Here is a 279,871-nt window from a genome sequence, read left to right as displayed (position 1 = left end):
AATTACTTTTTGATGAGTATATCGAAATACGTAGTAATTTTCCGAATGATCCCATCTACAAACATCAATAATATTTATTATGTAATGCACTTATAAAATAAATTAGTTGTTAATTTATTATCGAAATATGTAAAAATTTATTGATACTATAGTATTTCTTACATTCTCCTTCCATCTTTATGACAAGTATGATACACCATGTAAAGATATTTATCTTTAGAATAAGTAGAACAATAAAGTATTATTGGAATATAATTGCCAAAAAAGGAGACCGGTCCTTCTATGATCTTAACTTTCATTTATGTTGTCAATATCTTAACTCCAATCGTAACATTTCGAAAGTTTAAAACCGCCTACTAAAGCCGACACTCAGTATTTATTAAAAAATTATTAATAAAATAAGTTTTATAAATAAAACAAAATACAATTTTAGGTTTTCAACTTTTCATGCAATGCCAGATCTATTTTATATCATTTGGTGATTGCAGCGCGGAACAAGAATTATTATTGTACGATTCCATACGAATTTTCAATTTTTCACGTGAAGCACTTTACAGCTCAAGTTTTTGTATAGCCGAACTAGTGTACGTTTTGTGTAGTTAAAATAAAATATTAGAATATATTTTTGAAATTTAGCAAAAATAAAAAGAAAAGTTGTAATCCAGTCCACACAATGCAGCAATTACAAACAAATTTCTTAACTACATCACTTGAATAAAAATCAGAAATGTAATTCAATATTATGTTGTTCGTTAAATATACTCTTTTAATTAAATCACTTGAGTGCTTCAAAACTTATAAAAATTTTCGTTATTTGGCAATTTAGTCATTTGTATACATAAACATAAAATATGAATACCTTATGAGAGGAGAAATCATTGGAGTACCGCGGCTTACAGGAAATTCTACTGTCGGATAGAGGTTTGAAATCTGTGGCTGCAATCCTGCGTTATAAAGTTTTCCGATTGATTCTAAAAATACCTCACCATTTAGATCCTCAGTACGTTCATATAACGCTACATTTGTTACTGTAGAGCATAAATAGTTGTTTAAAATATGTTGAAAAATATTCTCAGGAGATATCTCAATCGTCACTGTATCTTTTGGAATTGAACGTATCGCCTCTGCGAATAACACCGGGGACAACAAATAATTTGTGTAATATTTTGAACACGAAGATGTATTGGAACACTCGTGAGTGGATGTTGTTAACCATTTTGAGCTGCAAAATCTTTTTTGTAGTAATATTTGGTTCAAGTATATTTCGGACTTAGCTACAGCAGGTTTGATGTAACGACTATGAAAAGGTATATAACCACAAGAAATTTCTTTTATAGATATACCATTCGCCTAAAAAAATGAATAAAATCATAAGTATTATTAATTGCTTGTTTTAACAAAACAATTAAAGAAACTAGATAGAGAAGAAAGATTATATTGTTTATAACCATTAATATATACCTGCAATTTGGTGAGAAATGTCTTTATAGAATTCGTTGGTCCGCTTACAATAAAATTAGAAGAACTATTGTAACAAGCTATATCGATATCCGAAGGACACATAACTTTCAAGGTTTCAAGGTTGAGATTAATTTCAGCCATGGAGCCATTAATTATTTTTGACTCGTGAAGGGCTAAACCGATGAAATATGCCGACAGAATCGTTTCTTCGGCCGTTAAACATCCATCGGCATATCCACAGACTAGTTCACCAATGGAGTGACCGATTATAAAATCGGGGACTACACCAATAGATGTTAAAAGATCAACTAATCCAATCTGCGATACATATGAAAGAAATAGCTTCCCATTTGGTTTAAATAAAGATTAGAATTATGAAGTAAGTCTAAAGTAAATATTTTTAAATTATTTTTACATAATATATATATGGTATATATAAAATATATTTTATAAAGGCGAAACAAAGAATCTTTTTTCTTACTTGTAGTCCAATGAGACCCAACAAAAAATTAATGATATTATCAAAAATATTTTTATTATCACTTGGTAAAATATTTGTAAGTAGTATGCCATAAGGTTTTAAAATGGTATCGCATTTCTGGATGGCCTTGGCAAACACTGGGAATTTTATTAGAGCGCGACCTATTTAAATTTTAATAAAGTTTTCAAATTTTGATATACATATATATATGTACATTTGATGTATATATGCATCCGCGGATTTATACACAAACACATACACGTCATTTAGTATTTAATGTAGTCGGGAAAAGTATGTAAGAAAGGAGTCTAGCTTTTTACTTTGTAACATTTCATATTGTAACATTTTTACATTTATTCTGAGATAGAATATTCTGTTAGGGTTTAATTTTACTTGTTAAATTTATTAAATTAAATTCCTAATAAATAGAAAGTAATAAGTAAAACTTTTATGCAGTATTATAAGTTTGAGAACATATTAGGTAAGAATATGTTAAGATCATGATCCATACTTTTCTGTATAATTGTGAAAAATTATAATATTTGTATGTATCGTGCTATATGTATATATCCTGTAACTTAAAAATTATTTATTAAATGTTGTATATTTAACATATTTTGTATATAATAATATATTTACTTACTCATTCCAAAACATTGAGATCCTAGTCCAGAAAATATGAAACAAATTGATCTTTTTATATATTGAGAATGTCCTATTTTACTAATTACATTATGAGATATTTTAGACCCAGTTATCAAGTACCCTCTGTAAAGGTGACCTTCTATATTATCATTATGAATATGATGTAGTAGAGATATAAACTCTGCATCTATTGATCGACTGCGCATCTGCAATTCGTAACAAGAATGTACATCCTATATAGTTCTTGGAAAGATTTTACACAAAAAAAGAGAAGATAATATTATTTAATTTTTCAAAAAGTGTTTTGCTAATAACACATTATTATTTTTTAATATATTGAATAAAACACATTGACTTTTCTTTTTTGTGCAAATTTAAATTAATTTTAAAAATGTTTTTGTACGCAAATATCTTTTCAAACACTATATAAATATATATATATATATATATATATATATATATATATATAAATTTGTGTTATGTTTGTTATATTTGTATAGTTACCAAAAATTTCTATCGTAGAATGGGAACCATTTCTGAACTAAATGAAATAATCCATTATACAAATATTTGCTTACGTCATCGAAAATGATTTTAACTGCTTCCTCCGTACGTCCAGACACTGCTACAAGCCTAGGTAAGTCATCGTTTGGAACTCCATTGTTGATTTTTTGTTTAGGATTTGACTTTAATAATATATGGCAATTAGCCCCTCCAAAACCAAAGGAATTAACACCTATAGAACCACCCTCCCATTCCGTTGGTTCCGTAATAATCTTTATTCTTCCTTCGATAATAGCAGTCAACTCTTTCCGCGGACGCTTGAAGTGTATAGTAGGCAATATTGTGCCAATTTCCATCGTTAATAATACCTTTAAAAAATCATATCCTTTTACTAGCAATAATTATAATTAGTAATTATTATATGTATTTTTTTTTAATTATAACAAGAAAATATAAATTGTTCTATTCACACTTTAAACAAAGTCAATGTTAAATTATTTTATTATAAATATATACCTTTGCGATTTGGCAGAGACCACTGGCAGCTTCGGAATGTCCAAGATTTGATTTTACCGAGCCCATTAATAACGGAGTGTTTCTTTTTGCGCATATAGCCTGGTCGATAGACATAACTTCTACGGGATCACCGGCAAGAGTACCGGTTGTATGGGCCTCTACGTAAGATAATTCATTGGGCGAGATTTCACATTCTTCATAAAATTTCTCCAACAATATTTTTTGCTTCTCGAACGATGGAAAGGTAATACCTTCTTCTTTAAAACCATCACAATTCGTTTTACCGTATACGAAGGTCGCATATATTCTTCTTGCATTTTTGGCCTTTTGCAGATATACTACTGCAATCGTATCGCTGCGCATATATCCGGTGCCTTCTTCGTCATAAGGTTTACAATAACCATCAGAAGATAGGACTCCTAGAAGGAAATTGATTCTTCTTGTTAAATTAAAGTTCTTCAAGCTTTGATTCAATATCTAAATATAAGAATAGAAAAAAAGCATATAAATAAAATTCATTTCGTCATTCTAAAATGAACATTGCTCATACATCTCCTAATATTGATTTTGGTTTTAATTAATACTATTTATAATTATATTATTACATCTCTCTCCTGTGCACTCCACAGCTAAAGATGTTTTTTTACAGATTTTTTGTTTTACAAAAGTTTGCTAGAATAATCTAGCTGTTAATATATATAGAAATCTGTGACGTATACTTGCGTGACAATGTCAGTACATTATTTTACCATATTCTTACTTTCTATCCTTACTGTTTTCCGAAAAATAAAAAAAATCCCGGAGTTTGGACGTAACAAGATCTCTCTAAATATCCCAAATGTATAATATTTTAAGAGATAATATGAACAATAGTTACATTTGTTACGGATGACAAAGCATTTGCATTAAACAAATATTTTCTGGTTAAGTATTGTTAGCTTCATAAATAAAAAAAATATTATATTAATATAACAAGTATAAAACATATGATTAATAGTTATCAAAATAAAACCTGAAATTTGAGTAAAGACGGAAATAAATAAAATATAAATAAATACGAGTATATTCAATATTTTTTATAACGTAACATACAATAAAATATAATATAATAAATAAGATATAAGAAATACATACCTAGATGGTAAAATTGAAATTGTATGTGAGGATGGAGGCATAGATTGGCGGAAGCGATAATGGCCGCGTCGCAATCTCCGGACCGCATCAGCTCGTAAGCTTTCACTACAGCATAGCTACTTGAACTACATGCGGTATCAATATTGTGCGATTGTCCAGTAACGCCAAACCATGAAGAAATTTGATTGGCCATGAGAGAAATGTTGGTTGCAATCATAGGTAATCCACCAAACTAATCACAATAATACATGTTTCTGAATATACTTAGAGTATTAAAAAATGTATAAATATAATAAGTTAAATGTACATTTTTAAAACTATTAAAACCATTGTACAATTTTTTTATATTTTGCATAGTAATAAGACAGATTTTCATATTTCTAACAAGAATTTTACATATAGTTATCATTTCTTTAAATAAATTTCTATTAATTGTGTTGTATATATATATATATTTTTTTTTTAATTAAATATATCACACCTGAGGTCTATTACAAAAATACGATTGAGTCTCACATATAGAAACGGCTGTAAAAACACTCGTTCTTGTTCCCCGTAATTCTTTTGGGTTTACACCTGCATCGATAATTGCTTCGTAAGTATGCTCGAGTAACATTCTAGTCATAGGATCCATTACATGAGCTTCCGTAGCGGGTATATTGAAAAATTCTGAATCAAATTTCTCCATATTGTTGACTTTACCGATTCGATGGGGCATATTATAAGCTATATAAGAAATATACATATTAACAAATTATAAGTAAAAAGGTGTTTTAAGAGAACGTATTGGCAGTGCATAAATTAACGTTATACATCAATCTTTAGTATAACTAATAAGATACATGTAATTATATATCGGACGTTTTGGCTTTGCTTATTTGTACCATCTTCAGCGATAACAATTTATTTAAATCAAAATAATCTCACGCTCTTCGACGAGAAACAAGTGAGTAATTTCGTAATTTGATAATCTAAAAATAGTGTAATTTTCCGCGAGAAAATCCAAGGAACACATAGCTAATGATCATAGTTTATACATAATATGATCGAAATAGAAATAACAGTCAGAACTTCAACGACAAGAGAAGTAAATTAAGTCACCTTCCAGTTCAAGAAATGCGAAAATGAGATTATATATTTTATAAGAATATTTATATAATATATATACTTATATATTTCTACATAAGAAAATAATAATGTTTCATAATATGCATCTGGATTGTTTTAAACTATGACATTAGAAATAACGAAGCCATAAAAATGTTTGAAAGATTATTGAATAAAAGATAATTTATAATTTTTGACATAAATTACGAGAATTGTTTTTGTGTTATATGTATATGTATATGAATACGTAGAGTTACACAATTTTCTTGGATTCTGATATCGTTTTTAAAAATTATTGAATTAGATATTGCAAATCTTTAATTGCGATCTATAATATGTAAAACACAAATATTTTTCCTAATAAGTTTTGAAAGTATATATATCTAAATGTTAAAAGAAAACTATATTACAGTTATTCCACCGTCCATGATCGCTCGAACCAAGATCCACCTTGTTAAAAAGATTTTCTTGAAACTCTTTTAAATTGTCGCTATTAGGAAATCGGCCAGCAATACCAGAGATTACGATTTCTTCTTCAGCATCGACGCTGATATATGAGTTTGGTCGATTCATAGTATCTTTATTTTTTGAAGATAAATCAGATAAATTCTACAATAAAATGTGATTATTTATTTTTTTTGAGAAAACAGACACAAATGCAAAATAAAAAAAATAATTAAATACAGTTTAAAATTACATCTTTCACATTTTATAAAAATTACGTACCAATAAAAAGTAGAAGCACCGTGGCAATTGACACTTCACACAAGAGTGAAGTAAAAAGGCAACTAATGGTAAGTCATATCTCCGATCCTCTTATATTATATACTTCTTCTACATACATATTAATGTTACAGCCGATTAAATATTTAAGTATTTTAATAACTGACGCTTCCGTTACGATATATTTACCACACAATCGTAGCAATTACTGAGGCAGATAAATTGCTCATACATAACAATATAATGAATTCAGAAACAGAATACCAAAAAATTACTATATATTATCATTTTATGTTTGTGAGTATTATTATGAGTTTTGGATATATTGTGAAATAATTTGATTAAGAAAGTAAAACATAATTGTTAGTTTATGTAATATCTAATAATGTAAAATATAATTATTATTTATTCTTTCACACGTAAGTTTACAAACTAAATTAGTTAGGAACAGTCTAACAATAATTTTATTGAAAGAAAATGTTCTTCATATATATATATATATTTTACAATTATTTTTAATTTAAATGTACTTGATCATGCTGACAAATGTAAATCTATCTATTCTACGAATCTTTGCGCGCATGCACGTATGTATTTGTTCTAATATTAATTTTTTTTTTTCAGAATCTTTTCCTCAATTACTACGTTTACGCGAGCGTTACTTCTGTAGTAACTTACGATACGTCCTTCGCGTAAAGTAGTCCTTCGGATTTTGTAGTAACTTACGATAATTTATTCCGCGAAAACGGGTAAATTATCGTAAGTTACTACAGAAGTATCGCTCGCGTAAACGTAGTAAATGTTGAATATCAACTCATGAGTTAATAAACATTAAAACTAACGGATATACGAAAATTACGATAATTATTGTTCTTGCGTTCTTTGGATTGATTGGGTGAGTGACTTTATTTCTCTCTGTTGATAATAACATATGTACCACCTTTTACCGCGAGACCAAATGATTTTTCGTTGAAAATAAACGGCACTGCAGTCTGGGAACGAAATTTGAACTTATAAGTATTTGGAAAGAAGACTCACGAGTCCGACTTTTGTTTGCACGTATCCAAATCACGCACCTAAAAATTAATAATACCAATGTAATAAAAAATAAAACTTATATAAAACGTTTTGGTAGTAACTTATTATAGATTTAGCAAGTTTTTTCTCTTATCAATTTAAAAAATATTTACCTATTTTTTTCATAGAAAAAAAACCATACAAAAATTTAGAAAATTAAATTATAATTTAAGTTGTTAATTAAATATTTTTATAAATATTTTTGCGAAAAAGAGAGAAACTAACATATTTTAATTAAGTGTAATTTATTAAAATAAATATAATTTATATTTTATTAAATTTTCTTAATAAACATTTGTGTGATTCAACAATTATTATCAAAATAAAATTGAACAAAATGCTAAAAAATATAATAACTATTTAGATTAACGTACCCTCCTCCAATGACTTTAACCTTGACATGTGTTATTCTGAGTAATTTTTTCTTATAACTTAATCGTCGGTCATTATTTAAAAGTTATGAACAAACAAATTTAAATAAAATATACGTAATTTTCGAACAATGTGTACATAAGAAAACAGTATATGTATATAGACAGTACACATGTAATCGTGGGTGGGTGGGGGTGAATCTCGATTGAAAACTTGAACCGTACAATGATAGAAGCAGAAATAGGATGGGGTGGATCGAAGCGAGGTTCACCACACCCAACCCCGGCCTGCTTATAGGGTAAAACAAGGTTTCTTATTGTACGGTTACATGTGTACTGTCTATACTCACATATCAGTAAATTACTTTCCTTAGCACTGATACAAACTGTTATATTTCTCGAGAACCAAAAGTAAAAAAAATCTGTGATCTTCTGCGCGGATAACTTTTGAGCTTTGTATACGTATCAATTTTTTAGCTAAAACTAGTATTTTAAACTTTAACCGTGTTTTTCTCAAAATTTTTCGCTAATTTTGCCACGACAAGTAACGAACGACTGCAGATATCGAGTTTTTTTTAAATAAAAATAAAGAATTTTTTCTATTTTAGCGCACAAAAATTAATTTGTTATAACTGTTTTAACAACAAATGACTTAAATTTTTCGAAATTTTTTCTTTTTTGACTGCCATTGTTGTAATCTTGACGTACTTTTTTTAGACTTTAGGTTCAGTCTATAGAGGGAGATCTCACCAACAAAAAAATTTGAAAATTTCTTCTAAAAATATGTAATATTAAGAGATATATTTTTGTAAGAAATTCTTATGTAATATTATAATGAAAAAATTATATATATAGTGTATATAAATTATATTTTAATTGGTACGACTTTGTAATATCATTATTTTTTTCCCAAAAAATATATTTAAACAATAATATCCTAATATATATTGGCGTTAAATAACACTTTTATTATGCAACACAACTTCTCCAGCTATCGATTGAGGCTATTATAAACTTAACACATCATCCACATCAGTCCCTGTGTTTTGTATCGAACAGCGCACGGCATGAGAATATTTTTCGACTTATTAATATTTAATATATAGATTGATAATAAAATAGCCCGATTGTATACTCACAAACATACGTATACGTAATAATTATATATGGTATCCTGAGTCACTGGTGGATCAAACCATTTCTATCGATGCAGATTATAAATTCTTAGAACTAGAAAAAAATAAAATAAAAACTAAGTTAAATCGAGATTAAAGTTAATCTATATATTAATAGAAATGGACATTAAAATCAGTCCAGCCATTACTGAAATCCGATAAGCATACCTCGGCTCAACTAACCGGCTCGCGTACCCCGACCTGTTTTGTTACCCGCGCGCGTACACTTGGTGTGACACAAGCGCATCTTCGTTGATAATAATATCATTTTTACATACAATCGAAATTAACACATCATTTAAACCAAATGTCAAAGTTTATCGGATGTCATACGAATATGTATATAAATGTATTAATATACTTTGCAAGTAGATGATATAATAATGTAATTAAAATACTGCACTTTAGCATATCACGTGTGTAACTTACATATGTTTAAATAGATTCATTTTATACATTTTATATGAGCACGAAACTATGCGGTATAATAATTGTAATGTATAGATATATGTTTTGAGTTCTAACACACGAATTAATAGCCAATAATGATGAAGAAATTTTAAAATCAAAATCAAAATTAAGACAAAAAAGCAGGAATGTGCTTAATTTCAACCAAGCTGAATTTTTTGTGCCTAATAATATCTTTAGAAACTGCAGAATGACTGAAAAATAATTTCAGTATACGATTACCATGTCTCGAGATCGATATTAATTTCGGAAAACTTTTGTACCAATCTTATTCGAACTGACCCGAAATGCGATTAAAAATATTATATTAGAAAAATGTGTCCTTAGGTTTTACGTTAGTTTAGATTCTGAAATATTTTATTCGAAAACTCGTTTGACATAAGAATTTTAGGTAAGCCTGCGACATTTACACAGTGACGTCGTCATGTGATCGCTCTTTTTATGTGAACTTAGCTTCGCTTTATAATAATGATATCTTTCATCATTAAATACTAAAATAGCAAACAAATTAATAAACGGCAATACGAGTCAGGCGCGGTACGTGATGCGCAAATAAAGAAATTAATAGTTACAGAAGTAACGAATTACAATGTATATAATATTCCAACTTATAGCAATCATTTTACGTTCCTAATTCAATAATTTTATAATGTATCTATAGTATATTAAAACGATAAGTAATACTATATACAAATAATAATTTTAAAGCATCAGCTATTGCAATATTCAACATTTGACACTGTTGACACATTAATATGTATGTAAAAGAATAATAAATAAAGAATAATGCATATGTAAAAGTAGAATACTATATAATACAGAAATAATAAAAGATAGGAACAGTAATGTGCAATCTAATTGTGCTTTAACTTCGACTTTAGTTACTTATGTTAGCTACCATTACTATTAGTTCTTATTGGTACGTATACATAATTCTGCACATTTGGATTTTTTTTTACATTTTACATTTATACATCTGAGTTTTCTAAAAACAAATAATAGCGTCTCGTTTTAGAATTTATCTACTTTGCAAAAATAAAAAAACGATGAGCCGACCGAGCTCGTATATCAGCGTTGATGCTGAAGATGAAATTGTTATTTCTGGTATTGCTGGCCGATTCCCTAATACCAACAATATCAAAGAGCTACAAGAAAATCTTTTTAACAAAATGGATCTTGGTTCGAGCGATCACGGACGATGGAATAACTGTAATAAACTTTTCCCTTGAGACTAGATACATATTCGCGTATTTATATCTTATATCTATTATTTAAATATAACTAGAGATCACAAACGCGCGCTTTCACTCAGGTAACGTGCCTTTTTTAAGATTGGATAATAAGCTATGCAAGTGTTAACTCTGACAGCTGCATTCAACGGTTACTTTCCGCAACTCTGGGAGTATTAATAAAATCCAAAAATGAATAATATTCCAAGTGTTTATAATAATTTATTAAAGAAAAATTGAGCAAATCGCATGTAGTGTAGTCGGATGTTTTAATTAGTGAACGAAAAAATCCTAAGCTAAAATTTTATCGATTTCCTTCCGAACATGGGAAGAAAAGAGAAGAAAAACATGGATTGTGGCAGTACATATCGTCAAACGTAAGTATACAAAGAATAGCTTATGTAAATTATCAAAAGACAATTAACTAATAATTATAATCTATTTTAAATTAACAAAATAATTTTTTTTTTAAGAAGTATAACTAAAATTAATTGTTTTAGAGCAATTCAAAAAATAAAAATTTTTAAAATTTTAAATCACAATTCAGATCAACATACGAGAATCGGTACAAAAGTGCCTTCTAATATTTTTCTTTTCATTCTGTCGCCATAGAAAATTTTGCGTTTCAACGAGTTGTTATTTGAAGTCTCTATTAGTTGAGTTATATTGAGTGGTACTGTGATCATTTACGTGAGTGTGTCACCGAAGCAGTTTGAACTGGTGCGTGTTTCAAATGTGCATAACAGACCATCAGGGCGGTTGAATTTCTTACCGTGAAAGAAGTAAGTTCCAAAATTCATTCGCGTCAGAAATATTCATGATAACACTATATTTGAAATACGAATGGATTTCAATAGGACTCACTTCTTCCATGGTAAGAAATTTTATCACGTCTTTGTCTGTTATGCGTATCTAAAACACCCACCAGTTTGAATTATTTGTGTGACACACTAACGTAACTGATCGCAATACCACTTAACATAATTATAACTAGAGACTTCAAGCAACAACTCAATGAAACGCACAATTTTTTATAATGCCAGATTTAAAAAAAAATAAAATTAGGAGGCATTACTTCTGTACCAACCTAATACGTAGAACTACTCAGTCATACTGATATAATTTCTTGAGTTATATATAATAAACGCAATCTATTGTTCATTAAATATCTAGCGATTTATGTGGAATGATTTTGTGTCCGTTCGACGAATCCGCGCCACCCTGGCCTCTACCCTGCCCCTCTGCCGTTAGGTCGAGCTGGCTGGTCCCTCGTGCGACAGGCTTTGGTTCTCGCGATTTCGCGTTAAGTTATAGAGAATTTAGTGGACGCGAGGGCATCGCGTCTGGCGCCCAACGGATTAATTCGAGAGCTGCATGACTCGCGCGAGGGATTATCCCGAGAGGCCTATCACCCGACTCTCCTAGCGTCCCTTTGCTCTGGCCGAAAAAGCCGTGACAAATTTAAAAATTGAGTTGTTTGTATAATCTAAAACTTTAGTCTCCTTACAGCTATACTAAGCTACTGCAGCTTAATTTCTAATAAATTGAATATTCTTATCTTTATAATTATAATAACGTCCAGACTACAAGCAAGATACGGTTGCTGAAGTAAAATTACTAAACATTTATTTTTTGAATTTAAAATAGATTAATTTTTAGTTGTTTCTTTTAATATTTATCGAAAGAAAATTTTTATATTTGTATATTTTTGTATATTTATGTTTGACGATGTACTGCCACAATCCATTTTTTTTCTTTTCTTCTCATGGTCCAGAAAATCGATAAAATTGTAGCTCAAGATTTTTTCGATTACTATTAAAACATCCGGCTACACAACACATTACGATTTGCTCGATTTTTCTTTAATAAATTATTAGAAACACTTTGGAACATTATATTCATGAAAAATTAATATAATAATATAATAATATAATTATAGATATATATTTTTATGTTATAAATATTATATTATAGATAGTAATTATAGATATATGTTATATTTGATCTAACAATGCTAAGTTTCTTTGGGTTAAATACCTTTTTATTTTGATAATACTTGTGATTTTGTGTTATTATTTATTCATTTCGGTTAAGCCTTCTGCTCTATTAAAATACATCTAATTATTCACATTTTCAAAAGTTTTTTATAAAAACAGATCTCAGAACAGAAGAGACCGGGGCTATGTCTCCACACTTTACGCTTTTTTCAAGTTTACTAAAAAACTAATAAAGATCTTTGGCTAAAATTTTAATGGTATAACCTTTCAAATCTTGCTATTAAAAAATAATAATAATTAGAATTGTTAATCTTTTACCATCTTAAAGAGGTAAATTTTTTAAGTCGGCAAGTCAAGCGTAGACAGATAGCCCTATATACGGGGCTATCTGGTCTACATTCAAGAGGCTATCTGTCCACATAATAAGAAACACGTTATTTATATTAATTTTTATGCTTATTTTTAATATTATTTATTATTAATATATAATATTGAAAAAACTGCCTAGTCGTTGGAGTCAGAGTAGTAGTAGGCACACTTTGTGTACATTTTTTGACAATATTCCTGCGTGAAGCTGACTTTTCTTTATATACGGTGGCATCAAACTGATTTTGAGTCCGTTGCAAAATTAATGTAATGAATTTTTTGTCCCCTCAATTTTTTAATCTTTTTTTTTTATTTAGGACCTTTACTTTATCCGCGGCAGCGTTTGAAATAGAAAATACTTAATAATTTAAAACAAACTCATATGTAATCCGTACGAATATAAACCTTATATTTCTCATATATTTTTCTCACCTTTTTTTCTCATATATTTAACTTGACGTGTATTTTTAAAATAAAAATTTGGTGACGGTTCTTGAATCGTAGGATCAAATAGCTGCTCGTAGGTCACTTTTTTACAGTAGCGAGTAAAAGTCCGAACAATTTATTCCAAAGTCTAACGCTGTTTTTGCGAAAAGATTTTCGCTCAGTTTTTATTCTTTTAATCACTCTAACAATAAGTATAATTTTATTGGATATGTCTACCTTATCCGTTTTAAGAAAAATCTTTCTTTTGTAGTTACGCATCATTATTTATTCATAAAAGAACAAGCTATCATTGAAATGTGGATACATTGCCCCATCAAAAATAGGACAGATAGCCTCGACCACGTTTTTTAGTCTTTAACATGTTGCCAATTTTAGATTATGCGGAATTAAGATTCGACGTTTCTCACACCTGATAACTATATATTAATTGATAATATTATGAACTACTTACTTTAATTTGAGTTAAACTACTGTCGCACAGCAAATTTTTCGACCGTCGAAAAATGTGAATAATTGCTTACGCTTTTCTTTTAACGTAGGTATGTATAGCGTCTGCGAATAATATCGCTAAAAAACAAACAACGTTTAAATCTCTTACGTAGAGCATTTTTAAACTATTTGTTACAATGGTAGAGACGTCTGTCTCTTAAAACCTCAGATAGCAGTACTGTGGACACATAGCCCCCATAGACAGATAGCCCCGGTCTCCTCTATTATTTTTATTTTATTTAAGATACTTATTTTATTTTTCATAATTATTTTACAGAATTATATTATATTCTATAATAATATTTTAAATACCAAAGCATAATTATGAAAGAAATGTATAGTGTGTATAAATTTTTTGTATAAATTTTATATTTGTTGGCACAACTTTGTGATTATTAAGAAAAAAAAGATTTAATAAAATTATGATGTGTATTTTTCACGTTAAAATTTCTTGCTCAAAATTATTTTCTGTTTTTTAATGTTTTTCAATTTATTTTTATATAAAGTAATTCTACAACATTTTTGAGTTATTTAGGTATACTATTTCTGGTGATGTATTAAAAGAAATATTATCTCGTACACAATGGCTGCATTCAGCAGACACAACTGTTGAGTGTCGACTTATCAACACGCTACGTTGATTTGTTGGGTCCAAAAGTAAGAGCCAATCGTTCGATTGCTACTGAGCGGTTTGTTCTGCTGAACGCGCCTAATAGCTTTTTCGCGTCATCTGACCCTGATAAAAATTTTTTTATATAAAAACATCTAAATATATATAATTATATAATATTGTATAATAGTATATAAAATATGTCCATATATGTATTTTTCTCTTGTATAATCTCTGTTCGTATGTATGCAATGTACAAAAAAAATAATAAAAAAAAAATTAGAAAATAATTTTTGCATTGTTTTTTTATTGTTTTTGCATCGCTCATTTATTTGCCTATATATAATTATATATAAATGTAATAATGTATACAAAATATGATTATATATGATTATATATAAATAAATTTTTCACATTTGCATAACTTTTTTTTTTGTAAAAAAACTGCAAAAATTATTTTTTTAATTATTTTATATATTTTTTTATATTATTTTTTTTTGTACATACGAACAGAGATTATACAAAAAAAACACAGTATGGACACATAAATGGACATATTTTATATAATATTATATGATTATATATATTTAGACATGTTTTTATATAAAAAATTTTTTACCGGTACATGAACATTTGATGTAATTTATCTGTTTTTGGAAAATTAATTAAACAGTATATATCATAATGTGAAAAAATCGAGGTATTGCGGATCTTTTTGAAGACATTTTGATGCATTTCCCATTCTTGATATAAAAAAACTAAGTACATAACATTATATAATCATAGAAAATAATTCTATTTATATAGGCTTCGATATGCCTCTTCGAATCGGTAAGATCAACAATGTAGAGAAATTCGATCCAGAATTTTTCAATATACCCGCTATGGAAGCTCATGCAATGGATCCTATGGCTAGAATGATACTAGAGCATACTTACGAAGCAATTATCGATGCAGGTGTCAATCCTAAAGAGTTGCAGGGAACAAAAACGGGTGTTTTTACGGGAATTTGCGCTGATGTGCAAAGCCATTCTATCTATTTTAAATCCAGTGTACGATATATTTAGTAATCTCATTAATTTATATAATGTTAATAAAAATGTACATAAAAGAAACGTAACTATAAAATTCTTGTTAAAAATTTGGAAATCTATCTCCTTCATACGCAAAATAAAAATGTGTACAATTTATAAATAGTTACAAATAGTCTAAAAAATAAAGATACAACTTATTAATAGTATTTTAATATTGTACATTCTAATATTTCAAGTATTGAAAAAAATTTATGTGTTGTAATTAGTTCAGTGGAGTACCATATTGGTGCAATAGATCTTTCGTGGCAAACAGAATTTCTTACTGGCTCGGCACTACTGGACCATCATTTAATCTTGATAGTGCATGTAGCTCAAGCCATTTCGTCATGACAGAGGCTTACAAGATGATCCGGTCTGGAAACTGTGACGCCGCTATTGTCGCTACCGCCAATCTGTGTCTCCATCCTTACATAAATTTTGGATTTTATCGCCTTGGTATATACTTCAACAATACTGTACTTACTTTATAATATACTGACAATATATATTTATATATTTGTCTAATTTTATTTATCAAAGTAAAAATATTTAAATTACTGATATTTCCGTTTTAATAAATGATGCAAAATTAAAATAATTAATATTAATATCGTAATGTGTGTATCGCAATGCTTATCGCATATTTCTGCATGCGGCAATAAAATCAAAACTGGAAGAATTTGGTTTATTAGGATCAATTTCTTTCAGGGGTTCTGTCTTCTGATGGTTATTGTATACCCTTTGATGAGGCAGGCTCTGGATATATGCGCAGCGATGCAATGACAGTGGTGTATCTGCAAAAAGCAAAAAATGCAAAGAGAATATATGCGACCTTCGTATACGGTAAAACAAATTGCGATGGCTTTAAAGAAGAAGGTATCACTTTTCCATCGTTCAAAATGCAAAAAATGTTGTTGGAAGAATTTTACGAAGAATGTGAAATCTCACCTAGTGAGTTATCTTACATGGAGGCTCATGCAACTGGTACCCTAGTGGGTGATCCTGCGGAAATTATGTCTATTGACCAGACTATATGTGCTAAAAGAAACACGCCGTTATTGATGGGCTCGATAAAATCGAATCTTGGACACTCCGAACCCGCCAGTGGCCTTTGCCAAATTGCAAAGGTTAATATTTGTAATAAAACATTTAATAATAAAATTTGCTTAAACTGCAACCGTAACAATTTAAATTTTCTCATATCGTTATTAGACTTTCCAGATAGCACAGGTGATCGTTATGAACTCAAAAAGGATTCGTGAAATCCTTTTATAACAATCATCTGTGCTATCTGGGTTATTCATTATAATAATTTGCAACAATCACACAATTAGAATTACTGTTAACAAACAAATTTAATTTCTTGAAGATATTGTTAGCGATGGAAACTGGTATAATTACGCCTACTATACACTTCAAGCGTCCGCGAAAAGAGTTAACTGCTATTATCGAAGGAAGAATAAAGATTGTCACTGAACCAACGGAATGGGAGGGTGGTTATGTAGGTGTTAATTCCTTTGGATTTGGAGGAGCTAATTGCCACATATTATTAAAATCGAATCCTAAACAAAAAATCAATAATGGAGCACCGAATAACGACTTACCTAGGCTTGTAATCGTATCTGGACGGACGAAGGAGGCTGTTAAAATCATTTTAGATGACGTAAGCAAATATTATACTATCTTATTTTATTTATTTTAAAAGTGCTTTAAGTTTTATATTTATTTTTTGTATTACTGTAACAATATTGTTATTATTGTTACAAATTGTACATCTCCAATCATTTATTTATTTTCTTAAGAAGAAGATTGCAATCAATATATGTATACAAGACGGAATAAATATCACAGTTATCGGTTATGAGGTAGATTGATGACATAATGTTCATTTATGCAAGTTATAAACATTTTTAAATAAATTTGTAACAAAATATTTGAACATAACTTTTCTTTCTGTAATCAGGGAAATTTATATTTCTTTATTTTATTGATAGCTATTCATTATAATCCACTTACAGCAATTACACAATTATAATTATTGTTAATAAAATTATTTCACGAAACGATGGGGCGTTTAAATATTTCTTTATACTGAATGTGCAGGTACGAAGTCGATCTGTCGATATAGAATACATCTCTCTGTTACACCATATTCATAATGATAACATAGAAGGTCACCTTTATAGAGGATACATGATAACTGGATCTAAAACATCTTATAATACAATTAATAAAATAGAGCATCAATATATGAAGCGGCCAATTTGTTTCATATTTTCTGGATTAGGATCTCAATGGTCTGGAATGAGTAAGTGTAGTGTGTACATATACATGAGCGCGCGTGCATATACGTATTTGTACATATTAAGGCTAAGAGATTAAAAAATTTTTATCAAAATTTTAGCAGGTCGAGCTCTAATGAAATTCCCAGTATTTGCCAAGGCAGTCCAGAAATGCGATATTGTTTTGAGATCTTATGGCATTTTTCTTACAGATATTTTAATAAGTAATAATAAAAATATTTCCAACAATATCATTAATTTATTTTTAGCACTCGTTGGATTACAGGTAAAAAAGGAAAACTTTTTGTTTAAACTTCATAAATATATTTCGTATATGTATATCAAATATATATAATTAAATCTTTATTTTATAATTCTTTTTTTATTTAAAACAAATAGGAAGATATTTCTTTTATATGTATAGTATATAGTATATTTATATTACAGATTGGAATAGTCGATCTTTTAACATCCATTGGTATAGTTCCGGATTTTATAATCGGTCATTCCATTGGTGAACTAATCTGTGGATATGCCGATGGATGTTTAACAACCGAAGAAACGATTCTGTCGGCATATTTCATCGGTTTAGCAGTTCATGAATCGAAAATAATTAATGGTTCCATGGCTGAAATTAATCTTGATCTTGAAACCATAAAGGATATGTGTCCTTCGGATATTGATGTAGCTTGTTACAATAGTTCCTCTAATTTTATCGTGAGCGGACCAACAGATTCTATAAAAGCGTTTCTCGCCAAATTACGGGTACATTATTATTTGAACAACATAATATTATCTGTTTTGCTTCTTTTTAAGGTAGGCGTCTCGCTACGTGCTAGTCATGTGACTGTTTGTAGGTTTTTACGTTCAGAAATATATTTCAGGCAATTTTTGCTAAGGGAAAAATAATTTTATGACGTATGGTGTAAAATTTCATACGTGACAAAGTATGTTACTTTTTCCAAATTATGTGATTTTTTTCATTTGACTCCGTTTTGATCGGCTGATCATGCGAGTCGTCGAGAAAGGTTACAAGTGAGAAGAATACTTTTCGATTGAATTTTGACACGTACTAAGAAAGGGTTTCAAAACGCATGACGGGGGTGTCAATCACTATCCACGTCGGCTAAGAAAGACGAGCCCCATAACCTGCAACTACAGTGATTAGCCAACGGCGTTGCCAAAAGTCTTCCCAACCTCATCTCGACCAAAAAATGTCTGCTCGATTACCGCATTTTCACTAAAATAAACTAAAAAATTAGCAGCGAAATCTCCGGTAAACTATATATTTTATGGTTGCATCGGATTCTTCGAAATCTAATGTACAAAAAGCAATGTTTTTTTTCTCACTTCATCTAATCGAAAAATGCGAAAATATGTGATTGAAACCGTGATAAAGCCTTCTTTTTCTGGCCGTCTGAAGCAATGCAAAATTTGTGATTTTCGAGATCGATTTTCTAGAGTAAATAGTCGGTAAGGAGCCACAAAAAAAATCGACTGCAAAGCTGATCATATATAATTTGATATAAAATCCGAAATCGAAAACTTTATCTAATACATGCCCTGACGAGACGACTACCTTAAATTTGTCAAATTAAATAATTAATATCTAACTTGTGATATACGTGGTCTGTTTAAAACATAGAAATATAAGACTAGAGTGAGCGAGTCATATGCTAGCACGTAAGAGGCTGCGAGATATATCTGACAGATAAAGACAGAAGGGACCCGCACGATGCAGCTTTTTCTTTCTATTCCTATCGCGAAAAGACAGCTTTCTCTTTCTACTCCTACATCGCTTTTTCAGCTCGCTTGCGCACTCTATTCTTATATCTCTATAGTTTAAAAGGTAATGAGACTGAATTTTTTTTCTCAACAACTGGTGTAACACTGTAAAAACAAGACTGCAGTAGATTGACAGCTACATTCATATTCTATCTTCAGTTCAAATTTCAATTTGATAAGATTGGTCGCATGTGATTCTACAATCATTTGTATAACTGGCATGTTTGCGGGTGACACGTCATGAAAATGAAACGTAAGATTGGAATGGAACACTAATCGAGCAGTGTTATGCGAAGTTTGACATAGCAAATTCTGTGCCAAATTCCAGGATAACACGACAGAAACATTTAAAAAGTTGACAGTGTGAATGATTGATGATCAATTAAATTAAATTTGAATCACCAAATTATTTATGTCATTTGGTGGTCCAGAACGGGATATCTTCACAATTTTACCGCCATCTAAAAATACCTTGTGCCTGGGATAGAATGTGATCTTTGTAAGTCTGTTTCAATTTCTTAAATGTTTCCATCGCATTGTCCTGGAGTTTGACACAGAAGTCCCATAACGCTGCTCAATTTTCTTGTGTTCCATTTTCATGACGCGTCACCCAAACATACAGTTATACAAATGATTGTAAAATCACATGTGTTAACGTTTGAAATTTTAACTGGAGGTGGAGTATGAATGTAGCTGTCGATCTACTGCAGCCTTGTTTTTACAGTGTTACTAGTTGTTAAGAAAAAAATTCAGTCTTATTATTTTTTTAAACAGACCACGTATATTATAAATACTTAATAATTAGTATTTCGATGAATAATAATTAACAATACGTTTTTGTTCATGTTTTTAGGCTAATAACTTTCCTGTAAAAGAAATTTCTTGTGGTAATATACCTTTTCATAGCCGTTATATCAAATCTGCTGTAACTAAGTCCGAAGAATACTTGAACCGAATATTACCACAAAAAAAATTTCGCAGCTCAAAATGGCTAGCAACATCCGCTAACCACTATTCTAATTCATCTTTACCTTTATGTTCAAAATATTATACAAATTATTTATTATCTCCGGTACTATTTACAAAGGCAATAAGTTTGATTCCAAGTGATACAGTGACAATAGAGATATCGCCTCAAAACATTCTTCAACACATTTTAAACAATTATTTATGCGCTACAGTAACAAATGTAGTGTTATATGAAGGGACCGAAGATGTCAATAGTGAGATATTTTTAGAATCAATTGGAAAACTTTATAACGCAGGATTGCAGCCACAGATTGCAAATCTTTATCCGACAGTGGAATTTCCTGTAAGCCGCGGTACCCCAATGATTTCTCCTCTCATAAGGTATTCATATTCTACGTTTATGCACAAATGGATGTGCATATTTTTGTGGTTCTCTTCCGTGCTATATCCACGATTCTTTTACTTCGGAAAAAAAAAATTGTGAATCTAACAGAGGAGAACCAAAAAGTCGTGAACATAACACGAAAGAGAACCACAAAATCGTGGACATAGCACAGAACAGACCCACAAAAACGTGCACATTACCTACAAGATTCGGGTACAGCCAAAACGCGGGCATGATCACTCTCATTTTTCTCTCTAATTAAACATACACTTTACGTTGATTTGTGTACGACGGTTTTAAGATGCACTGACTGCACACTGGTACGTCCAACCGAATTCGCTATAAGACACTTTCATTGGCATTTTCTTTGAAAAATAAAAAGCTTTGCCTAGAGTCAGGTGAATACGGGAATAAATGATTTTAGTCATTTGACGTTTAGCAAAAAACTGATTGGCAATTAACTGTCGGAACATAAGCGGGAGTATGCCGTGTAATGCGTGTAACAACACGTTGCTTCATTCTTTGAATTATGATAAGGCTAATAATACGCTTAATATATAAAAAGTTATGATTTCTCATTAATAATGAAATGGGTCTGAACAAAAAAATTTCCTGTAATCACTGTATATAGTACATAATGGTATGCAGTACATAACATGCATATTGTCTAATAAATAGCATCATTAGCATACTTTATTAAAAAATCGTTCCAGGAACTTTACAAAGAAACTATGTATCTATATGCCAATTGTTTTATACCTATCACAAAGAATGAGAAATAAACTATAATATTTATAGAATCAGAATTCAAATATTACATAAATTTCGGAAACAAATGGACAACTAATTTATATATAATTTTATTACATAATGAGTTTTAATAATGTTTATAGATGGGATCATACGGAAGATTTCTATGTATTTAAATATAAAGAACAAAATATAATAGACAGAAGAGAAATAGTTGTCAACATTAATATAACTGATGAGACATTTGTATATTTAACGGGCCATGTTATTAACGAAAAAAATTTATTTCCGGCTACGGGATATCTTTTCCTTCTCTGGAAAATGATTGCATCGTTGAGAAAGCACGATCATACCAATGTACCAGTTGTATTTGAGGACATTAATTTCATTCGTGCTACAGTACTATCACAATATAATGAAGTCGAATTAATTCTTTCGATCCAGGAAGGTAATATATTATTACAAAAAAGTTTATTTTCTTATTTATATATATAAATATTAAATTTTAAGAAACATCTTTTCTTTTATGTTATATTTAAAGTGCAGAAATTTTGATCAAGAATAACTAATCCTCTTCTAATAATAATAAAAGATACAGAATCTTTTTTTACGCACTTTTGTAAGCTATCCATATTCTTGTCGACAGTTTCTCATTCGCTGAATTTATATAATATGTTATGTTTAAAATTTTTATATTTGTATCTCTCAAGGTAGCAACAGGTTCGAAATAATTGAAGGAGATAGTATTGTTGTTACTGGAATAGTACGAATTCCAACCAATATTGAAAATGAAAAGATATCTGCCAATCTTGCTGAATATGTCGATGATGAAGAAGAAATGAATAGAAAAGATATATATAAAGAATTAAGACTTCGTGGTTATCAATACACCGGCGTATTTCGTGGATTAAAAAGCGCATCCGTTACGGGATCAAACGGTCATATCGCCTGGACATATAATTGGGTAACATTTATGGACAGTATGTTACAAATGAAGATTTTAGGAAAAAATTTGAGAAACCTTTTGGTTCCAACAAAAATCCGCAAGCTGACAATTGATCCAAAATATCACATGCAGTTGATGAAACGTATTCAAGATTACCCAGTTGAAAAAAGACGTAAGTAACACAAGTATGATATAATGCAACCAAAAGCAAATTAATTTTATGATCCAATAAATTAATTTTTTTTACTGTGCTACATTGCAGAATTCTCTATTCGTCATCACAAGTCTCTAGACGTTATAATATCCGGAGGAATAGAAATTTGTGGCATTGTGGCAACACCTATATTTCAACGACAAAAAACAGTTAACACCATTCTTGAAGAATATAAATTTGTTGCTCATCGTGATTTAGAAACTATGTCGTTACAAGATGCAGTAAGGATGTCGGTGCATATTGCACTCGAATGTTACAATATGATAAATGTTAAAATTATCGAATTTGTCGATGACAGTGATAAAGTGACACCAGAAGATTTAAATTCTCCACTTGTAAGTAAAATCTTAAATGATTTACCGCAGATTCGACATCACACTAGACTCGTGACGACTCAAGAGAAATTCCCAAATATCTTTTTGCCCGACAACATTTCTACAACGGAGATTACTAAGTTGTCTAAAGACGAGAATTGTTTAATGATCTTTGGTTTCGATATTTTGACAAAAAAAAGTAAGAAATTATATAAACAGTTGCTATCTTTGTTAATGCCGCAAGGTTTTCTACTGACCCTAGAGAAATCCGGTGCGGTCTACGATTATTCATGTCTAAAAATATATAATTTGGATGTTATACTGGAGAAACAAGTAAATGAAAAAACGCTTTTATTATTAAGAAAAACGCAAAATATTGCGAGAAACCAGCGGATTGTACATGTAAACAATTACGAGTTTACATGGATAGATAAACTGAAATCAATAATGAGTGTGCAAAACGAGACTAGTATAGATACAAGGATCATACTCGTCGCAGAAAAAGATTTCGAATGCGGGCTGCTCGGTCTTATTAATTGTTTGCGAAAAGAACCTGGAGGCGAAATAATTAGAAGCGTATTTATTCAAGATAACAAAGCGCCTTGTTTTTTCTTGCAAGAACCATTGTACATGAAGCAGTTGCAATTGGACCTACCAATCAACGTTATACGTTCCGGTAACGTTTGGGGATCATACAGACATTTTCCATTACCATCGTTGGAACCAAAACTCGTACAAAGTGCTCGTGTTAAACAGCTGGTGCGTTAAAAAAATTTTATTATAAATTTTATTATTCATACAAAATTATTTTCTTAAAAAAATAAAAAAGAACGCCAAGAGTAGACGCGTCCTCCGCGCGTCTAGAGATTTGATAAGCCTAACTAGCGCGAATTTGTAGTTGCCAGTAAAATCAAATATAATTATTGTACTTGCAATGTGTCTATATACACTATAATAAAGAGATCTGATGTGTACAATAGTATAATAATAATAATAATGTTTTATTACGTTTTTCTTTGTTTATATTTTTAACTGTCAAAGGCTTAATTTTAAAAATATATAAATTAAAATAAGTTAAATATGTTTTAATATTTTTGTTATTTATTTTCTTATAATTTATTATACTTATTAATTTATTACTTATTAAATTATTAAATTTATATATATTTCTTTCTAAATGTGTGTAAAATTTGTCTTTAAAGATTTTTAAAAGTAATAATACTTAAACTTTGAAATAAATATTTATTTTTTATATTTATTATATTTATAAAATGAATGCAAGAGGATAAATCACAATATAATTACAATGTATGTGTTTTAGTGCGCGTAGACTTGACGTAAGATACTACTGTGTCTCTTGATAAATAATTATTTATATTTATTTATAACAGGTACAAGGAGATTTGACTACTCTTTGCTGGATGCAATACCATATACCTTCTCACATTAAGCGTGAAGATCTCGTTAATGTAATTTATGCGCCTCTAAATTTTAAAGATATTATGTTGGCTACTGGTAAAATCCAAACTATGGCATTATATTTTAACAATTCATCTGATATACTCGGCTTGGAATATGTTGGATTCGATATACATGGACAGAGATTAATGGGAATGTCCTCATATGGGTAAAATGATGAATGTTTCTATCAATATTCACTTAATTAAGAAAACTATTTATGTTTATTAGTATAAATTTAATATTTAATTAAAAATGTATCAAATTAAATTTTATTTATGTGAAAAGTACGTCAGATATAACACAAAATTATATGCTTCTAAAAATTGTTATGTTTAGAGGAATAACGAACATATGCGTGCCCGATAAATATCTCAGTTGGAATGTACCCGACGAATGGACAATGGAAGACGCAGCAACGGTTCCGTGTGTATACAGCACGTGCTATTATGCCTTGTATATGAATGGTAAAATGAAAAAAGAAGACAAAGTCTTGATCCATTCTGGTACTGGAGGCATTGGCCAAGCTGCGCTCCATCTTGCGCTTCACGAAGGTTGCGAAGTGTTTACGACAGTTGGAACTGTCGAGAAACGGCAATTTATAAGAGAAACGTTTCCCTCTATTCCCGAAGATCATATCGGAAACTCTCGGGATACAAGCTTTGAGCAAATGATTATGCAGCGTACAGGAGGTCGTGGGGTGGATATCGTGTTAAATTCCTTAGCCGAAGAGAAATTGCAAGCATCTGTTCGCTGCTTAGCCAATGGTGGCCGTTTTCTAGAAATTGGAAAATTTGATATGGTTTCTAATAATCCGTTGGACACATCTGCCTTCTCTAAAGGCATCAGTTTCTATGCTATTTTATTAGACAGATTCTTTTTTGAACATTCAGAACGAAAGATAAAAGTGTGGAAAGGAATCGGAGAAAGTTTAAAAAAAGGCATTATTAAACCGCTAAGTAGAACAGTCTTTAAAAGAAATGAGGTAGAAGCTGCATTTAGATATATGGCCACTGGAACACATATTGGCAAAGTACGATCATTTTGAGATATAGAAATAATTAATTATATTAATTATTAAGTCATGTGGAACATTCTTTTAATTTAATTAATGTCGTAAAGATAGTAACAAATGTTTAGTTAAATTAAATTTGCTAAATTATGATTTATTGACTATTTTTTTTAGAGATATTATTGACAAAATTATGTTTACATTAATATAATTTACATTAATGAGTAACGTTTCGACATCCTTTATTATTATTAAAGAGTAACGTAGTTTTGTGTGTTTGCTCCTATCTTAAGTATTATAAATAAATGTTATTCCTTGTAATAACAAAATTAAATCATAAAATGCAATTAAAATTAATAATAAAATACAAAATAATATTAATATTTAAGAAAAAAAAATAAAACTTTTATTATGTTTTGCTTTATAGTAATATTGTATTTTAATTGACTGATTGTTTATAGATAATAATAAAGGTTCAGGAAGAAAATGAGCCTTTGGATGCTCCTCTACTTGTTCACCCGCAATATTATTGTTTGGAACATAAATGTTACGTCATTTTGGGTGGACTAGGCGGTTTTGGTTTAGAATTAGCAAACTGGTTGACTCTTCGAGGTGCAAAAAATCTGGTTTTGACATCACGAACCGAGATTAAAACAGGTTATCAGCAATCAAGAGTAAAGCTATGGAGATCTAACGGTGTGGATGTACAGATCGTTACTGTCGATGATACTTTGAAACATGAAGATTGTGAATCCCTATTAAAATTTGCTGAAGAAAGAGCACCAGTGGATGCCATATTTAATCTTGCAGTTGTTTTAAAAGATTGTATATTTCAAAATCAATCACCTCAAACGTTCGAGGATTCATTCAAATCAAAAGCATGGATGACAAAAAAATGGACGAATTGTCGAGAAAGATTTGTCTGCAACTTCGACATTTTGTCGTTTTTTCCTCCGTGTCGTGTGGAAGAGGAAACGCAGGCCAGACAAATTATGGGATGGCTAATTCCGTAATGGAGAGAATCTGTGAGAAAAGGATGGAAGAAGGATTGCACGGTTTAGCGATACAATGGGGTGCTGTTGGTGATGTCGGACTCGTGGCAGATAGGCAAGAAGAAAATAAGGAATTGGTTATTGGAGGTACATTGCAACAACGAATATCTTCATGTTTGGAGACATTAGAAGTATTTCTGTTACAAGATCGACCTGTTGTAAGCAGTATGGTTGTTGCTGAAAAAGGTGCAAATATCAGTGGATCAATGAATATTTATGAAACAATTGTTCATATCATGGGTAAGCAATTTTTTAAGCAGCTAATATAATAAAAATTCCTGAAGTATTTATAGAAAGTATATCATTAGTATACTATTTTAAAAGATATTACACAGAATAACATAAAAAATTTATTCTTAATTTTTAATTTAATTTGAAATAGGATTGAAAAATGTACACACAATAGCACAAAACATATCTCTGGCCGAGGTGGGTATGGATTCAATGATGGCAGTAGAAATTAAGCAGACATTAGAAAGAGAGTTCGATGTCTTTTTAACGGCGCAAGATATCCGAAATCTTACTTTCGCTAAACTCAAACAAATGACAGATACAGTCGAGCTGAAAACAACGGACGACATAAATAAAATTTATACAAAAAATAAGGGAGGTTTGGACATGCTGATTCGAAAAATAACCAACTCAGACTTTGTTGCAAATATTCTTATAGAACTTGCTACAAAAAAGGAGGTTGATGGGGACAATGTATTTCTCATACCAGGAATCGAAGGATCTTCAAGCGTATATAAATCAATAGCATCAGGAATTAAATCTTCAATTGTTTGCAATCTTCAGTGTTTGCAACATAATATTCAAAGTTCAGGTCAAAGTCATTCAGTGATGAAATTAGCCGCTTATTTCCTGCCTGTACGAAGTCGCAATTTATTTAAACTTTTTACTTTATTTTTCATTATTTAATAATTAATTTATATATGTATATGTATATACATAGATGCATATATAAGTATAATAATATCTAACAACTACAAGTCTTTTATATATTACTATAGCTTATATATACATTCATATTTATTTTCTTAGCACATATTAAAGAAAATGAAAGATCAAAAGGAATTTTTAATAGTGGGTTATTCATTTGGATCCTTAATTGCCATCGAATTAGCAAGATTATTAGAAGCTAATGATTTCTCAGGACGGTTAATACTGATAGATGGAGCCCCTGATCAAATGAAATTGTGGCTTAATCAATATTTGCCCTGCATTTTGCAACATGAATTACAAAATATGATATTACTTTCCGTGTTGGAAATGTACACTGCAGTTAACCAGAAAATGGTTAGTAAATTATGGAAAATGTACTTTGAGTTTTTATTGCAAAATATATTATATATGTGATCTTAATTTATTTAAAAAAATTTATATAAAGTTATAAATAAATTAAAAAAAAAACCCGGTAAAAAATTTTTTTTGTATATAAAAACATCTAAGAATATATAATCATATAATGTTATATAAAATATTACATAAAATATGTCCATATATGTCCATACTGTTTTTTTTTCTCTTGTATAACCATTATACAAGAGAAAAAATAATATATTATATTGACACACGTGGACACATATGGACATATTTTATTTTATATAATATATTTTACCGGGATATAAGATGAGATCATACACATAAAATAACTTATAACATCATAACATAAATATTATTCTTTAAGATTTTATATAGTGTGTTTGCGTGCGTGCGCGCGCGCGCGCGCGCGTGTGTGTGTGTGTGTGTGTGTGTGTGTGTGTGTGTGTGTGTGTGTGTGTGTGTGTGTGTGTGTGTGTGTGTGTGTGTGTGTGTGTGTGTGTGTGTGTGTGTGTGTGTGTGTGTGTGTGTGTGTGTGTGTGTGTGCGTGTGTGTGTGTGTGTGTAAAATATATAGACTACAGATTATACCGTTGAATAAGCAAAATTAATAATAAATTTGCAATAATTGTAATGTTTTTTAATATATCCAAAGACGTATAAAAATGATAATTAAATAATAGCAATAATTTTAGAGATAGAGGACATAATAAACGAATATATGATTATGGAAAGAATTTTAGAAATTAGTAATAAAAAAAACGAAAATATCGAAAAATTTTGCCAACATTTCGAAAATTGTACTATTTCATATTGCTGTTGAAATGCAGATAGTGTTTTTAGTTTAGCATGTTTCTCATTAATTGCACAAAATGCTAATATATTGTGATTTGTAGCTTGTTTTAGAGCTGGATAAATGTAACACATGGGAAGAGAAATTAGAAATATTCCACGCTTACTTTCCGAAAGAATCAAATGCATTGACCACTGAAAATCAAGATATTGGGTGTTCGACAATATACAATCATATAATCGCTTTACAGAATTATGATGTATCTTCATTACCACGCCTTAAATCATCTATAACATTGTTGAAACCTACTCTCCCAATGATCTTTTTGACTGAAGAGGATTATGGTTTACATAAAGTAAATTTGACTCGAATAGAGATATTTAAAATAAGATTCTAAAATTTTAAAGATAACTTTATAACAAAAAAAAATTATTTTTAGATTACCGAAGGTAAAGTGCAAATTCATTACGTGGAAGGTACTCACGTCACAATGATGGACAACGTCAAAATTATATCAGCTATTAATGAAGAATGGGTGGAAAAATAATATGTATGTTTATATATTTGAATATAATTGCATATACGTATTTTAATATACATATATAAAATATAAAAAATATAGTCTATAATTTGTAATAAAATATAGAATCGGATCTGTAATTTTTATAAGTCGAAATAAAATACAGATAATATAGAAATATTTACAATTTCTGATTCTATAGATATATCTCTATTTATTACAAATTATTATAGTTGTATACAAATATATACGATAACATATATGGAGGGGTCAAAGCCATAGTAGCGTAAGTTAAATTTCTTAAGATATTGACTCGTATGCATAGATGCAATCTATATAATCTGTAAATTACATCTATGCACACGAATCAAATTTTTTAAAACAAGGATATGCATAATTAATTTATTCGTCTAAGAATTATAGCAAGAATAGAAAGTAAAACAGAATTATATATCATCAAGAAATGGAAGAATTTTATGTTAATCGCGTTCTAATACAAATCGTCGCGATTATATCTCGCAATCGGTCGCAAATATCTGGATTTCAATAGTGTAACGTAGAAACGCGAGACACACAACAGAAATTTAAAAATGAATTAATGACTCGATCAATCAATTATTTATTAATGAATGGACAAACAATGTTTAGTATAAACCGAATCGCGAACCGAACCGCGAACCGAATCACCAATCGTTACTTAATCTCACTTTAGATATCAAGTGAGATATTCAGACTGAATGACGTGAGATCCAAAGGGAACAATGATTTTTCCACACAATTAGTATCGCAATCAATATAACGAATTTATCAAGTTCTCGCGCATGTAACATATTTATCTTTACAAACTTTCATATACATATCTATACGTATAAATATTTCGTTATTATAATGCAAATTGTTATCAAAATTATATTTAGTATATGACTTATCAGAAATACATATCTACGATTATATTATGCATTTTAATGTAATATAATTGATATCAACTTTGAGATAATTCTACAATAAAAAATGACTCTGTCCCGCGACAAAATATTCACTGGATCTCACGTTATTATTTTATTTTGCTTTGTTTATACAAAGCTCCAAATAGACCAAGCTACATGGATAAACTATAAAAGATTAGGATAAAATCGGCGCATTATACATATATATATATATATACAATAAAAATAAGTACGATTAACACTTATGCTTCTTAGTGTAATCTATATGTAATAAGATTTGTGTAGAATATATATGCAACGCAAATTAAAATATCTTTCGGTCTTTTTCATTTGTAATACATGCATATTGAATTTATTAATACATTTTGCTTCCTTACACCAATTTATGTAATATTTAATCCTGGCGGAATATATGGGATAGGAAGAGAGAGAGAGAGAGAGAGAGAGAGAGAGAGAGAGAGAGAGAGAGAGAGAGAGAGAGAGAAGAAAATGAAGAAACACATTTTTAATTGTGGTATCAAAATTTTTCTTATCTGTATAATCGGTTAATTTATTTTATTTTGTTAAACCTCTCTGTACCCTGTGTGTATACAGATATCTATATCTTTTAATATTTTTTAATTCTTCAATTGTAATTAAACTATCTATTATTGTCTATCTATAAAAAAATTATTTTTTATTTATTTAAATTGTAATATAAAAAGTATATGTCTTTAAAATTTTTATTCTGCACAAAAAATAAAAGTCATAAAAAAACTTAAGTAAAATCTTATATCCAAAAAATGTAATTCTTTATTTTGTGAAATTTTACCTTAGTTCTTTGTCTACGGTTCTTAATAATTTTTAAAACAAACTTGAAAAATGTAATTAAATGTCATAAATTTAAATAATTGAATTGAATAATTAAATAGTATTGTACAAAAAAGATCATATAACTAATATCATTTTATACTTGATAACAGAATATATATTTATCAAATTTAAATAACTTGCTTACAAATTTCACGCGACTGGTAGATTTCGTGTGTTCTGCGATGCAAAGAACATTAGATGCATTAACAAATAATGCACCGACATAATGTATGTGCTTATGGGTGCATTCTCCCGTAAGCACAATAAATTGATAAATAATGATGCTCCAGGATTAATTATTCAGCCTAGTCTGATCTAGTCTATCCATTTTAGGGCAACGAATCTGTGAGAAGTCCGCATTTATCTAATATAGTACTATTATATGGATACAATACATAAATATATCTAATATTGGTCTCGCAAATTCGTTACCCCATACCATTATAAAAAATTCGTCACTCACCGATCCGATGCGCAACGGGCGGAATACGTCAGCCACGTAGCTACGATGATACTGCTGTAACAAAAACGAAAGATTTAAATTAAAGAGACGCTGAAAATAATCAATGTTTCTCAAAAGATACACATAATTCTTACGCGCTGATATCGCGATTAAATCTAATTCGTCATTTAATTAGATTTACCGATAGATATAATCTTATCTATTTTCCGGAAAAAATATTTACAAAAATGAATTTCTATAAAATTTTAAATAATTAATCTTTCTCTAATTATTTTTATTAAATTTTTATATAGTTTATCGAAATAAAACGATCTGAATAAAACTAATAATTATAAAAACTATTAATTATATGCAGATAAAAGATGATACTTACCCCAAAGTTGCTCCGCCGGTGCCCGATGTCTCCCTCGGACCTCCTCCTCATCCTCTCAAGACGCCAGGCCTCCTTCTGCTTCTTCTCCTCCCACCGCACGGGACACTCGCGAGAAACACTCCCGGATAATAAACTACGTCGCGCGTGGACTAATTAATTATCAATAAAATGTCTTTCGCGCGATACTGGTAGAACACTCCCGTTTAAAAACTCCACGAAAAGAATATTCCGTCAAGTATATGCCGTAATATTCTTCAAATGGGCTTTGAAAAAGTTCTTTAGTCCGATTACTTGAACGGCACTCCCGAAGCAAACGCGACGAACCGGCTGCGGTTCGTTTATATTCATCAGTCAAATCGGCGGACGAGGGTACGTTAGCTTCCCCGTCTTTGGATTTTTATCCAAGCGGAACAAGAGTTTTGCTTGGGTAACATTTTCGGGGTACCGATTGTGAGCCTTCCCACCTCGCCATCAAGGTCGTACCCACGACGAAAGTAAATCGTTCGCAATTATTGCCGGCGTATATGTATATACCTTCGTCGCCGACTTTGCCTCGACATCTCCACCTCGACGGCGCGCGGCAAAACGTCTCCGTCTCGATCGAGCGATTCGCGCGCGATACGTTCATATTCCGGCAAATCACACTTAAATACACTCGCAAATTATTTGAACGCGTACGGCACGTACTCGCGTATTACTCGTATTAGGCGATTATTCCCGTCCCGCGGCCCGCGGAACGAGAAGCAGGAGTGCCAATCGCAGAAACAAGCGCGTTCGTTCCGAATAAGGGTTGGTTTATAATAGCCGTAACCGTTGATTTAAGCCGTAATCTTTAAGAAATTGACCAATCACAGTCGATTATTCTTCTCACATTCGACTGTGATTGGTCAATTTCTTAAAGATTACGGCTTAAATCAACGGTTACGGCTATTATAAACCAACTCTAACACGGCACGGCGACGGGCGCGCGGAGCACAAACATTTCCTACCTGTGCGAATAAATTCATCTGGAGAACGATAGCTGAGTGACTTCCGCAGGTGATGATACTCCGAGCCTTGACGGGAACAAGTGGCAAAGCCGCTCACCGGCAAAAACAATCGGCCGCGCAGCGACTTTGAACGCGTACGCTGCTTTCAAGTTTAATAGTTCAATTCAACGGTCGCCGGTCGCGCAGCCGTCGCCCGCGGCGCCCGGCTCGCCGCGCCGGCGCCGGCGCGGCGGCTCGGAGCGGCCGAACGTGATTGGCCGGATCTGGGGGCTCGACTCGCTAGCCAATCGTATTCGCCGTTTATTAATTTGTTAAAGTAAATAAGCTCTTGTGTGTGGCAGCAATCTAAATAAATATTTTTTTTAGATCTAAATATTTCTTTTCTCGGTGCAGTTGCATTTATATCGACAGTTGTGGAACAAAATGTACAAAATGACTTCTAACATTTAAATTATAAAATATAGAAATCTGTAAAAGTTCGTGAATGTTATTTAAATCCAATTAAATATGCATGCCAAGCTTATTTATGAATTCAATAGCTTAATAAAAAAAAAATGTCAAATATTCGCCTACGCTACAGATTTGCGCGGGCTTAATTTCAGAGAAAAGTAGCTTGCCACTGATTGGTCCATTCGCAAAGGCAAAATCCAATCATATTAAAGAATTAAGGTGCCTTTTCATGCTGACGCTCGACGCTCATTTTCAGCGGCAAGAAGGTCGCATGACCACACGTGACGTCGGCGTCAATTGAAATTCATGAAAAGGAAAACAGCGTCAAAATTTCGGCGTCTTCGCGCTGCTTTGGCTTTGACGCTAAAGCTGAGAAAATCCAGCTTTCTTTGCTTGACGCTAGCGTCAGCGCGAAATCACGTGATTTCGCGATACGCTGAAACGAGCGTCCCATGAATTCGCACCTTAAATCCAGAGAGAAGGATGAGAGGCGCAATGACGGCGATTTTCTTGGGACGCTTTTGCAGGCCGTACAGTAGCGCCACACATCCACTTTCAGAAATTGGAACTACGAGTCACATCCACTTTTCGATGCTGTCGATGAGAATTTGGTTCATGTCCGTGCTATGTATACATCCATTTTTCGATATTGTCGGTCTTTGGTGGTTTGTGTCAACACGATATGTGACGATATTGTCGCCATTGTCAGTCTTTGGTGGTTTATGACAACACGAACCACCAAAGACCGACAATATCGAAAAGTGGATGTATACATAGCACGGACATGAACCAAATTCTCATCGACAGCATCGAAAAGTGGATGTGACTCGTAGTTCCAATGTTCCAATTCCTGAAAGTGGATGTGTGGCGCTACTGTACGGCCTGCAAAAGCGTCCCAAGAAAATCGCCGTCATTGCGCCTCTCATCCTTCTCTCTGCCATGATGTTCTTATTACATCATGACCTCGCCCACTTCCGCGAAACAGAAGCGCTTTTGATTGGTCGGCTACGCGCGACAGTTGCCCAGCTTGTTTCACTTGGAAAAAATCTACCAAGGAATAATTCTATAAAATTAATTTATAAATAATTTATAAATTATATTTTTATAATAAAATATATAATAACTTAAATAATACCTATAAGTTTATTTTTTATTTAAATAATATATAAAAATATTAAATTAAATAATATATTAATTGATACTAATATATAAATTAAAATTTATATTAGTATCAATTAATATTAATTTACAAAAATTGCCTCTTTAATCAAGAAAGAGGAATTTTCATGCGTACTCCAATGTGCGTGTGTATATTTTAATATAGATATATATATATATATATTTGAAGTTTATATAGATTTCTCTCGCAATATACGGTACACAAAATTATAAACAGAACTCTATCCCAAATTCCGCCACGAAATTCTATACATATCTGTACTAAAATTTAAGCAACTTTAACGAAAGATTTTGTACGAAATATATATCGCGGCAAAAAATGATGGTTAGAATTGTACGTTCCATTCCTCGATTCCCGCGCGAATATGCATGTATATGAAATATATATTAAAATTTATACATATATTGGAAATACGTATGTAAAATTATAGATAAAACTCTTTTATATTTGTACACACACAATTACAATATTATATTTATTAAATATAGATAAATCGCGCAAAAATATCTGTTCCGATTAAACAGCCACCGTCGCGTCGCACCGAGACAGAACGTAGAATACAGCCAGTTAAACCTGTGAAAGTTAACGAAAAATTCGGCATACGTTGATCTCTTATCGTTCGTTGAAAGTTTTCGGTATTTTTTAACCGGCCGCGGCCGCGCGCGTCGTGCCCCTGCCGCGTCGTGCCGCGTAGGAGGGGCGGCGTGACGTCATACGCCGGCGCGGCGCGGCGCGGCGCGGCGGATCGATACGGCGTAGGCACCGCGCGCGCAGTCCGTACCAAACTGTACTAGCGGCGCGACCGTTGAACTCGAAAGCTCCGTACCTCGAAGATCGGCGCGTTTTCGACGTTGTTTTTGACGACGAGCGGACTTGTCACTTGTTTCCGTCAACGCTCGGAGTAGCGTTACCTGCGCGAGTGACTCAGTTATTATCGTTCTCCCGAGGACGTTCGCACAGGTAGGAAATGTTTGTGCTCCCTCCGCGCGCGCTCGTCACCGACGTCACTGTGCTTATTCGTGCTGTTTTCTGAACGCGCTCGTTTCGGTGATTGGCATTCCTGCTTCCTCGTTCCGCGGGCCGCGAGTACGCGCTGTGCGTGTTCAACAATTTACAAGTGCGCATATCAAGTGTTCGTCGAAATGAACGTGTCGCGCGACGTGCTCGCTCGAGACGTCGAGGCGAAGGTATGTACGGCAATTGTGATTTGTGAACGACGCAGTTTCGCTGTGATATTCGCGGGTGATAATCGCTCGTCCCGCCATATCTGGGACTCGCGAATCGCGAATGTGTATCTCGTGTCGCGCTTTGAACGCTGTGCCGGAAATTGTCGCGTCGACCGTCGTGTGATTTGTCTCCGATATGATTCTCTTCGTAGGGAAAAAGAGAGCTGAGTGTAGTGAGCGATAGTGTCCGTATCGAGTGATTCGAGCAACGGAACGCCGTGATACATCGCGCCCGTCCGTGAGTGCCCGTTCATAATCTCCGTATATCTCGCGTCGCGTTTAACGCTCGGCAGTCACGATTCTTCGTCGTCATACATATCGATAACGCAGTTTTGCTTTCGCGAGATTTTGTGCGTGCAATATTTAATTTCAATAGCGTATGTATCTTCGATTAACCAAGTGCGCGTCTTTATTAACCGTCCGCTCGACGTAGTATCGCGTCAAGTTGCCGACACCTCGGAACATTTCGTGTCGCATTAACGTAACGCGCCGCGCGGCGATGAATACGCGGTACGACGCGGAGCACGCGGCCGCGGCGTCGCGAATCCTTCAAATTTGCACGAAAAATTGTTACCTAGCCTGCTTTCATATTACAAAGTAAAGTATACTTCCTTCCCATGGGTACGACCTTGGCGAGGTGGGAATGCTCAGTACCCAGTACGAGGATTTTACCCAAGCAAAACACTTGTTCCGCTTGGATAAAAATCTAAAGACGGAGAAGCTAACGTACCCTCGCGTCCGCCGATTTGATTGAATAAACGAACCGCAGCCGGTTCGTCGAGTTTGCTTCGGGAGTGCCGAACGGTACGCGGACTAAAGGACTTTTCTAAACGGGAGTGCCGTAAAAGTATCGCGCGAGAAAGGCTTTTATTGATACGTAGTCCGCGCGCGCGTGTAGTTTATTATCCGCGAGTGTTTCTCGCGAGTGTCCTGTGCGTTGAGAGGAGAAGGAGGAAAGGAAAGAGAGCCTGACGTTCTGAGAGGAGGAGGAAGCCTGAGAGAGGCATCGGGCACCGGCGGAGCAACCTTGGGGTAAGTATCATCTTTTAGCTACATAAAATTAATAATGTGTTTCTATTTAATCGACGTGTTTAATTTAATGTTAAAAGTATTTAAGTTAAAAGTAATTAAAGAAAGAGAATTTGTTATCTAAAATTTTATTCCCGTAAAGATCTGTTTCGATAAACAGATAATTGTATTGTTAAATATTTTATTGAAAGACGAATTTAGAGACGCGTAAGAATTAACTTTTCAAATGTTAATAATTTTGAGCGCTTTTTTAATTTAAATTTTTCGTTTGTATGTTATAGTATTGCCGTAGCTACGTGGCTGCATAACTCCGCCCGTTGCGCATCGAATCGGTGAGTCAATGAGACATTTTTTTCATTGAGGTAACGAATCTACGAATAATTAAATATAGAGCAAAAATATATCTCGGTACGTGTCAACGTACATACAATAATTTATAGTGTGAAAATATTACATTTCGTAGATTCATTGCCTTAAAATGGACGGGCTAAAACTGATTATGGCATATATTTAATCTTGGTATCATTTTTGTTTATCGTTGTATTTACTGATTGTTATTGATTTATTGTGCCAGTGTGCTTGCGGAAATACTCGCACACTTCGCGCGCACCGAGCTCGCGAAGAGCTCGTCAAATTATGTTAACAAAACTGTCTTCTATATAAATGACTTTTAAATAAAATTGTTTAAATAAAATTTACATAATAAATTAAATTTTGGAAATTTTAGTATATTGATATCAATTTTACTTAAAACTAGAGTTAGTAATATTTTAGACACAAAAGAAAAAGTAAAATAATATTCTAATAATATATAAAAGTAATGATTTTTTAAATACAAAATTTTTTTTAGATTTTTTTAAAGAATTATTTTCGTAACACTTTTTCATATAAAAGAGATAAGAATAAGTAAAATATTGTGTTAGATGTTACAAGAAAGAAATATTTGTAGATAGGAACAAATTACGAGTTATAGTTTTAGGATGTGTTTTATTTTTATATATATCCATTTATATATATATTATATATATTATATATATTCCTTTCCATACCTATATATTTAACCAAGATCAAATATTATGTAAATCGATGCGAAGAAGCAATATATATAGATATCTTTAGAATTTATTTGATACTCTCTAAATTTCTTGGAGTGGGAATACTGCCACTCCAGTGAGATTTCACTCTTTTGGATTAAGATTTCACTCCAAAAGAGTGAAATCTCACTGGAGTGGCAGTATTTCTACTCCAAGAAATTTAGAGAGTAGAAAATGTGACAATTATTTATTACTAAAATTTACTTGAACATAACATCGATTATACCCTAATTTTTTGTAGCCTATCCATCTATTTTTTATTGAAAAATTTATGCTAGATAAAGTCAAGTAGCATGACGTGAGATTCTAAATATTCTGTCGAGAAACGTTAAAAATTTTTAAATTATTTTAGAATTGATATGATATAGTACACTTATTCAGTTTTGCAATAATATATGACTACATTATATATTATTAATATATATAATGTATCAAAATAATTTTGATAGAAAGTGAAAAATATAACGAGATACATTTATATTGATAATCGTAAAATAAAGATTTGCATATATTATTTAATTATAACAATGCGGTTATTGATTAATTATAATATTTAATTATAATAATAATTGTACGGGAAGTTTCTTTTTCTCGGATCTCACGTCATTTTATTCTGTATCTTACTTGATATATTTTCGAGATGCGTACCGCATGAACAACATGCATAATAACGCATCTTTGTGTTTTCGCGGTCGGTTTTTTGAGAAAATTGTCATTATTCATTTTTTAATTTCGTCTACATTATAAATTTTAATTTTTTGCGAGATATCATTGAGATATTTATATGTATAACGCAATATTCATAGAACGCAAAATAAAATTTTTTTACAAACTTTTTACACGCTTGTCGTATTAAATATCGCGCGGAAATTGTCTTTCCGTAGCGATGTATAATTTTCGAACGATAATTGTCTTATAACAGCGGCGCCTCATGTACGTGCATTCGGTAATCATTTCTTGATTACCGAAAAATACACGGCCTTTGCCATGATATAAAATCCTCTCCCACTGGGTACGACCTTGCCGATGGTGGAAAGGTTCAGTACCTCGAGGTGTTAAGGGTACATATTATGGAACTTTTCAAAATGAATTCTGATCGGAATTCATTCCGAAAAGTTTCATAATAAGAACTCTGCACTCTGACGACGGGGAAGCCAAAGGGAACCCATTGCACTTCGCTGCCGATCGTATAAAAACGGCTTGTCGCGTCGCGCTTTCGAAAGTGCCGTTCAAAATCGTAGTGTTTTCGGGAATACCTTCTTTTTTTTTTAATAAAAAAGTTAGGCGTTTAAAAAATCGCGTCGCGTTGTCTCTTCGGAACGGGACACACCGCACCGCGATAGAAAAAAAGTTAGGCGTTAAAGAAATCGCGTCGCGTTGTCCCATCGGAACGGGGCACACCGCACCGCGATAGAAAAGAAGTTAGGCGTTAAAGAAATCGCGTCTGCCTGTCATTTGTCAGACATCACGCTTGGTGGGGGCCAAGCGTGTAATAAATCTACCTGTCACTCGTCAGACATCACGCTTGGTGGGGGCCAAGCGTGTAATAAATCTACCTGTCACTCGTCAGACATCACGCTTAGTGGGGGTCAAGCGTGTAATAAATCTGCCTGTCATTTGTCAGACATCACGCTTGGTGAGGGCCAAGCGTGTAATAAATCCGGTTACACGACAGTTTCTCGAAAAGTAAAGGGGATAATGTTGGTACCAACGAAAATCCCTAAGGGCGTCGTAATAATTTCTTCGGGTTAGCAACACTGTTGAAGTAGTATAGCTGTCAGTTTGCGTAACTTTTTTGGGTTACACGACAGTTTCCCGAAAAGTAGAGGGGATAATGTTGGTACCAACGAAAATCCCTAAGAGCGTCGTAATAATTTCTACGGGTTAGCAACACTGTTGAAATAGTATAGCTGTCAGTTTGCGTAACTTTTTTGACATTTTGACATATAATGTGCACGCGTGTATAATAAATATGTTACGACTGTAATAGTTTATAAATGTAAATGTAAATACATTGTGGCACTTAAATAAAATAAAATTAAATAAAAATAACAAAAAACAAAGTGCATAGAGGATAACGAGGTAAAAAAATTATAAATAAATTATTATTATTATTATTATTATTATTAGTAATTAATATTTTTTAATTTTTTCAATGTTTTTCGATAAATATATCACTCATATAGTTGTAGCATCGTTCTTCGCACTCTGGAATCAGTTTGCCATTATCTTCAACTGCCGAATGGCCAAGCGTGTAATAAATCTACCTGTCACTCGTCAGACATCACGCTTGGTGGGGGCCAAGCGTGTAATAAATCTACCTGTCACTCGTCAGACATCACGCTTAGTGGGGGCTAAACGTGTAATAAATCGACTTGTCATTCGTCAGACACCACGCTTGATGGGGGTCAAGCGTGTAATAAATCTACCTGTCACTCGTCAGACATCACGCTTAGTGGGGGCTAAACGTGTAATAAATCGACTTGTCATTCGTCAGACACCACGCTTGATGGGGGTCAAGCGTGTAATAAATTTGCCTGTCATTTGTCAGACATCACGCTTAGTGGGGGCTGATTCGGCAGTTGAAGATAATGGCAAACTGATTCCAGAGTGCGAAGAACGATGCTACAACTATATGAGTGATATTTATCGAAAAACATTGAAAAAATTAAAAAATATTAATTACTAATAATAATAATAATAATAATTTATTTATAATTTTTTACCTCGTTTATCCTCTATGCACTTTGTTTTTTGTTATTTTTATTTAATTTTATTTTATTTAAGTGCCACAATGTATTTTACATTTACATTTATAAACTATTACAGTCGTAACATATTTATTATACACGCGTGCACATTATATGTCAAAATGTCAAAAAAGTTACGCAAACTGACAGCTATACTACTTCAACAGTGTTGCTAACCCGTAGAAATTATTACGACGCCCTTAGGGATTTTCGTTGGTACCAACATTATCCCCTCTACTTTTCGGGAAACTGTCGTGTAACCATAAATCCTTCGGTCACTCGTTAGGCCCAGTTCAACAGTGGCCAGTTAGCTTAACTAGTAGTTAACTCTCACTTTCTGTCTCTTTTTAACTCAAAGGTTAGATAAAGACGGAGAGTGAGAGTTAACTACTAGTTAAGCTAACTGGCCACTGTTGAACTGGGCCTTAGACCGTGTAGGTTTTTTAGCCGGTAGGAGTCCGGCATACCCGTCTGCACCTCTTGGGGGGCGGCGGTACTCATGATGAGTTTTTCCTACAAAAAAAAAAAAAAAAAAAAAAAAAAAAGGCCACGCTTAGGCCGGTATTCATAATCAGATCTTATTTCAAGACCGTCTTAAGTAATATCTTAAGATGCTAATACGGCTCTGTGATTGGTTCATAACATCTTAAAATCGTACTTGAGACGATCTTAAATTAAGATCCGACTATGAATACCGCCCTTAGAGGGCTAAGCGTGTAAGAAATCCTGTTGTCACTCGTTAGACAACTCTTCTGTCTTTACTTAATCGAATCGTTCATTTGAAGTACGCAGGTGAAAAAAAAACAGATTTTCAAATCATAGTATAAGTTTCAATTTTTATCGGATATTGATAATAATTAATTGGTCACTCAGGATATTTTACAAAATCACTTGGCCAAAAGTGTCGTCAGCTCTTCGACTAAATAATTAGTTTACTTCACTAAAAGTTCATTTCACTTCAATATTTATTATTCATTTATTTATTTATTTTTTATGTGGCTTGCAATGTGTGATGTATAGAACAGCGAGTGACAAATTTTTGCCGTAAGACTTTATGTACTGTCTCTGGTCAAATTTCACATTTGAGAATCTATTATAGATTCTCCGAACCCAAAAATAATTAAACATTTACTTTAACGTTTCTCGAGTGGACATTTGAAACGCATAGGTGCTACTTAAGTATTTATATATTATCCTTACAAATTTTAAATTTTATGTTTATTAATATTTATTTAATTATATTTGCAATTTATATATATATATATATATATATATATATATATTTATATATATATATATATTTATATATATATAAATCGCAGCATCGAAAAGTGTTCCTCGTAGTTCCAATTCCTGAAAGTGGATGTGTGGCGCTACTGTACGGCCTGCAAAAGCGTCCCAAGAAAATCGCCGTCATTGCGCCTCTCATCAGTCTCATCCTTCTCTCTGCTAAAGCTGAGAAAATCCAGCTTTCTTTGCTTGACGCTAGCGTCAGCGCGAAATCACGTGATTTTGCGATACGCTGAAACGAGCGTCCCATGAATTCGCACCTTTAGTATCACGATTGCTAGGCTAGCGGAGTATCGGCTGAACGCACCCATTAACATTAACCTAAAACGCTTTAATACACGTGTTTTGAGTTTTGAGAGATCATAATTGGATCGTTAACGGCTTATCGAAGTAAATTTGAACAAATGTGACTAAGTCACGTGACAGTGATAAGAAACGTGACAGTTTGAGTTTCAACTTCGCAAATAACGAGTACAGTGAAAGAAAATTAATATAGTGGATATAATGCACGATCATATTCACAGGTTAGAAAAATTTCAAATATACCGTACCTTTTTCGTATTTCTTACTTTATTTACCTTGCCTTGTTAGCTTTTCAAGATGTATTTCTTTAAACTCGCATTTTTATTGTTATGTAAAAGTTATGTTACGCAAATCTATCTATATATAATAATTACTGCTTTGTTTTACTTAATTATTAACGCCTTTCCTTGCACAAAGAGGAGTGGACTATTGAACACGAAATTATCAATCATTATTGAAATAATTACTTTTTATAATAAATCACATTTTTAATAACTTTATACGTTATTTTTTGCACAATATTGTTATGTTACTTCATGTCACCGTGTGATTATACACAATATTTCAAATTTAAAGCTTTAAACTTTAAGCGAATCTAAAACTTTACATGATTTATAATTTGCTGATTTAATTTAGAATTGAGCATAGAATTTTCGTTTGTTATATGCATTGTGTATTTTGATATATAATTTTATAGGAAAATATATATAGTACAAGTATATAAAATGAATAAAATTTTCTTACAAATTTTAGTCTGTCTGACGACAAGTTTACAGAATTATCTGTCATACTTTCAGATAATGCAGTTAATGGATATAAGCGAGAGATCCCGCCTATATCAAATTCTCATAAATCATTTATGACAATCTTTATCCACTGATCCACGTAGTAAAATTAAAAACAGAAAAGTTTACAGTTAAATTATATTTATAATTAAAAAAAGAATAGAAAATCTTAAATTAGTACCTTGGTATCTTCCGTGAAGACACTGTGTTTTGCAAAAATGGTGAAAGAAGCATCAGGTGAATCTGCAAGAGAGATACAACTAATAAATTCAGATGACGAGGGATTCATTCGCTCGCCATCTGATAATCAGCAAAAACCAATGGACAAGATACAAATGAAAAAGCAATTAGGCCTTTTGGAAGGAGTCGCTATTATATTAGGAATTATATTTGGCTCAGGTACATACTTCATCTATAAATTTTCAATGAATAAAAATTTCAGTTTTTTTTTAACTACAACGTACTCTTATATGTTTCGTGTCTTTATACATTTGTATTGATATTTAAACTGAATGTATTTGCAGGCATTTTTATCTCGCCGAAGGGAGTAATACAGGAAGTGGGTAGTGTAGGATCATCTCTGATTATATGGGTGCTATGTGGTCTGCTCTCTATGATAGGTGCTTTGTGTTACGCGGAGTTGGGTACTAGCATACCTCGCAGCGGAGGAGATTATGCTTATATTCACGAAGCCTTTGGAGCATTGCCTTCATTTTTGTATTTATGGGCCGCTAACTTAATTTTTGTGTAAGTAAATTTCCAATTAGATTTTATCAGTTGATGAAAAACATTGTGGAAAAACCATATTTTTGTCATTTACAGACCTACGACGAATGCTATCATGGGACTAACGTTTGCTCAGTACGTCGTACAACCATTTTTTCCCAATTGCGCCACTCCAGATGACGGTGTGCGACTAATCGCTGCGCTGAGCATATGTGAGAATTTAGTGTCATGTGTTATACGTCTATATACGAATATAGCTAAATTTAGATAATTTAAATTGCTCGAGGACTTTATTGATAATATAATTTATAAAATCTACTGTGTTCACAGGCTTACTCACTTTCATCAATTGCTACGATGTAAAAGAGACGTCAAAGATGCAAAATATATTTATGTTTGCTAAAATTGGAGCATTGGTGATTATTATTATAGCTGGATTAGTCTGGCTTTGCTTAGGTATGTTTCTTAGCAAATCTTTAACGATGTAGCGTTCTTTAATCGAAGTCTGTTATGTTGATTAGGGCACAGGGAAAACTTCAAGAACAGTTTTGATAACACAAATACCGATCCTGGCAAAATCGCTGTAGCCTTTTACTCCGGCATATTTTCTTACTCGGGATGGAATTATTTGAATTTTATGACGGAAGAACTAAAAAATCCTTATGTGTAAGTTGCATTGGCAATGTGTCATCTGGCAAAGATGATTAATCTTTCTATTATACCGTGGAAGAAAAGAGACAGGTCAAAACTTCGAAATATATCGATTTCATTTCCCGATTGTCAAAATTAACAACTAAAATTTCTTGTTAGAAATTTACCACGTGCCATTTACATATCACTGCCGTTGGTCACCTTAATATATGTTATGGCAAATGTCGCTTATCTGACCGTTTTAACTCCGACTGCTATGCTTGCTTCCAACGCCATCGCTGTGGTAAGTTATACTCTTATCCAATATATGTAAAAATCCATCCAGTCAAGATATATTGTCAGACGTGTACAAAATTTAATCTTTTCATTTAGACTTTCGGTAATCGACTTCTCGGATATATGGCCTGGATAATACCTGTAATGGTAGCTGTGTCCGCTTTCGGAGGGTTGAGCGTTCACATTATGACGTCATCCAGAATGTGTTTTGTTGGCGCCAGGAACGGCCACTTCCCCTCTGTGCTGAGCCACATCAACATGTCCAGGCTCACACCTACGCCTGCCTTAATATTTCTGGTGTGTACGATGCTAATTATATCTGCTAATTGTGTCAATTTTTTGTCATATAAATGTTCTCTTTTACATCGTACATTAAAATAAATGCTTTTCTTTTTTGTACATCATAACTCAATCCTCTTTGCATTTGCAGTGTATTCTGTCTCTCGTAATGTTGTGCACAGGTGATATATTTGTACTGATCACATACTGCAGTATAGTAGAGTCTTTCTTCATCATGCTCTCCGTAGCTGGAGTTTTATGGCTGCGTTATAAAAGACCTGATATGGAACGACCAATCAAGGTAACACGCTTTATATAAAATTATCAAACAGCAACTATATATCGAAGTCAATAATAATTGTTTTCCTCAGGTACCATTATGGATACCTATAGTGTTTGTAGCGTTATGCGCTTTTCTGGTTGTCGTACCGTGCTACGAAAGACCATACGAAGTCGGTATGGGCATTCTGATCACCGTGTCTGGCATACCCGCCTATTTCTTCGGTGTTGCTTGGAAAAGGAAACCTTTGTGGTTCCAGAAAATTAACAGTTCGTAATTCCCACAAATATTGGCTAAATTTACTCAACATTTGTACGATCAAACTTTTCTATATTCTCTTAATTCATTGGGATCATATAATCTTATTCTGAATTTTCTCTTCGGTCAATTTTAACGGCATCCACAAAATGGAAATGGTGTTATCACGAATAACAACATTGCCATTATGTGCAAGTAACAAGTATAAAGTGGCGAAGCAGCACAAGAGATACTAGAAATTTATTAAGATTGAGAAAAAATGAACTTATATATTTTCCTATTTTGTTTTCAGTTAAAGCTACTTACGCTGTACAGAAGTTATTTCTGTCTGCAAGGGAAGAACTCGAAATCGATTAAGTAGCAGCAATTTTACAATTAAATTCGGTCGAATGTACGAACGTACACCGAATACACATTTACCAAAGAAATTTTGAGATTTGAAAAAGAAACTCCATAATATATATATTTATTTATATTTTACATATGAATACCAAAATTGAAAAAAGTATATATTATATCAAGAATCTCTCTAAAAAGATACAGTTTTAAAAGTTAAAGGATAATAGGCAACTAGAGAAATTCTCTACAAATACTTATATCTACAGATTACAAAAGTGAAGTGAAAGAACAGTAAATGATCTGTATTGCGAATAAGATACATCTGAGAATTGCATTTTATGATTCTTAATATTGCCAAAAGCGTGTCTTTCGTTTTCTTCTGTGTGCTCCAGTATTATTAATATATTCGATTAATTTATGATCAATTTTTTATTCTATTGTATATCAAATATTTACAAAATATTCATGTGTGAGAAAGTTTCTAAGTATTTATGTATTGTAAAAACTGTATTTTGATAATGTCAGTATATTGCAACAAAAAAATATATATAATTATATTAAATAGATTGCATTGTAAAATATCTCTTATTCATCCCCAACTTTCTAACATCCTTCTAACTGAACACATCGTTTTCTTCCGTTTCTATTTCACTGGGAGAATTATAATTATTGTTAAAATTATTGAGAAGATGGTAGAAATAAGATAGAATTTTTAACTCATTTTCGAAGTTGCTAAATACGCATTTGCATTTTATTGTAATTCAATGTCGATGTAATTTTCAGTATTAGACTCAATTAATTAATGTAATGAAGTATCGAGATAAGATGAATCAACAATAGTTTACAATTTTGGATTTTAAATTAAAAGTCATTACGTATATATCCTTATAACTAAAACTATAATTTTTTTCACAGTTATTTTCTAATAATTATGTATACGATTGTATGTATATATTCACAAAAACACATATACTTTTAAATAACGAGAGAAAACTAGCTATCTATTAGTTTTCACTCATAAAAGTGTATTAACGACAATTTTACATAACTTTTACCGAATAACCGAGATAGACACGTGGAATGCGATAACCAAAAAAATAAATCTATTTTATTGTACACATTTGGCGTGATCTTGTTCACATCACATTTATATTAATGAATATCTTCTGGATTGAACATGCCCTGTAAACAATTTGACGAATAAGATTTTCAGAAAGATGAGATCTAACCGCAAGTTAAATTGAACAGCAATTTTGCCGTTGTACAATGTGGTAATCAATTTGGCAAACAAACATGTCATACCCTAGCACGTCTCAAGATGGAATCTTTACTGGCGTCATATGGATGATCCTTGCTGGGAATTTCCAATACAGAGGGTATCGGCTGAGTATGACCGTCAATTACATGACGAATCATTTCCGCTACCTGGACAGAGTATTGAACGTTAGATTGAGAAATGTAACATTATTCGAATGCTTCATAAAATTGCGTTTGTCAGCATAAACATGGTTGAATTATTTAATGTTGGGAATTTTTCGGAAAAATTTTTATCGCCGATGAAAACAATCCTCTCAGCTACTTACATTCTGATTAATAAGAATGATGTCGATGTCGTCGCGCTTGACGAATCGCTTAAAAGTATCCTCTATTTCACTCACGGGTGTGTCTACAAGAATCGTTAATTTCACGCTGTTAATCTACACTGTTGTAGGTACATTATTTTAATACAAATTTCTACAACAATTATACATCATGGCTTATTACGTTTCTTGTATATAGAAGCGAGACAATAAAAAATAGTGGACGATTAGCTAATCGGTCTCCTTCTTTTAAGTAATAACGGAAAATAATTGATTGCCGCGTGTGCAAAAGCCATTGCAATATGCCACTGACATACATACTTTTGTCGACGACCATGAAGTTAGGCTGACGGTGCTTATTGATCTCTCCAACTCCACCCAGCAAGAAACCCACGCAAGTATCCTGAAAATAATGTAACAAATCTCACGTTGTGACAAAAAAAAAAAAAGAGTCGAATAAGAGAGACCATCTCTGATCAGATTGTCATTACGTTTCATCGTTCACATTTATCGTTTGCTCACCTCGTCGCCAATCACCGCCAAAAGTTTACCCTTCCCTGCGGAATGAAGCGCCATTATATACGTTTGTCTTGGTAAGCGAATTGAATCTCGCGAAAAAAGTTCTCGAGCAAAGCGAGAATATCCGTCGTTTATTATCGGTTGCGCGTCAGCTGACGAACCGCACCGTAGATCGTCACGTGTCACGTGCACGGTTGTTGTCGCGAGAGATGGAGCGCGCATGCGCGAGATACGTGTGCTCACTGCTCACTGAGCACTTTTTATTTGGATTTTTACAGTGCCGAATAACAATATATAAGTTTATTACATTCAAGCTTGTTTTTTGTAGCTGAACCCTTTTTTTTTTTCCTTCATCTTTTATCCGTTTCTCTCAAACGTCTAATTGCGCACATGTATTTTATTTGAAGTGCAGTAGGTAGAACTCGGTGTAGTTCACAACAGTCCGCCTGTCCGCCATTCTTGCTTTCCAAAAAAAAAAAAACCGATAGGTTTGATATCAGCCGTCACGTGAAACACGCGTCATCATTAGCGCTGTCAATGCTGTCATCAGCTGTCATATTGCTGACTGCTGTCATTAGCGCTGCCAAACGGTGCCACGTTGTGTATTTATTTAAATATAATTGAATTGAAACAACGAGTTGATCATGGAGTCGCAGCCGCTGAAAACGCCCGAAAAACCGCCACCGCCGTACTCCGTCGCAACGGCTCCAGCAGGTGTGTGTCGCGATTTCTAGGTTAGGTTGTGCTGTCTTAAAAGTACTCCTTTCTCCGCGAATTTTGCTTCACGCGCAAAATTGTCGATTTTATTTCGTTGGCGCCAATTTTCCTGCTATCCAATTTTCTATGTGCTATCTGGTTACCTTTCATTAATTAGTTTGTGTACAGTAATACAGTTTCAACATTTGTTCCAAATTACTCCCTTACGCGACTAATCTAGTGGAACATTCTTGTCAAAAAAGTAAAGAACCAAGAGAATTAAAGTTTTTTACATAAAAAAATTATATAATTATACCTTCAATTCTAGTACCACTTTTATTTTGCAAAACAGATATTGTCGATAACGATAAGAGTATTTACAAAAATTTATTGAGAGAAAAACTGATTTATATTATATAAATTTATTGTAAAAAGTAAAAAGTTAGTGAACTTTTTTTTAAAAAAGAGATATATTTATTCGAAGAAGGAAAGGAAAAGCGACAGTGATTCACCTGTAAATTATTAATATCTTGTATGTTTCTAATGAATCTTTATCATTAGCGAATACGCACTGGCAACCACCTCCCGGATACTATCCCAATAACATCAACCCTGGATATCAAGAAAGCCATGTTCCATCGTACGGTGCTACACGTTCCACCGCGATTCTTGTTCCAGAAATTATCATAGTCGGCGGCTGTCCAGCGTGCAGAGTATGCAAATATTTATGTTACTCGAATATTATCATTTTCGCCGATTATGCTAAAGCCAAAAGTTAATAACATTTAAATTATGTAAAAACAGGTAGGCGTAATGGAGGATGATTTCACGTGCCTCGGCCTGCTTTGTGCGATTCTCTTCTTTCCCGTTGGGATACTCTGCTGTCTGCTGTTGAGGACAAAACGCTGTTCTAATTGCGGAGCCTATTTTGATTAATTAAAAGTAAGAATTTCCTACGTTTGTATACAAAGAGTAATATTGTGTCAGATAGACTTAAAGTGAGTAGAAATGTTTTATCATCAATGTTAAGAATGACGAGAGAGGATCTGACATTTAATTAGAATAATATATTTTTATAGCTAAATAAATCAGTATATTGATTATTACAATTTGAAATAAGTTTTAATTGTAACAATAATTAGTTGAGAAACAGGGATTATATTTTTATGTAAATTAAATTTTGTCAATGCCTAGTTGCAGGCGTGTCTTACTAAATAATCTCTCATTTACTTTGCATAACTAATTTTGACCGATCGTTAATTTGTTCCTAAGCGCTCTCGCGGACAATGAGGAGGAACAAGGAATTAAACATAGAGATAATTCCGTGTCTTGAAAAAAGATGCGACTATAAATTCTCTCTAAGTTTAATTTCTTGTTCCTTATTCCTCTCATTGTGCATGAGCCCTGAGACAGCGATACAATTTTATCTTGTTAAATTGAGAAATGTTGAATTAGAATAATATAGCCACACCTGTATCGATATGTTTGTTGAATAAATTCTAAACGATGTATTTTGATAAATGAGTAAGCGTAATTTTTTAAAATCATCATTTGTTACTTCATAAGACAAGATATAATACTAAAAATACTATTTGATATTTCTTAATAAATTAATTATATCCCTTTTAGTTTGTAGGTAACAATCGTCCGATTTCCAACCACAGATTTAAAAAACTGAAAAGTGATATTATATCAATATTGTAATTACACTAATTGCGAATCTCGGATTAATATACTATTAAAAAGATGCAATCTCTCAATCATGACGAAGAGGAAGGGAGACAAAAAGTAAAGAAGTTGCGCGTGGATAATAAAGGTCCCAGGCATTGCTGGTTTGTCTAATTATTTTATTAGTGTAACTATCGAATTGTTATCTAGTTATACGAATATCAAGTGCGTGTAAGTAATAAAGTTTCGTGAATAAAATTGTTCAAATTAAACAAAAACTTTTACTAAGAATTAGAAATAATGAAGAAGAGTTGCCGATGAATTTGGTAACATTGTCACTTTTAAGGTATAAAGCAAACATTGTAATACAGACAATGGTTTTTAAGAGTTTCTGTGTGAATTAATACGTGTGAAATATTTCATCGCACTTATATTATAGAGAAGATAATGTCATAAAAATCTAAGTTATATATATATAATATCGAATCTCTCCCTTTTTTTTTTAAATTATTATCTTTAGTAATATCTCCTTTCCCTTTCCATAGCAAATTAGAAGAGAGTTCTATTGGAATAAATGTTTCATCTACTGGGAGTATATCAAAAAATGTAAAAATACTTGAATAAACATGTAAATTTAAAAGAAAAATTTGTAGTGCTAAGGTACGTATAGTTGATGGATCGATTTTAACCGTGTTGTCAGCAACACTTAGACCAGTGGCACGTAGAAAAACATAAGCAGCAAGATTTAAGGAAGTAATATAGTTAGTTGGATTAAGAAAATCAATTTTTAAATAGATATTTAGCAAATTTCGAGTCTTGAAAATGCGCTGTCGAGGTTTTAAGTAAATTCAATTATTATTTGTTAGATTTCAGCGCATTATTATGATAACTTATCAAATCTATCATCGAGAAAAGAAAAAATCAAGAATTTAAGATGTCAAAAATTGTAAATTTTTAGTATTCACTCACCTCTTATTATACAAAAAACTTAATTTTATTTACAAAAATTAATATTGTTACATTATAACGTTTCTATATTCTTAATAATATTCTTATATATCATAATAATCTAATATTATTATATTCTTTTAAATTAACATTAGAGTTATTCTAATTTTCAGAGTAAACATGTTTTTCAAGAATATAATGTGCTATTTTTTTACTTGTGTCTTAGATTACCTGCTTCTTCTACCCTTAATATTTTACATATGTATATTCTCAACATAAATATTATACTTATTACACTTAAATATTATGCTTCTATTGATTGTTAAAACTGGGAGCTCACATTTATACTAATAAATGTTATAATGTGTGTGTGATCAGATATTTAGCTGACGCTGTTGAGATATTATCATGTCTCTTGTTGATTATAAAACATTCTGCGATTGATCTTTGTCACAAAGAGATTATCAAAATGATATATTACTTGAAATAAAATTACTGACACTTAAAAATAGAATATCTGAAATGTGACGCAAATTTGAAAAAGATTAATCGAATGCGGTAATAAATTATTTATTGTTTTAACAGCTGCAGCTAAGTAATTACATTACGTTTGTTTTTCAACTTTATCGTCATCGAAGTTCAAATATCTCGTATCAGCAACGTATAAATTAAATTGCTACGGAGTAACCCTTATAAAAATTTAATACTGTAAATGATTATTTGGCTAGTGATTAATTACTTATTTTGAGTATTAAAAGTATAAAAAACAGTGCTTTTAATAATCAAAATAAGTAAGTAATCACTTACGGTAAAAAATTTCTGTAAGGGAACAGAATTGGCGAAAAGCAAAAACATGATATACATATTTTTCAGATTTAAAATTAATTTTTCTTCATCTTAATAAAAAAGTGATTTATAAAGTTACGCCTGTAAATATAAAAATTATATATAATAATAAAATCACTTCCTTACCGAGAAAGATAAAACAAAAAGTAATCTAATTTTTCTAAGCAAAATTATTGCTATTCTATTTATATAACAAAAACGATAAAAATGACGTTAACATGAATCATCCGTTGTTAAACTCTAATCTAATGAAGAAAGTTTAATAAAACGTTCAATTACTTTATATAACCCGCTGCATCTGATAAGATAATTTATCAAGTATCACTTTCATCATCTCTTATCAATTCTTTCTTACGTGCAAGCGACTTATCGGGGAATCTCCATAAGTATATAAAGTAGATGGAATGAACATTTGCGTCGAAATTTCGTCTCTTATTCGTTATTAAAGATACAACAAAATGACATTCACAAAATTATTTGTGTTGACGGTGGTAGTCTGCATTAATCTGCAGGAAATTTCTGGGCACGGGATGATGTTTGACCCTATAAACAGAAGTAGTGCATGGAGGAAAGGTTTCCCTGTAGAACCCAACTACACTGACAATGAACACTTCTGCGGAGGATACGGTGTATGTATAGAAGACTATAAAACCGGTTGCGAAATTTTGTAAAAATAACGTTCCTTGATCTTAATTGACACTTTCTTAATTGTTAGTAAAATTTACTAAAATATATCAATAGTTCGCGCGCTATTTTAATGTTAAAATTAACAGTAAAATGTTAAAATGTAATAGATTTAAGTAAATAAACAGTTTAAAAACAAAAAAATTTTTTACTCGAAGAGAAGAACTAGATTTTATCCTATAAATATAAATTTGATTATCAATCATCAATTAATTGATCGATTCAATCAGCATAACTGCTTGCAGCAACATTTTTAATTATGTGTATAATTCGTTGTCCATAATCCTTTCGTTTCATATATCAAACAATAAAAAATTAATAATTCTATCTATATGTTAACAAAAATCTGCAACCTTATTGCTTTAATAAATTTCTTTCGCCAGTATATAGAATAACAATTAAAGTAATTTAAATCGACCTGACTGGCAATATATATAACGTCTTTCCGATATTGCTTATTCCGATATATCTTATTGCTTTAATATAATCTTGTTTAACGAATATTACTAAACACATCTCTTATAAAATAAATTTTATTTATATATATATATATATATATATATATATATATATATATAATTTATATATAATAATATATATGTAACAAATAATGGTTTTTTATAATAATATAAATAATTTGATTAGAAGAAAAAAGAGACGAGAAATTCTCAATTGACTATATTAAAAAAGAATAAATATTTTCCTACCAGATTCAACACGGTAAAAATGGCGGTAAGTGCGGAGAATGCGGCGACGATTATTCTTTGCCCCGACCACGACCAAATGAAAATGGCGGCATCTATGGGACAGGTGTCATCGTTCAAAAGTGAGTAGATCGTACATATAGTGATACCGTTCTAACAAATCAAATTTATAATTAAAAAAAACGCTGCAAAATTTTTATTTAATACACTCTTTAATTTATCTTCCAATTCTAACACGTTATTCAGTCAAAATCAAATATGATTCTGTGATTCAGTTTCATGGATTATCTCAACCCCTAAACGTGTAAGAGAACATCGATAGCTAGACTATTAAAATTGGAGTACTCTTTTTGTATATGCTAAATTATACTGTTATATTGAATTACGTTATATAAAAGAGGATATATATCATTTTACGTAGATACAAGGCAGGTTCCACCATCGACGTGACCGTTCGCCTCACCGCCAGCCATCTGGGTCACTTTGAATTCCACCTTTGCCCGCTAAAATCAGGAAAGGAATTAGAAACCGATGTGTGCTTCAATAAGTATCCCTTGCCATTGGCTGATGGTAGTGGCTATAAATACCCCATTAAAGTCCACGGCTCTAGGGATCACTCTCTCAAGCTGGTTCTACCAAAAGGTGTCACATGTAAACAATGCGTGATCAGGTAGGGATTGAGAACAAAATCTCGTTTAATTTCAACGTTATTAAGTATGGATCTCAAGCAAAATATTAACGCTTAATTACTCATAATTATAAAAACAATATGTCTAATTTTAAAAATTAAAGATGTAAAAAACATCCGATAAAAAATTTAGCGAGAAAGAATTAATTAAATAATATATAACTGAAATAATATAAAGATTGGTTCTTTTTTTAGGTGGCATTACCGCACCGGAAATACCTGGGGCACTTGTGAGGACGGAACAAAAGGCATGGGCTGTGGCCCCCAGGAAACGTTCAGAAGCTGTGCTGATGTCACTATTACGAATTAGCGGACTTATCACGAACCTCAGATCGAATTTATTAGCTTTATGTCATCTCGAAAATGCCACTTTATGCCAAAAAATTTGTACAAAACTAAATTTTCTTAAAGAATTGTTGAAGAAATCTCTAATCTAATCAGGACTTGACTGAGAATAAATAAGAAAAATAAATAGCAGAGAAAGTAACGTGTTTGAATACGAATAGAAGAGAATGAAGATTTCGTATCCTTTGCCCTTAAAAATCAATGTCAGAAAGACAAATTTTCAAGTTCTTTATACATCTACATGAAATGTTTATCGCCTTGTACTTCCGCATTGCGAACAGCAAGCAACATAATTCTTAAAGGCTTTATCTAAAATACAAAACTCAAATATTGTTCTTGATATGTATTGTTTATCCAAATAAAATGAAAACAGATTTTTAACACATTTTAACTTGAAAAAAAATTATAATCTTTCAATAAAGACTGGTTCAAGTGATAAAGCAAAATGTATAAAATTCACAAAAAGTTAGGCTTAAGATTTCACCCTATGACCGAAAATGTATTTAGTCTAAATTGTATGTTATACGCGTCCCAGGAGTTGTGCAATAAAATGCAATATGACATGTGTACTCATATTAATCATTGTTTTTCATTTTCATGGATTTACACTATTTAAAATTATGTTATAGTGTTGACGAAAAACTTACTAAACATTTTAAATTTAAAATCAATTTATAATAAAAATTCAACTTTCTTCTATAAAAATTTGTATTAAACATCGATTCAATTCAATAATTAAAATCAAAGGAAATAAAATGGAGCTAATGAACGGTGCTAATTCTTAAACGTAATTTTTATTTAATTATTACTTGTTTATTTCTATTTATGCTATTATTGTCGCTCATTGTTTTCTAATTTCTAATTTCTAAATACGGTGCAACATTTTTGAAAATGTCTTTAGAAAATGTATCTGGCGTACGAAGGCTGATGCATTTATATGGCGCCTAGTGCAAATGTCTACGACCTGTAGCAAGGCTAACGCGGCCGTACCCGTACCCGGGCTCGCGGGTAGAAGGTAGAACTGGTGGAAGACGCACACGAAGAAGAGGTAGGCCAATGCGAGGCTCGTCGGCGGTGGCGAATCCCGTTCACCGCGGTGCTGGGTGCTGCCTGCACTACAGCTCCGGCCTCGGCACGGATCGCCAACGAAACGAGAGAGAGCGGCCAGTCGATCGGTCACCGTGCACGCGTGCTTTCAGCGGTGTCCCCGGACTCCCCGGCAGTGTTTCGAGAACTGCGAACTCTACAAATTCCTTCTCTTTCTCTCTTTCTTTCTCTGCCTCTCTTTCCCTCCCTCGCTCCCTCTCTCCCTCAGTCCCCTTCACATACATACGCACATACGAAGTGGACCGTTCTCTCTTTCTCTCCACGCCATCCAAGTCTCTGAAACTCGTTTCAGTCAGCCACGGACTGCCCGTTGTTCCCGCGTTGTTGGTTCACGCGCGTTGCTGGTCGCGGGCAGCAGCCTCACCGCGCAGGAGAACGCGGACTTGGATTTTCCCTTCCCGATCCCCGTTTCCGGCTTTTTCGCCGACGAAATTAGTGGGGTGCGTGTGAACGAGCGAGTGTTTACGTGTATATACGTCCGTGCAGAAGAATGCGGTAGGATGCGTATCCAGGAAAGATGTTTCCTGCTGGGTCTCTGCCTCTTAGGCGGGGTCGCCTTTTCCCTGACAGCCAATGCTGAAACACCAGTTACCACGACACCCGGTAAGCTTCCTTCGGGAATAAGCTCCTATAAAAAATAAATACCTTATTGTATTACATATTACTAAAAAAAAAAAATCGCGACGATAGGCGACAAGAGATTGTAATATGAGAAAATATTTAGAAAAAAACCACCACATTCCGTAACCAAAAAGTTATCCAAAAGTATACACCAATTATCTATAATATTTATGTTAAGGAAATGATTACTGATACCAAAGAAAAGATCATTGAAATTGTTAGTAGCAATATTAATGAAGAATGTCCTTTGTATAAAAGTCTGAAAAAAAATATCTTCCTTGTTTTTATCATTATCATCCACATAAACCGTATAAGAAAACAACTTTGAAAAATTATCTAAATTCCTGCGTGGTAAAAATTTAGGATATTTCTTTGAAAATATGTTTCTTTAGATTTTGTCTCACATTGTCTTTCAAATACTTGCGTTACGTGAGTGAAATACTGATAACGAGAGAAAAAAGGGAAGTTTTATAAATTTCCTTACATTTTTTCCTTCTTAATTTTAAACGAGACATTTATCCGAGATGCGTTTTATATCATTTGCGTAATAATATAACGCGGGTTCATTAAAGCGGTGAATGAAACGCGTAGGATTGCGTGACGCAGCCAAAGACTTTAACGACCGCGCAAGAGAGGCGCCCGGATTTCCCAGGCTCTCTTGCGGCATTCGCGTCACATCTCACATCGGGCTGAATTAAATAAAATCAATTCTAGGATATCTTCGCGGTTTTTCTGCGAATGACTCGCAATAGCGAGACAGTCTCATCCTTCGCGAGACATTCATTCGTATTTATATCAGTCACTCAATTAATAAGATGTAATTGCATACCATCTTATTAAATTAACGATAATTTCAACTTTCTGTTGATCGATATATATTTTATTAAAAATATATAAAACATAAATATTGAACGGCTTATTAACGTCCGCTTGACAAATACCGAATCAGATATTAATCAGATTCTTTCTTCTCCTTTTGGTTGCAGAGTGACAAAAAAAAAACGTGCGTGCCATAAAATAACTGATAAATAAATTAATCAAATACATGCAATAAGCAAAAGAAGTATTATATCACGGAAAGAACCGGTTTTGCTAAAGTATTTAAAAATTTAGCTAGATACAGATCTGAAAATAATTTTCTTTGATCATCAAAATTTTAAAACTTATATTATTTTCAAAATTTATATACTATAATATGGTCAAGTTTTTTGAATCCACACTTTTAAATTTTGTGATATTGCAGAATCTTTTTTCAACAAAGGAAGGAGTATTCGCGGCAGATGTAGCTTTAAAATCAAATGTTTTTTGTTTACTTTCAAACATTGGGCATTACTTCAACTAATATATAATAGTTATAATTATACTAATTAATTTAATAATTCGGCAATTATGTACACAAAGATATGCGCAACGTTAAAAAAATTAATTAAGTGTAATAAAGCTGTTGACATTTTTTGCTATGTAGAGGTCTACAAATTGACTAAATGGAGAGTGGTTAAAAAGATGGGTTAACCGTAGAAAGGAGATCGCCGCCTACTTACGGCGTCCTTATAAAGTAGAATCTGTTAGTCGAACACGTCAGGTGTATCTTCGTGATGAATACCGCATTCGTGCGGACCGGTTGAACCGTTACAATTCACCGTTCCTAGTGCGATAAATGTTACCGAATATTCCACTCGAAAATGTAATTAGACACATATTAGGCTATTAGCTAATTAGTAATACAATTGTACGAGCTCTCGTACGCGTCACTCAATAGCACTTACCGCCAGTTCTTATTGCGAGATATTTACTCGCAGTATAAATATTGTCACATATGCATTTATTCTTTCAATATGCAATCAGAACTTTTTTGTATATATACAGCACATTATAAATCAAATTTGAGGAAATTAAACCAAGTATAACTTTATATTTTTTATTTTATTTTATTTAAGTTTTAAATAGAATTTACTATGTTAGTTTTTAATTTAATGTAATAATTCTGAAATTTTTTAAATAAAAATTTAATTCTTATAGGTAATTAAAGTATATATGTAAATTTTATTTAATTTCCTCCTTTCGAACTTTTACATTCAAGTCGCACGTGCACTTTCTCTGGTGCAGCCTGCAGGACTAGACACGAAAAGTCTCTGAAAAGAAACGGTAGCGAATAGGAAAAGTCGCCGACTCGCCTAAGTCACGCTCGCGTTTCCATATATAATACGATCGTATAACTTACACACATTATATTATGCGGTAATGTAACGGGCGGATTAAGTCACGTGCTCGAATGCAATTTCCGTGCATTTATTGTATACGTACTACGTACATATATATATACTGCTGCGCCCCGTCATTAAATCCTCGTTCCTTTTGCAACGCGGCGCTAGACAAATTACACACCTATGGTTTAACGCCCCAAACGTAGTTATTAAAATTATTTGCTATAACATAAGTTAAACCGTATGATAAAATAAGTGTTATGTATACATATAAATGTGATGGTGGTACATATAAGAGAGGTACGATCAATCAGGCGATTGTACGCGATCTTCCTTCCGATTTTCCTCAAAATCGGAAATAAAATTGATAATAGTAGCTTAGAAACACAAGGCATTCATGAGTGTCAATCTAGCTTAGGAACAAGACATTCTCATTAATAAGTAAATAAAGATTATATCAGTTACTCCTATAGCTTCGAGAGATAGTAACCACCTTGAGGAAATTGCAGCATATAATATGCATAATCCACAAGGTGACATGCATGTGTAATACATAATTTTTTTAAACAATACAAATATCTAAAATATTGTTTAATGATCCCAATATCTTAACTTTTGTTGAAAAGTGTCTTTAAGTGATTTAGGTTTGTTTCGGATTTGTCATTGTTCGATTTGAATCTCTTTTAATCCTATACGATTACACGCGTGAATTTGTGAGACCCGGCAAAAAGTCGCTAACGCTCTTTAGAAACTTCTTATTCAAATGTTTGTGATGCAGCAAGCATATTTGAATCTCGATTTTGTGTAATCATATTTTATTTTTATTCTGACAAAAGTTCAATTAAAAAATACGCATTTTTACCAGAGTTACGTATAAAAATATTTAACCGAATCTGAGAGAACTAGGGTGAAAGTTTATCAATTTTTAAGAAGCAAAGTGTCTAATAATTTCACTAGATAATTGAATCTCTTAAGCGTTCTAAAGCGTCTATTCCTTTTGCTCAGGCACCAATGGCGAAGATACTCTAGGAGTGCAGCCCCTTCGTACAGAATGGCGGAACGATACAACAGAAACGAGAACTGTGTATCCGACAAAAGAAGCTGACGTCAAGACCACGACTGAAGCTAAGAAGAAGACCGTAATAGACTTTAAGGCCAAAGGCGATCAGAAATACCAAAAACCCGTCGTCAAGGACGACGACGCGAGGAGGGTTGCAGATTCCGACGCTCCGATGACGTCATCGATTTCACCCACGACGACCGCGATCAAGGTCGATCAATCATCAGCGACGGTGAAATCTATGGACGCTACGGGCGTAACGTTTCCGTTTCTTCTTCACGGAGTACCGATCGTCGCTGTGACGAGGACGACGCCGCCGAGCAGCCTTGCTGCCCAGGGCGCCCAGGGTACGACGAGCGGCGCAGTGGGGGCTCAAGTGACGGAAGAAACAACGTCATCGAGAGGCAGAGCCTTAAACGTCACCGCCTCGGAGCCAATGAACTCGTTGCACGCTAATATCACGGATCTCAGCGACATCAGCATGGACGAGGACGACAAAGAAGTCGAAGGTATATGAGTATTGTGGAGACATGAACATGACACCAGACATGGACATGACGGACATTAATTTTTTTGTTACGGTTGACGTTGGAGAGAATTACATTGGAGAGAATTATCAAATTATCATATGTAAAATGTATTTCCAAATTAACTAAAATTAGTTAATTTTAAATTAATTTCTTAAGTAAAATACAAAATTATAAAAAAAATCCGATTTTGTTAGCAATATTACATTAAGATCTCTACGTGAGTACTTTTGGAACGAGCAATTTTGACGGTTTTATACTGTACATGAAACTAAAAAATAAGTATTATTGTAATATATATGTTATGTAATAAGTAAAAATGCTCTCAAAATGGCCAGTAAAACGACTAAAAAATCTATTGCGCAAACTTAGAAACACCTCATGTCTTATTTTTATTATCTAAAAAAACAGAGATATATTACGTTTGATTTTATGTATTTTAAGACTAATAATTCCCAAATTCCAAAATTGTGTTTTCTTTCACTTACGTTAATGAAAAACAAGTTTTAGAAATCATATTTCCAAAATCGGAACGCGTCCTCGTAGAGAGCCTAAACGATCCGCTCGATTGTTTTCCAGGCGGAGAGTACATCGCGCCGCATAACGAAACTGCCATAAACATTTCCTCGACGTTACTTCCGAAAGCGTCAGTGTGTAACCACGGAAATCGCACTTATTCAGCGGGTGAGAAAGTTGTCCGAGACTGCGAGGAGAAATGCGTGTGCTCCGAAAATGGAATTATGGAGTGTCAGCCTTTATGTATCTACCCTTACGTTAGAGCGGGCAGAGACTATGAGGATCCTTTGTGCCAAGAAAAACTGGTTGTTGAGGAACCATGTTGCGCCGTTATTCTCTGTCCAGATTCAGGTGTGTCTCTTTGTATTTTACACATTCTTTCATTAAACTCCTTGACTCTAGTTTTTTTTATTGCTCCAGAGATTTCATTAATTCATTTGTCGTCGCTCATTAACGTTTGAATTTGCGTATTATATCTGCTGTCATAAATAGAACGGAAATTATACCTTACTATTTCAGATTGTTCCACACGTATGATTAATTATCAACGACGTCACAAGCTATTTAGAGTTTATTTTTTAATTCAACTTATTTGTTAGATATCTGTAGGATAACTTATTTTTCTATTAAAACGAAGCTATTCAGCAATTAATATAAAAAGATTTATATATTTGATACAGCTACTGAACCGGACGAGACGTGTGTGTTCGGCAACATTACAGTGGCTAGAGGAGAACGTGTTGAAGACGGTTGCTCCAGGATATGCATTTGCGAGGCTGGCGGCCATTTGAAGTGTCAGCCCAGGCCCAAGTGTCCACCGAATGACACCATAGCCAAGCAGCATGATCGCTGCGTCGCGCTAACCGACCCTAGGTATAAATCTTCTTTAATAGATGAAATTAGCAATCGCGGATTAAATCGTAAAATTAAATAATTTATAAGCGAGATAATAGCTAATTATCTTGATCCTTAGCGATCACTGCTGCACAGTTACACTTTGCGACGTTACTTTGGCCGATCACGAGTTCAGACTGGAGAATTCCACCGACCTGAGCGTACAATTAATGGACGTGAAGGTGTTGAATTCGACGGCGATCAAATTAAAATTATCCGCGAAGAATCCTCAAGACGTTATCATAGAGATCTCGCAGGACAATCACGTATGGAGACAACAGAATCCCGATAAAGGTAAATAAAACTTATCGATGAAAGTAAAGAAATCATTATTGTGTAGCTGATGAGCGAGAGAAGTATCGAATGCGAGTGGTTCGCGAATCGAATTCAGAAACTCATGTTTCACGACCGCTTTGATCATCGACTATTCAGGCCCCTCTCGTTTCATAAATTAGAAATGGTGCAGAACAGTTGAAATTATAATACGCTTCATGAGTTGAAGCAACAATATTTCTCTTCGTTACAAATAGTTATATACAAATTTCTGTTATGTCAGACATTTAAAATAATTTTTCTTTGCTCTCGAATTATAGAATACTATCGCTACAGCTCTGAAAAATTTAATGACGAAGGATAAAAAATAAAAAATTAGGACAAAGTTACATATTTCTATATATTCGCAGATGGTATAGTTTCGAGTTTGGGGCCCGCGCATACGTATTACGTTCGCGTGGCGGAAGGAAGCCGTACCGGGCTAGCCATACAGGTGTCCCTACCAGCCGAAGTGGTGAAGACGAATATTTCGGAGAAAACATCCGACAAGAATACCTGCAATTACAGGGGAAAATCGTACAAAATTGGCGCGGAATGGTACGACGAGTGTATCTCCTTCTGCACTTGCACAGAGGGTGGAAAAAGTGAATGCGCTACGATAGAGTGTCCTACGGACTTTGGATTGGACTTGTTGGATCCTCACTGTCTAGATTGGGAAACGGTTCCAGCGAATTTTGTCCCAAAAGCACCACAATGCTGTCCTCAGGTACAGCTTTCGAAGATTCTTTCCTAAAATAGAATTTTATTGATATACCCACTTATTATAATGAGCATATGCAAAAACTGGACTCTGCTTATTTTCGTGGAAAACATTCCAATGTACTGTTTATTATAATTATAGGATTTACTTTTCAATTTATAATTTCAATTTTAAAAATTAAAAATTTTATTCCGTTTGATAAAAATTCTACTTCTCGAATTTATTTCTTGTAACTACATATAGATCACAGACAAATTAATTAATTCCATTCCAGTTCAAATACCTGAAATAAATTCATTAGAAGTATATAATACGTCATTTAAAGATAATTAACTGGTTAAGTAATGTGATCCAGTTTTATTCTCGGGTTCGCCTACTTCTCACAAAAATTAACGAATATTCTACCGCGTATTATCCTACTTTCCCCTACGTCAATAATTCAAAAATATTCACATTATAAAATATGTATCAAGTTAAACTAAAAAAATACATAATAAAGCACACATGATATATATCAATATCTCCGAAAAATATATTTTTAAAATGTTTCGAGTAAAAATTGTAATGTGATGAGGAATATTATTTATCCATACAAATAAAAATTGTTAAACATTTGAGACAAAAGAAACTCCAAATGTAGAATCTCAGATTTTGTTTTTAAGATATTTATATTTGAATAACTTTTTTATCTCGCGCATAAATAATATCTGTTTCGGATAATAATGGCTATTAATGAAAGGTCTTTAATGAAAATTCTGAAGAAAGCTCAAAATCTTTCTCAACAAATTTCCACATTCTCATATTCTGACAATAATTATTGACTTCTAGGAGGTGCGCTGTAGGAACAATGGCTCCTGTAATTATGAAGGAGTTACGTACGACAACTGGAGCGAGTTACCGTCAAACGTCACCGGCTGCGAGAGGCGTTGTTATTGCGAGATGGGCAATGTATCCTGTCACGCTGCTTGCAAATTTGTACCAGCCCTGCCGCCTGCCAATTTACCATGTCCTCCTCATCAAGCAACGTTGACGCATGTACCTGCTAATCCGTGCTGCACGCAATGGACCTGCGGCCATCCTTCGTCACAACTGCCAGGTAAATAACAGTTTGGATAAAAATAAAATACATGTTCCCCGACATCCTAATCAGCCGAGTAGTTCTTAACTCCTAAGAATGCACGCGGTATTTGGGATGGGAGATATTGTGTAACCTTTTTAATTTGTCATGAATCTAAATTAAATTTTCTTTCTTGAATGTTACTGACGTACATACGTTTTGAAGAAAGTAATCTCTATCATTTAAATTTGGATAAGTTTTATTATTAGATTTATTATCTGTTTGTTCTTTTGAGAACTTTCTACTTTTTCTATGATAATAAAAATATTTGAAAATATGCGGAGATAAGCTTTTAATTAAGATGCAAAAATACATTTTCGTACATTGAAATTAAAGAATATTACTCAAAGAAAGAAAAAGTTAAGAACTACTGCTCCAATCAACAAATCCATTGTAAAAACCATTATTATATCACATTTCTCATCGAAGGATATTAAGAGATGTCTCTCTCGCTACAGGGATACATTTAATAAATGAAAACATACTCCGGATAAAGTACTAACTATGATTGAAAACCACTACTTGTTACTGATTATTATATTTGACGTGTAATTAGCAGCGAATCGTAAGTCGTCATCAACTACCTTTCCTAAGTGGCGAAGCCAACAAATATTTCTAGCTGTTAGGTTACTTTCGGAACACGATTATTGGATTGTTATTTTCAAAATGATTATATAATCGTAATATAGAGACGAGATACTTTTTATTCATTCCATCTACTAAATTATTTCTATTTATTATAGAATGTGTTTAGCAAATCGTGATACAATTGGCGAAGTAATTTTTTATAACAAAAAATTAATTTAAAAAATGTATAATACATTTTTTAATTGGTCGTATAGCTTTTAGGAAAAGTAATTTTGAATACAAAGATAACGTCTATTTAAAGAAAAACATTGATAATTGTACGTCGAACAAAATACAGCTTGTAATAATTCAGATAAATCTACACAAATTTATTGGATACGTCAAACAAATAGAAAATGATAATATTTATATTTATTAAGGCATTGTTGTGCATAGCCACGATGTGTAAATGTACATGCATTCTAGATTTAATCCGTTAATTACATATTTTAATTGTATATTTTTAGAAACCTTCAGAAATCGCTTTCTCTACCTCTTCCATAGTCTATTAACTTATATACATATATGAAATTCACCAGGATAATCATTTCCCGTCCCTATTTCGGTTTCGCTCTATAAAGGATTAACGCAATTATTCAGTAGCTAAAATGTTGATTGTATCGCAAAAGGATATATTTAGGTTAATGAAATTTTAACGTCAAGTCTTATTGTTAGGAGAAGAAAATTACAATATCACCATTCTCTCTTGATCATGTTAACATACGCACAACAAGGCCAAAAAGAACTGATATTTATTCATTCAGTTTTTGAAATAATAAAAATATACAAAATGAAGTAAATAGAAATCATTTCATTGTTTTTCTGTACTATTAATACTTCTTTATGTTTAATAGCTTTCACTCTTGATACAAATTAAAATTTAATAAGCAAGATTTAATTTTTTAATTATATTATGCTTTCAAAAGTTAAAAACAAAAATTATAATTACTGCAATCTCTTGTGAAAAACTACAAATATGTTTATTCAGAAAAAAAATTATTTTATAATATTATAATACAATAGAGAGATATTCTTTCATAAAAAAGTGCAGAGAGAGTGAATTTTTGAAAATTATTATTTTTTTTTAAATATTATTGAGATGTTGAATAGAGAGGTGATTTTATCCCTTAAAACCGATTTTTTGTCCCAACCGCTAATTTCTAAAAAAAAATCATTTATTTACTTCACCTACATGTACATATATAAAGTTTCATTAAAATCAAAAATTGTGACACTTTCGAAGTGTCCTTATAATTAAACTACACTCTTGCCACATATTGTAAAGTTACAGGCATATTAAGCGTTACATAATAAGATACAAAATATACCTCGTATATCTGGTTAAGCCCAAAAATTCAATGTAATCTTATGTAAATAGAAAAATTTTTAGCACAAATTGTGTCAAATAGACTCTAATATAATTAAGTGCATTATTGCGTAATGTTTAATTAGGATTGCACTTTTTTATTGTATTGCGATAAGTTAACGGCTTCAGGTTACATTCTCCTGGTATATTCCACCCCGAGATTTACATTTGTCAACTTTACCCCCTTTTTTTTCTCCTTGTACATACCTCGCATTGACAATGTAATAACCGAATGAAAGCAAAGCTGTAAATGCATGCTTCACATAGCCGTGGCTGCGCTTGGAAAGTTTGAGTTGGATCCCGCTGTAAATATGCATGGACTCCGGACAACTCGTGACCGATCACTGACAATCTCTGTGACAATGGACTTTACTTATTGCAGGGGTGAACGTGACGACCGCGTATCCCGGCCCCTTAGCCACAAACACGTTTGATCGGCAAACGATTGACAATGTCAAAAGACCGAATAACGAGTCGGAAATGTTCAAGCCCAGCCAGGAACCGGAGCACGGTACTTCTCCCTTCTCGGAAGACCCGAAAACCGATCAGACCCATACGGACACTGCTACTCACGGACCTCCTCACTATCCTATGGATCCAGGACATCCTACGGTGCCCTACAACGGACCTTACAGTCCCGACTTCCTATCCACTCATTTCAATGTCGAGGACATCTTTCATTTGCCCGTTCACTCCGAAAAGCCGATATCGATCCCGAAGGAAAAATCAAAGTCAAAATCCGACTCGAAGAAACCCGTAGAATCGTTGAAACCTCATAAGGATATGATCGATCAGTATTTCCCTGGTCCGTTAGCACCTGATAGATTCTCCGATAAGGCCGCTTCGATGCCTACATATCCTATTAACGAAAATCAACCTGCGCCAGGTTCATTGAACCCGAACAAATGGACTTCTTTGCAAAAAGATCGTCCAAACGATCAGGCTCAGTTCATTCCGTTACACCCTCAACCGGATACATCAGATCCAGGATTCTCTTTTGCTCATAGTAACGGAGAAAATACCTCTCCGGTCAATTATAATAACCAGTACTCAGCGGTTGGACTTCCTCATCAGGGTTCGATCCCGCTCAAATCCGATACGATCGACCCGAACGTAATTGTCCCTAAGAAGAAGACCACACCAAGTAATCCCTTTGTCGACGCAGAAAAATCAAAACCGTCCTCGGTATTGCCGGATCGGCCGAAACAAGGTCAAAGAAATCCCGATCACGATGAGACTCTGCCGGAACAGTTGTACCACCTGATAAACTCGCAGCACCCCGGCCTAATTCAGCTCAATCATACCCCTCCCCAAGGTCACCCGGCTCTGTACGACCTTCACCAACAGATCTCTGGTCAGAAACAGCCGTCCGGCAATCGAGGGCAACAGCCCCCTTATTTCGGGACGGCCGCGGCGGCGCCCATCGCGCCGAAGAAGACGACGAAGCCCCATGTCTTCGCGCAGAAAGATGAGAACGGGCAGACCACTTATCACATTCACACGCCCGACATTCCGAATACCCCGCAGCAAATCGAGGAGCTATTAGCGCACATCGGTCAGCACGATCCCAATCCCGGGCCCTTCCAACCCTATCCCGGCCAGCCAGCTATACCCCATAACGTGCCGAACGGCCCGCTGCCAACTCTACCACTCCATATAGACGCTCACATACCACAGTCAGGACTTACGCACTTGAACCACCCGCTCGCAGCACAAACGCCCAGTCAGTCAGGTTCGTTCCTGATCATCAGAAGAAATAATGTACAGAATTTGCGTTTGCGGTCGCGTCTGATAAACGAGCCGATCTTCCTTGTTGAAAAGTGAAAATAACGTTCTCATTGCCGACATTCCGTCGATCACGCTCATTTGTGAAGCTCCGACGTTAAATGCCTTCGTAACTACATCCCAAGATTTGAGCTTCTGTTAAAATCCACTCATAATTAATCGAGGAATTAGGTATTATCATCTGATTACATCTCTAACGTGTAATTTGCAAAATACATTTCTTTTTAATTAGTCATAGCACAAATATTATTTACGTTCTAATATCTCTAGGGAAAGTTATTTTATTTTTCGATAAGGAACATCGCTACATGCGCCAGATATATCTCTTATAAAAAATTCTATGTAATTTATATAAGGACCATGTACGTTAATGCTCTTAAAAGACATACGTTTGCAGCAAATTTTTGCGATTAAAGGCATCTGCTGCGATCTTGAAAAAAAAAATCTTAAATTTATAGAAGCGTGTGGAAACGAGAAAACAAATAAGATCAATTTTATTGTAGACTTCGTAAAGGACATGGGGTGAGATTAGATTCAATCTAGGAAATATCGAAGAAATAATTCGCTTCTTGAAACAAATCAAATGGTGTGAAGAAAAAGTAATATTGTATAAAAGGCAATAACGCAAAATTTATTTAAAATTTTGAAGCGCGAAAAACCAATCGAAGGACGCAAAGAGATCATAAAGCACTTACTTAGGTCCTGTTGTTTTATTCGGGCGTATTTCGACTCATCTTTGCGTTAACACGATTTTTTATCGAAAAGTTCACTCAATTGAATATCTATAAGTTACGATATATCTGATTTCTCTTACTCTTGAGATTTTATATCTCAAATTTTTGTAGGTATCATCATCGACTTTTAAGAAGAATCGATTTTGTAAAATTTAATAGTTAATTACGGTCTGCTTTCCAACTAGTCTGAATATAGAATGAAGAGAACATAAAATGCGGAACAGAATTTTGAAAGCTTCGATGAGCCAACTGTTAACGAAATATTCGGAGGAGAGACTGAGCCCTGCAGGCGCATATGATTATTACTCACCGCATGTTTCTCACATATTTCTGGACTTTAACAGAGATAGAGATATAACAAATCTTCCGATATATTATAGGTTTGGACCATAACATTGTACCTCCAGGCTTTGCTCTACCTGGAGTTATAACCGGATTCCCAGCCGCGTCTCCCTCCAATGAGGTCACAATGCAAATACTGGAAGCGCTCGATGAACATACGGTTCGATTAGTGTTCACCGTACCTCAGGTTCTGGTAGGGCTGCACGGAAGAGTCGAGCTGCGATACACCAGCGATAAAACGTATGTGTGGTAATGCGTTACTTATCAAATTGGGTAAAGAGATCTTTTCAAATTTCACAAGTCCGCGCAAAATGTTTGAACCTAGAAAAACAAAGAAATTCAGAAGGAATGGCATCATAAATTACCCTAGATGATAAATTAATTTAAATCAACGTAAGTAAGACAATGTTATCATAATGCCTTCCAATTTGAAAAGATCTTTTGTGCAATTTGATACTTATTTCTCCCTGATTTGAAGTAATTAAGGTACCATACGCGCTAATTTTTTTTTCTTTAATTTAATATGTCTCAAAATTAGATAAAATTGAAATACTATTTTTAAACTTCCTTTCATTAGCAAGTGTTTTATAAGGTTTTTACAGTGTCAGCTTGATAACTTGTTATAGAAAGCGTTCTATATTTTAAACTCTCAGATGTGATTCTTTGCACTGTAGCTGGTAAAAGTATAAGTGGGGAGGCCAGTGAGAAACGGAATTTCTCAAGCCTCTATTGTTCTCATGTGTGACGTCGATAATACGAAATATTTATTCTTGATCCTTGGAACAATAGAATTCCTCGTCTTATAGGAATTTCGATCCATCCACGTGGAAGGCTCAGGTGTTTGCCCCTCCTAATGACTTGATCGCGACACCGCAGCTTGAGTTTGAGCTGGGTGATCTAAAACCGATGACCGAATACAAGGTGAAGATTACGGTGAAACTGAAGGACCTGGCCAACAGTCCAACCAGCAAGATTTACAGTGTGCGTACATTGGAAAAACACGCGGAGGTGACGACCCTGCCCCCGCAAATACCGATTGACGCCGAACTTAGAATAGCGGAGACGAATTCGACCTGGATTAACGTTATGTGGAAGAAATTCACGGAATACGAGCTGCAATTCATAGACGGTGTTCAGTTGAGATATAAAGAATACGATAGTAAGGTTTATGCGGCAACACCGTTGATCCATCGTGCCGTAACGAATTACGCAATTGAAAACCTGAAGCCGTCAACCACGTATGAAGTCGGTATTTACTTCATACCGTTCCCAGGACAATTAACGGAGTTAATTAGTGAAAAAACGGTAAGATAATTTAACGATTATTCAATTTATCTGACATTGGTGATTCCTGGATCATGATTAGAAATGTTAGAGATATTAAAATTGTATAAAAAAGCAAGCTATTAAAGGTATAAAAATTAGTTATGCCACAAGAAATATCAAAAGTATGAAGATTACACTAAAATTACAAGCACGGAAACAAAAAGAACAGCTACGCGGTGAAAAAGTCATAACTTTAATACGCTTTTAAAAATGTGTGTGCATTCAATCTTTATTAAATTCAGATTGTCATGCAAAACTGCTCTTTTTTAAAGCTTGTGTAAAAAATATATAATTAATCTACTTTTATCTTTTAATATTTTTTAATCTTTTTTGGATTTTCTTTGATGTTAGAATGCACCGTTAATAAATTATTGTTAATAACATTGTAATAATTATTGCAATATTGTTAATAAATTATTATTTATTGCAGATTCAGGTAGCTACGTTTACGGAGCCAGATCCCTACTCTTTCGATGTAAAAGTTGAGATTAAAACTATCAAATCGACGGACGTGGAAGTGTCCTGGAGTGGCGTGCCTTATCCAGAGGACAAATACGTGAACATTTATCGCGCGATTTACCAGAGCGACACTGGCAAAGAAGACACTAGTACCTTCAAAATCGCCAAGAGAGACGCTCACGCTAAGACAGTGATCGGTGATCTAAAACCTGGCACTAGATACCGATTATGGCTCGAAATATATTTGACGAATGGAAGAATAAAAAAGAGTAATGTGCAAGATTTTGTCACTAAGCCAGGTGTTCTCTTACCGGCTACCGTGTCTCAGCAAGGTAACGATATAAAGCAGTGTTATTTTCCCCTTCCTGAAAATTTTTAAACATTTCTATAATTTCTATAGTTTCTTAAAAATTCAAAGAGGAAGATTGCGTGATATCAAATTTGTGACGCAGCTTCGAAATGTTTCCCTTCAATTTTATGTAAACGAGACATATGTATCATGTATGTCATTGCCGATTTACCGTGATAAAATTTGCAATCTTCTCCATCCTCGTTCTCTAAGAGCATAATTTTTTGCGCGATTTTATCTTCTTCTATATTTTCATTTATATATTTATATTTTATCACAAAATTAACTATAGAATCTTTTCTTCAGCTGGAAAATTTGCATCGCTTCCCCTGCACGAAGGAGATTACTATGGTCCGCTAGTGATAGTGGCCATTGTGGCTTCCTTAGCGATACTATCAACCTTGATTCTATTAATGATGCTGATGAAAAGACGAACGAGTAGTAAGGCTGACATATCACCTCGTAAAACTACATCAGCGTACGACAATCCTTCCTACAAGGTAGAATTACAACAAGAAACTATGGGTAATTCATTGTTATTGTTATTGTATTCGTAGAGTAAGATAAATGCGTCAGTATGTGGCCGATAAATTGGCCAACATTTTAATTGCTGGATTTCAGGAAAAAATATTCATATAACGTATATATTTTTTCACCGAGATTACAAGAGTAAATTCACACATTAAGTGTTTCTTTTTTTTTTTTAGACTTGTGAGGATGCAGTTACGATACCCAACGGAAGAAACAAAACTACAGCAGACCATGAAATGGCTACCATCAATTCGAATGTCAAAGAAACTGCCTGAACTGCCTTTTACATAATTTATTAAATCTGTATTTATTTATATTAAAGTCTGCATATATAAAAGATGCATCTATTAAATCCGTCCATACGTATGACCATCTCAAGACTTGAGTGAGTAGGGTTGTCCAGATGGATTTTGTTTACATTTGTACAGTTTACATTTGTATTGTTAGACATTCATAAAATAAATAACGTATTTTTAAAAGTTATGATTTTATGTAAAGAACGTCAAGAACTAACGAGATTCACAATAAGTATTTGGAATCCGTATTTAAAATTGTATTCAAAATTCATACGTCACTGCGTGTGTGTATGTGTGTATGTTGCGTTGGCATAATAGTCATAGTCTTTTCCATGCTAGTGTAGATAGCGAAAGAGGATTTATAATAAATAAAGCTTTTAAAATTATTCGGTGTTTTAATTTGTGCCATCCGTTGTTTCGTTATATAATATATATTATACCAATGTCATATTTTTCTTTCATTATATTTTTACATTTCATCAGTTTTTTAAACTATCAATTTAACGGGAAAGTACTTTCATCTAAATAAAACTAAAAATGTCAATAATTATCGAGTTTTTTTTCGGTAAAAAAAAAATAGTCCCAAGATCACTAACATTTATAAAATAATTTTATTTTCATTATTTATATCGTCTTTAAATACGAAGTTTTTCCATACATTTAAAAATATTTATTTAAAAAAAATGTAATAAAAGGAAAAAATTTTTCCATACATTGTTAGCATTACATTTAATTATGCATGTATAACTATATAGTTATATACTAAATAAAAAAAAAAGTTATTGGAAATATGTAGATACAAAGGGAAAGATACCGAGAAAAGGAAAGCAAGCGTTGTAAAAACTTAAAAGTATTTCTTCAAAGTTTCTTCCATGCTTAACGGTTCAGTAGACGGAGCGAATCTCTCCACTACTTTGCCCTCCTTGTCTACGATAAATTTGGTAAAATTCCATTTAATAGCGTTGGTAATGAGACCCTCTTTCTGGGTCTTCATCCACTTCCACAGCGGATGGGCATTCTCTCCGTTTACGTCAATTTTCTCGAACATGTCAAAAGTAACATTGTACCGCTTCACGAAGTTCAGTATCTCCTGAGAAGTGCCCGGTTCCTGGCCAGCAAACTGATTAGAAGGAAACGCAAGAATTCGCAAGCCTTCCTTCTCGCTGTATTTATTATACAACTCCTGGAGCTGCTTGTAATTGGTGTCCGTTAAACCGCAGTTGCTGGCAACGTTAACAATGACGAGGACATGGCCACGATATTTGCCCAATGAGACATCCTTGCCCAAGATATCGTTCGCGTGGAAATCGTAAACCGAGGTAGCCGATTGCCAGTTGGTGTCTTGATTGAACTCCGACGCCGGCGTCGTGGAACATTGCGCGCCTTTGTCTTCGCAATCTTGTGCAATGATTCCCGAGATGGCAAGAACCAAGAATATCGACGCAGTTCCTATAAATAATGTACAATACATTATCATCTATACCGTCTGTCTGTACTATATCTGTACTAAAATATAGTTTTTCTTAGTTACACTTTCAATGTAAATATTTATTTTCCAAATAAACATTTATACTTCCTCTTTCATTTTTTTCTTCAGAGAAAAATATGTCAAACTTCATCAAATATCATATATGTCACAAGTAATAACAGAACAGGTCGTGCTTTTGCGATAGTATGACGAAATTGTAAAATATAATTTCTTTCGTATTACTATATTTTTTTTTTTTCGAGAATAATTAGTTTTGATAAAACGGACAATGACCATTCCACTAGCTAGTTTCTTACATTTATATATCTGCTTTATGTTAAATGCAAAGAGAGAGAGAGAGAGAGAGAGAGAGAGAGAGAGAGAGAGCGGATATGAATATAAATAAATTCAAATTCAAGTTTAAAGATAAGTAATGTTTCGATAGTTTTTCCCTATTATTTTTCATATCAATAGTAATAAAACATTTATGATTATTAATTATTAGTGTCAGTTAAATATATATTTTTTAAAAAGAAAAAAGAAACGTGATCTTTTTTACGATCAATTTAATTAAAATAAACATATATCGTGAATAAAACAGATTAACTTAATATTTACAGTTTAATAGAAATATAAATTAAAAAATTGTGGAAAAAAATAAATTAAAAAACATGTAGAACAGATTGTAAGCTTTAGTAAGAGCAGAGTAATAACTTTACCAGGTCAATCCCATTTTATTTTGTCCAATAAATTATAAATAATTTTTTACAATAGAAATACTTACATTTACGAAGTTTTCATATTTTTATTGTACTTTTTTGCCACTTTCATCACGACCAAGTAAATAATTTATTTCACTTTGCAATCTAAAGATTGCAAAAAAAAAGGAAGAAAACAAAATAATATATTCTGTTAAAGAGACAAATTGTTTTTGATCAGCCACAAATTTTGCAACGACAAAGAACACAAGAAAATAAAACTTGATTTAACTGAGCGATGTGTTAAAAGTAAATTGTACAATATACGTATAAATAATATGGAAAATATAATCACTTTCCTGAGAGATCTGTTTAAAAAACAATTTTTTTGTTTTTATTCGCACACGATATGAAAACCAAAAGCCGGCTAATATTTCCCGTCGAACGGAACAACAATCGGCAAAAATTTGCATGGAATCGACTTGAATGGTAAGGTAAGTTCTCACAGAGCAAAGAGCTGGAAAGGTCTCGAGATAAATTTTTCAAGAGACTGATTTTCTTTTTACGCATATACTTATGTATACTCACGCAGCATTTTGCCGAGAAATAGGAATTCCACGCGGTTCGTTGCCGGAAACGTTAGTTACACTCTACCGTCGCAGTAAAGCAACGTCGTACTTTGTACCACAAAAAAGGGACACGTACTTATATCGAGACGTCACGATAGGATGGCCACTGATTACTGACGACCAGTGACCACTGCGACGCGCGTCGTAGCTTTATTGGTTTTCTACAATCGCCCCGGCGCGCGTTCGAAGACGAAAATATATATATAGCTTACGGACTCTCTTTGTTGGTTGTTGGTATTTTTTATTTCTCAGAACCTTGAAGACACACTGACCTCTATCCTTGAGATTTTGAGATACGTATTACAGCCAGAGCCAATCACGGTGGATCTCGGCTCTCTCTCGTCGAGTTCCCACGTATACAGGACGTCCCATAAATCCAGCGTCGTAAAAAAGATATCGAGAGGACGGGGAACAAAGGCTTTCGGTTTACGTAAATCCGCTTGATATGTCCACGATTATTCTCAAAACATATAAAATTTATACAGTCAAAAATCGCACGGTCATTGATATTCATAGGTATTGTATGAAATGCGTCAATTGACGATCTATACGCGAGGATCTGGACTTGTGACTTTGTGAGACACCCTGTAGCCCTGTACTTCAGAATCGTCGGATGACCAGTGATCGTTGCGCCATCTGGAAGTAAACATCGCTCGAATGGGAACTACAAATATCAAATATGGCGCCAATCCGCTCAATTTAAATCGTCGGCATGCGCTATAAATAAACGTTACACACGCGTGCAATTAATTACGCATGGAAATAATTATCTTCATTACTTTATAATAGAAATAGAGCATATAACTCGGAGTAAATTGTTATCGAGTATCACGCGCGCGTTTCCAGTTCATTTTTCAAAAATACTATTTCGAATATGATATATATAGCATTGTACGATAATTGCTTCATCTAGAATTTTTTTAATTCTGAAAAACGAAAAACACGGGTATATATTAAAAAATCTAAATGCGCGAATGTCGAATAATATTTATATAAATATGGAATATCTATAATAAATATTTAAAACTTTCGTCTGAAACGGTGTTTTCCTTTACATTTTTACTCGCGTTCATGCCGAGTTATTTTCGAAAGATTTTGATTCCTAAATATACAAAAAAAGCATTTACAAAAGAGCATTTGTAAAAAAAAATGTGTTTCTTTCATAAATCGTTCTACAACGCATGCGAGTCGAGATACATGTCCGTGTGTCTCGTCGCTGCGTTAAATTTTTCTTATCTTGGATAGACCGCAGCAAATAAAAGTGCAAGAGGAAAATTTATGTAAATGATCGATTCGTTCTAAAAAAAAAAAGAGGTTTTTTATTTACGAAGCAATATGTAATCGTCTGCGCCTCGTATACGCGCCGGGACGCATTACCGGTGCGCACAAAGCAGATGCTGCTTTTTTATGACTGGGCCCTGCCAACCGCCGGTGTATTACGTAACAAGATAAACAAACAAAGTCAGACGATTTCTTGGAGAATCGAATACACGATCGAACGATCCCCGATGAGTCACGAGTCCCCGTCCCCGGCAAGGACGATATCTCGCCTCTACCTGGCGCGTCGACATTAATTGGACGATCAATCTCCTCCTCGTTCACGACGCGTTGAATTTCCAATTGCAGGCTTTGTTGTACGTCGTTATACATCTATTATATATCTCTGATCGAGAGAAACGTAAAGCAGAACCAACGTACAATTATGGATAATGTCGTTCAATTTACCGCCCAAAATTCCTGTCCTACCCCATCCCCATACCCATACAATACTTTTGACAACCAAATATAATATTAATGTCCGCTCTATTCTATTTTTTATATCCTTCTTGACTGCGACGTCGGTCTTGTTCCCCCACACGCTATACTTAAAGCATTTCGAAGAATCCAGGATCCGAGAATTCTCGCATGTGACCACAGATTCGAGAAACAATGTCATTATAAATAATCAGAAAAATACGTTTCTCGCAGTATCCGAGTCTTATATACGTTCATAATAGTCCCCGCGAGGAACATTAATGCATTTCAATTTTTTTCTGTAAGATATGTATACTTGGACAAAAAGCATACAACTCCTATTTTTTTCATATAAATATAGTCGAAAACACTTGACTGTTTTACTATATTGAAAGATACAAAAGCACTCACATTATTACGATGTGCGAGGGGTAAATGTACAGAAGAAAAGGATATTATATTAACATATTATATAATATTACAATAGTGTAATATTGTAATATAATAATTGCAATATTATAATATTACAATATTATATTACAATATTATAATTGAAAATAATTAGCTTTTAGCTCAATAACAGTATTAACAAAACAAATACGTAATGCTCTTGTTTTAATAAAATGTTATTTATATATATATATATATATATATATATATATATATCATTAATACTATTAAATTAATAAAATTGTTTTTAATTAGACTAATGCTGTTAATATCATTTTTTTTCCATATAAGTGTATTTGGTAAGTGTGCGAGAAACCGATTTGACGTTGATGTTACGTACGGAAATTTTATCCTAAAATTTCGACGACGTGCACGTTGAAATTTTTGAACGATTTAGACGACGCTCGCTAGCTCGGAATTCCGAGCTAACGCTCAGGGGCTCGGGTCAATATAAATATTTAGTTTATCCTACGGTTATCGGACAGCCGTTGATAGGCTGAGGCCCAGATGGGGCCCCAAAACTAAGTTTCTAAAAACGCTCTCAGCCTATCAACGGCCGTCCGATAACCAGGATAGGATAAACCAAATATTTATATTGAGAGCTTGAGCGTTCGCTCGGAATTCCGAGCTAGCGAGCGTCGTCTAAACCGTTCAAAAATTCCAACGTGCGTCGTCAAAATTTTAGAATAAAATTTCCGTAACAATGTACGTGACATTGTTGTTCCGACGTTTTAATCCCTTAATGAGAAAATCGATGCAACTGCGATCATTGATATGAAATTGACATGTACGGATGAGTGTCTGATAATAGATATAACACTGCTCGTAAGTAGACTGCTAGTAAGAGCGGATTAAACTGAACAGAAAACCTCTTTGCCATTTCGTAATTTTCGTAATAATTAATGAGAAATTAATTAATTGAAATAATTAAACAAATTTATTTGTTTGACTCGTTAATATAGTTAAAATTTAATACAGTTACAAATACCATAGTTACATTAACAATTTTTAAGAAAAGTGTAACTTACAGATGTGGCTCTTATAATTCTGTAGTTTACGTCAATCCATCGTTTAAGTGATGAAATTGTTTCATTATCAAATAAATAAAATATAAAACCAAAATTGAAAGGATATGGAACCTAAAGGGAAGATATCTAATCCCATTGTCGGCCAGGGTAAATATATATAGTTACAAATAGAGACGCGATTATGCGTGCGACTATTAAATTTTACAGTACAAATTATACTTGTAATTGGTTGCGAATTCCAAGACCAATTTCAATCTCGGTGGAGAGAGAAAGTTTAATTGATAAAGGTTTCGGTTGATCCAGCGTTACGCGTACATCATGGATTCATGGCGGCTGATAGAGGTGCGCGCCGTTCCACTTATTAATTAAGTTCTCATTAATTATTTCGAAAAACGATAGAGGACTTTTCCATTCAGCTCAACCTGCTCTATACCTGCCTACGATACGTGATATGGTTATTAGATACCCTATAGATGCGGCGGCGGCGATGTCGTTCAAAACAAAGCTGTTTCCCGAACCCAGTAAGCAAATGTTAACGATATGCTAGCGGTTTGCCAGCAGAATAGAATATTGCAGCTGAATGACGTCAATCGACATAATCTGACAGTCAGATTGCCAGCGGAAATCGGGCAAAAAAAGAAACCGAGGAAAATCTCGTAACTTAATTAAGCGTATTATGCCTGATCAAGGCGCTTCTCAAGTGTGACTAACATCCACCGATTGTCCATACACATTTCTAACGTAATCGCAATACATACGCACACGTGGCAAGTGCCCGGTCTCTCTGGTGATCTTCGCCAACAAGCGCTTCTCTTTGTCAAACGGGACGAGTATCTCTTTTCTCTTCTTGTTTCTCTCAAACACGCAATATCGACAACTACTTGAATTCGGATTTTAGATGTGGAATTAAGCTACGTGAATTCGATTCTGCTTATACGATTATAACGAGATTAATCCCTACCTAAAGTTACTTGTGCGTTTAGTAAATACGTCGCATTCTAACGTCGTTCACAATCGCTCGCGGCGAACATTGGGCCTCGTTACTCACGTCTTTGCTCGTACTATCGCTTAATTCGATGTCAGTTAAATTCAGTTTTAGTCGAGTGTCCTCGCTCGCCTCGCGTAATAAATCCAAAAGAATTGTCGGGAGAACATCACTGATGGTTGGCGCATTTTGCATCTCGTTCTTTTGGATAAAGTCGCACGAGTGGTTCTCAACCCTTCCAGCGCCTGAAAGCTACAGCGCGAATATTCATTACTTAATTCATTTAATGAACCTCACTCATGTAGGATTTTGCACAATTAGGCATGATATAAAATAATTAAGCGTCGTGTAAAGCAATCGGCCTCCTTTCTCTTGGGAATACAGAATGAAAATTCTTTGGGTACTTCTTTTTTACAGCTTTTTCCTAGTTGTCGTATCATCAGATAGCTAGATGTTCCATTAATAGTTAGAAATCAGTTAAACGTGACTCGTTTGACGGTCAAGTTGAAGCAGTGCAATGAAAAATGTTAAATTTTAATCAACGCACGTTAATTAAAAGATACGCTGTGATGTCGAATATAAAATGTTGATAACTCGATATCCTAAGAATTCACAAAAATGTACAAGTTTAGTTTCACAGAGATATTTGATGCGCACAAAAGACCAAAACGTACAAGTTATTTCAAGTTATATTCTCGTATGAAGTGTTCGGTATATCCAGAATACAAATTTGCATTTAAAACGTGTATTTACGTGATTTTGCGAAGGGGGTCACACATTTTGCCGAGGAATAAAACGAAGTCTCGTAGAAAAAAAACAAACATTCCTTTTTAATGATATATATATCATATACTTAACGATGTATAATCTTTAATAATTTAAAAACATGTATCTTTTTTAAAAAAATCTCGCGAATTTTTCAGAGTCTTGAGACATTTCGATACTACTTTTTATTGCGATGAAGATTAGACAGTCGTCAATACAGCCTGGATAGTAAATCGCGTGTCAAAATATAATTTACTATAAGCTGAAATAATGTCTTCTATAAGAAATCTATATACACAATTTGTAGTAAAAAATAATTAAAATATTTTGTATGATCGAAATTGTATGATCGAATTACATCATAATAGATACGCAAGATTCCGAATTATCCTACATCTTAAAGTTGAATAATAATATCTTAGTTCTTATTAAAATTCACTTACATATCTTGCTTCTAACCGCCTCTCATTTACTCTAAAATAATCTATGAGATAATACGATTGAGAACCACCGGACCCAAACAGTCTATATTTTATCACACCTCTCCCTGTGCAAATGCGAAATTACGATAGACCGAAGAGATGGTCTCAGCGATTAGGCTCCGTGACTTCGTTGAACAGTGGCGTCAACGAATCCATATCTTGCAGGCCGTCAAAATTACCGAGAGGATCCAGATCGTCCGTCTCCGTATCGGTTTCTCCGAGAAAACTGGCCTCCAAAAGATCAGCGACGTTCCTGCAGAGATTGTTGGAAGAAGCGGCAACGGCGATGTCAACGTCGGTGCCGACCGTGACACCCGTCACGGTGGCGACAGCGACGTTTCTCGCGTCGCCCTGTAAACCGATAGAATTAAGGATGGGACTGGACAGTATCGGCTCGCCTGGATCCTGGTACACTTCCTGGGATTGCATCGTGTGCAGAGGCGTCGACGGGTACGATCTGGAGCCGTTGCTGTCCTCCGTATACGAGGGCGCGTACGCGGATACCGGTGCCGGCAACGGCGTATTCGGATACGACCGCGACTGCATCATTTTCTGTAACGCGCCACCGGCGTCAGCGAGGATACTCGACGGATCCAACATATCCTCCTCCGATAGATTTAAATTGGCGTTCGGCAAAGCGTCGAGAACGATCGTATTGTTCAACGTCTCCTCCGTAGTCTGTTCGGACAACATTTGCAAATTTGGCTGACCCTCCTCGTCCAAAATCGTGAGAATGTTATTAATGTTCTCGGACGTGATCCCCTTGTCCGTCATCAAGAACTGCTGGTCGTCCGACATGAAATTCGCGTCGTCTAACAGATACGTGCCCTCTTGTCCGATGGAAGAACCGAAGTCATTGTACTCGCTCGGCACCGGGGTAGGCGCAACGGAACTGCTCGTCGACGGATTGAAGCTTTGACTCTGTACCGATGATAAGCATTGCTGCGTGGAGATCGGAGACATTAAGGAGACGGGATTTATCATCCTGTGCAACGGCACCGATTGCGATCTGTAGAATAATTGCTCGTTGCTCAAGTGTCGGCCAGTGTGAAGAAGCTCCGTGATTTCCTGATCGGGCGGAGGTAGCTGACCCTTCTGATATACATTCTTGATTTCTTGCAAATTCTCTTGACTCGGATAATTGATTAACAATTGTTTCTGAGGCGTCAAGTCCAGATACGCAGTGTACGGTGGTCCCTTCAGAACGACCTGCATCAAGAAAACATTTTATGAATATTTTATCGCGAAGCCCGCCATGTTTTTATCTATTGCTTTATATGTACATCTCAAATACGTTTCTAATCTGTGTTCTTTCTTTTGCAAAGAGAGAAAAGTTATCCTTTAATTGCTCTTCCATTCTCAATAAATTTAAATACGATAGGTTTGCTTTTAGGAAAATTAAAGCCAGAATACACCACTCAATACAAGCACAAGTATCCGTGCGATATAGTATTGTATTCAAAGTATGAGACACGTTTACAATAAAAAACGGCATTAATTAATTTCGCCTTGTACTCAAATTTCATTTAACCAAGTAGTCATTAACACACTCACGCGAATATTATGAATTATATTTTGATTGCTCCGTTATCCATCAAACGATATTCATGTATATTAACGGCCGTTAATCAACTATGGTCAACTATATACAGGTCAACCGTATCCCGTATATACATAAATTATTTATCCCATTGCCTAGTCAAGCTTATTTTTATTCGATTCAAGTCTTTACCTCCGACGACTTGGTCGTTGCCACTGTCAGCACTTGCCGCGTGTGTTCCGCTCCGCTCGAGGTCGGTACGATGAAGGTGTCCGTCGTCTTGATGGTGTACGGGACGCTGCACGAGATGGAACGAGAGAGCGTCTTTTGGCCGCGCGATCTGGAACTGCCGGCTTGCACGTTACTGCGCGACCTCAGCACCGGGGTGTTACGCGGAGATACAAATGGACTCGCGTTCGCCGAGTTCGACTTGGACGCGCGGCCGTTAATAGGAGAATGCGGTCCGGGTGAGATCGGGGTGAAGTTAAATATTCTGCGTCGCGTATTTGGACTCTGTGGCACAGTATTGGCTACACTCGGCGTCGCCGCCTCTTGGACATGCTCGACAACATTAGTTTCGAAACTGACGCGACGTCGCGTGTTTCCCGGATTAGGGTGATTCAGAAGTGTCGGGAGTATGAGATTATGTTTCTGCACGGGGTCCCGTTTCTCCGCAACGCTCTCGGCAACGTTTTGCCGAACGACGGCTACGGGCGTCAGGTCGGCGGCGATGACGGGCGCTTTCAGATTCTGTTGCAATATCAATCGCAGCTGCGACACTTTGTCCGACCGAGAGATCTGCTCGGCATCGGAACCAACGACGCTGGTTTCCACATCGGAACTAGACGAGCTACTTTGCTGAAAATACTGTAGCAACTCTTCCTCCTGCTCCTGCGAATTGTTCCCGCCGTTCAAATAATCGTCCAAGGCGTCCGTGTCGATGTCACGAACCTTCCCATCCTTGAATACCGGCGTATCTTGCAGGAGACGGATCTGGTCCCTCGTGAGAAGTCCCGAGGACGTTTCCACCACGTTGCCGGTAGTGGAACAACTCTTCGACGAGTCAATATCACAGTTTTTAGCAAGTTGACTGTCCGCAGTCTCCGCTTTGCACTTGATAGATTTTGAATTGCTAGCTAGTATCACCGATATCTTGCCGGCGCGTTGGATAGACGCTAACTTGGGTAACAAAGCGTTGGAATGCTCTGGACTCTCCTCCGTGAGCTTCGTCTGTTTTTCAGGGCTGGGCTCCTGCTGTGCTACAATTGGATTATTGGCACGTTTCCTGGAATTTTTACCTTTGACATCGCGCTGCGCACTCATCGTTACTCTAAGGTTGCTATTACTCTGTCCGTCGTCGCGCGATTGTACCACTAGGTTATCACAGTTAGACTCTTGGGAGACATTGCAAGTTTGTTGCCGCTGTTGCTGTTGATTGCAAGTTTTCGATACCTTTCTTTGCCGGTTATAGACTATAGCGGATAAGTTCACTTTTGCCAGTGAGTTTTGTGCGACCACTGTTGTTGCCGCTGCTGCATTTGTACCTTGAGGTGACTGATTGGACTTAACTTTCTTGCATCCTTTGCTGACATTTCCTTTAGCGTCGATGGCTTTTTCTTTGCTCTGTGAAAAATCAATTATATTTTGTATAATCAAAAGTATAATCAAACTTTTAATCGTATTAATTAAATTAGAAATGTATTATGTTCTAGTTCTTGAATACTATTTAAAAGTTATTGACACATTTCCGGAGAACTGACACCATGTTACTCCAATACTCTTTATATATTAAAAAAAAAAAAAAAAAAAAAGAGATCAGCAAACGGCTAACTTTACCCAATCTTTAACAACTAAATTAGAATATTCCATTACGCTACATACCTGTACAATGGAATCGGGACAACGATGCTTCTGATCTTTTATATGCTCGCGTTGCTGAAGCTTGCGCTGCAATTGCAACTGTGCCTCTCGAAGCTTAGCAGGCTTACCACCTACAGGCGTTGTTGGTAGATCCGAGATCACCTCTAACGATTGAGAATTGAGAATTAATTATTCAATTGCAAGAAAATGGATAAAGGAGGATGTATTTTACAGAATTCAACGTGTGTTGCTCACCTTTATTAGACGAAGCATCACGCTGGTCCGAAGTTGCAAGAATGCATACAGCAGCCAAAGACCGAGTATCGACTCGAAAATTATCGACAAGATGCCGCGCTAAGGCACTCAAATTTGGAAATTTCTGGCCCAACGTTTTCTCTGCCCATTCTCTTATCAACGTAGATGCAGCGCCTAACATTTCCTCAGTGGTATTTTCCTCCGAGTGTTCCTCCTGAATTTATTATATAATTTATATTTAGTTAAATGTTACTTATTTACATATTAGATATTTTGATGTTTAAAAAAGAATTAAAAAAAGGGAGTATTTGTAGAAAAAAAGCAGAAATAATCGAAAGAATCTATCTAATGTAATAACTATCGCGTAATACAATATTGATATACAAGCTTTAAATTTTAAAACGTAACAAATAAAAAATCAAGATGAGAAAGAGAAAGAAAAAGAAAAAGAGACAAAAGAAATTTAAGCAACTTTCCGAAACATAATAGCGAGAAGTTTGATCGATAAAATATAACGTTACGTAAAAATTATAGAATATATCATTCGCCACTCACAGCGTCAGAGCCAGATATCTTTGGCAGCGTTGGAGGATCCAATTTAATTCGCTTGCGCATACCGGCGTAACAGTAGCGAGAGTTACCCCGCGTGCCCAGTCTACGAGGGCGCACTCGCGGATACACTTGTTTCATGACTTTTCCAAAATCGGCCGTCGATAACGGCTTCATAGAATTTCTTGTGCAATACACGCTAAAAATAAAAATCGTATGCGAGAAATGTTTTTTAAAAAGTTATTAGAAGACAGATATATTCGCGAACAATCAAATCAATATCTATAAAGTTCCACTATAAATGGATAGCAGATATACGTATTATCCATCTCCTTCGTTAAATTTCTCACTTTAATACGACATTTTCAGATCATATAGGAAAATATTGAGAATTGAACGAGTAAAATATCGCAAAGCACAAATTCCTGAGGAAAAATTGACTTGAAATTAATCAAATAATTTGCAATTACAAAGACGCGCGTAATTCTAAATTTCTCCCCTCCGCATCACGTACGTACGGCGAACTTACTTGTATTCATCGTACACTTCTTGCTTCGGTAAAGATACATCCGGGTCTTCTTCCAAATGAGTCTTAATCCACATGATGGTCTGATGAATTTCGTAGCGATTCCCTAATGGATTTAGCGGCTGCCTTAACGGATCGACGGTCCCGCTCGGGTTTGTCAGCAGCAACGGAAGTTTCAGGTACAACAATAACTTTTCCTCTAGCTTGAGTCGTTCCACCTGCGAGAAGATCTCGTCCACGCGCGCTCTAGATTCTTCGCTATAATTTAAAAAGACGACATATACATTATTAACTTTGACTGGAGCTAAACAATCTCTTAAGGACACAAAGATGTCAAGTACGAGAGCAAACGCCGCGAATGGAAGATATTTAGCACAAAATTTTTTCATCAATGATCTAGATCTCGCGTATAACAGAATTGGTTGGATTATTAAAATCTGCAAAGAGGTACAACACGTCGAACATTTTTGTGATTTTTTAAATATTCTTTGAACGCGAGAATAATAAATTTCACTTTCTAAAAGAGTACTTAACGTCTGACAAAAGAGTATCTCGCTTCTTTTAGAAATCTAATAATATTATAAGTCATAAAAATAAATGCTTTGCTATAAATAATGTTTCGTTACGGTAAATAATTTTGTATCAACAACAAGGGACACGCGTACAAAATTAGAGCTCATTAATGTTACAATCGTCGGACGAAGTGTCCAACAAATAACTAAATAATTACAAAATATCTAAAAATATACCGATGGTAGAGAACCACGAGAATCAGGTATCTCCAAGCATTTTTATTACATAAAACATAAATTTACTTTCCGTTTAAAGAATATCTGTACGCATATAGATGCGGCGCACGCAGCGGATAAAAGAAATCGGTGTACAATATTCATTAAAATGACCAGAACGACACGCGGAACGACGGGCAGTTTGGCGGTAGAGCAATTCCCAATCCTGCTACCATGTACGCAAGGAATTTTGAATAAAAAGAACGCTTCGGATAACTGAATCCGTGAAAAATGGATTTTGCAAGACGCAACGCTACAAATTTTTCCAGCGGAACGTCAGTAAAAATGTAACAGAATCCGCTAACGGAACGCGACAGCGCATTGCCAATAAAACCTACCGTTTTGTAACTACGTATTTAAATGACGTTCCAATTTAAACGACTATGAAACACGAAACGAGACAACTTTGTTCAGCTTATCGACAGACTCCGACCGACCGAATACGAGATTAACATAATAGACGGTAGGTAGATCTCGGTGGGATTATTCTACAGTGATAAAAAAGCAAACAGCAAAAGCAGACATCGGGCAATCTCGTAAATTCTATCGCGAAACGCAAGTTGACGATGGAAAGCAATCCGGAGTTGCCTGAAAACTTGAAAATCGACTTAACCTAACGCCATCCTCTATCACAATCCGAATCTTGTCCTGCTTGGAGGAGGCGCCGTGGTTGGCCAAGGTCGCGAATTTGGTCGCGACGAGGTCCCGCAGCTGATCGCCATCGCCGTGGAAGCCGTTGGAGGCAAATCTGCCGGCCGACGAGTGTCGTTTCTCGAGGACCGTGGTAGCGGTAGCGGCGGCGGCAGCGGCAACAGCGGTGCCGGCGGCGGCGGCTGAGGAAGTAGCGGAGGTGCCGGCGGTAACGGCGTCAGCGGCGTCGCCATTCTCCACGCAAACGTCACCGCGCTCCTTCTTAATCCGTTTGCCGTCGAACGCGCTCTCCTCGTCGCTCCTCGCGGATGTTTTGCAGGATTTCGTCCGATCGTGACCGTCAGTACTCATCGTAGCCCAAACCTCCCCCGTCCCGACCGTCCTCTCCCCGCCCTCCCGCGCCGGTCGTGCGCTCTCCTCTCACGTATGCGGAAACGTATCGCCTCCCGGTGCGCGGCCACTGCGAGCTACCATGTTGTCCGCCGTCGCACGGTGGTCAGCTGGCCCGCTCGTCGCTGGCAACGGTAGCAACGTTAGCATCCCGGCCGCGCCATTGCGAGGCGAGCGCGAGTCGCCGCCGCGCCGGAGGAGTGTTTCTTCGGTTCGCGCGCGAGCGCGAGGTGCCGTGCCGCACGAATCGCCTACGAGTACGGTATGCGGCGACCGGCGACGGCGACGCGCGGATCCGTCATAACGGCGACCGCGCGCGTTCGGTGGCCACTGGCCGCGCGCGCCGCGTCGCGCCGCGCCTGGCCGCGCCGCGCGTCTCAACGGGCGCTCGGGGGAACGGGAACGTCGGGAACGCGCCGTCAGCCGTCAGCCGTGCCGGACTCTTCGGCCAGACGGGCGAGAACCGCGCGAATCGATACCGGCTACGACGCCGACGGCCCTCGCCTCGCCGCTGTTCGCCGCGCTTCGTCGCTCGCTCGGGGGGGTTTGCGCGTTCCCTAGTTCCCGAGCTAGTTGCCACAGTTGCTATTCGTTGCTTTTCATCCGTTCACCTTCGTGCTTCGTGCGCGCGCGAAAGCACCTTCCGCCAATCGCCTTTCGCGACTCGAGAAGCGATCGAAAGATGGACGACGGACGACGGACGACGTTTGTAGGCGTGTTCTTTTTGGCTGAACTTGTCGCGCCGTTTATCTTTTCTCTTTTTCCCTCCCGCGTTGGAGACGAAAGAGGAAAAATGAACGCGCGGTGCGAAAAGAATTCGGCTGAAAGGAACAGACCTGTCAATGCGAGAGGTAACCGGACCGGATATGGCGGCCATGGCGGGTATCGATATTTGATTCCGTCAAATCTTGCCTTCGGCCGCGATAAGATTCCTATCGATCGAATCTCTGTGGCCTGGCTCCTTGTCCATCTATATAAAATATATAGGTATATATATATATAATACAGAAATTTTTCATTGCCGGTAATCAAAATAATAAAATATACCGATTTGGTTGGTAAGATATAATTTTCGTGTTTGTTATCCTTGGTGCGGTCAAAACGGTCGGTAATATCACCGTTCTTCAATTACCTCCGGACCCACTCCCACTGTGTGTAATTAAGTTGTTGTTTTTTTTTGTTTTTTTTCTTCCATTAGCTAAGGGCCATTCTACAATACGTCGCAAACGAGCATCAGTCAAAATTACTATAAATGCATATAGTTTGACTCCAAAACATGAACTTGACTAATTATTTTATATTAAGATATAAAAAATAACGTTGTAATATGACATATATGGATAATATATTGTTACATATTCATATTGTAAGGTCGATGGGCGCATTTTCACCAATTTTCACATACGCGCACGCATACCGACGCGACGTAGGATCTAGGTATAACGGTGCTGCCGGCGCGCGGCAAATCGAGAAGTTACCTCGCCTCTTTCATTTGCGCGTGAGTGCCGTGTGGAGTCGGTCGTCGCTCGTCGGTCGGTTCGCTGCGCGACCGCCGCGACCTGCGCGTCAGTTCGTCCCTCGCCCTCGTTCGGCACTCGGCTCCGGCTCGGTTCGGCATCGGCAGTTCCGAGTTCCGTTACCGCGTAACCGCGAGTACAAGTTCCCTTCCCGTGGATAGCTAGTTTAGTTCACGGCCCTCCTCTCCTCTGCGAGTGCGTACCGCGTACGGGAAGTGGGTCAGTGCTTGTTTTATTTATTAATTTTTTTGGTGCGTTTTTCTTCGCGCCGATCGCGGCGGATCCCGACATGCCCGCGGATGCGGATCACCCATCCGGATTTAACACGGTGAGTGCGTTGACGACGCGCGGCGGTGTCGACGATCCCCCCCGAAGCGGGCGGCGAGATTGTGCTTAACCCAGCGCCGCGACGCGCCCTGAAATTTTGCTCGGCTCCTCGCTCACGGTGCGTGGAGTCCGGGGAGTGTTTTGTGCGCGCGTGAAATCGCGGTAAAACCCTCCCCCCGTCGTCCCGAGTCCCGAGACGCGAAGCGAGGTTCGTTCGGATAATCAAGATTACATCGTATGACATACCTATGTGCGAAACGAATTGAGCGAAAATGGAAAATTGTCCGATTATTATGATCGTTTCGACTCGACGGGACCGCAAATAGAACGATGACAAGTACGCTTGCACATCGATGTATTTTTTTTTATATTCTTTTATAAATAGAAAGAGAGAGAGAGAGAGGGCGAGAGATGAGAAAGGAGTGTATTTCTGTTCCAAAAATTGCTTTTAGTTTTTATTCGACAGCTGTAGATAAACGTAGAAGATAAATGATTTCTTATTTCTTGCAGATAAGCTTTTTGGAAACAGATAAACAGATAATGTTTATTCGTGGCAAATATATTTACGCGATTGAGAATTATATATAGGGGAGACCGGGGCTAACTCGACACACGTTTTTCAAAGGCACGTTTCAACAATTAATTAAAATTTTCAAGCAACGTTAACGGCACACGTTTAAAGAGCGTTCCTTCAGGCACAAACGTGCTCGAGGAAATTTTGCCGTACTTATACGTCGCTTAGTTTTGCCCGAAAGCTCGATGAAAGAGTAAACCATTTTCGAGAGATCAGAAAACGTGCTTTTCACCATCAAAAACGCTCGTGTCGCGTTAAAACGTACGCTGTAACTCGGAATGTTACCAAATTGGGTTCTTAAGTAAAATTTTTTTATTAAGCGGTATCCATAATTAATGTAGAGAATCTAAGCCGATTTTTAGTACTTTTTGAATTAAAAAAAAAAAACCCAAATTTGAGAAAGTTATAGCTTTCTAAAGTTTTTTTGATGACGGCAACTTCAAAAGATTTCGCAACAACATTATGACGTCACGCACATTTTCGTGTACTATATTTTCTTCAATTTTGAAGATATTGCAAAAATTCAAAAAGTTTACAAAGAAAGTATGCCACGATCTATCAAAATATACTGTTAGGTAAAAGTCGGTTAAAGACCGAATTCCGTTGATAATACTGGCACATAAAGACGCATTTACAGTAGGAAAGGCAAGTTTCTACGATAGATTTAACGTGGCCGAAAGCCTAGTGTCAAGTTTGCCCCGGTGTCGAGTTAGCCCCGGTCTTTCCTATATTAACGCTTATATATATTTGTAATTATATACGGAACAAGTCTTATTTAGGTTTGTCGTTTCCTTGTACGTATGATGCGTTATTTTAATTCCGTGAGAAACCTCGACTATTTAAATCGACGTCGTTCTATCATTTCTGGCATCCTAATGACGTATCCTGTATCCAATAAACAAGTGATCGTTTATATAGTTTATATCTTTAGAGATCAAAATAATTAGAAATAGGATCTAGAAATGGGATTTACATCCTACGGTATCTGTAGATGAAAAGAAACATTACCGCTTCATTTATTTACGGCATCGTCGTATAAACTTAATATTGGATGTGTTAAAAGTCGTTGGTTTTTGTGTTTGTCGAGTTTATTTTTTTTTTCCTTCTGAAATGAGGCAGTTTCGGTCGGTGAGAAATAAATTATTTGCGATATAACTTCAAAACACTATTTAGAATACGTAGAGCACGATTCATTAATTGTCAGTTCTAATTCTTCGTAATATCATAATAGTATTTTAGTGTCGTATTTGAATATTCTTCACATTACATAATATTTACGTTATAATAGAGAGAATTGTCAGAATTATAGATACATATATATACATATAATTTTGTATAATGCCATTCTTTTTCTCTAATATATTAATCGGGTTTTTTTCACGACGAGTTTCGTAACGGGTTCCATGACTCGTGACGCTTTCATAAATAGCTCTCATCAATTTCTCCTTCGAGTTGAGAGAAAAAAAGCACACGGAAAGCTCCTGACGTGGAAGTAATTAATTTTCCATAACCAGGCATACATGCAATAAAGATCACGTGTGAAATGTCAGGTCAAAGAAGTGGAAGCATCGTGGGGATAAAAATAAACTCTCGACTTAATGTTGCAAAGTTGCGATCAATTCTGCGTACCCTGTTCTTTTGTGAAGAATCATTATTTTATTGTCAAATATTATATTTGGAAAATATTTCAAGATATATATGACATTTTTCTATTGGTTTTGGACTTTAGATTTATTGCTTCCTCGTAGAGGAAGCTTTGTTTTCGTAAATTCGCATATTAATCTTTGATTGCGTATAAAGTTAGTTCTGATCAACCAAATTTAAAAAAAATTACATATAAAATGCGGGTGGAAGAAAGCAAAGAAAAGATTGTTTTTTTGAGTTTTTAACGTCAATATGTTCAGAGTGTTCTGGAACGTCGAAATATTGCATTTAAAAAAATGTCGGTATGCGTGCGTGTGTATGTATGTATGTATGTCTGTGCCAAATTTACAGAAATTTCTATAACTCCAGAATTGATCAACCAAATCTTAACGAATTATATATGAAATAGGGGTAGAAAAGACTGAAGAATATAATAGAATTAATAAAAATTTTTAATAATAAAGGGGTTACCGATTTCTGTTAAAAAAATGGTTTACCAACATTTTTTAATTTTATTATATTCTTCGGTCTTTTTTTTTTTTTTTTTTTTTTATTTTCTTCTGTTCGTCTTCAGTTCAATATTGAATAACTAAAAGTCACTTTATTACAAATATATATAACAATTATAACAACATTTAACAATTATATATAACAATTATGTATTACAATTATGCTATTCTATTTTAAACGAAACTTTAGGACGTCCTAATTTACGTATTCGCACTCATTTATGCGTAAGCTTATCCTTCCAAAACAATTAAATGAGAGATTAGACAAATTTTTCGAATCAGAGCTGCTGTGAAACCATATTTCGACAAAAGATATCGCGAATTGAATTTAATTTCAAGCTTATCCTCTGCAGGAGAATATAATTAAAAAAGTGGTATATCCGGAACTGAAGTAAGTTGCGAATTCAAATTCTCAAGGGCTACACTTTCCATATGGGGAAGATGGTACGCGAGAGAGACGAAACAACTTACTTCGGTGCACCTGTTCCGAATTATAATCTTCCGGAGGAGGCTAGATTTAAATCTGATTTCGTTCGCCATTAGTTCTTATTGAAGTATATATTTCTCTGTGACGATTTTTCAGGAGTAAAAAATATATTCTGGCTTTTAACCTTTTGTTTGATACGCAGAGATATTTTTATTTGTTATTTGAAACGAAATATGATTGTGAACGAAATATATTGTAAATCTGTGCACATATTTATCTTCCTCTATCGGGTTGTAATTTGTGCAACTGCGCGCTTTATGGAAGATTATACGCACACTCTGGGATCATAATTTATCACGATTTTATATATAAATCAGACTATGATTAATCAAGATAAAGCGGACTGTATATCTCCATAAACCTTAGAAAGTAATTGTGGTAAATTGTGGTAAATTATGGTCTTGATCGATAAATCGATAAAAAGTCACTTAAGAAGCTGATTAATATATAAATATGTTTTTATGTTACAAGAATTATGCAATACGTTTGTAATTGAGTCATTGAGATAGATTTGTAATTAGTCTGGCAATTTAAGGTAAGGCGATTGACTTATCAAGCAATACCTGTATTATATTGTGTTAATACGGAATAATTAATTTTTCGTCGTTTGATACGTGAAAGAAAGATTAGATTGGAGAGCACGAATTATGTAATTAGAAATCTTGCGGCGAGTAATTCTACCGGTCGAAGTAATCACTGATTAAGCTAATTAGAGTTTGAGAGAGGTAACTCCAATAACGTCCTAACTACGTCGAGACGCTCTTACGATTCGCGCACGGCATGAGACATTATCGTAATCTGATCGAGGACGCGCCTTAATGTCGTTTATCTTTCTTAAGAGTCGCTTACGTCCCGATTAGGTTCGCTACTGCTTTACCGCTTAAGTCTTACTGCTTAAGTTTTTCCACGTGCCATAGGCCTTAGGCATATGGGCTCATCTCAGACTCCGCAACTTGAAAATTGAGGATTGTGAACCGAGAAGATTAGAATTCGATCAATCGGATGGGTTTAAATTTCACATCCGTGTCGTTCCGACCGGTTGAATTCCAATCTCCAGTTCGCAATTCTCGATTTCCGTTGCATAATCCGATACTTTTTAGCCCGATGCTGAGACTCTAGCGTTATTAGGCCATCCTCCGAGATACCGCATCTGGGTGTTCGTAGATTACAGAGAGCTAGTTCTCGGCTTCTTGGCGCGCGTTGTAACATAAATATAACGTAAATAAATAAGGAACAAGCGAGAGCTATTTCGTGGGAAAAACGTGAGCGAATCGAGTATCTCGCGGAGCGAATCCAGACACGAAACGTTCTTTACGTTCTGTATTGTATAATAATTTACTGATATCGAGATCTCTCTCGGTTATTGTTCAGCGCTCCTCTGTCGCCAGTAAACCGATCAAGCCGCGCTTCTCTGCGCGCCGCGGCTGGCCAATCGCCCGCGTCATCGAGAAACTTATTAACATCCGCGCGTTAACGAAAATAATTTTTAGGACCTATCCAGACAAACTTGCAGCGTAGCTGCACAACTTTATGCACAAAGAAAATTATCCAATCGCATTGTTGTCATACGGACGCGCGTGAAATGTGATTGGATCATTTTCTTTATGCACAATGGTTGTGCAGCTATGCAAATTTGTCTGGATTGGCCCTTAAGGGCCGTGGCACGTGGAAAAACTTAAGCGCAACGAGACTTAAGCAGTAAGCAAATTGACCAACAGCTTATATCTCAAGCTTTCGAGAATACTTGACTGTGCGATTGTAATTTGCTTACCGCTTAAGTTTTTCCATGTGCCGTGGTCTTAATAGCATCTCGTTGTACGCCCAGACAGCACGCATGTCCATAATCGGGACATAAGGCGCCTTAAAGATGTCTCAAAGATATCTTTAAGACTTAAGACGTCTTGAAAAATTTTGTAAAATTACAGTACGAAAGGAAAAAGTAATTTTGCGTTACAATCACACAAATTAAAAATGCGTGGAAATTTACACCTATTGCAGTGGATCTCAAAATTACCCACTATAATAGTAGTAATTTTACAAAAATTTTTTTACAGTGTATGTCCCGATTTCGGAGATGCGTGCTGTCCGGGTGTTTATTCGCGGCGCGTAGAGCGCTCGGATCTGATGTGCATGTGCTTTCTCTATTAAAATCTCACGTTGTGTTGAGAGCAAGAGAGAATAGAAGCCCGCGCGGAGCATTTTCGGAGCTATAGTTTTTCAATCGCGGGCCACGACCGTGCGCGAGATTATTTCGGTCGGCTCGCCGCTTCTAAAACGAATGTTGGAGGACAGAGAGATGTACAGAATCATGATACGTGCGTGTATACGTAACGAGTAAACACGCATACGTATACGCGCTCACACAGCGAGGGATACGGAGGCATAAAACGGCGCGACGGCGACGTGGCGCACGCGCGTCTTCGCGAGTCGATAATGCACCATCGAAAGCAGCCAGCACACCGACACGCACCGACACCGTCGCCGTCGGTTCGCATCGGTGATCCCCGATGCCGGTGCGGGCCGTGCGGGCCGTGCGGGCCGTGCCGGGGGCATCCCGAAGTCGTCGCGGCGGAACGCGAAGGATTCGCGTTTCTCCTCTTTCTCGCGCTCGTGAGCGACGCTCGCGATATCGCCGTACACTATTTAGCGGCGGTTCCGGTTTCAATTTATGTCACAAATGTCGAATAAATTAGATCTCTACAGAGGGTGACACAAAATCGCCGGATGCTCGTTCAGCACCGATCGCTGTATTAGCTATACCTTCTTTCACTTTGTACAAGCTGCTCGTTCGATTTTTATGAAACTTTGTCCATCGGGGTAATTTGGTAATATTTCATTCGAATCTGAAATAAAAAATACAAAATTTAAAATAGCGGATCAAATATAGCGAACAGAATTAAAAAAAAAAAATAATTGATTATCATAAAGTTCGACTTTAGGGAAATTTTAACATATTGTTAAGTAGCCTCGAGTTTCCAATTTCGTTTTATTCAGCGATCCCAAAAATCGTGTTTCGATGATCGGATTATTTTTTTTGAAATTCAGCCCATATTGGAGCCACAATTTTGAATTTTAGAGTTCTGAAGCCACAGAATCAAATTCGGCGATTCCAAACACTCTTAGAAAACAAGGGCTTCTATAAGTTACTTTGTTAGAAAGCTTCTCAAAGGATTAACCGACAGATTTTGTGGCTAATACGGAATAAATCGTGTTTCTTTCGTCTGAGTTTCAAATCGTCGGTGAGTTCTAAATTATACAAACGATTGGATGGTTTCTCGTGAATTAATTACTTCCGAAGTCGAGTGGGACGGTCGAGAGGGGGCCGAAATAAAGCTGTTGCCTTCGATCAATTTCAGCTGGAGCTTTAAGAGATTTCTTAATTTGATGCATATATAGATGCATGATGTGGAAAAATTGGAGAATTACCATAAATCAACAATAACAATGAGGCCTTTTTCGCATTTCCACCAAGAAAAATCGATTGTAAGTTGGCCAGGGAATCTATCGTCGAACGTCCCCAATGTTTACGAAACATTCCGCATAGGAATCTTGTATAATGTATGAGAAGACCTATAATGCCGAGCTGATTATATTCATCGATACCATTTGTGAAATAATGAAACAACCGTATATTACCCTCGCGAGAGAAAGACTCAGTATTTCGGCAAATATATATCGTCACGCGTCTGCGGTATGGTTCGCCCGATATTGAATTAGCAACCGCACTTCGGGAACATTTCGCTTCGTTAAGCACAATAGAGCCGTCGTTTACACCCGAGTCAAAGACTTGGAAACGACTAGTAACGCGCGGGACAACATTCCCAAAACAGTTCCGCAAACTCTCGCGCCACTTAAACTGATGTATCTTTTAAAGTTTTCATCGGAATCTGCATTACGCGTATGTTTCGCACTAAATTTTGATCCACATTTTCGCGCGACGGTGACCCGAAACATCAGATTTCTCCGGGCGATCCTACCTTTCGCTCAGTGGATCGATTTGATTTACCTACTTTTGCACGTGCGCGTGGACGTCGTCTCGCGGGGCAGATGTAAATCACAACGGTTGTCGAATAATGTAAAAGTGTATCCGGCGTGTCATTGGCGACGTGTATTATTCCTTGACCCTTTTACACGCGAATATTGAATTGTCGAAAAGTCAAATTAGAGGAAATTAATAAACCTAGTTGGACATGACCGAAAATTGGCGTTTTCTCTTTTGAAAATTATTAAACTAGGTATTTCTCTTTAAAAAGAAAAAAAAACCTGGGAGTGTTAATTTAATATATTTCTTTGATAATTTAATAACTTTTGTTTAGGAAACGCATAGAATTTTTATTCACTTTGGGAATCCATTTCCAAACTATTATTGATACTACATTTTATCTTGTAGAAATGTACAATATACGCATAATATTTTCTTTTTATGGACATACATATATATGAATATATATTTTTGTATAATTTACATATTTTGTGTAGTTATATATATGTGTATACTGCCGGCCAAAAGTTTGAGATTATTAATTAAAAATGTCTATCATATTAAATGAAACTACTTATGCGTTATATAACTTAACGTATTAATATTACGGAATTAATTGGAACATTTTTAAATTTTATATGTGCATGGTCATCCCACTTTTGGCCAGCAGCACATCTAATATATACATGGAAAAATCACAAATATCCTGTGTTGTTTAGGATTGATAATAAGAACACTTTGCACTACGTTCTTTGCGCGATGCGTAACGAAGGAGGAATGGAGAACGCCGATGACTGGCGAGATGCGTATAATTGCATGCAATCGCTAGAGTACCAGGAGAGGAAATGCGCGTATGCGAAAAGGAGGAAAATGGAAGGCGTTGGAGAAAGTTTGCTTGGTTACCGATGAAGACGGAAGAAGATGTTACCTAGAAACGGTCCAGGGAGCAAGCAAACCGGATTATTCGGATTCGTTCAACCTCGTCGGAGGAAAACCGGTCCCGAAAAGGGACCTATTCTATTTCCACCGCCGGCTGCGCAGCCCACTTTTGCGCGAGACAATGATACATTGTTCAGGGATTTGCCTTCGACCTATGTAGACGATGTAAATAATGAGCTCGATCCGCGCGGTAGATACGCTAATAAGCGAATTACCGGTTATTCGCGACCAACGTTGGAAAGTCTGACAAAAGGAGGGTGAAAGTTTTTTTTTTTTCTCGAAAGAGATTTCTACGATCCACACGCGCACGCATACACATACATACACACTTCCGCACGCACTTGCCTACAGGGTGTTTATATATTCCTAAATCAAGCGATTGCGAGAAAGAAAAATGGGATTCGACTGTAGTTTGATCAATAAAGGTCAGACCGAAAGTGACATTGACCCTGATCGAAATTGAGTCCTACTTATTAGACCGAGATACTTTAGGCAGCGCACCTGTGTTTCGCGCGAAACCGGTTGAGAGACGTTAACTGTGTGGAACGCGCTTGCTTTTCAGACGATGCGGTAGTGGACAGCTTCGCAGCGGCGGAGTCCTTTTACGGGCATCGAAGGTTGAATTTGGAGAAGAGAGATATTTCGCGTGGAGCGGAGGGGACGAAGGGAATCTAGATGCTAGGCCGGATCAAAACGAAATAGAAGAGAGAAAGAGCGAGAGAAAGAGAGTTCTTAACGGGAAGAGCAGGCGAGGACGAAATAGGGGAGGAAAGAGAAGGAGAGAGAGAGAGAGAGAGAGAGAGAGAGAGAGAGAGAGAGAGAGAGAGAGAGAGAGAGAGAGAGAGAGAGGGATGGGTGCTGGGATGGGCAGAAGTGGCACGACCGGCGGTCTGCTCGAGGCACTTCCCACGGGAACCCCGCTCCATGTGGCGATGCTTGGTCTCGACAGTGCCGGGAAGACGACCGCCCTGTACAGACTCAAATTTGATCAGTATCTCAACACCGTGCCGACCATTGGCTTCAATTGCGAGAGAATTCGCGGCGGCATCGGGAAAGCTAAAGGTACGTCTCCCATAATTTTCCATCCCTTTCAACCGTCTGTGTCTCTAATACGCTATGTACTCCAAAACTACCGGGTCTTTGCCCTTTTAATGGCAGTCTCTTTGACTAATCTAGATGATATTTGATTTTCCTTTCAGCGGAATTGTCGTGGTATCGATGTTTCTCGAGTAACACGCGATCGAAGAGAATGAGCTTTTCGCAAATTAAATTTTGAGGAGCCAAGCAGACAGCAATTATTCGCTTCAGTTAATTCCAGATAGAATTGACCTCGATAAAATTTTAATACGAGTCTCTTAGTTAAAAAGATATATATGGAAATGAGAAAGTTGCAATAAACGATGGTTTCTCTCGACATTTTCGATAAGAATAAAAATCGACTTTAAATTAGCCGAGAAATGAAAAGGACATCCGGCACTTTTAGAATGCTGTATATTACAAGTTTCGATACAGTCTTCGCATTTATTTTACCCCTTTTCTTTTACTCCTCCTTTTTGCTTTTCACCAGTTGAGCCTCCATAAGTTGGGTTTCTCCTACTCTTCTCCTCTCTTCTATACTATTTAATTTTTATTCGAATATTGCTCATCTAATTCTACGCATATATCATCACTGTCATGAGCTTGATTGATATATTGAGCGGAGATTGAAAAATACTTGTCAAGAATATAAAAATCGCTCGGATCTTAATGACTGAATAGAATATACAAAAGTCGCGGACACTGCTTTTGGGCGTTTGCATTGCGGTATTTTTTTTCTCATTGAAACGCAGTATTTTTCTTTTTTTAACACAGGTGTCAATTTCCTTGTATGGGACGTCGGTGGGCAAGAGAAGCTACGGCCGCTGTGGAAATCTTACACGAGATGCACCGACGGTATAATTTTCGTTGTTGACTCCTGCGACATTGAACGGCTCGAAGAGGCGAAAATGGAGCTTACCAGGACAGCGAGGAGTCCGGACAATGCGGGTGTGCCGATCTTGATTCTCGCCAACAAACAAGATTTACCTGGTACAACTAATATTATAAAACTTACCATAAATTATATATCTTAAAGTCTGGACTGAACGTCTTTTTAATCAAAAAGTACTCGTTTACTTAATTTTTGTTTTCTAATTATATCTCTCAATTTTGTGGGCATTTATTTGACGCGTATTTGTTTAACGCATTTTCCCCCCGAATTCTTTTCGCGCAATATGACGCGGCATACTTACGCACATTACACACTTGTTCTTGTGTGTACGCTCGATTACGTTCGGTAACAGTTGGTCCAAATGACCATAGCGCGCGCGATTGCGTTTAGTCATTTCCGCGTCGTCACGAACGTCGCGTCTTTCTAAAGTTATACCACACGCTACGAGAGATTGCATAAAAATCTGAATAAACGCACATTTTTTTAAATATTGGATTTCTTGACAAAAATTAATTAGTGACTCAGAAGAGACGTGAAGTACACACTGTAAAAAAAATCTTATAAAAGTAAAAAAACCATCCAAGGGGTCTAAAAGGAATGTGTCGTCAAAAGGATATCCCGTGATTGTGAGATATCCTATAAAGCAGATGGTAGCACGAGAAAAATTTTTCTAAAGATATAAATAAATAAATACGACAGAGTATCATTTAGCCATTAGATTTTTTAAATAATTATCAATTAAATGCATAAATTTCGCAATTCCGAATACTTCGTTTTACGTACTTTTTATTCAATTTTTGAATAATTTCGAATACCTCGTTTTAAATACTTTTTATTCAACTTTGGAATAATTCCGAATACTTGGTTTTACGTGCTTTTTAAGCGACGTACGAATAAGTTTTATGCAGGTACTTGAGATAAAAATTTTATACTAATTTATTCAGCAAAGCACTGCAACTTTGATATCTCACTTTATAGTTTATTAAATTTATAGAATAGAGAAGAAATTTAATAGAAGTAATGTAGGCTTAATTACGGTCAGCTTCGTTTCGTTGACGAGCTCTCTACCACGTAGGTGCGAAAGAAGTTGGCGAGCTGGAGAAGCATTTGGGAGTGTTAGAACTTGCGGGGATGCCGGGTAGCGCTTGTATTCGCGTACAACCGGCGTGTGCTATTACGGGCGAAGGACTTCACGAAGGCTTGGATACGCTGTACCAGCTGATCTTAAAGCGACGCAAGCTGGCGAAATTGAATCGGAAACGGGCCAGGTAGGCCAGGGCCTCGGAAGACTGCACATGCGTCTTCTGATATTGCCGATCGCGGACGGCCTCTCCTTTGGCGACGCTTTCCACAACTTCCACCGCGTCCTCTCTTTCCAATTGCGATGAGGACGTAGCGCATTGACTTGGAAGAAGGACGGCGTGGACGGTGACCACGAAGGGTGCGCGATCACCTCCCTTTGACTTTCGCTCTCAGCGAGACGCTGTTGGAACTTCTTGGAGCTTGCGTCGATTTTTAGGTGTATGTGTGTGTGTGTGTGTGTGTGTGTATGCGTGTACATATAAGTATATGTCGGTGTAGAGCACGTGGATATGAGAAACGGGGGATTGTAACGATTGTTGTTCCTATTAGGTTGTTGCATATAAATTTTACTTTACTAAAAATCAAGGTTATTGATATCCAAGGGTCTGCAGTTTTAATCGAAATATGTTAATTAAAATAGAGTATTCGTCGGTAATCTTGTTGATTTATTGCTATGGTGAGATGTGACAGGAGATATTTTCACGACGTGAAGAGTAAAATACAGAAAAATACAGTTTAAAAGGCGTAAATTTTATATTTACAAATTTTTCTGTCATTATACTGATTCATCATCTGCAATTGATTGGCACGAATTCACAAATTATAACTTTGGAATAATGCACCTATTGTGTACTGCTGTATTACAAGAGTTTTAGTTCTGAAATGAAATTCAATTTTACGCCAAAATAGATTTATTTTGTATGCAACGACGTAATAACTGAAATGATCGTAAATATAAACGTGTGACGATGCTAGTCGACTGAGGGAGGATCTATCGTTGCGACAAAGGAAACGAGTCGATGCGAAAGTGAAATAAATAAATATAAGTAAATAATTGTAAATAAATCGGGAAAGTTGTAATTTCATGCTGGCACAAATTTCAAATGCGAAGATGCATTTTAACACGAGCAACGAAGTTGATCAACGTCGAAAAATCTGTGGCAATATAAATCGTCCTAAATTACTTAGCGAAATTGAATGTCATTATTGCTGCAAGAGTTAAAAGAATTGCCATATATTTTTTTTAAATACAAAGCAACACAGCAATATATTCTATTTATACGCGCGTGTAATCGGATGTTGCTTATTTCGTAAAGTTTTATACCTTTTTGTAAAGACCTCATCATATTTATTAGACTTATTGTTAAAGAAACATAATTGTTATTACAAAATTTGATACAGCGCAGTTTTTTGGTAATTTAATTTTATTCTTTATAGAATTTTAATCGAAACATCTGGTAAACGAATATATGTTTGCGATTAATTATCTATTGGATTATGTTGCTCATCGAAATGTCGCTACGTGTCTCTATGAAAAACTTTCGAGTTCCTAATTGCCCTGCTATTTATTGACGATTATTTAATACCAATAAGTTATTGCCGCTGTCAATGTCATGTATATATACATATATATTCTAAAACTAGGAACTTCTGGGGAAATTATTACGGACACTAAAATACATTTCAGTAATATGTTATATTCAATATACGGGTATAAAAAGATTCAGAAAGAAACCAAAAACTCACTTATTTGCTATTTGATTTGACGTGGAATCTCTGGTGTCTACTAGAGGAGATATATGTATATGCATATACATATATACATATATGTATGTATGTATGTATGTATATACGTTATCTCTAGCAGGATATTTTATTTAAAAAAGTTGCTCGTGTAAAGAAAAAAAAAGAGGTGCTCGAAGGTGGAGTGTATATCGCAGTCTTCTTATAAGGTTTATAACGACGGAATGCGTGAACTGGCGCTTTGTAGCCAAGAGATAAATGTCATGGCATGGTTGTTGTTTTTATATCGACTGTCGTTCCAAATTCTATTGTACACTATACTTGCCCCTTGTTGTGTTTTTATTATCTCTGAATATTTTATCTCGTGCTTCAATCGATCGTTAAATCGCCTATTTATGTATACATATTATTAAATAGCGCTAGCTAAGTAATCGACGATGCGTAGCGCGTTAGACTGATACGATCCTTTCGGATATGTACGCACGAGGAATTTTCAAATAAATGTGCTGATTCCGTTACGTTTTCAATGACGGCACCATTCATTTTCTTTCTTCCTCGATCACCTCCTCTTTCTCCTTTTCCCGCATTTGTTCTCGACTCGAAGATACGTCGTTGAACGTTGCCACCTCAGGCTCGATATCGTCGCGCTTCCTCCGGAATGTCAAGTCGAAATCGTCCGGAAACTTGGAACGATACGCGACGAAGTCCTCGCGTCCGCAGTAATCGGTGAAGAAGGTGAGAAACTGAGCTTCCTCGGCCGTCGGTTTCGGCATTCGCGACGGCAGCCTCGCCTTCGTCGTGATGGGTACCGAACGCCGAATTAGTAGCCGTTTCTTCGTCGCGGGCGGTTCCATGATGCGCTTCAGCGCGTCCAGTAGTCGGTGCATCAGCTCGAACTGGCAATCATGCGAGTTACGGTTGAGACATCGGTTGCGTCAAATAATTACGAGACAGTCCACGTAATGTAATCATTGTTTAAGATGTTAAATTTCTGACTATAGACTTCACTAAATCGACTGTGTCATATTGTTTAAGTTTAAGATATTAAGTTTAAGAGTAGAGATTTCAATTGTTTCAGATGTTACGTGTAAACTAAACACCGAAAGCGCTAAATTTAAGACCGTAGACGCATTTATAGGTAAGTAAAAAATGGGATGTTTAATATAAATTGTTTACCTTTTTCGCGGCGTCTTCCGCCTCCTTTATAGACTTCATCTCTTGTCGGAATCCTTCCCGCTCGCAAGCACGGACGATTTCGCGCGGCAGATTATCCAGCTGAAGATTAAGCTCTTCGTAGATTTTTTCGATCCACTTCATCATCGAGAAACTATCAAGATTCGCGTCGTTCGGGCCTATGCAGTTCTCGTAGGTATCCTCTACGAAAACGCGAAGATAGAGTACCTCCTCAGAGCAGACTAGACGTCGGAAAACATCTCGAAGAAGGTAATTAGCGTATTCCTCGAGTTTTGCCGCTCTGCTTTCTGCCTTGGTGATGGAATTCTATCGAATATTTTGACTCGTAAGACTAATCGTTAATGTCGGAGACTTAATATATCTATTTTTTTAAACGAAAACGGATAGATTTTAAATGAGAATATTCACCGAGAGGATTAAAAATAAGTACTGAGGCAACATAGATCGAAAGCTTGATTAATGAAAGCAAAATGAGAGATATGCGGTTCTAAAAATGTAAGCTGTATCAATGAAAGCGGCAATCATTTTTTATGTTTGACATGGTTCACTTTTTGTTCTACGTTAATCAAGCACCTTTTATTTCTCTGACTAAAAATCTCACTAAAGTGTTGGATCTTTTTTTTTTTAAATATCCAAAATTATACGTTAACGCATGTATTGAAATGCCCGATTCATGAATCGCTCTTTAACTAATTATTAAACTAATTGAAACCAGTACGGACTTCCAAATCGTTGATCATCGAAGTAATCTCGCTGATCTCTCGTTTGATCTGCGCTTCGGTTACGGTGATGGTCTTAGTTATGTCCGCCATCGGTGCGGCGAGCGATTCGAGATGTATGAGCGCGTTTAAATTCTGGGTCTCCATCGCCCGGAAGATGCGGATCAGGTCGAACGGGTCCTCGAAGTACAATTCGGCCGGGCCAGCGTCAGCTACGTCCTGCTCGAACAGTTCTAACGCGAAACGATCGTTGCGCGCGTTGAGAAAAACGATTTTGGAAAGTGTCGAGCTCTATATGTATGTCCTCTGTCCAGAGTTTTACCTATCAAATGCTCCAAGGATGCGCTCTCATTCAGCGTCTTGTATCTGCTAAACAGGTCTGCGGACGGGGCGTCGGCGAAGATGATGCTCCTGCCCGACTCGGGCCGTTGGAGCCAGTCGTACTTGGCCCTCCAGGCGACGGGCGACACCTGATAGAGAAACATCTGGCACATCTTCACCAGTCGCCAATTTTCCTCCCAAACGTAAACGTCCAGTCTGCTTTGGCCAAATTGCTTAGCGAGCTCGTTCCTCCGGGCGCTAATCTCCTCCGTCAGTTTCGCTTCTCGTTCCGCTTTCTCCAGCATATGCATACTTTTCTCGTGATCCTTCGACAGGAATTCCTCGAAGCCGCTTACGTATCGCCGGCAACGATGCTTTTGCAGAATAGTAAAATAGACGAATTTATACCGAACGATACAGTATTAAATATTAAAGGATGAAATTTTTGAATCTTGAATTAAATAATATTTTGTTATTTTTAAATGCGATATGTGCCCAAATTTATTATTTTAACACAAAACAGTATTATTTTCACTCTCTATTGGTTCAGTTAAATTAACATTGTTTAAATTAAATCTAATCTTTTTCCCAAATCATGTGAAATATAAATATCTTATATAGACATATTTCTCGTGAAAATATTAATTTAATTAGTTGAAACTTATACCTGAATCTGTCGTAGTCGGCGTGTTTCTTGCTCGAACTGCTGATCGATGCGAATGCACTCGTCTTTTTCCTGGCCAATGAGAAGTTTTGTTTTCAGCATCTCTCGTACGTCTCGGATGTATTGCTCCAACGAGAACTTTTCTTTCACGGGTCTGCCGGACAATTCTGTAAAATACTGCGGGTCCACGTCCGTCATGGCGATTGCCTTATCCAGACGCTTGTGTTTCTTTGCTTCCTCCGCTTCTATCTCGACGTCCACCTGTACAGAATTTCTGAGGAATCGTGACAACGTCTAACACATGTCCACTGAATTTTTTTTCACTTTCTTCCTTTTTTTTCATTTCAGCTCCGATGGCCGAGAATTTTAAGAATAAAAAAACGTTTTTTAATGAAAAATTTTCTTACGGTAATTTGCAAGTTTTATAACTTTTGGAAAATTTCTCCGATTTTTTATACGAATATTCCGAACTACTAACTTTTCAGTAATGCTGAGAAAGAGTCTACATTTTTTCTAGACTTCTTTCTATATGTGAATTCTGAATTATTCTAAAATTTCTCACACTTTCTATAAGTTCTAAAGGAAACTTATAAAATCTGATGAAATTTAAGGAATTTTTTTAAAAATTTTCATAAATTTAAAATATAAAAACTATGTATTAAAAACATCATGAGATATAATTCATAAATTCAGCATTTATGAATAAAATTCAAAATATAAAAACTATTAAAAATATCATAGCTATATATCTTCGAGTTTTTTTTTCACCTGAGTTTACACATCAGCAGTCAGTATTTTGAGCATTTAATAAATTGGATTACGTAATGTTATTTTGCAATGCAAACGATATTCGTCACACAGATCCCAATAACAGCGAAAAAATCGTAACTCACGCGTAATCTTTGCAAAATATCACGGGACTGGGGGATTTTATATCGATCCTTGTAGGCTTTTCTACCGCGTTCGGATATCGCTTTCTTCTTCTGCGCCTTCCACCACTGAAGATGGGCCAGGGTCTGGGAGCAGGAGGGAAAAGCAAAGGGCGATTGTTCATCCCTTGTATTTCCACCCTCATTCGGGACATCGTGACCGCTGGTCCAATAATGTCGCGTTCTAGGAAGTTATCAAAGTTTCTCACATGATAATTTGATCTCTCGCTTATACGATATATACATGCTTTATTTCAAGCCGAAAAGCCATGAGAGAAAAGCACGGTTAGGATAAAAGAAAATTCGGTTTTCACGGTAACCTTGAAAAGTTCCGATAAGCGTTATTGTCGAAGGCCGATGCGGCCCGAAGCGTCACGCGTGATTTCTTGTTCTCCGTTGGCGGCTGGATCCTCCAGTCGACCCCGCGCAGCTCGGGGAAGCTCATCTTCCGCGTTTTCTTTCTCATTAATCGGGGAATCCAGGAAGGCGAGAATTACTTAGAAAAATTCGCAGTAACTAGGTGAGATCCGTCCGAGGGATCTAATTTGTTTGACATGCGCTTTGCGCTCTTCTTCTTGAGCTGCGTTCAATGAGCTCTTCTTGTGTGTGTGTACTTCCGTCTTCCGCATGGAGAAATTCAATCAATGCACGTGGTGAGAAAAAAGAACATTGTGATATATTAATTATCTAATGCTAGATGGTATCGCACTGTGTTTTGCGATACGTAAAATACAAATTAAAAGACGTACAATTTCAGTACAAATTAATATTTGATATATATGAATAGATCTCTAGGAAATGATTTGTTTATCTATTTAATTTACGCAGCGCATCTAATGAGAATAATGCCGCGGAAGACCGCAGACTAATTGGATTTTCGCTAAAAAGCAAGCATTATCGCATAAAAAACATACTAAAAGGCGTACGAGCATTTTTAACTTTAAATCCTGATAAACAACAGTTTTCAATAAAATTTTCATCAAGAATCTTTCAAGTTACTTAAATCAAGCACATTAAAAAAATATATGCTTGAATTCCGATTTTATTAATTTTTTACAGTTTAATATTTACTTTGATAGACTCTTAAACAGTGTTTTTTTTTATACAACTGTAAAGTAAATAGGTCCAATTCTTGTTAATATGCGTTAAACGTTATTTTATATCTAAATATATGTTTTTCAGTGTAACATGTGCTTCATTTATGAATATTAAATTAGAAACTAGTTGCACACAGATATTCTTTGCATATTCTTTATTTATATACGCTATATTTAATTACACAATTAGTACACCGAATATTTCTTAATGTTATATGTTAATGGATATTTCGCAACGTTACATATCTATCGCAACTATCATCAAAAGCGCATCATTACAAAATAAATGAAACGGTTTTACACATTCCCCGAGTTCTATACGTAACTAATTAAAAATAATTTATGTCGCGTCGTAATGCGAAAAGCATTTATAAATAATGGGGAACAAGATTATCATAAAATTATAAAAATAAAACGAAACAAATAAGAATTTTAATCGACACAATACAGGAATTGTTGCGCAATCTAAGAAATTTTTAGGCATGCCAGCAGAGCGAAATTATACAATTTTCGCAACGATCGTCAATCGTAAAAAGGAGCAAGGGCGATCCAAGTTTTTATTTACGTTTTGGTGGCGACTGACGCATCTATATAACACTTCAAGTGTACATAATTACAATATCGTCATGCCGAATATTTTTCTCACTTTTATCCGTAACTGATGGTGTAGCCCATAGACAGCATTAGCGTCTCCTTGATCGCCGGATGCAATTGGCGTTCGATGTATCTGGTCAGCGCTTGGCTAGCACCCTGCAAGAAGACATCTTCCATCTCCCTCGTGATATACTCCTTCGACTGCCAACTCCTGTTCGGATCCTCCGAGTCTATAGGAAACTGATTGTCTTCTACCATGAGCTCCCTTACCTCCCGCGTCACATTTTGCGGTGGTTCCTCGTTTCGGAAATTGTCGGCGGTCAGATTGAGAATTTTAGTAAAATTCTCAGGCCTCTCCGTCGATTTGCGTCCATTTATCAGAGCGTCCGCGAAGTCCCGCGGCGTGATGACCATCGCGGTACGCGCGTACCGCGCCATCGAGCGTCTCCGCCGTGGCGATGATTTAGTGATCCAAGAATTCTTCCTCCATATACCGAAGTTCGTCCCCGGGGCGTGCGAGTAACGCGGATGTCGACTCTCGTTCGGTATGACAATGTCCATCTCTTCGGCGTTGCCCGCCAATTGTCTCGGTTCCGCCGCATCGTAATTGTCGTTGTCGACAAGAGGCAGCGATAGCTAAAACAATTTTCATCTATTACGTTTTAATTATTCAAATATCTAGTTATTAATAACGTCTTTTTGTATCATGGCAGCTAAGATATATTGATTAGCCTTTTTGCATTCAATTTTCTTTTACTTTAAAGGTTTTCATATTAATATCTCTGCAACGATCGAAGGGTCGATATATATTTTTTTTTTTTTGACAATTATATATATATATATATATATATATATAGACAACAATATATAAAAATAAATTATCTTTATTTTAAAATATGATACCTGGAAATATTTTTTAAATTTTCTTTAAAAAATTATCTTTACTAAATTAACAAAAGAGTAGTAAAGCAAAGTTTTTTTACAACACATTTTTCGAGTGCGTCTCTCTTTATCCTTGGAAAAGATAATTTTTTAAATTATTTAACCTTGTTGACGCTAGCTGAATGATACGGTGGCCATTTATCCTGCCGTTTGATTTGCTTGTCGATGCGCGTAGAACGGCAGCCGTACGCGTAGATCGACGCAAACCTGGGCTCCAGGAAGCTGGACTCCGTGCGTATACGCATCTGGCCGCGTCCACGGGCGATCGGGCTGGTGAGGAAGTCTATCCCCGCGCGTCTCAGTCGCAAAGTCATCCTGCAGGATTCGGCGGAGATCGAAGCGCGACGATCCCGCGGTATCAGAGACACCATCCCCGACACCGACAGGTCGTTGAACACGACTCGCGTCCTCAGAGAACTGCGATCGGGATCGTACACGCATTGCTCCACTCGTGCCCATTGTCCTTCGGGCTCCTTCGTGTTTTCCGGAAGCTGCGAAACGATCCGTTTGTTACTCGCGCTCGATTATTTAACTTTTTACAAATATAGCGATGGGAATAAGTCTAATTGCTTCACCATATACATAACGAAAACCTCGAATTTCTTTAATCCCGAATCGAATTTAATCCCAAAAGAAGGGGAGAGAAATCTTAACACATTTGGAGAGAATATATCACCTTCACGGCCATACGGGAGACGGCCATTTCCAGGGGGGCGGAATGTAGTTCGCGCTGATACAACGTCCCAGCCTCTTCTTCGTCCAACTTGTTTCTTCTACTGGAATCCCTGTGCAGTGCGTCCAAAGCGCGCTCCAATCGTCCACTGCACGCATCCCAATCGCTGATACCGGTATACGCGAAGCCGATAGACAAGAGCTTAAATAACCAGATTGCCGGCTGTCCGAACTGCATCACCTACAACGTACGAGCATTACAGTACGAGCATTCTATCCGTTATAATAGGCGCGACATAAAAAGAAAATTTACCAAGTTATATAGCTATAGCGACGAGTCTAATTAAGAGCATCAGGTTTCTAATCTTTCGCAATCGATCGTTGACGATAATGAAAAACGACACGACGGAAAGAGCGCGGTGCCTCGTAATTAGGGATGGAATCAAGTTCAATGCGTACTTGAAAAAATCCGAAAATACAGTAATTAAATTTTATTTTCCAAGATTCGAAGAATAAAATGGTTAGTTTAAAAAACGCAATATGTGTGAAGACTTTAAGCAACTTTTATTCTACATTTTTAATTATACTTCTATTATATTTAATTTCAACGATTGATAATATTTGTAATTATCAAAAAATAATGCGTTAAACTAATTGTCGCTTTATACAAATATTTTAATTCGAAGGAATGTAAAATTTTTAATAAAATACTCATAAAAAATTCGAATTTATTTAATCCAGGTTCGAGTCTACTTAAAAGTAAAGTACTCTTGTTTTTTGAGATATTCATGGAAAGTTCGAATCCATTTTGTCCAGATTCGAGTCTACTTTTACAGAAAGTATTGCTTTTATGTTTCGAAGCAATAACAGGGAGTTCGAAGCTATATATGCCAACAGATTCGAACTTACTTAATTGTAACATATTTAATCCCACCGTTATTTATAATCAACGGTGTAATAATGGAATTTTTTGTATTTTTATTCGTACAACACCGATTATGGATGCTTTACGTGCGCGCGCCTAACGTTCTGCCATTAAAATATCTCCCAAGGCATATCCTGTAGAAACTCGGTGAACTCGAGGCGCCGAAACAGAGCATGAAAGCGTCTCCATTCCGCTTGTCGCCAACGACAATCGAATTGTGTGAAACTAGGAAGTATGATCTTTTGGCTGGCTCATTAACGTTAATTGTACAGCACGCGACGAAGCAATATGAATCTCTGTAGATCTATTAACGTCATCTTTGGCACAATCGACTCTTTAAAAAAACAAAAAATAATTAAATCAATAAGGGGTTTAATTAATAGGAATACTTTTAAGCTGAAGCTAGAAAGTCCCTCTTTATTTCAATTAATCTTGCTCTCTCTCTCTCTCTTTATTTTAATCAACAACACTTTTACATACAATTAAACGCTACGCTAAACTAAAAATCCACTGGAAAATCCAACACTCAGGATGAAAGTATCCAATTTTTCAACTGGCCAATACCCCGTATCGTCACAATTGGGTGCGTGCATTTTATTACTGCCGGCACTGTTTACAACCCGTACAGGCGAATTTAAGTTGCGAGAGAGACTCTACGACGTTAGTATGGCGAAATTGCATTGTTCGCCCTTGTATGCTAATGCAGAATCCGACTCCGCATTCATCCCGCCGCCGCCACTCTCGCGCTCCGTTAATCATTTTGGCCGCGTTAAACAGATATTTGCGTATAGCGTTGGGCAATTCGCTTCCCTATAACTTCCCATTACGTTACTGTCCAAAACTAAGGAGTCTTAAAGTGTAGACGGGACTTTTTTCATATGGTTCGCGTGCAGTATTCCTTATCGACGTATCATAATATCTCGCGACTTGCTAGAACTTTCGATGAGAATATCTTGTAGTCGCTCGAAGAGATTTCTTAATACTTTCATCTACGTGTATATTTTTTAAATAATTCAAATCAAAATATAAGCTTAAGATTTCGACGAATCATTGCATCTCCTTTTCTTAACGCAATTATTTAAACGATTTCCAAGTAAATCTTGGAATCAAGCAAATACAAATTTGAATAAATTGTAATAAAAAGTTTATAATTTTGTTCTCTTTTATAAGAGTGCCAGAAACATAATAAGACGGGCGTCGGAAATTTTTATCGCGATATTATTCAAATTATCTGAAGCTTAAATTTAATAAATTTTAAAAAGTTGCTCTCGCGCTCGTTGGGAGATACCTCTGTTTCCTCGGGCATTTTTGTCGCTCTGATTGCCATATAGCGTGTAGAATATGTCTCGCTGCGTACGAGACGCGTATTTGAATTTTGCGACTCGCTGGAATATGTAATATGTAATTCTGGAGAAAGATTTCGCCACACTTACTTTCACGGAGTATTCGGCTCGCTCTCGTCGCTCGACGACGACGACGACGACGACGACGATGACGACGACCAGAGGGTACGTCAAGCTGGTGGCCGTGGTAACGCACGCGAAATCGCTCGCGCCTCTTCGCGCCGAGACATCGAAGAACAATGAAAGTGCTGGTATACGCGCGCACCTCTCGGACACGCATCGCGGCAATTTCCCGCCTGGAGAGTCATCCTTTCCTCTCATCGCGACGGCGAGCCGCGTTGCGCGCGGCTATATACTGCGTGCATGGTGTGTGCGGCGCGGCGCGAGTGAGAGACACGGAGGTAAAAGGTAAAACGGGCTTTACGCCGAATGTAGGACGGTATACTCTGCAACATTATAAGTATATATATAGATACTAATTGCGGTAGATAGAAGATAGATAATAGAGTACTTACGAGACTGTATTGAAATCCACGTTGAACAATCTATATAGTTTGCGACGACATTCTACTTATGTATAATTTTACGCGTGCTCTGAAAAATACATATTTAAATAAGGGTCAGAAAATGCACAATATATTTAAAATACACATTTTCACACACACACATACACACATGCACGGAGAATTAAGCCGGTTCTACAATACGTCGCAAACAACGACGGCAACTGCTAGTTGAAAAGTGTTTATTTCTGATTGCCGCTTGACCAGTTACTGTCGGGCAAAAGGTTAACAAAAGTTCGCCAACTCTCTTTCGACAAGCGCAAAACATGGAAATATAAACACTTTTCAACTTTCAGTTAATTGTCGGCTGCCATAATCTCTCTACTTGCATTACCGGATGATCTAAGCTGCCTCAAGAGTTCGGATAATTCTAACCAATGACAGCGCGAGAAACCTCCCCCGAAATGCTCCTCCTATTCTACCACGAGCGAATAGCGGCGCGGCAAATAAATTCGCGACAAGCATTTTGATTTTTGAATGCAGTCAGTCATTTTCGTTAAATTAGCTTCAGTTGCGCCGGCTTCTTGCTGTCTCTCGATAATCTCCCAAGTAAATCAGTTATAACTTTTATATCCGTTATAAACGCGTTTCGTTTTCTATGTATTTGAATTATATTTAATTTCGCTATAGTGTTTTATAAATTCGATCGGTTTCCGTTGAATCCTCAACTACTTCTTTCTCTGTCGCAGGTAGTGTATTTAATTCAAGCAAATCAAACGTTGCAAAATGTGAGAAGGTGGTGAATTCAATTATTATACGTTACGCGCACTATATAGACTTTCAGCGCTGGGAATCTATAGTACACGTAAATGTAAATTAAATGCAATGTAAATTAGAAACTCGTACTATACGTTTACGCGCGCGAGCGTTACTTCTGTAGTAACTTACGATAATTCACTCGTTTACGCGGAGTAAATTATCGTAAGTTACTACAAAATCCCGATTACGCGAGTGAACGTAATAGCAGAGAGGCGCAATGACGGCGATTTTCTTGGGACGCTTTTGCAGGCCGTACAGTAGCGCCACACATCCACTTTCAGGAATTGGAACTACGAGTCACATCCACTTTTCGATGCTGTCGATGAGAATTTGGTTCATGTCCGTGCTATGTATACATCCACTTTTCGATATTGTCGGTCTTTGGTGGTTCGTGTTGTCATAAACCACCAAAGACTGACAACGGCGACAATATCGTGTCGACACAAACCACCAAAGACCGACAATATCGAAAAATGGATGTATACATAGCACGGACGTGAACCAAATTCTCATCGACAGCATCGAAAATTGGATGTGACTCGTAGTTTCAATTTCTGAAAGTGGATGTGTGGCGCTACTGTACGGCCTGCAAAAGCGTCCCAAGAAAATCGCCGTCATTGCGCCTCTCATCCTTCTCTCTGGTAATAGTATCAGCCCTTTTCAGAATTCGGTTTTAACATAATTTTTTTTTATTAAGCGGTCCGATAGATCATGGCGTACATTTCTTTGTAAACTTTTTGAATTTTTGCAATATCTTCAAAATTGAAGAAAATATAGTACACGAAAATGCGCTGTGACGTCATTACCTTATATGCGAAATCTTTTCAAGTTGCCGTCATCAAAGAAATAATTTTAGCAAGCTGTAACTTTCTCAAATTTAGGTTTTTTTTTTTTAATTCAAAAAGTACTAAAAATTGGCTTAGATTCTCTACATTAATTATGGATACCGCTTAATAAAAAAAAGAAAAAAATGTTAAAACCGAATTCAGCCAATAGAAGTTGACTATTTCGATAGTGCCCTAATGCCCGTATATCATATATAGTATAACGTTTACGTCTCTCGACCAATCGGAAAGTAAGTGGCTGCTGGCGATTGCGATTCGCGATTTCCGTTCTGATTGGTCAAACGACGCAGACGTAAACGCAATCGCCAACCGCTAGTGCGATACGGGCATAACGCGCATACGCGTTTAACCATCTAGATTCCACCTATGATCCACGGTGAAGTATATGGCACTTGGCGGTACGCGGTATTTCGCGGGAGGGTTAAATATCACGTGTGTACGTTTATTTATTTCGCGAATAATTATCAGAATCCGATGTGATTCTTTGTTAAGTCAGTTTTACAGTTAATGCGTCGACGATCACCGGACCACCGAGGCAATTACGAGTATGTCGCGAATATCGGAGAGAATCACCGGCATTCTGAAGCTAGCCGAAAGCTCGAAACTGACCGATAAGAAGGTAACCACTCTGCTGCCGCTTTTGTATATGTTTTTATTTAGAAACAGCCCTACTTGCAGACATCCGTTTCGTTAATCGACAAAGAGCTGCTATATTATTTGAGACGACAAACTTCATTTTGATAATTACGTACGGGATGTTTCAATTCAGCTGTTCGTACAGAATTATATCAAATTTTCTAAGAGAGTTGGTTAAGGAATCTGATTAAAAACAGACGTTTTCTGTGTGTTAGTTTCAAGACAACCTGTATTTCTTATATCGTCCTGTATTTCTTAAATCCTGTCCACTTTCAGAAATGCGTAAACGAGCTATTAGATCTGTATCAAGATGACGATGCTATCAGGGAGATATGTCAGAATACGGAGAGCAAAGCTTTAGGACGAGCCAACTGGCCCAGTATTATTGACACCGCCCACAAGCTAGTTATCGATGTAAGAATTGTATCAAAATCTACATGGAATATGCATCTCCTAATATATTTTATATCATTTGTTTGTGATTTTTATTCATCTTTTGTCATTTAACTTGAACAATATCAATGTAGGAAGCGGAGAGACCCGGTAAAGAGACGGCTGCCAAGAACAACGAGAGACAACATCTCAATAATCTGGTTATCGACACAATTCGCCGTGCCAGTGAGAGGTCAGCTGAATTTCTGAGAGGCAGCGAAATAGTCGCTATAATATTGCAGATATTGGATTCTAAGGTCTACGTGCATTATCAAGACACATATCTAAGAATATTGGTGAAATATATATTGCCTAAGAGTACAAATCACAGTAATATCACAACGGAACAATGGAGGGAACTGTTGACTGTTTGTACCAAGCTGTACAAAAAGCTCAAAAGTCACATCGTGTTAGACGCGTTGCAGATGATCGTAGATCATTCTTTTTTGCACACCAATTTACTTCCGCGTGTGAAGAATTTGCTGTTGTTTCTGGGTACGCTGGAACTTGGTTATTCTAAACTACTCCGCTAGTATATTTTTGTTAACGAATTCTATATCGTTTAGAACTAATGGAAAGTAAAATTATTTCACGTTCTAGAAAAGGTATTTGAAGATGTGAGGACAAACAATGAACAGTTGATAGAGTCTTTCTACAAACTGAGCAGCAGTGTATGCAGGCAAATTACAACGGAATGCAGAATCGCTCTCTGCAAGTTCAGCGAGAGCATATCAATGGATATCTTACGTTTGAACGGCTCTGAGGAAAAATATAGGCTGCTGTTGATCTTTCTGCAGATTCACCATCCAGAGGGTATATCCAAACATGACGATGGCGCTTATGCATTCGACTGGGACAAATGGAGGGATTTGCTGCGTAGCATGTATTTGCTTATCCAGGAAAATTGCAAATTGGACGTGCAGTGGCGCAGTTTTATTCAGTTTTCCACTGAAGGTACCATTTATCAACACAAAACATAAATATATGTATTTAACGTTTCATGTTGAAAAATTGCTTTAAAAATATCGATTATTTTATTGATTATATTTAGAAATTTTTAATCCAAATACTAGGATTTTTGGCAAAAAATACAACATAAATTATTTTTGAATAATTTAATTGCATAATGAGTAAACGAATAAGTTATTAATTTAACAAACGTGTTATATATTTTTTGCAGTTATAAAACAGATAATAGATAACTCGGTAAATTTATCTCTCGATGGCTATTATTCTCAATCGGCCAAGCGCAGACGAACGATGAACAGAATTGAAAATGTTATCGATTTGCTAACGGAAAGCAGCCCCGAAGAAGTGTGGTCGTTATTAAGAATTCTGACAGAAACACTAAGAAAATATCCACAGTGCTTGAGGTCGCAAGATTTCGCGCCCTTGTTGCAACGCTTAACGGAACTTGCTCTATCTCGAGACGAATCTGTCATGAACATTTTGTACAAACTTGCTTTTGTTCTCATGGAGAACGAGATGTCTAATGGAGAGGAAATACAGGACGCCACAATTCACTGGAGTAAAATCTGGGACATGCTACTTAGGTGCGTGCTAATTCAAATTTCAATATTAATATTTATTTGAAAATTATTTTAAAATAATAAATTTTTTTTTAAAGAACTTTCTACTTTTTAGTATATTAAAACCTAAGAAAAGATTATGTATTATCTGTAAATATCTGTTTTTAGCCATGTAACATTTATTTCCAACGTTTACATTAATTGTTGTGTTTTATAAATAGACTTGATATCAATGTCGCAATTAACATTATATCCTTGCAGATCTCTAGGAGCGAACCAAAACGAGGAGTCGGGTCATTCGTTAATTCGCTGCTTCATAAAGTACAATAGGATACCAAATGCGAACGCTCTCCTCAGGTTGTACCTGACCAAAACGATCCGCTGGTCGCCGAATAGCGTGCACACGTTGCGACAGCTGTGCGAGCGTGTCTCCCTGCCGGTGGACGCGACCACGTCGGTGCTGGACTCGTCGCCCATGACAATGACGGCGCCGATCTGTGACAGAACGCGCCTCCTGGAGTGGCTGCTGAATATGCCATGGCAGAAGCTGGCGGCGCGACTGTCTATCGAGACTATCGAAGACATCTGCGAGCTGTCGGTGAATCTCGTTTTGAGCTCTCGTTACAGACAAAATACCAGGACGGAGCAGAAATTCTCGCAGAGCCGCGAGAAAACGCGCGTGATCTCTTTCGTGCCACAACAGGACATCCATTCGACAGATCTCCCGCAACTCTGTCACGCGTCTTTGACATTTAAGGTGACATTGTCGGCGAGTTCGAAGGACAAGCACGTCGAACAGAATTCCGGGGTGGTGCTTGACCCTGGAAGTCCTGTCTCCTACATACACGAGGTGCTCAACTTCTTAAAGAGGCGGATACATGATGTTATTCAAGAGAATGAGAATAAAAAAGAAGTCCATGTCATACTGATGAAGCTCGCCTTCCTGGCGAGACTGCTGTCCGCTCTGAAGCAGCTGGGCATTTTTACGACGAAAGATGCCGTCGGCTACCATTCACTGATTGATGCGATGGAAAAACAACTGAAAAGCAGCTTCGAAATGCTGACAAAAATCAATTGGGCCAGGTATTGCATACGAGCATAACAGAACGAAAGAAGTTCTTTAGTTTCTCTTTTTTTTAGAAGTGATTGAAGGAAACGTTTGATGCTTTTGTACTTATCATTTTTTTTGTAGTTATGCTATACTGATTAGCAGAACTGCAACTTTCATTGCGGAACTTAAACTTTCATTGATCTTTGCTCACTATTTCCAGCTCTAAATTCTTACAAACGTGTGTGTTCGATACATTAAATATTTCTTCGCAGGTACAAATACATTTACTGGCTTAGCGTAACTAGAGCATTGAAGATGCTCTATGGAACAACCTACGACACAGAAATCGCTAAGATAATCGTATTGGCATCTACAATGGACATGATAAAAAACATATTCGATCTCCTGAATCAAGACGACAATTGCGATCATTACGAGGACCATAACGCTTTTCAGGTAAACTAGGCAAGAAAACTGAGAGATTCTCGTATAACGAAGAAATTGATTTTAATGAACGACTTTAACATCTTATCTTCTCAGGAAAGACGTAAGCGTTCCGATATGTGTCTGGAAACATTGGACTCGAAGCCCCTTCCACGCGAAGGGACGGTTCGTCTGCAGGTAGTGGAGGCTCTATCGTCTTTTTGCGCTCTGCACGTCGACACGGACTGTGACAAGACGTTGCAGAAAAAGATAATGCATAACCTGCTGACCTTACAGCGGGACTTTACAAGCTACGTGGACTCCAGGATGTCGCTGACGATCCTCGAGTCGCTCGTTGCGCGCGACCACGGCGAGATTCAGCGCGAGTGCGAAAATGAGCCATTGAATCTTTTGCTAGACATGTGCCAGAAGGGTTGCAAGAATGAGGAATTGTTGCGATGGCTGTTGAATCTACTGCCAGACTTCTTCGAGTATGCGATCAAGCACGGTTATTCGCCTGAAAGGATCATCCACACGCTCGAGCAGATTCACAAGCGTATTTATAAGAGAAACTCTAGTGTTCTCGTGCACACAAGCTACATGAAGTGCGCATGTAGCTGCGTGCGGATCGATCAGGATTTCTCGTGGAGTCAGGTTGGCGATGGCGACAACGACAACGTTCTGAAGATACTGGACAGTATTCTCAGTTATATCGGTGATGCGCTCTTTGTGCTCCGTTCGCAAGCAGTGCGATGCCTGCAGGAGCTCCTGTCCTTCAGAAACATCGCTCATAAATGGAAGGAACGGATTTTCGTCAAAGTGGAGGAAACAGTATTCAATTTGCTCGACGAGACGGCCCAACAATCGAGTTCTAATTTGCAAAAGTATGAACATTAAAATATGATATAAGAAGATACTAATATCTGACACTAAAATAAATTAGCAATATTTTTTATAAATTGCTTTTATAAAAACTTGTAATATTTATTTTTATAGCAATACTTGTACATGGTTCAGAATAATATGCAACAATGTCGCTGCGAGTACCAGCACTTGTAATTCCTCTTTTGTTTGTATCCATGAAATAGCGACGATCTGGTGGAGAGTCAACTGCGGGATGAAAGAGAGACCAGGACGGCTACTGCGTTGATCGCGATGGCCTCCGTAGCGTGCGCCAGCGGGATTCTTCAAGGTCGCGCCCTATTTTCGATATTGCGACTGACGACGAAGAAGAAGGTGAATGTGCAGACGGTGCGGAAGATCCTCTTGGCGGCGGCGCAGCACACGACGACATACGTGTCGCTCATTGAGGATAACTTGAACTACCTGCTGACTTCCTGGATCAAGCATTATCCATTGCAGAGCTTTCCATGGACGCTTGCGGGTAAGAATGCGTCAAATAGCGGTTTTATAAAAAAAAATTCAGTTATTTACCGACTTAATATTGTGAAAATTTTTGATATTTGGCATCCATTAATATAATTAAGGATTTTTTAAGGACTTTTATTAATATACGGTCCTATAGGTTTTATAAGATTAAAGAAAAAACAAGTAAAAAAATATTTTATACACATACAATGTATAATATAAACCAGTATTTGATCTAATACTGCGAATTATTTCAATATTTAGTCCTTGATGTAAGCTCGCTAAATTGAGGATCGAACTTATTATTGTCAACAGGATGCGAGACTATCGACGAGTTCTTTAAAAAGAATGTCAACTGCATTGTCCCAGTTCTATTGCGCACTTCGAACATCGACGAAGCCATGTCTTTTTGCACAAATACCGGTGTGGCCTTCAACAAGATCTTCGAAGATGTCTTTCCGTCCTGCTTCGTGTGGCTGATATCACGCGCTATTGAATCCGATAGTGAAGCCGTCGATATAATACGCAAGTTGATGAATAACACCGACGAGTTTGCAGACACGCGCAAATTCAGACAACTATTCTGTTCTCGTCTGCAGGACGTTCTCGTAGAACTGATACGTCGGTTGCACGATGAGAAAGACTTTAGACGCGTTCTCTCGATTTCGTCCACGCAATTTCCGGCGATGGATCCGCCGCATTTCTTACGAGATGTTCTGGATCTGTGCTTTGATTATCTAGAATTGCACACCTTACTAAACACGTGCACGCTGGTCGACCAACAACCAGCGACGATGCAAAAAACGCTGTTGCAGCTTGCGAGCGCCATACACACGTCACGCTCTCGCGAGGGTAAGCTCAAGCGACTGCATCAGTACATATACTTCTGCTCACGGTTGACGCTTGATCTCGCGAAACCCGTCTTTGACGAGATGGCCGCGTTCCTGATCCGGGATGTGTGCTACAGCTTGTTGCATCTAACCAGAAACCGTAGTGACGGCGACGAGACGTTCATCGCAGCATGTTGCAAATTCCTAGATCTGTTCCTAAGACAAGCGCTGCCCGCGAGAGCCGCGGAGATCCGAGACGTTCTCCGGTTCATCGTGGCGAACCTGATTGGCCTGGCACAATCAAAAATGAGCAACGTCAACGAGATTGCCGTGAGTCTACTTAGATTTCTTGTGGTGGAGCAAAGAGACGTGCTACGAGAGGCCATCGCGAAACTCGGCTCGTTCCCGAATCAAGAAGTCTTCCGGGATGCGAGGGAGGCTTACGACACCGCCAGATTGGAAAACGGATCTGCGTTGTGCCTCGAAGACGAGCTGGAGCGTTTCCTGGACGCTATGAGCGAGGAAAACGCCGAGTGCACGCTGGAAGATCTCGCGAATTTCACGCAACAGCTGTCGACGAGGAAATGTGAACTGCGGGAACTGCACCGAAAGTTGGAGAGGCCGTATCCTGAAGATAGTGCTAGTATCCTGCATCGGTTGATATTTAGGTAAACATGTGTTTTGTATTATAGTTAATATATTGCATATAAATTATTCGAATTATTATTCGAATAATAATACTCGAATAATTACTAGAGTATTATTTTATTTGAATAATTATTATAAACTTGAATTAATATTGTATATAATTGTTATTTAATCTCTTTTTTTCTTTTATATCTTTCTATTGCTATCTCACTTTTCATATTCTTTATTCTATCACACAATATTGTACATTTTTTAAAATTCAGACTCATCAAGCTGACGGAATCGCCTAATTCGCGCGTATCGATGGAGGCCACCAAATGCCTTGGCGAACTAGGCCCAATAGATTCCACAGTGGCTCTGCGACCGGCCGGAAGTCTCGTCCGGGAAGCAGACTACGCGATAGAGGCTCTGACCTATCGATCCGTCGCAATGTTAACGAGCTTTCTTGTGGAGAACTCAGTAGAACTTCGCAAGGTTTTTATCCTGATATAATTATATAATTAAATCTTATGTTATTTTGTGCCCTTTTATTAAAAATCCACATTTACATCAAAATATTTTTCTAATCTATATTTTAATCGGTATTTAAGTATAGCATTTCTCTTAAATGTGATATTTCAAAAACACTAGAATAAGTAATATATACTTTGATATTTGCTCAAGGTTAGCGCCAATGCCCTTTACGCGGTGCTATCGACCTCCTACGGTCAGAAACTATTTGACTCCAAGTACTCAAAGGACCTGTCGAATATCCTCGAGTGTGCGCCTCTGAAGATTGACTACATCCGTCCGTTCGCTCGCGGCCGTTGCAGCAAGCAGACATCCTTCCGCGTGGACACCGCAAGATTTCGTGTAATCATGAATCCAGAAAACGCGCTATGGACGGTCCAGAACAGCGAGAATTACGCCGAGTGGATTATCAACATCACCTGCAGTGTCGCCGAGTGCTTCCCAGACTCCTATTTGGAGAACTTCCTGTTGGTTTGTCGACTCAGCGTCGAATTCTGCGAGCTGATTCTGCCGAGAATCGTTTATCTCGTCATTCACAAAAACGACAGCTTCATCGATGCCATGTGCGACTGCGTTAATAAATTCTTCAGGTATTATTAATTTGTTATTATTTATAAGCACCTAAACGGAGGATCTAATATCGTGAGACGTTTATTTGAAACTTAACATAATCTAAATATTTTTGTAAAGCTCTGCGAAGTATACCGGGAGCTTTATCGTCTTTCAAGTGACAATGTTATTTTGAAGAAGTTTTAAATGTTTCGAAAAGTAAAATTCGGTGCATTGAAAACTTCAAGATTTGATACCGATCATCAAATTATATCAATTGCTAGGCAACACTTTGCGATCAACGAGACGGAAACCACTGCATCGCCGATGTCGAAAGGCGACAGCTGCGATCAGAAGATCGTACGCCGCATGTTGGACGTGGTGAACCACGTGCGCGCCCAGCTGCCGGACGGCGCGATCTTAAGACTCGATTACGTCTACCTGGCCAGAGCGGCGCACAAGTGCTCCGCGTATTATACGGCCCTGTTATTCGCGCAACTCGCCTGCGGATTGATCTCGACGGATTACCCGGACTTTAGCAGTGACCCGAGGATCGACTACATCTACGAACGCCAGCCGGAGGTTGGCCGGGTGCTGCAAAACATTATGCTGGACACCTACCTGAACATTAGCGACCCAGACGCCAAATCCGGCGCCGGATGGTCGCATGTGCTTGATCACGACTCCCGCGTACAATACTATGCCCGTGCCAATCGCTGGGACGAGGTCATGCTCGCGCAGGACATCGAGTTGTCCAACCACAATCACTCGTCGCTGGCGAACGCCAGAACGGAGATGGCAAGCGCGCTACACCGTTCGGGACTGCAATTTCTTCAGTGGCAATTCTTGGGCAACAACCTGGATGAGAAATTTAGGTGCATTACGTATTACAATTATATGCATTACAATTATATAAGAATTTTCAGACAGAAAGATGAAGTATGTGGTTGATTTGATAGATTGCGTATGAAAATTTATAAATAAATTTCTCCCTCTAGTTATGAATGCGCCTGGAGACTCAGCAAATGGGATCTGCCCGTCAACGAGGCCACTGTTGCCAATTATAACGATTTCCAATCTCAGCAGTTGCGACTGGAGTCACTGGAGAACGCGTTCCACATTCATCATTATAATGCCCTAAAGTGCTTCCACGAGAACGACCGGCGGGGCACGGATCGGGCGATCAAGTTTGGCCGCAAGAGCGTGATCCATGAGCTACGAGTGATCAGTCCGGAAAGTAGCAAAATTGTCAATCAAAAGCTGTCGCAGTTGCGGCTGCTGCGCGAGATCGAACAGTTGAGCTGGGCGGCTGACTCGCCGGAAACGAGATATTGCGAGATTTTGCAACGCTGGAACGAGCACGAGATCAGTCTGATCGGTCAATTCGACCACGTGGAACCAATCCTATGGCAACGCATCGCTATGTTCCGCATCCGCGAGTCCTTGTGGACAGATCCAAACGTGCAGGAGGCATTTTTTGCAACTTGCCTGGACCTGGTAAAGGTCGCGAAGGGTCAGGGCAATTTCTCGGTGGCCACCCGAGCGCTGAGAACTCTTGAGTTGCATCAAAATCTGCCCATGAATCTGAAAAATCAACTGCTCTATCAGGAGTCGCTCTTGACATGGATGAATGGCGATGATGAACAGCAGATGATGGCGCGTCATCTGTTACGGAGCCTAATCGAGAAGAAGAATCCGAAGCCAAGCCTGAGAGCCAAGGCTCTGCGAGTCTATGGTGATTGGATGGCGCAAACCAAGTCGGAGAATCCTCAGGCAGTGATACAGAAGTATTATCTACCATCCATTGAGATCAGCGAAGCTATCGACGAGCAATCGCCCGATGTTATCAGAAACTTGCACGACACACAGGTGGGAGAATAAAATATTCTAATGTAAAGTAAATTAATTGAGAAGTTATTGCGTATGTAACAATAGCATAAGTCGACTTATATCATTACTATATAAACTTTATTTTCTTTACATAAAGCATTTTTATTACTTTTTTTTATACTAAATATTATAATTATTTACGAAGAAAAAAATTACCCTTTCGTTTTAAGTTATTTAAATTTTGAGCTTTATTTTTGTTGTGCGAGTTATTTATTATTGCAATCAACTTTTCAATTGATTAAATTAACTTGTCAGTAAAAAAGAATTTTTTCGGTGTCTTTTATATACTTTCTTCGTCATAGGTTGCACTGGCGCGCTTTGCCGATGCGCAATACCAACAGATCAGCACGTACATGAACTCCCCAACGTACAAGGCACTGAAAGAATACGCTCGTAGCAATACGGATAAAGTGGACCATGCGCAAATGATGAGGAATCAGGACCTTAAACGCGCCGTGATAATCAGCCAGAAGCAATCGACGAACGACGCGGCCGAGTTGAAGAACATCGAGCAGGAAAAGCGCAACTATCTCGCACAGGCTTTAAAGTACTATCTAAAGACGCTGCGCAGCAGCGAGGAACACAATCTATTAATCTTCCGACTGGTGGCACTCTGGCTCGACAACATGTACGATGATGAAGTAAACGAAGAACTGCTAGACGACCTAGACATCATTCCGTCGTTCAAGTTTGTGCCGCTGGTGCCACAGTTGGCCGCTCATATAAGCAACGATGTCAGGCAGCAACGTAGCTTCTCCGCGCGAATCTTCCGGATTCTCGAACGGTGCGCCCTAGAGCACCCGTATCACACGCTGCCTGTGGTGCTGGCGCTGAAGAATCTGCACAGCGACGACGAATATGACCCGAGTTCAACAGTCACGAAGAAGGAAGAGCGTCGCGTGCTAGGTGCCAAAAGGCTCCTCAGCCGATTGACCGATTCCTCTGTGCGAACAATCGTTCGCGAAATGGAAAGTCTATCGCGGGCACTACTGAGTTTTGCCTATTGGCAACCCAAGGGTAGATGCTATACCAACAAAGGCTACCCAATACCGCGGGATCAGCCAATATCCAAGGTATTTTTTTCCTCGTTACTCCGATAGCTATCTGGATAGAATGATCATAAATCGCGAAATCTGATTCTAAGGTTAATTAATCTATTTTGCAGATCAAAAACTTGAACAACGTTCTCCTACCGACCCTGAGTTTACCTGTGAGACCATCGGGCAATTACGACGACGTAATCGGCGTAAGATCGTATCAGGAGTCCTGCGAATTCGTCGGCGGTGTGACCGCGCCCAAGAAGATCATCTGCATCGGCACCGACGGCGTGCAGCGCCGGCAGTTGGTCAAAGGCAAGGACGACCTACGGCAGGACGCAGTGATGCAGCAGGTATTCACTGTGATAAACACGCTGCTGCGCACGTGTAAAGAGACGCAACGACGGAATCTACGTATCAGAACGTACAAAGTGGTGCCGCTGACGCAGAGATCGGGCGTGCTAGAATGGTGCGACAACACGGTGCCCATCACGGCGGCTCTGGTAGGTAGCTCGAGCACGCCCGGGATGCACAAGAAGTATTATCCGCGGGACTTGACTGCGGAAGCAGCCAGAGACAAGTTGAAGAATGCCGCACAAGAATCGAACGAGGTAAATAATAACTAAAAATCTCTTCCCGTTATTCTCAATTGTTAACAGACTGTTTTCAAGGCGTAAATTTTATTACAATATATTATATTTAACAAAATAATTCCTTAAGTTTTTTTTTATTTATTTAATTTAACATTTGAAAATTTAATATTTTTAGAAGACTAAACTGTATTGACTTTTTAACAATTCTAATATTAATCCTCTCTCTTCAAAGAAAGCATGTACACTATTTTAATTAAGAACAGTATTTGAATAAAAATGTTTTCTGTATTTATAATTACAGAACAAAATTGAATTTTAGGTCAAGATCGCGCGTTCGAGATTTCGTTTTCAAACCTTCAGCCTTTTATCTTCTATCGTCTTTCGGTTTGTCTAGGTGAAACTGGAGGTCTTTCTCGAGTGCTGCAAACGTATGAGGCCGGCGTTTCATCACTTCTTTGTAGAGAAGTATCGATCGCCCGAGACCTGGGTCGAGAGGACTCTTACGTACACGCGCAGCGTCGCCACCACATCTATCGCGGGTTACATTCTGGGTCTTGGCGACCGACACCTGAGCAATATTCTCATCGACGAGCGCACCGCCGAGGTGGTGCACATCGATTTTGGCGTAGCTTTCGAGCAGGGCAAGGTCCTGCCCCTTCCCGAGACAATTCCTTTCAGGTAAGTCATCACATACTATAAATCATTTCGCCTGCGAAACTATATATATATATATATAGGAATTTTTTAAATATTAGATTTTTATTATACTTATCAAATATTCTCGAAACCTTTTTGTAATATTTTTTCAATCGTTGTTGTCTACTTTATCGTAGGCTAACCAGGGACATCGAGGTTGCCATGGGCGCCTCTGGGATCGAGGGCACTATGAGGCGCAGTTGCGAGGTGACCATGACAATGCTGCGCGATCAGAGGCAGATTATCATCACGCTCCTTCAAGTTCTGCTATACGATCCGCTCTTCACGTGGGCAATCACGCCGGAGAAAGCCTGCAAGATGCAGAGCGACGTCGTAAGGGGTCTGTCGGAGAACAGTGGCCGAGGTGAGAAAAATTAATCGAGACAAAACGATGAGTTTGAGCCCAAGTTGAGTAAGACTATCCTGATTAATTATGACTGACGTCCTAATCCGCTAAATTTTCACCGTCTTTAGCGCCCGTGGAAACCAACAAGATCGCCAAGAGGGCTCTTTTGAGGCTCGAACAGAAACTGCGGGGCACCGAGGACGGTCTGGTGTCCAGCGTTTCCGGACAGGTCGAGAGACTCCTGCAGGAAGCGCGAGACCCCGCGAATCTGTGCCGAGTTTACTGTGGCTGGCAGCCATACTTGTGAATACCAGTGAATAGTTTTATATATATCCGCGACGAATACTCGTAGAATAAGTTTTGTATGTTGCTTAATGGTGTAATGTACATTTCGAAGTGCCCTTTTTATACTTGTTGAAGTAAAGTTTTATCAACATTTCGAACTCCCGTGCGTCGTTTCGCGATCCCCATTCGTATTAATGGCGCCTCGGCAGATCGAGAATCGAGATACCGTACAATCGATATATCGCGCTGCTGAATATGCAGGTTGTTTTCGGCCGCGCGCGCGTACTTGAAATTTCGAATTCGAAAGGCGAAAGGAGGATAAAGTTAAAAAAAAAACTCGGAGAAATTTCGTCGTTACATAATCTGATGTTGCTCCAGCGCTTAATTAAGTGACGTAATGATCCGCGCTACGTTGATTCCAGAGCGAAGGAAGGAGAAGCGTATATCTTTCGTTTGTCGGCGCGGGAACGCGCTGTGACGATGCGGAAACTCTAAATCGGGCGAAAGTCACACGCGGGACATATTAATTGCGATGAGACGGCAAAGTTCGCGTTCCTACTCATTTTTGTCTCGCGTTTGTGCGCCGGGTCAATAATAATTTATTGAAATGCGAATTGAGGACAATTTAAAGCGTCGCGGAGAGCCGCGCTTTAAAAGGCGCGATAAGCCCAGATCTATAACGATAATAATAATAACAATGATAAATTTAGGTGTAGGAGGTACAGGTCTACATGTAGATAACGATAATGACTGTCGAGGTGCGAATACAACGAGGTGATAATTGGAAAGGAGAAGAGAGGCGTTGAGGCAACGGCGATGAGCGCCGCTCGCTCGCGCGCGTCCAAGCCTATAATAATGATAATAATAAAGGTGTAGGTGTAGATGTAGGTGTGCGGGCCGCTGAGCGCGCAACGTCGCCGTCACGCCGTCACCGTCTCCCCCGGACTCGTCATCGATTGCGCGCGCTCGCGGCGCACTCGGGGATCGCTCGCCAAGTTTCTCCAGAGGTAGGCCCGTCAGGCCCGTGTAGCGTGTAGCCGCCACCGCCTGCGTCCTCGCGTGTCCTCGCGGCCTGCAGCGGAAGAGAACGGTACGCGCGGGGCTCGCCAATTTTCGAATCGAACGAGAGAGAGAGAGAGAGAGAGAGAGAGACAGTGGGAGGGAAAGAGATAGGTGCGAAGTGGAGCAAACGAGCGGGCGGGCGGGTCTTGCCGAAGCGTCGGCGTCGTCGCCCGTCGTTGCCGCGAGAATCGTTCCCGGAGCGGGCCTCGAGGCCCAGGATCGGGCCAGTCAGCCAGCCAGCCAGCCACTTATCGGCCGCCATCTTGCTGCTCGACGAGAGAACGGTGTGACAGACGGGCCTGCCTCTCACCTGCCTGCTGTCGGAGCGGAGCGGAGCGGAGCGCAGCGCGGTGAGCGAGGCGAAAGGGTGGAGGGGAAGGAGAGAGAAGCCTATGTCTCGCTCTCGCTCCACGTACAATCGCAGCAGAGGCTAGTTGCTAGTTGGAAGCAGCGGAGAATAGCCTAAGAAGAGGTGGTGGCGGAGAGGGAGGTGGTGAGGAGTATCGGCCGTGCCGATACCACCGTCGAGGTACATACACATACAAAGTTGCGCGCGCGCACGCACACGCACGCACGCACGCATCTTCGTCATCGTCGTCGCCGTCGTCGCCGTCGTCACCGTCGCCTCCGCTCGCAATGGCAATGGAAACGCCGAGGGAGCGAGAGATCGCCGCCGAGGACAGCATCAAGGTGGTCTGCAGGTTTCGACCGCTGAATGACTCCGAGGAGAAGGCCGGCTCCAAGTTCATCGTCAAGTTCCCGTCCGGCGGCGATGAGAACTGCATCTCCATCGGGGTACGTGGGGCGCTCCGCGCCTACGCGAACGTCGGGATCCGCTCCCGTTCTCCCTTATTGTTGCGTTTTTCTATATAGATATGTTGTGTATATATAGATCCGTGTTAGATCTGTGTGATTCATAGTTTCTACACATTTAGTTTACACATTTCTAAGGATTTTAAGGAGTCCACTCTGCATTTAGCATTCTGCGCACTGCATTAATAACATCTTTTGGGAGTTTAAATCATTGGAAAATACTGTACACGATAAGTGTAACGACTCTGTGCAGTCTGATACGTTTCATATAATTACCTGTGTGCTTTTAATTTAGACATTTATAATAGATTATTCTAGTTGAGAAATAAGGAAAGTTTTGTGCGATTAATAGTCATATAGAGATTTATTTTTATTGAAAGCTTATCACGTTCTGAATGTAAATTTTTGGCTACGCGTTATATTGATTGCAGGGCAAAGTATACCTCTTTGATAAAGTGTTTAAACCAAATGCTACGCAAGACAAAGTCTACAATGAGGCCGCAAAGTCTATCGTCACAGATGTTCTGGCAGGATATAACGGAACCATTTTTGCATATGGTCAAACATCGTCAGGTAAAGAGTCTTTGTATTCGAGACATTGATTGTAAAACGGGGTGCTTATTACCTAGGAAAGTTTGAAAAAAATCTAAAATCCTCAGAATATTTTATTAGAACTCGGATAACTATTGTTCTTCAAAGATTTGATTTTTATTTTGCAAGTGTTATATGAGTTTTGTAGAGTTCGCTTAGATTTGCCGTATTTTACATTTGTTGCCAAAAAAGGCACCAATTTTGTGGAATAAAAGCATAGAAGGTATATGAAAAATTAAAGATTGCTTTTCCAAAGGCACTTTGTAGAATAAAAATTGTAACATGTCGTACTTATAATATTCTTCATACGCAGGTAAAACGCACACAATGGAAGGAGTCATCGGCGATCCGAACAAACAGGGCATTATCCCGAGAATTGTCAATGACATCTTCAATCATATTTACGGCATGGAGGAGAACCTGGAATTCCATATCAAAGTGTCATACTTTGAGATTTATATGGATAAAATCAGGGATCTTCTCGATGGTGAATCCTCGTTTGATCTTACATTTATTTATTATTAAAAAATCACAACGTTTGTACAATCTACATCTCTGTACGCTCTCTTTTCAAAATGAATCTCCACGATTTCCTGTTTCAGTATCTAAGGTTAACTTAAGCGTACACGAAGACAAGAACCGGGTGCCGTTCGTGAAGGGCGCGACCGAGCGGTTTGTTTCTAGTCCTGAGGAGGTGTTCGAGGTGATAGAGGAGGGCAAGTCAAACCGGCACATCGCCGTGACCAACATGAACGAGCACAGCTCACGTTCCCATTCCGTTTTTCTTATAAACGTCAAACAAGAGAATTTGGAGAATCAAAAGAAGCTCTCCGGCAAACTGTACCTCGTCGATTTAGCAGGTTCCGAAAAGGTGAGATTTTATTAACAAACCACATTTTTTTCCTATTTTCATTGTGGTTATTATTATTGTATTTTCCATATTCTCACGTTTTGTTAGGTTTCTAAAACCGGTGCAGAAGGAACGGTGCTGGACGAAGCGAAGAACATCAACAAATCCCTGTCTGCACTTGGTAACGTAATTTCGGCCTTGGCTGACGGCAATAAGACTCACATTCCTTATCGTGACTCCAAGCTAACGAGAATCTTACAAGAATCCTTGGGTGGCAACGCCAGGACCACGATCATCATCTGTTGCTCTCCCGCTAGTTTCAACGAATCTGAAACGAAATCGACTTTAGATTTCGGTAGATTTATACTATATTTTTTTTTTTACCTATCACGATACACGCTGCTTTGTTCTCGGCAGATTTCATAGACCGTGTTTATTACAGGTAAACGCGCCAAGACCATCAAGAACGTTGTATGCGTCAACGAGGAACTCACGGCCGAAGAATGGAAACGTCGCTACGAACGCGAGAAGGAGAAAGTGGCGAGATGGAAAGGCAAGGTGGACAAATTGGAGGCCGAATTGTCGCGTTGGCGGCAGGGTGAGACCGTCAAACCCGAGGAGCAGGTCAGTCTCGTTGAAGGACCGGATGTTACCACACCGATCACCGCACCCATCGAAGGTAATGAATACAGTTTAAACACACCCATCTAATTAAGTTTTATATATATTAAAACAACATGGATGAAAAGATTATGATTGCAAAATTGTATAATCTTTCTGTAAGATTAGATTAGATTAGTGTAATTTTTGCAGATCGTGTGTTACAAAGTTCTTTGTTTTACAGTTAAATTGGACGACAGTCCCATGCCTGCTACTCCCGGCGGCGGTCTTATGATTGGTTCCCTCTCGAACGAGGAGAGGCAAAAACTCGAAGAGGAACGTGAGAGGTTGTATCAACAGTTGGATGACAAGGATGAGGAGATCAATCAACAGTCGCAATATGTCGAGAAACTGAAGGAGCAGATGGAGGAACAGGAGGAACTTATCGCCAGCGCGAGGCGAGATTACGAACAGTTGCAACAGGAGATGAATCGAATACAGCAAGAGAACGAGAGCGCCAAAGAGGAAGTGAAGGAGGTGCTGCAAGCTTTGGAAGAACTTGCGGTCAATTACGATCAGAAATCGCAAGAGGTAATTGTTTGTGAACGATGGAAGAGACTACTGTTCAGAAAACTGGACAAGCTTTTTTTTATTCTTGCTACTCTAACTTTAGGTCGAGCTGAAGAACAAGGAACAGGAATCAATGACGGAAGAGCTCCTGGCTAAACAAGTAGCTTTGAACAACACCGCGTCCGAGCTGCAACAGTTACGTGACATGTCGGCGCATCAGAGGAAACGCATCGCGGAGATGCTAGCAAACTTCTTAAAAGATTTAGGGGAGATCGGGGTGGCTATCGGTGGCGAGTCTAACGAAAACCTAAAAGTAAGGATTAAATCACTAAGTAAAAATAAATACTTTTCGTGATTTATTTAATACAAATTTTATCAATTATAACCTCAATTTGAATTCAAGATCGCTCCGCCGGAGAGCAATGGTAAATTGGAGGAAGAGTTCACGGTGGCGAGACTGTTCATCAGCAAAATGAAGTCCGAGGTGAAGAATTTGGTCCAGCGGTGTCAGGGATTGGAAAGCTTCCAAACAGACTGTAACAAGAAAGTGAGCGGCTGCGTTTCACGTCATCGCATTAATCACGATTTCTTCTCCACGTCACTTTCCTTTAATCAATCTTTGTTTTGCATAAATGTCTAGGTTTCCGAGTACGAGAAGGACTTGGCTGAGTACCGACTGTTGATCTCGCAACACGAGGCCCGTATGCAAACGCTGTCGGAATCGATGAAGGAAGCCGATGCACGCAAACGAGTTCTGGAGGAGGACGTGGATGCGTTGCGCGAGGAATGCGCCAAGTTAAAGGCTGCCGAACAGGTGCAGGCTGTTACCAACAAGGAGAAGGCCGAGGAGAAGGAGGCGGCGACGAAGATGCGAGTGGCCTTGGAGGAGCAGATGGATCAGCTGAGGGATGCGCATCAAAAACAGGTTGCTTATTTGTGAAACACATTCCAATCAAACTAAATTATTAACTATTTTGCCTTGGATTTAATCGCCGTTTTTCGGATTCTTTCGGATTTCAAATTTTCTAACATTGGATTTAACTCTATTGAAGGTTGCTGCGCTTAGGGACGAACTATCCGAGAAGCAGGAACTGATCAGCGAGCTCAAAGACCTCAATCAGAAGTTCACTCTGGCACATCAGCAAATGCAAGCCGATTACGAACGGCTGAAACAAGAGGAGGCCAACAAATCGGTCAAGCTGCAGGAACTTATGCTGTTGAACGAGCGCCGAGAACAGGTACGTTTGATAGAAAAATTTATGTGACGGACGAGCAAGTCTGTCTATCAAATGCAGTCTAAAAATAAATTTATAATCACGTCGAATCAATTCCAGGCAAGGAAAGATCTCAAGGGTTTGGAAGACACGGTAGCCAAAGAACTGCAGACCTTGCACAATCTACGCAAATTGTTCGTCCAGGATCTGCAGGCTAGAATAAAGAAGACCATCAATGCGGAAGATAACGAGGATGATGGTGGTTCCCTCGCGCAGAAACAAAAGATATCCTTCTTGGAAAACAATCTGGACCAGTTAACGAAGGTACAACTCAAACGGGTGCAAATTATCTATTAATTCACATTTATTTACCAATATACTTTCTATTAATATGTCACTATTAATTATAATCAAGTTATAATTAAGATTTGCCCTTATCATTTATATATATATATTTGCGCTATTAATATATTAATTCTGTATATAATACGCATTTGTATCATAGGTGCACAAACAACTTGTCAGAGACAATGCAGACCTTCGCTGCGAGCTGCCTAAACTGGAGAAACGTTTGCGAGCGACGATGGAGCGCGTCAAGGCTCTGGAGACGGCGCTGCGCGACGCCAAGGAGGGCGCGATGCGAGATCGTAAGCGCTACCAGTACGAGGTGGATCGGATCAAGGAGGCGGTTAGGCAAAAGAATCTGGCGCGTCGCGGACCGAGCGCACAGATCGCGAAGCCGATTCGGGCCGGTCAGCACCACCTGAGTAACGTCAACGCCATCAGAACCGGCAATCGTGGTAAGGAGTAGTTTCCTTCTCTTTCCCTCCGGCTACATACCGCGCCAGTTAAAATCGCCAGTCGTCTCTCTTTTTCTTTCTTTTTTTTTCGTAAATTTCCCTCGTCTTGTATGTATGTACAATCATCTTGTTTTTCTTTTTTTTTTTTTTAGATTTACTTAATTAAAAAGCCTACATTGTGTGTCGTTGCGTGGGTTTGTTCGGTTTTGCGTTACAAAAGGGGTGGCGGCTCCCCAGGCAGCTCTGCGCTTTAGAGTAAGTGGGTCGATTTTGTTACGTCTACTACCTTGGCACCAAGCTTCTCGCGCGATTTCATTAAGGAGGAAATAAGCGAATAAAAAAAAAGCGAACAAACCTCGCGACGTTCCTTTTTAACGTATCGCATCCTTTTTTGCACGGCTTAGTTCAATTATTTGAGACGTTCTCAGTTGCGATTACCGCCGTATTATTTATAATTTATATCGAAGTATCACGATGTTTAATTTCATAAAATATGAAATTTTATTTAACTGTTCAACGTTGCTTTGGAAATTTATTTGTTTTCCTCTCTTTTTTTTTCATGTTCCTGATCACACACACACACAGATATGGGTAACAGCGTACAGTGATCGTGATCGCATAATGCCAAAATACCCTTCACTTTTACAGAAAACGAATGCAAGAACGCTTTCATCGATGAAAACAAAAGAATTCCAGCGGCTCTTATGTATAACGGATATGCATAAATGTTATAATTATTATTAATGTAAGGGCATAGTACTATATTATTCGCAAGGAGAGAGCACCGCCAGTTCTTTTAATTGTTTCTTTCCTCTGTTTCTCAGAGCAAGCATGTGCTTAGGTATATATAAGATAAATGCATTAAATTAAATACAATATATATGTGACATATATATATATATATATATATATATATATATATATACATATGTCACAAGCGCTGCATGTCCTGTCGATGTAAATAGTTAATTTTTATAAATAATTTATAATTTAATGTCACATACATATATATGCATGATACCGATTCGATAATAGGTATTTTAAAATATGAACGTCTGAATCGAACGAATCACACGGAGAAGCCTCTCGCCAGTCTCGAAATAATTTATACTTTAGTGTCTCTATTTAAATCGCACAGTCTAAAAAATTTAATGGAGAGAAATACTAAGAATTACTTGCCGCAATCCAGGATTTTCGTGATCTCGAAGGAGAGGGGCAACGAATATTTAAGGTGTTTAGTTCGGATACCGGTTCACTGATCAAGAAAACGATCGGACATGCGGCTTCGAGCAAGCGTGAAGATGATCGCGTAAAGATGAATACTTACACAAGTATTCGTAATCGTAAGAAATCTCTCTGCTAGCTGATAAGAATAACCTCGCGATAAGAGCGCTCTATGCCTCAGCCGCTAGAACTCGCGATCGTGGATAACAACTCGGATACAAAGTATAAATTGTAATCGGCACGAATTGTGTAAGTGGACTTTACGCACTCGACAACAACATTATTTCCATGCGGTCCAAGCGTAAAAGACGAGAATTCAGACCGAGTTCTAGCGTCCTGGGCCCGGGCCCCGAAGGTCCCAGTGCGCTTTTTGCCCGGAGGGCACACTTGATCTCTGGTCAAGCGAGGAATTGCCTCTCCAGAGAGCTCTCGCGTTTACGGCGGCCGGTCCGGTGTGCGATCTTATCAGAGCGAGGAAAATTCATGGAGGACCTATTCCGCGACAAGAAAGTAGAGCGATTTGAAGCGACTGCCGGCTATCGTGCGTATAGTTCGCCGACCATTTCTCTCGCGTGCGTCTAATTTAGATTAATTTATCCCCGACACGCTCCTTTTGCTGCTCCCTGGCGACCACCGAGCGACGCTAGGCCTCGGTTTTCTTCCGACGAGCCTCGGACTTTCTTCTTCCCCGCTTCTTCCGATCGAGCGATGAAACCCAGTGAAATCTGCCCGTCCCGAAAGGAAGGAAGGAAGGGAAGAGGAAGAGAAACTGTCGGAGTTTCGCGCTCCCGCGTCTCTCACTCGCGGCGTCGCCTTCGTTAATCCTCGAGAGATCCTCGCGATTTGTTACTCCTTTTTTTAAAACCTAGCTCAGTTCTCGCGCGTTTTGTATCACGTTATTTTCTACGCTCTTTTTCCCGCCCAATTTACACGCGATTTATCGCACGTCTCTTTGTAAATCCATTTTATAAGGCTTCTCTACGTATGATCACGCGCTCGAGATAGCCGTATCGTTGCTAATTTATAATCACGATAAGATACGAATCGCCCGATTACGCGAATGGCCCGAGCGGACGGTTAACGACGGCCTCTCACAGGTGCTCGTATACATTTTTCTCGTACATGCGGGCATTCTGCGACCCTGCGTTTATCGCTTTTGTAACAGGTTCTCAACCGCGCGCAATCGATGTAATCACCCTCTGTCGCGAGCGAGAGCTATTTATGGAAGCAGATTTTATTTATAAAAATCCAGTTTTTTTTTCGATCCTCCTCGAGATCGCGGAAATTCTCAGAGCCGAGCTAAACTGAGAGCGCTCGCGGGACTTATTTAACGATAAACGGGTGTAGTGAGTCGCACCGTTAAGGCCATTGCACGTAACAAAGTTTTAGTCATAATCGCAAGGCCGTAAGAAAATAGACCACGCACAGTCGATTATTCTCCTTGAGCTCGAAGAATAATCGAGTGTGCGTGGTCTATTTTCTTACGGCCTTACGATTAAGACTAAAAATTTGTTACGTGCAATGGCCTTTACGGAAGCTTCTTCGCGGAGCAGCGGCGCGGGGAAGCGTGATGAAGATGTGTGATGTAAACTCGACTCGAGAAGAAGTATTCGACTAATACTTGCTTTTTCCTTTATCACACTACCCATTTCTCTCTCTTTCTCTCTCTTAACTTTTGTGATATATAACTGTATCGAGGACGAGGAAGTTGCGTTCTTTTTTTTTCCTCTTTGGTCGTACGTAGGCGAAGACGACCGACAAGTGTGCATTAGTGGTGCATTAATGCGAGTGCAATTATCTTTAAGCTATTTTTGTCGAATGTATGTAAATATACGATATACATATATATATATATATATATATATATATATATATATATATATATATGTAGGTCTGGAAGTATGTTCCGGGACTTTTATTTTTGATATCGGTATATTCCGGGACATTTGGCAGTTTCCAGGACTGTCCTGGAAAAAATTGATGTCCTACGGCATTTTTTGGGACAGTTTTTTGAATCTGATTACATATATATGCGTTATATTCCAGGACTGTACATTTCAAAAAACGTAAACAGTCCCGGAACATACCTCTGGACCTACATATATATATACACATGTCACGATAGTTTCGCGTAACGTTTCGGAACGTAGAGGAAAGTGTATGTTCCTCTCCGTGGTGAAAGAGGGAAGACAAGCATGCGTTCTATGCACGAATTGTATTTATCGCAGATATAATATAATACACACACACACCAACACGTCTGTAATGTTAATGTTTCTCTCTTCAACGCGCGTCCCCCTTTAGACGCCGATGAATGTATTTCTCTCCCTCCCCCAATCGTGTTGCGCTGAAAACTGTAATGCGCGCCTGTAACGGTCCGCGTTTCTCTCTCTGCTCTCTCCCTTTCTCCCGCTGATTCATTAAATTAATCGAAATCATCGGCTTCGACGAACCATTGTAATTCCGCGATCGTCGATTTCAGATTTCCGATTCTTCGAAAGAAGTTAAGAAGCACGAGATTACGTAAGGAATCATGTAAGAAATCGCTACCGATCTTTGTGATAGTAGGCGACAACAATCCCTTTTAAAGCGCAACATCAACGATCGATCCTTATTATTAACGAATAACGACGTATATGTAATGTATCGAAATAACGTTCGCCGACGAACTCGGGGAAAAGACAGAGCTGTCGGTATATTATTTTCATAATTGTCTCCGGCGTGTCTGAGAAAAGGAAAAAAAAAGAAAACGAATAATAATTACACTTACACCTATCGCAAGTCAAGTAGGCGAGACTGTTAACGATTTATGTGCACGCAGCCATCCAGTCCAGTCACTGTTAAAGAAGAGGTCGATCTACAAAACCGCGGTCTCTTCGTCTCGACGACGAGCGAAGCGTTCTTTCGTTTCTTCATCGCGACTTCTCGAAAAAAAAAAAAAAAAAAAGACAGAGAAAGAAAAGGATTTCCCGTTCCGTTGTCGAGAGGACGATCTCAGAGAATCTCAGCGAGCAGAACGTTTAAGTTCCGACGGTTTACGCAAACGATTTTTGTAAAGATCCTTTTTTTTTGGTCATGTACGAGAGTACTCTCCGCGAGTACGTTTTTCGCATCAGCAATCGAGTTCAGATCTACCTCATCTGAAACAGCAATGTAGCGAAATAAAAAAAAAAACGAGACGAAAACGTGAAAAAAAGAAACGCATAGACACTATATAGGCGGTAGCAAATTTGTATGCAGGGTGTAGAAGAGAGGCTGTAGCTACAAGGTACTATATGAATTGTAATACAATATTCTCCTCGGATTAAAACTGTAATTTTAAGATGAGATATCGTTATTATTATTATTATCATTATTCGATTATCGAAAAACGAACAGTGCTTATATTGAAAAAAAAAAAAAAAAGAAAAGAGAAGAATAAGGTAAGGAAAATCACACGACTGTATACACTTATTTATTTATTGTCGCACCGCATATTGTCCCGGCGAAGTAATCTCCGAAAGAAATATATTTATAAGGTAATATAATAAAAAATATAATAAAAAAATATATTATACATACACACATCTTATTGCGCGTGCGTAAAAGCCCTGCATTGATATCGCTCTACTTAAACAGATTTAACTTTTGATGCTTATTTAATTTGAGTTTATTTTCTAAAGTAATTATAAAGTCACGCGAAAAGTTTTTAATGCGAGCTTTACAGTTAATTTGTACGAAATTGCTTCTTCCGTTTTCTCTTCTGCTTTTGCTTACGGTTTTACTTTCTCGACAGAATTAAAGGCGACACCACTCGGTGGATCGTATTGTAAAAGTTCACGTTTTATTCTTATCGATAGAATTGTACAATATCAGTAGATATCAAAACATACAATAATTGGAATACAATAAACAACATGATTATTACAACAAGTTTCCCAGTCCATAGGCTAAGAAGAGACCTACATACGTGCGCCCGTCTCGTAGAGCGCATCTTTCCTTTCTTTTTACAAAGTTCCCGGCAGTATGTATGTACAATCGGTCTTTTTTTTTTGCCGATAAATATTACGTGTGAAAAAACGAGAGACATTTGGCGCGTAACGCGTAAACAAATTATACTTATCACTACAGCTACGTACGTATTTCTCACTGAGGCTTAAAGTTTTCATAAATGTGATTACAGAACGTGAAAAAGGCATTCGCGCGTCCCATCCTCTCCGGAATAATTCCATACGAAGGGGAAAAGCGTCGTGCGAAGTGCTCTATTCGGTGCGCACTCGATACAAACGAAAAACGATACATTGCGAGACACTGCGCGGCGATTTCCCCTTCGCGCAAAATTACTCCCAAAAGCTGAGGCGCGAGAAATCCGAAAAATGTACTCGGAATGCGTAGAGGCATTCCGTTTACGCATTCACAAAATCGACATTGAGCGAGAAGCCCCGTGAAGTCCAGCCCTACGTCAGAGCAATAAAGATCCGAGAGACCACCGTCTCGACGAAAATGGCAAACGGGCGTGTACTTGCGGGGGGAAAAGGTGATTAAAGAAACCGAGCGGACGAATGTTCACATAAATACGGAAGGGAAGGTAATCTATACAGTAATCTATACAAAATATTCGAGACGGCCAGAGGATAAAACATGGCAGTGTGTCTCTCCAAAGACATCCAATAAAAGAAAAAAAGAGGCGCAGACTGGCAGATATGTTCGACGAGCAAGTATATTGGCAGTGCGTAACATCGTATTTCCCGTTTTCCCGGCAGTAGAATGGAACATCGTGCTCATCCCTTAATTGGCAGTAATTGTACCATCTCTAAGTATTTCCCAAGTAACCCCAAGATCGGAAGATTAAATCTTTAGACTCGAAGACATCGGCGGTAGAAGATCGCATGCGAGAAGGAAGAAAGAAAAACGACGTATTATTGAAAGATCTTCCCTGGTCGAGCCGACCGCACTCGCCGATCACTCGAGGTTCAATTAACGCTAGCGATCACATGAATAGTTGTGGCGATCGATAAAAATTTACCGCGTGAACACACAACGATCCGGCGCGCGGCGATTCCGGTCGTCGCGACGTTAACGTAACAGCGTAGCGCACAGCACTATCATATTCAGTATCAGCGAGCCGCAGAGCAGCGCGGACAGCCAGCCGGGGCTCGCGATGACCGTCGTCGCGCGATGACCGGCGTACACCGGGACCGAGCCGTTTCGATCCTCGACGTTCGGCCCGCGAACGCAGCTCTCCTGGACCTGATTGCGATTGTCTGGGTCGCGCGTCGCGCGAATCGTCGGCGACGGCAGCACCGATCGCGAGTGACTCCCCGTCGCGTCGGAGTACCGCGAGTGCGGACGGGGCACCGGCGAGTCGTGCCTCGCGACCGGGCCCGGCCGCGGCGTCTGGCACGACCATCGCGTGGCCTCCGACACGACGGAGCACCGGTCGAACTCGTGCACGGACGGCTCGCGGGAGGGCGCGAGATTGGAGGAGCCGACCGAGCCGAAGCCGGAGCTCTGGCTGGACGACCGCGAGAGCGTCGGCGGCGTGGCGGTCATCATACCCTCCTGCCAGTAACCGCCCGCCACCCACGAGGTCTGCGTCACCGATCTGAGCTTCGGCGGCGACAGGATGCACCTCCTCTTGCTGTACGCGCCGCCGGATCTCCTGAACAGATTCACGGAGCTCGTCGCGCTGTATATCCTTCGCTCGAAGATCGCCGGCGCTACCTTCGCGTTCCTGCCGCACCTCGGCGAGTCCTCGCTCAGGAGAAGAGTGCTCAGGCTGTCGTTCAAGCAGCAGTCCGGTAGACTATTCTCATTTTGAGAAATGGAGTTCACGTAACCGTTGTTACCCTCGTTTGCGGTGATCGTAGACAGTTTCTGTCTCAGTCTGAAAACAAATGGAAATAACAGGCGTTCGCGTATCAAGAGGAGCGACAGAAATGACGTAAGACACTTACATTGCTGAATGCGACTTGCTGAATTTGATTTCAGTGGAAGACAATTCACTCGTCGCGTAGACCGACGATTCAATACCGTCGTTCATTTCGCTTGGAACGATACCGTTTCCGCTTTGATCGTTATACGCAAGTTGAGGCGAGGCAGCGTTTTGTGAGCGCAACTTGATCTTCTTGAACACCACTGAGCCGGTCAATGTATTTTTATACCGGATACATTTTATACCGGATCTTAGGCTCACCAAAGCTGTAACAATTGCGCATACCGCTATCTGAAAAGAGACAGACCGATAAGCTAAATTTAGAGATATATTCGAGCGCTAGAATAAATTTCCCGTTCGTTTAGCTCACCATGCGGTACTGCGCGACGTGCTCCGTTGTGAGCCAAGCACTTAGAAGAGTCGCCGAACTCTTGACGGACACGAGGACAATAAGGCAGAACCATAAAAGTATCAATAACACATCGGAATTCCTGTTCCTCGTTGAGCTCGCCCAATAAGCGCACAGGTGAAAGAACAGTCCACCGATTGGCAGCCAAACGAAGTCGTGGTTGTACACGAGTATCGCGAGTTGAACCATCGAGGCAGCTCGGAAAATGCTTTCCGACTTTCTTGCGTTCTGCAAGAGCGCTAACAAACGATTATTTGTTGCTACAACCGCACGTTGTTGGGGGATATCAATGGAAACGTCGGCAGATATTTGTGACAACGTAACAAACGTTTGGAACATCACGCCGTTAATCTCTACAACGACGTTTCCTTCAGCAAATGTACTTACGCCGACCAGCGTCTTGATTGGTTTCCGCCTGAAGAACAGCATCTTATAACGAGTCAGCCACACCGCCTGCCCGCGCAACGCGTCCCGCACCGTCAATTTGCAGCTGTCGCACAGCGGATATCTCACTTCCAGGTGCTCCTTAAACGCCTTCAGCTCCGTGTCGAAGAGCCTCTTGCTCTTGGGCTCAAAGTTTGACAGCTCCGACAATTTCAGACTCTCCCGCTTGTTGCAGTACTCGCAGAGCTTGCCCTCGAGGCCGCGACGATCGTCGCTTCCTTCGGACAGCCTGCAGTATCTCGTACGTACGTTCGACGTTGCATACTGCTCCGGAATATCATACGCGTAATCGCCATTCTGGAAAACAAGTATTTCGCATTCATCGATATACCGCGTTGAGAAATTGTCTTTCGGCGAGTGGACAGTTGTAGGAGGCAAAAGAAAAAAAGAGATGACTCAATGCTAATCTACCTTGGAAAAGCCGTTGTACTGTTCGCACCAAGGGCACAGCCACCAGTCCAGATTCTGCCGCCAGACCTTCGTGTTCTCGTTGCAAAACCAGCAGTTCACCTTCACGGGCCATCTCGCCCTGCAGGAACGTAACGTTAATCGCGGTGAGCGAGGGGCGCTCTCAAAAGCGACGCGAGGAGCGAGTAACTCACCTCAGCCTGTGGAAGACCGTCAAGCACGTAGCGAGGATTAAAAGAACCGGGGCGAACACGGCCACGGAATCGAACGCCGCGTTCCGATCGGGCTCCATGTCGCGTCTGGTCTGGGGAGGGAGGAAGGTTAAAAGCGCGCTAAAAGAAGGGCGAGGGCGAGGGTCCGCGCCGCGCCGGCAGGAAGACGATCTAGAGCCCACGAGATAGCGACGTCGACCACGTGCCGCATCTCCCGCCAAGCGAGCGGAGGGCAGGGCACGACATAACCTGAAAGACCTGCCGTGCCGGAGACTCCGGGGAAGGGGTGTCGGTTCAGCGAGAAGCAAGGAACCGCGCGCCGCGCAGCCGTCGCGACGTCACGTCGACGCGAAGTGCGGAGTCCCCGCGGAAGCTTGCCGTACGACCGTCGTCCCGTCGACCACCCCTGGTCCGACAAATCCATCCGGTCAATCCGGTGCCGGTGCTCGAATTTCCTCGACCCTCGTCCCTCGAACCCGTTGTCGCACGATACGCGCGGCGCGGGACACGTGCCGGCAGAACCCGCGGCGGATGGCGGATGCCCGCGCTGCGTTCGGAAAACACATCTGAAATGGGCGCGTTTAGCAGACACAACTGTTGCACAACTGTTGAGTTCGTCTTGTCAACACTCCGCGTTGATCGATTGGTTCTAATAAAAGTAAAGAGCCACGCACGTTCGATTGCTACTCAGCGGCTTGGTCTGCTGAACGCGCCCAAATCACAGTCGAATTTGAGGAGAATAATCGACTGTGCGTGGTCAATTCTTGCGACTCGCGACTTTGCGACTCGCATTGTAGACCCAGAGTATATTTTCTCTCTGGCCGAATAGAAAAGTTTTTTTCCGGTTTTGCGAGTCTCTCAATAATTAATGAGAAATTAAAATTAATAAAACTCCGCGAATAAGCATGTAATTCAGCGACAAGATGAGATAGCCCCACGAGAGGTGGCACGATAATTACCAGGACACCCTGTAGAAGTCTGCGAACGTCCGGGGGACGTTGTGTACATAAACTGCCAGTCATTCTTGAATGGACATTGACGGATCTTCCGACAGTTCCGTGCGGTGGACAGGCGAATCGTTGTGCGCGAATTTAATTTAATTAAAAAACGACAGTTTTAGTCGAAATAATGGGAGCGGTACGAATAATTAACGACGATCGTCACTTCAACGGCGAGCTGACCAACGCCGGCCAGAAGCTCGTCGTCGTAGACTTCACAGCGAGTTGGTGAGCGCGTCTAAAGGCATCTTTTTAGGTTATGCTCCCGACTACCGCCCGTTGACTCGTTGACTCCAGCACTCCAGGTTTTTTTTTTTTTTTCTTTAAGCAATTAACGAACACGTTTGGTTTTGATTACGCAGGTGCGGACCCTGTCAGAGAATCGCCCCGATATTCGAGCAACTGTCGCTCAAGTATCCCAAAGCGGTGTTCCTGAAGGTGGACGTGGACAAATGCGCGGACACCGCCTCGATGCAGGACGTCAGCGCGATGCCGACCTTCATCTTCTACCGCAGGCGCGCGCGGCTGGGCCACTGCCAGGGCGCGGATCCGGCGGGGCTTGAATCCAAGATCCAACAGTTCTACGGAAGCGGCGGCGACGCCGACGACGCGGACGACTCGGTCGCGGACTCCCTGCCCGGCCATGTACGAAACGCCGACTATAGCGCCTACTTCCAGCTCTTCGGAATGCTCTTTCTCGCCGCGGTTCTGTTTTACTGGAATAAGTACCAATGAAAAGTTTGCCCGGGCTAGTTGCCCGTTTAACGCTACGCGACCGCGTAAACGGGACGGTGAAATCCTCCCACGGAGATATTAATTTCGCTATTTCGACTTGACGCAACGCTGACGTCACCTGCGCAGTCTCTCTCTTCCTTCGCTATTATATTGTATATCCAAAAGATATTTTGTGTACTGGAAATAATACAACTTTGATACTTGCATGATTGTTGGTGATTTAACCCTTCGTAGTCACGCTTCTCTAGAATCGCGTTCTAGTCATACTGGGTCATATTGACCCAGTCTCGCGTTTGAATGGTTGCCCGTTTAATGGTATCGGTCCGATCGGGTTCAAATAATTCTGGAACGTACCTTGAACGTTCTAGAATATAAAACAACTGCGGTTTTGTGAGAACGTAAATGGCACCATGTTGAATAAAAAAAATCGTGAACGAATACATGATTTACGGTCTCTACCTAACGAGCGCGGGTCAACGTGACCCAGTGTGACTACGAAGGGTTAATAATCTTTATCTGAATATGATCCACCTAGCGTGATACGCAAATAAATATCTCACGTTAGTACTTCGATAAATGATGAAAGAATGGAAGATTGAGATGTTAATATTAATTGTAATTATGCGAGACGCGTTTAACGACTACGTCACTCAGATTTGTATTTTTCATTAAAAAATTTACACTGAATTAAAATGCGAGATTCGTGAAAAAAAAAATTTAAAAGTCTATACGTGGAAGAAAAAAAACCGAAGATTTCGCAGGTGACGTAATCATACGCGTGCATAAACACGTGGATCATGCATATTTACAACAAAATCAACGTAGACAAGCAGGATAGACACTTGGATACGTGCATCTTGTAGAGATCGTTTTCGCGACGCTTAGTCTCGCGGAGTTTGAGCTGAAGTAAAATTATTCCAAGTCGCGCTTTACTTCGTTCGAAGTTTGCTTCATCTCTTCCACTTCGTTAATGATTAACTCGAAAACTTTCGGGGTTTCTTTTTTTTTTCAGATGGACTTGTCCAGTTTCATAATGAAGCAGCAGTGCGAGTGTTTAAACGAATCGGACCATCACACTTTCCCTCAATGTTTGAACTCGGACAGTGGGTATCTCCAGAGCGATGAGGATGAGCAGCTGATAATGTCCATCGCATTCTCGCAGCCTGTTAAAGTTCACTCGCTCAAAATCAAAGCGCCTACGGAAAATGGTCCGAAAAACATCAAACTATTCATCAACCAGCCCAGAACGATCGATTTTGAAATGGCGAGCTCCAACACGAGTGTCCAAGATCTAACGTAAGCCTCAAATAATGCATCTGCGAGATATATTCGAGACGGTAAAGAGAGAAGAAAAAAATATCCTTGCAAAATTTTCGAAAACATTGAATAATGAACAATTGATCGCGATTTAAAATATTCCTCTAAAATTTCTCTTTCACATAGACGGCTAAAATAAATTTCTAACATTTAGTATCTTATTGTTAACGTAATTTTACAATAGAATGTCTCTTACTTTTTCCTCCGTGCTTTTTCTAACGAAATAAAAAATTAATACGCGCAACCTCGGTTGCAGATTTTCAGCCAAGGACCTCGAGGAGGGAAATCCGGTGCCGCTGCGCTACGTCAAGTTCCAGAATGTGCAGAATCTTCAAATTTTTGTGATAGACAATCAGAACGGCACGGAAACAACGAGAATCGATCACCTAGTCTTAATCGGCTCACCGATCTCAACCACCAACATGGGAGAATTCAAGAGAGTGTCCGGCAAAAAGGGAGAAAGCCATTGAGAGACTTTCCTGCAACAATAATATATCAGGATATCGTCAGGAATTTTGATTTGCCTACTAACATTCCCCTATATTTTTTTCTCGCAAAGAAGAAAAGAGGAAAAAAAGGAAAACCGATGTAACGAGACTTAAAACTTAATAAAAACCGATTTGAATACCGTAACAACTTCGCTTGTAATAATTTATTATCACACACGCGCGTCACGAAATTAATAATTTATCTTAAAATCTATTATTACGTTACGAGAACATTTTTGCAGCTAACGTACAAAGGAGTTTTCGGCGAGGTACAGTCGATTTTTAAACGTCTGCAATTATACTTACATTCTTGATATTACTTAACAAAGTGATTCGCGCAACAATATTGTTTGACTAATTAATTTAACACCGCTCCCACATTTTCCTCCATTTTGATTCGCATTGGAAAAAAAAACAAATTACATAATTTTTCTCGCTGATTACATACAACAGAATAATCACTGCTAGGGAGACTTCGAGTTGCTTCGAGTCACTTTGTAAAAAAATACAATAAATGAAAATTTCTCGATTATAAATTTCTGATTTAACTTGACGAGTAGATTATTTGAACACATATAATCTCTGTCTCTTTGTTACCTCTTTTTTTAAATATGCATATCTTCCAAATCGTTCATTCTTTTTTATGTGCACCTCCAGAATTGCAATATCATGGTTCATAATATGGTAGACCTTTAAAACTTAATAAACTTTATCGTTACAAACGTTCTTAAGTGTGCTTTCTATTAGGAGGCTTTGTGAATTCGCCAGATACCGCCGCATCGGCAAGCTCGCATCCACCGTTGATCCCAGGCTCTGATCGCAGCAGTCCTCGTCATGTTCTGTACTTGCGCCTTACCGCCGCATCTAAAGATATAACAGAAATATATAGAGCTATCAATATGTTATAACGTTGGCGTGTGAATATATTTTTTTTAAACGATATATAGGCTCTCTAGACTAAATCAAAGTAATATACTCATTTATTATTTTACGTTGTCTGCGCATTGATTACCGCGCGAGGCTCCGATTGCCTCATCTATTTCCTTTGATATATTTTTTTTATTTTATTATATTTTCTTGCTATATAGCCGGCATAATCTGTGAATCGATAATACCTCGTGCATTGCTTCACTAGAAGTGGCTGTTTTCCTAAATACAGGTGTCGTATCGTATCCACGATCTGTCCGCTGTGCATACAGCCTTCGACGGGATTCATTTCAGGCGTAAAAACCAATTGTTCCGGTTCCGCTCCATATTCCAGCTGCAATCACAAATTGTAACAAAATGATAATAATTAGTAAAAAAAAAAATATATATATAATATATAAATTAAAGATATGAAAACGTTTTGAATATCTTTTTAAAGTGTAATAATTCTAATAGAGAGAGTAATTTTTTCTTTTTTCTCATAAATATGTTTGCAAGCTTTGCACGTCTTACCTGTAACGGGAGGTTCTGATAGAACAAAATCGGAGAGACTATGGCGGTTATGCTGTTGCCTTGATGCAATTGTGGAATCATGATTTGATTTGGCAGTAAGCAGCATTCATCTGGAAAGAGGCCTTACTTCAAAATTTTCAGCATCGAGAAATTAAATTGCGCGTCGATTCCAAATTGATTTTAAAATATATATTTTATACGTGTCTTAATGTACGTGAATACATGTATGTGATAATACGCGTAACTTTTGTAGAAGAGACCGAGATAGAAAGTAGATTTAACATATCCAACACTTTTATCGTTTCCAGTATCCTTTATTTGTACAGCAATTTTTCCTTGAACAAAAACCTCAATCCTTTCTTTCGCTTATAATTATATTTCTTGTTAAATCATTTCTCGAGCTTTCTAATTGATTGTCTATAGTACGTGTCTTTGGTATCTTTAATTAGCTCGGCGAAGTGGAAGTTTCTTGCGAGTTCGTCTCATTGGTTTGCAATATCAGCCGCGGTTTCTCCACGATCGATTCCGTCTCTTCATCCTCATTCGACGCGATCTGAAGGAAGACCTCTGTTTTCTCACTGGTTGGACGACTCTCCACGTCGGCTATGAAATAACTTGTTTCGCGCTTCGATCTCAATTTATTTGCTTCCGAATCCTTCTTATCCTTCGCGTCTTCCTCTACGTCTTTCATGCTCTTTCTGCCCTTCACATCCTCCTTATCCTTTTCGTCCTTTATACTTTTCACGGTTTCCGCATTATCGCTCGCAGTCGCTTCGCTCGGGAAGAAGTGTGTTCTCGTTTTCAGCGATCTCGCGCTCTCGACCCTCTCCGCTTCGCGGATCAGATCGATGAAGAATAACTGTCTCGGCGACAACGGCGTCTTCGGGGATTTCACCTCGTCCTCCGAGGGCGATACCGTCACCAGCTTCAGATAATCCTGCAGGGGACTCTTCTCAGCATAATTACTGGCGATGCTTAAGCGAGTTTTCTCCGCTTCCTCGAAGCGCACCACTCCAACGGTGTCCTCGATGTTTTCGCCAGATATTTGTTTGTGTATCACCAAGGGTGGCAGATCCTTCCTGAGGTTTTCTCGATCGCTCTTCTTAGATTCCGACGCGTTCCTCTTCTTCGTCTCGAGAACGTCTGCATCTGTGGATATCTGATGGACGTTCAGGGGGCTTCTCGCGTTATCCGAACCATATTTCGAGACCACGTTGATTTCCAGACTTTGCTTAACTTGGAGACGTTTCCAAAAGATTATCAGTCCGCACATGATCACGAGCCAGATTAAAAATGCGACTACCCAAAAGAGAAAAAACCACGACGAAGTCCAGTCGCCAAACGTGTAACATATAGCCCAAATTAGAGGACAGAGAACGAACCAGTAGATCAAGAACACGCACAAGGTCGACCAAGGGAACAGGTGCTCGTATCTCTTTAGCCTGGACTGCTTGTGGCGCACGCAGTTCTTTCCCGGCAGTGTGTTTTCCTTCAGAGCAAGAGAGACTTTATGTTTGGCCGCAAGTTTGGTAGTCATCGCCGAATTTTACTTTCTTCTTTCGTGCGTACGTTGTAGTGTGTTGAGAGAGAAATGTAATAAATGGATTCTCGCGCACAAGGTGTACTATTTGCACGTCTTCAGATCTATACACTTGTAGCTGTGTTATTGCGCAATTGTGTTGCTGCAGATACGATGCAAACCATTTAATACTGCTAATAGCGTATGTCAGAATTCTTCGAATGATTCAGGATGTGGTACTTTATCAGACTTCCTGGCCACAAATCGTAGTAATCAAGTAGCGAATAAACGCGATAAGAATTAAAATTGCATTAAATCTGTTTCTGGATTTCAAGATCCTTCCAAATTAATATAATATAATTTCTTTTAAATATAAGAATTTTAAAAATAAAAGCAAAAATGTTGCAACAAATTTTTTTGTCAACTTAAATGTATTATATTAACATCATAAAAAATTACCGCAAAGTGTACCAAATATCAATCTTATCCTTTTTTCACATATAGAACAAGTTTTCATAGGATTAAGCCGCTAGAACTTCATCGTGCACGAGGCGAAAATCATATAAAACTCAGTTGCGAGTTTGAGAAATTGTAAGAAAACAATAAACGTACCAATTAAACCGTCGTCCACCTGTTGTTGCGCATCACCGTTGGGCTGCACTAGTTTTGACAACAAACAGAACAGTAGGGCCAGAACATCCAGGTTGTCCGCGCTACGAAGAAATACCGGGAGACACGATGGACGGAGTAATCCCCAGATGCGTATGATGACCAATAATTCTCGAACGGTATTCAAGGCCTTGTGATCCTTAAGAAGTTCATACTGCAAAACGAAGAAAAGCAGCAAGTTAAAGTTAATATGACACGATGGTTGATATCAATTCATAAAATTAAAAATACGCTTTCGAAATAAGATAATTTTAATTAATTTTAATGGAAAGCTGTAGTTATATTTATGTCGTACAAAGTGAAGACCAATATAAGTTTAATAATACATACGAGGATATTCAGAGTGCCACAAAAGATTTTTAAATATATTACTTGTTTACAAAAATGTACCGGAAGAAATAAATATTAAAATATAAACTTGTCTCGTGACTTTCAGAAGGAGCAGCTAGATTTGTTAGAAGTACTTACCCCACCAGTCTTCATTTGCATTCTCTGTTCGGGTAATCTCGCCAGCAAGTTCAAAGCTAAGTCAGCGACCCATTGAATAAGTTGCTGCAAAGATTGCAGTGTGCTCGGTTCTACCGTAAACTCTTTCGGATCGAGATGCAGCAATACCTAGTAAAAACATTAAATAAATCAATAATTGATTTCATTTCAGGTAATTATTAAAGTTTCAATTTATTTTGTTACAGTTAAGCACCTACCATGGTAAAATAATTGAAAGGAAAATTGTGTTACAAAAGACCTTTTAAGTCGGGATGATTAGGGGCTTTATAGCCTACTTTTTTCTTGGTACTAACTAATTAACACTCAACTTTCACTCTGTGCATCAAATATTGAAGTAATAGAAGATTAGGGAAAAATACGGTTTGGAAGTTCAGCTGATAAAAAACTAAGACGTTGGAGGTTCGATCGTAATACCTTGTCAACGTCAGTGATGACGTCAGTTATCACCGCGGCTAAGCTCTCCGCTGGGCCTTTGTCGTGGGATATCAGGTCCGATGGTCTGAGTAAAGATTTGAAGGCGGTAGCCACTGAATGTATCATCAGCAACGATGACAAATCCGCCGCCTTGTTCTGACCTGTCATGAGCATCCTGAAAATGATTAAAATCATTTGATCTTCCTGATTTACGATTTCAGATAATCTACTTTTTCATAACTTTCAAAAACAATTCTTAAGCGCCGTGTAGACACGTTCTTTTTTTATTTTTAAAGCAATTCGAGAAACTAATTTAGGAGAAAATATGTTTATTTTAGAAACATCTCTTCGCGTATGTGCGTGCGTGGTTACATACCTATACAATGACGTTTTGATGCATAAAAATTGGATATAATGATATTGCTGCGTAGATTGCAGCTGCCTGTTGAAGGAGACGTCTAGTCGCTCGCACAATGCTTCAATCGTGGACGATCTCAGGCATAAAAGTATGTCCAACCAATCTAATCCCGTCACCAAACAATACTCCAGTAATGTACAGGCGTAGCTTAGGGACATCGATGTACCTGATCACGTAAATCATTTCGATCATATTTCGCACGCCCTCAAAAATATCTTGTAACTGAGAGACACTAATAAATTAATTTTTTAAATATAAAGAAAATTTGGCATTGTGTACCTGTGGTGCCGTCCGGCAACAATTTATAGAGATACAGATTGCCGCGAGTATCGGACGCAAGAAGTACACATCCCAACCACGAGAGATCCATATGGGTGATAGATACGGAGCTCTTGAAGTATTTGTTGCTAGGTTCGTCTGGACGCCAGCTTGTATTCAAGGACGAGAATGCCACTTCCTTCAAACAGTCCAAACGATTTAAGCAATGCACCGACGAGTCTGCTAGCGCTATTATTACGTAACTCGGAGGCGGTAAAGTCGTTACTATGGACAGTTTTGTAGTCGCTATCGCCGTAACCGGTGACTGGCAGCGATACTGCGATTGATATTGCCAAACCTGCCAAAAAGCAGCCACAAATCTCTATTAAATATCGAATGTGTTATATTTATACTACTATTAAATGATATTTAAATACTACAGTCAAATACGGTATCTTGCTGTTTCGCTACTTGATATCTGTCATTTGATTCACGTATTTGCTTGTAAAGAATAAAAATGGTAGTTGACCGTGCGTGAATACTTACAACCGTCTTAAAAGGTTCTAAGGTCTTTGGCTGAAACAATTTGTGAACCGGTTGCGACTTCTCCCGCAGCTCCCACACCTCAACGAATCCGCCGCTCTCGCTGTTCGCCGCAATGACCAGAGAATCGGCATCTTCTCTGACTACAAATTTTAAGTGCGTCACGACTGTACCTGCGAAGAAAATAAAGATTTGTAGCCATAAAAAAAAAATGAACTGTTTACGATATCATAATTTCACTAATTAATCTTACATGAATTGTCCTTGGGCGCTCCGTCCTGCAGAAAGAAGCTCGGTAAAGCTTGCGAGGTGATGGTGCACTTGTCGTCGTTCTTGCGCACCAGTACTCTAAAGCATCTTATGGGCAAGCAGATGCTACCGCTACTAACCGCGACGAGAAAGTGGCCGTCTGAAATTCACCAAGCAAATTATTGCAACATTCCCATTTCTGTTATCTTCTGTATTCGCGCAAAGCGCTTTATACATAACACAAAAAGTACTTTTTCCATAACACAAATCCACCGCGGTTATCCTGTGCCTCGTGTTGCCGAGACTCTCCGTCGAGTAGCAAATCGGATTTTGAAGGTCCTTGGTGATCATAATCGCGCCAACCATGCCCGTTGTCGACACCACTAGTACGCCTTCGGCGGCCCTTCCGCCGAATTGCCTCACGGAGGGTGCGAACAACAGGTGATTAAATTTTTCGCTATAATAAATGCTGTCTTTCTTTTCTGTTACCAGCCCCGTCTGCAGAAGTACCAAAAGAAGACGTTAGAAGGAGAGATAAGAGTAACAGTTTTATATATCTGCGTGATTTAACGCTATCTAAAAAAAATTTTAACGCAAAATAATAACAATATCAATGGTCTTTGATACAGATCCCATTCTTGTGATATTACTAGTAAAAAAAACTTTATCGTCCAGTGTATGACGTCGTTTGTCCAGCGTACCTTTTTGCCATTATGGAACCATGCCGCGCCTAATATGTGCTCACCGGGGAAGTATGTGGAACCAATTAATACCCAATCGTTTAAAATATGGTCCTTAAACATCCACAGCTGTACATTTCCAGCCGTATCTGCCATTACCAACTTATCACCAGGCAGATCCCACTCTAGCGCGGTAATATTGTGTTTGTTCGAGAGTACTCTAAAGACGCACAAAAAAAAACATGTAATCTCGACTTCTTGGCTTTGTCAAAAAAAATTTGATAAAAGCATTGTTGGATGGTAAGAGACATAAATGTAATATCCTTCGAGGGGTATTGTAGAGGCTGCGGTCCACTCGACGCTACAAATGCTTCGGAGCGTTCTTCTTCTCCTTCTTTCTTCCGTGAAAGGAAAGAGAAGAGGAACGCTTCGAAGCATTCGCAGCGTCGAGTGGACCGCAGCTAGAGACGATAATTTAAAAGATCTAATCGAAATGAGCTTACTTATGAGCGTGCCACGGCATATTCAAGTCCGCTACATAAACATGGCAACCTCGCGTCTTGCCGCTGTTGTCGTCCAATTCCGTCATTGTAGTAAAAGCCACTATATTCCGACTGGATAAGGAGCACAGCGCGTGTCCGTTGTACAAACTAGGAAGACAACGTGCTGGTTAACATCCACGTTACATGTTGAAATACATGTTCCGTTCGTATCTCGGAGTGTTAAATGCCGCAAGAAGAACACACTTTGTTTACATATTAAGTAAATACGCACCATTCTTGAGTGGGGAAAAATTTGGAGGAACTCCTTCTGTTAACGGTATACAGCAGATCCATCTTTCCTCGTTTTCCTCTCCTCAATACACAAAAATACAACGGTACGCTTAATTTTTGCCAACGTAACGAGGACGTTGCTAAATGGTTTCTTCACGTAACTCCTCTCTGTCGAAATACATTATTCCTCTCGCAAATAATCACGATATTCCTTTTCCAAAAAAAACAAGATTGGAACGCCCTCCTGTTGGATATTCTGACTAAAAACGTGGCGAATCCTAGCGGACCTGCGCTTCTGTGGTTTTCGTAGTCTTCTCCGATCTATCTCTCTACAGTGAGAATCTTCTTTGCATTGCTTTGTATCGTCAAACACTGGCGGCCGTATCATCAATCGAAAATTAATCTCGTAAACAATCCGTGGAGGTTCAACAACGGGGCGATCAAAAGTGATGGACCAACTCAGAATAGTCAGAACGTGAGATCTCGGAGACCTCGCGCGGCAGCGGCAAAAGCGCGAAACTTGGAAACATCTGCTCTGTCTGTTCTTTTTCGAAGCACTTTCTGAACTGGCGCAACTTCGTGCACCAGCGTGCACCCAGTGCGGGAAGTTCTTCGAAAAAGGACAAACCTCCCTTTCTCTTTGGAGCAAAAGGGCAAGAAAGAAGACGAATATCCGATACGAGATATACATCAAATTGTCGTCCACGTTTGTGATTTCGTATACGATTGAGGCCGACTCGAAAGTAGCCTCGACATAAAGCGTAAGATAAGGCACGAGGATACACGTTTAATATCGAATCCCCGCTATGTTGGGCAACGTAGCAAAAAACAATCTCTTACCGCGCGGTAAGAGTGTACTGCTTAAAAGGTATAATTAAAAGTTAAATTAAAATCTTTGATTAAAATTTTCGTTGACGTCTCTATCGCTGAAATATATTCTAGATGCGCGACTCGCGCGTTACACGTCTCAAAGCAGTTTTCAGTCCAAAACTTGTATCACAACGTCAACGAACGACGTTTAAAGCCACGCGTGCAACGTGGAAATTTAAAGTCCATTATTAAACACGTTATAACGCAACGACTTAAGAAGATTCGTTTTTCTTGCAGATACAACGCACCACAGGTAGCGCGCAGCGTCAGAAGTAAATGGGACACGGTGTCTTCCAAGGATCAGAGCACAGCGTTGGAAAGCGAGGACGACGGTGCCGATCACCCCATAAAATATTCCACGTCGAAAGCCGCTACCATGAGAATCGACGAGTATCGCGATCCGATAGGAGATAAATATCCGTGGTATCAGGGAATGGTTATTTCGACAAGTCTAGCTGTATTCCTAGGTTATTTCTGTATCCTGAGAGAGGAAAACGATATCGATATGATACTCGGTACCGATTTGGGAGAATCGCTGAGCAAAATGCAGAAGGAATTGGAAGAGAAACAGAACGTTAAAGTTAAATCGAGGTAGGACATCTCTGTTCATCCGTAAAATTCTGTTGCGCAATAGATCGTTTTATTATGTAAAATGTTCGTGCTTTTCATAAGTATACGTTGGCAGACGCTTGATTCGGTTCACAGTAATATTTATACTAAATGTATACTGTACGGAGTGCTGGGAAAGAAATTTGTTAAAGAGGAATGTCTTGGTGTAAATAAAAGATGAGAGTAATATTAAATGTCTTTTATTGTAAATGAAAAATACGGATGTTTAACATAGATTTTTATAACGGATACAATAAATGGCCCCATACAACGTTATTCAATATCGTGCACCACTCGATGGACGGATGGCAAACAATCGTATCTGGGATGCACTTTTTCCACGTGAGCCTCCATGGCGCGACAACCATGGTCATCGACAGAACCGTCAGTCCTTCGGTGCAGCAAGGACGCAGTCTGATGTCAACGATGCCTGTGGGGAAATTATTCGCGATATTAAACTGCTCGTTATCGGGCAACGAAAAGTTGCTGCATTCCTTTCCTTTCGAGATGCTGCACGTCGCGCTACTTACCGCAAGTGCTGTAAGATCGTAGCAGCCACTTCCAAAAGGTGTAAACGGGCATAACTTGCAGATAAAACTTCAGTCTGGTCAGAAAACCACCGAATGCGATCGACGCCAATCTGAGCTGCGATCAAAACTACAGATAATTCCGCGATTATCACAAAAAGAGTCTGAAGTCTCGAAAACAAAATATATACGTTATCCTACCGTGGTAAATACGGTATAGTACACCCACGTTGTGGGCATCAGGAACAGAAGAACGGTGAACGACAGTGTCCCGACGAACAGCTCGTCCGTTTGATACCGACAGGAGTCCACTCTCTCGCGCAAGGGATTCTTCTTCTTCCCGAGGAACAGTCTAAAGAGGGCCGTAATCCCTCTCAGCTGAATATTGAAGAGCCTGATGATCGATTACGAGCTTTTAAAATTATTTCAGATGAGAAATCGACAGTTTTTTATTAAATCGTTTTTGCGACGGGACGCGAAAAGATATATCACACCTTGCTGCATAAACGTAGATGCAGTACGTGTGGAAGCTAACGAGAGCCAAAAGATCCGCAACGATGGATATTTGAAACGTGACGCCCAGTCTTCCGAACAAAAGCAGTACTTCGAACGCGAGATCCAGAAGCGGCTTCAAAAATATTAAAAATGTCCACCAGAGCTGTATGTGATACAGGAAGAACTTTCCCATAGTATTGTTCAGAGCGTGGTTGAGCTTCAGGCCAGCTGGTACACCCATCAACCAGTCAATCAGGTCCCTTAGAGCCTCCACAACTTTCTGTTAAATAGAAATTCCAATTGCTAAAGTTAATAGAAATAGATAAACGCGTGTATCGCAGATATTTATATTTAATTTTATATAATACGGACAATCAAGCCTTTTATTTATTTTTTTTTCCAAGTTATCTCAGGTTTGAAATGAAACCTATTAAATCGTGAAAATTAAGTCTATCAAACTTTTGTTGGAACATGGATCATTTTGTTCACGTACGTGGCATACGTATATCTAAACTTGCCTCCGCGTTGTTTAGCAGAAGCTGCGACGGCTGATCCTCGATATGATATCGCAACAATCGCAGTACAAAGATTCCTAGCGCCACATCTATCGCAATTGCCAGCGCGTAATTTCCCGTTTTCAGTTTAAAGTTCCCGTTCCGCACGACCGTCGCCAGCATCCACTTGACGTTCTCCAGCGAGTCGTAGACGTGCAAGCCGAGGTAGGAGTACTTCAATACCGGCAACAGTCTCTCCGTCACCTTGGACAGTAACAGGACGGGGTACAAGCAGAGGGACATATGGCGGGTCAACAAGGTCTGCCAGGTGCGAACGAATCTGGATTCGATCCTCAGCTCGTCCTTCTTGTCTTGTATCAGCCTCGCGAGTTCGCGAAAGTGATCGCCCGACGCTGTCTCGCTCGCGAACAATTCTGTCTCCCGCAACGCCTGCTGATTGTACAGAACGAGCACCGTGCGCGTCGCTGACAGATCCATCTTCTTATCGTTAAGAACGACGTTCAGCAGACGATACTCGTTGTCGCGCCCATCCTTGGACGGCTTCGTCCCGATGTGCACCCAATTGCGCTTACGTTCCGAAGGTTCCTCGATCGCGTCGTTCCCATTGGAACAATACCCGATGACGCCCAACGTAGACTTGGCGGTTAGCTCGACCGGGGCGACCCTACGCAAGCTGACGACGTAGAACTTTTTCAGGTCGCCGCGGGCATCGTGCACCACCTTGCCAAGTATATAACCGGACCGTTCGGCGCACAGGGCTTGAGGAATGAATATTAGTAAATTGTTCGTCATTTTTTTACCGTCGAAGATCACGTATCCGCGTTACCTCTTACTATTTCCATTTTACAAGCGCAATGTTTCTTTATTTATTCAGTCGCTTTGAGATACCGTTTTTCCACTCTGCTTTCTACAATTATAAGTGGAATTATTTTTCCACTCAAAATTCCTTATAACGATCAGCTGGTGACACACGCCGGCGGAAAACAAATCGACCACGTGACCGCAGCCACTCGCAGCCGACCCAGTTTTTCCCCTGGACCAAGGTTAGGTTAGGTTAGGTTACGAATTGGCCAATTGGCGGACCGAGTGGGACTCGATTGACCACGTCGTCAATTGGCTGGTCCAGCGGAAAAACTCCGTGCACCGGGGGCTGTGAGTGGCTGTGGTCACGTGGTCGATTCGTCTTCTGCCGCGTGTCATCACAGCTGATCGTTACAAGGAAGTTTGAGTGGAAAAATATTTTAAGGATAGGGCTGAATACGAGGAATACACGCACACAATCAACACTTTAATTTCTATTTTAACATAAATGAAGGAGATGTTTGAGCGTAGAATAAGGAGACAGAAACCGGTGGAGCGAATCGCCAAAGAACTCGGTAAGCTTCTAAAAGCGATTCCAAGATTAATTTCTTTGGGTGCATTCGGGGGGGGGGGGCTTCCTATAAGACGATTTTTAATAAACAACGATGACATCTTTTGTTTACTTTCAGAAGGGAACACTTCATCTCGATTTGTTATATACAACCTGTGTGTGTGTGTGTGTGTGTGTGTGTGTTAAGAATAATGGAATATTTCAACAAAATCAAATCAACCACGTGGCACGTGGCAGTAACGGAGTATACCTTTAATCCCTACGCAAACGGCGAGAGAGACGATAAGAGAAAGGGCGCGTGTTATCACCGCTATTGTCGTTTCATCCTTGTTTTGCGTCTAACAAATGACAAAGACAGAATGGCGCACAATAGCGACGATAACGCGCTCTTTATCTTATCGTCGGCCGTCGCCCTTGTCGTTTAGGTAGGAGTTAAAATATATATTCGTTATTGCCAAATGCCACGTGGTTGATTTTGTCGAAATATTTTGTTATTCCTAACGCACACAGGCCGTTGTATATAACAAATTTCAATAAGTGTTCTCTCCTGAAAATAAACCAAAGATTTCATCGTTTAGTCAAAACGCCTTTCGCCTTATTAGTGGAACACAGAGAAGAATGTTATATATATATATATATATATATATATATATATATAGCAAATTCTAGCATAGAAATAAACGGAAATGAATAGAACACTGTCGTGCATATTGTCCGTATATATGTATAAATCCTATTAAACAATATTATGTGATGAATGTTTTCATAGCTCGCCACAATGATGAGCAAACTGATAAAACGAAGAAACAGTCGCAGGAGGAAACGGTCGCGCAAGACGAACCAAAGAAAAAAAGAAAAAGACTGAACGATACCGCGTAAGAGATTTAAAAAATTTTACCCTACCATATAAATACAATTGTATCTTAAATTAAATTTCGACACAGGAAACTTTAATAGCAACTGTATTATTCATAAAGATATTTAAGACATTTTTTTATAATATATTAAAAGACTTATTAATGAAATATATTAGATCGTTAATCAATCGATATGAATAGTCACGTTTAAAGATACGGTTGAAGTAGGGATTTAATTAAACAACTTTTGTAGCGACGACGCTTCTACCGGTAAGGATATTTCAAAGAAAGATTTAAATGAGAAGCCTCTATCGAAAAGGGAGTTGAAAAAGAAGAAAGCTACCCTGGCAAAACTCGAAAAGAAGAAGAACAAAGAAATTCGTGCCATAAATATGGCATACATCTATCTAAAGAAGGTAGGTTGTGAATTGTTAGAATTGTTCATTAATATCCTTTATTTAAAGAGTCAATTCTGGACGACCTTGTGAAAATGTAATACAAGTGCGCGTTTTTTCTCCCGTTTGCGTAAACACGTAAATATTTTGGCGATCTTCTCAAATTTTGAATGCAATTGTCGTTACAGTGGAAACATTGTAAAAACGAATGGAAATTCGAGAAGCTCAGGCAGATCTGGTTGATAGACAATTTACTGAGCAGCTGTAGCATTAGTGACGAAATTTTCCCTATCGTTCTGGAATACTTTGAAAAGTGCAGAGGCTCGGCGCGCGAAACGTTGATAGAAAAGGCAATGGGACTTGTGAAAAAAGCTGAGACGGAGGAGGACGAGAAAGACAAGAGAGAGCTTACGAATACAACTCCTTATAAAAGAGCGCGACAAGTTTTACAGACTTTATCACCTAGCAAGGAAATTTGAACCTCGAAAAATTTCATGAGAAATAATCGCCAAAAGAGCAGCATCAATATGTTGGATCCGAGAGATGACGTACGAAAATTTTCGGCGGCTTGCGCGAGGAAGTTTCACACATTTCTCGTCGAACCGACATTGTAGTTCAATTGTATCACGATGACTGCGGCAATCGATTGATTCGACGCTCTTCACATACGACATTGTGCGTGACATTAGTCATTTTATCTCATAATTTCAATTCATAAATAAAAATGTTGATATTTTTAAGCTATCTATGGTATTTTATTAGTAAAAAAACCTTTTATTAAATCTGCAAGGCGAGATAAATCTAAACCTGTTTTGCGCAATATCATCTATATATATGTATATATTTATATCGGGATACATTTACTTAGTAGCTAAGAAAAATTTACTATAAACATAGAGTCGTGCGGATTTTGAAGCGTAATGTAAACATTCTCTGTACAAGGATTGACAAAAACTGCGACCATCAGAGGTAATTTACATAATAATTTTTGGCTACGCGCTACTCCGCATACTTGTTGACAAATTGTCTGAGCTTGTCGGTATCTTGAAGACCGACTATTCTCTCTAGAACCTTTCCGTCCTTCATAGCGATGAGTACGGGCACGGATCCAACCTGCATGAAAATTAATACGTGATAAAATACGCAGTTCGAAGTTAATCGTAAAATAAAGGACGCACGATCATTCAATTATAATCCTGAATTTCGAAACTTAGAAAAAATCAACATTAAATTTGTTATAAAATTAGGTGCATCGTCAACCGATGACTTGGAATCACTATTTACGTGTACTAAAATTGTTAAAAAAATACTTGCCTGATAGTCAAGGGCGAGGTCTGTGTTCTCGTCGATGTCGACTTTAGCCAACAGTACTTTCCCTTGTTTTTCGGCAACGACCGTTTCTATTCTCGGAGTCAGCATGCGACATGGGTTACACCATCTGGAACAATCGCGCAAATTCTAAATTAAAAAAAAAATGCCGATTTGATTTTCAAATCCTACCGTTATCTAAATAAACTATGGAAGAAGCAATCTTCCACGATGTTTACTGTATTTCCTTTGCTTCATTTAGTCTCCTTTATGACTTAACGCACATGGTAAAACTTGAAATATTTCGTAACTATTATATTCAAATATTTGTATGAAATATTGTATGAAAAAGGAACATTTGTGACGATAACAATTGAGAAGAAGGTAGACGGTAAGATAATACGAAAATCAGCCTGAAGACTGCGATCGAATCCAATTGTCTATGCAACGTTCTACGCGACGCTTACGTGGCAAAGAAGTCGACGATAACGGGCACTTTGGAGTTCATCACACGTTCGTGGAAATCCTTGTGATCCTGAACCTTGAAGGTGGCGGACACCACTTGCTCCTGTGCAGGCGCAGTGGTATACAACCTACTGCCCAAGAGGGTTCTGCTGGTGCGAATAGTCTGAACTCCTAGGCGCTGCATCTTTTAGCTTCTTGGCAGTCTGCTGAAATATAAAATAACCAAAACTAAGTTATACATTAAAACAGAATCTCGCCTTTCTCCCCCCCCCCCCGTCTTTTTTCGTTCTCCCGGTATTTTACAAATTACATTTACATTTACAGATTTCATCTTTTGACGAATTTCAAGGCTTAGTTTAGCAGGCCAAAATGTTTAACGAATTCCGAACGCGACGCGTGAACGTGTACAGTTTGACATTCCGACATCGCGTCGCATCACACGTCAATACAGTTATTAGTTTGATAATAAAAATAGCAATTTTTTATTAAATTTATTTAAAAGGAGTCATTAAGAAGTTTGTGCTGAAATTAGTGCTCGTCATTAAAAGTGTCGTTCGTTATTCTTTATTTATGTAAAGAAAATTTTTCCGATATTGACCGGCGGTTCTTTTTTGTTCGCCACCCCGTGTAACTCGTCAATGAAAGACGGTGCGCGTAATTGCGTCGTTGAACTTGGTTTTTTCACGTACTCGTGCGCCAATATATATTCTCACATCGATACGTTAATTTGCAGATATGCCGTCCGCGTCTTTCGTAACTTTTCCCTTTTATTGCCAGATCCCAGATCTGTATGAATTAATTATTGTAAAAATTCGCGACACTCACCGATATTCCGTCGATAACCTATCGTCCGTCACTTGGGACAGATTTTTTTTTTCCCGCGCATGCGTTACGTTGATTTGTTGGGTCTAAAAGTAAGAGCCAATCACGTTCGATTGCTACTGAGCGATTTGTGTCTGTGACAGTCGAGCGGTGCGTAACTAACCGAACTTACTGTAAAAGAAAGAAAAACAACCTGTTTATCGCTTCCCCGACATTTATGTTCGAAACGCGAGACTCTCAAAGACTGAATAGAAGTGATAAATAACTGTACTTCGATAAATCAGACAGACAATAGGATTAAAATCAATTTTAAGCTCTTAACCTTAAAATTATAGGTATAGAGACTTGTAGGTTATATTTTGAGTGTAGACTTGAATCTACTTATTAGGTAAGAAGAAACGTGCAATTAATATGATTGAACAAATTTTTTTATTTAACTCATTAACATATAATTGACTGGCCACCGGTTAATAACTGCAAAGTGCAATTTAATTTTTATCTGAAAAACATTATTTTATGCAGATTGTTCATATATATATATATATGTATATATATATATATATATATATATATATATTCTATTCTAATTATTTTTAAAGATTCCAGTTATATAGAGAGTTATTCCAGTTTTTATAGTTATTTAAAGAGAATTAAGAACAACGACGAAGTCACTTAAGATGGACTTTGAACTCTTCGAAGGTTGTTGGAAAACTGAGTGTTTTAAGACAGTTACTTGATAGGACTGCTGAAAAAGAGAGACCTAAATCTTCTTAACTTGTTTCAAGGTGAAATTAATGCATTTTGACATACCAAGATATCTGAGGAATCCACAAAGTCAAACGGATTGTACGTTCCGTCGCATCGGTGGAAACCACAGACGCGATTTATCACGTTGATCGTAACACGAGTAGTTTAATGCCGTACACCAAAGATGAACTTATTGAGAATAAGCTTCATAGGCTTCGTTGTGCCTCTAATCTTAGGTAAGAAATAATTAATTTAATTATTTATTAGTTTTTATCTTTTATATATATATATAATCATGCATTCTTTGCGTAAAGGAAATCTAATAATTATTAAATATAACACAGATATTAGCAGTTGCTATAGATATCTGAATATATTGATCTCCGATAAAGATAAACTGTAAAGTTTGCACAAACGTTCTCAACTTCAAACTGCTTTTAGGATTAGCGCAAAGTGTATTGTCTGTAATTTTTAGTTAGTATTGCAAACAGCGAAGAAGTTGCGGAGGTATTTACAATACAAACATTATCTGAGGATGCTATCGATGAAGAAGGAAGTAAGCGGGTTCATACGGATGAAACGAATGAGTCTGCGAACGTAAATGCCGATGTTCCAGTAAATGTCACAGTCTCAACCAATACTACTAAAGTTAATTGCTCGTCGGAGAAGATCTACGGTCCTGTCGAGGTCTTACAAATTTATAAAATAGTACACGACATTGAACAAGATAATATAGCTTTCTTATAACGCTGTCATTGTTATAGATTGTCAATGCGACTAGACTCATGGAGCTATTGATCTTGGAGCCTGGCCCCTCGAATCGTTCCAGAAACGACAAAGACGGTAAACAGTTACCAGGAACGTGCGTTCTAGTGTTATTCTATGCCCGATGGTGCGTATTCAGCAGCCAAGCTGCGCCGCATTTTAACGCTGTACCTCGCTCGTTTCCCCATGTCAAAGCCGTAGCCATCGATGCTATAAAACACCAAAGGTAAGTGTTACAAAATTCGGAGGTATGGAAAGAAAATTTGTCACTTTTCTTTTTTTCTTGACCTCTGGTATTCGAAATTGATTCTACACTGAGAAAAAAAATATTTTAATCCCAAAAAATATTTATTAGGCATCTCCTAATAGCATTCGTTACTTACTTTTTACACATGTTTATTTAGAGAATTAGATATTTTTATTTCAATTAAATAAAAATATTTAATTCTAAATAAATATGTGTAAAAAAATAAGTAAATAACGCTATTAGGAGCCACCTAATAAATATTTTTTTGGGATTTTTTCTCAGTGTAAGAAAATACATCGCTTTCAGCTTCAATGCTCAATACGGAATAGTTGGGGTGCCGACGCTGATGCTGGTTCACAACGGCAAGCCTGTCGCCAAATTCAACGACACGACCTATACCCTGGAGTCGTTCGCCAAGTTCGTGTCTCATCTGACGAACCTGCAGCCGAACGGCTCGCTGTACGTTACGTCGGCGGACTTTACGGGGCCGGTTTCGAGCACGCCCTCCAACGAGACGGACTATTGTCTGGTGCTGTCGTGGGTCTTCATAGTTGCCTGCGCGCTGTACTTCACATCGCGTAGCAGATGGTGGCAACAGTTCGTTGAGCTTATTCAGAATACCTGGCTCGAGAGTAACGAAGAGCACGAGCATGCTGATTGAGAAAGGCAGACTAATTGCTGAATTATTTATTCATTTTGTAAACTTGTAAATAGGACGAAGGAAAATAAATATATACATATATGAATAAGGATAAGGGAAATTCCAAGAATTCGTTTAAATTTAAGTTACTTTGATTACCGCCAAATTTACCGCTTGCTTTATTTATTACTAAAAGACTAACCGCAAGTTTAAATGATTTTACCTACTCGAAATCGGAATTAATGCTCAATGCTCATGAGTGAAAAATATCAACGTTGACCCGATTGACCGACACTGATGAGTTTCGTATATTCTAATTTTCTTCCTTTATTTTTATACACGTTTAAGCTAAAGTGTAAGTTTAATGTTAATAAAATTGTTTGGTCATTCTACATACGGATCAGTTTATATTAAAAAATTTATTAATTGATTGTTTCCATAAATATAAACCGTGCTCGACTTTCATTGCCTAATTTGCCTTATTTAAATTATATATATCTTATATACAACTTAGTTTTTAATTTTATAGTTTGCGATTAAGTATATAATCTCTTCATTTCATTGAAGAAAATTGACAGAATGACGACCATTTAAAATGAGCGTCGTCTGGCGCTATGATATTTATTGTACTTTATGCACTTTGTTTTTTTCTTTCCTTCCTTTTCTCTCCAACACGTCACACGTCTAATTACATATATCCACTTCGTTTCAAGTGCAGAAGGTCGCAGGTGCAGCTACGAAGAGGGCGCGATGAACGCGCTCTTACGGGGCCGGGGGCAGTGACGTGCGGGGCGGGTCCGACGTTGTAATGGCCGACTTCGAGATTCACTTATTAAATTCCCAACTTCACGATTGTTGTGTGCGGCATTTGTTTGCGCTGAAGTTCGTCTCCAATGGATTTGTTGTCGCGGTGACCAGGCCGCCGCCAGTGCTGTGGACCGCTGCGCGGGGAGGAGGACAGGACGGCTCGATTCGGCACGTACGGAATTTTGCCGGATATTCGACAGGCGAGATGAGAGATTTCCGCAGATACGTTCCCGCAAACGCTTCCGCGCTAGGTTAAACCGCACCTGACCGTACCGGAGAGCGCAGATCGCAGACCGCGGGCGCGCGCAGCGCGGTGCCGATCGTCCGATCCCGGGGAGAGTCCGACGGTTGAATTATGGGCTCGATCAACCTCATCTGCCCTATGTGCTGCGGCGAGACCTTCAACAATCCTCAGTCCCTCAAGTACCACTTGTTAAGCCTGACGGACAATCTCTATTGCCCCGGCTGTTCCCAGCGTTCCGACTCCGTGACAGCGCTCATTCAGCACCTGGACATGTGCGAGCACGATCTCAGGTACAAGACGAAGCCTGAGATTCTGGCGGACAAGCTCAGGAAGGGCGGAAAGGAGCCCGAGATCAAAATGGATTTGCTGATGGTGAATAGCTTTGTTCGGGCGATTTACATAGGGCTTATTATCACAAGCTTCTCGAACATTTGTTGTTATTAACATTGATTGGGATAGAACATATTCGTGATAACTTTCAAAGATGTAATTGTCACGCGAATATTTAAACGAACTTCTCGGAAATCTTGAAGTAACAAAACCTGCAAATATATGAGTTTCAATTGAATCGCACAGAAAATTTCGATTTCAGTTTAATGCGCGATACAGTTTCACAAAAGGAGCAAAAGCATATTTTGTGGCTGGAGCAAATGGTTTTGTCTACGTGCTAACTTGTATCGCTAGATAATATTGTACATTAATATGTGCACGTGGATTAATTCATTACTTTTAAATGTTTCATGATTCAAAGCTCCATGTATATAAAAAGAGTTTCAAACTGTTTGGTATTCCCATCAAAGATACAATTTTAACTGTTGATTTTAGGATGTCAAGGCGCAGCAGATTAATCGGGGCTTCCTCGCGACGATGAGCAGCAACGGAGTTATCATAATGGGCGATCCGCAGACGATACAATTGGATGAGAATGGTTTGTAGAATTGCTGTTTTTCTTATACGTAGGATTTCTGTGGGTTTGACTGTCGTTTCTAACGAAAAATATCAGGAGAGATTAAAGTCGTAGAAAAGATGGACACGGAAGGAACGCAACCAGATGAAAATTCTCTGGATTTCAAGATGTCCGACGGACTCGCCGGCGACGGTGGCGGAGCGCAGAGAAGAATGCAGTCGTCGCAAGGATTGATGGCTATCCCCATGTCGAATGCAGACCGCAAGGCGGCATCAATGGAGAAGAATGTGATCGCCGTGTTACCGGACAGTTCCGAGCTCCTGGATGGCGAGGCCGCTGCCCTGATCGATGTGGATCGTTTAAACGAGGCAGGGGAGATCGACGAGGCTGGTTTTTTGCGCGTCAAGCGAGAGCTGTGCGAGGTATATCGAAAACCGGATTATATTTGTATCTTACGTATATTTGGCGAATATTATCGCGAAATCATTTCTTTAAATTGATGGTAATTTGATTTTTTTTTTTACAACGATTACAACTTTGTTTCTTGCTTCTGTTGCTACAGCTCGAGTCTGACGCTGTATATAGTTGCACCAGTTGCGAAATGAGCTTCAACTCCGTCCTGGAGCATATCAAGCAGTTCCACGATGGCCAGGAGGTTTTGCTAGAGATGGCGGAGCAGTTGAATGATCTGGCGACGACGAGTCCGGTATCCGTGTTGTCCGAAGGCACGGAAAATGTGGCGAACGCACGGCAGCGGCAGACGATGAACACGTTGCGCACGGAGGAATGTGTGGATAGCGAGGGTAGGCTTTACACCAGAAAAGTCGTGCAAATTGAGAAATTCTGGGACCGTACTCCGATTCAGGTGACAACGTCACAATCAGCGAAGGCTCCGATGATCGAGAAGTTCTTTTCGAATGTGGAAGGTGTTAAGGTGTGATTTAAAGGCGCGCTTCTCAACGGAAGAAAAAATCTCGCGCGATACGCATTTCGTTACGTAAGAGTTCATATGTTCTCTCTAACGCATATATATAACATCGCAGGTACGAGAGAAACGCCTGGCGACCGCGTCGATGCGAATGTACAAATGCAATCAGTGCCTGCAGCAGTTCTCCAAGTTGGGAAATTTTCGCGTGCACGCTTGTCTCCGTGGCAATAATCGTTGCGAGCAATGCGATCAGAGCTTCGCGACCCCTAGAGCCCTGCAACTTCACGCGAAGGTGCACGACGGCGAAGCCGATCCCAACCGGAAGACGTTCCTCTGTACTACGTGCGGTACCGAATTCTGCTCCCACAAAAGCTTACGACTGCATTCGAGAATGCACGCGCCAGTGAGAGCCAGACATGTCGATGCACCCGAGGGCACCCCTAACGCGACTTTCACGTGCCCCGAATGCGGTAATAAATCTATTTTTTTATTTTACCCTTTGAATTAGATATTAACTTAAGAATGACGACGTATATCGTTAAATTTTATCACTGAGCCGATAATCGAATGTATGACAAAATATGGAGGAGTCATGAGAAACCCGAACACTTGTGTGTCCCTGCTATTTTAAACAGTAGGAAAAATTGAAACTATAAGGCTCTACAAGGCTACGATAATACGCTAATTACTATTACTATTATTTTAATATATGATGGTAATTTTTTAGGTAGATATGTGGGAAAGCATGAGAATGTATTTTTAATGATCTTTTAAATCGCACACAAAATTTTATTTTCAAGCAACGATATGAGAATAATTGATAACGCGCTTTTGATGTTATAAACTACGTATTAAGCTAAATAATTTTATTTCTTGTTTTCTTAACATGTCGATTAATGTTGTGCAGGTAAAACGCTATCCGAATCGTACAAAGACGCGCACATGACGCTTCACACGGGCGACTCAGTGACGTGCACCGTGTGCAACCGAAAGTTCGATTCCGCGGACAGCCTGACGATGCACGCGGCGGTGCACGTCGAACTGGCACCTCCGCAGTCGCCTATTATGCAGACTTTGATTTCGACGTCTTCCGAGGCAACGACGACATCAGCGACGACACCAGCAACGATAACGCCGGCATCGACGGTAACGTCAACAACGACGGTGACGACGGCGACAACGACAGTGACAACGATGGATCCAGGGGACAGCCAGAAACCCTATCAGTGCCAGCATTGTGGACGCAGGTTTACCAGACCGCACGAGAAAGTCAAGCATGAACGAATTCACACCGGGGAGAAGCCGCATGCCTGTGAGGTAGGCGGACAATTGTATAGTCAGGTTTTGTTAAGTGATCACGTAGACACGTGGCTGAAAGTTTTTTTAACATTCGGACTATTAACGATTAACTTCTATCACAGTGTTATATATATATATATATATATATATATATATATATATATCTTTGACAAAAGAGATAAAGGAAAAAGTAAATCAGTTTAATTGTTTATATATTGCGACAAGAGTCACGGGAAATCTCAGAAGATGCACCGTTATAAACTTGAGTAATTAAAAAAGAAATTATAAATCAGTTGTTTGATTGCTTTGGTAGTTCTAGTGCTAATACGTTGTATCTTCTTTCGTTGCGTCGCAGCTCTTGGCTAAAGCTTCGCTTCGTCAAAGTGCTGCGGTCTTATGTGGATTCTGACTTTCTCATTTGCTCCATTAATATTTTTATCTATGTTTATCAGGTTTGCGGCAAGACCTTTCGCGTGTCCTACTGCCTGACCCTTCACATGCGTACGCACACGGGCGTACGGCCCTACGGCTGTCAGCATTGTGGCAAACGCTTCAAGGCGTCCTCCGTCTACAATCATCACTTGCTGACGCACGGCGATGAGCGCGCCTACACGTGTCCGTACTGCCCGAAGACGTTCAAGACACGGGTGCAGCTGGCTGGTCACAAGAATAGCCACACGAAGCCGTTCCGTTGCACCGAGTGCTCACGGCCGTTCGCGTCGCTCTACGCTGTTCGCGCGCACATCCAGACCCACAAGAAGGACAATAATCTCAAGTTCAGCTGCTACGTGTGCGGCGCGTCGTATGGCCGGGCGTTCGCCCTCAAGGACCACCTGAAGCAGCACGGTCAGGACGTGCTGGCGCTACCGGAGCCAGCGCGGGAGGAAGAGGTACACGAAAACTTTCTCCTCGGCGAGGAGGAAGCTGAGGAAGACGAGTTCGTGGCCCCGCTACCTCCACCACCGCCGCCGCCGCCGCCGTCTCCACCACCGCGCTCCTCCGGCGTGGACGACACCAACTGAGGTCAATTGTTGCAATTCGATTCTAGTCATAGAATCGTGGCGCGTCTCGCAAGCTTGCCGTAAGTTTGTCGTAAGCCTACGGAGCGTTCGTGAAGACTGGAGTATTGTTACAAGTTCCGCGAGTTGTTGCGTGAATCGAATAGAGCGGATTTTTTTACCAAACCCAATCGCCATCGATTGGGACATACCTAGTTGTATGTAAGCGTTGTTGACTCGTTAACAAAGTTTATTGTCTGTTCGTATTTCCCGTACTGTGTTCGCCGTTTTTCCATCATGAATTTGTGAGCCTGATCGAAAGATTCACTGCCGGGAGCAACTAATCCGCGAATACAAGCGTTGCATTACCTCGATAGATTCGAACTGGACATAATTACGCAACGAAGAATTGGCCGGGTGCTTAATTGGTCTTCTTTAAGAAAAAAAAGAAACACAATTTTAATATATCGTGATGAATTTTTTTGACAGGCTAATAGACAGCGTATATTATAGAAATTGTAAATGTATTGACCAATTATTATTGAATTACACACAAGTTTTCAAGTAATACAAATATAATATATTTTGTAATATTTATAATAATAATAATTATGTAAATAAAAATTAGGGCATTATAATTGTATAAAAATTAGCATATTACGCATTGCGTACTTATGTCCGACCAGAGTTGTCGAAATTCACGAGGCAAACGAAGCTCACGAATCGCTCATTGATGGAAGTCGTTGCGATTAGTTGAATTTGAATATAGCTAAGTTTTTATATAAGTACGCGCTTTTAATTTATTTGAAATTTCTTGGTAACGAGAAATGGGCTGTCGTACGTGACGTATACACATCACAGCGCGGACAAATTTGTTCTAGTTTCAATTTCATGGTTATTTAATTCATTACGTATACAATGATAAAATTATCATTGTGTACAATCGCATTATTAGTTGTATTAATTAAAGTTACTCGAAAGAGATTAAATTCCATACGCGTGCAATTGGAATTTCGTTCGGACGAAGATTGATCTGGAGTTATTTTTAATTAAATATGATCGTTTAGTTTTTTAACGATTAATGTTTGTTATTATGACACTGTTGTTACATGCTGTTGTTGTTTGGAAAGTATTTTATGACAAATTAAATTTTTACCCAGAAAATTTGTTATATTAATTCGTCGTGAATTGTGTTATTTCCATTTTTTTTTAACATTAGATTGTCTCCATATCTAAGAAATATGAAGGACTTTTAACAGAAAACAGAAAGCCGCAACATTGCTTGCATCTTTACATATATTTTCACATAACAGGATTATTTTATTGGCTGTTATTCTGTTATCTCACTCTCGATATAAAGAGATCTAAATTTACTCTCTAAGTTGATTAAATTCTCTTTTAACCATCCAATCTTTTTCTGTCTTTTATTTTAAATTTGTGTCATCTCTTTCGACTTTTCAGATTGTACATGAATTATGAATCTCGTTTCAAAAGCAATTTTGAGAGAGCAATATGAAAGAGATTATATATAAATTGGAATAATCCTCTTTAATTTTCTTTTTTTATCTCGTTTTCGTTTTATAAACATTAAAAATTGGAAAGAGAGTATACGCGCAAGTATAAATATAAGATAAAAATCACAAGTTACTAAATTGGAATTTGTTAATTCCCTTTTTTATTTGTTTCTAATTTATAGGAATAGTTTCTTGCATATATACCCATATAGCTATATAGTTACTCCATTTTTTATTGTAAAAATTAGGTATCGAGGAAAAAGAAAAGTCAGTAAAAATAAATTGAGAGAAAGAGAGAACAATGTGGATATGTAAACAAGATTGAAGGAGAGAAACAACGTGATTGTCCTTGTCCAACGCATTTTTCGGCTGTTGCTATTGAGCGCGTTCAGCAGACCAAGCCGCTGAGTAGCATTCGAACGTGCGTGGCTCTTACTTTTAGAACCAACCAATCAACGCAGAGTGTTGATGAGACGAACTCAACAGTTGTGTGTCTGCTGAACGCGGCCATTGTTTTCAACAATTGACACTATTGACAGTCCTGTATCTGGAGCTTCATGCTTCCACCACGTGAGGTCATCAAGATCAATTTGCTTTGCGGAGTTAACCTTGGTTAACCTGTAGCTCTTGCCGGTTTTCAAATAAAAAATAATATTCCTCGTGGGATTGTGATCTTGAGGGTTGGAAAACGACAAAAAGAAGAAAAAGAAGAGGTAACTTAATTGTGCAACAGTTTAGAATACTGTAAACGACAGAATTCGCTATCGTGTGCGTAATAATGCAATATAACCTCAAAGTATATCTGTAAATAACAGTACAACTTATTACCTGAAATTAGCAAAAGTACGATTGTGGTTTTAATAATTAATATTATCGCGATGCATATACATACATCATACACACAAACATACATATATATTGTGTGAAAACATTTTTCTATGCAATGGTCTTATTTGTGTCACCAAAACACCATAAAATACCGTACGGTTTCAAAAATGTCTGATTTAAAAAGCCTAACTTGTTTATTCTGCTTTGAATAATTTGTATCATGTTTGATATTAAGATAATTAGTTAATTATTATAATTTTGTTTTTACTTGCAGTACCACTGTAAATTGATCGCTCTGGGAACGATCAATCTTGTTAATAATGATATTGATGGATAATTAATACGGGACAGTTGTACGTAAAAGCATAAGTAAAAAATGGTAAGTACCTATGATATGTATTACAATTTTATTACGTATTTTACTAGATCTTTTACTTTGTTATAATAAATATATTTTGTTTTCTCTCTTAGGCACGAAATGCAGAAAAGGCTATGTAAGTGTGATTTTTAACATCTGTTTCATAAACTTATTACATATTTGCTGTGAGAAATTCTAATCTCGCTATTGTTGATGTTAGTAATTAATACACATGATATTAATAATATTCTTAGGACAACGCTTGCTCGCTGGAGAGCGGCGCAAAATAACGAGGGGACAAGGAAAGAGCAAGAGCGAAGGCCGTACTTAGCTTCAGAGTGCAGAGACTTACGTAAGGCAGAGAAGTGGCGAATGCAAATAATTAGGGAAATTGCGAAGAAGGTTGCCCAAATTCAAAATGCCGGGCTTGGAGAGTTCCGCATTCGCGATCTAAATGACGAGATTAATAAGCTACTTAGGGAGAAGCGACATTGGGAGGCGCAAATAAAGGAGCTTGGTGGACCTGATTATTCCAGAGTCGGGCCTCGCATGTTAGATCACGAAGGACGTGAGGTAAAGTTGTAAATAATAATATTTTTTTGTAATCTCTACAGAGCGTAGGTCTCGAAGAGATTTACCGAGTGTTCAATTAAATTACAGGTCCCTGGTAATCGAGGTTACAAATATTTCGGCGCGGCTAAGGAACTACCAGGCGTTAGAGAATTATTCGAGCAAGAACCACCACCGCCTCCTCGAAAAACTCGCGCGGAATTGATGAAGGACATTGACGCGGACTATTACGGTTACATGGACGACGACGACGGTATTTTGATACCACTGGAACAGAAAGCTGAGCAGGAAGCGAGAGAAAAGTGCATTAAGGAGTGGATATCTCGGGAGAAGGAAGGGCCAGAGGTCGAAGTTGAAACAACGTCACAAAAATTGATTCCTTCGCAACAAGACATTCAAGAGGCCTTACTCGTTAGAAAGAAGAAAGAGCTGCTGGAAAAGTACGGGCTAGACTGAAGTCGCTAGAAGATTGGCGTTGCACTTGAAATGTAGACTGAAATGTCGATATTGCGATATTAACTATTGATAAATTTATTGTTAGTTCAATTATATATTAGAATACATTTTTATAAAACGCGATGAATATAATAATTATTATTACTTTATAAGCACGTAATAACATTGATTAAGATAATTAGTTTGTGCAGTAGACATTCAAAGTTGAATGCTTGTCAAGAGAAACGGGTGCCGTAGATGAAAATATCGATAAAAATCCAAGAATAGTCTGTTTATAATCTTCGCGATATCCAATAGCTTTCCTCATCGTTTTGTCATCTTCTGCAGCAGAGAATAGGCAAAGTGCTTGTTCCGTAATGAAATAGAATAATCGTTATTCTGTAAGAAAATCTAAATATCGCATGCTCTCTCTCGTTTTTGCAAATGCGTCGCTGGAATATTTGCTAAGTGCGTCGTATTCTTCAATTTGACCTTGGCTCTCTTATTCTCTCGATACGGCAAGCATCTATTAACGAATAATTCCTATCTAATCCCGCAACATGGTCATAAAACTCTAAAGTAGATTAAAGAAACAAGAAAAATAGTTTACTTCTCAATATCACACGTGAGTTTATGAAAGTTGCCGTTAATCTCGTTTTCAGAACAATTTCGCTTTAGTCTCGAAAACATCAAATACAACGACTAACAGATATCCAATAGATTCGTTACAGCCCATTTTTGTCCGAATCGTAACTCCCGTCCCGTAATCCGAATGTTAAATACAAAAAAACGCAAAATAGCTTTTCTTTAAACAAAAACCTACTTTTCGCGAAAATTTATCCTTTCAGGAAGATCGAAGATTAATATGATTTCAGTGTGGTGAAAATGTAAAACACACGTCTGGACACTTCCTACATATCCAGCGGCTTATCACGCAAAGTGAAAAACGTGTGGTAAGATTAACGTTATCATTAATTACGTTACACTTGAAAGAGTAAAAGACCTAAAAGTTAAAAAACTACTCGCTAATTTAAACGTATATGTCACTCGGGTGCTGACTCGAATTCTTGGAATTCCCTAATTCCAGTTCGTATTATAGAAAACGAATGATATAATCTTCAAATTGAGAGATCAATATATCGCTACTTGGCGTTAATCGATTTAAATATTTAAATCACTTCTCTCCTCTTTTTAGCATCGTGCCGTTTATAAACAGACTGTACATTATACGATAATATCGCTAGGACTCAGAAGTACTCGCTCTAACAGTATCAGCTAATGATGCACGAGACAAATCGTGTTATGTGTACTCATACATATTCATATATGATATTCACATGTCGTTCACACACACACGCATACATACATTTAACGCTAAGTATGGGGCTGTTTTAACTTTAACTCATTCTACACTCATATAGCTGCAGTATACTTTAAACATCTGGTTGAGGAAATTTTCCCATTTAGCCCGTTTTCTTTATGCTATAGAAAATATATGGAAAATTTTTTCAAGAAAAATAATGATACTGCATGCTAAAAATATTAACGTCCATTTATACAGGTTGAAAGAGGGTCCAAAACTTTGGGGGTATAGTACTCGTAAAGGAGTCAAAAATGCTCAACCGGTATATAGATCGAAAAATTAACTTAAATGGTTACGAAATGACAATCTGCTCGATTTCTGCTGGCAATCCATGGACATGGGAATACATGTCCATGTGGGTTCCGCTCTGCTAACAAAACACAATTAAGCTTAATGTGACACAATAACGTCAATATTCTGCCTGGCAAATTGCTTTCCGAATTAATAACAAATTTTGTGTGAATTATTTTAATATTTTTATACAAAATGAATAGAAAGTAGAATCACACACACGATTTATGTAAAAAAAGACATGTAGTTCGAGCGAGTCGTCTGTACTACCAAAAAAAGAAATCGGTTCTATCTGTTAATTAATTTTTCGAGCTATAATCATTCTTTAAATTTTCCTTAATGAGTATCATATCTTTCCACACAAGTTTAGGATTCTGTTTTTAATACCCCGTATAAATTGTTTATGATCATATAACGAGATGTCAGTACCATCTCGATATTTTCTTTACATAATACCTTACAGTTTTGTGTGTTTAAAATTAACGTTATTTGCAAACAGGCAATTGAACTTTAATAACAATATACGTGTCTCTTATTTTGAATTGCTCCATAACATATCCGATAGCCATATCGCGAAATCGAAGGCGGAGACATGTTTTGCACGTTTTCTCATATAAGAAAAAAATCTATTATACAAATAAAAGGTAACACATTAGAGTCTAAACCACTGCTACGTTTAGGATGCTTTAAATTCTCGGTTAAATTCAACGCACATCTAGCGCATATGTTGTAGGTAAAAAGAGAGTACGCGTTATACGATAAAAACAATTCTTCGTGTCCTAAAGGAGATTTCTGAGTCCCCGCAATTATATTTTATTCTCCTAAATGACAAAATAGTTCGAGCATGGATCAATAAATATATAATCATGATGAAAGTTTACTACTAGAGGCTTGAAAAAGTCAAGCGTTAAATGATTCACAGCATCTGTTTGTCCATTAATCAGTCGCGCTGGCTTTGTCCGCTGATCTAGGGGTCCCCTAACGATCCTTTGGTCTAAGGTTATTTTCCACGTTGCACTATATGCACTTCTATATTTTAATGACAGTATCAAACCGCATAAAACGCTACTCACGCTTGTCAGATAATCTTTTAATCGGAGACACGCTTGTACAGTTTCCAAGACATAAGACGTAAAGAGCTAATCGAAACAAGATTTGAGTACTTACGAAGTTAATGTGTTTTAATAAACCAAATTCTATATTCGCGCATTAATTACGTCATTTGAACAATTATGAATGTAAGGTGCTCGAAAAATTATATTTAGCTTATAAACGATTGGAAATGAATGTTTTTTCGTGAATGAAGCAACTTGTTTTTCGTTTTATTCAAGTAGATGGTGCTCAAATATATCTTCAATGTAATATCTAATTGTAAGATAATTATTAAAGATATGAAAAGGACAAAGTTTTTTCAATATCGTTTGCTGAAAGAAGTGCGTGTTTTAGTCGGAAAATCCTGTAAAAAAAAAAGAAGAATAAAATTTGTACGCATAGTTTTTTTTAAATATTTTGTACATCTTCATGTTAAATCAATTTCTCTCTCGTAATCTAACTTGGGCGTACATCTTTAAATCTTTATCCTCTACTTCTGCGTGTTCCCTAATACAGCTATTGACGGTGGAACCCCTTGCTCAATAATTCTAATAATTAATGCATAAATTATGCCACATCCCTAGCATACTCGTGATATCGTGTATGTTTCTATTTCAATTATAATATATCGACTCTACACTCACATTTGTGTTTACGAAGTGCGTTTTGCGAGTCATTGTGCGTCATTGAATTGTCAAACTGTTGGTCTCGTGTTCCATATCTCGTTCCGAGAGGTCTCGCTGAACCGTCACCGCCGTCACGTCGCGGTGACAATTGGCCGGCGCCCCACGCATGTTATCAATCCATTCTCGAACCATATCTCAAGACACCAACGCCCGTGTCCTAATCTTATCTTACGCTATTACGATTTGCTGCTCATCCATCCAAATTCTCTTTTCCCAGGCATACCTGAAGGGAACGTTAGATATCAGTTGTAAAGAGTTTAAAGTTAAAAGTTAAAGAACTGAACGAGTCATCAGTAAAAAAAAAACCATTGCATATAAATAAGTGCGTAGATATACACATAATTTATAAGCGTCTTGACGAGTATAAATTTTGCTAAGTAATAGATATAAGTTAGTATTAAACGTCTCAATGGCCGCCAGGCCGTTTAGCTTAATATTATTGTTAACAACGTTAATTTATTAAGAATAATTTAGTAGTAATAAATTATTTCTTTAAAGAATGCATGAAATCATTGGTGGCCAATCTTGGTGTATAGATAACATACATAATCCTAATCATAAGCTTAAAGTTATTAACTAATATTGGCCTGAGCTCATCATTGATATTTTTCGTTCGTTTTGGAATCGATTGTTATCTTGGCATCTACGTTTCATTCACGCATGCCCAAGTTGCACAATAACACAGTTCGAGAAAAATTAACTTTGTCAAATCCAGAAATACTTAATCATTCCCATAATTTTCTTCTCTGAATTTTCTTCTCATTTTTTATCCTTTCTTGTTGAACTGTGTAATAAGGCTAATTATAAGGATCGACAAGGAGAAATTGGATGGCTATGTTCAGTGTTAAATGCATGCGAGAACACGGGCCCGATATTCGCCACATTGATTCATATGAACAAACACAAGCAGATCGGATATCGAGATCGAATATACAAATATATAATAAGATGGATTAATATCGACACAACGATGGAATAGCATGTAATGAAGAACAACGATATTGCGACACGTACAATGTGGCTATAATGAGCAATACTTTCACATTTAATATTACAGAAAATACCAATTAGAACATTAAATTCTTTGATAAAGAAAAAATTATTTTCGACAATCTCAGTTTCGAATTTCAACTGTAAATTTACATAGTGACATTATCAACTTTTAGTCAATTAAATACAAGTGTAAGTTTATTTTAGGAATATTTTATCTGAAGTGTAATAAAAGAGAGAGAGAGAAAAAAACTGAAATACTTTAATCTCGAAAATTGAAAAAATTTACAAATAAATAAGAAGTTCTTAAAAATACGATCCATCAAAGGCGCTTGCTATCTTGATATTGTATTAACATATTTATTAGCTATACTATAGCTATTACAATTGGAGGAGCAAAAATCAAGACGTGTCTCAACAATTCCGTTGTAGCTCCATCCATGCAAACGACAGACATGACCGTATAATAATAACTCATTGTGTCGATGTTATCCCATCTCAGGGTGGACACACGAATCATTTTTGCAAATTCTCAAATCTTCCAAACCAGAAACTTTTGCTTTCCAAGGAAACAATATGGTGTTTCCTACATTAAAGTATAATACTAACTTCTCAGAAATTTTCTATTAAATTTCTGAAAATTTAAGTAACTTTTTTAGGCTTCGATACAAATAAAATCGAGTGACAGCTCGATCTTTTCAGAACATTTTCGCACTAAATCACAGGAACTTTTGGCTCTTCCTGGAATATTTTAACAATTATGGAAAAACTAATTTTTCTAGAGCACATTTCCCGATCGACGCGAGAACTATCTTCCGGATTTTTAGAGTCCTTTGAAAACGATTAAGAAATCCCAGACTTTCTATATCTCGCGTAACCACCCTGCATCTTAAAATATTTATAAAGTCAAGAGATGTAACCACATCTGTTTTCGAGATGACGTCGTTCGGACATTTGAACATTCCGCTTACATTTCGCGACAATCCTCCATTTAGCGTGGCGCACGGCATAAAAAGGGTGAAAGGCACAAAGTAAAAAATAAATGATTCAGATTGGCTCAGGCACATGTCGAGTCGGAGAGCATCGTACCATGCGACAGGACAAGTACGACGATTGGGCCGGAACGTCGATATAAACGCCGGAACAACGATCGCGCACTGTGCTCCCATCAGCGTATCAAAAAGGAAATGTACTTGGTACATTTAGACAAGAGAGTTTGTAACTCAGAGTTTACAGTATTCCAAACAGAGCATCCCGAACAAAACCAAAAGCCCTGAAAGTTTCTAAAAGACTTAATTTAAAATTCGATTGAAAGTCGGGGCGCATCTTTCGATACACTTTTAGAACGCCATTTAGACATATTGGTTTACTTGTTTAACAGAGATCTGAAACATTAAGATATCTTTTGAACTTTATGTTGTTGTGTAAAATTTGTAATTCGTTTTGTTTAACAGATATAGAAGTTAGAAAGTCTTTACGATGTTATTTGGACACTCGTATTGTTCGGGCTCTGACTTGGGATTGACAGACCGATTGGAATATTGACTTCCGTTCTTCAACCAGGCAGTACACAGTACACAGTGTGTCTCCGTGAGATAAGGAGAAAGAATTGAAATCTCTCTCTCGAGATAAGCCTGCCGCGAGCAATTGTTCTTCCCTAGAAACGCCCTGTTCGCATCTGTTTCCCGCGCGTACTCTTCGGCGAGTACCGAGTTAAATCGTTTCGCGCTCGTATAGTCGCATCAAGAATGAATCCATATGAGAGGCACTCACACGAAGACACCTCAAGGACGCAGTAGCGAGTGCCAACGTTGCACTTGCATCGGTTGCCTCGCCGTTCGCATCTCGTTCCAATGCTGCAGTTCCTCAGATCCGGAGCTGTTCAGACCCAAAGAGAGCCAACCGATCATCTCCCGTCCCTTCCTGCCCATTCCGCCTCGCCGACGGTTGTACACAGACAGAAAGAGCGTCACGTCTCCCAATTGGAACAACGCGATCTATATTCAGAAACGAAAAATGCCACATATATCATATTTCACATCATATTTTAAATACACCCAACGTTTCGTTAACCCTTTAACTGCGAAAAGTGTATATACATCCTACGAAGGTAGTCTCACTTGCAAAAGACGTTTATACATATATACGAGAATTAACTGTCGGTTGCAAAATTATTCGATTTTTATCTGAAGCGCGCCGCAGCTAAAGGATTAAGAAATAAAGAAAATCAGAGATTCTACAAAAGTTACCTGGAATATAAAAGTCTCTTTATAGAGAGGATTCGGTTGGGCGCGTTTTAAGCCGGTCTTAGACCGGCCCATTTCGTGATTGTTGCTATCGATAAGAGCCAACTTGACGTAAGTGTCGGGAGGTTTTGTATCGTTTCCGCCTCCACCGCGGAAATGGGAACCCTTGATTATTTCAACCGATAAGCGACCCGTCGTGCCGTTGTACGCCAAACCGATTAGGATCTCGGCGACACTGCCTCCCTTCATGCTGCTGCCGTAAGGTGGTACAGCTGGAGAAGCATACGACTGGACCGATCGTTGGGATCCCGTGGAATCGCTGCGAGTTAAACTGCTGGTGGTTCCCCAGTCCTGTGCCTAGAAAGTGTAACACAATTTCCATTCTACTGGCAACATTCTCGTGTATAGATTACATTACATCTAGATACGTCACGCGTCATTGGCTACTAAAAGATAACAGCTTTGATCAGCGATGATTAAATATAGACTTTTCAAATACTTTACCGAGGAAGAAAGCGGTGGTTGAAGAGTTAACCAGAGGGTAGTTTCTAACTGGAGATTAATGTGATCGAAGGACACTCTGGCTTCACCCAACAATCTTTCCCGACGCATCATTCGGCCACCCCACAGATACACTCTGAGTCGTACACCCATTGCGTTTACATCCTCCGGATTTACACGAGGAAGCAAGAAGCTCTCTATGTATTGCGGAGATGTTCCTTGCCGGACACGGGTTTTGCGTCTTTGCTTTTTCGACGGCAGCAAGACTAACCGTACCTGGCTGCCGCCAATACCAGCGGGATAATTTCGCCCTTGTAACACGTGAACCTGTAATAAGGAAATATCCCGTTTATCAAAATAGCCGTATAATTAATTTAAAGCGAATATAGGAATTTATCGCTCTTATAATACAAAATAAGATAGAATAATTTATATAATTTTGTATTCATTATCTAAGTCATTTAATTAAATAATAATTTTACGTAATACATTATATTATATATATATTGTACATATTAATTACAAAATATTCTTGAAAGCATTTTACCGAAATAAATATCCAAAAGTAATAAAAGAGATAATTATAAAAATTGAAAGTAATGATTAAATAATAATTATACGTACTGTCATCTCACGCATCGGGGCATCATACAGAAAAGCGACTTCCAAGCTACCGATTTCCTCGGCAGCCACTGTACCCATCGTTGTAATGACGTCATTGGCCGTCGAGTCATTTTGCTCAACTTGTATTTCCTGTCTACCGTCCTCTCTACTGTCAAGTATAACGCTAGAAGCCCCAACTTCCACCACGCACTAAAACAAACGAAACAGAATACGATTCTTTCTCGAATACCTTGAAAATTTTTCTCAAATTAAGAAATAATTAAGAATAAATCACCTGTTGTTGATCTGCTGGAGAGGGTTCTTCGGTGCAGCTACTGGAGGTGGTTCCAGCATCTATAAATAACGATCAACAAATCCAACTGTACTTAATAATTATTCACGGAGTATTCTCATTTTTTTCTATGTTAATGTATAACAATGCGAGGAAGATGTGCATGTACCGACGTTAAATGGAATTTTGTGAAAGTTACGAAGTATAAAAATACTGTAGAGTACAAATAATACTTTTCTGCATGATTATTACACTAGTATGAGGAAGATCGATATAATAATATATATTATTACTAATGCGATAAAAATAAAATACCTCTACATGTGCGTATATAGATATATATAGATGTGATACCTACATATTAGACATATAGATGTATATTAATCACCTTTAAAATTCCAGTTGAATTTTAATTCTATTCTGTTGCCGTTATACTTACCTACGATAGTCGTTGGTCCGTCCTCCGCTTGGATAGTCAACGTATCCGGTGGAGGATGCGAACGCGACGCGTTTAATCGTCGGAGAGCGTCTTCCTCTGAATCGGAGTTTGTTTCCGGATCCGAATAGGAGAATGCTGTCCCTATAGAGCAAAATCATTATATCGATTATTATATGAATGATTCGTACCGCGAAGGAAACCGCGAATATATATTTAAATTGCAAAAAATTGCCAATCAGAAATCTCGCGTAATGAATTATAGGCCAATCGACTTTGATTTATCTGATATAGACTCACTGGTATAGACAGAAAAATTATGAAATTGTTATCGCAGATCGAGGGGGATGAAATTTAAGGAAACTTGAGAATTCGGAATAAAATAGAAAATTTGCAAGGAGGATAGGAGTATGGAAGTCGGGATATAAACTAAAATCATATACCTATGTTTTTCGATATTTGAGATGTGGAGCTGTTGGTGGACTCACAGAGTGGCACACAGACTCCGCCGAAGAGCGCGGTAGACGAAGGCGGCGTGAAGCACCACTTCCGGGACAGATAAAGGAAGAGAGCTAGCAGGAGTACTACGAAACCGGCAACGGCACCCAAAACTGCAGTCGCTTCCACAGGTACTGGAACAGCCCGAAAAATCGGATTAACGTGATATGAAATTTTAAGAGATATAATTTTTGTAAAATTTCTTCAAAAAATATGTATTTCTCTAAAAAAAAAACCTTATTATAACATTTTTTTAAAGAATACGTAGTAAAATTTCTTTCTTCTTTTAGCTCTCACTTCGCGTTTCTTATTGTCCTTATATACTATCTACTTTTCTCGACATCTTTTCACGAAGTTTTCTACAAATTTGAAACAAATTTTATTAACGCTAAATGGTAAAAGTACTTGGTGAAAGTTTAGTGTCAGTTAATGATCGTTACGTGCTAATGAGATGAAAACTTCTGCTATCCCATTAATGCGATAAGTTTGCTCGTTCTCTGTTCTTCCAGCGCCATCGATTTTTTCTTTCGTTCAAGTCGAAAAAACTATATGACTGCATAACGACCGTTTAATTTCTTTTCCAAAACTATATAAAAACTAATCAAAAATAATTATATATATTCCTTTTATTATAAAACAATATACATCATACTTGCTTAACGTAAAGCGTTATCAGCATATATGTACATACATTAAAATGACGGTACTTCTTTTGAACGTAGAATATTATCGCTTTACCCCACGCAATTAATTAACTAATGTGTAACATCGAGAATAGGAATTTGGTCTGTAGATACGTACTGCGGGATATATACGCAGAATGCTTTTATTCATTATTATATCATGAACGAGATCAGAGTAACATATCAAAAATATAATTAGTACCAAAAAAAATAAACTTTTGTTCGGCCATACAAGCAGCATATAAAACTTTTAATTATTATATTATTACATTTGTTATTTCGATTAAACAATGTTCTGTACAGTAAAAATAAATATTTTAAACAGAGACGAGAAAAACGCACGTGAGAAATTTAACTAAGTAAAAAATCAACTGATAAGAGTAATTAAATAAACTAAATAATAGAAAACAGACACACCAAAAAGTACACTACATCTTTTTCACCGGAGGTCTTCGTTTCTCAGAAGATCAATTGTAAAAATCGAAGAATATATTTTCGCCCTCTCGAACTTGGGATTTTACTTAATTGTTACATTTATTATTTCAATTGAAGAACCTTCCAATACAGTTTCTATAAAGCAACGAGAAGCAAACCGAGAGAAGAATGCGGAAAAATGGGCATGAGAAATTTAAATAGAACAAACTGGACAAGTAAAGTTTAAATAAAGCAGACGCGAGAAGGTGAACTGAAAATTGTTTTCCACGAAGGTCTCCGTTTCCCAGAAGATTAATTATAAAAATCGAAGAAAATCAATATATTCGCCCTCTTGAACTTGAGAGATTTTTCGCCGCTATAGATATACACCGGGTTGTGTCGCGCTCCGTCATATCGAGCGCCGCGTTAACGCGGCGGCGACATATTACGCGCCGTATAATGACCTGGAATAAATTGATTATCGCTCCAGTTGTGACAGACTATACCTGCGACACGGAATTGCGCAGCGTTGCACACGCGTTATGCTCAGGTGCGGCGCGGCGCGATCGAAGAGAAAGAGGAAAAACTCGTATCCATCGCCCGAGAGATCACGCGGCTTATATCTATTTAATTTTTCAACAGCGATTAAATTTCTTTGTTTTAACGCGTAATCGCGCCCCTCCGGAACCCGCGTCCCCTACTATACGCTACACCAGTCATATTGCTCGTATATACTCTTCGGGAAATTCTGCTTGCGCAATGCGGCGATCGCGAGGATCGCGTTTCAGTCGTTCGAAGCCGATCCTATCCCCTTAAATCTTCTATAATCGTAAAAGCGGATAGGACGTGGATAGAAGGATAATTCAGGTGGAAGTTAACAAAATATCGATTTGAGGCCTGATTTCCAACGCGTACCGTCTTAAAAGGAAAACAGAGACAAAGAGAAAGAGAGAGAGAGAGAGAGAGAGAGAGGGGGGAGGGATGACCGCGCGCCGTGGAGGGTGGAGGGGTTCTTCCAACATCCTGGATTAGACGATTTGGATATTCGTCGTTGGCGAACGAACGCAGCGATGATATATAAATCGCGAGAAATATATAACGGCCTCGGGGCGCGGCGATATACGCGGAGAGTCGGGGGGGGGGGGGCATCGTCGCGGGGTCAGGGTGACTCCGCGGCCGCGGCGGCGATGGATAGTGGACTTACCCGCTAAGAAGTGGTCTGATCCAGCCAGAATCATGCTCGTCCACGGTGTCGCGTTAAAGAGCTTCCTTACGTGGCTCGGTGGCGCGGCCGGGGTTGCCTCTCGCGGAATAGCGAATGCATTATCCGCATCCGCCCTCGACAAGGTCGCCAGGCGGATAATTTTCCGGTGGAAATCGCGCGCGCGGGGGAGGTAAAAGCGTGGGGCCCAGCTAGCTACTCGGGCGCTAGCCGCTGACAATAAATACGTGGGCGGGGGTGTACATACACACGGCACTCTGTTGCTCGGAACGACGACGCGTCGTTCGCCGTGCGCCTGCCGCACCGAGACCCGTCGTGCGCGCCTGCGTGACGCTAGGCTGCCCGAGGGACGCGAGGGCGCGAGGCGCGAGTCACCCCCGGCCACCCCCTACCCCTGATGAGCCGCGGAGAACGTGACCGGATCGAGGGACAACTTCGATCAAATTCCAAATTAGCTCGATCGCCCGCTTAACCCTTCGTATATTTCTTTTGTTTTTATATATCAAGAGACACGGTAGTGTCTCGCGCCAAGTACACGCGGAGCGATAATAATAACACCGTTATTATTATAAAAAAACAAAAGAAAATATATCGCAGGTGCCGCACAGTCGCACACTTACGCGGTTCAGATAATTGTTTTAATATAAAACAAATCTGATTTTTTTTCACTAAAATTACGCGCTAGTCGCACTACGGGTCAATCGGACCCGCATTCGTGCGCGATATGTTTTCGCAACCGCTGTCGTATACGAATATACCGATCGACGCTTGAAACGGTTTTAAACTGTTAAAATGGTTGCACTGACTAAATGACTTTTTTGTCGTTTTCAGGATACCTATAATAATAATATAAACCAACATTATTTTCTGATAAATCCACATTTTTTTTCGCTCCGAAATCGGGCCTCTTTACATGCCGGAATAAATATCTTATTTTTTGAAAAGCGCACTATACAGAGGACTATTTTTTTTCAAGTGAAAAAGCTACTTTTTTACGCATTTACTCGTTCACGGATTTTTTTCCAACACGTTGCCATATGATCGCTCCCCTCAAAACCGTACAATTTTTGTCTGGAACGTTTTTCTCTAAAATGCTTAGTTTTTGAAAGAAAAGGGGTGGGCGGGTGGTCAGCTCAGACACCCGGCATATATAATTATCATTAAATTTGAATAAAATTTAATATTTTTGTTATATAACGGCGTCTTATATTTTATTATATTTTCTTAAAAAATTGCACATAGAACAAATAATATATCAATATTCAATATATATATGCACTTTGGAGCCTCTCTACTCAAGTGATTCGTGAATTCAATTCTTGTGCGTTTTGTGTTACGACGAGTACTCTGTCCTCTGTCTGCGAAACCTAACCTCAAAAATAAAGGTCGTTCGTCGCGAGCGGAAGACACGCGCATATTCCGTGCGTGGAGTTAAATAATTCAGTTCGGGACGTTTCGTGGAATATTTCAGAATTTATTGCAGAAAATATAACGTATAACGTTGCGCTTTATTGAAATTAAAATAAACAACTTGAAGGGAATATTTCCAGCGTGCGACGGTGGGCCAGGTCAGTTTCTGCAGAACCAAGCCTAGAAATTGAAAATTTCACTAAAATAGTACACAATCTTCTTAAAACTAAGTGGACAAACAGTATTCTATTATTTATCAAGTTACGTTTGATGTTATTGAAAGTAATGTTTTTTCATTCTGTTTATTATATGTAGGAGCAAATAATTATGAACTACTTTACTGTTCTACGCTTTGGACACTGTACAGCCTTGAACAAGGGTCTAACGGAGCGTTGCTTAAGACGGTACATACCTGTGTGCCAAGCCAGATTCTACGTCGAAGAAAGTGAAAATCGCTACAGGCGGCGTATCGGGCCGAATGAACGAACGCAGAAGAAAGCATTGCGAATACGTATAATGCAAAATTTTAAAAGTACGAGAAGAAAAGTGGAAGAGATCATTGAAAGGGAAAACATTTGGACGATACCCAATTTGATTTGCATGGGTCGCATAATAACATCACCGTTCTTAAGTTATTTGATCCTGACGCAAGATTATCAGGTACGGTATTTCGAACAAAGATGCGTTCAAATAAGCGGATAAGTAGGACTAAGGACTGTCGATGCTAAAATTAACGAGTAAGGTAAACGATGGACTTTGAGAATGCAACAGAGTTATAAAACGGATAAGATACACGATTGTAAAACAGACGCTTGACGATGGCTTAAAGCAGAGTCGAATCGTCTGACTTATATAATTGTGTATTAAATGTTATAACGTTAACTTACGCATTGTTAACCACGTTGCGCTCTCAAAGTCTACCGTTTACTCGTTAACTTGTTAATGATACATTTATTAAACATATCTCTCGTTTTCATAATGCTATATATGTTACGACACGGCGCAATTCTAATGCAATTTCTATTTTAAAAAGCAAAGAGCATGTTTTTTATTTATGTGTTTTGATAAAATAACATTTTAGATATTTCATTATTTATTAATAATATAGAAAATATATTGATTCTAATTTCTCAATTGACTTTGTTGCAATTGTATGGGACGTGTCGCGTGTTACAGGTGCCTTAAAAAAATATCTGTACCATGGCGTAGATAGCGCTATGGTTGCTTGCGTTTGCAGGACTGAGCGATTTGGCGGACGGATGGATTGCGCGCACCTGGACGTCGCAGGCCTCGAAACTCGGAAGCTTTCTGGATCCAGTCGCGGACAAGTTACTCGTCGGGACGATGTTTCTCTCGCTGACCTCGGTCGGCTTGATACCAGTTCCGCTAACTTGTCTCGTTGTCACGCGCGACGTCGTTCTGGTAACCGCTGCATCTTACATTAGATATCGTTCCTTACCTCCACCGGTACGTATTGCGTACTTGTTGATTCCGTTACGCGCCATTTGCCCGAACGTGAGTCGGTGGATTAATCTCGACGCGACGTAATTTCAGAAAACCTTGGCAAGGTACTTCGATCCTACGCACGCTACCGTACAATTGGCACCGACTTTAACGAGCAAGCTAAACACCGGAGTGCAACTGGCTCTGATCGCTGGAACGTTGGCTTCCCCGGTTTATCACTTCGTGGACCATCCGATCTTGCAATGCCTGTACTATGTTACGGCATTCACAACGGTTGCGGGAGGTGCCAGTTATCTGTTATCGAAGGATACGTATAAATTGTTGAGGAAGAAGAACACTTCGACGCGAACGTCACCTTAGACCCAGACTGTATATTATATGTACTATATTATCCCTCATTTATTTAGATCGCACGATGTATATTACTTCTTTTTGCGTATGTACTATATATTATATCTACTATCTTGTACAGAGATATTAATAATCCTTTCTTAATTTTGAAACCTTTTGAAAAAGGTATTTATATGTATAAGGTTTTGTAAAGTACGATATTTAAGATGATATACAAGATATTTTTGTTATAGAAAAATGATATAGAATGATATTATAGATATTTTATACACTTTTGCATAAAATTCCCAAGTATCTTTGAAAACTCTCAAAAATTCATACAAAATCTTCCCAGGTAATCTGTTCTCTTTATGTATGGCAATTTAGTGTAAAAGAAATCTTAGCAAATTCGATTATTTGTTCTGATTGTCGCTCCATATGAAGTTATTTAACAGTAATCCGATATAAACATCTTATGTCCATTTCTGTTAATGCAGATTAACTTTGATCTCGGTTTAATTTACTTTTTCTAGTTCTTAAGAATTGGAATTTTTTGGATTACCCCTTGAGTTTTGAATTTCTGTACTTTACTGTAATGTATAGCTCCAATGGCCTTGGTTTTGCTGTTTTTTTTTTTATCTCGGAGGAATATTTCCTCGTTTTCTTAGATTTTTCCCAGCATTGTTTGGAAAACTTACATAGAGTTAAATTTATGCGTTTTGGCTCTTGAAAATCTAATATAATGAATGAAAATATGATCTGCACTTTGTAGTGTAATATAAATATAGCACAGTTACGTGAGGTGTCCGAGGGTCCGAGATCAATTCGGGACGTTCGGGATTAATCCGTCGTTCCTGTCGATTTTTAAATGTACAGTTTTGTAGTAAATAGGAAGTTGTTCTACACACACCGCATAGACGCTGTATATATTTCAAAGGAGGATTTATAATGTAATGAAAAATTGCATCTCTGGAATGAATTTAAAAAGGAACGGAAGATAACCTAACTTACCAATCCTTGTATACAATCTCAGACAAATATGAATAGGCGAATCTTTAGCAAGATATTAACAGACTTTGTGATCGGTAGAAGAAAATTGCACGCGACTTCAAGCCTATCCTGTCTTTTTCAACATGATCGAAAGTCTGGTTACGAATCGAAGTATGATAAACCACCACCGAAGCAAGATTTAAGCATTCTTGGTAGAATTAGCGAAGGATACCGACAGTTTAAGGAAGAGTTTGGTCTTTTGATGGAGGAGGTGAAGGAAAAGTTGAGAAACGATCCTATTTTCATATACAGACAAAACGAAGTTGACGTTGTTTGGCGATTTAAGGGCGATCCGAAGTCGTTGGATCAGTGGGTTGTCACATGTGACAGCGATTACAATGAAGGTTTTTCAACAGCCAAGTAAGAACATAAATTATATACGCACATATCTATATATAAAAAAAAATATATATAATACAATACATATTTTTATGTTATATATACCGTTCTCAGCTGTTACATATCTATATTTTCTTTTACCGTTTCCTTCTTTCCAGATTAGAGATGTCTTCTACTGGGACTGGGGTATTTTCGGGCACACTAAACAACCGTGTACCCAAAGATGGGAAAGTTAAGTACGCTGGCTATTGTAATATTAACAGTGTACCTAAACGAAGGTCTTTCAAGCGCGAAGTTTATCACAATTGGGCAGAGTACACCCATATCGTCCTTCGCGTTAGAGGAGATGGCAGATGCTACGTGCTGAATATCAATACCAGAGGCATATTTGACTTGACTTGGAACGACGTGTATCATTACGTGTTCCACACCAGAGGCGGACCTTATTGGCAATACGTCAGGGTACCATTCTCCAAGTTTATATTTTCAAGCAAAGGCAGGCTGCAGGATGCACAGATCCCGATCGCCCAGCATGAGATTTCGAATCTCGGCATATCGCTGGCGGACGACGTTTCCGGCCACTTCAGACTAGAAATCGATTATATTGGTTTGGAGTATGATGAATTCCATAGAGAAGAGTTTGCTTATGAATCTTACAATGTTTCAGATATCAAATTTTAGTATGTAAGATATTATAACTATTGTTACCATCTGTGCAGAGATGACATAGCTATAGCAGAAAGAGAAGAATATACATTGTACAATATGTGTGAATAATAAATTTCAACTTAATTTAATTTATTTAGCAAATCTAAAAGGGTGTTGAAGAACAAGCTTGTTTTGTAATCGTATTTATTTAAGTGTGAGGAAAAGGGAAAAGTCGTAGAATGTGGTATTAAAAATTTTAAACAAACTAAGTAGCTTTTCCTCCAGGATATATCTGCCCTTAAAAATACAATCCTCTGTATATAGAGGTTTTTAGGCTTTTTTAAATAGAAGCTTTTTTATAATTTCATATGAAAAATATGAGAATTTTATATGAAATATGAAAAAATACATATATGTATAGTTTAATATATATATATGTGTGTGTATTTTTTCATATTTGCTTTAAATATGCCGAATTCTAGCGCGAGTTACGCAGAGCCTCCGAATTAGATTTCAAATTGCATGAATACGTGCGTGTATGTATGCGCGCGCGCGTGTGTGTGTCCAATACTATGTGTCTACTATACAAGTCTAAATTTTATATTGAGTAATGTAATAATAAGTAAATTAATAGAAAACACATTCTGATTTGCCAGGTTTTTCATAATTGTTTTTTTATTACTAAGTATTTATATAAAAAATATAGACCGTACAACTGTACAAAACGAGAAAAGAAGAATGAAAAAAAAAGAAGAAAAAGGAGTACCATCCCTTGTGGGGATCGAACCCACGACCTTTGGATTAGAAGTCCAACGCGCTATCCTCTGCGCCAAAGGGACTTGGTAGTCTTTCTTGAAATAAAAAGTAATATAGCTCCATTAATTTATCGCGATAAAAAAAAATTATTAACTTTTGCATATTAGTTTGATATTTTATTTTTAGAATCTTTTAAGAACGGTGAAAATTGCTTTAAGGAGTAAAGGATGTATTTTCTTCGTCAGATCGAGGAGTTCGGGAATCACAGAGAGAATAAAAGATTGACAAAGATTATTTTGAGAAACATTTATGATCATATATATATTGGTCGATAAATTCTAAATATGGAAACAATTGTGCGATATAATGAAAAAAAAGTTACCATGGACTATCCTAACGATAATTGGTTCTCGTCGTCCCAAGTTTCTAAGCAATAATAGGTAAGCTTCTTCATAATTTTATTAGATACATAAGCCGATCTGTGTTGTAACAATAATCTCGCAATTTTAGAGATATTTATAATAATTGAAGAAAAACATTTTATTTATTTCATGCACGCTATCACTTGTATTATTTTACAAATCAAGAATCGTTTTTTTTTTATAAGAAATGCGAGGTCACTAAGTTTTTCAAATAAAAATATTTTTTTCATAATAAAATGGATATACAGACGTTACAGTATATGTATAATGACTGACAGTTCATAAGAAAGCGTATAACAATAGTAAGAAAACGGTAGCAGAAAAACTTGTATTATAATAAATCTTTTTTTTTTAATCTAAAGAGAATCTAAAGAGAACTTTTCCTAAAGTCATTCAAGAGGGCAATGTAAATATTCTTCTTGTTTGACGTTACGAAGAATAATGAGTTTGCCGAAATTGTGTTTTATAAGCGACGCGTTGGTCGTTCGTATTTCTAAATTATTCCATGCGAAAAAAAATGTATGTGTATGTGAGCCAAAGACTAAATAGAAAAGTAAATGATAAGGTAAAAAGAATATAGTAATGACAATACAAAACTAACATAATAATATTAATAATAAATTTGTACTTTGAGATATCTCAGGATTGACTGTATCAATTTTATTCAAATTCTTCGAAAATTAAAAGCTCACATGAATATCACGTCGGAAAAATACTTTTAAATCTTTTATTTCAGCTTCGGTGTTGATTTTGTTCGAAAATATATATTCGAAATAAGAATTCTAGAGAAATTACTTTTTTATTCAGCAATAGCTTAGAAATCTTACTACATGCTTTCATTTAAATATGAATAAATAAGTACAGTATGATATCAAATAAATTGCAAAATTGGCTGTCGCGTTCAATCTTCAGTTAAACGTGAATCAATCCTCGACGTCCAACAATCTCCGAGGATACATCTTTCGGAGAGATTATTCTGTACAGACTTTGCCGTACAAATTAATATATATTCGATATATTTTAAATAAACATCTTAATATAGTTTAAAATATATTGCAATTGTGCATTACACACATACATTTTATTTAAAAGTGAAAAATTTGCAATTTTATCGCAATTTTTTACTCGCGGCTCCGATTTATTCATTCAGCGCGACGACCGAGCCAAAATACTTTGAATAGCCTATTGTTTTCCTGTTAATTGGAAAAAGTAACAACAACAACAACAACGCAACATATAACAATAATAATAACAATAACAATAATAATAATAACAACAATTTGTTTTCCATAGAACACGTCGATAAACGGCGCGCATCCGCAATGTCCCGCGACGCCGCTCGTCCTCGTCGGCGTCGCGTTATTGACCGTGGGGATAACGATAATTGTATTGTCGCGTCGCGTCGCGTCGACGACGACTACACGACGACGAGAGAAATCAGCGTGAGCGTAATAATCGTAATGCCGACAATAGGCGACGCACAAAGGGAATTAGACACCCATATACACGCGAGAAGCGTTAGAGCGCGGGCCGCGGCGGCGGGCACCCACCGCGGCGCGGGCGCGTTGCCCGCCGCGCATGCCACCCCCGTGTCTCCGGGCTCTCGCCGGGGTTGGCTCCTCTCTAATTACATCGATCTCCGACCGCCACCCGATTGGTCCCAGCATCCAGAATCCGCCTCCACCGCTCCGCCGCCGCCGCCGCCGCCGCCGTGCAGGTAAATCTCATGCGAACGTGAAACAATCGGATCATCCGGGAAACCGAAAGGGGTGGTATGGGGCAGAGGGAACGAAGGGGTGGTGGCGGATGGTCCATGATGCTGGGATGCCGCGGAGAGTGTTGCCCAAGTTTTTTAGCCGCCGAGCGTCGGCGAGCGTTTAATAGCCCGGGGGGAGGCTTTGCCAGGAGCTCGCGTTGTCGCTCGTTGTTGCTATATCGCTGTTTCCGTTCTGTCGCCGCGTCATCTCGCTTGATCTTTTGAGGAATGGAATGGCGATGCGGATGTGTACAAAACGTGATGCACGAATTAAAGATAATTGACGGATAATATATCGAAAATGAATATTGGAAATATTGCGCATCAAAATGAAATTGAAGTGAAATAATAATGACGCGTTGCGTTACGAAATATCTCGAAAATTTTAATTGGCAACGTTTTGTGTTTTTACAGACTGAATTTCCTACACGGATTCTGAATTCGATGATGAACTACAGCGAACAAATTAAAAATTGAAATTTTCAAGGCACATTCGAATCGGAGGTAACAGTTTTATCATTTGACTCTCTGAGCCTTATTTCGAAGAAAAGCCCTTTTTTAAATATTTTTATAACGTAAAAATGATTAATGATCCACGTTTTCGAAAAGTTGAGTCCAAATTCATCGAAATATCTATCAGAAAAAGCAACGACAAAGCACAAAAAGTAAAATTTTGCACATAGACTAAAATATTTATCGTAAAAAAATTAAGTAATGCTGTTAAAGTGTAGGACATCCTATATATATACATATATCTAAGATAACGTCACAAACTTTATATTTTATAACGAGTTTAAACTTTTCGCAATTGGATTTACTCCTCGCTGCTTGAATAATGTAACATCTGTATTAGAAACGGCCGGTCGAGAATTAATACTTTGGTCAAAGATTGGAATCGAAGGGGAAACATTTGAATGCCAACAAGTAATAATAATCGGGATTCATCGGCAACGCGTCGTTTCATTGCAAGAAAATTGAGAATAGAATGAACTCACAGCAATCTCGCTGTTCACGCTAAACCGCGCGCGCCGGTTCTTTTTTTCATTCCTATTCGCGAAAACCCCCTTTCATTTCCTCGCGAAACAACGCACGATTGGCCTCGCGATTATTAAAATAACTCGTATATTATCCTTCTTCATTGTTTATTAAAAAATTTATCCTCTTCTTTTTATTGCATTACGAATCCATGCACATGCACGGGTTTAGTGCAGGTGACATTTATAAAACTACATGTATTTTATCTTAAAAAAATCGGGATATATCTCAAGTCGCGAGGTTACAAAGATATTTATTATTTATCTAAGCATAAAAGAGACCGCATATTACGATTTGCCGGAGATTGAATTTCAAATTCAAAAAAATTGTATTTCTGTATATATAAATATACGCAAATAATTGATTATATGATTTTATACAATTAGAGAAATGTGTATGACATATTGAACAATCCACTAATTGTGAGATGAGCTCTATTATTAACAATTCCAGGCGGTAAGATCATTTCGTATTTATAGAGCCTCTAAAATTTAATGGTTTATATTCGTTGAAATAATTGTCGACCTGTTCTAAAAAGTAGGTAATTAAAATATATTATATTGAATACGTGTATACGTACGCGTTTGCGACAAATATAACACCCCTTGATATTTTTATAAGAAGCTATAAATTTTTTAGAATTTTTTAAAGAATTTATATATAATTCATTATTATATAGATCGTCATACGTAATTTTCGTTTTCAGCAAGAATCTTCGTCCTTGGACGACGTCACAAACGCTTCGCGACATTCGAAGAAGGCCGAGACCGGAACGATCAATTCCGGGGATATCCTAAGGGGTATCGCGTGTTTATCCGTTCACAGGAAGCAAAACTTTCGGCCGCACAAATGCGGCCGCACGTGCGATTTCGCATAGGGGCGGTGCAGCGCCGCACGGGTGAGGGAGGGTGGCCGAGGGTGGAGTGATATCTCCGGATGGAAGGGAGATATTCCTCCCGTACCGCGCGGTCCCGCGCTTCCAGTCGGCACGAGGTGAGAGAATGGAGGACAGCCAGGTGATTCAGACGCGCGTGCCACCCCGCAGAAACTGACGACGTCGTCCAGCTCGCGGAATCCGCCGCACTTATTCTGATCCTCGGCCCCGCGGGGCGCCGCATACGGTGCGAATTTTTCGAGAATCCCGCGGGATAACTTCAGTCATGATCGGACAATTGGATTCTTGTGAAGTTAATTACACCGGAAGTTAATTCGGGACACAGCGACGTCGAGTGAAAATGAATTTCGATAATAATGAAAAGGAGCAATAAGCAATCAGGAAATGGAAGAAAAGTGAATTACATATGAGAGATAATCGGGTTTATAAAACTTTCAAGGAATGGAAAATTTGGTTTGTGAAACCGTGAAACTCCCGCGTTCTAGAAATTCCAAGTTCTGGTTCTTATGAACGTCTTGGAAGCATCGAGTCCTCCGAATATCGGTCAAACGTTTTCTAAAACCGATGTAAATCCGTTGACATTTGGACGGAAGAGATCCTGAATCTTTTTTTGGGAAAAAAAAACTTCACGTTCAAGATCTCAAGATCCATTTATTCATCCTAGAAGCGAATACTCAGACAAACACAGAACACTTCCGAGGTTTATTCTTCAATAAGAAGAAGAAATCTTTCAAACGTCTTCTTTATTTGGAAGAATTCCGCCTTTAAGGAGAAAGACTCTTTCTGGATCATCCTGGCTTTACCTGGAAGAAATATTCGTAAATCCTTCGAGACGCCGTATGAATCATCGAATCTAGAGTTCGTAAAAATGTCCGCGAAGAAGACGAGAAGGCCGTCGTCGCCGCGACGTTTCTTCGCGCGGCTTTACGGCCATTTGGAGGCGACGAAGAAAACGGAGGATGACGAGGACGAGGATCACGCGAGAGAGAGTTCGGATTCCTCGCCGGAGATCACGGAGAGAGCATCACACGCGCTTTCCGATTCACCCGAATCACACAAAATGTTGCCTGTGAGTAGATCCCTCTCTCTACTAACATATTCGCACCCGTTAAATATTAAAGAACGAAAGAAGTATTAAATCCCAATACTTTTTGAGTTAAATAACATTTTGTCATTTTTAACCGTCATGTGTGTCGAAATTTATTATTTTAACACAAAACAGTATTATTTTAACTCCATTGGTTTAGTTAAATTAACGTATCGAATAGGAGCAGTGGCGACCTATATAGAAATGGTTAAAAGTGACTTAAATTGAATACCATAATTTAACACTACAAATTTAACAGTGTAACTAGACAACTGTAAAATAAGATTGCGACATTAATCGAATGCATATGTGTTTTAAGAAATTGCGCGGAAATAAGTCTGTATTTAATCCCTCTTTCCTCCTAACTTTTTACGATTTATTTTTCTCGAACCATTAAAAAAATTTCTTGGATTTTGTGAGAGATCGACCCTTGTTTAAAGTTAAGAAAGTCTTTTAAGTCCGATCGATGTGTATCGAAATATATCTGGATTAAAAACTGTCACCGTTCCATCTTTGCAAGGTGTCACACGCCAAGGACCTCGAAAAAGTGCCAAGCGACGTCGCGAATAGTAAAATATTCGAGAGCAAGGAAACGAAGAAGGACTCGGTGCTCACGGGGGTGAGACTGCCTTTCCTGCACGGATTTCTTCCGCGGGGACCCGGTCAGACTTTTCATCTAACGCAGCTCGCGCATCCGCCCACGCTGCCGCCGCATCTTCACGTTCTGCCGAATCATCAGTCCATCGCCGAGCACCACTTTCAAGGATTCTCAGCCTTCCGTAAGCTCCCGTCGATTTCGCGTTGTAAATTTCAGTTTTTCGCAATTAATACGCGGCACACACGTGTCTTTCATTGTCCTGGAAGAATCATAATCAATGAACATAAATCTTTTATTAAATTTTATTAAGTCAATTTTTTAATCAGGCAATAAATCTAAACGTTTACCAACGCGACGTAATTAAATTAGCTTTGACAAATGTTGCTTTATTTTTACTAACAATAAGTAATTTCATTTGGCTTAATAATTCGCGTTATCATTCCGAATTTTTTGAAAATATCAGGATTGTTTATGGCTCTTCGGATTTTAAATACTTGAAAATAAACTGGCCTCACACCGAGGTCCTTTACGTTAAAATCTATAGTAGTAAAACGAGCAGTTGGATGAATCGTTAAACATTTTGTGAATATATCAAGATCTTAGCGCTGGAACGGTGGTCAATTGGACGTTCAAAACATTTTTTATTCAAAATTATAGTATACTATTCATATATAACATTAGTATATAGTAAATTATATTCATACTAAAATCTTGAATTTTAGAGGATGGATTTCATATAATATTCCACGTGGCATCCTCGCAATGTATTTTTGATCAAGAAACAAGCATTCTGTTTCATCCGTGCATCCATCATGCATGGAGATATGTACATGAAAATATAGTTGACTGCATAACGCGTCTCTAAAAACTCGATTCTCTTTCTCTCTCTTTTTCTCTCTCATATTTTCTAGCCCCCTCCTCCTCTTGCCGTAAGCTGAGAATCGAAAAACGTCTTTGCGTTCGAGTATTCGCGAATCAGTAAGCAGATTTTGTGATGTCGCATTTTGTGATGCCGCCGAGCGGACACGACCACCGTCCAGACGGGGAGGATATCGAGGCACTCTTCTGTCGTCTCCTCTGCGCGACAATGGCGCACAGTCCCACACGGGAATTATTTCGAGGAAATCAATTCAGATGCCTTTTGAAATCTGTAGTAAAGCTTCCAACATTTTTTTTTTTTTTCAATGGTCCGGCTTTTTTTCTCGAAAAATATCTTGTTCGTTTATATCTGTTTTTCAGATTTTTAGGCACATCAGGCGTTAAAAAGAGCACATTATCTTATTATCTTAAGAAAAATTATCTTACGCGGAAAGTCGACGGATTTTTGATAAAGTATATTAGAAAATAGAAATCTATATGAAAATTGTAGCTTCTTCAAGTACAAAAAATAATTATTTGTTTCCAAAATACTCGACATTCCGTTGAGCTATCATATAGTAATCACCTAGGAACGTTCGGCGAGTAATTGTTTTCAAACGGATATAAGTTTTGTTTTAGAAAGCTGCTACGAAATTAAAAAATTTAAAGGAAACTTTCCGAACGATCTCGTTTTTCGCTCGTAATCTCGATCGCGCGATTGCCCGCGTGTCGAAAATTTTCTAAATCTTCCAATTGTCTCGGAAACTATTCGAGCTACACAACGTTATAGAACGGTATATCAGCTGTGAAACAGGAGCGTTCCGACCGAACACCCCTCGCAGTTAAACGATGGATTTAAAAAAATGGGACAAGTGCGGTGTGAAAAGCGACAGCGGATTTTGACTGGATATCACTTCCAACGGTTTTTACAAACGGGCTTTCCGAGGATATCCCGCCGAGGATATCGCGACAGCCGTTGGCGAAGAGGGGAGGGGGACGAATTAACGAATTTCACTCTTCATCTGGAAAGTTTGACAAAAACATTGCGAGAACAAACCGCGCGCGGTTTTATCCCGCTTCGACACTTCGTCGCGATATTGTGATGAGATTACGAGAATCGCAGTTGGTATTCCCTGAAAAACCTGGCTCTCTCTCCTCTTCCTCTCCCGGCCCGCCTAAGCCTCATGCACAAGCCACCGCGACTCGACTCGCCGGAAAATACACGCGCCGGGTGTTTGTAAGTCGCGCATTGCCGGCTCGAGGCTTAAATTGTATCGCGAGGAATCTATACCTACGGCGATGCCTGGTATCACGCTTTGATCCCCGCGATCCCAATTTATTCCGTTTGAACGTCGAGAGAGATGCTTAACAGGTGCCGCGGTATCATCGACGTAATACAGAAATGAACATATGCTGTGCGAGAAATAATTTTTCTACCTCCGTTTATTGCTACACTCGGTGGAAGAAATGTTTCAGAATTTTTTATATTATTAATCAGAATCTCAAGAGATTTTCTCAGATTTTTTAAATATAAATTGAAACATTTTTCTCAGAAAAACTCGGACAAAATATTAATGAAATATTTCAGATTTTTCTCGAAAGCCCTATCGCGCGGATCTATCGAATTGCTCTAAGCGGTTATGAGGTTCAAGGCGCAATTAGTATCCCGTGTCCGCTTTACGCCAGATTGGACGAAGCCTCGGGAAGCCTCAATTTCCGATATCGCTCTGTTTCTTCCTCCGTGTTCCCCTCTTCGGTACATCCTAATTATTCCATCGCGAAGATGAAATTACACCACGGTCAGATTTATTTCACGAATCCCTACCAAGTGTGCTGGAAAAAAAAAACGAGGATTATAATCAAATTGAAGTATTAAGAAAGCAAATTACAACGCACGCGTGTCCAATTTTTAAATTGTTGAAAAGTGCGTAATCAGTAAAATGGTTTATCGCATGCAGATGGAATTAAAATAATCGCATGGACATCGCGTGACCATCATACGCGAATGAATTTTCTAGACAGATGTCCGAAAGGAACTTCTTATTGTCCCTGATGCAGAATTGTATTTCTTTCTTTCGCAGTGGCGCGCAGAAGAAGGAAAGAAGGCCGACCGCGAAGACAAAGAACGACGTTCAGCGGCGAACAGACACTGAGGTTGGAAGTCGAGTATCGGCGGGGAGAGTACATCTCGAGGGGACGCAGATTCGAGCTCGCAACTTCCTTGAGACTTACCGAGACGCAAATCAAAATCTGGTTCCAGAACAGGCGCGCCAAAGACAAAAGAATCGAAAAGGCGCAGCTAGACCAGCAGTACCGGTACTCATTCAACTCGCACTCCTGTTATTACATTTTGTCCATTTTCTTATCTAAAATATAATCTCGTGTCTTTCTCGATTTCCTTACGAATACCATTAATGGAATTCGCTCTTCTAAATTCTTAACCGTTTCAAAAAATTTGATCTTTTTTACGTTTTTAATCAGGTCGTGATATTTTTAGTTCATTAAATATCTAAATTTTTCAATTCCTGAACCAGTATGTATATTTCGCACGAATTCTATATATGCATTTCTATTCGCGTATCACTTCCTCCAGGCAGCTGTAGCACCACCACTATTGCAGTGCGTTATTTCTTCGCAATATTCTGTAAACGCAAAGACTTCCAAGACTTTATAAGCTTTAAGGAGATGCGAAAGGCAAATCGATTTTCCGATCTTCCAAAAGGACATTCTCTCGTAAGTTAGGATAATTTTATTTGCCGCTTATTATTTCTCAAAACCACTTGAGCCACGCTGTCTAATTTCTCTTCGTTGAAACTAACGTGGGAAAAATGGGAGGACCATATGGAACATATGGCAATTTTCGCATACGTCCCACATCCTTGCATCCCACGCACGATGCATCCAGTCGATTTGTTATCTTGTCAGCGTGATGTATCGTGCTTTCATTGCGACTATTAACGCACCGGCCATTAGTTTCGTCAGCTGTCGTTAGAATTTTTGTAATTTCCAACTTCAGTAACGGAAACGCAACGCAAAATTATAATGCTCAGATAATTTCCCCGAATTGAATCTTATTTTAGAGATTTAAGCGAAGGTTAAAGTCAATGTAAGATAAATATCTCAAAATTAAATCAGAAACTTATAGTTATGAGAAAGAAAAGTGTAAACGAATATGTCAGCAGAGCTGTTGAACATGTACAATTGCATTTAACAATTTATTATTTCATACAGGAAACCTCCGAGAACTGATTCAGCGCAACCGAAAAGGGGACGACGTCCTATGAGGAAAGTAAAATGTTAAATAAGACTTTTCACACGAGGCCTTATTTTCGAGAGACGTAATTTTGAAAATTAATAATTGCACGCTTTCTAGATGAAAAAACATCCTATTATTAAATTTCTACCTCGCGGTAGCGGCTATTAATGTACATAAATAAAGAGCGATGTTCCGTTCAATAAAACAGTTTGAAATAATTTAAGCTACTAAACGAATCCAATTTAAATGAATCGCAAATTGTGACAGAATTCGTAATTTTGCGCGCGAGTATAAATACAAAAGCATTTGAAGAGTGAGAATATATTTATAAATACTTTTCAGAGAGAATACCTATATAAATATACAACGAATATATGAAATTATAGATAAAGTTCTATTCTAAATTCTAACGTGAATTATAGATCATCTAAAACGGATTTAAAGAAATTATGCCTAAAATATTAAGATTGCTTTCATCTTCTCGATAAAATATTATATTTTTTCATAAATTCTGAACGTATAAATATTTTGATAGCTACTGACAAAACCAACTGATTAATATATGAGATAAAGCCCCTAGAAGTTCAATTATTAATTTCTCAGCTTCCAAATTAATTACTTTTGAAAATAAAATGTATAAAAAGATTTTATTTTCGAGACTTACTCTTTTCCATAACAAATCATTAAAATATAAAATAATTCTCAAGTCATCCTGGGCTTTTTGAAACCTAAATTCTCCAATTTTCGAAATGCTGCCAACAACGGGACTCGAATAATTCCTCTAAATATCCTAAATCGCGAGAACCGTCGACCATCTCACCCGAAATCAAACTCCGAATCCCGTCGCGAACAATTATTCCGGAGAACACGGCCGGCACGGTCCGGAGGAGAGACGTTGCCCGATGAAAACGGCACCCTCCGTAATGCGGGGCGAGACGAGGCGAGGCGAGGCGAGGGCGAGGCGAGGTGCCGAGAGAACGCCCCGGCGCCGCACAAAGACCGAAATTTGTATGAGCTCCTCCTTCCGCCGCAGATCACAATAGCGCGGAGACGTAATCCCACTTAAGGCTATTTAGCGGCGTATCACATCGGTGTATCAACTCCGGTCGAACCGCAGTCGAGCGTCGAGCACGACGCGCCGGGGTCCGCCGAATCTCCTCGCCCTGCACACCCCTTCCTTCGTTCCTTCGTTCCACCCTTGCCACTCGCCGGGAGTGGCCCCGGATGTTATTCAGTCGATATGCACCTGACGCTCGATAAACCGGATAAACGACCGGATAAATGCATCCCCCGTGTGCTAACCGCGGGATTTTCTCATCCACTTGTCGCAACCCTCGCGCATTCACAGGACGCACCGTCCCGATCGGTCCCGATCAGTCCTGATCTCCGCAATCTCCATTTGCTCCGAAAAACGTTGAGAGGCACATTTACGCGACATTTCCAAGGGAGTTCTGAGAAGCGAGTCGATAGATTTTTATTCCCAACGGCTTTTAAGTGTAGGACCCCTCTGTATCTAATAATCAATTTTTCTAAACCCCAAGTCGTTGAAACATTTGAAGTTAATGTTGAACATTGGAACGTTGCATTGAATTATCATATAAGAAACTTCTCGCTTTAGATTAACGCTGTGTAAATGTCAATCAGAGAATTGTTACCCCAGCATCATCTTTTGTGGATGAAGACTTATCTTCATATTGGATCCTCTTTCTCTTTTTTAGTCACTGTTTCCTCATTGCTGAAGATTGGCTACTTGCTAATTCTGGCGAACTTTTTCTTATATCTTGTGTTTCTATTTTGAGTATAGTGCCTGCGTATATAACTCATTGTCAGTTCACCTTTTTAACATAAAATATTACATTTCGATTTAAAAAATAGAGGGGACAGACTGTCGAATTGCGTTTTGTCAAGTCTGTTAGATCGCATTATAACAAGCTCGATTACGTTCTAAATGACTGAGATCTCAACGGCGGAACATCTCATAACAGTCTTCATTTAACAACCAACCAGGTATTTAGAGCGCGAACGAGCGGAGAGGGCTGCCGACACGCGATTCACAGTTTAAGTAACGATTCCGCTCTTCCCTAATGCCTCGCCGAATAAAAGCGGTTACTTCAAGCAAATGGAAGCACCGATCACGTTGATTGCTCCTTTTTTTACAATCTATTTCTTTTACAGACGCAAGCAATGTTCGCACACCTAGAAAGCATCGAATGTCTTACGTTTATGATCCCCTCCCCCCCCTCGCCATAAAAATTGTTGAAAAACAGTTTAACTTTGTTGTTAAATCTTTTTGTGGTTTACAGAAACTTTGCGGTGTCGAACGGCCTGGTGAACCTGCCGCTTTACAACGCGACTGGATTCTGCGGCCTCTGTCTGTACAAAGATACCTACGGCTCGGTGACCAACCACTCCTGCATCTCCGGCAATCCCGTTGTCGTCGACTCGTCTTCGAAGAATCAACCGCGTTACAGCAGCAGTGGCAGCGAGACGTCCGATAATCCGCCGAACCTCGTGTCCACGACTTAATTAAATCCAACGCGCAATCACCACGTTCATTTAAGACACACACACACACACACACACACACACACAGTCTGACAATAAGTTTATTTCTCTTTTTTTTCTATGTTATGCGATATAGAGGCAGTTTCAACAATCAGTTTTCGGCGTGCACGAAATGATGAGGCATTATAAATATCTTTCCTGGCATTATAGTGATAACTACAAAAGAAACAATATCTGTTGATATTAAAACACATTTTCTTGCATTATTTTTTGTTTTAATTTCGTGACTTCAGTACTTTTTAGGCAATGTGTAAATATAGTCGTGATTGATCAATTTAGTTTTCAGAGTTTATCAAAGTGTTGCACAAGTTTTTTTTTCAACCTTCATTCATTAGGCCTGTTCGTTTTAGCTTCGTTCGTTATCAGTAGCCAGAATAATGGCTTTAATATTTCCGTTATATCGCTACCGCAAGAATCTCATTATTTAAAGATACCCAGATATCTGTGAATGATGAGAGATTTTAAATGAAATATTTAATATCTTATACAAATCAATAATCATAAAATTAGTAAACATTTTGAATAAAGTAAAAATAATTATCTTCGAAACTATATACATTTTCGTTAAAAAGGCAGAACTTAAATTTGTACATTGTACTATTTAAAAGAATATTTCAGTATCGAAACAATATTAAGATGGCGATATCGCAAAAGAATACGGCAATGCCTCATACAAATCTTACCAGCACTCGCTAAAATTGGAAAGTGTCACAGCTTGAACGAAAAAATGTAACGTTGGTTTAGTATGGATCAACCTATAACGAAACGCATTTCGACTGCGTTATTGCTAATAAGTAACACGGAAAAATTTTCAAAAGTTTTGAGAAAATCTTATCTTAGATACCTTTTTTACTTCGGATGTTAACTTCCGCACATAAAAAACAAGAGTAAAACGGATTTCCGATCAAGATTTGCTTCGCTTGGAATCACACCTTTCAGGTCTAGAATTTTTAATTATCAAAACTGAATCACTGAAGTAGTAAAATTATTAGTTTATAAACTTACCTTCAATTTTTCTTGTTTTCTGTTATTTAACACGCTGAGAATAAAGTCGATTTGAAAACGATAAAAACAAAGAAAAATGTTAACAATATCATCGAAAAATCAATCCGATCACAATTAATCGTAATAGTAACGTAACATATAGAGTTGCAATTAATTATATAAGTATAATAAGATTTGAACATGTTTTATCTGTAATTATTGCTTAATCGATAACGAGAATACACGAAATTGCAAAAAGATAGATATATATATAGTTTTATTATTTATTCATGTTTCGCAAACAGTTCATATAATTAGTGCAGTGCGTTATAAATAAGTTCAAGTAACTTTTAACAGTCGATGCATAAGTACAATTTGCAATTGCATGTATTTCACGAGTTTAGGGGAGAATGAAAAGACAGCTCTGTAGACTAAAAAAAACAAAAGTTTATTAAATGCGTAAAAATAGCGTTACAATCTAAAATACACATACAATATTCCTATTATGTCCTAAACAAATCCCAGGTGTTTTAATTTAGGATCTCTACGGGTTCGTTTAAGAAACTTTCAATTCCTAAAATCTTATAACTGTAAATGCAAGATATTTTGCTCCGAAAGATTCCAAGATTCCATCCGATCCAAGAGAGAATTTAGAGTTTTTAATCCTCTATTAAATTCTTAAGCTTTCTGAAATCTTTCGGTTTCTTTTTCATAGAAATTTTCGAATTCCTGAATTGCTAAAGGCCTCGATAAAAAAAAAAACTGTTTCGTATTTCAGTTATCATGCACAAGCTCAAGGGAGTAGTCTCTACCTTGAAACGTTTCAAACTAAGTATTTTTTGAGAACTTTCCGTGAAAAATACGAAACGTATTGAATTTCTTATAAAATTTTTCGCACATCTTAATACACTATTAAAAGAAAGAATAAGTTCATAGCGCATAGTGGCGTACAATAATTTTCCTTCAATTTCTATAGAGTAATATTATGTCCTGTTTTTTACAGGTAAGGCATAAACTACATCCTTAAGATTAATGTTACTGAAACTGAAAATTTTTAAAGGCATAGATTCTACTTTAAAATATATAAATCCTTAGTTTTTAGAAATATTTATTTTTTCAATCTTCGACTCTGGAACTTTTGGAAACCTAAATTCTTATTTTCTCCAAAATTACCTGATCCCGATTACATTCAAAGCAATTTGAAAAAGAAAAAAAAAAGGTCGCAGCGAGAGGTGCATAGATAGATCATTACTTGAACTTACCTCAGTCAGCGGCCTCGGAAGGACGGCGGCACAGACACATCGCTCTCGTCGAGTACCAGCCCGAACGGTAAACCAGAAATTAATGAAAACGAAAGACAGCAATTAATACAGTGAAAGTAAAAAGAAAAGTCTCGGTAACAAACACCCTGCCTGCTTTCCGCGGTCAAGTAAACTTAAATAAACCAAGTGAGAACGCCTCCCGTCTCTCTTTCTTTCGCGCTTTACAAGATGAGGACATGGCTGACCACCCACCGACTTTCAACGAATTTACTTTGAGAATAAACCCACAAGTATCTGAATGTTTCCTCCAACAAATCTTATAATTTTAATTCAAGTTTTTTATCATTCCGCAGTGTACCATGTGAGTCTTGAGAGCAGCAATAAGTTTCTTCAACAACTTGCCGGTTGTTAGATCTCGCTAACTTGTTTGTTAAACTTGTTTCTTTCTAGAATGCCTGGTCTCTCTAAATCGACACATTTCGGTTATCGACTGATTCTTTAAGTATTGTCGCCACAAGGAGTTCCTGCACAATTATCGTCCTTGATCCTTGGAAATCTCGAGTTCCTAGATTACAGGTGGATCGGTATTAAAGCGTATGTACGAATCAGTTATTCCTGCAGGAATCTTAGATGACAAAGCTATCACTTTCAAGCTAACACTTTGAATGTCAGATCTGGTAATTGGTATCCTAAGGCATCGTAGCAAGTTTTGATAGCGTGTTCCTTCAACCTAGTAATACATGACGAAAATATCGCACCTTAAAAATAGAAATGCTGTAACTTAAAAAAATCTTTAAAAAGGCCGTAGACATAAACATCAGACATAAAAAAAAAAACAGTAGACATAAAAATCAGAAAAGGATGCTTAAAGATTCAATTTATAAATTTTTTAAAGTACTCGCGCGACGATATAGAAAATTCTGCCTGCTAACCGCGACGAATAAGACTTTTAACTTTGCTTTTTAAAACTCAAAAGAGATCCTTAAAACTATACCGTACATTTTTAACATGCGGATCCCTAGATCTTCGGACGGCCGCGGCGATACGTTAAAAGCGTAACATCTGTCGAATAGTCTTCCTCATTTCTAAGCGATATGTTTTCATATAAAGAGAGACTTCCTGTGTATACACACGAACACTGGTGTGAAGACGAAAAAAAAAAGACAGAAGAAAAATATAACAAAAAGAAACAGCAACGATGCAACAGCTATACGAACGAAAATATATCTCCTGTTCAACCTAAAACTCTCTTTGCGAAAGGGAGATGAATTTAAATGGAACCGGCAATGTTTCGCCTGGCGTTTCACGCGTTGTGTTAAACTTCGTGATCGTGGCGTATACATAACTGAGCGAAAAATATTTTTTAAATGTTCGAAATTGCATTCCTTTTTTGAATAATTACGTTAGAATTTGGCATACACGTTCAGCAAGTCCACTTTGTACATTGTACAAATTATAATTATAAATTAAAATAAATTTAAATGTAGAATACATTTTAATATTCGATTCATCAGACTTTCGCAAGTTCTCTTAATAACAACAAATCTGATGTACAGTGCACCAGATACACAACGTAGTCGCCAAAAAAAACACTGTAAAATAAGATTGTAATTTCATGCACACACTTGTTGCCATTTAACACCCTATAGATATGTATATATACATTTATACGTGTTATATATGTATAGCTAAGCAAATGAGTCGAAACATTCCTACCTGTGATTGTATAACAGAGGCTAGAATGGAAAGCCTAGTAAACACTAGTTCCTGTCTGTCGTAGCCTGAGAATCCTTTCTCTCTGTTATCTTTGCCTTTTCCCTTCTTTTTATGTTCTTTCTGCTACCTGTTAGCTTCTTCCTGGCTCTTAAGCTGATAATCTTCGTCATTAAGTTTCAAATCCAAACTGCACTAGACTAACTAGAGACTACTCTAGCACACTTTCAACGCCGCTCTAGATCTACCGAAGAGTGAAGAGCTGATATGGGGGATGAGAGGATTAGACTCGAAAAAATTATGCTTTGAGTGATAAATGCTTGGACTAGATCTTTGAGTAATGTAAATCTTGATATCTAAAGAATTTGGCTTTTTTCACAAATTTATTATTAGTGGTACGTAAAGATTCATTTTTTCTTTTTCTAGCAGTCTCGAGTAATCAAAATTTAAATAAAATTTTCAATTAGTTTAGATATTATCCTAATCAAGGATTCTTAAAAATTTCAAAAATTTTTGAGAAAATCAACAAAAAAATTAATTTAAAAAGTCTCGAAAATTTTAAAAGCTTCGGGAGATTGTAGACTCCTCTAAAATCTCCCAGGTTTTTGAAAACTTCAAGAGATTTTTAAACTTTTTGAAAAATCTTTAGAATTAAGATTATCATCAATATTGACACTAATATTAATAATCACTAATACTGAATAATTACTTATGTAAATATAAATAATACATAAACTTAAGCCAAAATTAATCTTTCAAAATCCTCAAGATTTTTTAAGAATTTTCAATTTTGAGTAATATTTGAATTCAAAATTTTTTAAACCGATATTCCAAATTGTTCGAAATAATTGATAATCTATCGTCATTTAGAGCATAAATCTTTTTTTATGACAAATGATCGCGACGACAAGTACGGAAAAAGCTCGCAAGTAGTTCATAACATTCTTTGCGATAAAAAAAAAACTACAGAAGACGGGATGGGATTTTCGTTCTACACAAATGATTTAATACTGCGAATACATATTTGAACATTGACGCCTCGAGGTATCGGTGGTATTCTTTTTTTTTTCATTGGCTACTACACAGTCGACAGTACATCTATTTCTGCCTTTTCCTTCGTTTCTTGTTTTTTCTTTTTTTTTTTCATCTATTAAACAAGTCCTACAAAGTGGTTCCTTCAACACGTACAAGAATGATCCTGATCTACCGTTGTTATCATGAATAATTTTATTATGCAGCTTCGAAGAAAAAATTACGTATATAGTTATAAGAGATTCATATATGACAATATATATATAAAACTGCATCTTATATACATTTTGTCTGTCTTATAAAGGTAAGCGATTTATAAAGAACTGTATTTTATATACATTTTGCCCGTTTTATAAAGAAGTATGGAAACTTCGAAGTTGCACGAGAGATATTCCGGGTAATTAGATAATGTTAGCTGGTTTACCCGGTACATTCTGACCCTTCGCAGTAGTTTAAGTCTGAGCTTATAGCCTATTGACCTCGCGCCGCAAAATTAAGACATAATAAAGAAAAGGTTTCTTTTATTTAAGCCAACTAATGCTTAAACAATTATACAGCTTCGTAAACTAGTTTATTTCCTATTAATTAGACCTAATTAGTTCCTACAAAACGCTGACGAATACTCTTCTCTTGCCGTTTTTATCGCTACATGCACGCACTCTCTCTCTCTCTCTCTCTCTCTCTCTCTCTCTCTCTCTCTCTCTCTCTCTCTCTCTCTCTTTCTTCTTCTCATTTTTCCTAATGTAAATTATCTTCCTGTATATATGAATGCATTTTTTGCCTGTCTGCTGAATATTTACGCGCAGATCCTCGTAAATAACGTAAAAATACATTTGAACGATAATACGAATCTTTACAATGAGTGGAGAAAGGGAGAAACTGGACGCAAGATTAGAAAAGAATAGGCATATAAGCCTCTCACTGCAAACTAACTGATGACTTTTTTTTCTCTTTCTCTGTCCTGTATCCTGATTGTCCTGCCTGCCTGACCGACTTCCTGACTGTTTCTGAGTTTCTGCCTGTTCGTTGCCTTGTCTCTCTAGCCTGATAGCCTGCCTGCCTGCTCCAATACTAAACAGTACAGAAGTACTGGCGACTAGAAGACAAGTAGTAGTAGTAGGAGGAGTAGTAGCTTCACCTGAGGTTCAAAAGTCAAGAAATCTGTTAGTTAAATTCCTTAGCCTGTGCAAAAGACCGATCGGGTCGTGAGCAAGGAATTTCCGAATCTTGGGATCTCTTTAAGGCTCTGGATTTGTAAAGATATCTCTTGGATTCCAAGAATTTTTTCGATTTACACAATTGAATATTTTACATTTTCTTCGTTTTATTTAATTTCAAATAATTATGGATAATTTAAGAATACCAAATTGGTTGCGTTCCCTAAAAATTTTAGATTCATTATTTTTTACTATATTTTTATCATTTTAGATCCCACATTTCTACATTTATGGATTTCTAGATAAATTCTAAATCTCAAGGTTTTTAATAGAATTCTTATATAGCAGATAGTACGTTATTTTTATATTTCTAAACAGATCTATAATTTCCTTGTAGGTCTATTTCTAACAACTTTCAAAATTCCTGGAATTTCCAGATATTTGAAACCTTAAAATCTTGAACCACGTTACAAAATATCAATATTTCAGATTTTAAGATTAAAATTTATAAGTGACCTATATCGAAATTTTTAGGTACTGGTATTTTTTCTTCTTATATGTACATGGACTTCATCGTGTTAGATTCATAATATAAAATTTTAAAGAAAAACTGGAAAATGTTTCACATCCAAACCGCTTTGCTAAAGTTTATAAAATATTACATAATTCGATTTGATCAATCTTCTTTCTATAATGATCTAAAAAAACCCAATATTTATACTTTTAAATTCTTGGATTCTCAAATTTTCGGTGTCTGATATCCTGAGATTCTTAAATCCTTGATCCTGTAGACCCTTAGAGGTCCTAATACATAGATTTGTGTATTATTAATTGTGAATGAATACCGATATTAAGTAAATTCCTCCAGAAAAACTCTTCATTGCTTCTTATCAAACTATAGCAAAATAACTAATCATCATCCTATATATATATATACGCATACGCATATGTAAAATAAAAGAAATACTATTCTTCTGATCTAATCTTCTAAACTTTGTTCGAAAACGTGCTAATTAGTAAAAAAACAAGAAAAAAAGAACGCCACTGGATTTCTAAATGACTGTTAATTATAGTCACGCTAGAAAAATAATGTAGCGAATATTAGGATGCAACAATGGCTAAAAGATAAGACTTTGTATTCTAATTGCATTGTTTGCACAAGTCCTAAAATTGTGTATGTGTGTATGTATATATATACGTATATATATATCAATGAAATAATTATTATGTCCTCATATACATGTATAAAATAATTTTACGTTTTCTTCAAGATTTGTCTCAATAAATCATGGATATATGTATATGTTGTAAAGTTTTCTAATTACATCCTAGTAATGTGAGCAAGATCATGTAAACTAATTACCAATTATAAAATGTATTTTTATAAAAATAAATAAATAACTGATATATTATTTAAAACAAACTAATCCATGTGTATATGAAAGTTATAAATATGTAAATCACAATTAACATATTGACATAAATATGTAATCTATGAAGAAAACTAAAACGTCCGTACTATTTAATGATGCATAAACCTGATTAAAGATTCTTTGAGAAATAATTCGGCATTCCCGGAATTTCGCGATCGCCGTAATTTCAAATAAACTGTTTTGAAGTAGCGAATCGATAATATTATACTAAAATAATTATAGTTTTGCTTACCAGCGAGAAGGGTCAGCGATATGCGCGCAATGCTATTTTCTTAATATCTCCTTCCACTGCCGCCTCCTCCACCACCACCGCCACCACCCATGTTTCCACCTCCGAGGGAATTACCACCGTAACCACCTTGGTTGCCGTATCCGCCACCGCCACCGGAATTTCCGCCACCCATAGGCCCTGCAACATCGCAAGAAAAAAAAACTACAGGTTAACAAAAACAATTATTTCTAAATTGCATAATGTAGTAATATTGTGCAAGGTATATAAAAGTACATTCACATCGATAGATACATAATGTACTACTCATTCGCAAAAAAAATTACACAACTTTGATAAAATTTTGTTAAATCATTACTTGTCACTAGAGAGAGATCGAAACAAAGAATTTTAATATTTTAAATTTCAATAATTATGTAGATGATAGAGTTCAACAGAAAAAGAGATCAAAAAGGATCATGTCGTTGATTTTTAAAAAGGAAAAGAACCTTGTCCGCTGAAGGGTGGTAACCATCTTGAGTCTCCGGACTGACGTCCGCTAGGACCCGAATTAATACCGTATGGCGCTGCTCTACCACCGGAATTAAAATTGTTGCGCACTGGACCACCCCCGTAACCCTGTTGATAACCACCACCGAAGTTGTCATTGCTCCAATTACCGCCGCTGTTGTAGCCACCCTGCCCGCTTTGATTCCAGCCTCCTCCTCCTTTAAAACGCAACAATCAGGATCTTCTTTCAATATCTTTATCGCTCGAAATAATGAGATAATGTTATGCTCCTATTCCATCGATTAGAGACAGTATCATATTTTGTCTTTTTATTGCCTCTCGTGTAATAAGATCTTAATCAACAAGTACTTTGTAAAATTGTACCAGATTAATATAGAAATAAAGGCTAATTGTATTTTACTCTTTCTTGTGTCAATATTGGTTCGTGTTCTATGAAACTTTGCTTACTCTAATGATTTTTATAAATAAGGCGTTGCAAATACAAATAGACCAAGCCACAGTTCCAAGTGAAAGAATTTAATGTGCGTTAGAATAAAAACTGTAATGTAAAATAATAGTGACCGTAGAAAATTCTTATGTATTCTTTTAACGTATATGGTAGTAAATCTATTTGAATTGGAAAGTAAGAGTGTTTAAACAACTCTTTGAGTATTCAGTTCGAACATTTCCAGACTTGGTCTGTATGTATTTTCATCGCATCATACATCATTATTCATTACAGATGTTTGAAGTCTTTGCACTGCAAGTTGACCCTCGCATGACATCTCGACGAATTGTTAATGTTATTTAAAGCGTGTTGTATAACGAAACAAAAACAGAAAGATATACATTTCACAATATTAAATCTGCTTGAGAAATTAATTTCAATAATTTCAATAAATTAAGAAAACTTTTAAGTCCACTCCCAGTTTTTTTTCGGTACGTCGCACGTCGTAGCCGATTTTTCAAATACGATGTTGTCAAAGAGCGACATTATCAATACGAGAATCAACCCGACTCTAAGAGGAATAAAGAAAGTATAAGAGAAAAAAATCTGTCTGCAAACCTTTACCTTGATTCTGATTCTCCCAAGGTCCATTACCTCCCCAACCTCCTTGATTACCTCCACCGTATCCACCCTGATTACCGCCGTTGTTCCAGTCACTGCTGCCGCCACCGCTACCGCGTCCTCCCCAGCTACCGCCGCCCTGATTACCACCACGGGGTCCCCTGCCTACGCCTTGGCCACCGCGGCTGCCACCACCACTGCCGCCACCGCCTCCAGAAGCGGACGCCATTTCAGCTCTGCTTAAAGCCTGTGATAAGAATCATATTAATAAAAATACGAATCATTCATGTATTCAATTTAGTTTGATCTGCAGAAAATAAAGGAAAAAAATTGTGGCAAAATATTCTGTATCTTATATGAAAGCATATTAAAACAAAACATCTCAGGCATGAAAAATTACATGAAATATTTATATTTTTCGATATAATCTTAGTTAAATATATTTATATATAAAATGATGAGTTATGTGTATTGATGAAAGTGATTGATAAAGAATAATACATAAATCTATACAAAAATGTAAGTGATATTTCTTCCATATTATTGAAATAAAAAATCATTTCCATTTCTAACAAGATTGATTTTTCGGTCAATGTTGATTAGACAATTTTTATTCAGTTAAATATTCCTTAAATCTTGAATATTTTGAAGACGAGACAATTTTTAAAAATTCATAAAAAAAAACATGGAAAAAATTAGAAACGCTGGAAAAAATAAAACATCAACTCATCTTTATGAACTTTTTCTCATGGATCTGTATCGTATTCTTCTTAAACAGTAAATAATTTTTGAAAATAAATATTATCACCTTTTTGACGTCAACGTGTTTGCCGCGTATCTGATGATTACGCTGCAGACAGATTTTGTCGACAGGATCATAATCATCGAATTCGACAAAGCCGAAGCCGCGTTTCTTGCCAGTCTCTTTGTCAGTCACTATGCTGATCGAGTTTATGCTGCCGTAACTCTGAAAGTACTGCCTGAGATCTTCCTCTTCGTGATCGTCCTTCAAGCCACCTACGAAGAGTTTCTTCACGGTAGCCCCCGCTTCCGGTCGGCCAATTTCTTGCCTAGGGACTGCTCTCTTAGGCTCAACCACTCTACCATCTACTCTGTGAGGCCTGTAAAAGGTATTTGATTTTTGACAATCTTGCCTTCATACTTTCATACGCGAGATGAATAGAAAACTCGACTTATGCGAAGAAAAAAGATTTGTATCAAGTGTTTTTCATTCTTCTCAGTAAATAGATGCTTCTAAAATCTTGAATTTTTTTTTTAATTCGTGAAAATACACCGGGCTAAGTAAGAACCCCAGCGCTTTTTTTTCAATACCTCGAATAAATCATTTTTTTTACCTGGCGTTCTGAGCATCGTCCACCATGTGAGCACGAGAATAGGTGATGAAGCCAAAACCTCTCGAACGTTTCGTTTTGGGATCTTTCATAACCACCACGTCCACTATCTCTCCCCATTGCTCGAAATGCTTCTTAAGCGAATCGTCCGTTGTTCTATAATCCAAGCCGCCAATGAACAGCTTCCTAACGTGTTCCGGCTCGTTTTTACCATCCTGAAGCATAGAACAACAACAATATTGTAAATTAAAGTTTCTTATCATATAAAGTAACTATATATGATAATATATTGTTTCACGCATAATAAATTTTATATATTGAGACTGTAAGTGGATCTTCGAAAAAGCCTTCTATGTATCTAGATTTAATTGTATTCTTCTAATCAATGAAGCTAATGACTTCGATTAAGCAATATTTTCGCAAATTGCTGATTTTTATCAATTTATTATATCTCATTGTCTCTCTTTTTTTTATGGACGCAAAAATTATTGATATAACCAGCCATTAAACATTTATTACCACACTTATACTCAGAAAACTTGAATGGATCAATTTCAGTCTTTTTATATAGGAAATTTTCTCGAGTTGAGATCCCAACGCCGAAGTGATTACTCATGATATTGATATAGCAATCGCCGTCTTTTTTTCGCAGTTTCCTTCTTGCTTATTCGGGGATTCGACCTACCCTCAGGACAATTTGCCATAAAATTCGTATCGTAAGTACGTCAAGCTTCGCGTCTGAAAGATAGGTACTTCGCGAAAAGCTCTCGACGTAGCCGAAGCTGCCGAAGTGCCATTGGAACGGAACAGTGCAAGCGTCGAAGAGAGAAGCCGTAGCCCGTAGCCGTTTCGCGATAACGGAATGGCGATATTGGCGGCGCAAATACTCACATCGTGCTCCATCTTCACCATTTTAGGGGACCTGAACAGGATTGCGCGTCCTGTGTAGCTTGTAAAACAGGAGGAAACGTAAGCCGACTTGGCCGACAGCGAACGACGGCAGAAACGACGCTACCACGATACGGACGATCGATTTTCACTCCTTGCGCGCACTCGCGTGAACCCCGGGCCACCGCACCGGACACCGGACGAGCCGGCCAACCACATCCACGAACTACGTTAATCAATGCTGTTGATCGGGGTTGGAGAGGGGAGCGTCCACGTTTTTACCACGTTGCGATTGACCACTCATAGCGAGCGGTGCTCGGAGTTTTTCCACTGGACCGACCAATCAGAAAGATCCTGTGTGGAATTTGCCAATTGGCGACGTAGGCAATTGGATGCTACTCAAATGCGAGCAGTAGAGCACAGAAAATAAGAATATAAATATTTAAATATTAGAAATTGGAATTAGAAATAATAATTAAACGCACAAAATAAAAGAATAAAATATAATATATAGAAATATTCCTACATTTACGTATCCTAAGATTTAATATTTATTACAGTATTCCTATATTTGTGTATCCTAATATTTTTAATATTTATTCTTATATGTGCTCTATTGCGCGCAAAACTAATTGTGCCGAAAGCTAATATTTTATTTATCATATGACGAATTTTTCAAGCATACTGATTGGCTACGCTCGCCACAAGTGGCTAAAAGTGGAAACCGAATATGATGATTAGTTGGATCCAAAGATAAAAACCAACCACTGGATGCAAAACAAAAATTCAAGATTTCAAATTTATTTTCTTACAGCAATTAAATAACTATTACATCACTACAACTTAATCTATTAATTTATTACTTGATCAATTTTTCTTAAAAGACACAAGACAAACAGATTTGTTTCTCCTCCGCCTCCTAAAGATACACAAAGTATACTTAAAAATAGAGCAACAAAGTGAATATCATACATATTTTTTGTGATAATAATTAATATTATAATCAATATTATATATATAATCAACGATTATAATATAATTAATATTATAATCCTACTATATGGAATTTTATGTGTATGTATAATTGTTACAAACTTTATATATACATAAAATATCATGTGTATGTGTGCATGCATGAACCATGTATGTACATACATGTGTGTAATATGTGTAATAAGAAGTCTGTAGCTAGCGGTCACGAGATTATAAGAAAAGTTCATCACTGCTCAGTCATGCTCAAATCAAGAATTTTTGTCTTGAAAAAACTCAATTATTATTTGAATCTAACTGTTCTTAATGTGTGTATATGTGTTAAAAAATCTTTACTAATTTCTAGTCACAGTCTACAGGACGTCTATCCTATAGTTGAGACACGGAAAGCATTGTATGCACAAATGTAGTATGTTACATCTTAATTCTTTCCTATATTTGTGAGTAATATATTATGCTTGGCGTGAGACCCTACTCTTGGCAAAATACGCACACAACGCACGCGCGCGCGCGTATATATATAAATATAACACAGTAAACGTATATTTTATACTTTGTGTGTGTACGTGCGTGTAAATTCGAAGTTGTATTAATATATAAATACAATAATCTAGCACATAACATACCGCAATATACTATATTTATACATATAAGTTAATCTAAGTTAATCAGTGATTAGTGCTTGAACTCGAGCTTCGAATATATTTCTGGAAAAATCGACTTTTAACAAAGTTGACCAGATATTGCGAAAAAATCTCATGATTCATAATTCAATCAGTCACACGATTCACATATCGCGTGACGACGATCGAAGAGACGGGCGAAAAAAGAAGCTTTGAACTACTTCGGTGCATTGGTCTTGGTCACGTGGTGGTTTCCGATATTTTTCTCGACCGACTCTTTTTGTGCTTAGCCGGTTCGGACATTGCACCGTCATTATCCGACAGAGATGATTCCTTGATCGATTTTCGACCACGACCGATGTTTCTCTCCTCGTTTTCCGAGCCTAACGACTCCCGGTTCGACTTCCGGCGCTGACGCTGCAGTGGCTGAGTCTGTGCTTCCATCGTTTCGCGCAGGTGTTTTCTCTTCGCATCCCACAATATTTTTTGACGCTGGTCGATCTCGGGATATCTACAAATATAGGCAATTAACGCCAAAATTTCTAATGCAAATCTAATAGTGCCAAGTTTAATGAGAGAAATTACACATGAAATCACATAGAATTACTCGAAAATACTCGAAATTACTTGTAGCGAATGGAATTGCAAGATACTTTAACGCACAAGTATGTCGAGAGATATTAAATTTATATTTGGCAACTTAGTGATTACCTATTACGGAAGTCCGAGTTGGGTGGTTCTTTCAGCCGCCAACCTTTCTTCGATTCGTACGCTCCAAGTTCCGCGAAAATTTGATTAATCTCTTCCGGCGTCAACTTGATGGCGGACGAGATCGTATTGCGATTGACAAATTGTTGCTCGATAAACGACAATAACTAAAAAAAAAAAACAAAAAAAAAACACATTTTATATACGTACACACAATTAAATCTTCCTTTGTACACTTGAAGTCACAAGTTTCTTTCGTTCACTTGAGTAGCAACTTTGACAAGTAATCAAATTTGACCACACGGATAAATGACGTCTTAATGAAGATACAAGATATACCAATAGTTTCACAAAGTTAAATATAGCAATAATTGAAATATAAATATGAAAAAGTAGTTGAAATCTACTAGACTTAAGTGTAAGATCCGAGAATAAAGAAGCTAAAAAATTAAATTAAATTTTGGGACAATCTTTTACTATTAAATTTTAAACACTCACAATATAATCGCGAGCTTTACTCATAATCTCAGAGGTGCTGTTCTGAGGGGAGGCGTTATCCTTGGGGTATATCAGTTCGCTATTCACAACCCAGTTACCCTGCACCAGCATAGCTACTTGCTGCAAATACTTGAGTATCGCTGTCGCGTCGTGCTCTGGCGAGAGAATTTCACATAACTTTGCAAAGGAGATGACTCTCACTGTAAGATAAAAAATAGATTTCTATTAAAACTCTTGCACACGATATATAAAAATCTGTTTAATTTATATCAACAATCAACATTTATGCTAATACATGAAAAAAATTGACTCTTTATGTTTCTAAGCGTGTATCATTAAAACGAGAAATATACAAAAATATTTTAAACAAAAGTTTCATATTTTCAAAGACTTCTTATAGTGTATTTAAATTTTTAATTAAATTATGTATATTTTTTTTATCTCCTTCTTCCTTCGAGCATCATTTTCAATGCCTTTCTCACCTTGTTTCATGATTATCCTGATTCGATCTAGCAAAGGCAAGGTCTTGATGTAGTGAAGATCCTTGGAGGTGGATTGCGAGTAGCACTCATCGGGTAACTGCGGTACCAATAGACGTAGATAATTCCTCTGGGCCAAATTCAGGATATTTTCCGACTCTTCGGCTGACGGGCAGAACATCTCTATCCGTGTCGACTGTACAATCAAACAAATTAACGTTTAGCATTTTCCAAAAGAAAATTAATTAATTTCACGATTACATCAACGACTTACCTCAGTTTGCACGTCGTAAGTCGGGGCGTAACTCGTATGTATCCAACGCTCCTCCTGGCTTTTTTTGTAGTGATGCTGGAAGGACTGTTCCTGCAGCTTCTTCAGGTTGTCCGGCAGATGCCTTGCGAACGTCACTTTCACCGGTGTGGCGTTATCTTCTTCCTCGTCGTCGTCTGCATGTTAGCAAATGAATTTGTGAGTGTTTCTCGTTCGCTTGTGCCAAGCTCTAAAGGTTCAACACAGGCTGTCTAGGTAAATGATATTCATAAACAAGTCAGCAAAGAGAAATTCTCTTTTACCTTCTCCCCCGCCTTTTGTTCCATCCTTGACGTGCTTTTCAGTTTCATCCAGATAATCGCACTGCAGCTTCACGTGCAACATTGCCTTCAACGGCGTGAGATGCAGCTCATCGTCCTGAAAGATCCCAACTGCGAAATTGGAGCAATCCGACAACGTCCGTTCCGAAGTCAACACAATCTTGTCCATCAGATCACTAATTAAGAAAATAAATAATTTTTTTATGACTATAAATTGAAGTACCTAGATAAGCTCTTCCAAAACTTTGTCAATACCTATCGAATGTCCTTTCGTCATCGTTTCCTGCAGACTTCCCATCTGTATTTGAAGCCAACCGCTTTCCCGTGCTGTGATCGTAAGAATCCTCATTTTCCGCATCTATAGCAAGCTCTATACGAATTTTTTGATTCTCCGGCTTAACGGAAGTCTTGGAGAAGGTGGCGTTGACGCAACCATCTTTCATGTATGCGGGATACTGAATAATGAACAATTTATCTGCCAAGGTCTTGGAAAGGTACACTGGTATCTGCATAAACAATTCCTTTTATTGTTCACACATATGGAAAATGAAGATATACTCTATATTTTCTAAAACGAGTTTCTAGGCCCGAACAAGTTATATATATGTATATATATATAAACATGAAAGCGGCAATTTTGAGCGAATCTAAAAATTTCTTGCCTCGAAACACATCAAATACATGAGTTTTAGGAAAGAAATAGAGGTAATTATATTTATATTGAACATCTGTCAACAGTGGATTTTTTTTACCACGTGCTCCAAAGTAGCGAATTCTAACCCTAAAACAACTTTGACGCTAAACAATCTTGACGAAAGCGAATAGCAGCAAAATTCAGAAATGGAACACTAACCTCTTTCTCGACGGGATCATCGTCCACTTCCGTGGTGTCCATCTCTGTCACTTCTAAAAAATCACGAAATGATTCTTGATTTTTTCATGTACATTTTAGTACTCCCGACGGAGTCCCGATCCCGATACTCCCGGGCTCGACAGTATAAAATTTCGATGGACCCGGCGCATCCGTCGATGTCCGTCGATAAAAGGGTGCATCCCCATGGAGAAAGAAATAGCGGAACAGAATTAAAACGGAATTCCTTTGATTGGCTAAATCCCATTTTGAGAGCCCCCATCTGGAGATTAGCCAATCAGAGCAATTCCGTTTTGGTTCCGTTCCGCGCTATTTCTCTCTCCATGGGAATGCAGTCTAAGGCCGGTATTCAGGGTGCCATTACATGGAGCGCGGAAACGCGGAAACGCGGAAGCGCGGAAAACAAAATTTACTAGATTTCCGTCGATCCGTTCCGGCTGTTTTGAATGCCTTATATTACATGGAGCATATTTTGAGCGGAAAACGGAACGGAGAATTATAAAATATTAATTTTTAACGGTATTTATTGATTAAAATGCTTGTATTCAATAGATAAGCTGAAAAGATAAGCATATTAATAAAAATTGCAATGAATTAAGTGAACACAATTTTAAGAAATGAATACAAATGTCTATTTGTCACTATACTGTTCCGCTTTTCCGCGCAAATTGTGCTCCATGTAATATAAAGAGAAACAAACTCGCGGAACGAACGCGTCAAAATCCGTTGTCAACGCGGATACAGTATACTCAATCAAATTTCGGAGCTGTTTAATCACATTGAAAAAAAAAGCTTTTACACATACTCTTCGATTACTTTATTATTTAATAAAAGTGGCAGTATAATATTATAGATCCAAACATCATGTTGATGGTTATTATGAAGTATATCTTATATGCAAGCCAGGGTACATACATAGGCTGCGTTAAGTACTGGCAGTGAATATCGAAACGCAGCCATACATACATACACGATAATAGCGGATTCCGCTTTTCCGTTCAAACGTGCGGGACTCAACTCGCGGAAACGCGGAATCTAGTTACTATTCTGTTCCGCGCTTCCGCGTTTCCGCGTTTCCGCGCTCCATGTAATGGCACCCTCATAATCAGATGACCGTCTAAAGTAATATCTTAAGATGCTAATACGGCTCTGTGATTGGTTCATAATGGAGGATTCACACTGCGTCCGATGTTCGACGTACGACGATCCGACATCCAATAGGAAATTTTTGTCTCTAATAATAAATTCTGTTATTGTGAATCCTCGATAACATCTTAAAATCGTACTTAAGACGATCTTAAATATAAGATCCGACTATGAATAGACATAGCCGGTTCTTATATTTAAGAAGACCATCTTAAGTACAATCTTAAGATTGTCATTAACCAATCACAGAGCCGTATTAGCATCTTAAAATATTACTTAAGACGGTCTTGAAATAAGATCTGATTACGAATACCGGCCTATGAATACCGGCCTAAGGCCCAGTTCAACAGTGGCCAGTTATGGAGAATTCACACTGCGTCCGATGTTCGACGTACGACGATCCGACATCCAATAACAGAATTTATTATTTAGAGACAAAAATTTCCTATTGGATGTCGGATCGTCGTACGTCCAACATCGGACGTGATTGGACGCAATGTGAATCCTCCATTAGCTTGAAGGCCATTGCACGTAACAAAGTTAACGTATCAGACTACGGATTGAGTTTGATATTGAATTGAAATTTGACCAATAAGGACAAAGCTCATAAATTTAAGATTTGTTTTCTTTCTTCTGATTGGTAAAATTTCAATCTCAATCTCAAAATTGTCTTTTACGTTCGGGAATTTTCTGGATTTTCTCCACTTTCGACTGACCTCGTGGCTGTTTGAATTTTCGCGTTTGCCGCAATGCCGCCGAGACTTTCCGTGAGCATGAATCTTGGTAGCGTTTTTTCTTGGCTGCACTACCGCCCTGCACACTGCCCTGCATTACCCAATAGCGTTGCACTAGTGTTGCACTGGTGTTGCACTAGTGGGCGGTAGTGCAGCCAAGAAAAAAACGCTATTATTGCTCAACGTTACGTCACATCTAATTCGCACAACGTACGCGGTTCGGACGTGTTTCGCGTGAAGACGACGACACGTTCAAACGTGTTCGGACGTGTTCCACCCGAACGAAAAACCTTTTTTGAAGTACTGCTACTGATACTGTCTGCATAGCAATTGCCAATTAGACCTCGCCACTCAACATTATACTAGACTTAGTAATCAAACAAGGGAAAAAGCTGGCCGTATTGCCCGCTGAAAAGCGGCAGGAGCCAATTTAATAGAAGAAGAAGAAGAAGACGAAGAAGTTAGTCACATCTGGTCACATCTGTAAACATTCGTAACTCTGTTATACGCGACAAACAAATAATTTGTAACGAGGAAAAATGTCTTTGGCTGACGAACTTCTTGCCGATCTCGAGGAAAATGACGACGCGGATGTTTTTATGGAGGAGCCGGAGCCGACGTTTATCCCGGCTTCGGTTTCTAAAGTCATAGAAGAAGGTTAGCGCTTATTTTACAGTGTATATGGCAATTTATTTTTGTACATACAATGTTCTGTTTTACACAGCGCAATTTACATGTTTTACATTTCATGCTTATCTCTAATACGTTACATAAAATTAATTTGCCTTTTCTTCGTGCAGAGATAAAGGTGTCCTCAATTCGAGAGTTAGCCAAGTTACGAGATTCGGAACAGCTGCAGCAAGTTATGGCACAAATTGAGAGGCACAGCAAAGTACCCAGGAAGTCGACCGATATCATAGGACCCGTAGAATCCGATCCGGAATATCAGTTGATAGTTGAAGCTAATGATATGGCAGTTAAAATTGACAATGAAATAGCTATCGTACACAGATTTACCAGAGACAAGTATTCGAAAAGATTTCCAGAATTGGAATCCTTAGTGGTAGGACCATTGGAATACGTAATGACGGTCCGTGAATTGGGCAATGACTTGGACAGAGCCAAAAATAATGAGACTTTACAGCAGTTTCTCACCCAAGCGACAATTATGGTCGTTTCTGTGACAGCGTCGACCACTCAGGGTCAACTGTTGACGGAAGAGGAGAGAGAAGCTATTTGTGAAGCTTGTGATATGGCAGTGGAATTGAATAACTGTAAGTTAAAGATATTTGAATATGTAGAGAGCAGAATGGCATTTATCGCGCCGAACCTATCGATAATTGTCGGTGCGTCAACGGCTGCCAAGATTATGGGCGTCGCGGGCGGTCTGACGAAACTCTCTAAGATGCCAGCTTGCAATCTGTTGGTCCTCGGATCTCAGAAAACCACGCTCTCTGGATTTTCGCAAGTTACCACCTTGCCGCATACAGGATTTATCTATTATTCCGAAATCGTACAAGAAACTCCTCCTGTAAGTTTGTTCTTCTTGCATGCTTTGTACAATAGAAATTATAACTAGCGAAATATTTTACAACGATGACTCTAACGTATGTAACGTTACAGGATCTACGGAGGAAAGCGGCGAGGCTGGTGTCATCGAAGAGCATGCTGGCAGCTAGAGTAGACGCCTGCCACGAGAGCACGGACGGTCACATTGGCCAAATGCTGCGCGAAGAGATCGAGAAGAAGTTGGATAAGCTGCAAGAGCCGCCACCCGTGAAGTTTGTGAAACCGCTGCCAAAACCAATCGATCCTGGTCGAAAGAAGCGCGGCGGTAAACGCGTGCGCAAGATGAAGGAACGCTACGCGATCACGGAGTTCAGAAAGCACGCAAATAGGATGAACTTCGCAGACGTAAGTAATAAATGAATGTTCTGGAATTTATAATGTTCTGAGAATAATTAGAGAATATATTATTATTGCGATTGCAGATTGAGAGTGATGCCTATCAAGAAGATCTTGGCTACTCGCGAGGGACTATTGGTAAGGCTGGCACTGGCCGAATCAGATTGCCGCAAATTGACGAGAAGACGAAAGTCAGGATATCCAAGGCACTGCAGAAGAATCTGCAGAAGCAACAGCAATGGGGAGGCAGCACCACTGTCAAAAAACAAGTCTCCGGTACTGCTTCCAGCGTGGCTTTCACTCCTTTACAAGTATGTTTGCACTTTTTATGCTTTTGACGCTTTACAACTGGTAAATTTAATTGCATAAAAAATAATTTTTTATTTCGTCTGTATTTGCAGGGTCTTGAAATCGTCAACCCACAGGCTGCGGAGAAGAAGGTCAACGAGGCAAATGCGAAATACTTTTCCAATACAGCTGGTTTTCTAAAAGTCAAGAAAACGTAAATGTATGTTGCATTAAAGATCGATATCCTTGAAAAATCAGTTTGCCCCTTGTTCTCGTTGAACGCAATACCTGCTATTTATCCACTGATTGCGGATGATATAAAAAAAAGAGGAAGAGTCAAGAGTGGATCTACGTCACAATTATTGCACGGTAAACATTTCCAATGCAATATTCTGCAGAAGTATATTGTTGCATAGTGGATCATTTACTCAACGATCACACGATAAACGTTTAAAACGTACATTAATAAAGAGGACAAAAATTAAGTTTAAAGTAGAAAGGGAAAAAAACGGCTATGGGAGTCAGACGCGGTTATCCGTGCGTAAGGAATCAACAGTGATTCCAGTAAACATTATATTTAATAAAGCTAAAATAAAGCTAATAAACTTAATAAATTAAGTTTAAAGTAAATCATTAACTTCTTATTAATGTAATTATAGTAATGTAATTTGGATTGACTAATTTCAGAAAGTTGTTGAAATAGAATCTATTTTTTTTCTGCGCTTTTCGTTCTGTCACAGTCCCATCATTCGCTGAAATCAGTCTTCGTCTCATTGGGAGATTCGTAGGCATTTGCTCCGTCTATTCCTAGTATTCCATGTTACTTATGTCCAAGCACTTGCGGTCGCGCGAAACATAGCAAAACCTTCGCCGGCGAAAGTGCTCGATTTCACATCGATATTATTCAATGATAATTGAAGACTAATTATAAGTGGGGAACGTTTCAACTAGTATGTGTATCACTATTTTGTCGCATGAATGGCAAATTCCATTATATCGCTTATAAATCAGAAGGAGGAAATGGAAACCTAGATACAGAGGTAGATACATAAATAGATAGATAGAGAGAGAGATGTATGTGTAGACATTTTATTAGTATTTTTTAGAGCTTGCAATTAATTATTGTGTAATTATTAATTATATCTATATGAATAAATTCCATAAATATTGAATTTAGGATTTATGCTTTAATTTATTCGTACGATATACAGAAGTGTGTACGTATAAGGTAACATAAAATTTATTTCATTTTTCTACGATAACAAGCATAGAAAATGTAATAATCAACTATGTGACATTTTCAAGACTATTGAATAGAGAGTAAATATTGCTGAGAGACCACACCTCGCATATATGTTCTCTAATATTCGAGCATGAACACTATTTCATTTTAATGACATGCGTCGTTTACGCAATACATTTTGTATATGTAAATTGGTTTATATCGGGAAACGAAAAATTTTCATCGCGTGCTACGCCCAGGTTTCCGCATTTTCCAGCTGGTTCGCGAATCGAGATCGAATTCTGTTGCATAAATAGTTGCCATACACCGACTGATTGTTACGTGATTATTACTGATGTAAGCTCAAAAATCTTTTTTCTATGTTTATTTAAAACCGCACGTGAATTAATATGATGCATTTAGATCGTTCTATTTATGTTTCTATAACGATAATTTCTCTATATGCACTTTCATATTTTTTCTCGTAATCTTTTTGCCACGAATAGTGCAACATCATGCAATAATTATATAACCAATAGTTTCTGTTCTAACGGAAGGAAGATTAAGAACAGTTTGTTGTAATCGATCGAGATCTTAAAATCAATTATTTCATCTTAATTTGTATAGTAAAATACATACTGGATACAGGAGTGAAATGTAATCCTGCTCCCTCTCTTCAAGTTCGTTATTCGACAAAATGAAGAAAGTTTAAATAACTTCCTTCATTACACTGTTTGTCGAATAACGAACTTGAAGAGAGGGAGCAGGATTACATTGACAAGTTGACTCCAGACTACCGGTGTGTCTTCTCAGTATACCTTGGCCTTGATTCAAGTTAACATGTCGTTCCCGAATTGATCTAAACCCAATCGATCCTACCATGATTCCGATTCTACATTTTAATGCCCCTTTCTCTGTTCTTGTTTCAGACGATGTCCTCTTCCATTTTCTTCTCGATTTAGAGAAGAGGGATTTAATTACTACGGACCCCCTTCGTCTTCATAACGTTTCTTCTCAAGTCCCCGTCTTGGGTATTTGCTCTAGGATCCACAGAAAATTCACGGCGGTCGACGGATTAAAAACACTATGGTAGTCTTTTTTTATTAAAAATTTTTTTGATGTATTTAAACCTTCTCCTCCTCTGTGGAGATTGCGTAATGGATACTTCTTACTTTCTAGAAAGAACTTATTTGCTAAAAATTTATTGACATAGGTAACTATTTTAAAATTACCTAATAAAAATTTAAAAATAAAACAATCTTATTGGGAGCATAACTTTGATTTTTTTTATTTTTCTTTCTGTACAAGAATAGTGCGAGCAAGAGAAGCTAATTTACTTGGAAACCTATTTTTCATCGTAGTGGGATGGTTTACAATCCCGCTTTCCTCAATTTCGGGATTCCACAGACAATTCTCTAATTTATCCCTTTGCTGTTTTAAATTGTTCTCTTTTAAAACTGTTCGAGTGTCCTCCTTTCAAGACAGCGCTCATGGTTTGACCTTGAAGATCTGATTCAATATTTTAATTCCCTTAGGTTTTCAGTCGAATTTATGATTAACAAAGACGTAACGGAGATTGAAGAAACTTTCTCCATCAGGCCCAAATGCTCGGTGAAAGTGTTTCTTTTACGCGTCTGCAACGTGCAACACCGAATGTCCACTTCTCTATTGGAATCAGTCTTTGAACGGAATGGTAATGTCGGATATTTCGATTTTATTGACCATCATCCCCTCGCAGATCATTTTGCCGAATTGTCTAAACTTAATTTATGTATAGTTTATATAAAAGGTATTATTAATGCTTCTTGCTTAAGTATAAAATATTCAAGCAAATTATAAAAATAGGAAATTATTTTGTCAACCATATGGGGAGAATATGAGTAACATATATTATAATATCATTATATAACACATTGTGTAATATACTTTAAATAAAATAAAAAATAAAATAATTACTTTAAATTAATAATATATTTTATATTACTAATTTTTTAATAATATTTATATTAATATTTTCTAGAATTTTTTGATAAAATTGTAAATGTTCTGTGCTTTATATAGACGGTTTATAAACTTTGAAGATAAAGAATAAAAAAATTCAAGTATTAAAGGTAATATGTAAAGACAAAATTCGTAATTAATGGACCAATGGTTTAAATCGTGCTAAGTTGTCAATTCATCTATATTTCCAATGTTTGCGACCGTCAGAAGAAAGGGGAAAAACAAAGTGTTATTACTTTCCTTCCAGGATAATTGGCATCCATTGTCGATACCATCGAAGTAAATTAAACTAAGCGTGTCAGTGGTGAGTTTCTCCGTGGGTGGAGAACCACGAGACTTTCGATCTCATTTTCCCGTTGAATTCAACGCACTGTTTGGCGGCCGATTTATTGAAATTTTATGGAAGCGGATCGGACTTTCTTTCGTCAGCCGAAGGTCGTTCTTTTCACCGACAGTGACGAATTGCCAATACGTATAATAAAATCGTAGCGCCTGTGCATATAATAACGAATTATCTCAGTAAACAGTTAATTCCCGTTTGTGCTGTAGGTATTATATAATAATGTGATAATATGTTAATAAGTGCATGCAAATTAAATCAGGTACCATTATTATCATTATTCATACGAACTTTACAAGACTTTCTATAAACCTAAATCTTTGCTTAGCGTAATATATCTGTTTATTTTCAAAATATTGGAATATTTTTTAAAACTTTGCATTTTTTTTATATACTTGCTTCTTTAAATATCAAAAACCATATTACTCTGAATTTTTTAAATATTTTTCTCTATTTTACAAATTAAGGATTATTGAAAAAATATAACGTTATTAGATAATTCTCATGAGAAATTGTAATATTAATAATTTCTAATTTCTTTCAAAGATTTTTGTGTATATTTTTATATAATTGCCGCCCGACTATCCCCTCTTCCCAAACCACCGTATTAATGAAATTTTTAATGCATTTGCAGCAAATCTGAGGAATGAATCTGTACAAGCGGAACAAAGATATTATGTTACAGTATTTTACAAAGGCGGAAGTAAAACCTGTCGGGCGGGGCGGTGAGAAAGTTACGTCGCCCAACCGATGTATGAAATTTTAATCAGGACGTAACGGTCGAACGAAGGTGTGTCGATTTTAAGTGACAAGTTTTACGTGGCAACACAGGAGAAAAAAGCTTTATTTTACATAACAAACGCGAAAATCTGGTTATTTTATTTTTTGCAGAAAAATAAAATGTCCTCGCTGCGATTCTAGGATTAATAAGATTTTACACTTACAGAACACGATGTTTCAATCAATAGGAAAAAATGTCAAGATATCGATACCGTTTAAGATTATGGGAGATTAAAGGTAAAATGCTTTTTATAGAATTTAAATTTTGGAAAAGAAAAAGTACACATTCCAAAATTTTATTTTTTACGTAATTTTAAGTAGAACTTAATTCAGCGGAATCTTAATTCAAATAATTAATCTTCAGAATTAAGAAGTGCATGAAAGCAGCGTTAAAAAAGAGAATAATATAAATGGTTGTATAAGAAATTTATCATGGAATTAAAATGTTATAAAAAGATTTAACAAATTTTAGTTTTCTCAAAATTTTTTGAAAGATTTCAATTTTATATGTTCCGAGTTATAAATAGAGTTGTTGGTTGCTAAATTAATTGCCGCTGCTAATCGTATCTTCTCTCTAAATCTGTATCAGTGAATAGTCACTGGTTCAGAGAGAAGGAACTCTTTAGAGAGTTCCTTTTCTTGTTGAATATATTTCTATCAATAAAGAATGGTTTGTTTGCGAAAAGGTCCAAATAAGGATATTCAGGTCAGTACAAACCGGCAAGTGTAAATGTACGGTGCAATATTCGCTCGCAGTCTATAGTTACAGTAATACTTTTTCGACCTTTACTTAGGTTTCCTCGGCTGTACATTGACGATTAATGAGGCGAATGAGATTCTTTATATAACCCAGTATGAATTCTACTCTGACTCTTGTGACTTTTAACAATTATAATATATAGAGTAACTAAACAATATTTATACATTAGGAGTTTGTCAATATACATATGAGATCTAATATCTCATAATATGTATTTGAATATTAAAATCTGCATTTAAAAATGCAAATCTTATAATAGAACGTGACATATCAGAATCAATTTAGATAATTTATTAGACTAGAAGTACCTACGAAGTGCGTCAATGTGTTATACATATATACAATCACTTGCAAAGATTGCAATGAGTTTTAAACAATTGTTGTGAAGAATGATGATTAAAGTGGGAATTTTGCATTAAACATTATATTAAAGAACTTTACCGTATTTATAGTTTTTATTAATAGCCAATATATTTGGTTGAGAAGAATCTAAAAATTTTATAGTCAATACTAAGAACAATTATATACAGTGAATATTATATTTATGAATAATTGTACACTGTGAATATTTCTCACTTGTGTTTCTCAGATCATAGTAATCTTAGTAGCGGTTATTGGAACAATATTGGTTACAAATTGGTTCCGCAACATTAGTTCGCACCTGTAAAGTAGATACCTTACATTTTATAGTCAATATTGAATTTCAATATTGGATCAATGTATATTAGTAGAATATTAGTAGAAATTATTTTTTTATTTATTCACCAATATCTCTGTGCTAAAAATATTGGGTCAATTGTTATAAAATTTAAAAAAAAAAGTAGAATATCATTATTATTCGATGCATACAATTTTGTGGGATAATTTCTTTGCAAAAACTGTAGGTAAAAATCTTTTCAATAAATTTATCTACTGTATCCCTAAAATATTGTAGACTATACAATATTCTTTTCTGCCGATCATCCTTAAAGTCACAAAAGTAAAATATAGTCTCTGATGATCATATAATCGAGTATATACATATCGGCAAAAACTATAATATGACAGTTCTCGCCAATATCCCTGATATTGGTATTTGGTATATTACGATGTGCAATGCATTTGCATTTAATTTGTAGCTAACATTGGCTTTATATCGCACATTGTACTCCCCAACTTATCCAATGTTTAACCAATGTCTTACCAATGACTTGTGCTATTAGGGAACTTGAATATTCTTGTTTAGATTTTTAATATTTTCTTTGCAAAAAAAAGAAGCAAGTATATAATGAGAATAAGAATGTAATCTAAGCGCTAAGTACATATAAATAGCTAATACATTACGTGTATTTTGATATCAGATTGTTCTCATTTCTCATTAATTGTCAATAGTCGACTTGCCTGTTGATTTATGATTCCGCTGGAATTTGCTTCAAATGCGGCTGTTACTTTGCAAGAGAAAGAAAGAGTTTAGTGAACCCTATTTAGTAACAAATTTATTTTTGCATTTTATGCACTTCCGGAGATATTTCTCATCTGTGAGACAGATTGAGTCACCCGGCGTCATCTAGTCAAGCAATTAGTCGCATTTGAAAGCGAAACATTGTGATAAAAGACAGAAAAATAAATATAATATTAGATAAATATTATAAATATGCTTTGTTTATAAAAATGAGATATTATAAACTGAATACCTATATAATAACGAAAGAGGAAGAAGTAGGTAAATCATTACCTTTAAATTAAATCGTCAAATTTCTTATTCAAAATTTATCAATTAGAAACGTTGCTTGTTTTTGGAAACTTCTATCTTCTAAGAGAGTTAGTCGAAGAACGAAAAACACGGGACTTTCAAAATAAAAAAGTAACTTCCATTGACGATTATTTCGCAAACATAGGAAGAAAAGAGAGATTGTGAATCTTGCCTCGAAGTTTCACCGTTTTCAATAAAGATGACTTTTCCGATTTTTATCGTCCTTTTCATAGAAATAAAAAAAAAACGCAGAGAAAATAATGGGAATATCAATGTTTTAATTGCAATAATTTATGTATAAAAGAATTATATAAACTAAAAATTGAAATAAATGTGTCAAGATAATATGAACTGTAAATGTTTCGAAGCTTTTAGAAAATATGTCCACCCGACATCCTTGATTCTACTAGGTGTATTAATTGCACATTCTAATGAACCGTTTTTCCGATGGAGCGTATAACAAAAGATGCTCCAAAGCAGTAAGCATTTTTTATCCGTTTATTTATAGTTGGATAGTTGAATATAGTGGAAAGTGAAGGAAAGAAAAGACACAGGAAAGGGCGTGATTCGCTTTCTGCCAACGGATCCGCCAGTTGATCTTCCGGCGTGATCGACAGATCAGATTAATGGAGTTTCATGCTAAATTATGCATTCCCATTCTATCGCGCGTCTCGCATTTAATCAAGATGCGATCTCGATTCTGTACACCGTGAGATGTATCGGGAGAGTACATCTTACTTCCTCACAACAATTGCGATCTACAATTATGTGCTTTCTTCGGAAATTGCGCTGTAAAATTTTCAATATCATGAGTTTCACACGTGGGTGCACCTGGTTTTGCTTTCTTTCGTTTCAATTTGAAACGTAAGGGATAAGGAACGATTTGCAAAAGTCTTTATTTTCGATGATGCAGGAATAAGAAATATTTTATTTCTCTTAATTATTTCAGCGGCATACTATAGCTTTTGTTAGGATTTTAATACCATGTAACGTAATAACTCAATACTCCCAACATTTTCGGTTAAAAATGAGCCTTCAAAATTAGAAGATTTATAAGAGAATGTTTTGCGTGGTACTACATCTATATAAGTAAGCTTTCCTCAGATTTTTTATTAATTACGAGAGATCTTTTTGTCTAATCTTTTAGAATTCATGTTTTATATTTTATACAACTTAATATTAAAACAAAATATTTGTTAAGGTCTGAAATCGATTATTCAGTTAAACTTAAGGCATTACAGTTAACTACGTGTTCTTGATTACTTATACCCTCATTGAGTTTAGGAATAAAATGCAGTTACTTGATTTTACACGTAAGGCTAATTTTTTACCAACATTTTTTTTTACCGTTATTAAAATTCGCTGACCTCTGACGTAATCAAATATACCATTAATCGACAAGCGGAGAAACAGGCGCGATTATAATAATATAAGCTCATTATAATAAGATCAACTTTGACGAAGGATTTCCGAACAGGTGCATCCTGCAGAAGGAGCGCGATGATGCAGACGTGAGGAGTCTCCCACTACCTTGAAGAGGACCGAATCCACTTCATCTGGTGGAGGCAACTTTCAGCGGAATACGCTATATAAGAGAGTGACATGCCGGCTGGCCGAGATAAAGCACGCGTGTGTTGTTGATCTCTCGCAGTATTTTGCCCGTCTTATCGACCTGTCCTAGTATTTTCGTCAGTGACAGGTAAGTGGGCCCTAAGTAAATCAGTGAAACTTCAACGCGCCGATGAAATGTATTTCGAGGGACCCCGAAGGACTTTAGCCGTACATCATTATATTGTGTCGATCGTTACTTGTTTTTAGCAAAGATACTCAAGAAAAAATTGGGATTCTTAATTCTTTCGTCAACAATACTGTATAATAATAGTTACTTTTTTTGTACCATTAATTTTTTAATTTGTTATAATATTTAAGGTAATACTTTTGTAAATTTTCCCGATGAAACAGATCGCGTGTTGACGTAAATTGCAATTGCAAAGATATGAAAATGAAATGATAGTTTTCGATGCATATATTATTTATACACATCAGATTCATATTTATTTAAAATCATTTCTGTTAGATTTTAATGATTAATATATTAAAATATAACACGTAAAAAAAGTTTGTGTCTTATATCTGTTTATATTTAATTATTTTTATATATATTTACCGAATTTATTAATTATATAAAATTTATATTATGTTATATTATTATATTTAAAGAATTAATAATTATTTTTTTAATAGTTTGAACACCATTTTATATGAATTTACTTTTAATATTAAAATTTTACATAGAGATAAAAATTTAATGGTTAAAAATTTAAATTCTTGCTTTTGAATCTTTTTCATTCACAAAATCCCTTATATTAAAAAAAATAAAGAAAGTTAAATTATTGACTATCATTATTGACATAATATAATTCTTTTTTCGATTATTCTAAGAAATTAATCAGATTCTAGACAAAAATAGCTAAATTTTAAATAATATTAATTAATATTATTGAAAAATACTCGCGATGTATTTGGAATTTAAACCCTCCTACTTTTCTAATTTTACAAGAGTAAAATATCGTATTCTATAATATTAAATTGTTATTTAATATAATTGTCTTTATATTCAGTTCTTAGAGATGAAATTCTTTAAATCTACTTTTTCCTTTATAAAGATATTTAATGGAAATATTAAAATTGCTAGAATATAATTTTTTGTAGAATACAATTTCGATAATAAAATATCAATAAGTTCCGTCTATATGCTAATTTTTAATTCACGCACTCGAACTATTTAGAATAATGAGGTGTTCTGCCGTTTGGAAATTTTTCAAACTTGAAAAATTCCAAAGAATGAAATTTAACACTTGATTAACGCCTAAGAATGCGATCGGTATGCTAGGGTTAACGACTGCGCTATCGAGATAAATACGATTTAAATGGCTCGACTTCCTTATCTCGCAACCAAATGATTTCGCGGTGCGCCCAACCGGTTCTCGTTGGTTGCTCGCTTAGGCACGTGTCATAATTCCTGTTCCACCGTGCGTGACTGAGTTAATTTTATAAAATACTTGGGGTTGGCGGGTTCCTGAGGTCCCTCGACATGAAACAATGTTGCTACCTTAGAGAAAGTACTTCTGTAACACGCCAATGCGCACGTTCGAATTTACTCATATTTTCTATTTTTCTCTCGCACATTCGCACAGATCGGTTTAATTGAAATCCAACGAGAAAAGCTTCTTTTCATAGCTCGCTAGCTGATGTAAAGATCGCATGCAAATGATATATCGAATTATAAATTAAACGCACATAATGTCTGAGATAAGAAATGATGTTTTGTTTAAAATACCGTTACGTTCACGTTAATAATATCGATATCCAATATACGATAAGTCTTACACCTTATCCATTGTAAATGTCAATGTACTCAAATCTATCTTATTTTTAAATTAAAAAAATAATATTTATATATATATATATATATATATATATATATTAATTCAGAATTATTTTAAATTATAATATGTTGTCAAAACTAAACAATCGATCCTTAATAAGATCGAGTTTTAACCCTTAAATGCCACACCTCTCAAGAATCTCGTAAATGACACATGGGGTCTAAAAGACCCCAGCCTGAAAAATGTCTCCTTACTCATTGATTTTTTGATATTTAGTTATGAAAATTATTTTCAATGTTGTTCAAGGCTTAGAAAAGAGAATAAAATGCTAGTATTGTTAAAATTTCACGTTCAACATAATATAAAAAATTAAGTAAACATGAGTATACTGCTAAGTGTACAAACGGGTAGGTCACGCACTCAACTATCATCCATGGGAGCACGAGCTCCATTTTTGGGGGGAACATTTGAAAATATATCGATGTAAAGGGTCTGGGGTCCGCTGGACCCCGGGTGGCATTTAAGGGTTAATTACCGACAGGTGAAATTACTATTATCTCATCTCTTCATTACAATCATTACGATGTCTTTTTGAAAAATCGGATTAATTATCAAATTACAATTTACATACCGTGATGTCACTTTAAATTGGTATTAATAAAATCGGTTAATTTTTTAAAATAAAAATTCAACAGATTTTGTTAATATCAATTTAAAGTGACATCACGGCATGTAATCGTTATTATCTGATGAAGGGACAAGATTAATGCCGATGAGAAGCGAATTGATTGGCGGGTCGCATTTAGCGAGGAATTATGCAAAAAAATGTTGCCCGGCGGCAGATATTTGAAATTTCCTTAAGTCAACCGGTCGAGTTATGCGTATTACACTATACAGCCGCCTTTGATAGTTACCGGACAACTATCTCTTTTTCCATTATGCAATATATTGCTTTCTTTGCGCGGCAGGCGGGAAGTCTGCGGTTGCCGCCGCGGCGCGAGGAGAACGCCCTTCTTACACGTACGTACACGCGTGATACACATGCACGCACTTATTACACACATGTCATGCGGAGACTTTGTTAAAAAGATTACTACGCATCATTGCAGCATTGCCGGAGATTATATCAATAGTAATATAATCATTCGTGCGATCTGCTTGGTGGAGAAAGTTTTCGAGATTTTCCTAACGACGAAATTGGAGAAACCGTTCGAACAAGCAAAAACGATTAGCTGGAGTCAAATGCCCCCCCCCCTCGGTCGTTAAAACGTGACAATTGGATTTCGAGGAGAAATCTATATATTTCGTATATATACGTATATTTAAATTAGGTAAATATGAAAAATACATACGAAACTACGATATAATGCACGCGCATTAATGCACACTGTAAATATATTACAAATGACGCAAAGCGTAGGTATGTTTACCGTAACCGTAAACAAATTCCGTTATTAAAAAATGATGAAATTCTTAAAGAAATTAAGACCGGAAGTTTTGATATACGTCTTATATTTGAATAATTTTATTTATACATATCTTTTGTTAGAAATATAGTAGGATGATATTAAGAGACCGGAATAAAATCATGCAAAATGGACTTTGTTTTAATTAATCACCGTGAATTAATCTTACAATTTCTCGTGTTCTCCACATATCTTCAGTGTTGATATTTATTAATAAAGAGAATACGTAGTCAACAAGAAAAAGTTTAATTTAATCACGTCTACTAGAGATGACCATGACCTTGATCAATCGTAGAAAGAAATTTATATATCTGTTTCGTAATCAATCCGAGCATTGTGTCCGTTTATGGAAATGTGAACTGAACTTCAATGCAATATTATGTCTCGTGTGCTTCGTTGAACGCGTTACATGCCATTTTTACACACAACTCCTCTCACTTTCACTTTGCTCGGATTTTAATCTGGGGAACATGCCTGGAAAAAGACCGGTACAGGATTTTCATTAAATACGACACACGCATACACACACACACACACACATATTAATGTACATGCCACTTCTAAGAAGCGAAACGCAATTTTCGAGCGGTAGGCGGTAGTATAATGAAATTTTTCTGAACGAAAGAGCATCGAAGTTTTATCAAGGAGTGCTAATAATGCAACATTTCTTTTAATATGTATAAGTGTAATTCATATACTTAAAGGTAATTATAATTATCTTTAAGTATATAATTACACTTATTATAATAATCATGAAGAAGGAAATGTCTTTTAATCCGGCACATTTAAAAACTAGAAACATTTACTTGAAAAAAATCTGCAAGTTGCAAACGTAATTCAGATTATTTCACTTGTTCGCATAACATTCGCGTTACACAATCTGTAGCATTTACAGAAAAGCTACAAATTACTATGAAAATTAAATTATGAAATCTGAAGTAACATGACGTTGTCACGAGAAGATGATAATCACATTGATAATGTAAATCTCTTTAAATATATATATATATATATAATTAATACTTTTCAATATATTTTTAATAGGATACCTTGTAATTTATACGATTTAAGAAATCAAAATGTTGTTTGTTTCGTCAACAAGTCTAATTAGTTCGTATGATTTAGCTGCGTAATGACGATTTGCAACCTATTCATCGTGTGACATTAATCTTAAATCTGCAGACGAAGCGAACGACGAGTCCGCAGAAAAATCGCGTTACGCAAGGTGTCTTATTGCGTGGAAAATGGTGACTTATACCTTTGACCTATATTTCTTATGTAACTATTATAATATTGCCCTTTCGATACGCTTACAACTTAGCGCCCCGTGAAATTATTGTTTCCGTGACAATGGGAAACACAGAAACGTGATTTCATCCGCACAATATATATCATGTGAACGCAACTTTTATTTTACTTTTATTATTTTTTCGAAGTATATATTTTCGAGATCGCGATTCTTGAAATGGATGTTACAATAAATTTCGAATTTAATCTTAAATTTGTCGTTGAAGAAACACGCGCATGACTCTAGCTATGTCATTTTCGTTTAATATCCGCGGACTGTCCGGATTATCCGGATAATTTCGAATATTTGAATTATTCCTTTATTATTTTTCTCTCTTGAATATCCGGATATTTGAAAAATAAATTAATTTGCACTAGCACTAGCAATCAGCACTAGTAGAAATAAACATTAGCAAAATTCTTCTTTTATCTGTTTTCCTTACAGTGCGGTAATCACATTAATTAATTCCATGAAATTAATTATTTTCTGAAATAAGAAAACGTGGGCCGGATTCAATTTACATTTCATGTAAACTAGATGATGTGTATTTGTACAAAAAAGAAAATTATACACCATCCGAAAGCGATTTCAAGGCGAAAGGAAACTCGCTCGACGGCCGCCGCGCCGCCGGCGTGATCGGTGGTGCAGAGGTTTGTGAATAGGAGCAGCGCGAGAGAATCGATCTTGCGAGGAGCAAGCGTGAGGAAAGCGTGTTACTTTCTATGTGTGCAAAACTCGGACGGAGGTTTCACGATCGGTTAAAGCCATTTCGGTCATGACGATGACGTGCTCAACGGGCTCAAGTGCTTTCCATAATAATTCTCGAACGCGCGCGCGGCATGTGGCATACATGCCACCTGGAAAGCTAGTTTCTAATTGCTTTGGCGCTCGGGCTAAGTGACAAGAAAACGAGAGACGATAATAAATGATATCGTGAATTTTTGTTTGCGTCATTGAACGTTTAGCGTTCAACAAGTTTTTAGATTCTTATACCTGGTCTGTTTGTCAGCAAATTCCTCGATCTGTCAACTTTTTCAATTTTTGGAAAATTTCCCTTTCTTCTTATTCATACATATATCTTTACATTTCTCTCACGTCTTCAAGTATTCCAGTTTAGCTTCTTGAATTTCATGTATGTTTACACACTTCGTGGTGTTTTTTTTTTCTTTTTTTCTCAAAAGTTTAAAGAGAAAGGTATAAAAAAATGTATGTCAAATACATAAAAGGCATTCGAAATTACCGTAAATAAAAGAGTAAAAAAATGAAACTGTTAAAATGTTCGAAAATAGGACATGCAGGATTAATCGAGTAGGTAATTGTTTATATCTATAGTCGCGTGCACAAGTAAAAAGAATGCCATTACCTGGATTCTATTATCTGAAAATTGAAGGGTAGAGTGGGACTTTGTGCCCTACATTTTTATGGTTGAAATTCAGAATATAGGTTTCTAAGAAATATTAGAAGAAACATTTGTCAAACAATAAGCTGTGGAACATCATTTTTGAGAAAATTACTGCATGCACATGCATATCGATGCACACCTATTCACAAGTGCCAATATTATACTCATGATCGAGTGTCGCGAGTGTGTTGACGGATAAAATTGTTCTACGTTGCGTATACATGTATACACGAGACTAAAATTGCGACTACGAGAGCTAAATTATCACATTCCTTTTCCGCAAAAAATTATAGCGTTTATAGATTTATGATGTCACACCGATTTTAATCGGATTGGTCGCAACCGAAAGTATGCATAAGACATTGCATAAGAAAAGTGCCATTAGATTTTTTTATTACACATTTTAATTCTTTAAGCATTTTATTTTTATATTTTTTATTTTTTTATTATATTTTATTTTTTAACAATTAAGTTTGGACATAAATATTCCAGATAAATTATTTCGTAATGTTTTTCTCCTTTTACATATTTGATTTTATCTAATTTTTTTAAGCAACTTTAGACATGGATAATCATTCAGTAATGTCTTTCTCTTTTTATATGCTTGATATCGAAATGCTATCGTGTCTCTTGATTGCTAGATCGTCTCGGGGATGATTTATATGAAAGGAAAAACTTGGCGGAAAGCACTCTCTTGGACAATGACCCAGGTAGTTTTAAAACCGGGAGATCGAGTTGGATTGTAATCATATAGCAGTGCCATTACAAAGGCAAAAGAATATTTATTTGAGAAATCGCAGCCACGTACTGCCGTACTTTCTCGCAAATCGACGTCTATTAAATTCGTACGCACGTACGCAAGCACGCACGTGTACCAGGCGAGAGAAAGTGATCTTGGCCATTGATATCCTCAAAATGCAGCCATTTGTATCAAAGGACCGTGAAATCGAAAGCGGATTATATATATATATATATATATATATATATATATATAATCTGTCATTCCGATTCAAATTCGCGCACGAAATTCGTCGCTTCATGCTATAAATAAGAATAATCACATTATATATTATAACGCAAGGAATAAGGAAGTTTTTTTGCATCACGAAACTACAAGATGTAATAATTTCACGGATATAATTACTAGAAAAATCATAACTAAAAAAGTGTATAAAATATAATATAAATATAAAATAATAATTTAGAAAATTTTTAATATAAAGTTAAAATCATTGACCTCTCTTATAATAATTAGTTTAATTACTTACAATTAGATAAATTAGACAAACGAGACATTTTCTCCGTGCGCTGATTTACATTTATTTCCTATGTTTTTGCAGGATGTATTGGGTGCTTCTAGGATTGCTCAGTTCCGCCATCGCGGCGCAAAATTCTTACGATTTAGAAACCAGAGCTGTTTCGTTTCCCGGCAAGCCAAGTAGCTTAGGACCACTTTACTCGCCCGGCTTAAGTTCGGCCCAAGGATTCCGTGATAACAGTTACGAGGATAACGCGGTGACGCCCACGCCGTCGCCGACGCCAATCTACAGGAACGCCAATCAACAACCGGTCAGTTTTGAAATTACATTAAAAAAAAAACAAATATTTTAATATATATATGATTAATAGATAATTAATGAAAAATATCTAATAAAATAATTATTATAATTAAAAAAATGATCTATAAAAATTAAGTTTTTAGGGAAAAATTAAGTAAATTAAAGTAAGACATTTATCTACGCGCGTACTTATACACATGAACGTAACATTATGTATGCACATATTACAGTTATATCGCAAGCCAACGGCAGCGCCGATAGACCGTGATTACACTCAAGCCATCCGCGTTGGTTCTTCATCGCGCTCTTCCGGTCGGGGCGGGCCGTCTCAGTTTGGTCCCAATGGGCCCACTCAGGAGGAACTCGAGGAGGAGAAGGAAGAGCCCGATCGTCTCAGCCTTCTTCTACCCCAAAGCAGATTCGATTGCGTTAACAAGCAGACCGGCTACTATGCTGACGAGGACCTCAACTGCGAGGTCTTCCACTATTGTCAAGACAACGCCAAGCACTCGTGGATCTGTCCCGAGGGCTTCACTTTCCACCAGGTGAAGTATAACCAGTTACATCCTTCTCTATTTAATTTTTTAGTATAATGTGACTTTATCTTTAATTCTGACCAACAGAAGTATTCTGTTAACGATATCTATCTTTTAACGATTGGTATCTTACAGTTAAATTTGATTTACGAAGAAAAATATCGCCTACACAGCGATTGTTTGTGTAACGAAACTAAAATATATTTTATTATTGTCATCGTATCAGGTACATCTAATCTGCATGCCACCCAGCGGCGACATCAGCTGCCAGAAGAGCTCGCAGTACCATTTTGTCAATGAGTACTTGTATAAGCCCTTGAATCTTCAAGAAGCCGAGACCAAGCCTAATGTCACTATAAGATACAGCGAGAGGTATTACCCCTCTGACATTTACACGGACGAAAGGGAGGTCGGCGATTATCAGATCACCCCTACGCCTGCCCCGGTGCGTCGTCCTTCTCCGCAGGTGTGATCATCATCCTTAACGATTAACTCCTATGATCATAATTAGAAGTTGCAACGTCTCAGTAATTTTAGAATCTCAGATTTTAACAGACCTCATCGTGTTCCTACTGAGGAATTTCTCAAATACACTTTAATAGAGCGTACAAAGTCCTAGTTTAAAAAATGTTTCGAAATTTTCAAAATTTTTAAAGAACCCTTTGAGACTTGGGATTCTGTAATTCTATTTTTCAATTTGAGCTTTTAAATCGAGATTTTCCTTCGAGCTTTTCGGCATTACATAAAAAGATCATTTTATTTTGTTTGCCGCTTCTACTTATTCGTGTCGAGTGCGAGATAAATTTACGTACTGATCTTCTTTCGATCAACCGTATTGACACGTTAATGGTTAGGTCTTGTACAGATCCTTGTGAATCCACAGCCAAGTTTGAACAGCATTCCCACGTCGGCCCGTCCACAGCCTACAGGACTTCCGCAGTTTCGTTTCCCGGTGAATCAGGTATTCCGCAGCCCCGAAGAAGTCAATATTCCGCTTCAACACAGACGGCCGCAGCAGCAGCAGCAGCAGCAGCAGCACCACCAAGTTCTCAGACGGTTTCCTCAAGTCCAAGTCCGACCCGAAGAAGAGGACTACGAATAGATCCTTAGATCCACGAATTCTTCAGTTTACTCAAATTATTCCGTCCCTCTAACTTTCTTTAAATTTCCTAAATCAACGATTTTGTAAAATAGACATTTATGTCTTTAATATTTGTTTTACAAAACCAAAAACGCGTTATTCGACACCCTTGAATTTTCATTGGATCATTAGTATAACTTTTTGTACTGTTATATTTTTATATATAAGGACTTATATAAATAAAAAAAAAAATGAAGAAAACTGCAATTGCAAAAGGGACGAGTTTATAGCGTATACATTTAAAGGTATTATTAATATTCATTTGCGTATATAGTTACAAATTTATCTTCGTCAAAAGTTTTTTTATCTTGCAAATTCTCATTCTATAAAATCTTCCCATCAACGTCCGATATCAATAAGAATTAGTGCTAAGAGACAAGAATAAATCTTGTTAAATTAACGATGCGCCAATAATTAGCGTGTTCTTTTTTCTAATTAATTAAATATAAGGCTGAGAGGTACAGAGATAATTTAATTCACGGTGCAATTATTGTGAAAGTAATTTAATTATTGTAAATAAACCATCACTAATAATTATGTAAACGATATGCTAAATTTGCTTCTATTTATAATGTAAACTGACTTTAAGAATTAACAAGAAAGAGGATGGCCAATAAATTGTTGTTACATTATTTTTAATTGCATCCATATTTTCTATATGGAATTTAAGATTTTTTATTTCTTTCAATTTTCAATAATTATATCAAGCGCTACATAGTCACAATATTTCATAATCAGTCTTTAATTTGCAATTCCTATAAAGATTGTAAACCGTATCTATAAGTATCGCAACGATTTACGTCAATATAATTTATATTTAAAAAAGTGAAAAGGATGAGATATCTTGTTTCAGTCATAATTTCGTTATAAAGAATTTGTTATAAGAGAGAAAGATTTACTATAAGTTCCATATGTTTTCTCGCTAGTTTACCTCATATTGCCGTCGAACTTGCTCCAGTTCTGATCATAGCATTCGAAGGAGTCGATTTACGTGAGATCAGCAAGGCTTCAGCGTCTCCGCGATTCTGCGTCTCCAGTGCATGTCGCTTTGTTTCTTCGCGCAGCTGTTCTGAGAATCCTTTGGCAGTGTCGTGTGATTCGTTGCATCCAAATTGCTGTTCGCTGAATTTTCGCTCGAACATCCCTCCGATTGCTGTGTTGTATGCTTCTTGATCGTAGAGACGCAATTAGATTCTCGCAAAGAAACGGTGCCTGGATCCTCATGATCCTTGAAATTCCTTTTTTCACGATTCCTTTCGTCCTCTTGTTCATCCTCGTCTCTATTCTGATTGCTTCTTTCTTCCTCTTCGCATCTCGCGAGTCTCTCCTTGTAGACATCAGTCGTGAAATCCTTCTGATCCGTCGCTCTCGCAAGAAGTGCCCCAGTGTGCGAGGATGTGGCCGCCGCAAAACTGTGATTTTCTTGCGGCGCTAGATTATTGTTAGAATACGAATTCACCTTGGAGTTCCTGTCCTTAAGGTAGCTGCGCACAAAGCAATTGTGGCTGCTGGCACTTTGCGGATACAACTTCTCCTCAATCCGACAGTTAAGCACGACTGCCTCAGCGATCGGAATCGGCTCTGTGTAGGTGAACATTTTCTTGTCGGTCCTGTCCTCTAGCCGTCTGATATTGATGGGCCCGTTGATCACCGGTACCGCGTTACTCACTTCACTGGTAGCTCTTATCACAGGCGTGATGTTGCCCATGGAGTCGAGCCGTGAGTTGATCTGATCGCGAGAGCTCACGAATGTCGCGGTGACTTTACCGGTGCTCTTCGCCTGCGTCTTCCTCGACTTCTGTTTCTGTCGTTGCTGACTACCCTTCGTCGTCGAACAGGCTCGGTCCGCTTCAACGACTGGCGTTTTGCCTGGCGCTACCTCGCAACTGAAGTCCTCCGTATGATGGTGCCTGATATGTCGATTCAGATTGTCCTTACGTCTAAACAGCGTCTGGCAGTACTCGCAGGAGAACGGTTTCTCGTCTGGAGGAAACAAGCGAAAACTTGCGAATTCGAGACTTTGTCATCGAGTGAAAACAGCGTATTTGACGCACCTGAATGCACAGTTAAGTGTCGTCGTAATTCGCTCTTTGACAGGAAAACTTTGTTACAGTGAGCGCAAGAGAACGGCCTTTCTTTCCCATGAGTCCGTTTGTGCCGTATTAACAAAGATCTGTCTTTGAAGCTCTTGTCGCACTGGTCGCACCTGTGCGGCCGTTCGCCTGCAGTAATAATTCATTCGTTATTATTCATGGACTCTTTTGAAAGTGAAAAAGATATGATAAATAATCTCAGCTTAGATTTCAAAAACAAAATTTCTGCTTAAACACAACTTTTGCATGGAATTCACGAAAAAAAGAAAGATCTTTTCAATACTTACTCGTATGCGTCTGCATGTGGCGTTTCAGATTAGTTAATACGCGAAAAGACTTGTCACAGGACTTGCATTTATATACAGTCATCGCGTTGTGTACGTTTAAGTGATTCTTCAAATCATCCTTCTTGCTATACCGTTTATTGCATTCGGGACATACAAACTGTTTCTCCTCTAGGATATGTAATTACAGTTATATACAAATACATAGAGCGGTTCGCGTATTATCATCACCTGAAATATTACCTTGAATAACTATAGTTTTGAAATAGAAATTTTATTTTTAGTAGTGAGGTCATTTTGATAACGTTCAGTTCTCATTTGTTCTCCGTGATAAATGTCTGAAAAATGATGGCAAACTTTTTGAACACTTAGGTACATTTTGGAATATTTTCTAAAATTTTCCCACACTTAACAATATTTCGGGATCATATTGGATGATCTTATTCCTCACGAAAGCTATAATAATTTACAAGAATTTATACACAAAAATAGGTAATTTTGTTTAAAAAAATAACCGACATTTATCTTAAAAATTTACTCAAATAGAATTTCTTTCTATCCTTGGTCGCCCCAAGATTATTCAAGATAATAGTTCAAGAATCACGATACGTGAATCATGTTAATGTATAGTATACATCAATTAGATAATTCTAAAGCGCACTTACTGCTGTGAGAAAACATATGTCTGTTGAGCTTGTTCTGCTGAGGGAAAGCCTTCTCACAGAGTTTGCACTTGTATGGCTTATATCCCCTGTGAACCCTCTCATGATATTCGAAGTGAGAACGTTTGACGAAACTCTTGTCGCAAAGGGTACACTGATAGGGCCTGATGCCTGTTACACAGGCATCGTGATAGCATTTGCCCTTCTTGTTGCGGAAGATCTTACCGCACGCATTGCACTTGTACTTTTCCGGAGTGCCCGGCACTATCGTTATGTGACTACGATTACGAGATTTGACATTTTTGCTCTTTTCCACGGCCTCCTCATTGACTTTTGCTTTCGCCTGACCGTTCTGTAAAAAAGACAGAAATACACTCAATTGGCTTGCGTAGCAAACGATTGCTATTTGGTTTTACTAATAAATTTTTCAATCCAATTTTTAATTTCTATGTATAGCACTGGAAATTAACTAGCAGTTAATTGATAATTTAGAAAATCTTCGTATCAATATAGTAATAAAATATGTAACACATAAGTATAAGTGTACTAAAAAAATTATAGGGTGGTATCTACATTTTTTACAAGTAGATTCTGTGGATTCTTCGAATCACGATCACTGTCAATTCTCAAGTGGTTTTCAATGTTCAACGCTACATTGTAAGACTCTATTTTTGGAATGTACACTTCGCTGGAATCGTCGTTAGTATTTGAGTCATTTGTTACAGATTCGTAGGCTCCTTCGTTGTTGTCAAAAGTGACATTCTCATAATGATTCGACGATCCGCATTTGGCAGAGTTTGAATCTGAACGATTTTCCTTAGACTTGGAATCCTTGTTGATGACCAGTTCCAACGGCAACACAATCTCTTCGGTGGGTGATTTTCGTGCATCATTTAGGTCTCCGTTCGCGATACGTGGCTCTTCTGCATTGATAAAATTATTATTACAAGAGGAAACAATTACTCAAATCATATAAATTTCGATTGAAGAAAAAATGTAACAAGAACAAAACTCGAACAGTGTTTACTTTGGCAGATTTTACATCCGTGCTCTTCGTATAGCAGGCACATTCGACACTTTGCGTGGCCACAGCTATCTTTCACGAGCCTTGAAAAAGATGTGTTTGTATGTTGTCCGCAATTTGGACATTTCTCGCTTGTTGCGGCACATCTTCCGAACGCCTCGAACACCATACTCGATTTTTCCGCACCATGTATATTCAAGACTTACAATCTTTGCCTGAATAAATCTAAAAACAAAGATATACAATATCTATACCAAGTAATTTACGCGTGAGAAAATGGTACTGCTTTTAATGACAACGAACTTTGTCAACGGTGCGTAACAATCTAATTAATTAGTAATCTCTGAACAGAACTTTGGCCGTTGAGCATTCCACATTGTTTTCATATATACGCAAGCTTGATTCTCTTTAATTTACCTTTGAATGACCCTGCACAAGAACAAAATTGGAGCTTATTATTTGTCTGACAGCGATGTCGACAGATCACTATTGTTAATAATGAAAAATATTAAAATTACATTGCTCCATTTTTTACTGATTGTCAGTTATGAATATCACACATTTACAGTTTGTTCATATTTTATTTTTATATTCATTTACATTATACATTTACATATGTGATATATACATATATCGTGTTTATATCGTTTATAAAATCACATATTTTTTCTTTAACAATAATTAATAACTGATAATGTACATTCATTTACATACTTTGTCCCACCTCATCTCTACTTCCTTCAATCAGTTTCCGTCTTTATTGTATGTACAAAATATCACTTCTTTTTCTTTGATGACAACTTGGCACCTGCCTTCTTATAAAATGTCATAAGTGCCCCTTTAACACCAGGTTACGACCATAGAATAATAAATATGAGATTTAGCCCTTATTTTATCTTTTTTGGCCTGTTTAGCTGAACTTCTTCTTGCACGGGGTTCATCTTTTCTCCTTTTCTCTCCAACGTGAGAAGAAAAAGAGAAAAGATGAACCGTGCATCAGCGAACAGGCCTGCAAAAATGGCGACAAAGCGAGTAGTCTAGCATAAGTTTATGGTTTAACAGATGCACGTTTTATTATTGCCGACAGTTATAGTTTCTACAAATTGGAATTCTAATTAAAGAACACGGTGCTGTTATTGTTATATACGTAAAAAAAATCGTTTCGATGTTTTCTAAATAGGTAAACGCGCACGTCAGGTCGCACGAAACCTACGGAAGTCTAGGCTTGCAGTTCTAACCTCAACATGTTCCACGGGTATGTATTTTTATTTAAATTTATTTAATTTTATTTACGAATGTGTGTGTGTGTTTTAGATAATCCAATATTACAGTCTTTTTGACAGTAAGTATCGATTTCAGAATTGAAAACGCCTCCCATATTTAAATCCCGTATTTATAGTCGCATTTCTGTTAAGAAACTGCCGAAACTAACCTTAAAGATGTGAAACAATTTAATAAACAAATCTTGAGAATCAACTTGATATTCGTAACGTCTGTAATCATAATTCAAGTGAGAAACTTGGATGAAATTTATTTTGAGATGCAGTTTGAATATTGAATTTTCTTTATTTGAGGGAAGAGATTATACTTGAATTAAAAAACATTATATGTAATAAGAATTCTCAGCAATTTCCAAATTAGTTACAAAGAATACTTATTAAAAAATATATTTTATGTAATATATTATTTAATATTGTAATACATATATATATATAATGTAAGAATATAAAATAATTAGTATTATAATATGTTATGATAAAAAAAAATAAAAATTATAATTTAGTCCTGACTATGCATTAATTGAGAATAATCTATCGCGCGCAGGTGCAAGAGATTCTGTGCGAGTGGCCTGAGGCTACCTGCACAGATCGCGTCGGCGAGATACGCCGGTACGCAGTCCAAGGCAGAAGCGAGGAAACGGAGAAGCCAGCTTTTCGACCAAGAGAAGCGAAGGCAACGATCGGAACTGGGTAGAATCGAAAAGATAGAAGTGAAGTACAAGTCGGCGGAAGACGAGATTGTAATGGCGATGAATCGGAACATTTCTACGCCTTACGATTGTGCCAGGCACATTTCCGAAGGCGTCGCCAAGATGTCCGCTATTGCCTCGGTGGACGGTCACGTTTGGGACATGCACAGGCCGTTTACAGGCAGCTGCGAATTGGAACTGGTGACGATGCAAAGCCCGCGGATACGCGCGGTTAACTATGCCTTCTGGCGGACTTGTTCGTTGATCCTGGGCGCTGTGGCGGACAGCGCGTTCAAGGATCACATAAATGTACATTTACACAGCTTTCCCATGCCGGTAATCAGCTCTGGTAGCTTCACTTACGACGTATTCGTCGATCTGCCGGACTGGCGGCCAACCGACTCTGAGTTACGCGCTATGTCTGCGCTCTTTGTCAAGTTGTCGAATTGCGAATTGCAACTGGAAAGATTGGAAGTGCCTTGCAGCGTCGCGCTGGATATGTTTCAGGTAGAGATGGAATAAAATCGGCAATTAGTTTGTCAGTGAAACGCAACGCTCTTAGTTAAATCTGATATTTAAATTTTTATGTGGAACTCACATATATTTAAATTACGTTTATACTTTAATGCTGGAACAATTATTTCTGTAACGTTATATCTGATTTCGAAACAAGATAAAATTAAACAAGTTTTTTCAACTTTCTATGCTTTTACAAATTTGCTGATATTATTTTACGAAATTCAAATACTATTTTTTAGAACTATTTGAGAAAGGTTTGGTCATGTCTGCTTTCAGGATAATTCTTTTAAATCCGAGCAGATACCCAATATCGCCAAACGCAACGACAACGATAAGGTAACATTGTATCGCCTGGGAGACCATGTGGACATCAGCAAAGGTCCCATGGTGGGCAATAGCGGCTTGATAGGACGCGTTACTGTATCGGCAGTGCATAAACTTACAAATGCGGCCGTGGATGGTCTGTATCGCTTCCAGGGCATTGCTCTCCCTAAAGGTATTCTGCTTAATCATTTTGCCTACAATATCCTGGAGAAACGCGCTAAGAAATTGAATGCTACCACCACGTGGCAACCTCAAGCACAGGACGAAGAGATCAGCGTAAAGGCGTCCGCGAATTAAAGACACTCAATATTTCATTCAATATTTAAGGAAGTACTCGTGTAAATAAATGCTCTTTCAGTCATTCGATTGTAAATGTATCATTCTTTTGTTGCATTTGTACAGATTGAGGTTCCTATCCCTACCGCAGCTATTTTCTTATTACTATTGGATTATGATGTTAGCGAAAAATTAAATTTTTGCCGTGCAATATATACGGTACAGAATAATTTTTTTTTACAACTATTTTTATCTAATAAATCATTAGAGATGGGGTTTGAAAACTTGAGCATTCGAATAGTAAAATGTACGGACCGTTTTATTTCATCTTCAGTTACACAACAATAAAAGTTGATTGCTAATTGCTAAATATATTATTGTACATTAGATATATGAATGTACATATGTATATATGTAATTCAATGACATTGCGAACGGTTTTCTCGAGGCCCGCGCACCTCCCAGGTGAGGGTATCCGGCAATCTATTGGTTTTGGATACCACGCATTTTGTACTTAGTTTCAGATACAATTCCTGATGCGAGTTCGTATCGCAGCCGTCAAGACTGTCATTTTTCAGATTTGTCCTTGCCGCTAGCGGCGCCAATTCTGGCGAACATCTAAGTAACCGATAATTTGCTTTTATTATTTTACAGCAATATTATATAATGATCATTATATTAATTATAATATTAAAAAGAGGAAATTATAGTTATCGTTGTTAAATGATTAGTTTATAATATCGTTGAACGAAGCGAAGAGATTAAATTGTTTTTATAAATATCTCTTTCAATCTCGGACATTTTATCTCGTAAGACGGAGGCTCGAGAAGATTATACTTTCAAGAATCTGAAAAAAGTGGCTTTATATTTCTAGTAGCTTCAGAACAGTTATAGTTCGAGAAAAGACAACAAGGTTTTTAAACCAACTGTTCATAGATTTGGGAAGGTTTCGCAACTTTATTACCGTACTCTTTACTACTGTAATCTTTATAAATAATTGTTTTGTTCTTGTTGAATTGCCTTAATTGGACTCCAATGATTAGAACGAAGCAAGGCGGCATATTGGTTTCCTCTTCAAATTCTTCGCCGGTGTTCCCCGCGTTACTGGCCCTCGTGTGCTTGAATCTACTCTCGTAAGCGTACTTGCTCATGTTACCATAGTAGAAGAACTGCCCTCCGTATTCGCCGTACCCCGAATACATGGAGGCCGGCGGCAATCTTCGGGACGGCGCCTGATGGAGATGCGAGAAATCTCAATTGACGGAAATATAAGTTTTCTACTACATATCGACTGAACGAGTTTTCGATGAGTTAACGGACTCTTTTGTCGGTGTAATAATTAGTAAACTTGACAGTTTGCAAAGTCTTTCGACAGATCTGGGCTGTCTGGACAACCGTTCAGCAATTACGTCAAGTTTTACGAACCGTCGCCCGAAGAACGAGCTTGCGTTCGTAGTGCAATTTATGGAACAGATGCTTGTTGTAGCTGTTGACCAGCCGGCGTAATCTCAGATACATGTATCGCTGCTTGTCCCGCCAGAGACACTCGTTCCTCGCATTAGGCACTCGCAAGCACGTGAACCATGCGCGTCTTAGGACGTATTTCAGATGCATACTGACCTGGAATAGATGAACTTATATATATGTATAATATATAAATATGATATATATTTCATAGCTCTATCTCGATTCAAAATTCTTATAACTCATTTTTGTTATAAAATTTAAAATCTTTTTATAAATAGTATTCGAAACGATTTTCATCGTATATTCAAAACAGTTCGTATCTTGAGTTTATAAATATATCGCATCCTCTTGAAAGAATATTGATCCCTCACCATGGGGTTGCCTGTTCTCGACGAAACTCTGAACGATAGCACCTGCCGACCCTCCTCCAGACAGTCCAACACGTCGACGATCTTACACCCCGAGACCAGCGCAGATCTATTGACGGTTTGTTTTTACTGATCGTTGATTAAACGAACGTGTGAGCGATAACTATTCGATTGATAATTGTTGATTCATTAATTGATCGCTAATAAATGGTAAAGTTCGGTAATCGTAAAATTCCATGGTTATTGCCCTGACGAGACTGACGAGGCGAAAAGGAGGAGACGTTACTCATTTATTCTGCGTTCGGTGACCTTCTCGAAATGGTCCATGAAATTCTCGCAACTGCGCGTGAAGATCTGCAGGTCGACGTAGTTGAAGACACGCGATTCTTTGCAAGGATTAAGGATCGTCTGTAGCAGGCAGTTGAGATTATCGAGGACCTTACCGCCGTAGAAGCACGAGACGGGCAAACTGCGCGACCTTTGAGCAAGGTAATATCGACCTGTTTTTTATGTATATATTTACGTAATATTAACAATTCTCTTAAAATTAATGCCCGGTCAAGTAAGCAAAATATATTTCAAGTTCGGAAGAGAATATTTGAATAAAGATCGATTGATTAATACGGTCCTTTAATATCATAATGTATAAAAGGTATGTTTAAGTTCAAGATCCCTAATTTTCAGAAGTTTCAAAAAATATTTAGACTATACTAGAGAAGATACGGTATTTGGCGTTGGCATACAAAAATACAAATAACAGCACATATTTTTAAAGCGTGAAGATATGGGAAACAATGTTAAACACAAGCAACTTTCAAGTCTGGTGACAAATATACTTAAATAGGACTAATTCAATAATCTTAAGGGTTTTACAACAATGATCTAACATTAGGATCTAACGTATTTTTATTGTTACTATTACTGCTACTATTAGAGAAGATTCGAGGCTGAGAAACTTGGAAACCTTGGATGGGTGTATCGCCACGTGACCGCCTTCAGCATCCGATATTGGGACCGAATCAGTTCCAGCGCGTTGAAAATTTTATTGCACTCTAGTAACTCCATGTCAGTTTTTACACTGTTCATGAGGTTTTCCGTACGCTTTATTGCAGTCTCAAGCTTGGTCCCAGCTACTAGAAATTCGCTGTTCAACACCGTGGCAGCGATGTCGCGGCAACGTCTGTTTAAGAAGGATCAAGAGAGAGATAAGAAAGTGGCTATCGTTATTTAGATTCTATACTTTTTTGGGAGTATGGATCTTTAGAATAAAGAGAGCTGAAGAGCCTGAGAGAAAAAGAGATTTTTAGGACGTATAAATAAGATTTATAAAGTAAATCCAAGAAAAACAAAGAAATTCAAAAATCGCCTTTTAAACCTAAAGGTTTCAAGTTAGATCTCAATTATTTGGGATTAAAATCCTCTTTCCAAGATTTCTAATTCTGAGATTAAAGACTCGAGAGTAAAATATTAAAATAGATTTAGGATCGCGAGGCTTGCAACAATACAGAAATTACTTGTACGAGATTTATCAATACATAAAATGATAAAATAACAATTTCTAAATGAACAACATCTATAAAAAATCCTATAAATAAAAAAAATTACTTCTTAAACGTTCAATAATTAAACCGACGGTATTTTTTTCATTCGTGCATATTTAGATAATTCTAAACGCAGATAATTCTGATAGAAATTCTTCATAAATTTTAAAACAGCCTTTATTTTTGCAAGATTTGGCAGGGATCTACCTGGAGACTAAACGAACAATGCCGGCAACGTCGTGTAACGGCAGCATTTTTAGAATGATGCTGAGGATTTCCGGCGGTAAAATGTCCAACGTGCATCCCTTGTGTCCTCGTGCGCTCTGTCTGCATCGTGAGGATACTCTTCGGCGTTTCGCGCTCATTTAGCTCTTTTCAGATTCAATGTCGTTCTCGCTCGCGAGTTGCGAGCAATCACAACCGATCGCGATCAATCATGAAAATTATGTGCGTTTTCGCATGTCAACCACGATCGATGGAATTTATTTTCGGTTATGGAACAGGAATTCCCAGAAATTTTGCAAGAATCTTTAGAGGAATAAGAATTCCCTAATTTGCGTGAAACAAAGGAGTCTTATATTACAATTTTATCATTGAGACGTTAGCTCCAGCCCGAAAACAAGCGAGAAGTTATGACCGCGAAACGAAATACGTGCATCAATTCAAAATCCGTTTCTGAAAAGATATAAGTATATTTTTCTCTGTTTTTTAATCTGTATAAAATAAGGCTTGCCACATACAAAATTACATAGCTGCATAGACATAGCATGTGGAGATCAAGGAATAAAAAATACAAGATAATTTCTCTCGCTTAAGATTTATTTTTATATATATATATTTTTCGTAAAGTATAGAATAATTGAATATAATCAGCATAACGTTCACATGGTTTTGATTTGTTAATTATTAAAGTCAGTTAAATTCTTGTTTGTCATCCAACTTGAAAAAGTTGAGGTTTGGGCATATTACTTTCCGGTCGTTGAGATACACTGGAATCGTGAGAACTTCAAGTAAATTCTCTCTCATTAAAACCTTCAGAATTCTAAAGATCCAAAAGAAGGATCCAAATGTATAAGATGTTCGTCCAAAATTTCATAAATTGAAAATAAGTTTAAAATTTTAAATAATTACAAATTTCAATTTTCAAGAAATTCAATTTCTTCAAGATTCCATCTCTCAAGTAACTAAAATTCCAAGGGGATCCAAAGTAAGAATTCGACTTTCCAAGCATTCAAAGTTTCAAAGGGGTTCCATCTTCTGAAAGAGAACCAACATTCCAAGGATCTAAGCATCCCAAGTTCCAAAAAGCCGAGGTACCAAAGGCCCAAAAGAATGCAACCGATGCAACATAAAAAAGAATCTGGATCCCGTCGATCCGAAAGTTCTCAAGAAGTCAAACTCTTACAATTAGTTGAACATGATGAGGATCCATAGTAATCTTTCTAGACGACAAAGGCCTCTCCGACTCTTATGCGCCAAAATTTACCGGCATTAGCAATGTGAATTTGGCCTGATCAATGTTCGCCTCTTCGGCCGCGCAGGGTCCAATGCTATCTAACAGACTCTGTATCGCGCTCTGGTTACTGGGATGCTTTCTCTTGGTATGTTCGCGACGGTGCTTGAGCTCTTTGAACGTTTTACCGCACTGCTCGCAGGCGTACGGCCTGGCGGCTTCGTGAGAGCGCACATGACCCTCGTAGTGGCTCTTTCTGACGAATTTCTTACCGCATTGACCGCAATCAAACTGGAAACGGCCTTCGTGAGCGGCCACGTGCGAGCTCAGAGTCCATTTGGTTTTGAAAGTCTTTGAACAGTAATCGCACCTGATCTTCGAATCGTTCTTATCTGCCCTTCGAGGATCTTTCTTCAGCAACAGCATCTCCTCCAGAAGAAAGTCGTCCTCAGCAGAGTTTTTCGTCGCCGAGGACTTATCCATCGTCACTTGACTCTGCAGCATATTCCTATGCTCCTCGTGTTTCAAGTGACTGTTCTTTGACGTTGTCTAAACAAATAATAACATATAGATAATTATTTACACGCACATTGAGAACCATACAACAAATTTGATATACAAAATGAATGTCTCGCTCTTATTCTCTCGCTAAAAATTGTCGATTATTTCAATTCTTTTTCTACCGCTCGAATTTACAAAGAGAGATACATGGAGATTGTTTCAGTGACGTACTCTTCGAGATTAAAGGCGCAAGGATTTAAGAATTAAAAGAATATTGAATAAGACGTACTTTGCCATGTGAGGCCAAATGGGCTTTCAGCTTATCCTCATCGTTGTACCTCTTCTTACATCGCGGACAGGGATATCCACCCTTGTCTTCCGTGCCGCGCAGAAGGGCGCCTGGTAAAGTCGCTTCGCTCGCTGTGTTTTCGACATCGACTTTCCGTTGGTCAGTTTGCTGCAGCTTCTCCTTACGCGTGTGCCGAATTATATGCCGCTTCAAATCGTGCGCTCTGGAGAATGCCCGTCCGTACCGCGCACACGTGGGAAAAGGACAGCCTTTCGTTCTGTCGTTCCTCGGACTGGGAGAAGAGAAGAATTTAAGTATTTAAGTTTTCCCCAATCCTAAACTGTTAAATATCGCAACATTGTTCAGTAGCAATCGCTCGTTGAAATTAATTGGAAAGAGAAGAGTGGAAATTGACTTTCGATGAAAAATAGTTTGGAGTTGCGTATAGCTGAGATATCGAGAAGATCTTGAAAAGATTTAATAATTTGAAGGATTTGAAAATTTGATTATTAAGAAATTATCGAGAGTCGACACAAAATTGAACTTCTATCCTAAGAATATTCTTATATATCGGGAGTAAAGTTGTATCCGACTCAACACGCGCGCAACATACGTATACGCTTCACCCGCGGATCGTATCGAGAGGCTCTAGGTTGCGGGAAGGAGATCTATGGAAAATCTCATTGTTTTCCATACCTTCGAGTAGGATTGGCAGCTGGGGCTGGCCGTTTCGTATCTTTGCCGCAATCCTTGCAATTCTTGTCGGCTTTCTGACTAGCCGTTGTGGTCAGCTGCGCTGATAACGGTATCACGATGGAAATGGTTTCGTTGGACCCTGGGGTGACGATAGGCCCAACGTGGATCGCTGGCGGCGTCGCTAACGATATACCACTTTCGTTGTTCCTACTCATCTTACGAACAACCAAGTCCTTGGGAAGGCTATTTACTAAGGTAGAATCTACACAATGCGTTACAAATTATTAATACAGAGAAGCCTTGTTTTTTAATTAATTAATCTTTTATTCCAACGAGAGAGAGATCAATACTATCATTATCTATGGATTATTAATCATAAACGTGAAACGTTAATTTCGAAAACAAGATAAACCAAGAGATCGGAAGGTTTAATTAATTAAAGTTTTCAATTAAAGAGACTGCGTGCGTCGCACGAATGACAATAATTTTCTCATTGTTGAACGCAGTTAATTTAATTAGCGGGATATGTGCATGTAAAATGGTTAAAGAAACATCTGCGTGCAACGCAGGATTAAAAATTTTGGATATAATTTAGATACGATTGCAAATCAATCTTGATTGTGATTTCATAATTATTGAGTGAAAAATATGCACGGGTAAGTACCTCCTATCTCTGTGAAATATAAATGTTACGGTAAAAGTATAAAATTATTACATTTATCAAAGATTTTGGAGAAAGCAAATAACAAAAACAAACACATGTATATATACTATATTAATAATAAACATATGTTCCTTAATTATTAGCAAGTGTGCTTACTGAAACGCCTCGAAGGCGTGCCAATCAACGTAAACTCTGCAAACTGCATATCCCGTTAACACAAGTGTTTATGTTAATTGAATCCGTGCAATTTGATTTTATTTAACTGAAATAAAAAAAGCAGAAGTATAGTTTATAACATAATCTTGCTCGTACGATACCCAAAATAATAATTATCACGCCAAATATTAACCATAAACATTAATAAATGAATGAAAAATTCATCAAAGAGATATAAAAGGAAACAAGTATTTTTTTATTCAATAGATTGTGATTTTCTAATTGTTTTCGTGCGCACTCTTGCTGAATTAGTGTAGAATTGCAAAGAAAATATCAACTGCTTTGTTTCTTAACGCATAAAAACGCACAATATAATATATAATATATAATTGTAAAGGTACCGACACGATCCTGCCTCACTTTATAAATAAACTTTGCAAACGATAAAATAATTACACACCCTAATTTCATGCCTTCACTGTGACATACCGTACACCGTTGCACATACGTGCTATACATACATTCCATGAATTTCAGAAGGGTTAGCGTAAACCGCGATCGATGGAAGGTCGCCTGTCTACGCGTACCATCGCCTCCGCGAGGAACGAGGAATAAAAAAAAAAAAGAAGAAGAAGAAGAATAACACTAATCGGGAATCGCTCCGAGCGTCGACAAGCTCCGGGACGACGAGCCGGGAATTCGAACCCATCGAAGGTGTATGTATTGTACGTACGCGCGTCGGCCTCCCGATCCCCGTTCCCGTTTCGGACGAGCCGACATTACGATTTACGCGAGAGGGGAAAAGCGACGCGACGCCCGCGCCCGCGCGATCTCACGCTCGCGGAAAATAACGTATGATTCACGTACGCCGACCCGACTTTTGTCGTCGCGACGACGATGAGAAAGGGGATGAGAAAAGAGGAGGAGGGTTGCTCCTGCTCCGAAGCGCCGTGGCATTACCGAGAGTTCACTGAGGCGCCACGAAAGCGTCGCCGACGGCTCCACACTCCGCAGGCAGCAGGCAGGAGGCAGCAGGTTCCCGGCCCGCGAGCCGCGAGCGGGGGACGAGATCGGCGAGGGTCGGCGGAAGCGTCACTCTCCTCGGTCGCTCGCGCTTCTCTCTATCCGCTCAGTTTCCCGTTTCACGCGCGATGCGCGATTCTCCGGGAAAGGACGAAGCTCTTCCGCGACGGGGACGCACCTACGTTCGCGGGATCCGCGCGAACGCACCGGATCGGGGACGACGTGACGCGGTAGCGTTGCCTCGCGTAGCACGCGCGACGCCAGGAGTGGCCATTTTAAAAGCCCGAACGCCCGAACGAGGTATATAAGCGCTCGTGCGCATGTCGGAGGCCGCGACCGTCTCGTCTCGCCCTCGCGCCTCGCGTCTCCGAGTCTCCGCGCTCTCTCTCTGTGGGCGAGAGAGAATTTGAGAGAATCTGTCTCCCCTGATATCTAATTGTTCTTGCCGCGCACTTGAATGTGATACGTATTATTTTGAAAAGTTTTTTTTTTTTAATGGAGATCCTTGCCTATAATAATACTTTTGTATGAATTTTATATACTTTTTTTCTACTCAATAAACTGCGCGTCGATTATTTCTCGGTTATTATATCTACCTTTTTCAAGATTTTCAATTTATTTTTATCGATTATTGTTATTTAATTTATCAAGTAACTATATGAAATAAAATGAACTTAAATGCACATGTATACACACACATAATATAAATAAAAAAGTTCCTGAAATTTAAATAAATTCAAATAACGTTCAAATAAAATTCAAAAAAATAAAATTTAAATTTCGCATCTAGTTTATAAACACACGCAGACTTGTATTTATAAATAACAATGATTATGTATGTTCGCGCACAGTTTTCTACGTACTTCTCGCGCGCAAATATTGACATTATTGGGCGTTTTGTTTTGCAGTTTCAACGAAAAAAAAAAAAAAAAAAAATGGGAAAGTCACGTGCGCGCGCGACCGCGCGACGATGTTTTAAGTAGAGGCGACTCTCAAGGTGTAGCGCCATACGTCGCGTTTTTGCCTCAGAGCCGAAATCAAATCAACACACGCTAAGTATACCATTTTCCTTCTTTTCTCTCTCACTTTCTTCCGTGCGATGAAAGTGTGCTATACTGCTATACTGCTCGATCGCACACGTGAAGTTCGATCTAAAATACGATGGCCATTAGCAGCCCCAGCCAGGCCAGCACGGACCTGGGAGCGGGAAGGAGGAATATACAGGGAAAACGCGCGATGCGAATTGTGTGCGCGCGCAGTCGATGATTCAATCGTAAAGGCGATAATAGGATGCTTTCCATATTTACATCAAAACTCAGATAATTCTCACTTGTGTCGCTCTATCCTTTTTGGTACGTAATGAATAATAAAGACAGATGAATGACGTCTGACGTCACAAGTGAGATTTATCTGAGTTTTGATGTGAAATGGAAAGCATCTAATAGGTGCTTTCCATATTTACATCAAAACTCCAGATGATTCTCACTTGCGACGTCGTTCTATCCTTTTTAGCACGTAATGAATAATAAAGACAGAATGACGACGTCTCAAGTGAGATTTATCCTTGTCGTTCTATCCTTTTTAGCAATATTAATGAATAATATAGACAGAATGATCTGAGAATTATCTGAGTTTTGATGTAAATGGAAAGCAACTAATATTTTTGCGATAGATGTTACGATCTTGTTTTTTTTTTTTATAATAATAGCGATGAGCGTGCCTCTCGTATATAACGTCAGCGAATATATTTTCGATTCCACGCGAAGGATCAATTATTCTATACCGAAGCGCGGTGTGTCTATCAAAATGCCGTATTATATTACAAATTGTAAAACCCATTGTTATATATTATTATATAGACACAGGTCTATTTTTATTTCATCATTTATTCATCTTCCCTATTATACATAAACCTCTATTTTTATTCCTCGCTCATTGCAGGACATCGAATTGTCGCGCTTTAAAATATCGCAGTTACAGGGAATTCGAGGTATCGCGGTGTTCGAAATTTAATTTTGAACTTTCGAAACTCAAGGAGACAACGATTAACACCTTCAAAGAAGAATTTAAACGCACCGTGACTTAAATCACGTAAAATGATAATTTCAAAAGTATAATTTGGAGCGGGTTTCCAAGGGATTGGTTATTTGAGAATTTAAAAAATTCTAATTTTTTAAATCGAGATTCCGTGGTCTATGTTGATTAACACCGTTTGACACTCCTTTTTCTCCCCCATGAGACTCACTTCTCTCATTAACTAATGGTGTCGTTAACGGGTATAGTCTGCGGAAAAGAATTCGGCGGAAAGGTGAAAATTACCTTTGAAATTCAAAAGAAATTCCGAGACGTGCGCACGCGTGCACACATTTTCACGTGTATTTTTAATACACATCTTATAATATTATTTCAATAGCATTCAAAGACTTTTAATCTTGTATTGAGAGACAGAGAGAATAAGCGCGAAGTGGATTTTTTCATTTATTTTGGTTTTACTCGGCACACACGTGGCTCGCTCTTGTTTTGCCATTGCGTTATATCAGAGCGAATAGAAATGTATATACATATTATATGAGAGAAAGAGAGATGCATCTCTTGAAAGTTAGAAAGAAAAGCCATTTGAAAAGCCACGAGAGAACAGGTATGGAGGATATCTACATTTATATAAGGATTTCGATTCTGAGAAGCCACTTCTGCTGTTGCGTAAACTATGTCGAGCGAAGCGCGGTGTGTGTCTATCGAAACGCCGTATTGTATTCCAAATTGTAACTATTATAGACGCAAGCCTATTTTTATTTTACCATTTATTCTTCTCTATTGTAGATAAACCTATTTTTATTCTAATTCTATTAGCCTGCGTGTAAGAAAATGACAGAAAAATTATTCAAAGTATTAAAAATATATTTTAGAAATATATTATGAGAATAAATCTGTGTATATGTATATATATATATATATATTATATATCTCTTTCAGTTTGGCGAATGTTATTTGCCCTCTAAATCTTGAATTCTATTTTTAATGCTACACGTATATATAAATATACATATTTATATATTTAAATATTTATTTAGAATACATGCCATTATCACACATACATGCGGTACATGCATGGTGGATATATACGGTATATGGGGTATATGTCCTACATATTTTCTACCGTTATTTGGTGGGTAATATATAGATCGACTTCACCTCTGCGAAGATCACCAGTAGGGGAGATATACCCTCGCGGAATGTCTTTGCCACTTGAATTATTTGCCTGACGAGTTATCAGGATATATATGCAACCCCCACGCAACGGAACGCGACGCACGGTGCACGAAGCGCCGCGCATCTGTAATTAATAATTGAGGCTAATTAAACTCGGTAATCGAATATATGCTCTGCTCTCGCAGTGTGTCGCGCGTGTCCTTTGCGAATCAATATCTCCAACTCGAGTTTACCGTCGCATAGCACCGTGTGTATCGCGTTATTAAAACATTGTACATATAGCGTATCTGCCCGGAACAAACAGCCGCGCGTTATAGTTTATTCGTGACTCTCTCGATACGAATAATGCCGTAAAATCACGGATGTATCCCACATAGCGGACAGGGAAATTTTAAGGGAGATTTATCAGCGACGTCTAATTCTCCAGAAATTTTCCTACATTCGACAAGTCGCATGATTTCGAGCGAGATAGAAATTCATGTTTCACCGACATAATTTAACACGATTTAAAACGAGATCGTCTCATCCTTTCCGGTTGAATGAATAACCGTGAAAGTTTTAACCGGCCGCGGCCAATGTACCGGAAAGAATCTTTACGATCCTCGCGGGACCCTATCATCTTATTTATTTTGATTCCGACGTTTAATCGACTGGATCATTTGCAAATATTTATGATTACAATCTGTAAATAAGATGATTATTATAAGCAGCTGTATAAAAAGCTCGTGCACGTCGTTACCCTAGTGTTTTCAACTTTCTACAGCCTGTTTATTATCTTTGTCAGATTCGCAACGTGACCCATATATATACATTTATTTTTTCGATTATGTTATCTTGACTTTTATAGGTGTTTAATTAACGTCTGTTTTTTTTATTAAATTTTTATTTGCGTACTTGAAACTTTCTTTTTCCAAATGTATATATTATAAACTTACAAACGATGCAAATGTACAATGTAACAAATATAACGCGCTACATGAAATGCCACGTAAAACGGAGATCATTTTATGCCTTGTACATAAAAATGGAATATTCTTCTACTATATTATTGCATTAAAATAATTTTATTACAAAACGTTTTATATCACACACTGCTTTTAACTAACCGTTTAATTAACTGTGTATAAATAATGTATACATGTATAAATAAATAATAAGATATAATGTATATTTCATATAAATTAAGTAATCAAATTTTAAACCGTGCGATAATATAACAGAAAAAGCTACATAATACACGCATGTACATTCCTAAGATATAAAATAAATATAAACGATTTCTAAGTGCAATACAAATTAGCGTACAATATACAACGCAGATGAGGCTATATATATACAAGTACGAGGAACTGGATACGCTAGCATACTGTACAATACATATTTACATCATTGATATTTACAGGAGGGAATTTCATCGCCGTTCGTCGTCGTTGTTGGCGTCGATTGTCTTGTTGATCCAGTGTAGATAATGTTGTATCTTGGTGTACACATCCGGGTAGCCCGGTCTAGCGCAACCGGATCCGAACGACGTGACACCGACCAGCTGCCAAACGCCGTCAGTACGACGACACTGTAGAGGTCCTCCGGAGTCACCCTGAGGATCAGGACAAAAGATGAGATTCAGTTATTTAGTTTCTGCGTATTTATTATTGTTTATAAACTTTGATGTTATAATTAATTCGATATATCACAATAGAATCCCACAAGTGTTTGTTCTCTGTCTATCATTCGTTAATTCTACATTTGGAATTTGAAAATACTTTATTTCGAGTCGATATATAAGCAATTCTTGAATATAAATCTCCGTAATCTCGCGCGCCGCCGATCGCGCGGTCGATTTTATTATGGGAAAGTGCACGAGCGACGTAATTAAACGACAAATCGACACTTTCAGATAATAAAACGTGTTAGCGAGCGGTTCGTTTTACTCTCGGTAGCCGGTACACGCATATATTAATGCGCTCGCGCGTTTGTATCAATGAATTATACAGGATGAATCAAGTTTTCCGTTTCACCGTTCAATGATAAAACATTCCATCGTACGTTTTAAATAAGAGAGAAACCTGGTTATTTTCTACGTAGCTAGTTTTTTTTCAATAAACAAATTAATTTCTTATAGAAAAATGACGAATTACCACGCAGCTTCCGGAGGAACCGTCGATCTGACCGGCGCAGAGGTGGCCCTTCCTGATGGGTACCGAGGTGCCGTAGGCTTGCAGACACTCCTCCAGATTTAGGAGCGGGACACTGGCCTCTAGAAGAGCGGTAGAGAGCGAGGGCGAGGGACCGTATCGACCCCAGCCGGAGGTCACGCATTGTCCTTGGCTGAGATCCTGCCCGGGGCCGGGAAGGCAGATGGTGCGAACGACCTTGGACAGAGGTGCCGGCCTGGCGAGTTTCATCAAGGCTGTAACAGGGAGATCATTCTCAGAACTCCAGCATGGGAATCTGCGACTCGCGAGATTTCTCCGTCTTTAGAATTAATTCTGGATGAAATAAGATAAAAACGCGCAGATTTAGTAAAGGATGACCTTGATCGAATTAGTGAAACTGGGTTTTGTCGAATGTTTTTCCGCGCATTTCGAAGGTATTCAAGGACTCACCTATGTCGTGCACGTAATTATTGAATCTCTCGTGAAGGATCACTTTCTCGACGGGCAGGCGTGCGGATCCGCGTCCTCCCGAGTCCAATTCCCATTCGCCGACCACCGCGGTCCAAAGCGCACCGATGGGTAAATTGAACAATTCGCTGAAGTAAATATCCACTTGAGAATACGAAGCATAAGGTAAATACTTGAAAAAATAAAATATGAACTAAGAATGTCGTTTAAACATGAGTGATAAGTATTCATTTAATGATTTGGACTTAGGAGTATGCTGAATTAACTGAAAATTTTATAAGAGAGAAAAAGAAATTAAGAACAGCTTATACTTTTGAAGAATGGTAAGAGTTAGTTTGAAGTATTAGGAATTAAAATTGAATTTTGATATTAAAATTCAGAGTACGCTTCCCGCGGAATGGAACAGCGAAGTAACTTTCCGGGAAAATCTATCATTCGGTAGAAGTATCAAACTCACTTGTGAATGCAGTGAGCGGCGGTGATCACCCACTTGGGGTCGATCAGCACCCCGCCGCACCAGTGACCGATAAAACCCAGCTTCGGGTGTAGCAACTGAAGGGACACCTGCCAAGGCCACGCGCCCCTTCTGCTGGGCTTGCCGTTGAAAATGCGCCCGGTGGTGGTGGTGGTCGTTGACAACGAGACGCCGTCCTCCATCAGCTGGACCTCCGGCGAGACGATCGATCGCGGCTGCCGCTGCGACGCTGCTGGACATCCGCACTCTGTTACCGGAAGCCGTTTATATTTGCTTAATGCTTTTACTTTGGAATCGCGAGACACGAATTCCACGTGGCCAAATACGGCACCAGGGATACTCAGAGCGAAATTTAAGAGCGCGACAAAACTCGGCGAGAATATATGTCCAGGATCGATTCGTAAGTAATCGGTGAATAAGCGTTAAATACGCGAATATTTCTGAAATGTATTTGGTATTTTATCGCGTGATACCTACGAATTATCCAAAGTTATTGTATACAGGTCTAAAATCCAAGCGTATAACAAACAAAATATAAAAAGGATGCATTAATTTTCAAATACTAGCAATTCAAAATTCGATGAAACTGAAGTTCCTATTATTCCAGAAATCCAGTATACACAAAGTGGCAGAAATGTTAAATTAATCACAAGTTCCAGAAATTAAAATTAACCCGGCAAACACAGAATACACCAAAGGTATCAAAGGTGTATTCTGATGTGTTTGCTGGGAAATTACAAATTTCAAAAATTAGAAATTACATATCTTAAAGATTATGATAACGATGCTAATTAGATATCGAAGAAAAGAAAGAAAAAATCTTATAAAATTAAAAAATAAAATATAAATTATCAAATAAAAGAACTAGCTACTCAAAAATAGATATCAACTCAATCTTATTAATCAAATATTACACTGAGAAATATATCTAAATCTTACAAAAAATTGCACTTTGAAAGATATTATACCTGTGTTTAATTAATAGAATTTCATTTTATTTTTTAGGGATTTTATTACACCGAAGAAAAGAAAGAAAGATTTCGAGTAAGAAAAATCGCAGGGTCGATAAATTACTTACTAAAATGATCCTCTCGGATGATTCTTATCGTGGCACCCTGGACCTCCGCTAGAACAACCACCAGCAGGACGAGGAAATCACCGCGCGGACGATACATCACCAGCGAAATCAAGAATATCCGCGCTGGATCACCACACCGCGCTGCGGATCGCTATGATCTATGGATCCGCATAGCCTGACTGGCCTCGGCGACGCCAATCGCCGGTCCTCGAGTAGGATTAGCGCGACGCGAAGAGCGGATCCTTCGGTATACGAGGCGATCTCGAAGAAAGTGATCGTTGAATAGCGCGGGAGAGGGGAAAAGCGATGTGGTCTAGCAGATGTTGAAGAAACATGAGGCGCGTTTAACATCATAATTTACAGAATGAAACCTCGACGTAAATTTTTACGAGTTAAAACGACGACGAGGTAAGATTTCGATCTTAGAAACGTCCCGTTTAAAATACGAAAAAGAGTGATCTCACGTTAAAAAAAAATTAAATTAAACATCTATGGATTTTGTATTTTTCGATTTAAAATGCGCCCGAGAGTTTTAATTGTTGATTTTTTTAGATACTCGAAATCTGGAACCCAATGAGATCTTCGAATCCTCCAAACCGTAATGTCTTTGAGATCTCAAATCAATTTCGAAAAAGCTGCAGGCACGACGATAAAAATAAACGGGAAGCAAATGAGATTTTTCTTTCGTTTTGAGTGGCTCGAATGGAAATCGATCGAAAGAAATCCTTATAATCCGTTCGAGAGGCGCGGTAAAAAAATTAACGAAGCGAATCGGTAAAAAAAAAAATAAAATAAAAAAGAAGGTGAGAGACTTTCTCTCACTTCGTCGCCAGAAGACAAAGCTTTCGCAGGATTATTTAAATTCGGAGGACTTTCTTCCTTGGTAAAAGAATTTCGTCGCGTGGAGAGCTGTGCGAATGGTTGGGCATATTGTGATTAGCGATTAGATTGCTCGAGGAAAGAAACCGAGGGAACCGAGGCGCGATTCAAGTCTCTCTCTCTCTCTCTCTTTTCTCTCTCTTTCTATCTCATACGTACTGAAACGAAGCGACAACTTTCGAGAGCGAATCACTCTACTCGTACGAGCTGAGAGAAACGCGGTCGATATAATGATATAATCGCTAAGACGATAATGCACTGTTCTGATTTGCGTTGTTACTCGATGTTGCAGGATACCGCGTTTACAGGGAATCTATAAACGTGCAACCGGCGATTTCTAATAATGTTCGAATTATATCCTAAAGATAATTCGATTTTGTACATTGAGCCTAACGAATAGATTAATCGACGTCGTTTCAAGTTGATGAATACGAATCAACCGTAGATATACAGAGATTTTTCGGCATACATTCACATGAAAAATTCTTAATATTGTTCTACTTTGTTACGCAGCATCCCCAGAGAATTTCCTAAAGTAACACACACGCTAATAATAGAAATGAAACAAGATATATATGTTGGCGCGAATGCATCTCGCCTTGCGCGAAATGACAAGACAGTAGAGCGAGAAAGTGAAACCGCATTTGCAATACATATAAAGAGCTCATAGAAAGAAAGGAAGAGCCGTCCCCGTTGTTTTCGATCCACACATTTATCGAACTATACGACCAGTCGGAAGCGCAACAACAAATTTCGCAAAGCGAAATAAACAACGACGCGTTCTTTACGTAATTTACATTCCTAAAATGTCGGGGAAAAAATTAAGAAAAGCTTAAATAACAAGAAAACTTTAACAAATCTTTTTATACATAATATAATGGCATAAATTTAAATACTAGACTGTTTCAATGCGGTATATTTATAAATTCAAATGAAGAATCTAATCGAATGAACAAAAACCATCATCAACAATGAAAGTGGAGAGTTTTCAAGATCTGTTTGTTTTATATTAATGAGAAAAAAGTAAAGAGTTCTTTTTTAATTTAAATGATGTCAGTCATCGCTGTTTTTGTTTCCCAAAGCATTCGCAGTATTCATGGCACGCGCAAGAGTTCTCTATTAATGCGTTCAGTAGAAAAAGCAGCTCCACAGCAGTGAGCGCTCAATGAGCTCTATAAAATTGATTCTTGTCTTTGGTTCTTCGCTGGATCTGAGTATAGAAACCAATAATAATAATGATGATAATCATTAACCGCTCAATGAGAGTTGTTTCTTTTTCGCTGAAAGTCGCCAATAATTTCTATCAGAAGCAGAAGGCGTCAGTGATGTCTTCCTACTTGAAGTCTCCTCCGGACCGCGTCGCATCTGACGTCTGTTTATATCGGATTGTCAAGTTCGCCAAATGTTGCTTCGAAAGTGCGTTTAACAGATCAGGTTTCTATTGTTTGCACTTTTTGCCTTCAGAATCTCCGCTTTCTCCATCCCCAACGCGCTCGAACGTAGTACATTTATCTCGTTAATTTTTATCGATTTCAAGCAATGTAAACAAATCTCATGCATACGTGTTGTCAAAAAAACATATACTATTCCGAAACGATTGGATGTGGCGAACTTGACTGAACTTGACAGTCACGATGCAACGCGTCTGATTGGCGGAAATCAATTTCAAGCGGGAAGGCATCAAATGGCGCTTTCTATCGTCCAAATATGGCGGCTCACTTGAAAAATGTCACGATCGGCGACCCAATGAGAGTCTATGGTCTATATTCACATTCACGTGCGTGTGCGTGCGTCAAAGATGCTAGCGTTTACGAGTTTTAGGTTATCGAGATACCGGAGATCAGTAGTTTTGCCATGTAAAAATTTGTGTGAAAATGGAAATGTTTGTTACGTTAAGTTTAGTAGCGCAAGTAACAAGAATGTCGGCACGGAGACTGTCACGTTGTCTGACGGGTGAGAACTGGAGATTGTCACGTTCGCACATTGTAACCTATATTTCGAATCAGATGTAATCAGATGTAATCTACCTGAAATTAACTGAAAAATATGGTTTTTAATTCGTAGTTTCTGTAAAGTTTTTTGTTTATTTTTAGAAACCCCTTGTTTTCAGTTTATCACTTATTTGAAAAGTGCTTAGAAATTATGAGAAAGAATTAACTCTATTCAATAATAATTTATATATATGTGTGTATATATATATATATATATATATATATATTTCTGATTGGCTGATGTGTTTTTTATATGTCCAGCAAGCAACTCCACTTCTCTACGGGCAAATATGCACGTTTCGCCGATGGTTGCGCAGTTACGACTCTGGGAGACACTTCTGTCATGGTCACCGCAGTCTGTCAGAACCAGTCGTCTACCTCTTCGTTCCTGCCACTCGTCGTGGACTATAGACAGAAAGCGGCGGCGGCCGGTCGTATACCAACTAACTTTCTACGAAGGGAACTTGGACCGAGCGAGCACGAAATTCTTACGAGCAGAGTCATTGATCGGTCCATAAGGCCATTATTTCCAGAAGGCTTCTACTTTAACACCCAGATAATGTGCAACATGTTAGCTATCGACGGCACGAACGATCCAGATGTGATTGCCATTAATGGCGCCTCCGCGGCTCTCAGCGTTTCCGATATTCCATGGAATGGTCCTGTGGGCGCTGTTAGACTCGGAATGATCGACAATGAAATGATAATCAATCCTACCAGACGTCAAATTCAGGACGGTATATTGAACCTCATTATCACCGCGACTAAGCAAAATCTAATCATCATGTTAGAAGGCTCGGCCAATGAGATATTGGAGCAACATTTAAAGAAGGCGATAAAGCTTGGCGTCAAGGAATGCCAGGGCATTGTAACGGCGATTACGAATTTGCAAAAGACGTGCGGTAAAACGAAAAGAGAGATTGAAACTAATGAACAACGGCAAGACGATAATCCGAAGGGTACCGTGAAAGAACTCTCGGAGGCAAAATTGCGAGATATATTTACAAATCATACGTACGATAAGATATCGAGAGATAACGCAGTTAATGATCTTAGAAATAGCGTTATCGAAACATTGCGAAAGGATAACGCGGATTTGGATGTTAAGTTAGCGGAAAAAAACTTTGGAAAAATTGTCAGAGATGTATTTAGGACGTTGATTTTAGAGAAGGATGTCAGGTATTTTTTCTTATATTGTAAGATGTTTTTTTATCGTCGATCTTCGAATAACGATCGAGATATTAGGAATTGATGATTTGCAGGTGCGATGGTCGCTCGATGGATGGTCTACGCGATATATCGTGTCAAGTAGATCTCTTCAATCCTCTTCATGGTTCAGCTGTGTTTCAAAGAGGTCAAACCCAGGTCATGTGCACCGTGACTTTGGACTCTTTGGAGAGTGCGCTGAAAATGGACGCCATTTCGATGCTAATTAGGTATATTAATAGTAATACAATTAAGCTTGGACATTATTCTTTCTTTTGTACTGGTTTATTTTGTTTTATGACATTGCAACTGCGTCACAATGTAGTGCAAGATTTTGTTACAGAGATATCTCGATCTGAAAATATAGAAAAGGGTTTAAATTAGAATATAGTTTTACTGAAAGAATTAGCTAAGTAAGAATAGACAAGCACAAATGTCTACGCGTTACAATATTTACTGTAGTTGTTAATAAGACAGTGTTTGCGTTTACAATCTACTATTTTCGATTTCTACTTGAATTCTTTTTAGTCAGATATGGATTATTCGTTGAATTTGTCTGATTAAATCTTATTAACGCATAATAAACATCTGAAATTTTAACTTTTTTGTGGCAGTGGCGTGAAGGAAAAGAACTTCTTTCTTCATTACGAGTTTCCACCTTACGCAACCAATGAAACGGGAAATGTAAGTCGAGTAGGCCGCCGAGAATTGGGACACGGCGCTTTGGCGGAGAAAGCTTTGCGACCGGTTCTTCCAAAGGATTATCCCTTCACTATAAGACTGACTAGCGAAGTCCTAGAATCAAATGGTGAGGCAATGTCAGAGTGACTCCAAACTTGGTTATATCAAAAACGTTTTTATATAGGCGCGATATGATGTATCGGTATAAGTTATGTATCAGTATTTATTTTTTATATTTTATGAAAAGGTTCTTCCTCGATGGCTACCGTCTGCGGTGGAAGTTTGGCACTGCTCGACGCAGGTATACCAATATCTTCGGCAACAGCCGGCGTGGCTATTGGTCTTGTAACTAAATGTAATGAAACCAATATGAATATCGAGGAGTACAAAATATTGACCGATATATTAGTACGTATTTACATAGTCTTACTACACCGTTTAGATAACTGTTAACTCGGTTATACGTACATACGTATCTCTCCGAATTTCAAACACGTGATTTTTGAAGGAGAATGGTTTTAAGAAAAATATATCGGACGAAGGTTGCTCGTCTTCTGACATAAATTATAGAAATAATTGGTTTTATATAGGTTCCCGTTGAAAATTTTCAAGTTACCGCTTTATCCTCCTGAGGGAATAAATGAGGATCAATTTTGACATAGGTTTAAAGACTTTTGAAATCTATAAAATTTGACATTAGAACAATTAAAATTGATCGCGTAATTCTCTGGATGTTAAGCTTTACGTGGGCCATTCTGTATATTAAAAAAATTACGCTCTACGCGCGCATGTAGAACGGGCCTGAAGTCGATCATAGACCTAGTATCGACACCTCTAAATATTTCGGAAAGTATGCTATTATAAAAAAAGAAATGTTTTGTACAAAAGTTATGTGATATGAAGTAATTTATTATTAACTGAACATGTATCGATTTGATCTTGGATTCAGATCAGATTGTTGATCCCTTCAGGATAAGTTTATCCCGAGTTACGAGTTGTTAAAGTTTAATCACTGGAATTGGACGTCGGTATTAAAGTCAGCGATTTTGACAAAAACTTTTGATTGCAGGGAATCGAGGATTACCTCGGGGACATGGATTTCAAAATAGCAGGTACCAAGCGAGGATTCACCGCGTTGCAGGCTGATGTAAAGATACCAGGTGTCCCGTTGAAAATCATGATGGAGTGTATACATCAGGCGACGAATGCTAAATTGGAAATAATTAAGATAATGAATAACGTGATACGGGCACCGCGACAAACTAGGAAGGACAAGATGCCGGTGGTCGATAACTTGGAGGTTCCTATTCATCAAAGAGGAAAGTTCCTCGGGGTTGGTGGAATGAACCTGAAGAAGATATTTTTGGAGACCGGAGTGCACGTAAGATTTTTATCACGATTTTGTACATGATGATCTGATACTATTAATATCACTTATTTTGGTTATTATTATATAATTTGAGATTATCAGTTCTTTATTTTTATATCGTTCAGATATATCCGCACGATGAAAACACCTACTCAATATTTGCGCCAAATGAGGATGCCATGGCTGAGGCCAAGGAAATGATAGACGACATTTTGCGAAAGGATCGTGAGCCAACCTTGGAGTTCGGCGCTATTTATACCGCTAGAATAGTGGAAATTCGAGAAACTGGGGTCATGGTGACGTTATATTCCAATATGGTACCGGCATTATTACCTAACTCACAATTAGACCAACGTAAAATCCATCATCCCAGCGCTTTAGGACTTGAAGTCGGTCAAGAGATACAGGTCAAATATTTCGGACGAGATCCAGTGTCCGGACAGATAAGGATATCACGGAAGGTGTTGCAAACACCAACTTTGATTCCGAAAACTTTACATCGCGATGACGCGGAGAAAACGTGAAATTTATGTTATAATAGAATTGAGCTTTAAACTAATGCGTTTGTGACACACACACATCAGCTATCCATGTGTGAGAAAAAACGCTCTGTATATTTTCCGTCATCCTGTTAAAAAGTAATCATTGTTTTTATGTACAGTAGACTCCGGCTGTATGTACTTGTCTTGTATTTTTATACGATATTGTTATTAAGAATAGAAATATATATACAAGCATTGCAATTAAAGCATATTTAATAATGTTTTATCTTTTATCTATCCTGCTGTCATATACATTATCGTCAATACAAATTGCTAGAGAATTTAATGAAGTTTGCAAGATTAGATTACAAAACATGATTCTTAAATTGCCTTTGCAACGGTACAGAACATTCTATAATGTACAAGGAAAAATACACGATTAATTTTTCAATTTCCAAAGATGGTTTTCTCTCGAGAACATAATCTTAAATGAAAACGTTCTGTTCTACATTACTCAATATTATTTTTGTATCTATAATCACAGTTGTTTTATATTGGTTGTTTATATTGAATGGAAACCCAAATCAAGGTCAAAAGTCATGCAATTAAAAACAAGTTAAAAAAATAGTGCAAATTAGAAATTTGCACTTGGCTTCCTCATAGAAAAAGTGACGTCTTAAGATGCTAATACAGCTCTCTGATTGGCTGATGACGCCTTTTGAATATAAGACCCGACTATGAATACCGGCCTTAAAGAATTACATAAAGAGAAAACTGAAGAATATAACAAAATAAAAAATAGACCAATATCTTAAAATTTACAGAAGTTAAAGTTATTACAGACATTTTTCTAAAAATTAAGGACCTTTGATCGCGTATAAAGCTGAGTCTAATCAACCAAATCTTAAAGAATTATATATGAAATAGGGGTAGAAAAGACTGAAAAATATAATAAAATTAGAAATAGATCGATATCTCCAAATTTGCGGAAATTAAAGCGTAAACAAACATTTCTGCAAATTCAAAATTTTATTAAAAAAGAACCCCTTGATTATATTAGCAATTTTTATTAATTCTATTATATTCTTCAGTTTTTTCTACCCCTATTTCACATATAATTCGTTAAGATTTGGTTGATTAGTTTTGGAGTTATAGAAATTTCGGTAAATTTGGCACATACATACACACATACACACATACATACACATACCGACATTTTTTAAAATAGCGATTTTTCGACGTTTTAGAACATTCTAAACACATTGGCAAAAGCGACTAAAAAAAATTTTTTTTTACGAAAACAGCTTCCTCTATGAGAAAGCAATAGAACAGAATGATTCAGCCTATATATCATGGCTTGTATCACTGCTTGTGCTATCTTTTCCTAGAAATAAATAAAGAGAAACTAAAGTAAGCTAAATAGAATATCATGATGATAACTTGTCATTAAATTGGCATATACAAAGTAATAATTACATCAATTCAATTCAATTAAAAAATGCGTTACACGCGTATTGTTTGCAATTTTTAAAAATTATATAACTATAACTCAAATTTTATTTGAATTATATATATATATATATATATATATATATATATATATATATATATATATGTATATCATGTTTACAGAATTTAAATCCACAGAATTTAACATTGATATAAAACAATTTAGACTTTAGTATATTCAAAAATAAAAATTATTTATTTTATAAACTATAAAAATAAAAGACCATTAAATAAAATGTCTTAATTAATTGATATGCCAACAGAGCATGCTGCGTTTCTGCCATCATAGTGTACTCGCAGACAAGTTTCATTCCTGCCGACAATCTGTTATTACACGTTACTATATGATAGCAAGTTATGTGCAATCTCGGTGTGCACTCTGCTGACACATTGTGCCAGCATGCAATGTTTGAAATTTGCTTTATTTATGTTGATAAACTCTACACTAAATTTTTGCCGCATTTCTGCTGTTACATTGTGACGCACATTAATTGTGCTTAATTTTTGCTGCGTTTCCTGACAGCATTAACTGAAACGGCATAACCTGCTATAATATTGACAGCATTCTCTGTTGACATAATATGCAGTACATAAATCGCAAAACGTGCTCTGTCACATTTGATAAGTTTCACAAATTGTCGTATTGAAATTTTATCATAGATATATGTATTGTGTAAATTGTAGATGTAAATTTTAAAAAAATAGAAATTTTCTCTAAATAAATTTATCGTTGTATTTCGAAATGACATTACTTTTAATGTAGTGTAAGATGATTTTGGTCAATTACGTTCCTTTTTCTCGAAAACGTGATAAATTGGCCGCATTTCGGTATTCACTGCTAGTATTATACTGAAAATCTATATTTTACGTCACTCACACTGGACGCAGCCATTTATAAATAAATAATTTGACAATCAATATTTCAATCTACATTGCACTTCATGTCCTCGAATATTTTCCATAATTTCTGACCATGCTCCGTACGACTGCACGCTTATTTTATCGCTACGTGTTCAAGCGGAGCTCTACGTTCACACTTGGCGTTGTGATTAGCGCGATGTTCTTTGAGAGAGCTTACGATCAGGCTTGCGATTATATACACGAAACTGTGAACAAAGGGGTACGTTGATACATTGATATATGTGTTGATAAAGTCATCGAAGTTGTCAAAAAATTAATGAAATTAATTTATTTAATATTTATCGCAGAGGCTTTGGAAGCATATAAAGCATCGATATGAAAATTCAATTATGGAAACTCGATATACACGCAGAGATCAAGCAAAACCTTCCATTAATAACGAAGAAAATCGTTAAAGAAGTTTTATGGTATATATATATATATATATATATATATATATGCTTAGGGGGTAGGCAATATATTTCATATTATTAAACATTAAAATTGGTCAAGTACGCTTATTAATATTATTATATTAACTCTGTTACCGTATTTCAGGTAATTTTATTTTAGCAACAGTAAATATGAGAACTCAAATAATGTGTGTACATCGATGTGTGTCCATATTAGGCCAGAGACAAAAGCACTCAACTATAATATTTTTCTCTCAGCTTTTACAAATATGTTCCCTTAGTTACATACACTTATCGATTCTTTAAATAATGTTGCAATATATATCAGTTAAAAGTATCTTAAATAAAGAACACACTTTAATCGAAGAAACATTTAATAATTATATAAACTATTTAATTATTTTAACATTTATTAAAATATAGTTATTATAAATAAAAGTTGAATCTAGTTATAATAATATAATTGCATTTAATTATTATAATTAGCGTCTTTTCTATATCCTAAAATTTTCCTTTACTTACTACTTGTATTCCATATACATGCACAGAACGAAAATGCATCGTAATTTTCTCTCTCTTTCTCTCATTCACTTTCTCATTCCATGTGTTCATGTGATCATGTGGTAAATGTGAGAGCAGTGTAACGGGATAACGGTGTAAGAGGACTATCTTGTTTTGCAGAAAAAAGAATTAAGTAGAGTAGAAGAAAATGTACAGTAGAAGATTTTAACGTAGAAGAAATTGATTATATTTATTATTTCGAGAAACTTCTTGTCGACTTTGAAGATTCTAATGTTTAAACTACATATCTGTTGAGCGATTGACGTTCGTTAACCGGCAATTCTTTATAATCACAATAGTTTTGTGAGTATATTGTAATATGTAATTTCTCTTTCCCAATTAATTTGATCAAATATAATTCTTTTTGTGATTTTTGTACATTATACATATATTATGTGTTTATATACACATACACAGAAAATATTTCTATTTATTTGATAATTTAATACGTTTGTTAGATATCGCTTCGATGAACTTTGCGTTTAATCTGCCCCGGAACTTCCGGATGATAAAAACATGCATGTGAGATAGAAGATGCTGGGTTTTTAATAATTACGGGACGGTATAAATATAGGCTGCTGTTACGAAAGCGCACAGTCTTTACGAAAAGAGCATCTGACTGAGTGCAGAGGCGCTATATAATAGCCACAAAATAGAAAATTATTATACTTCGAAGCAATTATTACAATGGTATGTTATATTTTCGTTATTTTATAATGATTTACATGTAAACTTTGTATATTTTATAAAGAAATAGCTAAGCGATACATTTAATATTTCGCTATGACATTAATTCATTAATTGTGTCTGTCGTGTAGTTTTTATTACGATAATTAATAGAATTCGACTTAATTTAGAATTCAAAAATGAGAAGTAAAGATTTCGTAAATCTAGATTAAATTTTTTATTTTAAATACTTAGTAAAGTAAATCTTTATAATAGGCAGAAACAAGCAAATTATCAATTTTTATTTAATTTTAAATGAATTTAAAAGAATAGAATTTTAATATAACACACGTAATTTCCAAGATATTTAACGTAAATAATAGAGATGGTGTATAAAAGAATAGTATTTTTTCGCTTATAAAAAGTTGAACTAACAAAGTTTTCTAACTAATAAAATTTTTTATAGATATTTATATTTTTTATGTTGTACATTTACTTCGTTTAATGTCACGTATGTTATTTTTTATTATTTTTACAGATGAAATCAATAATACTGGTTGTATTAACGCTTTTTTTTGCTGGAAAGTACAGCTTACAGCAACCGAATATGAAAAGCATATCAATACGTTCTAGAGAACATGAAACAATACACGACATAAAAATTACCGATAATGAAATCCACAAAATACAAAATTGTGGAAATACAGAATTTGTCAATTTAAGCGAAATGTATCTGCGAAATATTCAGAATAATGTTATTCAAAGTGACGCAATCCGTCACGTATCTGTACACCACAACTTTTTCAAAAAAGTTCCTCAAAACATCTTGAATTACGTGACTCATTTGTCTTGTTTCAATCTGTCACGTAACAATATTGATCTCTACAATAAGAATAATCAAATTCAGCATCCATATCTAAAAGTATTGGATTTAAGCTATCAGACGACGTCAGACGTAAATGCAATACCACAAACGGAAGCCTTCGATGAAGAAACGGAAGATGTGTATAAATTTATGACATTCGATAGCACGAACATGAAATTACCAAATTTAGAATATCTCGATTTAAGTGGAAACGACATTTCCACTTTGTTATGGGGTTTTAATAAGTCTTTTCCAAAATTGGTACGTTTAGATTTAGTAAATATCAATGCGCAAGAATTAGATCCGAACTTTTTTTACAAAATCCCATCATCTTTGCGCGTTCTTCATTTGGAGAACAATCATCTCCGCAATTTGATGCTACGGAACGTAGCAGAAATTTCAACTTTATATTTGAATGGGAATCCGTTGGAAAAGCTTAATATAAATTCTACGACATTGCGAACACTATCATTATCTAATTGCACGAAACTAAGTGCGGCATTTTTCGATACGCCTTACTTAGAAATACTTGATTTATCAAGAAATAATTTAAATAATGACATTGGCGTTCATTACGAAATGTTTCGTGCATTGCGCGTACTTTTATTAGATTATAATAAATTTTCATATATTCCTACTCTAAATAATGTTCAGTGGATCAAGGAATTGTCTTTACGTTATAATATGATCAAACACATTAGTCCAAACAGCTTTAAGTATTTAACATCCTTGAATAAGTTGTCGTTAAAAGGAAATAGAATAGATAATCTTGAAAGAGAAACCTTTTCAGGTCTGGATAAATTGGAGTATTTAGATTTATCGGAAAACCAATTAAATCATTTGCCTACTGACTGGGCGTTGCCGTTAAAAAATCTCAAATATTTAAATGTAAATTCGAATCAGTTTGCGACTATTTCCGAAATGGGAATTTACTCAATAACTTCACTAAACCATTTATTTGTAAAAAATAATACTTTTACCAAGATAACAACTCTGGAAATAGAACCGTTACCCGATTTTATTACCATATTCTTAGTTTAATATGATTCAGTTTTAACGCTATACTGATTACTATTTTGCAACTTCATTATTTTAATTATTAAGCGTTTGTTTAACGTGCATTTAGTATTCCACATTTCCACATATGTGTATAACATCTCTCTAATTTTTATAAGTCTATCATGTAAGGCGCAAAAATAATTTATTACGCCATAATTCTTAGTTATAACCCCGACATACTTTTTTTCAAATATACATTGTAAACTTATTTTAATTATTGTTATATCATTTTTGTAAATCAAAAATAAAAACTATTTAGTATATTTAACCGATCCGTTCATTTGAAATAATAATTTATACCAACGACGTAATAGGATATGTAGTAAGAAAATCTCTGCTGTTAGTTGATACTCGGCGCGCTACAGCTTCGCTATCTGCTGAGTATGCTGCTGAATTCCCACTAAAAAAAGAACGGATTTAGCTTTAATAGAAGTTATTCTGGCTGCTAAAAAAAAACGCTACAAACACTCATGGTATAATCTTTTATTAGTTAAAAACTAAAACAACTTAATTAAAATTACATATCTTGATAAAAATTTTCAGACCTCATATACAAAAGACAAAATAAATTAATTATAAAATACATCCAACTCTTTAAATATATATTATGCCTTATCTTATTAGATGCTAAAAGCCACTTATCGGATCTGCAATTCTGAGAACTTTTCTCACCAAACTTTAGATGGTTCAGATTATTTATGCCATTGGACGTTGATGATGCATGGTATGATAAGTGTGTAAGACTAGCCGTAAGAATGCATGGAGTTCATGAGAAATTATCCCCGTGACACAAGATACGTTTTAATCGCGCGTGCTCAGGAAAGTAACGACGATATAATCTTTGATCGCGGATAAAAAAGTAGACATTATATTAATTTTATCATCTTCGATATTTTTCTATTGTAATACATTATATTGCACATGCAATACATAAAATAGAATAAAATAAAATAATATCTAGACATAAAAAGTATAAAGAGGTACAGAATCTGAAAAATAAAAAAATAAGAACAGAAAATATAATTGTTTAAAAAAAGACAATACATATTCTAAAAAAACATTTATATATATGTATATTTGTATGCGCATTAGAATCAATTACAAAGTAAGGGCTTTAAATTTTCAAACTATCTTATATATATTGTTTTATTCTTAATTATTAAAATATACATATATGATATTGGAGATATTTAATATCCTTTACGAAAGATGAATTAATTAATAAAGAACGAATAAACTAAAAATATGAGAAACCAATTTCTAATACAGTATTTTTAGTATAAAATAGTATCTCAATTTCAATTAAGGAAAAGGCTTAGGATTGTTTTAATTAAGTGAACTTAACACAATATAAATGCCTTCATTTCAACTGGAGGGTATGATGCGTCATATAGACGGCACTGCGTGAAGACAGACCCCCCTGAGGACCATCCTCGGTATATAAGAAGATAAGTTTGCCTGCTTGCGACAAAAGGTGTTAGACTGCTTGAGTGAATTAATCCGTGAGTGCAGAGAAGTATTTAAGAAGAGTTTAACAACTTTAAGAAATAAACCGTACAACCAACATCAATGGTAAGTATTCCGCAAATTACTAAAATTTGTCCCGAAATTATCATTACGTTACTCTTTCACATAACTAAAGTCTAGAACATACTTAAGAGAGCATACAAATATATATTTTTTTAATACATTTATAATATAGGTTTATGTTTATATAATATTGACTATTTAATATATATAATCCATATCTAAATATATTTAAATAATTCATTGTAAAGTAATTATCTTGACTATAACAAATAAATTTAAATAATTGTTTTTTAAAGTATTACCTTATAATATTTGAATTGAAAATCGTATATAAAATTTATTAAATATTATTTCACTTATTTTTTTGGAAAAATGACACGTAGAAAGCTTCTCGTAAAAGATTAAAATATTTAAAAAACAATAAAATTCCATGTTATTACTTGTACAATTATTTTAATATATATAATTCTATGTGTTCATATTATAAGCGATGAATAGATGTGAATAGGTAATTTATATTATCAAAATAGAAAAATGTTATTTATTCTAAAAGATTTAATTTGTATATTAAATTATAGAGTAAGTTATAGAGTTTTCTTTTTCAATAAATATTATATAAACCTGTAATGGGGTTTTGAACCGCATTTTTACGAAATATTATACACATGAATATATAAATTTAATATATACATATACATTGCATGCATATTCAAATTTATTAATTATTATTATTTATTTTATGTCAGTATAATAATAAGCCATTCCATTTCTTAATATTAGTTTAACTGATTACCAATTTTTATGTATTATGTTCTTAAGAAATTTTAATTTATTTAAAAAATTTATTACAGTCTTATTTTTACGTTAACTTATTATTATTTTATTGACTTAATTTATATATTTGTTGTTTTTATTTTATATTAATTTATTATTAATAAATTAATTTTATTAGTAGTTTCTAAACACATACTAAGTTAGTTTGTGTTTCTTAATCTCATTGTTAAATATATTAATTTGCCTGTTTATTATTTCTTTTTTTAGATGGTGCTAGGCCACAAATTTACGATTTTTCTCGTTTACACCTCTGTATACCTAGCAAAAACTCAGGAAAACTACGGAACATCCCTTTACGATTTCAAGAAGCATAAATTATTTCCAAATGATGAGAAGCCACGTTTAACCGACACTTCAACTGTCCCACCAATAATTCGTGGGCCCCTGTGCCCCCGACACAGTCATATCTTCAGTTTCTCTAACGTCGGTCTTCAAAAAATCGGTCGAGACTTTATCAACAGCAATGACATCATCAATCTAAGACTCGATGACAATAACATAAGTGATATTTCGCCATTCGCTTTCCGCAATATGCGAAACTTGCAGTATCTGGACCTTTCCGGAAATAACATTCCGAAAGAAAAGCTATTGTCGTTGACCGGAAACGAAAAATTAGAGGTGTTAATTATCGATAACAACCGAGATTCTCATAACCCCCTGAAAAATACCCTGATTGAATATGAAGTTTTTTCAAATTTGAAATATCTGCACCTGTGCAATAGTCAATTAGGAAACTTCCAAGTGCCTTTTCAGCTCGCTACACCCATTTTGACTCACTTATATCTGAACAACAACAGCATCAGCTCCAGTGATGTCGTCTTCGAAAATATCCCGGCAACATTGACTCATCTTCACCTAAAGAAAAATTTGATCGATCGAGTCAAACAAGGCAAACCCAGGTACAAATGTTTATGGATTGTTTTTTATAGAATATAAAAAACAGGATTTTTTAAATGGGCAGTAATTGACATTGGTATATTTCTGTTATTGTCATTATTGGTAGTGTTAATATTGCTTTATTTTTGTTTTTAATGATATCGATATTTTTTGTTATTATTGTTATTAATATTGATATTATTTTTATTATTGTCACACTACCATTCCAGTTATTGATTTTATATTGTTTTGTCATTTTATAGCTGTTATTATTGTCCTGTTATCATTGTTATTAATATCACTGTTACTGTTATTGTTGACGCTATTTATTTCTTTATTTTAATTTTGTCTATTAATTTTAGGAACTTACGGGAACTCATTATGGACGATAACGCCATTACCCAAGTATGCTTTGAGGACTGCGAAGACAAATCCATATCCTTGAAAGACGCTGTATTATTACAGAATCTGTCTTTAGCCAACAATCTGATCTCAGAAATATCGCCCGATGCCTTCAGTGACACGAGACAGCTGTCAATATTAGATCTCTCGGGCAACAAGATCACCGATGTGCCCAAGAACGCTTTTAATAATACTATTAGCATAAGTGCTCTTTCTTTGGCTAACAATACACTTGCTACCGTACCGGATGTTTGCTCGATGTTTCGCCTAAGGACTCTTGATCTGTCCGAAAATCGCATCAGTGCAATTCTCTCAGGCACTTTCTGTCCTTACTTGAGTAGTTTGGAGTATTTATATTTATCAAACAATGCTATAACCACAATTCAGTTCCGAGCTTTCCATAATCTTCAGAAATTGAAATATCTGGACCTTTCCGGAAATCGACTTAGGGAGCTTCCGATGAACTGGGGATACACGTTGTTCATTCAAGAGCTGCATCTTGAACGAAATAACTTCACCGAACTGGACAACATATCATTAATTAACCTTAAAGAGCTGACAAATGTTTACCTTGATGAGAACCCTATGCCAATATTGAAAGCAGAGTCTTTCCGATCGCTTCCAGGACACTTAAGAGTACATTTGAAGAATATGCGTGTTGAGGATAAATGCGCACAGTGTCAATGCGATAATGACGAAGACGAGGGTGATAATGAGGATGATAACCAAAATAATTATGGTGATGATAATTCTATATAATTCTAATAATATTTTGTGGTAATCATTCAAGGAATATTTACCGTTAGAATTATGATAAGATTTTTTAATGGTTGGAAATACATTTTCTTAGCATTTAACTGTTTCATTAAAAAAAAAAGTTGCAAATAAGTTTTGTGGAAATCTGAGAAATCCGAAATAAGGCAAAAATTAAGTATTTCGGTGTACATTAAATTAAAACGTATATTGGTGAAAACAGAAAAGTAATTTATAATAAAATCTTTTTATCACTTGTAAGAGAAATACATATATTAATAGTACCTTATAGTACTTATTTTCAGAGATCCTCTTTATTTGTATTAAAAATACTATTTTTAGAAAGTTTTAAAAATGTTTCACATAAAACATGGTAAATAATGAAACAAGCACATCAGTTTTAATTTAGCTAATGCATATTTTTCGAATTATCTTTCATTGTGTAACTCATTTAGCGGATATATGAAAAAAAAAACCGATTTTGTTTTTTCACCATACAAATAAATAATTAGGTTTTTTTACGATAAATATTTAGTTTTACAAATTAAAATCAAATAATAATCGTTGTCGCTTTATAGTGCTTATATGCTTGAAATGAAGTACTTAAAACAAAGTACATTATTTGATTTCATTATATTACGATTGTATTTTGCTAATGCTTTATTATAAACTTGGTCATTTAATGTTTGCATCATTATGTATTGCTATAAGATAAGATAATTATAAAATATGCATGCGTAATTGCATATATTTTGCTTATATCTTTTAAAATAAATGCGTTTTATATAATAAACTCGTACGAGCAAATAAAGTCATGTCCACATAAATATTCTTATGTATCCTACATCTTATTGTTAATACATAGACTTATTTAGGTGTCCTTTATTCAATTTTTCTTTTATATTCAACTTTGTAACTGCATTTATTAAAAATTTAACTTATGCGAAATTCCTTATATTTTGAAAAAATTAT

The 279,871-nt window shown here is 37.1% G+C and overlaps 40 protein-coding genes, 1 long non-coding RNA gene and 1 other non-coding gene across 70 annotated transcripts in view; 23 read left to right on the top strand and 19 right to left on the bottom strand.

Moving 5' to 3' along the window:
- Nucleotides 1–6,452, bottom strand: part of LOC143897786 (fatty acid synthase-like) — a 14,757-nt gene extending 8,305 nt beyond the window's left edge. The window contains 10 exon segments of the mRNA XM_077406696.1: nt 1–55; nt 860–1,350; nt 1,462–1,779; nt 1,943–2,103; nt 2,586–2,793; nt 3,166–3,459; nt 3,608–4,026; nt 4,742–4,995; nt 5,245–5,467; nt 6,259–6,452. The exon segment at nt 1–55 is cut by the window's left edge and continues 250 nt beyond it. Of these exon segments, the coding sequence (XP_077262822.1) occupies nt 1–55; nt 860–1,350; nt 1,462–1,779; nt 1,943–2,103; nt 2,586–2,793; nt 3,166–3,459; nt 3,608–4,026; nt 4,742–4,995; nt 5,245–5,467; nt 6,259–6,421 (2,586 nt within the window). The 5' untranslated portion in view covers nt 6,422–6,452.
- A 976-nt stretch (nt 6,453–7,428) lies between these two features.
- On the bottom strand, nt 7,429–9,426 carry LOC143897675 (uncharacterized). Its single transcript, XR_013256971.1, has 3 exons — nt 9,363–9,426; nt 9,159–9,249; nt 7,429–7,647 (listed from the first exon to the last, which is right to left on the bottom strand). It is a non-coding gene; the product is annotated as an uncharacterized LOC143897675 (long non-coding RNA).
- Nucleotides 9,427–10,681: 1,255 nt separating this feature from the next.
- Nucleotides 10,682–29,714, top strand: LOC143897685 (fatty acid synthase-like). The gene is given in 20 exon segments (XM_077406502.1): nt 10,682–10,871; nt 15,608–15,852; nt 16,101–16,329; nt 16,582–17,000; nt 17,243–17,536; nt 17,977–18,181; nt 18,281–18,441; nt 18,603–18,920; nt 20,794–21,290; nt 22,188–22,492; nt 22,755–23,162; nt 23,253–24,277; nt 24,910–25,145; nt 25,316–26,009; nt 26,450–26,873; nt 26,876–27,280; nt 27,423–27,907; nt 28,082–28,336; nt 29,256–29,507; nt 29,592–29,714. Coding segments are annotated over 20 exon segments (7,128 nt in total). The 5' UTR covers nt 10,682–10,708; the 3' UTR covers nt 29,700–29,714.
- Nucleotides 29,715–42,439: 12,725 nt separating this feature from the next.
- Gb (solute carrier family 7 member genderblind) lies at nt 42,440–46,778 on the top strand. The gene is made up of 11 exons (XM_077406722.1): nt 42,440–42,839; nt 43,416–43,802; nt 43,928–44,150; nt 44,226–44,341; nt 44,460–44,585; nt 44,651–44,795; nt 44,940–45,063; nt 45,153–45,353; nt 45,487–45,636; nt 45,707–45,884; nt 46,166–46,778. The coding sequence occupies exons 2-11, from the start codon at nt 43,622–43,624 to the stop codon at nt 46,228–46,230; spliced, it is 1,509 nt and encodes a 502-aa protein (XP_077262848.1). The 5' UTR covers nt 42,440–42,839; nt 43,416–43,621; the 3' UTR covers nt 46,231–46,778.
- Nucleotides 46,779–47,182: 404 nt separating this feature from the next.
- Vha14-1 (V-type proton ATPase subunit Vha14-1) lies at nt 47,183–48,497 on the bottom strand. The gene is made up of 5 exons (XM_077406727.1): nt 48,315–48,497; nt 48,114–48,195; nt 47,796–47,878; nt 47,515–47,637; nt 47,183–47,394 (listed from the first exon to the last, which is right to left on the bottom strand). Exons 1-5 carry the CDS (start codon nt 48,366–48,368, stop codon nt 47,365–47,367), a joined length of 372 nt encoding a protein of 123 aa, XP_077262853.1. The 5' UTR covers nt 48,369–48,497; the 3' UTR covers nt 47,183–47,364.
- Nucleotides 48,498–48,803: 306 nt separating this feature from the next.
- Nucleotides 48,804–51,154, top strand: LOC143897810 (membrane protein BRI3). Its single transcript, XM_077406728.1, has 4 exons — nt 48,804–49,025; nt 49,569–49,720; nt 49,812–49,949; nt 50,637–51,154. Exons 1-3 carry the CDS (start codon nt 48,956–48,958, stop codon nt 49,941–49,943), a joined length of 354 nt encoding a protein of 117 aa, XP_077262854.1. The 5' UTR covers nt 48,804–48,955; the 3' UTR covers nt 49,944–49,949; nt 50,637–51,154.
- LOC143897806 (uncharacterized) lies at nt 50,699–55,469 on the top strand. The gene is made up of 5 exons (XM_077406725.1): nt 50,699–50,839; nt 51,221–53,098; nt 53,864–53,979; nt 54,279–54,527; nt 54,741–55,469. The coding sequence occupies exons 2-5, from the start codon at nt 52,928–52,930 to the stop codon at nt 54,853–54,855; spliced, it is 651 nt and encodes a 216-aa protein (XP_077262851.1). The 5' UTR covers nt 50,699–50,839; nt 51,221–52,927; the 3' UTR covers nt 54,856–55,469.
- Nucleotides 55,470–56,468: 999 nt separating this feature from the next.
- Sas (stranded at second) lies at nt 56,469–72,170 on the top strand. The gene is made up of 13 exons (XM_077406715.1): nt 56,469–56,600; nt 59,828–60,391; nt 60,989–61,276; nt 61,606–61,798; nt 61,899–62,113; nt 62,503–62,858; nt 63,681–63,948; nt 66,345–67,694; nt 68,862–69,063; nt 69,630–70,128; nt 70,580–70,940; nt 71,264–71,457; nt 71,665–72,170. Exons 1-13 carry the CDS (start codon nt 56,498–56,500, stop codon nt 71,761–71,763), a joined length of 4,692 nt encoding a protein of 1,563 aa, XP_077262841.1. The 5' UTR covers nt 56,469–56,497; the 3' UTR covers nt 71,764–72,170.
- LOC143897803 (uncharacterized) lies at nt 62,475–87,035 on the bottom strand. 5 transcript variants are annotated; one of them, XM_077406720.1, is made up of 10 exons: nt 86,155–87,035; nt 84,757–85,011; nt 84,234–84,426; nt 83,679–83,892; nt 83,445–83,587; nt 81,756–83,186; nt 74,792–81,232; nt 63,732–63,941; nt 62,769–62,881; nt 62,475–62,647 (listed from the first exon to the last, which is right to left on the bottom strand). In XM_077406720.1, exons 1-7 carry the CDS (start codon nt 86,541–86,543, stop codon nt 80,129–80,131), a joined length of 3,729 nt encoding a protein of 1,242 aa, XP_077262846.1. In that variant the 5' UTR covers nt 86,544–87,035; the 3' UTR covers nt 62,475–62,647; nt 62,769–62,881; nt 63,732–63,941; nt 74,792–80,128. The 5 variants fall into 5 exon arrangements, with proteins under 5 accessions (XP_077262846.1, XP_077262847.1, XP_077262844.1 ...); XM_077406721.1 differs by having other exon boundaries at nt 63,751–63,941; XM_077406718.1 differs by having other exon boundaries at nt 62,475–62,881.
- Nucleotides 72,377–74,818, bottom strand: LOC143897807 (uncharacterized). Its single transcript, XM_077406726.1, has 2 exons — nt 74,539–74,818; nt 72,377–73,233 (listed from the first exon to the last, which is right to left on the bottom strand). The coding sequence occupies exons 1-2, from the start codon at nt 74,543–74,545 to the stop codon at nt 72,629–72,631; spliced, it is 612 nt and encodes a 203-aa protein (XP_077262852.1). The 5' UTR covers nt 74,546–74,818; the 3' UTR covers nt 72,377–72,628.
- Nucleotides 87,036–88,068: 1,033 nt separating the features above from the next.
- Arl4 (ADP ribosylation factor-like 4) lies at nt 88,069–101,883 on the top strand. Of its 2 annotated transcripts, XM_077406723.1 has the most exons (4): nt 88,069–88,427; nt 97,124–97,623; nt 98,413–98,628; nt 99,606–101,883. In XM_077406723.1, exons 1-4 carry the CDS (start codon nt 88,399–88,401, stop codon nt 99,800–99,802), a joined length of 942 nt encoding a protein of 313 aa, XP_077262849.1. In that variant the 5' UTR covers nt 88,069–88,398; the 3' UTR covers nt 99,803–101,883. The 2 variants fall into 2 exon arrangements, with proteins under 2 accessions (XP_077262849.1, XP_077262850.1); XM_077406724.1 differs by lacking the exon at nt 88,069–88,427.
- A 12-nt stretch (nt 101,884–101,895) lies between these two features.
- LOC143897639 (cilia- and flagella-associated protein 100) lies at nt 101,896–105,748 on the bottom strand. The gene is made up of 7 exons (XM_077406443.1): nt 105,504–105,748; nt 105,148–105,367; nt 104,258–104,515; nt 103,592–103,964; nt 103,273–103,502; nt 102,533–102,856; nt 101,896–102,252 (listed from the first exon to the last, which is right to left on the bottom strand). Exons 1-7 carry the CDS (start codon nt 105,647–105,649, stop codon nt 101,896–101,898), a joined length of 1,908 nt encoding a protein of 635 aa, XP_077262569.1. The 5' UTR covers nt 105,650–105,748.
- A 676-nt stretch (nt 105,749–106,424) lies between these two features.
- On the bottom strand, nt 106,425–124,912 carry LOC143897692 (uncharacterized). Of its 6 annotated transcripts, XM_077406515.1 has the most exons (8): nt 124,255–124,386; nt 123,998–124,152; nt 121,521–121,757; nt 111,272–111,350; nt 110,847–111,202; nt 108,493–108,729; nt 107,921–108,307; nt 106,425–107,510 (listed from the first exon to the last, which is right to left on the bottom strand). In XM_077406515.1, the coding sequence occupies exons 5-8, from the start codon at nt 111,075–111,077 to the stop codon at nt 106,929–106,931; spliced, it is 1,437 nt and encodes a 478-aa protein (XP_077262641.1). In that variant the 5' UTR covers nt 111,078–111,202; nt 111,272–111,350; nt 121,521–121,757; nt 123,998–124,152; nt 124,255–124,386; the 3' UTR covers nt 106,425–106,928. The 6 variants fall into 6 exon arrangements, with proteins under 6 accessions (XP_077262641.1, XP_077262640.1, XP_077262642.1 ...); XM_077406514.1 differs by lacking the exons at nt 123,998–124,152; nt 124,255–124,386 and adding an exon at nt 124,774–124,912; XM_077406516.1 differs by lacking the exons at nt 121,521–121,757; nt 123,998–124,152; nt 124,255–124,386 and adding exons at nt 111,654–111,861; nt 112,166–112,253.
- Tefu (Serine/threonine-protein kinase tefu) lies at nt 113,321–125,900 on the top strand. Its single transcript, XM_077406503.1, has 19 exons — nt 113,321–113,542; nt 113,836–113,973; nt 114,087–114,486; nt 114,592–114,945; nt 115,172–115,544; nt 115,782–116,603; nt 116,844–117,027; nt 117,112–117,878; nt 118,083–118,378; nt 118,678–119,860; nt 120,104–120,314; nt 120,504–120,940; nt 121,184–121,774; nt 121,898–122,768; nt 123,092–123,862; nt 123,955–124,437; nt 124,814–125,097; nt 125,253–125,479; nt 125,590–125,900. Exons 1-19 carry the CDS (start codon nt 113,471–113,473, stop codon nt 125,766–125,768), a joined length of 8,643 nt encoding a protein of 2,880 aa, XP_077262629.1. The 5' UTR covers nt 113,321–113,470; the 3' UTR covers nt 125,769–125,900.
- Nucleotides 125,901–126,664: 764 nt separating this feature from the next.
- On the top strand, nt 126,665–137,026 carry Khc (kinesin heavy chain). 3 transcript variants are annotated; one of them, XR_013256977.1, is made up of 15 exons: nt 126,665–127,603; nt 128,053–128,194; nt 128,526–128,699; nt 128,815–129,083; nt 129,171–129,417; nt 129,505–129,741; nt 129,907–130,253; nt 130,336–130,545; nt 130,636–130,779; nt 130,873–131,157; nt 131,285–131,470; nt 131,567–131,770; nt 131,952–132,246; nt 132,399–132,501; nt 132,832–137,026. XR_013256977.1 is itself a non-coding variant. In XM_077406504.1 (14 exons), the coding sequence occupies exons 1-14, from the start codon at nt 127,445–127,447 to the stop codon at nt 132,969–132,971; spliced, it is 2,976 nt and encodes a 991-aa protein (XP_077262630.1). In that variant the 5' UTR covers nt 126,665–127,444; the 3' UTR covers nt 132,972–137,026. The 3 variants fall into 3 exon arrangements, 2 of the variants coding, with proteins under 2 accessions (XP_077262630.1, XP_077262631.1); XM_077406504.1 differs by lacking the exon at nt 132,399–132,501 and having other exon boundaries at nt 132,895–137,026; XM_077406505.1 differs by lacking the exon at nt 132,399–132,501.
- Nucleotides 137,027–137,626: 600 nt separating this feature from the next.
- LOC143897690 (uncharacterized) lies at nt 137,627–141,568 on the bottom strand. The gene is made up of 6 exons (XM_077406510.1): nt 140,840–141,568; nt 140,649–140,766; nt 140,181–140,534; nt 139,755–140,021; nt 139,407–139,675; nt 137,627–139,336 (listed from the first exon to the last, which is right to left on the bottom strand). The coding sequence occupies exons 1-6, from the start codon at nt 140,935–140,937 to the stop codon at nt 138,526–138,528; spliced, it is 1,917 nt and encodes a 638-aa protein (XP_077262636.1). The 5' UTR covers nt 140,938–141,568; the 3' UTR covers nt 137,627–138,525.
- Nucleotides 141,569–141,638: 70 nt separating this feature from the next.
- Nucleotides 141,639–144,543, top strand: Txl (Thioredoxin-like). The gene is made up of 4 exons (XM_077406528.1): nt 141,639–142,083; nt 142,218–142,500; nt 143,603–143,886; nt 144,164–144,543. The coding sequence occupies exons 1-4, from the start codon at nt 141,986–141,988 to the stop codon at nt 144,375–144,377; spliced, it is 879 nt and encodes a 292-aa protein (XP_077262654.1). The 5' UTR covers nt 141,639–141,985; the 3' UTR covers nt 144,378–144,543.
- On the bottom strand, nt 144,533–152,348 carry Med16 (mediator complex subunit 16). The gene is made up of 14 exons (XM_077406506.1): nt 151,867–152,348; nt 151,596–151,742; nt 151,114–151,312; nt 150,664–150,910; nt 150,417–150,572; nt 150,167–150,336; nt 149,642–149,978; nt 149,321–149,528; nt 148,945–149,119; nt 148,492–148,638; nt 147,967–148,177; nt 145,836–145,945; nt 145,511–145,656; nt 144,533–145,259 (listed from the first exon to the last, which is right to left on the bottom strand). The coding sequence occupies exons 1-14, from the start codon at nt 151,926–151,928 to the stop codon at nt 145,139–145,141; spliced, it is 2,436 nt and encodes an 811-aa protein (XP_077262632.1). The 5' UTR covers nt 151,929–152,348; the 3' UTR covers nt 144,533–145,138.
- LOC143897695 (uncharacterized) lies at nt 145,952–147,952 on the bottom strand. The gene has a single exon (XM_077406522.1). It carries the CDS (start codon nt 147,370–147,372, stop codon nt 146,281–146,283), a length of 1,092 nt encoding a protein of 363 aa, XP_077262648.1. The 5' UTR covers nt 147,373–147,952; the 3' UTR covers nt 145,952–146,280.
- A 120-nt stretch (nt 152,349–152,468) lies between the features above and the next one.
- On the top strand, nt 152,469–153,538 carry LOC143897705 (uncharacterized). The gene is made up of 2 exons (XM_077406544.1): nt 152,469–152,733; nt 152,973–153,538. Exons 1-2 carry the CDS (start codon nt 152,672–152,674, stop codon nt 153,328–153,330), a joined length of 420 nt encoding a protein of 139 aa, XP_077262670.1. The 5' UTR covers nt 152,469–152,671; the 3' UTR covers nt 153,331–153,538.
- Pig-q (phosphatidylinositol glycan anchor biosynthesis class Q) lies at nt 153,529–155,901 on the bottom strand. The gene is given in 5 exon segments (XM_077406545.1): nt 153,529–153,774; nt 153,875–153,989; nt 154,073–154,283; nt 154,366–154,646; nt 154,885–155,901. Coding segments are annotated over 5 exon segments (1,587 nt in total). The 5' UTR covers nt 155,674–155,901; the 3' UTR covers nt 153,529–153,583.
- A 157-nt stretch (nt 155,902–156,058) lies between these two features.
- Nucleotides 156,059–158,249, top strand: LOC143897703 (uncharacterized). The gene is made up of 4 exons (XM_077406538.1): nt 156,059–156,257; nt 157,023–157,128; nt 157,364–157,526; nt 157,694–158,249. Exons 1-4 carry the CDS (start codon nt 156,191–156,193, stop codon nt 157,982–157,984), a joined length of 627 nt encoding a protein of 208 aa, XP_077262664.1. The 5' UTR covers nt 156,059–156,190; the 3' UTR covers nt 157,985–158,249.
- A 78-nt stretch (nt 158,250–158,327) lies between these two features.
- On the bottom strand, nt 158,328–160,241 carry LOC143897704 (thioredoxin, mitochondrial). Of its 4 annotated transcripts, none has more exons than XM_077406540.1 (4): nt 160,104–160,241; nt 159,281–159,484; nt 158,820–158,943; nt 158,328–158,618 (listed from the first exon to the last, which is right to left on the bottom strand). In XM_077406540.1, exons 2-4 carry the CDS (start codon nt 159,460–159,462, stop codon nt 158,505–158,507), a joined length of 420 nt encoding a protein of 139 aa, XP_077262666.1. In that variant the 5' UTR covers nt 159,463–159,484; nt 160,104–160,241; the 3' UTR covers nt 158,328–158,504. The 4 variants fall into 4 exon arrangements, with proteins under 4 accessions (XP_077262666.1, XP_077262667.1, XP_077262668.1 ...); XM_077406541.1 differs by having other exon boundaries at nt 159,281–159,481; nt 160,104–160,240; XM_077406542.1 differs by having other exon boundaries at nt 159,968–160,105.
- Bug (thioredoxin domain-containing protein bug) lies at nt 160,190–162,891 on the top strand. 5 transcript variants are annotated; one of them, XM_077406531.1, is made up of 6 exons: nt 160,204–160,488; nt 160,700–160,799; nt 160,886–161,083; nt 161,323–161,534; nt 161,612–161,838; nt 162,142–162,891. In XM_077406531.1, the coding sequence occupies exons 3-6, from the start codon at nt 161,032–161,034 to the stop codon at nt 162,518–162,520; spliced, it is 870 nt and encodes a 289-aa protein (XP_077262657.1). In that variant the 5' UTR covers nt 160,204–160,488; nt 160,700–160,799; nt 160,886–161,031; the 3' UTR covers nt 162,521–162,891. The 5 variants fall into 5 exon arrangements, with proteins under 5 accessions (XP_077262659.1, XP_077262657.1, XP_077262655.1 ...); XM_077406533.1 differs by lacking the exon at nt 160,700–160,799 and having other exon boundaries at nt 160,190–160,250; XM_077406529.1 differs by lacking the exon at nt 160,700–160,799.
- A 376-nt stretch (nt 162,892–163,267) lies between these two features.
- On the top strand, nt 163,268–168,846 carry LOC143897689 (uncharacterized). 2 transcript variants are annotated; one of them, XM_077406507.1, is made up of 7 exons: nt 163,268–163,922; nt 164,376–164,478; nt 164,554–164,879; nt 165,020–165,391; nt 165,501–165,855; nt 166,293–166,702; nt 167,137–168,846. In XM_077406507.1, the coding sequence occupies exons 1-7, from the start codon at nt 163,662–163,664 to the stop codon at nt 167,704–167,706; spliced, it is 2,397 nt and encodes a 798-aa protein (XP_077262633.1). In that variant the 5' UTR covers nt 163,268–163,661; the 3' UTR covers nt 167,707–168,846. The 2 variants fall into 2 exon arrangements, with proteins under 2 accessions (XP_077262633.1, XP_077262635.1); XM_077406509.1 differs by having other exon boundaries at nt 163,901–163,922; nt 164,625–164,879.
- Nucleotides 168,847–169,749: 903 nt separating this feature from the next.
- On the top strand, nt 169,750–173,655 carry LOC143897702 (pre-mRNA-splicing factor ISY1 homolog). 2 transcript variants are annotated; one of them, XM_077406536.1, is made up of 5 exons: nt 169,750–169,909; nt 170,299–170,403; nt 170,496–170,518; nt 170,637–170,955; nt 171,043–173,655. In XM_077406536.1, exons 2-5 carry the CDS (start codon nt 170,401–170,403, stop codon nt 171,406–171,408), a joined length of 711 nt encoding a protein of 236 aa, XP_077262662.1. In that variant the 5' UTR covers nt 169,750–169,909; nt 170,299–170,400; the 3' UTR covers nt 171,409–173,655. The 2 variants fall into 2 exon arrangements, with proteins under 2 accessions (XP_077262662.1, XP_077262663.1); XM_077406537.1 differs by lacking the exon at nt 169,750–169,909 and adding an exon at nt 170,159–170,177.
- Nucleotides 172,138–183,864, bottom strand: Syt14 (Synaptotagmin 14). 3 transcript variants are annotated; one of them, XM_077406512.1, is made up of 8 exons: nt 182,687–183,864; nt 180,331–180,519; nt 179,891–180,031; nt 179,455–179,513; nt 179,181–179,369; nt 178,560–178,883; nt 178,059–178,406; nt 172,138–177,806 (listed from the first exon to the last, which is right to left on the bottom strand). In XM_077406512.1, exons 1-8 carry the CDS (start codon nt 182,718–182,720, stop codon nt 177,594–177,596), a joined length of 1,497 nt encoding a protein of 498 aa, XP_077262638.1. In that variant the 5' UTR covers nt 182,721–183,864; the 3' UTR covers nt 172,138–177,593. The 3 variants fall into 3 exon arrangements, with proteins under 3 accessions (XP_077262638.1, XP_077262639.1, XP_077262637.1); XM_077406513.1 differs by having other exon boundaries at nt 178,059–178,412; nt 180,376–180,519; nt 182,687–183,279; XM_077406511.1 differs by having other exon boundaries at nt 178,059–178,412; nt 182,687–183,264.
- A 207-nt stretch (nt 183,865–184,071) lies between these two features.
- Nucleotides 184,072–186,858, top strand: Cls (cardiolipin synthase). The gene is made up of 4 exons (XM_077406535.1): nt 184,072–184,272; nt 184,430–184,774; nt 185,324–185,581; nt 185,669–186,858. Exons 2-4 carry the CDS (start codon nt 184,442–184,444, stop codon nt 185,936–185,938), a joined length of 861 nt encoding a protein of 286 aa, XP_077262661.1. The 5' UTR covers nt 184,072–184,272; nt 184,430–184,441; the 3' UTR covers nt 185,939–186,858.
- Nucleotides 186,859–186,947: 89 nt separating this feature from the next.
- On the top strand, nt 186,948–188,114 carry Cia30 (complex I intermediate-associated protein 30). The gene is made up of 2 exons (XM_077406527.1): nt 186,948–187,318; nt 187,456–188,114. The coding sequence occupies exons 1-2, from the start codon at nt 186,948–186,950 to the stop codon at nt 187,976–187,978; spliced, it is 894 nt and encodes a 297-aa protein (XP_077262653.1). The 3' UTR covers nt 187,979–188,114.
- Nucleotides 188,115–188,246: 132 nt separating this feature from the next.
- LOC143897697 (homeobox protein rough) lies at nt 188,247–202,421 on the top strand. 4 transcript variants are annotated; one of them, XM_077406523.1, is made up of 7 exons: nt 188,247–188,809; nt 188,947–189,141; nt 191,294–191,383; nt 192,621–193,878; nt 194,417–194,675; nt 197,434–197,668; nt 200,912–202,421. In XM_077406523.1, exons 4-7 carry the CDS (start codon nt 193,678–193,680, stop codon nt 201,132–201,134), a joined length of 918 nt encoding a protein of 305 aa, XP_077262649.1. In that variant the 5' UTR covers nt 188,247–188,809; nt 188,947–189,141; nt 191,294–191,383; nt 192,621–193,677; the 3' UTR covers nt 201,135–202,421. The 4 variants fall into 4 exon arrangements, with proteins under 4 accessions (XP_077262649.1, XP_077262650.1, XP_077262652.1 ...); XM_077406524.1 differs by having other exon boundaries at nt 188,888–189,141; XM_077406526.1 differs by lacking the exon at nt 200,912–202,421 and adding an exon at nt 198,584–200,905.
- Nucleotides 188,712–188,784, bottom strand: Trnar-ucu (transfer RNA arginine (anticodon UCU)). Its single transcript has one exon. It is a non-coding gene; the product is annotated as a tRNA-Arg (tRNA).
- Nucleotides 202,422–206,188: 3,767 nt separating the features above from the next.
- Hrb87f (Heterogeneous nuclear ribonucleoprotein at 87F) lies at nt 206,189–212,974 on the bottom strand. The gene is made up of 7 exons (XM_077406520.1): nt 212,785–212,974; nt 211,897–212,108; nt 211,350–211,662; nt 210,545–210,788; nt 209,472–209,690; nt 208,987–209,163; nt 206,189–207,302 (listed from the first exon to the last, which is right to left on the bottom strand). The coding sequence occupies exons 1-6, from the start codon at nt 212,803–212,805 to the stop codon at nt 209,027–209,029; spliced, it is 1,146 nt and encodes a 381-aa protein (XP_077262646.1). The 5' UTR covers nt 212,806–212,974; the 3' UTR covers nt 206,189–207,302; nt 208,987–209,026.
- Nucleotides 212,975–213,553: 579 nt separating this feature from the next.
- Polr3e (RNA polymerase III subunit E) lies at nt 213,554–217,844 on the bottom strand. The gene is made up of 8 exons (XM_077406662.1): nt 217,524–217,844; nt 216,926–217,176; nt 216,653–216,846; nt 216,354–216,526; nt 216,083–216,275; nt 215,601–215,800; nt 215,106–215,269; nt 213,554–214,905 (listed from the first exon to the last, which is right to left on the bottom strand). The coding sequence occupies exons 1-8, from the start codon at nt 217,563–217,565 to the stop codon at nt 214,635–214,637; spliced, it is 1,488 nt and encodes a 495-aa protein (XP_077262788.1). The 5' UTR covers nt 217,566–217,844; the 3' UTR covers nt 213,554–214,634.
- A 1,801-nt stretch (nt 217,845–219,645) lies between these two features.
- On the top strand, nt 219,646–222,786 carry LOC143897864 (U4/U6 small nuclear ribonucleoprotein Prp31-like). The gene is made up of 5 exons (XM_077406812.1): nt 219,646–220,078; nt 220,222–220,952; nt 221,045–221,335; nt 221,413–221,637; nt 221,728–222,786. The coding sequence occupies exons 1-5, from the start codon at nt 219,961–219,963 to the stop codon at nt 221,830–221,832; spliced, it is 1,470 nt and encodes a 489-aa protein (XP_077262938.1). The 5' UTR covers nt 219,646–219,960; the 3' UTR covers nt 221,833–222,786.
- Nucleotides 221,843–239,862, top strand: LOC143897866 (uncharacterized). Of its 2 annotated transcripts, none has more exons than XM_077406815.1 (10): nt 221,843–221,983; nt 223,766–223,925; nt 224,372–224,529; nt 225,085–225,967; nt 226,069–226,194; nt 229,927–230,148; nt 237,335–237,563; nt 237,784–238,098; nt 238,316–238,555; nt 238,973–239,862. In XM_077406815.1, the coding sequence occupies exons 7-10, from the start codon at nt 237,336–237,338 to the stop codon at nt 239,189–239,191; spliced, it is 1,002 nt and encodes a 333-aa protein (XP_077262941.1). In that variant the 5' UTR covers nt 221,843–221,983; nt 223,766–223,925; nt 224,372–224,529; nt 225,085–225,967; nt 226,069–226,194; nt 229,927–230,148; nt 237,335; the 3' UTR covers nt 239,192–239,862. The 2 variants fall into 2 exon arrangements, with proteins under 2 accessions (XP_077262941.1, XP_077262940.1); XM_077406814.1 differs by having other exon boundaries at nt 238,955–239,862.
- Nucleotides 239,863–239,934: 72 nt separating this feature from the next.
- LOC143897637 (uncharacterized) lies at nt 239,935–254,615 on the bottom strand. The gene is made up of 12 exons (XM_077406442.1): nt 254,477–254,615; nt 253,517–253,622; nt 252,697–252,958; nt 252,001–252,292; nt 251,228–251,759; nt 243,711–243,722; nt 243,297–243,497; nt 242,843–243,192; nt 242,273–242,621; nt 241,611–241,778; nt 241,285–241,452; nt 239,935–241,213 (listed from the first exon to the last, which is right to left on the bottom strand). Exons 2-12 carry the CDS (start codon nt 253,563–253,565, stop codon nt 240,228–240,230), a joined length of 3,369 nt encoding a protein of 1,122 aa, XP_077262568.1. The 5' UTR covers nt 253,566–253,622; nt 254,477–254,615; the 3' UTR covers nt 239,935–240,227.
- Mrpl39 (mitochondrial ribosomal protein L39) lies at nt 244,322–246,466 on the top strand. Its single transcript, XM_077406816.1, has 3 exons — nt 244,322–244,548; nt 245,118–245,769; nt 246,058–246,466. Exons 1-3 carry the CDS (start codon nt 244,538–244,540, stop codon nt 246,400–246,402), a joined length of 1,008 nt encoding a protein of 335 aa, XP_077262942.1. The 5' UTR covers nt 244,322–244,537; the 3' UTR covers nt 246,403–246,466.
- LOC143897865 (uncharacterized) lies at nt 246,667–251,230 on the bottom strand. The gene is made up of 7 exons (XM_077406813.1): nt 249,965–251,230; nt 249,181–249,396; nt 248,503–248,694; nt 248,220–248,325; nt 247,807–248,001; nt 247,402–247,613; nt 246,667–246,999 (listed from the first exon to the last, which is right to left on the bottom strand). Exons 1-7 carry the CDS (start codon nt 250,120–250,122, stop codon nt 246,801–246,803), a joined length of 1,278 nt encoding a protein of 425 aa, XP_077262939.1. The 5' UTR covers nt 250,123–251,230; the 3' UTR covers nt 246,667–246,800.
- A 4,545-nt stretch (nt 254,616–259,160) lies between the features above and the next one.
- On the bottom strand, nt 259,161–262,020 carry LOC143897869 (chymotrypsinogen A). The gene is made up of 5 exons (XM_077406817.1): nt 261,924–262,020; nt 260,828–261,092; nt 260,353–260,498; nt 259,885–260,156; nt 259,161–259,343 (listed from the first exon to the last, which is right to left on the bottom strand). The coding sequence occupies exons 1-5, from the start codon at nt 262,018–262,020 to the stop codon at nt 259,161–259,163; spliced, it is 963 nt and encodes a 320-aa protein (XP_077262943.1).
- A 169-nt stretch (nt 262,021–262,189) lies between these two features.
- On the top strand, nt 262,190–268,802 carry Pnpase (polyribonucleotide nucleotidyltransferase 1). Of its 2 annotated transcripts, XM_077406810.1 has the most exons (8): nt 262,190–262,331; nt 262,476–264,755; nt 265,055–265,972; nt 266,056–266,229; nt 266,614–266,807; nt 266,928–267,088; nt 267,750–268,061; nt 268,175–268,802. In XM_077406810.1, the coding sequence occupies exons 2-8, from the start codon at nt 264,559–264,561 to the stop codon at nt 268,571–268,573; spliced, it is 2,355 nt and encodes a 784-aa protein (XP_077262936.1). In that variant the 5' UTR covers nt 262,190–262,331; nt 262,476–264,558; the 3' UTR covers nt 268,574–268,802. The 2 variants fall into 2 exon arrangements, with proteins under 2 accessions (XP_077262936.1, XP_077262937.1); XM_077406811.1 differs by lacking the exon at nt 262,476–264,755 and having other exon boundaries at nt 262,195–262,331.
- A 3,645-nt stretch (nt 268,803–272,447) lies between these two features.
- Nucleotides 272,448–274,767, top strand: LOC143897772 (podocan). The gene is made up of 2 exons (XM_077406661.1): nt 272,448–272,604; nt 273,119–274,767. The coding sequence occupies exons 1-2, from the start codon at nt 272,602–272,604 to the stop codon at nt 274,484–274,486; spliced, it is 1,371 nt and encodes a 456-aa protein (XP_077262787.1). The 5' UTR covers nt 272,448–272,601; the 3' UTR covers nt 274,487–274,767.
- Nucleotides 274,768–275,945: 1,178 nt separating this feature from the next.
- LOC143897652 (uncharacterized) lies at nt 275,946–279,650 on the top strand. Its single transcript, XM_077406458.1, has 3 exons — nt 275,946–276,076; nt 277,076–277,767; nt 278,107–279,650. The coding sequence occupies exons 1-3, from the start codon at nt 276,074–276,076 to the stop codon at nt 278,903–278,905; spliced, it is 1,494 nt and encodes a 497-aa protein (XP_077262584.1). The 5' UTR covers nt 275,946–276,073; the 3' UTR covers nt 278,906–279,650.
- The last annotated feature ends 221 nt before the right edge of the window (nt 279,651–279,871 follow it).

Source organism: Temnothorax americanus, unplaced genomic scaffold, assembly GCF_048541705.1.
Source record: "Temnothorax americanus isolate GAGA-0224 unplaced genomic scaffold, ASM4854170v1 Scaffold21, whole genome shotgun sequence".
Taxonomy (NCBI): domain Eukaryota; kingdom Metazoa; phylum Arthropoda; class Insecta; order Hymenoptera; family Formicidae; genus Temnothorax; species Temnothorax americanus.
The sequence above is the reverse complement of the archived record's forward strand: the minus strand, read 5'-3'. Positions and strand labels throughout refer to the sequence as shown.

Coding starts and splice junctions, on each gene's coding strand:
- Gb (XM_077406722.1), top strand. CDS start 43,622: ATGGTGAAAGAAGCATCAGGTGAATCTGCAAGAGAGATACAACTAATA. Junction 45,064..45,152: donor CTTCCAACGCCATCGCTGTG/GTAAGTTATACT, acceptor CTTTTCATTTAG/ACTTTCGGTAATCGACTTCT. Junction 45,637..45,706: donor ATATGGAACGACCAATCAAG/GTAACACGCTTT, acceptor TGTTTTCCTCAG/GTACCATTATGGATACCTAT.
- Vha14-1 (XM_077406727.1), bottom strand. CDS start 48,368: ATGGCGCTTCATTCCGCAGGGAAGGGTAAACTTTTGGCGGTGATTGGC. Junction 48,196..48,314: donor TGGCGGTGATTGGCGACGAG/GTGAGCAAACGA, acceptor CATTATTTTCAG/GATACTTGCGTGGGTTTCTT. Junction 47,395..47,514: donor CCATCTTGAGACGTGCTAGG/GTATGACATGTT, acceptor AATTGTTTACAG/GGCATGTTCAATCCAGAAGA.
- LOC143897810 (XM_077406728.1), top strand. CDS start 48,956: ATGGAGTCGCAGCCGCTGAAAACGCCCGAAAAACCGCCACCGCCGTAC. Junction 49,026..49,568: donor CGTCGCAACGGCTCCAGCAG/GTGTGTGTCGCG, acceptor CTTTATCATTAG/CGAATACGCACTGGCAACCA. Junction 49,721..49,811: donor GCGGCTGTCCAGCGTGCAGA/GTATGCAAATAT, acceptor ATGTAAAAACAG/GTAGGCGTAATGGAGGATGA.
- LOC143897806 (XM_077406725.1), top strand. CDS start 52,928: ATGACATTCACAAAATTATTTGTGTTGACGGTGGTAGTCTGCATTAAT. Junction 53,980..54,278: donor ACAGGTGTCATCGTTCAAAA/GTGAGTAGATCG, acceptor CATTTTACGTAG/ATACAAGGCAGGTTCCACCA. Junction 54,528..54,740: donor TGTAAACAATGCGTGATCAG/GTAGGGATTGAG, acceptor TTCTTTTTTTAG/GTGGCATTACCGCACCGGAA.
- Sas (XM_077406715.1), top strand. CDS start 56,498: ATGCGTATCCAGGAAAGATGTTTCCTGCTGGGTCTCTGCCTCTTAGGC. Junction 60,392..60,988: donor GGACGACAAAGAAGTCGAAG/GTATATGAGTAT, acceptor ATTGTTTTCCAG/GCGGAGAGTACATCGCGCCG. Junction 62,859..63,680: donor CACCACAATGCTGTCCTCAG/GTACAGCTTTCG, acceptor ATTGACTTCTAG/GAGGTGCGCTGTAGGAACAA.
- LOC143897803 (XM_077406718.1), bottom strand. CDS start 86,543: ATGAGTACTGACGGTCACGATCGGACGAAATCCTGCAAAACATCCGCG. Junction 83,893..84,233: donor AGATATCTGGCTCTGACGCT/GTGAGTGGCGAA, acceptor TAATAAATTCAG/GAGGAACACTCGGAGGAAAA. Junction 83,588..83,678: donor TGATGCTTCGTCTAATAAAG/GTGAGCAACACA, acceptor CTCAATCGTTAG/AGGTGATCTCGGATCTACCA.
- Arl4 (XM_077406723.1), top strand. CDS start 88,399: ATGCGGATCACCCATCCGGATTTAACACG. Junction 97,624..98,412: donor CGGCATCGGGAAAGCTAAAG/GTACGTCTCCCA, acceptor TTTTTAACACAG/GTGTCAATTTCCTTGTATGG. Junction 98,629..99,605: donor CAACAAACAAGATTTACCTG/GTACAACTAATA, acceptor TCTACCACGTAG/GTGCGAAAGAAGTTGGCGAG.
- LOC143897639 (XM_077406443.1), bottom strand. CDS start 105,649: ATGAGAAAGAAAACGCGGAAGATGAGCTTCCCCGAGCTGCGCGGGGTC. Junction 105,368..105,503: donor GCTTATCGGAACTTTTCAAG/GTTACCGTGAAA, acceptor ATAACTTCCTAG/AACGCGACATTATTGGACCA. Junction 102,253..102,532: donor CGGAAGACGCCGCGAAAAAG/GTAAACAATTTA, acceptor CATGATTGCCAG/TTCGAGCTGATGCACCGACT.
- LOC143897692 (XM_077406514.1), bottom strand. CDS start 111,077: ATGAGAGGAAAGGATGACTCTCCAGGCGGGAAATTGCCGCGATGCGTG. Junction 108,730..110,846: donor GAGCCGAATACTCCGTGAAA/GTAAGTGTGGCG, acceptor CGTACGTTGTAG/GTGATGCAGTTCGGACAGCC. Junction 107,511..107,920: donor ATTCAGCTAGCGTCAACAAG/GTTAAATAATTT, acceptor AAATTGTTTTAG/CTATCGCTGCCTCTTGTCGA.
- Tefu (XM_077406503.1), top strand. CDS start 113,471: ATGTCGCGAATATCGGAGAGAATCACCGGCATTCTGAAGCTAGCCGAA. Junction 114,487..114,591: donor GAATTTGCTGTTGTTTCTGG/GTACGCTGGAAC, acceptor TTCACGTTCTAG/AAAAGGTATTTGAAGATGTG. Junction 118,379..118,677: donor CTTTCCATGGACGCTTGCGG/GTAAGAATGCGT, acceptor TATTGTCAACAG/GATGCGAGACTATCGACGAG.
- Khc (XM_077406504.1), top strand. CDS start 127,445: ATGGCAATGGAAACGCCGAGGGAGCGAGAGATCGCCGCCGAGGACAGC. Junction 129,084..129,170: donor ATTTAGCAGGTTCCGAAAAG/GTGAGATTTTAT, acceptor ACGTTTTGTTAG/GTTTCTAAAACCGGTGCAGA. Junction 131,158..131,284: donor GGGATGCGCATCAAAAACAG/GTTGCTTATTTG, acceptor ACTCTATTGAAG/GTTGCTGCGCTTAGGGACGA.
- LOC143897690 (XM_077406510.1), bottom strand. CDS start 140,937: ATGGAGCCCGATCGGAACGCGGCGTTCGATTCCGTGGCCGTGTTCGCC. Junction 140,767..140,839: donor ACGGTCTTCCACAGGCTGAG/GTGAGTTACTCG, acceptor ACGTTCCTGCAG/GGCGAGATGGCCCGTGAAGG. Junction 140,535..140,648: donor AGTACAACGGCTTTTCCAAG/GTAGATTAGCAT, acceptor CTTGTTTTCCAG/AATGGCGATTACGCGTATGA.
- Txl (XM_077406528.1), top strand. CDS start 141,986: ATGGGAGCGGTACGAATAATTAACGACGATCGTCACTTCAACGGCGAG. Junction 142,501..143,602: donor CGGACTCCCTGCCCGGCCAT/GTACGAAACGCC, acceptor TTTTTTTTTCAG/ATGGACTTGTCCAGTTTCAT. Junction 143,887..144,163: donor ACGAGTGTCCAAGATCTAAC/GTAAGCCTCAAA, acceptor CCTCGGTTGCAG/ATTTTCAGCCAAGGACCTCG.
- LOC143897695 (XM_077406522.1), bottom strand. CDS start 147,372: ATGACTACCAAACTTGCGGCCAAACATAAAGTCTCTCTTGCTCTGAAG.
- Med16 (XM_077406506.1), bottom strand. CDS start 151,928: ATGGATCTGCTGTATACCGTTAACAGAAGGAGTTCCTCCAAATTTTTC. Junction 150,573..150,663: donor GGATTTGTGTTATGGAAAAA/GTACTTTTTGTG, acceptor GGTGAATTTCAG/ACGGCCACTTTCTCGTCGCG. Junction 149,979..150,166: donor TAGAACCTTTTAAGACGGTT/GTAAGTATTCAC, acceptor GCTTTTTGGCAG/GTTTGGCAATATCAATCGCA.
- LOC143897705 (XM_077406544.1), top strand. CDS start 152,672: ATGTTGGGCAACGTAGCAAAAAACAATCTCTTACCGCGCGGTAAGAGT. Junction 152,734..152,972: donor AAGAGTGTACTGCTTAAAAG/GTATAATTAAAA, acceptor TTTTTCTTGCAG/ATACAACGCACCACAGGTAG.
- LOC143897703 (XM_077406538.1), top strand. CDS start 156,191: ATGAAGGAGATGTTTGAGCGTAGAATAAGGAGACAGAAACCGGTGGAG. Junction 156,258..157,022: donor GCGAATCGCCAAAGAACTCG/GTAAGCTTCTAA, acceptor ATGTTTTCATAG/CTCGCCACAATGATGAGCAA. Junction 157,129..157,363: donor AAAAGACTGAACGATACCGC/GTAAGAGATTTA, acceptor CAACTTTTGTAG/CGACGACGCTTCTACCGGTA.
- LOC143897704 (XM_077406540.1), bottom strand. CDS start 159,462: ATGCAGCGCCTAGGAGTTCAGACTATTCGCACCAGCAGAACCCTCTTG. Junction 158,944..159,280: donor ATCGTCGACTTCTTTGCCAC/GTAAGCGTCGCG, acceptor CGATTGTTCCAG/ATGGTGTAACCCATGTCGCA. Junction 158,619..158,819: donor ACCTCGCCCTTGACTATCAG/GCAAGTATTTTT, acceptor ATTTTCATGCAG/GTTGGATCCGTGCCCGTACT.
- Bug (XM_077406533.1), top strand. CDS start 161,032: ATGAACTTATTGAGAATAAGCTTCATAGGCTTCGTTGTGCCTCTAATC. Junction 161,084..161,322: donor CGTTGTGCCTCTAATCTTAG/GTAAGAAATAAT, acceptor TGTAATTTTTAG/TTAGTATTGCAAACAGCGAA. Junction 161,839..162,141: donor GATGCTATAAAACACCAAAG/GTAAGTGTTACA, acceptor ATTTTTTCTCAG/TGTAAGAAAATACATCGCTT.
- LOC143897689 (XM_077406507.1), top strand. CDS start 163,662: ATGGGCTCGATCAACCTCATCTGCCCTATGTGCTGCGGCGAGACCTTC. Junction 164,880..165,019: donor TCAAGCGAGAGCTGTGCGAG/GTATATCGAAAA, acceptor CTGTTGCTACAG/CTCGAGTCTGACGCTGTATA. Junction 165,392..165,500: donor CGAATGTGGAAGGTGTTAAG/GTGTGATTTAAA, acceptor ATAACATCGCAG/GTACGAGAGAAACGCCTGGC.
- LOC143897702 (XM_077406536.1), top strand. Junction 170,519..170,636: donor CGAAATGCAGAAAAGGCTAT/GTAAGTGTGATT, acceptor TAATATTCTTAG/GACAACGCTTGCTCGCTGGA. Junction 170,956..171,042: donor TAGATCACGAAGGACGTGAG/GTAAAGTTGTAA, acceptor ATTAAATTACAG/GTCCCTGGTAATCGAGGTTA.
- Syt14 (XM_077406511.1), bottom strand. CDS start 182,720: ATGATTCTGGCTGGATCAGACCACTTCTTAGCGG. Junction 179,514..179,890: donor CGGACCAACGACTATCGTAG/GTAAGTATAACG, acceptor CGTTATTTATAG/ATGCTGGAACCACCTCCAGT. Junction 177,807..178,058: donor AAGAGACTTTTATATTCCAG/GTAACTTTTGTA, acceptor TTCTGAATATAG/ATCGCGTTGTTCCAATTGGG.
- Cls (XM_077406535.1), top strand. CDS start 184,442: ATGAACTACTTTACTGTTCTACGCTTTGGACACTGTACAGCCTTGAAC. Junction 184,775..185,323: donor TCCTGACGCAAGATTATCAG/GTACGGTATTTC, acceptor ACCATGGCGTAG/ATAGCGCTATGGTTGCTTGC. Junction 185,582..185,668: donor ATCGTTCCTTACCTCCACCG/GTACGTATTGCG, acceptor ACGTAATTTCAG/AAAACCTTGGCAAGGTACTT.
- Cia30 (XM_077406527.1), top strand. CDS start 186,948: ATGAATAGGCGAATCTTTAGCAAGATATTAACAGACTTTGTGATCGGT. Junction 187,319..187,455: donor GAAGGTTTTTCAACAGCCAA/GTAAGAACATAA, acceptor CCTTCTTTCCAG/ATTAGAGATGTCTTCTACTG.
- LOC143897697 (XM_077406523.1), top strand. CDS start 193,678: ATGTCCGCGAAGAAGACGAGAAGGCCGTCGTCGCCGCGACGTTTCTTC. Junction 193,879..194,416: donor AATCACACAAAATGTTGCCT/GTGAGTAGATCC, acceptor CATCTTTGCAAG/GTGTCACACGCCAAGGACCT. Junction 197,669..200,911: donor CAGCTAGACCAGCAGTACCG/GTACTCATTCAA, acceptor TGTGGTTTACAG/AAACTTTGCGGTGTCGAACG.
- Hrb87f (XM_077406520.1), bottom strand. CDS start 212,805: ATGGTGAAGATGGAGCACGAT. Junction 212,109..212,784: donor TGGTGAAGATGGAGCACGAT/GTGAGTATTTGC, acceptor TCTATGCTTCAG/GATGGTAAAAACGAGCCGGA. Junction 210,789..211,349: donor AACACGTTGACGTCAAAAAG/GTGATAATATTT, acceptor TTCTTATCACAG/GCTTTAAGCAGAGCTGAAAT.
- Polr3e (XM_077406662.1), bottom strand. CDS start 217,565: ATGGACACCACGGAAGTGGACGATGATCCCGTCGAGAAAGAG. Junction 215,801..216,082: donor CAGGATAATCATGAAACAAG/GTGAGAAAGGCA, acceptor TTTATCTTACAG/TGAGAGTCATCTCCTTTGCA. Junction 215,270..215,600: donor GTAAAGCTCGCGATTATATT/GTGAGTGTTTAA, acceptor TTTTTTTTTTAG/TTATTGTCGTTTATCGAGCA.
- LOC143897864 (XM_077406812.1), top strand. CDS start 219,961: ATGTCTTTGGCTGACGAACTTCTTGCCGATCTCGAGGAAAATGACGAC. Junction 220,953..221,044: donor TCGTACAAGAAACTCCTCCT/GTAAGTTTGTTC, acceptor GTAACGTTACAG/GATCTACGGAGGAAAGCGGC. Junction 221,336..221,412: donor ATAGGATGAACTTCGCAGAC/GTAAGTAATAAA, acceptor TTGCGATTGCAG/ATTGAGAGTGATGCCTATCA.
- LOC143897866 (XM_077406814.1), top strand. CDS start 237,336: ATGTATTGGGTGCTTCTAGGATTGCTCAGTTCCGCCATCGCGGCGCAA. Junction 237,564..237,783: donor GGAACGCCAATCAACAACCG/GTCAGTTTTGAA, acceptor CACATATTACAG/TTATATCGCAAGCCAACGGC. Junction 238,556..238,954: donor TGCGTCGTCCTTCTCCGCAG/GTGTGATCATCA, acceptor GGTCTTGTACAG/ATCCTTGTGAATCCACAGCC.
- Mrpl39 (XM_077406816.1), top strand. Junction 245,770..246,057: donor TCGCGCTGGATATGTTTCAG/GTAGAGATGGAA, acceptor GTCTGCTTTCAG/GATAATTCTTTTAAATCCGA.
- LOC143897865 (XM_077406813.1), bottom strand. CDS start 250,122: ATGAGCGCGAAACGCCGAAGAGTATCCTCACGATGCAGACAGAGCGCA. Junction 249,397..249,964: donor ATTGTTCGTTTAGTCTCCAG/GTAGATCCCTGC, acceptor CTTCTTAAACAG/ACGTTGCCGCGACATCGCTG. Junction 248,695..249,180: donor TGGCGATACACCCATCCAAG/GTTTCCAAGTTT, acceptor CCTTGCTCAAAG/GTCGCGCAGTTTGCCCGTCT.
- LOC143897637 (XM_077406442.1), bottom strand. CDS start 253,565: ATGCAGTTTGCAGAGTTTACGTTGATTGGCACGCCTTCGAGGCGTTTC. Junction 241,779..242,272: donor ACATATGTTTTCTCACAGCA/GTAAGTGCGCTT, acceptor TACATATCCTAG/AGGAGAAACAGTTTGTATGT. Junction 241,453..241,610: donor CCACATGCAGACGCATACGA/GTAAGTATTGAA, acceptor TTATTACTGCAG/GCGAACGGCCGCACAGGTGC.
- LOC143897869 (XM_077406817.1), bottom strand. CDS start 262,020: ATGTATCGTCCGCGCGGTGATTTCCTCGTCCTGCTGGTGGTTGTTCTA. Junction 261,093..261,923: donor CATCCGAGAGGATCATTTTA/GTAAGTAATTTA, acceptor TTCCGGTAACAG/AGTGCGGATGTCCAGCAGCG. Junction 259,344..259,884: donor GTTCCTCCGGAAGCTGCGTG/GTAATTCGTCAT, acceptor CCTGATCCTCAG/GGTGACTCCGGAGGACCTCT.
- Pnpase (XM_077406810.1), top strand. CDS start 264,559: ATGGTCTATATTCACATTCACGTGCGTGTGCGTGCGTCAAAGATGCTA. Junction 267,089..267,749: donor AAATATTGACCGATATATTA/GTACGTATTTAC, acceptor TTTTGATTGCAG/GGAATCGAGGATTACCTCGG. Junction 268,062..268,174: donor TTTTGGAGACCGGAGTGCAC/GTAAGATTTTTA, acceptor TATATCGTTCAG/ATATATCCGCACGATGAAAA.
- LOC143897652 (XM_077406458.1), top strand. Junction 277,768..278,106: donor GTCAAACAAGGCAAACCCAG/GTACAAATGTTT, acceptor TATTAATTTTAG/GAACTTACGGGAACTCATTA.